Source organism: Pinus tabuliformis, chromosome 2_2, assembly GCF_031772625.1.
Source record: "Pinus tabuliformis cultivar Carrire ecotype Pingquan chromosome 2_2, CPIR1, whole genome shotgun sequence".
In the NCBI taxonomy this organism is placed as follows: domain Eukaryota; kingdom Viridiplantae; phylum Streptophyta; class Pinopsida; order Pinales; family Pinaceae; genus Pinus; species Pinus tabuliformis.
The window spans coordinates 1,198,144,595-1,198,432,952 of NC_142300.1; the positions used below are offsets into that span (position 1 = coordinate 1,198,144,595).

General features: G+C 37.7%; 1 protein-coding gene across 3 annotated transcripts; it reads left to right on the top strand.

The window, feature by feature from the left end:
* The first annotated feature begins 52,046 nt into the window (after positions 1–52,046).
* Positions 52,047–233,592, top strand: LOC149197795 (protein ABIL1-like). Of its 3 annotated transcripts, XR_016254789.1 has the most exons (11): positions 52,047–52,497; positions 53,825–53,907; positions 55,173–55,323; positions 55,526–55,625; positions 55,727–55,819; positions 56,010–56,094; positions 56,356–56,411; positions 56,639–56,745; positions 103,607–103,844; positions 233,046–233,113; positions 233,352–233,592. XR_016254789.1 is itself a non-coding variant. In XM_089405974.1 (9 exons), the coding sequence occupies exons 1-9, from the start codon at positions 52,405–52,407 to the stop codon at positions 103,763–103,765; spliced, it is 927 nt and encodes a 308-aa protein (XP_089262100.1). In that variant the 5' UTR covers positions 52,047–52,404; the 3' UTR covers positions 103,766–104,105. The 3 variants fall into 3 exon arrangements, 1 of the variants encoding a protein (XP_089262100.1); XR_016254788.1 differs by lacking the exon at positions 233,046–233,113; XM_089405974.1 differs by lacking the exons at positions 233,046–233,113; positions 233,352–233,592 and having other exon boundaries at positions 103,607–104,105.
* Positions 233,593–288,358: the final 54,766 nt, after the last annotated feature.

The window sequence follows — 288,358 nt, forward strand, 5'->3', positions numbered from 1 at the left end:
TGGGCACAGGATCCCCCAAGGGTAGTTTTGGGGCTTAAAGCCCAGATTTTGGTCCAATTTTGTAATTCCAATGTAAAGACTCCGCATTTTATGGACGCAGAGCGCATAGTTGTTAAAGAGTCATAGGGTTGTCCGCCCTTATTTTGACAATGTAATGTCGACTGTAGAAGATCTACCCATGGTCCGCGGACCATGGGATTGTATAAATAGAGCGAAGCTCTAAGTAGAAATAGACATAAGAAAGATCAAATAATGAAGACGTATGCAAGATAGTTATGAAGTGTAAGTCTAAGTTTTGGGTCGTAGCATAGGTAGAGGCTCTACAATTGAGTGCGTAGAGGCCTAGTAGTCTGCAGCTGAGTGCGCAAGGCGAGTCGATTCTGTAATCATCTGGAAGTATTAATAAAGAGAAGTTTCTATCATTTCTATGTCTTTATTTCCTGTTTATGCATCTGTTATATTGGGTATGAATTTCACTTCTAATGCTTATATGATGCGCGAATGTGTATAACTGTATTGGTTAAGTGAACGCAAGTAAGAACATTTATTTACGCGAAGATAATTAATATATGTCAATAAGATAAGTAAGATACGTAGCCTAGTTTGGGAAATAGCGCAGTTCGCTGCCCTAGCAGCACAAAAGGACTTCAGCCCCTGGTTAGGGCTGCGCGAAAGCCGATCGTAATAGATCGCAACGGTTTTGAAGAATAGACCAGAGTACGAAGCACCCTACGCAAAGGCAGGTATAGTTGGAATAAACCGACATCAAAACCATCTCAAGGGTGCGAAAACTTGGTTCCAGCATCCCCCATACTGCTTCGGGTGAGACTTCAGTCTGCGCTCCACGGGCTAATGCCGAAAGGGCCAGTAGTGTAGGGATTTGTTTGGCTAACTAACGCTGAACCTGGGTCAAGCCCCCTCAAGCTAACAAAATGATTTTGTTGCCGGGACCGGAATATGCATAAGAGATGTGTGATGTCATATCATTGGAATCCAACTAAGAAAGAAATCGAACGCTGGTTGGATAGAATAATTCACAAGTTCGCGGCACAAGAAAACAGAAAACCGCGACTGTCAAAAGAAAAGTGGTTAGATAGCTACCTGTATACAGAGATCCATGAAATATTTTTCGCGTCTTTCCCTACTAAGCTATACGGGCGGATCGTGAAGCTAGCAGATAGCCAAGGAAGGTGGAAACTTGACGGTCTTATTGTGTGGACCCCAGAGCTAGTGCGAAGGTTGGAAGCATCGGAGGATAAGATTGCGTGCACTGTCAATCATTAGCTCGATCGCATTATAGGAGGATTTGTTGCTGAGTTCGTGGTTGACATCTCAGTCAATTACAGCGAGGCAGAGCGAATCTTTATCAAAGGACCGCGAGGTAAGTACGTAAAGTCTTTGAATACTTGGATTAAAATGTTGTTGTATGAAAAGCAGGTCATGCAATTACCTTGATGTTCAGGGCTATGCAAAGCAGAAAGGTTTACAGGAACGAAGGAAATAAGGGTCTAAAAAATATCCCCTTGATTTCACCTCCACGAGGGGACGAGGAAGAGCTCGCGAAGGTCTCTCAGCGAAGTGTTATTCATCTGATAAGACAAATAATTCTGCAAATCCCACCTCCGCCCACACCACCACCATCTTCACCACCATCACCTCCATCTTCACCCGTACCACCCCCACCACCATCATGCTTAAATATGGTGAACAAAGTAAAGATTCCTTTGTTAAAAGGCTTGGGAAATGAGGACCTGGACCAATTCTGGTTCGTAGTGAAGGCTGTATGGGAAGCTCAAGGTGTTACAGATGATCATATAAAAAAAGTGACACTGGTTAGCACCCTGCAGGATCGCGCACTAACTTGGTATATTAAGTACTCCAACGATAACCCGGATGTGAGAGTAGCTGACATCGAAGCAGCACTAAATAGGGAATTTTGTAGGCCTAAATTTGGAGCGCAGTCGATTATTGGATTCAAAGAAATCACAATGATACCAGGCGAGATGCCTTGGGAACTGGATCAGAGGCTGAAATGTATAATTCGCGAAGCAAACATGAATCTGATAGATGGACAGCATCGCGAGTGGTTTGTAGCTTCGCTACTACCACACTTAAGGAGTGCGTTGTCGCAGCAGAAGATAACAACTCAGGCAAAAGCCTTGGAGATTGCCATGATACTGCATGAGACCCTGATGCAAGAGCCTAATCTAGGAGTTCAACAGATCCACGTGCAGCAAAAGAATCTGTGCCTTGAGATGCGAAGCTTGAAGCAGGATAGGATGGTTCAACCAAAAGTGTGCAAGGAAGTATGGTGCCTGAAATGCAAGAGTCAAGGTCATGACTAAGACCACTGCCCAATCTTTACAAATTACCTTGCAAGAGGAGGACCAATGCCTTTAATGCTAGAAGCTCAAGCAGGACCTAGCACGACGCCTGCTTTGTGGTGCGCTATCTATCAAGTAGTCGGAAAGCATGCCACAGATAACTGCCACTTGTTACATAAGTATACACAAACTCTGCAACAGTTGTTCTGCAACTTTTGCAAGTCGGTGGGACATGACAAGCATACTTGTAGGAACTATGAATTAATGATGGATAGAACTCCCGCCTACAGGGTTCAAGCCAAAATGTGGCTCCTTAATCAGAATGCAGGGATGGCACGGACAGGATTTTAGGGGCGCAGACGAGGCTAAGGCGGAGGAGGACCTGGTAGAGGTCAGGGACAGTTGATTTTCTACAAATGCAGAGGGTCGGGACACTATGCCCACGATTGCACTAATCCAACGTGCCCGTCATGCAAATATTGCATGCTGTTTGATCATGAGACAGAAGAAAATCCTACGCTGATGGCTAGGATACGTGACAAAGGAGCGCTCCTACCTCCCTCGACTCAAAACCTGCATATGATGAGGTATGAGCCACATGAGGAAGATCCGAACGTAAACATTGTGCTCCGAAGTGGAATAGCGATAGGAGATGACAAGGGAAAACAACAGGAAGACAGTACATGGGTTCGCAAAGCCCTGGTGCAAGAAGATGAGTTTGATTTGGAGAGCGCTCGGGAAACCTTCATGGAAGATAAGAAGAGCTTCGTTGAAGCCTCCACTTCAGGAAGCAAAGATAAGTCTGAGCTGGAGATGGACCCCTCTATGCTCACAACATTCCTGGAAACCTGTATGAAGCTATTGCATGATAGTAAGGCTGTAAAATGGTTACAGGAGCTCATCAACAGATGTGTTGGGACCGCGTCAGGTGAACTGCGTGTAGTCCGCAAGATTGGAAAGCATAAGACAAGGATGGTGCATGAAATGAGACTAACCGCGCAGATCGGAGAATACGAGATGAACCAAGTCATTCTGGATTTGGGATCAAACACGAATGTTTTACCAAAACAAACATCGGAGCGAATGGGGAGACTTGCACTGCAATGGTCTCCAGTTCAGTTAAGAATGGCGAACCAGCAGAAAATCATACCCATGGGGTGATTGCAGGGAGCAACCGTGGATATCGATGGAGCAAGCGCGCTGGCAGAATTTGAAGTAATAGAGATTGTTGATGACAACAATCCCTACCCCGTGCTCCTGGGAATTGACTGGGCCACTGATATGAACGGGGTAATCAATCTGAAGAAGTGGAAGATGATCTTTAAGAAGAAATCATTGTGCATAATAATACCCCTGGACCCTGTTGAAGGATCGCGCTATACGGAGCCGGTCCGCGATTATGAGAGTGATGATGATTTGGACTGCATCTACAAGATAACCGCGCGAGACCAAGATTGGGTGAATCCCACCACGGATGGGCGGATTACGTGGGTGCGCGAGAGCTCTTGCACTTCAGATTCTGATTAAGAAGTAGAACGATGGCAGAATTGGTTACACGAAGTAACTACGCTGAATTGCAATATGATGACCCGGTTGCTGCGCTGCGTGTCGAAAGAAGTAAGATATCTACCTACTTATGATCATCTAAATGAGGTAGATACCTTCTTAGATGCATTTGGAAGGGAGGTGCTGGCAAAACAACGCTTCTAGGCCTTGGATTGGGTGTTTTCTATCCCGCAAGATGGTGGGGTACGCACAAAGGAAGCTTTGATGATTGGCGCGAATGTAGGAGAATGATGCGAGTACAATTTGGGAAGCCTAAAATATGACTGACAGACAAGTATAATGGACAGAATGATCCGTGCACATGGATGCAGGTCTATAAAGAAAATCCCCAACTTGAGGGGGGTGCATCTGCAGATGGCTTTTATTGTTCCAGGAATACAATTTTGAAGTTGTTGTGAAGCCTGTACGATTGAACGTGGGACCAAACCACCTGTCACGCATTGAGATAGGGGAGGAACCTACTAGTTTGGAGGAAGGATTACTTGACGCATAGCTCTTTGCTGTGCGCATCACGGATGGACATTTTGAAGATATAATACACTTTCTAACAACTGGAATTTCACTAGAGGGATACTCTGTCCAGCAAAAGAAGGAATTAGTGGTGCGCACGACAAATTTCTTTGTCATTGTTGGCCATTTATACAAGATGGGGAATGATGAAACACTGCGAAGGTATGTACCTAAATTTGAATGAAGCAGCATCCTTGGGGACACTCATGGGGGTGCCGCAGGAGGACATTACACAAGGAGAGAAACCGCCTAGAATATTCTACGTGTAGGGTTGTGGTGGCCAACCCTTCATTAGGATTCAAAAGCATATTCCAGGGCATGTGATGTATGTCAAAGAACAGGTAGGCCATCACGAAGGGATGAAATGCCTTTGAATCCACAAATGACGTTTCAATCTTTCGAAAAGTGGGCAATAGATTTTGTAGGACCCATCAAACCTTAAGGAAAGATAGGCATGAGGTATATTATCACTGTGACAGAGTACTTGACTCATTGGGAAGAATCGCAATCGGTGAAGAATTTCATGGGCATGACTACCGCGAAGTTTCTATTTGAACATGTACTAACGCGATTTGGATGTCCGAAGATCTTGATGAGCGATCGCGGTACACACTTCCTGAATGAGACGATCAGCGCACTAACAAAGGAATTTCAAGTGTATCATCAAAAGAGCACACCTTATCACCCATAGGCTAACGGGACAGTGGAGGCGTTCAAAAAAGTGCTTGAAAATGTGCTGACCAAGGTATGCAATGCTCAACGAAGTGATTGGGACCTACGCATACCTGCAGTGTTATGGGCTTATCGAACGACATGCAAGAAACTGACGGGACAGACACCTTTTAGGCTTGTCTATGGAGTGGAAGCCATAATGCCTATGGAATACATCGTGCCTAGTCTACGCATAATAGCACTCACAGGTATGACGGATCACGGAGCCCTGGAAGAGAGGCTCGTGCAGTTGGATGAGCTGGAAGAAGAACGATTTTTGGCTGGATTTCACTAGCAGGTCCAAAAGCAGCGTGAAAAGGCATGGCACGATTGACATATTAAGCTGCGCACCTTTAAGGTGAATGATTTGGTGTTGTTATATGATAGTAAGTTTGATAAATTCCCAGGGAAGTTTAGGATGCACTGGTTAGGGCCATATATTATTAAGGAGATTACCGACGAAGGCGTGGTACAACTAGTCAAGTTAAATGGAGAACCCTTCCCAGGAAAGGTGAATGGTAGTTGCTTGAAGCCATACAACAGTGATCCAGCGATGTGACTATATGAAAGTGGCACAGTTTTAGCGCTCTAAGCAGCTGAAAGGAGGCGCGGGACTATAAACTACTCTACCTAGGAACTGCGCGATGCCAGGACTGCGCGCAGTAGCGAAGTGTCACATGGTCCGCGACAACGTGAGGATAGTTGCGCTGGCCCGCAGGTCTGCTGGAAAGTGACCGTTAAAGTCACTATTCACGATTTGATGCTTGGTTTGAGGCCATAGAACAATGTCCCACCGTGGTCACAACAACAATGGCGGCGGTTGATAATGCAGTGACAAACTGCATGAAGCTGTTTGAACAGTCATTCGAGGTCCTAACCACCCTGCAGGAGGACCTGAACATAGAGCGCCTAGAGACAGAGGCATGCGAGCTACAACATAAATACGATGAGGTAAAAGGGACCACGCAGACAATTTCCCTTACATAGAGGCTTGCAAGGATGCAGCAGGGAAAGGTGCTCATAGAACAAGTGGATGTCGCTCGGCATAACGAAGCCGTCTTAAAAGTGCACCTACATCCATGGATTGATGAGGCGTATACAATTACAACATCCATTGAAGCAAAGCTCATGCAACTGCAAGAAACTCAGGAGAGGATTCAGGGCAGCAGTTCAACAGCAGCAGTCACCGAACAACGCATGGAAGAAGTCCAACAGGCAGCTTCTCAATGCGCTGTCGAAGTTGTCGAGATCCAAACAAAGCTGGGAGGTCTTCGCGCTAAGATCTCTGCACCTGTAGAGTGACTCGAGGGTGAGTCACGATGTTTGGGTTGAGTGCCTATTAGGCGCAGGATCCCCTAAGGGCAGTTTTGGGGCTTGAGCCCAAATCTTGGTTCAATTTTGTAATTCCAATGTAAAGACTTTGCATTTTGTGGGCACAGAGTGCGTAGTTGTTAAAGAGTCATAGGGTTGTCCGCCCTTATTTTGACAATGTAACGTTGGCTGTAGAAGGTCTACCCATGGTCTGTGGACCATGGGATTGTATAAATAGAGTGAAGCTCTAAGTAGAAATAGACATAAGAAAGATCAAATAATGAAGATGTATGCGAGATAGTTCTAAAGTGTAAGTCTAAGTTTTGGGTCGTAGTGTAGGTAGAGGCTCTGCAGCTGAGTGCGCAGAGGCCTAGTAGTATGCAGCTCAGTGCATGGACCCCTGCAGCTAAGTGCGTAGGGCGAGTCGAGTCTGTAATCATTTGTAAGTATTAATAAAGAGAAGTTTCTATCATTTCTGTGTCTTCATTTCCTATTTATGCATCTGTTATATTAGTTATGAATTTCACTTCTAATGCTTATATGATGCGCGAATGTGTATAACTATATTGGTTAAGTGAATGCAAGTAAGAACATTTGTTTACGCAAAGATAATTAAGATATGTCAATAAGATAAGTAAGATACGTAGCCTAGTTTTGGAAATAGCGCAGTTCACTGCCCTAGCAGCGCGAAAGGACTTCAACCCCTGTTTAGGGCTGCGAGAAAGCCGATTGTAACAGATTGCAAAGGTTCTGAAGGATAGATGAGATTACGAAGCACCCTGCACGAAGGCAGGTATATTTGGAATAAACCAACATCACAACCATCTCAAGGGTGTGGAAACTTGGTTCCAGCATCCCCCCATACTGCTTCAGGTGAGACTTCAGTCCGGACTCCGCGGGCTGATGCCGAAAGGGCAAGTAGTGTAGGGATTTGTTTGGCTAACTAACACTAAACCTAGGTCAAGCCCCCTCAAGCCAAGAACTGTATTCAGAACCTGATTCTTCATTCCTTCTTAAGGGTTTTCCACTTCTCGCAGTCCCAAACATCAATGTAATGGCATAACCTGTTTCTCACCCAACAACATCTTAATCCAAGTTTTAAAATATTTTAAGTACATACCTCTTGGTCCCTTGGAGAATTTGTGCTCTACTTCACTATATCTGATGCTTGTATTGATCACGAGCTCAGTGATGAATCCTCCTAGGATACGATCAATCCAGTGATAAAAGATCGCGCAATGTTATTTTCTAAAGCTTCCATGTGCTTCACTAGTTCTGGGGTCCACACAATAGGGTCGTCAAGTCTCCATGTACCTTGACTATCCGCTAATCTGGATAGCCACTCATGCAGTTCACAAGGGAAGAAATAAAAGAAAGCTTCAGTATCGTCTATGTAAAGGTATGTATTCAGCCACTGTTCCTTGGATAACCGCAGGTTTCTGTTCTCCTGAGCTGAAAATGCGCACAACTTCTAATCGATCCACTTTTTGGTTTCCTTCTTAGTAGGGAACCACTAATTTGACATCACACATTCCTTAGATAGATCCTGGTCCCGGAAATGGAACCATTTGTTGGCTTGATGGGGCCTAACACAGGTTCAACATTATCTGTGCAAACTAACAAAACCCTAACTGCTGGCCCTTTCAGCAACAACCTGCGCATTGCAGGCTGCAGTCTCACATGAAGCAGTATTGGGGGATGACAGAACCAGGTTTCTACATCTAGAGGCCTATGTGATAGGTTCCTGCAGTCCTTATGGCTTAGATATACCTTCGCGCACCTTTAACCCTTCCGAACATATAATTAATGTAAAACCATTTATACAACTTCCATATCTTTGAAGGTTCCTAATTATACTTAACATGCCTAAATACTAAATATATACTACTTTTGCGCAACAAATAAGCATTAATTCTTGTAAATCATAATATAGAGCGAAGATACATAAACTTGTTGAAGTAATAAATAAGGCACATATGCATCAGAATTGGCTCAAAACTGTCATTATTAAGTATATTCAATTTAGTACAGACTTATTTTCCTTGCGCACTCAGTTGTAGGGGCCCACGCACTCAGCCTGCGGACTTACCAAGGTCTCCATGCACTCAGCTGCAGGAGCCTTCCCTGTTCGCCTAAGTATAGGAAACATACCTTTCCTTCCTAGCACCTTGCCCTTACAGTGATTCTTCACCAAAAGTCCCCCCCCCCCCCTTGACTCACTATGACTCATCTATATATAGCATTTGCTTTACAATACCATGGTCTGCAGACCATGGGCGGGTCTCAAAACCACTCTATCACTTACCCATCTAAGGGACTAATTCCCCTTTTTCTCATACTAACTTCCCGCTCTACTTCCACATTTCACGGAGACTTTACATTCGTTACAAATAGATATTACAAAATGTACCAAAACTTGACCAAAATGACCCCAGGGACCCTATCCCAACAATACCCAACAAATATACCTTTCACACCGAAAGGATCAAACATATTTGTTTTGTCTTTTGGTATATGAATGTACACAGGACATCCAAAGATTCGAAGATGATTGATAGATGGCTTCTTCCTAGTAAACACTTCTTCAGGAGTTTTGTTCTTTAAAAATCTATGAGGACATCAATTTTGTATGTAGACTGTTGTCTTAGTTGCCTCACCCCCTAGAAACTTCGGTAGACCTTGATCATGTATCATTGTTTTTACACTTTCTTCAATGGACGTGTTCTTTCTTTATGAAACTCCATTTTGTTCGAGATTGTATGCAACTATCAACTCCCTCTTAATCCCAAATTCCTTATAGAATGTTATGATCTCCTTGGATGTATATTCTCCTCCATTATCAAATCTTAGTATTTTAATCCTTATTCCTGTAAGGTTCTCCACTTCAGCATTAAATTCTTGAAATTTAGTGAATACCTCATCCTTGGTTTTCATTAAGTAAACCCAGGTCTTTCTTGAGTGATCATCTATGAATGTGACATAAAAAAGATGTCCTCCAAGTGATTTTGGAGTCATAGGGCCACATACATCAGAGTGAATGAGATCCAAGATTTCTTTCGACCATGAAGCACTACTTCCAAATGGTTTCTTGGTATTTTTTCCTAATGCACATCCTTTGCAGGCACCTTCATCATCCTCCTTTAGACTTGGTATTACATCTACTATAGAATTTAGGGTTGGAAGAATTTTGAAATGTAGATGACCAAACCTTTTATGCCAAAGTTTACATGGACTAATCTCAGTGTGAACTAGGCCATGATTTACAGGAGATATAATCTGTAGAGTCTTCCTTCTCAGATACCAATTACTTTAGCTTTTTCTATGCTTGAGTCTTTTGCCCAAACAACTACTTTTCCATCAATGAATGCTACTCTATCTCCTTTATCTTCTAAGCTTGAAATAGAAAGTAGATTTTTGTGCAAACCAGGAACAAGAATGTTGTTGAGGTGGATGTTGCTTCCATCTTCTAGATTTATGGATGACGATCCAATGCCTTTAACATGATAACTCTTGTTGTCTCCAAGTTCTACAAAGTATGCAATTTTTCCTTTTGATAAGGTCTTTAATTGGTTGGAGTGACCAGTCATGTGCCTTGATGCATCGCTATCAATTACCCATATGTCTTCGTCTTGAAATGTTGCAGAGAGAGCAGAGAAGAGTCCTTCATCTTTTTCTATGATTGATTCCTTATTTGAAGAGAATATGAGACTCCATACCTCTTTGATGCTTTTCTTGAGATGCCTTGCAATCCTTTTGATGACCTTTTTTATTGTAGACGAGATCTTTATGATTCCCTTAGATAACCAAAGCTCTAATACCATGTTGAGAATTCAGAAGGGCAATATATATGTTAAATCTATTAACTTGATAACTGCTTGTGTTAACTTTTTACTTATTAGCATTTATCTTTATTAGTTCAATATGCAATACATCAAACAACTACCAAAATAGTAAGAACAATGACACAATATGTAGGCTCCAAGCCAGGGCCAAAACCACTCCTCTTGAGGGGAAAACCCGTCAAATCTATTCTTATCTTTTAGACCTTTCAATTGACGAATACCATGACCTAGACTCAAACAAGCACCCTTCAAGATCAAGTCTTCCTCGACCTCTTTCTGCAATATCTTTGACCTTCCCAGTAAATCTGAAATTCTACCCCAGCAACTGTTGCTGCTACACTAGGAGACTTCGATCTCCCTCGTGCTTCTCTTCCCTTGACCTCACTTGCCTTGATTTGAGTCTTAGGGCTAGTAGGAAACCCTAAGAGACATTTTGTTACCTTCTTTCTCTTCCTGCTTCCAAAATCGAACTTCTAGACTTCCCTAATGTAGAAACCCTAACTTCACATTCCTAAAAGAAAGTAGAGAGACCCAAAAATAAACTTTGACTTATTCTTCATACTTCTTTCTCCATCCTTCTGTTGCTTCCTTCTTCGTATGAGAGAAGAGTGAGTGAATGATCCAAATAGAGGACGATTTCCTCTTATATATAGGCTTCCTTCAAGGTTGGACATGTCTCTTCACTTAGGCTGACTTGACAACTCATGTAGGCCAACTTGATCTTGGAGGTATTTTGACATTTTCAAGACAAAATAAATTTTCTTTTACAATTTACAATGTGCCCATAGGTTCTTCCATATATGACAATGACTCTTATACCTAGGACAAACCCTAGAAGCACTCATTGGGTGCTTGACCTATAAAATAAAAGAACTTGAACATGAAACCCATGCTCCAATAATAATAATAATTTCTTTTTCATTTTATATATACAAGAATACATTTCATACTAATGAAGACCGAACCTAGTTACACATTTTTCAACACTCCAGATGCTCCCACAACAAGGGCAAGCAAGCGTCTGGGGACTTTTTTCCTAGTGTTGTGATCCAGGTGGATATTGGATTCCATCCGCCTATTCCACTTGGACCCTCACCATTGTTTCTTTCAGTTCTTCAATTTCCTTAATTGTAGCACAATTTACTATTTTTGCCAGTTTTTCGGGTCCTGAACTTCTACAGCCGTTTTGAGGCCCTAAAAGAGGTTTTTTGGCAAAATTCATTAATGATTGTTATGAAATTCGCATTGGCTATTGTAGTCCTCAAGGAAATCTTTCCAACAAGGTATCATATGCGTCAAACAGAGATAATATGACCAAGTTAAAACCTTGGGAAGTTGGCTGCCCAACTAACCCCAACGGGGCCCATAAAATCTTGGCGTTACATCTCCTCGAGTTAGGGTTTTGGTTGTTTAGGGTTTTCTCTTATTGTTCAATAATAAAAAGGCTCTTGAGCCTCATTGTATCTTAGTTCATAGGCATGTAGCCGCCACATCTCTTCTCAGAGATAAGCTACCATCGCTCGAGCTAGTCTTATTTCCCTTCTGTTTGTAAGCATATATCAATATTTGATATTAATGAAATGAAGTGTTATTTCTGTTGTATCTCTATATTTATGGTTATATCTATAATTTATTGTGTTCCTGTTTAAATCTGGATCAGTGGTATTAGAGCGGTCTTCTCTCTCTCTGTTTTTCTTTGCATGTCCCCAACAAGGTCGGGATATAAGGGGTTAGGGCTTGAACTGGTCGAACCTTTGTAAGACCAGCCTCGCAAATCTCGACAGCCTCCCATGGCAGATTAAAAGAAAGATGAGGGGGCAGGAGATCCTATCAAAATCTTGCTCGAAGAAGCCCTCGAGCGACAAAGGAACGCGATGATGGACAACTTTGCCCAGATCCTTCTATGACTACTCAAGGGTGACACATCTACTTCCAGTAGTTACTCTGGAAGCACCACACCTTTTAAGGTACAAGTTAACTTTGATATTCCCATATTTGAGGGTCAGATAGATGCGGATGTTGTAGATAAATGGTTAAATCTGCTAGAAGGATATTTTTATATTCATGAATTTTCTAGCTAGGAAAATATCACTTTTTCACTTCTCAAAGTCGCCCCCACGTCAAGGATTGGTGGGAAACCTACTGCGGACAGAAGGATGACAGTACGACCTCATTTTTTTCAGCCACACCCACTTGGAATTCATTCTGTGATGCCATTAAGGAGCAATACTACCGTGTCGGAAGCTATGAGGATAAATACATAAAGTGGACCACGTTGCGGTAGGGAAGGGACCAAGACGTGCCAGATTTTACTAATATTTTTCATACCCTTCGCACAAACTTGGGTATCAAGGATTATGAGCGGCATTTGATACTCAAATACCATGACTTCCTACACAGGTACCTCCAAGACGAGATGGAGTTCCTGTACATCTCCTCACTTGGCACGACATACCGATATGCTGTCAAGATCGAGCATAAGTTTAAACAAAATAAGTGAGACTTTGGATCTACGAATCTAAAGAACAAAGGACAAAGCCAAGGCGGGGTGACCTAAGATAACCCATTGAAGCTGCAAGAAAAGAACACCACCATGAAGTCAAAGAAGGACACAGGAAAGTGGTGTGAGTTCCATAAGAGCTCCACTCACAACACAAGTGAGTATCAGACCAACCAGTCGTTGGTGGCCAAGTTAAAGGCTTCAGAATCAGATGCATGTTCTAACCATGAGTGAGAACCTGACAAGGGGAATGGCAAAGGGAAGAAGATTATTGATGCGGAGCCCAGCGCCATTGTTGCCACCGCCAAGATCCAGAAGAATGAACCCGAAGATCTAGAGGAGGGGGGGCATCTTTTCCACTCACAAATGTGGGTAAAGGGTTCACCGCTGCAATTCATTGTCAACAGTGGTAGCCAAAAGAACCTCATTTCAACATAGGTCGTGAAGCAAATGGGCCTACTAACCATACCTCGCCCGCAGCCGTACAACATCAGGTGGCTTCACCAAGGACAAGATCTCCAAGTCAGCCAGCAGTGTCACCTTCCCTACAACATCAAGCCCTTCACAGATGAGGTATTGTGTGTTATTGCTCCTCTCGACGTGTGTGATGTATTATTAGGAAAACCATACTTGTGGAAGTGAAATGTTGTATATGAGTCTAGACCTCGCTCTATGATTATTTCTTTGGGTAATACGTTATATAGGATACCGGAGGTAACCCCACCTACTGCCACCTCTTTGATCTCTGCTAAGAAATGCAGTAAGATCATCTCCCATACTAGGAAATTTATTTTCTTTCTGGTTCACTCTCAAAGTAAGGGGAAGATTGTAGCCACATCCATGGCCCCCAGGAAGGGTTCCTCCACGCAGCAGAAGCAGGTGGATACGATCATGAAAGAATATAGGGACATCTTCTCCTCACCCACAGGGGTACTGTTGCACTATCAGGTCAAGCATTTGTTCGATCTGACTCCCGGAGCACCTCTACCCAACGGGCCAATATATTGCCACTCCATTGTGGAAAATGCCAAGTATAAGTAGCGACATGATCAACATTGGGTGCCACACAAGTTTCAGGTGGGCGATGAAGTCTGGTTTCATTTACAGAAAGAACGCCTTACAAGAGCCCAAAGGAAGCTCAGATTACTCCGATATGGTCCTTACACCGTTACCAAGGCTGTTGGAAACAATGCTTTGGAGCACAACATTCCCCCATTCCTTGGCTTGCACCCAGTGTTCAATGTAGATTGCCTTCGGCCATATTGTCCACCATTGTTGGACACATCTGACATTACAGAACAACTCACACCAACAAAGCTCAACTCGGACTACATGGAACGTACCACAACTGATCAGATCAAGAACACTTGGTAATAGAGGATACAACTATATCGAGTTGTCAAAGCAGGCCAACTCCTTCACCAAGGCAAATGGCTCACCAGGGACCATGTTCAGCAGAAGTTTCCTCATCTCATGGAGGAACTCAACGCAATGGAGACCATTGCTTCCTAAGGGGGAAGGATTGATCCAGGTGGATATTGGTGGCCACCCACCTATTTCAATTGGACCGTCACCATTGTTTCTTTCAGTTTTTCAGTTTCCTTAATTGTAGCACAATTTACTATTTTTGGCAATTTTTCGGATCATGAACTTTCGGAGCCGTTTTGAGGCCATAAACGACATTTTTTTGGCAAAATTTCTTAGTAATTGCCATAGTAATCACATCAACCGTTGTAGTCCTAAGAGAGATCTTTCCAATGAGGAATCATACACGTCAAACAGAGATAATGTGACCAAGTTACGACCCTGGGAAGTTGGCTACCCAACTAACCCCAATGGGGCCCAAAAACTCTTGGTGTTACATCTCCTCGGGTTAGGGTTTTGGTTGTTTACGGCTTTCTCTTATTGTTCAATAATAAAAAAACCCTTTAGCCTCATTGTAACTCAGTTCAGAGGCATGTAGCCGCCACATATCTTCTCAGAGATAAGCTACCATCGCCCGAGCTAGTCTTATTTCCATTCTATTTGTAAGCATATTTCAGTATTTAATATTAATGAAACGAAGTGTTATTTCTACTGCATCTCTGTATTTATGGTTATATATGTAATTTGTTGCATTCATGTATAAATCCGAATCACGTTATGCCTGTGACTCCGAGATTTGTGCCACTTTTTCAGGCCCAGAGCCCAGGTCACTACCCAGAACTCAATGACACCTTCAGAAATGAAATTTCACAGTGGAACAAAGATACATTTGCAAAAACATCAACAAGGACTAGATTGGACCCCTACTAGCCATGACAGGAATTTCGTCAAACATGTCACAAACATGAAAGCTACAGGTCTTAACAGCATAACTGAGCATAGGGGTCTCATACTTATCTAAGAATCACTAAGAAGCATTGTTCCCTTATATCATTAGTTGCATTATCATCTTTTAGGTCATAAATGCCTTTTTTCGTTCATTTACAAATCAAAACATGAGGAGATCCATACATCACCACTGTCATAATACATGCTTATAGCCAGCATAATAACAACAGAAATATCAAGGATACATCAACCATAGAATCCATATATAAACCAGTACATTTACACATAAGATACCAAGGAAGGAACCCCTTATTAATGAATGCAAAAGCCAACGTGATATGGGACTACCACGTTCCACTGACCATAGATTGGCTGAGACAGATCTCTCTTCAGCCAATCACCCTCATGCCATATTCCAAGCATGAATGTGGGACTCAAACCAAAAGAACCAACTAGGGCATCCCGAGGCTAAACTACCTAACCCTCATCAATAAAAACTAGGCTTTACCACAATCCACACTGGATCACTGGGCCAAAACAATAAATATGTAATACAAGCTTTACCATGATCTCCACTAGATCACTAGGCCAAAACAAGCATGGATGCCACTTGTATTTCTCCACCTGCACCGTGAGGAATTTTCCTGCCTCCTAATCTCCAGGCTTTACCGCAATCCACATTGAATCATTAGGCCATAACCGAGACACCAGTCTCTAGGATTTACCGCAATCCACATCGTATGACTAGGCCCTAACCAAGACTCCACTCTTCAGGCTTTACCATATATCCCATCCTGGGATTACTAGTTCTAATGGAGAGAACCCACATCTAGGATTTACCGTATATCTTGTCATTCACCGGTCGAGGATTCCTAGGCCCACCAAAGCAACACAAAATATAGCTTTACCACAACCCACAGTCTAGTTCAGGGGTTACTAGGCCATGTGTTCTTTTATTCAAAGATCCACCTCACTTAGATTCGAATCCATCTGATGATCCAGCTCAAACAAAACATGAGAACCCCATCACACCATGGTTATCCAGAAATGGAAAGGCTAGGATGAAACACACTATCACACCTACCAAAACTCATGCCAATGACAGAAACAGAACCAAGAACACACATGCAACACCATGCATGCGAAATATAGAAAGGAAACCACACATGCAAATAGATACCTTCAAAGAATTTTGTTGTAGTTGCTTGATCCCGCTCTTCCTTACTTGATCTCTACTTACTCTTTGCCTCTTTTTCCTTTCTTGATCAAATTCCAAAGTGCTCCAATAAAACTCTAAGTGTCCAAGAGTGAGAGAGAGAGAGAGAGAGAGAATAATGAGAGAGCTCCAAAACTGAGCTAACAAAAGGTAACACTGACCAAGCCTTTATCAAAAGTCTTGCCAACTGATCCTCACAAGCATTTTTATCAATGAGGCCTCTATTTTCTTCATTTTCCATTTTTTTCCTTCATTTTCCTCCTCACATGCAACCTGTGACCTTTCACCTTCCTTTTCTCCTAATTTCCACTATTTTCATAAATAAATGCCAATTAATGCCACTTTGTCTTTTCAATGTCTTTGCCCTTGCCTTTTCTAATTTTCTTTAGCCATAATAACCAAAATGAACACCCACTAGGACGTTTTTCCCAACATTCAACTTGGAATAAGTGTCCCATGACCTTGGTCTTATATTTTTTTACATGGATTTTTAACTAGGGTTGTTACAAGCAGAGCCTTGTTGGCCCCTGTGCCCGAACCCGACTTCTTGACCCTATTGTTATTTCTACGCCAAAAAATGGTTCCATTGTCGGGACCCTGAATTTTCAAAAGGTAGGTTTGGAATATGGTATCGAGGATCTTTAAGAAAGAACTGCAAAACTAGTGGAATGAGCAAGTGGACCAGTTTGTTTCTCAGCAAGCTCAATTCTGCCGACGAAGTATCGGGAAGCTAAAGGAAGGAATGTACTCAGAGCTAGCTAGTGATTAGTATGAGATATTCTGGTGCAAGTTCCCAGAAGATCTTTATAATTAGTTGTGGAGATTGCAAGTGAAAGGAAAGTCCAGTGGAAAAAATCCCTCTCGTCACGTCTAGACTCAAGCAGACCTTACTGCGCTACATCGCCTTGATACAAATCTGACAAGAGTGATAGATTTCTGGGTACAGACCACGCTAGAGGGGTATATTATTGAGTTTGCAGCAAAAATTCATCGGTCTTTTTCAAAAGCTGAAGTCATGTTCCGATCGGGGTTGTGAGGGAAGCTATTGAAGGAGGTTACCCTATGGATTAATGTTTTAATGGTGGAAGAGGGCTTGTTGGTGTTCCAGAACCCAAGCATGGCAGCGTAAATGCCTAACACTAGGGAAAGGATCTAAAGGGAGGGATGCTACCGAGTGGGGAACTATGAGAATGTCACGAGGATGAACACAAAAGAATTTCGAAAGGCCAAGGATTTGAGAGCACAGATAATGGAGAAATGGAAGGAAAGGGCCATGCAGGTGATTAAGTGACAAAAGGGATTGCACCAAGCAGGAGCGGTGTTAAGAGATCCAACAAAGGAAGAAAGTATGGAAGGAAGTTCAGTGGGAAGGTAAGATACGACTGCAACAGGCGTGGGTCCAAAGGTGACATGGACCCACCCTCGCTAGTAGAAATGGAAATTTTGGATGGAAAGGGACACCTAGGCTCGGAGGTAAGTATGGATGATGATATGCACTTTGCTATAAGGCGTCTATTTGCTGAAGATGATGCATCTAAAGGAATCAATGATCTTCCTCCTCGAAAGTCAGGTAGTGTCTCCCCTAACCTTCCCATGGTACTCTATCATAATTTTGACAAATTCCTATCTAAGTTAATCAAAACTATAAGAGTTCACAGTGTGCATATTAATTACAAAGCTAGTTCTAGTAATAGTGGAATTAGTAGTAGTGGTACAAGTCTGCAAGGATCACTAGAGCCTGGTTTGCTAGGATTTGTACTCTTAGCACAGGCTTAGTAAAAAATGGCAGGATCATTCACTAGGTATCCCGAGTTCTCTAATAAAGAGAACAATGATGTAGAACAACACTGGTATCTGTGCGAAGCCATATGGAGGTCCCGCCAGACTCCAGATTATGTGAAGTTAATTGAATTCCAGACCACTCTCGGGGAAAGGGCCTTGAGGTGGTTCATAAAGTGGTTAGAGTTACACCAAAATCCAACTGTGGATGATGTTAAAAGAGAATTTGTACAAGAATTTAAACTTCCACAAACCAATCAGTAAGGGTTGTCGGAGCTATGGGAAATAAAACAGTGGGAGGGAGAGACCGCATGGGAGATGATGCAAAGATTTAAGGATGAAATTGGTAAACTAAGCTACCCAATAGATCCAAATCACCAAAGGGACTGGTTTATCAAAGCACTATTTCCTTGCACCTGTATGCTATTAATGCAACAAAAAATTGATACCCTATAAGATGCTCTCAAGAAAGTAACTCGGATTGAGGCTATGGCAGGATATCCACATGAGTATCGGGGGGAAGTGACACCGCATGATTCGTCCATTTTGGGCCTACAACATGAAATTTAAAATATGACAGAGAAGTTGAAGGATCTACAACCAGCCCGCCCGACGCGACCAAATGTATGGTGTACAACCTGCTTAGTGGAAGGTCATGTTGCTACAGAATGTCCAAGGTTGCGAGGTGAAAATACCACGTCTACACTAGTAGGACCACCTGGGCCTACACCTGCAACAAGAGTCGCACAAATAGGATCGCATGGTTTATACCCTGGGCATATCTAACCGAAGTATTATGAGGTATGTAGGGGATATGGACACCCCCCTTGTCGTGCCCGATACTGCAAAAATACTCCGATTTTATAAATAACAATTATTGTGAATTTTGTGCTTCAACAACTCACCATACTAATCAATGTAGGATATTGGATGCTCTAGCTGATCGGTTAGACCAATCGACCTTCCGAGCCAACAAGACTCCTCGAGGGTGAGGAGGAGGAGGAACAAGGGGAGGAAGGATAGGAGGTAAAGGCCCAGTTCATTGTTACAACTGTGATCAAGAAGGGCATGTTGCATGAGATTTCCCACTACCAAGAATACCATGGTGCTCTCCTTGCAAGGTCAATGCACATGCAACATAGGATTGTCCAAAACTAAGTGCAAGATAGGAAGATCAGAACCGTCAAAAGGGAGAAAATTTAATTAATGCATAGCCAAGGTTTCCATAGGCGGCCCCCCTCTCGAATATCAATATAGTCACACATGGAGGCAAAAAGACTGGAGCTTATATGGGAGCCACAAACCAGCCCATGATTATAAGACTAGCCTCTTCAAAGCACTCATATGACCTTGAGCAAAAAAAGCAGTCTTACAAGGAAGCCACAAAACTTTTTAAAATTGAAAGAAGGTGGAGGGTCACAGAAGGAGTAGCCAGAATCTCTTAAATCTAAGAGCTTGGACCTACCACAGTCCAATGTTAGACCCATCGAAGAATGGTTCAGATTATTTTTGCAAATCGTGAACGATGACCAGATGATGGGGAAGTTGCAGAAAAGTTTGAAAGTGACCATCCCAGAAGGGGCAGTTGAGGGAAGAGTCATATCAACTAACCTACTCGAAATACACTCTAAAAGTGTACAAAGGAACAAGAAGAGAATGGGAAGATTGTTCCAGATTGATGCTCAGATTGTGAGGTTCTAGATTAAGGAAACTATGTTGGATCTAGGCTCAGATGTCAACATTTTTCCAAGGAAAACATGGGAAGCCCTAGGAAAACCTCAGTTGACATTTTCACCAATCCAGCTGCATATGGCGAATCAATATTTTATCCTCCTGATTGGGCGACTGGAAGACGTGCAAGTGGATGTAGCGGGGGGTGAAAACCCATGCAAACTTTGAAGTAATAGAAATCATGGGGAAAAGGACCCCTACCAAGTGTTGCTTGGGATATACTAGGCCTTTGAGAACTACACCATAATTGATTTGTAGAAGGAACTGATGACTTTTGAGGTAGAAGGGGTTAGGGTGATTCAACCTATAGACCCTTATCAGGGACCAAGATTCACAGAACCAACAGATGACAGGGAAGAGCCACGATTGTTGGATCAACTGTATAGATTAACAATAGGAAGAAGGGAGGACTACATCAACCTAACAGTTGAAGGGTCTATCAGCTGGTGGAGCATTCAAAGTTTGGAGGTTGGCTCAAAAGTCACTTGGGATGATTGGTAGCAAGGTGGATATGAAATAAACACTAGATGTTGTGCCACAATATGTTGGATCAATTGGATTGGCACTGAGGTATGAGAATTCCCTATATTTAATGGTATAGATTCAGTAAATTCATTTATCAACAGGATTGATGCAATTGTTCTTGAAGAAGACAAAGTACCTCTACTAAATGTCGCATTACAAGCGACACCGGCAAAGTGGTGGGGAGTTCACCATAACTACCTCTGAGAATGGTAGAAGATCAAAATAGCCATGGAAGTAAGATTCATACAAGCAAGAGAGCACCCTCAAGATTTCGTCAAGTATAGGGGGGACTCTAACCCTCGACAACATTTGCAAATTTGTAAGGATAGATGGAATCAACATGGATTTCCAAAGGAGTTATGGGTCCATGGTTTTATACACGCCTTGGGAACCTTTTGGTATGTACAAGAAGAAATAAGGAGACAGACTGGAGATTGGGATAGTTTGGATGATCAGTTTGTCAGTAGTTTTTCTTTCTTAGACAATGACAAGAGGTTGACTGAGGTATTGCAGGATTTCAAGTGGATTCTTCTTACAACGGGTCAACGAATGGAGGGTCCCATATATCAGAAGACTTTAGAGAATATATCTGAGGTCGGATATCATGAAGTTGTAGCATGTGGGAAGGTGGACACAGAACCAGATGAGGATGATCTAGAGGAATTACACCATCTATCATTCCATGAAACAGAAGGGGAAAGGGACATCAAGGAAACATAACATTGGGGCCGATGGAAAACCAAAGTTAGCCTCAATTGAAGATTATTGGGATTAGTAGTCTACAAAGGATATTTTCGACCTCTTAATACTTGTTCCCTTCGTTTGTTCCGGAACTCAAGGGGATTAAGGAAGAACTAGGGAAGATGAAAATCATGTTAAAACCGTATGCAAATCCAGTAAAATATTGACCATACAGACTGAACCCAAGGGTTAAGGAGAAAGTGAAAAAAAATAGATAGATAAGATGCTAGTAGCGGGGCTTATATTCCTAGTGGATGAAGCAGAGTGGGTAAGTTTGATTGTGATACAAAATAAGAAATACGCCACAAAGATAAGGGTTTGTGTGGACTACCGTTGTCTGAACAACGCTTGTGTGCATGATCCTTTTCCTACTCCATTTAGTGATGAAGTTTTAAATAATGTGGCGAGGAATGAAGATTATTGTTTTACAGATGGATTCTCTAGTTATCACCAAGTTAGGATCGTAGAGAAGGATAAGAAGAAAACTACATCTACCAAGGAATGGGGATCCTATGCATATCATGTTATGCCATTTGGACTCAATAATACACCTGTGGTGTTCTCAAGGATTGTGATTTCCACCTTTAGGGATTACATCCACAGGTTCCTAGAAGTTTATATGGATGATTGGACGGTCGATAGTCTGCTGAAGAAACACTCTTGTCCGCTTAGAATCATATTTGACCAATGTAGATAGTTGTAGATCTCGTTAAATTTGAAGAAGTGCATATTTTCAGTCCCTTTTGGCATGCTCTTAGGCCACATAGTGTGGAAAGAAGGAGTGTGTGTAGACCTTGCTAAGGTTGCGACAATCATGAATATGGACACATCCACAAGTAAAATAACTCAGATCCGCCTTGGGACATACCAGGTACTACATGAGGTTTATCCGCAACTATGCCTAGATTACTACACCTATGGAGAAGCTGTTAAGGAAGGTTGAACGATTCATGCGGTTGAAAGAATATGAGGCTACACAAAATATACTAAAATAAAAAAATAGCAAGTGTGTTGATCCTGGTCTACCCAGACTGGAACAAACAGTTCCATGTCCACATTGATATATCAAGCATTGCTCTGGGTGTTGTTCTGGCTCAGCCGAGGGAAGGGAATATCGAGCACCCAATTTATTTTGCCAGCAGAAAATTGTCCACATTAGAAAAGAACTATACCACAACTGAGCGGGAAGCACTTGCGATGGTATATTCGCTTCAAAAAATTCAGACGCTACTTGCTAGGAGGCCCGTTCAAGTTTTTCACTGACCATTCCGCTTTGAAATACTTAGTGAACAAGCCTGTACTTGAAGGAAGAATTTGCAGATGGATTTTTTTATTCAAGGAATTCACATTTGATGTAATTGTTAAGCCCGGTCGAATGAATGTGGGACCTAATCACCACTCACGAGTGGAATCAGGAGAAAGTGGAGGATCACTTGATGATCAGCTACCAGACATCGATCTATTTCGGATTGAAGCAATACCAGATTACTTGGAGGACATTGCATCCTTTTTAGCTACAAGTAAATTTCCAAAAGATACACAAACACACAACGAAGACATATGGTTGTCCGAGCTGTCGATTATCAATTTATTGCAGGGCAACTGTATAAATTGTGCCTTGATCAGGTGTTGTGCAGATGTGTCCTTCACCACGAGAGACACAATGTATTATGGGAGTGTCATTCAGGAGTTGCGGGTGGACATGTTGGAGGAAAGGCTACCGCAAGGAAATTATTACAGGCAAGACTATGGTGATCGAAAATTTTCAAAGATGCAAAGGAATATGTTAGAGGCTGTGATGTTTTTCCAAAGGGTAGGGTTGGGAGACCATAACACCATAATGAACTGCCATTGCAACCAGTATGTGCACTACAGATATTTGAGAAATGGGCGGTCGACTTTATAGGACCTATCAATTCGTCGACGCGTCACTCTCATGCCAGGTATATCATCACAGCAACATAGTACCTTACCAGATGAGCAGAGGCAACACCAGTTAAGGACTGTACTGCGGATACCACCGCCAAATTCATATTTGAGAACATCGTATCGAGTTTTGGGTGCCCCAGGAGTCTCACCAGTGGTTAGGGGACCCTATTCATAAATGAAACAATTGCCTCCTTACGTCAAAACTTAATGATACAAAACCATAGGAGCAACCCGTATCACCCTCAGGAAAATGGTACAGTGGAGGCCTTCAACAAGACATTGGAGAAGGGTTTGACTAAGATATGCTCAGCCAACCGGGATGATTGGGATGAGAGAGTGTTTGTGACTCTATAGGCATATCGCACAAATGTTAAGCGTTTACACAAGCATACACCCTTACAAATTGTGTATGGATGGGAGGTTGCGGTACCAACTTAATTTTCTATTCCCAACCTTTTCATAGCTTAGGTCACTCATATGACAGAGGAGGAATCAATTCAGAAAAGGTTATATGAACTTTCATAGCTTGATAAGGCTAGGTTTATGGAAGATTTCCATAAAATGGTCGAAAAAAAAGGCAGAAGGCATGGCATGACAGGAATATTAAGACAAAATCATTCACAGTAGGAGGACATGTTTTGTTATACGATAACAAATTCTTGAAGCTTCTTGGAAAGCTAAAGATGCATTGGTTAGGGTTGATTGTTGTTGCGGAAGTAAAACAGTTAGGAGTTGTTAAGCTCACGCAACTGGACGATGTATTTCTATCAGGATGGGTGAACGATGCACACTTGAAATCCTTCCATAGATCAAACAATGTTACTAAGAATTTATTGGATCTCCGAAAGGAGACCATAGGTAGGAGTAGGTAGGATTCATTTAGTTGGGCCGTCATTAGTCGCTTAAGTTTTTTGGTCATTCAATTCTTTACATTTCCAAATAAATATTCCGCCATGTCTCTTCCAGTTGTGAATGCTCTACCACCCCACAACAATTGATTATGGTCGAGGGGAGTCACACATGTTAAGTGTGATTTTCGTAATAATTAGTAATAATTTATAATATCAGCCCGAATTTCCATTAAATCTTTCTCATTATAGCCATAATCAATTCCTAAGTGTCTTCCATCATGATAACATAATTACCCATCAACTCCACCTTTCCTTTTTCGGTATTACGTCATCCGAGTTAGTCCAGCTCAGTTGATAGCATGATTAACATGATTGAGTATGCACAGGGAAAGTTATTGTAGTAATTAGTTAGGAGGTCTCATCAGAAATTTCGTGTCGAGCTGGTCTACTTAATCTGCATGGAAATTCTAAATTCTTCAGAGTCTAAAGCCAAGGTGGTAGAGTCGCTTAGTTTGCATTCTGTTTCTAAGTTATGTAGTTCCAATATCAGATCCCAACCCCCTGTATTTTGTGTCTATTAGTGTCGCTCCAAGATGACAAAGACTGTTGTATCTATTCTGGAGCTCAAATTGGATGAGAGAATTGTAATGAGAGAGCCAGTTTATGGGAAATATGATAAAGTTGTGTTGGTTGACAACAATATCTCGGACTCTTTCCTGTTTTCGGCCCTAAAACATGAAGTCTACATTGAACCAACAAAGAAGGAGGATGGAAGCGTAACAATGAAATTCAAAACTGATTTCAGAGGAATCCAGTGGTACACATTATTTAATTTGAGAAGTTTGCCTATGTTTGGGATGAAAATAGTCGCAATGCAGTGCATAAAGTCCTTGGTCAGCAAAACGAATGGACGACTGCTCTAGCTTGATAAAGAATATCCATTTCATGTAGTGGACATTCAAAGGCTCATAGGTTTATTGGAGGGTGGAGACACGGTACCAACTGCATTCCAGACAACTTCCAAGTGAGTGAAGAAGATAAGAAATGATGATTATTACAACAAGTATGATACAAAGAGAGAAGGAAAGGGAGCACACATAGAGTTGATCAACACCCTGAACATCAAGTTCGCATGCTACATTATTGCGGGGAAGATAATGTATCATTTTTCCAAGAATAAGTGCACGCTCGATACAATTTCAGTTGCGGAGCATTGCGTAGAAGGTACTTAGCTAAATTTGTGTGCTTTCATTCTCCAGGAACTTTTCAAAGCGGCAACTCATTTCATTTATGTGCATTGTTGTTGCTATGGTGATGTGGAAATGGTGCCCACTAGAGGGTCGGGAGTTGGCTCCCATCATAGAAGACCAAACTCTTGCCCTCAAGTACACACCCTAGAGAACCTCGAGGGACCCAAGCAGTAAGGAAATAAACGAGGCTTCCTTCATCGGCTGGTACAAGAAAATGTTGGAAGTTGTCAAGGCTACGGAAAGGGTTTTGAAGTCACTACTTGATGAGTACTCGTCAGAAATTTGGTTTGGTGTTAGTCATGGTAGCACTTGGGTAAGGTCGCACTATGTTCACCCCCACACCTTCCATATGCGACCCCAAAATTTTATGTTGACCGCCGAAGCATTCCACACAGAGGTCGGTTCATGGCCAAGCATTGCAGGGGAGATTCGAGAAGGCAAGCAAATCTATTTCTTCGAAGGGATGGTAACCCAACCATTACCGAGAGAAATAGTTTCAGATTCCATAAAGTGCTTATCCAGGGAGGATTTGCAGCTGGTCATCAAACAACTTAAGAAACAAATGAGCTCCCTAAAGGAAAACATCACCAACATTGAAGTCTCAACATGTTCATTTTCCACCTTTGTTGAGTTTCAAGGTTCAAGACATCAAGATCCACTGATTACCGCTCCTCTAGTTGCTACACTGCCACTAGTAGGACCCCATTCCCAGTCCAATCCTACCATCCCAAAACCCCGTATTTCAAAACCTACAAAACCGGGCCAAAAAGCAGCAATCGACCCCTGTTAGTCACATTGTAGATCTCACACTTGAAGAACCCCAATCCCATACTACCTCGCCCATTGTTGAAGAAATTCCACCCTTCACTTTAGTTGTGTCACCTAGTTCACCCAACCCATCGCCGCATACAACATCCACATCTGCCGCCATTTCACACACTATACCCTTTGGAACATTGTTGGGAACGCAGATGGACATGGAGGTTGACTCTGTTTTCTAGTCCTTCATGACATTCTCCAGCGCAGAAGTCGTCACCACTTCCATGATGTCTTTATTATTGGAGTTGGGTCCACTATTGGGCACTAGACCAATCATTACCCATCCACTCACTGTCAACTCAATACCATTACCGCTTCATTTGTTTCCTTCAATTCCAACCCTCCCCATTTCCATCCAAACCACTTCACTATCGACTAAACCTTCATAGCAGGCTACCTCTCACCATGGACACTGAAAAAAAATTGTTTCCAATGGGTAACCCTTGAATAGTTGGTTCCCATAACCCTCTACCATGAATCAGGATGATATCCAAGGCTAGTCCTCAGCCCAATTATTTAATTTTATTCAACTAGCCACACAAAGAGTTGCGGCGTTGCACAATGATTTAACAGCCAAACATGAAGGACAACAACAACAGATCACTGCATTCAGAACAGAACGTGATCAGCTTCGCCAAGAAAAGCAACAACTTCAAAGGCAGTTAGAGTAGATCACCGAAAAATTCCAAGCACTGTGGCCTTCAATTTCTGATGTTGTGACCAATGCCCCAGAAGACTTTTTAGCTTCCACATTGATCGAATAATGTGACCATATCTAGGCTGTGTGCCATGATTTAATATCTGCCAACCGAGAACTCAAGAAAACCCTCGTTGCAACAAGAAGTGCGTTGTCAGATCTTGCCACAGCATATGCAACTAAAATAGAATAGAAGATGGTCGATGCAGCCGCCCTAAAAGACTCCATTGTCAATGTTGCGAATTGATGGGACCAGCCCTGGTCACTTACGACATATCGTTTAATGTGTGATTGCACGAATGATTTTATAGTTGATTGGTTTTATGGCGCGGTACAGGTGAATTAGTGTTGTGAGGACAACTGTCTTATCCTCGGGTCTCCCTTCTCTCGCCTCTTCATTATGCCAAAGAAACCCTAACCTTTGTCATTCTGTCGCTGCTCCGCTGCTCTGCTACTCCATCGAGGTGAGGTCTCTACTACTGGTTTCAAGCTGCTGCTCCTTGACGGCTTTGGTTATCCTGCTCTCAGGATGGTTCTCCGTGACTCTGTTTGCAAGCTCTAGTAATGATTACGGTTTTCGTAGTTGAGGGTCTTAGCTGTTTGCTGGTCTCTGCTTTTCCATGGCCGTATGGCTCGGCTGTGTTTGCGATGCTCCTCTGTTTATCCATTCTGTGTGTCGATTCGAAGCTCGACTTCGTGGGCATGAAACCCTCGGCTTCTGTCCTGTGTCAGCCACCTATCTTGTGGCTCTACGGGCGCTACTTCAACTATACTTCTAGGTTGCCTCGGCTCTGTAAATTTGTTTGTTGTTGTGTGGTTTCGATTATACTTTTGTCTTCAAGGTTTTCGCTTCACTGTTTGATTGTAATCTTGTCGTTCTGTTGCAGGTCACGGTCGTGGGGTGGCTCGACTCTTAGCTTTCATCTGACATTCGAACAGAGGTAATCTCTCCTTCGATGCTTTATGGTTCTGCTTCGTTTGCTACTGTTACTAATTCTTCTCACTCCTTGTGAGCAGTGGGCACTCTGGCGACTGTGACCTTGGTCCACGGCTTCCTCCCTCGTTCGTAAGGGCTCGGCTCCTCTGGTAAGTGAACTCTCCTTAAACCCTTGTCTCTGTTTTCATTTTATTTTTATGATTCTTGTCTTGGATTCTTACGGCCTTGTTTGGTGGCCACTATAGGTGAATAACTGGCCTCATCGACCACTGGTCTCTGCCCTGACACCTACACTCTTGTATTGGGTAAGGTCATGCCTCGTCGTTTCTCTGTTTCTCTGTTTCGAAGAATTTTCTGTTTGCAGTCTTCTCTAGGTTTGTTGTCGAGGGTTGTGGCTTCGGCCTCACTGTTTCATGGTCCTATGTATTTATGCCTCCGGACTGTTAACTTATGTAATTATGTCAGCTCTGTGGTTAACTTATGAACTCGTGGTTATGTTTGGCCTATTATGGATGGCTTCTGTTTCGGTGTTCGTTTCCCTATGACTTTATCTTGGACTGTATATTTATATATATGCACAGAGATTTTGAAAAGAAAGATAGTAAATGTGAAATGTTATGAGGTCATTGGTACCTATAGATGCTTGTTGTATTCGACTCTCCTGCAAACCCTCTCTATTGATTTATGGAACTCAACCACGTTTTCTTCTTGCCTCTGTGATGATTTCTGCTCTCTATCACTGTGAGGAAATGGATAGATGAACTTAGTTAAATAACTTTAGGTTGCAAAATATACAGACTCATATTTTCTTGCTTCTCAAAATGATTGCATGCTTCTTTTTATTCAATACTATGATGGATGATTACAGTGGCTTTTTCCTTCCTGCTTAAAGATCACTATACAGTTATTTAAACTGTCAGTAGTTACATTTTAGTTATTCTTTGATAACTGTTCATCCTTGTCTGTATTCTAAAGTTAAGTTGAAACAATAAATTAAAATAAAAAAGAACAGTAAATAAAAAATAAATAGTGGTTGGGACAGCCTTAAACTTAGCATAAAGTCCTAAATGCTGTTAACTAGAAATTTAAATGGAACTTAAAAAAACTAACTGAAACTCCTTCCGCTCTGCAAAGACAAATACTCCAGCCATGACCTCCCTTAGTTGGATGCTCCTGCATCAGGCTCCCAGGGTAGATGAAAATTCATGGCTTCGGTCCATGAGCTCCTCGATAAAATACCCTGCACGTTGTATTTGACCTGCGTCAAGCCACGAACTGTCCTCAATGGGACGGTTCTTCCACTTGATAAGGTACTGTAGGTACTCCTTTCTTCGAGTCTGCTTGGCCACCTGTGTATCAAGGATTCCTTCGATCTCAAGTGGCTGAGCTGAAGGCATTTGTCTCATCCACGAACTACTCTGTTCCTGAGCATCTCGATTTTGCTGCGGCGAACTATCCCCTTTAGGACTAGCAATGTATGGGAATAAATCTGCCACATTAAATATGGGTGATATTCCTATACCTGGAGGCAATTACAGCTCATAGGCATTTGTAGAAAACTTACGCAGAATTTTTCAAGGTCCAATTTTCTTAAACTTTAACTTATTTTATTCGCCCTTAGGGAATCTTTCTCTGCGCAGATGCACTAGGACTTGATCCCCTACGTTAAATTGTACCTCCCGTCTTTTCAAATCTGCTTTCTGTTTGTACCTTTGATTGTTGTCCTGTAATTTTGACTTCACCTACTCATGTAGGTCGTTAATTGCTCTTGCAAAATCTTCCCCGTCAGCGCTTCTTCTTTCTAACTGTCCCAAATCTCGTAACTCATGCACTCCTCGAGGATGCATTCCATACAAGATCTGGAAAGGACTACTTCCCGTGCTTCGATTTGGTGAATCGTTGTAAGCAAATTCCGCTTGGGCAAGTACACGATCCCACATTCGTGAATTTTCCCCAACTAGACTCCGTAGCAGGTTTCCTAAACTCCTGTTCACCACCTCTGTCTGCCCATCGGTCTGTGGGTGATAAGCGGAGCTGAAGTTTAACTTTGTGTCCAGCTTTTTCCACAAGGTGTGCTAGAAATGTCCTGTGAATTTCACATCCCTGTCGGAAACAATGGACTTGGGTAAGCCATGTAGTCTGACAATTTCAATGAAAAACAAGTGTGCTACATGGGTGGCGTCACTGGTTTTCCTGCAAGGGATGAAGTGTGCCATCTTGGAGAAACAGTCCACCACCACCATGATGGAGTCAAAACCCCACTGTGTTTTTGGTAGACCCAAGACAAAGTCCAAACTGACTGAGTCCCACGGTTTGTTTGGAATAGCCAAGGGTGTATACAACCCCGTGTTCTGATTGTGCCCTTTCGCCAACTGACACATTTTACACCTGGTTACATATTGTTGCACGTCTCTTTGCATCTTCGGCCAGTAGTAAAAATGACTGAGCTGATCCAAGGTCTTATCAATGTTGAAATGTCCAGCTAGACCTCCACTATGTTTTTCCTGGATGATGTTCTCCCTCATTGAACATTCTGGAACACACAGTTGTCCTCCCTTGAATAGCAGCTCCTCCTGTAAGTTATAGTCCAACCATGGACTGTTATTCCTCAACAAGGGATTTTGGCAGGGTTCGTAAGCCTCCTTGAAATCTGCATCGGTTTGATACAAGTCTTTCAGGTGTTCAAAACCCAACACTTGTATCGTGCTCTCTTGTAAGAGTAAAACTCTTTTGCTTAGTGCATCTGCTACCTTGTTGGCTTGACCACTGATATGCTTCAATACGAATGTAAAACTCTGCAAGTACTCAACCCATTTTGTGTGTTTATGATTCAGCTTATGTTGTTGCATAACATATTGTAATGCAGAATTATTAGAAAACAAGACAAACTCATTACCCAACAAATAATGTCTCCAATGCTTCAATGCTTAGACGACGACATAAAACTCCTTGTCGTAAGACGTGTATTTTTGCCTACTTTCATTTAATTTTTCACTGAAGTAAGCTATTGGTTTTTCTTCCTAGCTGAGTATGGCTCCAATGGTTGTACCACTAGCATCACAACAAACTTGGAAAAGTTTGTTAAAATCAGGCAATCTCAAAATTGGCCTTTTAGTAATCTTCTTCTTCAATATTTGGAAACTTTTCTCTGCAGCTTCAATCCAATGGAAAGGTTGACTTGCCTTTTTGATGGTATCCAACATGGGTGCATAGATTCCACTAAAATTCTTTATAAACTTGCGATAGAAACTTGCCAACCAGTGAAAACTCCGAACTTCGAACACACTCTTAGGGGATGGCCAGCTGATTATAGTTGCAAATTTTTCTGGGTCCATTTTCAACTCATTTTCTACAATCACAAAACCCAAATAGACCAACTCCTCCTGAAAGAAACAATTTTTTTTTAAATTTATCAACAACTTATTTTGCTGTAACTTCTCCAAAACATATCTAACATGTCAAAAATGTTCTTCATTGGTCTTGCTGAAAATCAGTATATCGTCAAGATATACAATCACGAATTTTCCAATGAACTCCTTCAACATCTCGTTCATTAGGCGCATGAAAGTGCCAGGGGCGTTACTCAACCCAAATGGCATCACTAGCCATTCATACAGACCTTCATTGGTTTTGAAAGCTGTTTTCCATTCATCCCCTTCTCTTATTCTAATCTAGTGGTATCCGTTCTTTAGATCTATTTTCGAGAAATATGTTGTTGCACTCATCTAGTCCATCATGTCATCTATTCGTGGCAATGGAAACCTGTACCTGATAGTAATTTTATTTATTACTCTTGAATCTGTACACATACGCCACTCGCCTCCTTTATTGGGAGCTAAAACTGTCAGAACTGCACAGGGACTTAAACTTTCCCGTATCAATCCTTTGTCCAACAATTCCTGTACCTGCTTCCTGATCTCTTCGTTTTCCTTAGGACTCATCCGGTAAGTAGCTTTGTTTGGTAAACTAGCTCCGGGGATGAAATCTATCTGATGACTGATACTTCGATTTGGTGGTAACTTATCTAGTAAATCATCCACCACAATGTCGTTGAATTCCTGTAACAAATCCTGGATTTCTTCAGGTAAGTCAAAAATTTCAGTATGCAACAACACTGCTCTTGGTCTCCTTACAACAGCATACTTTATCTCATTATCTTCAATCTATTTTAAAAATTCCTTTCCCCCCATCAGCAACACTTTTGTCCCACTAGTATCTGTTGTTTCTTCTTCCTTGATCGGTACTAGTGTATGCTTAATCCCATCCTTGACAAACTTGTAGCAGTTTGTTTTTCCGTCATGAACAAATTTTCAGTCATACTACCATGGTCTACCTAGTAGAATATGACACATGTCCATGGGCATGATATCACAAGTCACCTTGTCCCTATACTTTCCAATATGGAATTCCACCTCACACTACTCATCAACTAGCAGTTGATGTCCTTTCTGTAACCAAGACACCTTATAGGGAGTTGGGTGTTTTAACCTTTTCAAACCCAATTTCTCCACCATCTCTGTTGTAGCCAGATTATCAGTGCTTCCACTGTCTATAATCAGTTTGCATCATTGTCCATGTGTCGACTTACACATAGTCCGGAATAATGCCTTTCTCTAGGTTTGGTCAGTTGTCTCCTTTGTCGGTTTCAGCAGTACCTTATTTAAGACTAAGGCCTCTCCTGTCTCCGGTACATTCTCTACCTCTTGGGGTTGTGCCTCTGCTTCCTCTGTTTGAGCAACATATGCTCCTCTTTGTCCAACCTGTTCACCTTCAAGACACTCAAAGGACCTGTGCCCCCACTTATGGCACTTGTAACACTGGTAGGCAGCTCCTCTGCCTCTGCCATTACCCCTTCCTCGCTGGTATGGCCTTCCTCCCCTAGTGCCACTTTCCTTTTCTGTTATCCCTGAGGTTTTTGAACTGCTGCCTTCTTCACTGTTGTTGGAAGTCCTACCTCTGCTAAAGGATTGTCCTTTCCCTCTGCCAGATCCACGTCCTCTTCTGGCGTTCTGCTTCCTAGTGATCTTTTCTTCTGCCTTCAAGGCACTCTGGTATGCTTCCTCTATGGTTTTTGGAGAAAGAATACTTATCTCGTCCAATATCTCTAGCCTTAGGCCATTTACAAACCTTGCTGTTTTTTCTGGGGTGTCTTCAACGTAACCTACTCTCAAATTCACCCGATAAAATTCTTCAGTATATTCTTTCACAGTCATTCCTCTTCGTTTCAAATTCTGCACTTGTCGATACAGAGAAATCTATTAATCTTTGGGCAAAAACATACCCTTCATTTTAGCGACCATTCTGGTCCACTTTTTAATGGGTGGCTTATTTGATCTTCTCATCTCTGCTTGGACACTGTCCCACCATAAGGCCGCATGTCCTTTCAACTTGGTGGCAGCGAATTTAACTTTTCTATCTTCGCTGATCTCCTCACATTCAAAGTATTTGTCTAACTCACTGATCCAGTCCAACAGTACATCTGTGGACAAACTACCATCATAGTTTGAAATATCAGGATTTGGCTTATTGCTAGCCAATAAAACTAACCTTAACAATCTGATTTCAGGTCCTTCCTCATCTGATCCATCTATCGTAACTGTAGCTTCTTCCTCACTATCGTCCCCTCCTTCCGGATCCCTTCTACTGCTACCAAATGGGCACTCAGGATCCTAATCTCTTCTCTCAATCCTTCATCTGCTACTCTTCAAATATCTCTACCACGACCTCTTCTTCCAACTTCCATTTTGTGAAAGAAACAAATTAACCCTAACCTGCTCTGATACCAATATTGATGGGACCAGCCCTGGTCACTTACGACATATCATTTAATGTGTGATTGAGTGGATGATTTTATAGTTAATTGGTTTTATGGAGTGGTACAGGTGAATTAGTGTTGTGAGGACAATTGTCCTATCCTCGGGTCTCACTTCTCCCACCTCTTCACTGTGCCAAAGAAACCCTAACCTTTATCATTTTGTTGCTGCTCCGGTGCTCTGCTGCTTCGTCAAGGTGAGGTCTCTGCTACTGGTTTCAGGCTGCTGCTCCTTGAGGGCTTTGGTTATCCTGTTCTCGAGATGGTTCTCCGTGAGGCTCTCTGTTTGCAAGCTCTGGTAATGATTATGGTTCCCGTAGTTGAGGGTCTTAGCTGTTTGTTGGTCTCTGCTTTTCCGCGGCCGTATGGCTCGGCTGTGTCTGTGATGCTCCTTTGTTTATTGGTTATGTGTGTCAATTCGAAGCTCGGCTTCATGGGCATGAAACCCTCGGCTTTTGTCCTGTGTCGGCCACCTATCTTGTGGCTCTGCATATGCTACTTCAGCTATACTTCTGGGTTGCCTCGGCTCTGTAAATTTGTTTGTCGTTGTGTGGTTTTGATTATACTTTTGTCTTCAAGGTTTTCGCCTCACTGTTTGACTGTAAGCTTGTCGTTCTGTTGTAGGTCACGGTCGTGGGGTGGCTCGACTCTTAGCTTTCATCCAGCATTTGAACAGAGGTAAGCTATCCTTCCATGCTTTATGGTTCTGCTTCGTTTGCTACTGTTACTAATTCTTCTAGCTCCTTGTGAGCAGTGGACGCTCTAGCGACTGTGACCTTGGTCCATGGCTTCCTCCCTCGTTCGCAAGGGCTTGGCTCCTTTGGTAAGTGAACTCTCCTTAAACCCTTGTCTCTGTTTTCATTTTCTTTTTATGATTCTTGTCTTGGATTCTTACGACCTTGTTTGGTGGCCACTACAGGTGAATAACTGGACTCGTCGTCCGCTGATCTCTGCCCTGACACCTACACTCTTGTATCGGGTAGGGTCGTGCCTCATCATTTCTATATCTGTCTGTTTCGAAGAATTTTCTGTTTGCAGTCTTCTCTGGGTCTGTTGTCGAGGGTTGTGGCTTCGGCCTCACTGTTTCATGGTCTTGTGTATTTATGCCTTTGGGTTGTTAACTTATGTAATTATTTCAGCTCTATGGTTAACTTTTGAACTCGTGGCTATGCTCGGCCTGTTATGGATGGTTTCTATTTCGGTGTTCGGTTGTCTGTGACTTTATCTTGGACTCTAAATTTATATATATGCACAAAGATTTTGAAAAGAAAGATATTAAATGTGAAATGTTACGAGTTCGTTGGTACCTGTAGATGCTTGTTGTATTCAACTCTCCTGCAAACCCTCTCTGTTGATTTATGGAACTCGACCGCGTTTTCTTCTTGCCTCTGTGATGATTTCTACTCTCTGTCACTGTTAGGAAATGGATAGATGAACTTAGTTAAATAAATTTAGGCTGCAAAATATACGGACTCATATTTTCTTACTTCTCAAAATGATTGCATGCTTCTTTTTATTCAATACTATGATGGATGATTACAGTGGCTTTTTCCTTCCTTCTTTAATTTTTTTATGTATGCACATATTTAAGTAATCCCTCTATTACAACATGTTTGGTCTGTTGCGATCTGACTTCCTTGTAAAATGATTCAGTGTTCTCTGCTTCTTGATTCTCTAATATGATTCTTCCCGATACTAGATTTCAACCCCCATCTAACTAAGGTCGCAACATGCCTCGGGTGAGACTCCTTACCCATTATGGGTAAGGTGAACATGTCGGTGTTTTTCTAGACTACAATGGAGCCTTGTTGGCCCCTATGCCCAAACTTGGGGTCTCGATCCTGTTGTTATTTCTGTGACAACAAATACAATTTTGAGCAAGATCGTGATTTTTTTTTCTTGTTTAAAATGCACTTTTGAATGCATAAATGGATTCAACACCCTGAAAAACCCTTGAGGCACTCAAAGTTTGTAGATTAAACAACTTGAACTTGTGACTCTTAAAAATCTCTACCATATTTTAGGAAAAAATGACCAGAAAAAGTGCTCGAAACAGGGTCATTTCATCTATTAGTTAGACTACACGTTAATTTAAATATTATCTTATAAAATTATTTTTCTCAATAAAGCAATCACTTATATAAAATTTGATGTGAGTCTTAAGGTTGTGATCCAAAAATGGGCTTTATTCTCTTTCATAAAGAACCCATTACACAAAAACAAACCCTTACATCATAATACCAATCAATAGATAAACCAACCTAGATCCATTTTAGCTCTGGATTTATTAAGCATCGAAATAGATCAAACATCTTGCGGTGGAAATCTCTTTTTTGAGTGCAAAACTTCAAGAAAGATTTACACCTCGAGAGATTTGATCCCTCTCGATGCTTGATAGATCCGAAGTTAAGATGGATATAGGCTAGTGCCTTAGGTTTATGTTGCTTTTCTATTCATTTTTTAGTTTGTTGTGGGTCTTATTTTTATTAGTTATTTTTCCCTTATGATCTATTCAAGTTTTTTTCCCTTTTTATTTACTTTAATTTACTTTTACCCATTTAAGTTATTAGTGGTTTTTTGTTTCATGTTGTTTGGTTTCATTTGACTTTTATTTGTTTTTTGGGTTTCTTAATTGATTTTTTTGAAGTAACAACTAGTTTAGTTTTATTATAAACAAAATGGATTCTGGGCCAGGTCCCATACACCATTTGGATTGTTCTTCATAAACACTGAATTGATCATTCTAAAATGTAGACAACCTATGCCTGCAACTCTTTCTAACAAAGATCATGAACATATACCTTCCATAGACTCAAAAAATAAACACCTAGTATCATTTTATATTTACATAACATTGCAAAAACAAAATTCTAACTGACATTGGATGGTCCCTTTGCAAGAGCTTCAGTAGACTAAGCATATGCTTGGCCTTCCTTCTACTACTCCTAATCTAGTTTCATCCACTTTCTCTCAAGCTCCTCAGTAGCCTCTGTATATGCGTCCTTGTCTTGAGGCTCATTTTCAAATTTCTCCTCCATCTTTGTCATCCTTATTTCCATCACAATCATTCCTATCTTGCATTCCATCTCTAGTTTTTCAACTTTTCCTTCCAGCAAAACCAACTTCAATTCCAACAATTGTGTCTTAATTTGCATCCAATGCTCTTCCAATTCAATCCTCCTTAACATCGCCAAAATCAACCCTTCGATGATCGTCGCTAATCTGTCCAGAAGCACGTTCAATCTCTTGTGCGAAAGATTATGGGCCTCATCATCCCTTCCATCCATTGTTAAACCACAGTGTGACAAATCTCTCCAAGCGATTCGAGAAAGACTTTGCCCTTACTGTTCTCTTTCCTCATAGGATTATCCCGACCCTTTATTAGAGTTATTGCAACAAATATATAATTCCTTTGACCCATGGGGAGCCATTGCAAAATAATTGAATACATCTACCATGATTGTGTGAACCTCCGTGATAGAATTTTGTATCGATTTCCAAGTGAAGAGCGCAATGAGGAGGCCAAAGAGAGTTAAGGCCCATAACATATGAATAGACCAACAATTCATGAGCCACCCCCATAATCTGCTTTTTTAGGAGAGAGCCCGTGTCCACCTATTTATGCTTTGTACAACTTGAGCACTCTAGGTGTTTTTATACATGTTACGAACTTGCTCCACCTTTATTCCACAATTTGATCACTCATATTTGGTCTGTCTTCCAAATCTTGAGGTCACCAGGGGAATAAATAATCTTGACACCTGAGAACACTACATTTGAAACAACTTGGTTCTTAAGGGAATTTTCCATTAGAGGTGATTAGAAAAATTGAATGTATAATGTGTATTTTGATTCATAATATTCAAGGAATTGGTTGATACCACTTTGAACCTAGTTCTATTTCCATAGCCCCTTAAGACAAAATTGTCCCTTTCTTAACAATTTCATCTGCCTCAAAATTAAAATTTCTATACACATGATATAATTCAATATATTCATATTGATGTGATAGCAGAATAATCCTTTGAAGAACTGGAGGGAGGGAGGGATTAAATTTTTCCTTGGCTTTTCGAACTTGTCGTATCACGAGCATTAAATCACCAAAAACCAAAATCTTAGTTTTTTTTTAGTGATTGCCCATTCCAACCCTTGCCACAACGCTAAATATCCAACTTGGTTATTGATTGAGATGTCTAATCCCCAGGCAAATTTAAGCTCCTTTTGTTCGTCGGGGCGAAAGATAACCCCTGCTGCTCCTACCACCCCTGTTTTTCTTAATCAATTTATATTCTTATGATTTTTATTATTTATTTAAAATAACAATAATTATTATTATTATTTTAAATTTTAACTAATATATATGATTATTTATATTTATATTTTTTCAAAAATTTATTAATTTATTGATTTTAATTTATTTATTGGTTATATATATATATATATATATATATATATATATATATATATATATATATATATATATATATATATATAGATATATATATATATATATAAACTATTCTATGTTTTGTTTTTTCATGCCCTAATCTAGTGATATAATTTTTAGCAAAAGTATGATTTTATGTTTTTTAAAATGCATTTTTGAATGCATAGATGGATTTAACACCTTGCAAATCCCTTTGGTGCATTCAAACACCATTCGAATTATGCGAACTTCACACTTCAAATTCATGATTCCAACAAACTCTATTGCATTTTGGGCAACATTAACTAGAAAATATGGCCAAAATATAGAAGAGTTAAATTGTGGATTTTATTTTTCCTTTCATTTTTCATAGTCATAGGTTTGAAGTTGAATTTTCTCTTTTGCATGTCCTTCTTTCTTGATGTTTGACAATAATAACTTGCGTTGAAAAAAAAAAAAAAATCTAAAATGAATGCACTATTTTAAGAAGCAAATTATTTTGATATGCACTGAATGCAATATAAGTATTTTGTTGGGGGACTCCCACTTCATGTTTCCCACTCACATTATCTAAGAGGACTTTGGAGCAAATGAATGGCAACATGGAAAATTGCAAAGAGATGATGATAATTACTCTATACATGTACTTTTATTCATAGTAGGCACAATCTCGTAAATGAAATAAGGTGATGTTCTTGTATTGATATGTTTGAGAATACAATAGTAAGAGCTTTGGAATTGATCATGGCTATAAGATAGATTTAAACATGCATCCCCTTGAATTTTTGGTTCACCGGTGTAAGGCCTAGACATAGACCTATGCATTAAAATTGTGGTGGTTGACATGTTGTAATCCTAGATGCCTGATATAAACTTTGAGGGAGGTAGGTGTTTAACCCAATTCAAATTTAAATGGTGGAATGTTATGTTAACCTTGATTTGATCAATAACAGGTTTACCATTGGTACTTTATGGGCCTATGGTATTCACCCATGGTATCTGATGTGGTGAAGGCTGCTTGTTTATAAGTTTGGTATACTCCATTGTAAGATGTCTCAACTGACCAACTTGGCCAAAATTGGCGAGGGACAATGAAGATATATTTGAAGGCTAGCTTTCCTAATAAAAGTTTTCTTGGATAAATCTCGTGTACACATTTTCTTTTGTGTTTGTTTTGCTTCTCTCATATGCTTATTTTTAATAGATCTTTCAAGAAATAACTTTTTCTAAGTTGTTATTATCAAACACAAAATTAGCATAGCTAATATTCTTGTATTTCATTATTATAACTTTTGTCTTATAAGAATTTATTGAGATACAACTATTGAAAATAAATGTTGGTGAAATATTTGTTTCTTCTTAAGTTCAGTAGGGCAACTCGCTAGAAGAACTATGTTATTAGTGTGAAGAAGAAATATGATTATTATTCCAACTAAAGTAGTGTCGTCATATCTCAGTTATTCCAAGCATGCCTTAAATTTGCCAATATAAATGCATAAAAGAGTAGGGGACAAAGCGCAACAAAGTGCTTAACTCATTTATTATAATTAATTTATTTTGACTCACTCTCATTACTCTTGAATTTAGTAATAATTATCTCATATGTCCTTATTTCAATAACTTTCAACTCAAAAGAAACCTTTAACACTTCTAATTTATTGCAAAAAATATTTATAGGCACCATATTAAGATATTCCATGAAGCCTCTGAAGCAACACATGATATTGATTTGATTATTTCAACACTTCTAAGCACCTAGGAGTAATTAAGCCAGGGTTCATGGTTGAATGATATCTTCTAAATTTAACTTAGACTTTATCCCTTTCCCCCCAAATCTCTAACTACACACTAATCTTATTTTTGCGCCAAGAGGCACTCTCCAACCTAGTATGGGGAGATGTTGTAATGTTTAACATTTTGACTTAGTCAAAATAAAATAAAATTAACATTAAAACTAAATAAAATAAAATAAAATATAAAATATAAAATTCTCTCGCACATTATTTTTTCCCATGGTATTCTTAACCCATGGTTTTTTCCCATGGTATTCTTAACCTATGTTTTTTCCCATGGTATTCCTAACCTATCTATTTTCCCCATGGTATTCTTCTCTAATGTGGGATATTTAAAGGCTAATAATTAAATTAGCCTAGATCCATCATAACTTTGGATCTACCAAGCGCCGAGAGGGATCAAATCTCTCTCTTGAGGTGCAAACCTCTCTTAGAGTAAAAAGAGATTTGATCCCTCTCACCGCTTTGTAAGTCCAGCGTTAAGATGGATTAGGTTGGCTATAAATAATTTCATATACTCTATAAGGGTTGCATATATAGCCTTTTCCCATATACATTAAAATGCTTAGTGATCACACACCCATGGACAATCATGCTATTTTACAAAAAAATAATTTGATAAAAGAGATTTTTATAAACTTGATAAAAAAATTATAAAAAAGGGAGGGGGATTCATAACTACTCATGCATAATAAGGGTGGCATAACTGCACACTTTAAGGCCACCTAACCAACACCACACTAGAAAATGCATTTGCAACCTTATATAGAAGGCCACCATAATTGTTGTGTCATGCAAGAACACCCCACAACCATAACATCACATGGGAGGCTATCATCATGTCCTCATATAGAAGACTACCCTTGTATCCTCGAATTGACGTTACTACAATGTGACATCATTATGGTAGACTGCCCATGTGCCCTCATAGAGCTATCCAAACTCCATAATAGGAGGCCCTTTTGACATGTGACCTCTTATTAATTCTTATAGAGTTTTTGTTGTATTCCCAAACATAATATTTTTATGTATGTGAAGAAATATATGTTGATTTAAGCTATTTACCATGCAAGTTCATAGTTCTTTAATAATATATTCATTTGAATGAGGCTAATTATGTTAAAATAAAGCCCTAAATGTATTGTACATGAGCTATTTTGTTTATGAGCTAATTAATCTAGTATTTTAATCATTAATTACTTATAAAATAGTTAATTGAGAGTTGTTAATTACTCTTATTAATGACTCATCACTTGATTAGGTAAGAGTGGTTAGTTACTTGTAGTGATGACTCATCATTGAATTAGTTGAAGATTCCTTTAATTTGTGATCAACTAATATATTGTTAATAAAAACATATTATTTGTTTGAGTATATCTAGTGATGTTTTCTTCCATCTTTTAGGATTTACACATATAATCCACCCTTGGGTGTGTAGGTGACACCAACCCTTTATTCTTTCTCATTGCCATTTATTGCCCTGTATTATTATAGTTATTCCATTCTAGGTATTTGAAGATCCTTGTTTCAAGGTATTTTTCATTATCTTACAATAACCAATAGGTTATTGTAAAAATAAATTTGGCCATTGTAAAAAGACACGAGACTAAAAATATATATAAAACATATGCAAAATGAAAAGAACTAACACACCCAAAATTATTGTAAAGCATACTAGTACGGGGCAAACAATCATCGCCTAGGGGTCGAGAAGGCATAACTCTTTGGGTAAAAAGATTTGCCTCACTTCTCTTAAAAAATGTCAAGAAAATAAACCTCATGGCAACATCAATAAGTGCTTCAACATGAATGACCTTTTCTCCTCCTCTCCTAGGTTTTTTCTCTTTTCAAACCTTCGCTCTATGATTTTATAAATTTTTGTCTTGACACAACCCTTCTTAAACACCAAAAAACATGCTTTCATTCCACATATGTTTTGATACCATGTCGGGGCTTATAAGCATAATATACATGTACATAATTTGAATGAAAACATGATTTTATCACACTAATTAACAATGTTAATAATCACCATTAACATCAATATTTGCATAAAGAGTGCAAGTGTTTATATACATACATTTATAAAATGTGAACTTAGTATAATATGCAAATTAAGTTACGATAGACTTATAACATATAAATTCAAATTTAATTATAATGAAACAACACCAAAAAAATCCATTAAACTCTAGACCACTAACATAAAAAAAATAAACACTAAAATTTAATTTATTCAATATAATTTGTCATAAATCGTAATTAAAAAAATAATAATTACAATTCACAAATTTATATATTAAAGTAGAATATAGTATACACACAATTCCCAAAAAAAAAAAACAAAACAAAACAAAACAAAACAAAAAACAAAACAAAACAAAACAAAACAAAACAAACAAACAAAACAAACAAACTTTACATAATCACCACACTACCAAACCCTCCACATGGCACTCAAAAACCTTTAAACCATAATATTAATCTTTGGATCATTCACATATCACAAATAGTTAATCTACGATAAAAATACACCATCTTTGGATACACGAGCTTCACAAACATCCAAAATAATGTCAAATTCCACTTCACTTAAACAAATCATTTGGGTCAAGTCAAATTGCTTCAAGAGACAAAACATGAAAGTGGATTTGGGTAAATGCAAAGCAATATCGGGGCATTTTAATGCATAGGCTTACTCGCCTTAAATGGGAACAAAGAAGAAGAAAACAATCTGAGAGAAAGAAAATAAATAAGAGCAACAAAAATAAAGAAGAGTCAACCATTTACAATCCCACATCTACACCTCTTACTTGATAATCAGATATCTATGTCCAAGAACTGATGAAGGCCAGGACAAGGCTGGAGATTTTGGAAGCCAAAGAATAGAAAAGGGACCACACATTTCAGAGATCACATTTGCAAATCAATGTTTAATGGAAGGTAGTAGAATTTTAAAAGAGCAAGTAGCAATGTTACAAGAGGCTCTAGAGACAGGAAAACGAGAATGAAAAAGCATGAAGACATCATGGCAAACCATGAAAGAATAAATAGCAGCAAACAAGGATGTGATAATTTCTAAACCAACTTAGGTAGATACATAAGTATCTCAGGAAATAGACCTTTTGAAAGAGAAGGCAAAAAAGAACAATAAGAAAGACAATCCAAAATAAATTAAAGTTAGAGTTGAAGACACTAATGGTTACATAAGGACAAAGGAAGAAGAAGATGCAAATGCTCATAGAGCACAAGAAAGAGAACACAAAGAAATAAAGGACATGAAAACAAACTTTATTATCAGGGGAATAATGGACTATGGGAAGAATGAAAGTACTCTCAATTTGACAAGGGACATTATGAAAGAGAAACTACACTGGAAAGGGAAAATTTGCCAAGTAAGGAGGGTGGGGAAGATATGTGAAGAGAGGCCTCGACCCATTAAAGTCACCATGGTAAGCGTGCAAGACAAACACCATCTATTGAGCAAAAAGAAACTCTTGAAAGACTCACACTTCTTCTTAGATGAAGATTTAAACAACAAACAACAGGAGGAGAGAAGGGAAGAAGTGAAGAAAATTAGAGCAGCAAGAAATGAAGGGAAAAGGGCATGGTTGTACAATGGTAAAGCAGTTATTGCAATGTTTGGGCCTTAGGGCAAAACAGGGTAGCAAGCTAGAAGTAAAGAAAAAATAGAGAATTTGATAATAGGGAGGAAAACAACAAGATCAACATGGATGAAAAGGGGTGAAGACTCAAATTTGAGTCTTATGTGGCAAACTGTGTAGCAGTCAAATCCTACCCAGGTCTACCTAAGTTTAGTTTGTTGGAATTGTAGAGGTTACCCTGGGGGGGGGGGACCTGGGTTAGGGCCTATTACGGAAGGTAGGAACATAATTTGTCTCACGGAAACTCATGAACATGATGGTTGCAAAACTCTTGTGTTTGACGATTATTTGAAGTTAGCAGTTTGGAACAAGGTATGGGGGAATACTAGTTTGAGTGAAAGAAAAAGAAGGTCGTCACATTCAGTTAATGAAAGAAGATGCAAATAAACAATATTTATGGTTCAAAATATCAGAGAATGAGAATCACATAAGAATTGCAGCATGTTATTTTCCCCCTCAAGTCTCAAAAACTTACAAAAAATAAGGCGCTAGACAACAAGGATCAATATGTAGCTTTAAATCAAGATATTGTCGCGCACTCTCAGCAGGGAGAAGTTCTTTTAGTGGGAGATTTCAATGCTAGAAAAACAAATGAACAAACTAGTATTCTTTGTTTTAAAGAAGATCTCAATCCTATATGGCTCACTTAAGAGGAGCATCCCCGATGGAGATGTTCAAAAGATGACAAAGTTAGCAATCATTTTGGAGAGGAGTTGCTTACACTGTTTGGTGCTTTCAACTTAATTATTTTCAATGGTCTAGATATATGGAAAATGTTTGGGAACTTCACTTGCAACACATATAATGGGGCAAGTGTCATTGAATTTATTCACAAAGCTTGATAGAAAATATAGACGAAGTTAAGATTGGAGAGCATATTTGGGACTTAAAATCAAACCATAACCCAATTTATATATAGTTATCATGGTTAGAAGAAAGGCAACATGGGAGGAAAACCCAATGTTCTCAACAATCACTATCAAGGGGCAAAATTCTTCTAACACAAGAAAATTGTACTATCTTCAAGACAATGCTAGAGAGATTAATTCAGAAGGAGAAAACTGGTTTCCAAAGCTTCAACAGTCATGATGTAACAAATATAATTCAAAGTGCACTTGAGAAGTGCAAAATAGCAAAAAATAGGAAATCATAATCAAATTATTTTCTAGTAAATGCTTGGTTTGATGAGGAATGGAAAATGGCAAGGAGAACCTTGAAAAAGACAAGCAAGGAGAATATGAATGTAAAGTTATATAAGCAGATACTAAAAAGGAAAAAAGATGAGTTCATGCAAATAAGGCGAGAAGAGTTAATATATCTAGGCAAGAATAACCCAAAGATTTTTCTAGCAAGAACTTCAACCAAGGAAGAAGCAAATCGAAAATAATATTACAACTAATCATTGGTTTGAAAATGCAAGACAACTCTATGAAAAAGAATCAGAGGCTGAGCCTCCCCCATGATCAACACAACTGCAAAGCTCTTCACGTTACAAGCGGTCGAGATTGGAATTAAGAAGCTGAAAACAGGAAAGGCAAAGGACTTGGTTGAACTTCAAGCAGAGTACCTAAAATGGGGAATGAACACTCTTGCACCGCACATCATGGAAATTTTCAACAACATCATTCAATAAGGATTCCCAAGGGACTGGACGATTAGCCTAGCAATACCCCTTTTTAAAAAGTGGAGGCATTAATAATCCTTCCAATTATAGAACCATTATGATCAATCCTTTGTTTGCAAAGATTTTCGACAACATGGTAGAAAATAGAATCAGTAAGTCGGCAGAAGTAAAAGAAAATAGGGCAAAAGGACAAGCAATTTTTAGGCCGAAGCATTCTATAGTGGATCGTGGTATCACATCGAGACACATTATTGAAAAGGTTTGGGGGGCCAAAGAAGAATTATTTTGCTACTTTGTTGACTTCAGAAAGGCATTTGACATCGTCCCAAGAGATAAATTGTGGCGTAGAATGGAAGAACTTGAAATTCCTTTGCATTATAGAGCTGCTGCCCATGGACTTTATGAAGAGGTGAAAGTCAAAATTAGAACCTCAGCGGGTATTTTAGAAAGCTTTAGAAGTGACATTGAAGTCAAGCAAGGTTGCCCTGTATCCCCTACTCTTTTTGGTTTATATATTGATAAACTGGAAGAGTGGCTAAATCTGCAAGGTGGAGATGGTGTTCAGTCAAGGGAGTTTGTGATAAAGCTTATTTTATATGTTGATGATATTTTATTGATTTCTAGATCGGCCCATGGATTGCAGATGCACCTATATTCCCTTGAGCATTTTTGTAGAGTAGTGGGGATGCAAGTCAAATTATACTAACATGACCAAAATAATGATCTAATAAAAAGAAGAAGAGGCAACATACGTTCTTCTTTGAAGGAAACATTCTTGAAGAAGTAAACGAGTACAAGTATCTTGGGATTGATTTCAACAATAAATTTAATTGGGAGGATTGCAGAAAGAAGCGAATTTTAGGAGGGTGGAAATCATTATATGCTCTTTAAAACATATGTAGAGAGGCAGAGTTATGGGATTGGAAAATGATTAAAGTGCTTTTTGGATTCCTAGTTTGTCCAGTGATGCTATATGGGTGTGAATTGTGGGCTAGTAGCACCCCCATCTCAAAATGGAAACAAATTGAGAAAATCCAAAAATGCTTGATCATGAGCAATTTTAAAATAAAAAGTTCAGTACCTTATGAGATAATGTTGAGTGAAACATGAGCAACTCCCATCGAAGCAATTGCTATGGTGTGACTCATAAGATATCTAAAAATAATTGAGCAAATGGGAGTAGGTAGATGGCCTAATGTTATCTTCAATGAAGGCATGAGTGAAAGAAAGAAAACTTGGATGAAACAAAACTACACATGGATGCAAAAGTGGAATATCTACCTCAATGCCTGTACCACAAATAACAAGGAACTAAAGAATTTTGTTATGGAGAAGTTTTGTAAACGGGTATGGGGAAAAGAGTTGGGTAGAAAGAAGAAGTACTACATTGAGGAATTCAACCCTACGCGTGATCTCCAATAAAAAGAGTACACTGGAGCTAGCATTTCATGGAGGGAAAAGGTTCTTATTGCAATTAAGAACCAACTCGCATCAGCTTCTGTGTGAAACAAGATGGTGGAAAAGGCCTAAAGAAGTTTGGGAAGAACGGGTGTGTACATTTTGCACATCTGGGGTAGTGGCATTGGAAAAACATTTCATTTTGGAATGTGATGCATTCAAAGACACCAGAGAAAGTTATGGGAATATGTTAGCATCAATTTCTTGGCATTGTCTTTTCAGCGAGGGGATTGTTGGAAGACTGGGCTAGTTCATCATCAATTTGAATAAGAAAATGATTGAATTACAAAAGGCGAAACGCAGGGAACTGATGGTCCCATAAACTATTTTTATTCTCGTGGACATTAAAATATCATTTCATTTCATTTATTTTGAGTAGACTCATAGGGAGCATTCAAAGGTCGGGGGGCTGAAATAACATGTTTAACACACCTTTTACATTGAGGAAAAGATCACATGCTTTGCTTTTCAAGATTACGAGCTAACATCTTCTAAGTGATGGATCTTAAAAAATTATCATATTAAATTAAATTAAAATACAATATTTGAAATTTAAAAGGATTACTCCATGTAATTGTTATATGACTTATTATTTAATTTTCCATCATTTATAATAAATAATGGTTAATAACCTTTACATAAATTTTGAAAAAGTTTGTTTGTTTGTTTGTTTGTTGTTGTTGTTGTTTTTTTTTTTTTAATTGGGATTTTATTTCTTTTTAAGTAATCTATATTATAATATTAATGTATTTGTATTTATAGGGATTGGGTTTGAGTAGTTTAAGGAGACGATGTTTTTGCTCTAAAAAAATTGGAAAATTCGACATAAATTTGACAAAATCCAACGTTTTTTTTTGTTTGGAAATTGGGGTTACAGTTGTCAAGCTTTAGAATTTTGAGTACCCCATGGGTTCTTGATGGCGTTGAAGCCATTTCCACCATCAAAAAATGATTCAAACACTCCCACGGTCGAACTTCTTGAAAAAATTGCAGGATTCCGATAAGAAATTTGTTGTCCAAGTGAAATCGTCGCCTCATTAGACAACACCTTTTAACATTCTAGTTTTGATCCCAAGATTAAAAATGTATATTTGTAAATATAATAAATGATTGGGGTCAACTGATGTAATATGTAAACATTGTACATGGAAAATGATAAAATAAAATATATCATTGGTTGTAAGATGAATAAACATAGAGTCATAGGGGGCTATGAAACACAAGAGAGGGTGCTCAAAGGGGGTCCAAGGGGAAATCCATATGCTTATAATCTCATGTCACTTTTTCTATATTATATGTCATTACCATGGAATCCTCCTTTGACTTATTGAGAGCCAATCATTGAATGCATGTGTGAGGTTGGTAAAAGAGTCACCTCACTAGTTATTGAAGCATGAGGGTATGTACACTCATGTAAGAGGTGGGTGGGAGAGACAACTCACCTAATTATGATAGCATGGATTGAGTATAATAATCTTTATAAAGAGTATGAGTCAATAAAATAAGAGTTAATTCAAACGAAAGTGGGGTGCAGATTGTTAGATAGGAAGAAGTGAAGGAAAATAAAATTTTGGGGTGCTACAAGGGGTGGTAGCCATATTCTATGTTGAAAAACTAGTTTTGAGAGCTGGAGTTTACGCTGAGAGCTAGAATAGTATGCACGTGAGGAGTTCTCATTAAGAATAATGAGTGAGCCTATGTAAAGACTTCTATAAGCACTCTTGTAACAATTGGATTTTCGATAATTTTTTGTACAATTTTTCCCTAAAGCCCTAAAAGGAATGGAGATTATTTAAGGGACTATGGTGCAAATAAGTAAATTTCATCCCCTAGATTGTGCACACTAATGGGGAATAGACCTAGGTGTTTGGAATTCCTACAAGAGTCATGTCACTATGTTTTTATTGGCTATTGGGTTGTATGTGTGGACTATAAATACCCATAGGAACTTATTAGTCCTTATGAACTCATAATCTTAACTAGGAGATGACTTACTATTAATAAATTTAAAATAACAAACCTATGATTAAGTGAGATATCCCATATTTACAATCAAATTATATAACATTTAAAATAAATAAATACGCACTAACTATTTAGTTTTACAATTTTAATATTATATTAAAATAGTTAAATACCATAATGTTCCTTATGAGATAATATTGAGTGAAACAATAACAACTCCCATCGAAGCAATTGCTATGGTGCGTCTCATAAGGTACCTAAAAAGAATTGAGCAAATGAGAGTAGGTAGATGGCCTAAATTTATTTTCAATGAAAGTATGTGTGAAAGAAAGAAATCATGGATGAGACAAAACAACAAATGGATGCAAAAATGGAATATTTAGCTTAATTCTTATCCCACAATAGCAAGGAGTTAAAGAATTTTGTTATGGAGAAGTTTCGTAAGCGTATAGGGGGGAAATAGTTGGGAAGAAAGAAGAAGTACTATGTTAAGGAATTCAACCCCATTTGTGATCTCCAACAAAAAGAGTACATTGGAGCTAGCAATATGTGGAGAGCAAAGATTCTTATTGCTCAATTAAGAACTAACTCACATCAACTTCAGTGTGAAACATGGCGGTGGAAAAGACCTAAAGAAGCTTGAGAAGAACGAGTGTGCACTTTTTGCGCTTCTGGGGCAGTGGAATTGGAAAAACATTTCATTTTGGAATTTGATGCTTTCAAAGACATCAGAGACAATCATGACAATATATTAGCATCAATTCCTTGGCATTGTCTTTTCAGTGAAGAGAGTGTTAGAAGGTTGGGCGAGCTCATCATCAATTTGAGTAAGAAAATGGTTAAATTGCAAAAAATAAAAAACAGAAAAACTAATAATCCCATAAACTATTTTTAATTTGGTAAACATTAAAATATCATACATTCATTCATAATTCATGATCTATATATTTATACAAATTAAAATAATAATACACAAATCAAAATCGCTTGAATATCAAAATCCCTAACTTTTTTTTTTTTAAATAACATGAGCAACAAAAAAAATCTAAATATACTACAACCCAAAATTTAAAATTATTAAATTATTATTTATGGAAATTTTTAATAACGTGCCCCAACAAAAAAATCTAAATATATAACTCCAAAATTTGGAATTATTAAAATATTATTTATGAAAAATTTTGTTCGAAAATCTTTCAAATAAATTATCTGCTACAATGTTTTTTAGAAAATCTAACTTGAACCATTAATGAAACCTCTATTTACGTGCTAAAATACACCTCGACCCACTTATGGAAAAACATTTTAATTAAACCCATTAAGTAGGATTTGTGAGAAAATATTATAATATTTCAAATATAAATAAAACTCAATGGCTACTAATCATGTCACGTAAAAATCGTAAAATAAAATCTTTGAATGACGTGATATATAGATTATTATGGAATAATTAAGATTGTGAGGGCCCTATTTCTTCAACCAGCACACGTGAAAGCTAAATAAAAAATGATAAAGTTGAATTAATATCCATTTTTATTATTGAATAATCATCCTTTGGAAGTTGTGTAATTTATTCAAATCTATCCTAAATGGATAGTGGGAAAGTTTCATAATTCCCTTCCAATGAATTTCTGCCTAATATAAGACAAATGGTATTTATTAAAGTGCCTTTGATACCTCAATCAGACATAGGAACTCTTTCCATTACCATTCAAATTCGTTTTAACTTGTGTAACATGAGTGACTAAGGTAAAGTGATATTGCACTTTATAAAATACATATATTCTTTAAAACTTTGGTGGTTGGTGGGATCAGACTTATTCCATAAGCATAGAATTTTTGAGACTTTGCCATCTTGTCTAATTGGTATTTTTTATTTTATTTATTTTTACAATTTTGAGTGGTGTGAGATTTTCCTATTTTATTATAATGATATGTTGTATACTGTCACAAGATGATGGATATTAAATTAAATAAATGTAATAAATTTGTAAAGTAATTAACAAAAATAAAAAAAATGGTATATATATTTAAAAATATGTTTAATTTTTTAAATGTAATTTTTAAGAAATTCAATTAATTATTATAAATTTAATTAGAAGATTTATTTTAATTTAAGATTTATTAAAGGTTAAGAGGGATCAAATATATTTTCGTTTTAAAAGAAGTTTTTATCTCGAGAGATTTGATCTCTCGATGGTTAGTAGAATCAAAAGTTTTTATCTCGAGAGATTTGATCTCTCGATGGTTAGTAGAACCAAAATTGAAACGAGTCAAGATATTTTGTAATAAATTTTTAAAGTAATTAACAAAAAAATAGTATATATGTTTAAAAAATATGTTAATTTTTTAAAAACAAATTTTAAGAAAATAAATTAATTATTATAAATTTAGTTAGAATATTTATCTTAATTTAAGAGGGATCAAATATATTTTCGTTTTAAAACAAGTTTTTATCTCAAGAAATTTGATCTCTTGATGGTTAGTAGATCCAAAATTAAAATGAGTCAAATTAGTTTAATTATTAATTATAATTATTTATTTTATTTTATATTTAAAAAAATATATTTTTATGTAATTTGAGAGAGTCAAAATGTTTTAATTAATAATTATAATAATAATATTTTATTAGTTTTGTTTTACTTTTAATTTTATGTAATTTGATTGAGTCAAAATGTTTACATAATATGACAAGATAGGAATACAACACTCTTCCATACTATATTAATATCAACAATTTCAACTTTTTATTATTATATTAATATATATCACTAGAATGCTATTAACAAGCCAAATACAATATGTCTTCATCGTAAAATAAATTGTTTACCAAACCACTCTTCCTTTGACTCCCTTTTTAAGATCACAAAACCAGTTAATTTGATCTCTCGTTTACCAACCCATTCAAGCTAAGTTCCTTTGACTCCCTTTTTAGGGTCACAAAACCATTTAATTTGACCTCCCCAGGTGCAACCACATGTTCAACCACAAACTAAATGTGTCCCATGGCTCAAGAAAAGTCCTCATGGAAATTGAACCATGGTTAAAAACTCCAAACTTTCCACCACTTTTTTTTTAACTAGATAAATCAGCTACTAGGCACTCTAGTAACACAAAGTCTCTCGAATATGTAAACCTATTTTTCGTACACACATGTGAATCAAAAAAATTTGAACACCTCTTCACACATAATACTTCATTTAAATGACTATTACAAACTAAACTGCTCTAAAACTTCTCATTTTCTACCTTTAAATACTTTAATATTATTCTTTAAAAAAATTATTCCTTAAAAATAAATTTAATTAATAATAAATAACCAAAATTAATTCATTTATAATCTTAATCTACTTAATTATTTTCGCATCAAACTCTTACCTACCATATTAAATTTTTATGGTGCGTAATATAACCTTAGCCTTAAAATATAAAAAACATATTTTAAATTTATTAAAAATAAATTTAATTATTAATAAATAATCAAAATTTATTAATTTATAATCTTAATCTACTTAATTATTTTCTCATCAAATTCTTACCTACCATATTAAAATTTTATGGTACGTACTACAATCTTAACCAACTTGTTTCTCTTACCATCCATCCCTCACCCACCTAATTAAAAGTGGACAAAATGATAACCCTTGATATCTTTAAGATACCACACTAAACATTTCCCTTCAATCACAAGGGAAACCATCCCAAGATAACTTACCTTGAGATCCACTCTATAATCAATTCATTTCTACAATTAACAATCATTTTATGGTCCTCGACTGCATTATGCATTAATGGCCTGTTGAATTATACCAAAATCTACATACATCTGCCATCTTTCTTCCTGTATCTTTGCACACACTCCTCGTATTTGTATCACACATGCTTTCATTGAGCACAAGTCTCTGCAACTTTGAAAGTATATACTGCACAGTCAACACAAATCATTTGCAAATCTGCGATACATGTATACATCGTCCCTGTCCGTATGCAATCATAAGATCTCAGAAAAAAACAAATCTCTGAGCATCGATATACAGGAGGAGCAGGGTACAGTCCCCATATATATACAGAGGCCAGTGGGTGCTTCACCCAAGTAACAAACAAAGAAGATGCAGCAGCAAAACCTATGTGAAGAAGAGGAAGCCATGACATACGACGAAGTTTCCATGCAAGAAAGCAAGCATTTCATCAATGCTCTTCAGGTACATTGATTTTCACTAGGCCTTGTTTCTTGCGTGTCCTTCAATGGGCTCTAGGCAATTTAACTTCCCTTACTTGCCATTTAGGTGTTGTTTTAGACATGCTTTAAAGATCCTCGATGTTTTGTAGAGGGAGAGATTTTAAGCCTTTTGACTGTAACCTGCATTTAGTATTGCTTGGGACATTGCCCAGATGATGCGGTTGTTGTTTTTTTTGTTTGGATTTTTGGGTATTGTTTTAAGGGATGTTATTGAGTTACAGCTGATCAAATAACGAGTACTACTTGCATTTGGATGTTCTTTTGGAGATGCTCTACATCTGCATGTATAGAGATCCAACTTGCAATTAGCTATTGATTTGGAGATGTTTACCATAACAAATTATAGAAATCCAACTTGCATTCAACCATTGTTTCTGGACATGCTTAGGAATTGAAATTGAAACTGAAATTATAGTAGTGTCGGTTCATGGCCAAAGAAAGGTCAATGGGACTCAAGAGTAGGGTGGGCACAAATAGCAAAATGAGTGTCTAGTGCATCTCCTACCCAAAAAAAAACAAATCTAGGCGATCAATAATGCAGGAAGATAAAAAAGTAAGTGAAGGAAGCCCTGTACAATGTAGAAGAGAATTGACAGGAAGTATAGGAACATATTGAAGAAATGGGAAAGGGAGTTTGAGTCTGGAAGAGTGTGCAATTCTCACAATCACAATAAAATTCCTGATGTAGAGCTTGATGATGTCGTCAAGTGAGTGCTCCAGGCTGAGAAGAGGTCGTTGGACTAGTAGTGGGGGTTGTAACTTGTAAAGAACCCTTTACAATAGCTCTTCTACCATTCAAGACTGAAATACCCTTGGAGCGGAAGAACCTGGTGAAATGATCTTGCCTGCCTGGACTGAGCATGGAGGGGAGTTGTTGGAGCTCTATGATGAACTCTGGAACTGAAGAGATGAATTTGTCTTGAGGCTGCAAGCGTGAGGAGCAACGCTCAACTCGCCTTCTGCTGTCTGTTTCAGCATGAGATGCAGTCACTGTATAATTCCATTTGCATTTGTTTGTTGTAACTTGTTTTAGATATTTGCATTTGTTTGTTGTAACTTGTTTTAGATATTTTGCATTTGTCTCCGTTTCTCCATTTGCAATTTTTTATTTACTTAAAAAAATTGAAAACCCTTTTTCAGAAAATACATTTCATCTTCTCTTTACGTTTTTCATGACTCTGGAACGAATTTAAGGAAAACGTCATCCTACAAATATTTGGAAGTGAAACTGTCTAATGCTGAAAGGGTTATCTCAAAATTTTGATGGTTTGATTTGTCACCAATTGCAGGAGCTCAAGAATTTAAGGCCGCAACTTTATTCTGCGGCAGAGTATTGTGAAATGTCATATCTTCATAATGAACAGAAACAGACGTATGCCTTCTTACACTTTCTTTGTTATTGTAGCCTTCTGTGCATGGTTGGATAATGATTATGTCTTCCAGTTGAGCCTGAGTTGATAGGATTGCATCCGTGGTCTTGGAAAATAACCGATTAAGAATAGAAAAATACAGTGTCTTTAGATTCAGCATAGTCATGAGCATTTTATAGATGGCTTTAATCAAACAATGTTTTTCCTGTGCTTCCGCACAAAGAATTCTTGTAGCGACTTGTGTTCATCTTGCTAGCTTTTTCCATCTATAAAATTGATGAAACAGAATCACTAGAGGCCAATATCTGAGTCAAAAATTTGACATGAACTCTTATTTAACTAGTAAGTTATAATTCAGTATTTTTTCTCAGAGAAAAGTCAAACATATAGTAAATAATGTGAAGAACTATCACTCCAAGATTTTCTTCATCTTGGGTATGTTCAATAGAATTCTCTGAAAAGTTAATTTGGTTGGAATTTTTTTTGAAAGGATGACATGATATCAACTATAAGATGAAGTTACAGACCAAAGAATCTTCGATAGGGAGATCAAATGCTCCAATATGTTTGAATGTTGGGATATTGTAGATCATTCTTGATTAACAAGCCACTTGATCCTAGATTCTTGTTGCAAGTCTCTTGTGAAATAGAATGTAAATTTGTTGGTTGCCCCCTGGGATGTCAGGAAACTGGGTAGATTGTGGCACAGTTTCTTTGAGATTAGGTGTACCATGGCACAGTTCCAGCCACCATCAGCGCTTAGGAATGCACAACACTAATGTTCCAACCAGTAGTGCATTTTCACAATTTACTTCACTTTCAATTTGAAGACCTGAGAGAGGAGAGCAAAAGGCAAAGTTTTTTAACAATCAAAACTGTTTGTTCAAAATTTTGGAGAATTTAGAGGAGATTGAGAAAGTATGTCCACTTTTATAGGGATTCTATGCTTGAACTTGACATGAGCTGCATTTCCCTGAGTGTACCTCAACAGTCACTTTAAAGTTGAAATACTCATAGCTTTAACATGAATGATTTTGTTAAGCTCTAGTTATGATAAACTTATCATTTTCATATGAAATTCAAAACCATCCTTATAAGCAACCCTAACTTTAAAGGATATGCACTGGACAACTTATATAGATGACATCTTTACTTGCATTTATGGTCGCCAGGAGACCAACATGTAGATATGAGTTAGATAAATAATATTCCTCATTTTCTTTTATGACCACATGTTTTAACAGAGGTTCATCTTTCCTCTATGTAGTGTTTTGGAAAATTTGAAAGATTATGCAGTAAAGGCTCTGGTTAATGTTGTTGATCATCTAGGCACTGTTGCTTACAAGCTTAACGACCTCCTCAGTCAGCAAACTACAGAACTATCAACTACAGAACTTAAGATAGCTTGCCTTGATCAGGTATTTTTGTGTACAATATAAAGTTATTTGGTTGCTACACTCAGCCAAGCACTTTGAGCGGGCTGGTTGGTTAGATCAGATTTCAGCACATTTGACCATGATGCTGTAAACTTGCTTTTGTTCTCTTTTGTGCTTGAATCACATATAAGTTATCTAAACATGTTGAGATCTTCACCCATGTGACATTTTTTTGTAATTTTAGAGGCTTCGCACTTATCAAGAGTATAATGATAAGGAGGGTATGAAGCAGCAGTCGCTGGTAAATAGTGTCCCAAGATACTATAAACACTATATTTTACCATGTAAGTCTGAAGGTTCATCTGCACTTGACATGTCTATTATGGAAGTGTAAGTCAAAACAAATCTGATTTGATCGTTGTTTGTTGATATGTTCTTAAGACAGGCCCGCCAAGTGGACGCTTTTATGGTTCTGCAGAGAAAGTGTCTGGAATAGGACAAGAAAATGCACGGGCAAAACCCCAACCAGTACCTCCTGGTACACATATTTTCCCAATAGATAAAAGTTGTTTTCCTGGTTTCAGTCTAGAAGAGTTTGTTGTAACATCTTTGGATGGCTTGTTATAATAGACTAAGAAGTCATGCTTCTGCATAATGATATTTTCCTAGTTATATATACAAATGCAATTCTGTGATGGCTGCTGACACGTATGGCCTCGTGTTTCCAGGTACAAATGTGAATAGAAGTCTTTCATGGCATTTGGCAGCAGAAGCTCGGACTGCATTGTATGGAAATTCTAATATTCCAAATAGGTATTACCATTTAATATTCTGATCTATGGTACATAATAGCATTATCATGTAAGTGGATTCATCATTCGATAGATGACTATCAGTGATCGCTTTAAGGGCACAACAATATTAACAGTTGAGAAAACAATATTATTCTGTTTTACAATTACCAATGGTTTCACTTATCTGTCGATTATTAACATCAAGAATGACCAGTGACTTTTCTCTTTGATTTCATTTTCATCCTATCTCATGCAAAATCTTATACATGATTTTTGGCAGCAATGAGTTCTACTCAACGTCTTCTACTGCAGCATCAGAAACGTTTTTCTTCCCAGGTTTGTGCTCTAAGAGCATTTATATTTATTTAGATGTCAGAAAATTAGACTATTACAGCCAAGAGCAGTGGCTTTGTTTGCAGGGTAGAGGCTTGATTTTGGTTTGTGATTCAATGTAGTTATTTGCATATAAAATCATGTTTTACCCTTCAACCTTCCTCTTGAGATCATTTATGATTTATAGTTTAATTTTTCACTGAATGAACACTTTTATTGGGTGGCTACAGAAGCTGAAGTTTCCATTCCATCATTTTCTGGTCCACAATCTCGTGTCCAGTCAGTGCCTGGGACTCCTGGTTCTACTACTCCCAATTCGTTTGGTGCTGGACGACGGGTAAGCTCAAGAGCTCTGACAAAAACAGTGCAGTTTGTACTAGACTGTTCTGATTGCACCAGTGATCATTCAAAGAAACCAAAGGAAATGAATTCTTGTTTGCCTTTTTAGTGCTTGGATATATGTATACCAACTATGGAGGCTCTTCCTTTTTTATCTACAAGAATATTATTATACTAGTATGTGTGATGAACTTTATATGCCTTTAGCAATGCTGGTTGCAGATTTATGCATGTTGACCATGACCATCTCCTTGACATAAGAAATGTGATAACTTAGTTTCAGTCCTGCTAGGAATTCTTCAAATCTGGATTCTGAGTGTTTTGCTTTTATAACACTTCATTGAATTATGATTATGTCATCATTGGTTTGATGTATCTTAAAATCTGTAGTCATGAGACTTTTTTTAGATTACTTGAATGGTTAGGCCAAAGCATGTAAAGAGCTATGCTTTCAGCTTTTGAAAACTTAGACCATGATACCAGATTTCTGCCACTTTGCCTTCTATCCTGTACTGTTGATCAACATAACTCAATATGAATGCTCAAAGCACATTTCAAGATCAAGACTTATGTTTGTTTTCAACTGAATAAGATCAGCATTCATTCTGTTGGGTGTGCCAATTTACAGTGGTAGAATTTCCTGGGTTTCCAGCAATGCCCTACAATGCAGCTATTTGTAAATATTCAATGAAGGTCACAAAATTGCACTGTTGGCTGCTATATTTAAAGACATTAATGACCTTCCAAATGAAATGGATACTTTGATGAAAGCTATTCCAGTGTTCACTATTCAGCTTGGAAACATGCAGCTCCTTCAAATAAGGTTATATTCTTAGCAAAATATTGGGGTGGTATAAAATTATAAATCTGTATACCCATTTCTAATTGAGGATTATGACTTGTTTTATAGATTAATGTTCACCTATTCCACCAAAATCCATCTTTTTTCTGAAGGCTGCATATTTTGTCAGTCCTAATGGTTGTTGAATAACATATTGTTCTCACTGCGACCAGGGTGCTTATGTATAGCCATGGGACTGCCTAATTAATTATGATTGTAAACATATGGCTTCAGCTTGACTTCTGACGTCACTTCAACAAAGCTTTTTACTGACTCTGGTATCTTGTCAGATTCCTAATATTTAAAATAATTTCTCCAAAGAGGATACAATATTGAAGTTGTAGTGTATTTTACGGTATATCTGACCTTAATAAAGTTCCAAAAAATAGATAACTGTATGGCATGAATCATATTTTTCAAATATTGCTGGAAACTCATTTGCTAAATGAGAAAAATAACTATGTACTGGCCGCTGGAATAAAAAACAATAAAATCTTTTGCTTATGCTTGTATTGAATGGTTGGGATATTGATTTACTTGAAAGTCCTTGCTATTTATTCAAAGTATGAATTTAAAGGGGATGAAATTTGCTTGGCGTCATAACAATCCATGGCATCAACAAGAAAAGATAATATAAGACAATTTATTATTGACCAACGAATGACCATTAAATGGTCAACGGGACTGCTAAGTAATCTGAGTCAATATGAAGCGGGAGTACAAGGGCCACATTTATAAAGCAAGATAAAAGCAAATCTAATCTAAGATCTAAGATCTAAAGCCTCAGCATATAAAATTGTAATGCCGATATAGGAATCATATTGCTATTTAGAATATGTAATCCTAAGACCAAGAAGAGAAATATCGCGTGTGAGGAAACTCAAGAGGGTGCCTCAACACATCTTGGTGCTACCGCTATCTCTTGCAAATAGGAGGATGAAATGTCTTCTGCTGGAATTACAATCTCGCTATTTGTCCTAACTTTTGATGTTGAAGAAAGGAAGCTCTTGATAGATGTTTGACCAGAGGAGCTGTGCTATGGTATGTCTTGCTCCATAAGATGGAACCCCCTGTAGAATTTTGTAGCCATGATCGGTCCTCATAATTAATATTTTAGCCCTTTGAAATATATAATGAAAAATGCAAGACATATTCTTCATGTCATTCTATTGTTAGCCCTTGAAATGATTAATATAAAACATGTTCTTTGTGTTGGTTTCAAAAGAGAAAAGTTTGAATTTTGAATTTTGGCCCCAAACTTGTCAAGTCAGCCCATAGATGGAACCCCCGTAGAATTTTGCAGCTATGGTCGGTCTTCATAATTAATATTTTAGCCCTTTGAAATATATAATGAAAAAGGCAAGACATATTCTTCATGTCATTTTATTGTTAGCCCTTGAAATGATTAATATAAAACATGTTCTTCACGTTGGTTTCAAAAGAGAAAAGTTTAAATTTTGAATTTTGGCTCCAAACTTGTCAAGTCAGCCCATCCTTCAAGTCAAGTCGGCCCTAGTGAAGAGACACCCATTCAAGCTGGCCAAAACACTATATATAAGGCACTTGACCTCCTCCACAAGACACAATTCAATCTCACACATAACAAAGTATCTTCTGGGCATCTAAGCGAATGAGAAGAAGAATAAGGACGAAGACATCTCTAACATCTTATCTATCTCTCTTTGACTTTGCACGTGTGGTTCTCTCTCCTCCTGTAGCTTTGCACATGTGAACTTCTGGGCGGCTTTTAGGTAGCAGGGCCGAAATTTTGGGCAGCATATTCTAGGCAAAAAGGCCGAGTTTTTGGGCAGTTTGTGGGAGGCCGAATTTTGGCCTAGGTGTTGAAGGAAAGGTAGCTAGGTTCGGTCTTCATAAATGTATCTTTGATATTTGTATTTATTCAAGAAAAGAGAAATTATTTTTATGATATTTGTCAATGAGTTTCTTGCTCATTGAAGTAGGTCAAGCACATGTTTAAGTGCTTCTAGGAAGTCAAAGAGTCAATGTATTTATGTAAGACCCTTTGAGGGCATGTTACACTATGTATAAAATGATATAAAGGTCAAAGGAATACCTCCAAGCAAAGTCAAAGTCATCTCCTTGCAACAAAAGCCTTCACGTAGCAAAAATAGTCAAGTCGGCCTAAGGACAGTAAGTTGGCCTCAAGTCGGCCTAAAGGAGGGACAATCCTCTATATATAGAGGCTGTCCACTCCCTCTCAATGTCCATCAATCAAGCTCTGAAATCAGCGAAGGTAGAAGTTGAGGAAAGTGAAGGTAAAAGGCAAGTCTAAGGGTCTCCAAGACAAGCGAAGAAAGGAGGAAGAAGACCGAAGTTTAGGGGACTATTTCTAGGGCTAGAAACAGTCATGTGCGAAGAAAAGTAAGGCAAATCTGCGGAATAACAACAGCTAGAGAATAGTTCATGAATTATCATTGTTTGGGTGAGAAATCAAGTCTACAAGGCCTCCCAAGTCTAGCGAAGGAGTCTCTCTCTCTAGCGAAGGAAAAGAGCCCTAATTCTCTAGGGTTCCTACCACACGTAGCAAAACTAGGGCTGTTGTTCAGTTACATCAATTTGCAGACCTATCTCAAGAAGAACCTCGTTGGATCAAGGGAAGGGTGTCTTCATGAGTGAAGATCATCTCTAAGTAAAGAGGAAGCATATCACATCAAGAAGCTCACATAAGCAAGAACTATCTCTAGACAAAGATCGAAGAAGGAGGATGAAGTGCTGGGAAGCAAAGTGCCGGAAGGAGGAAGTCAATGTGCTGGGAACAAAGTGCAGAATAGAGGAAGGACTTGACTTGTGCTTGGAGGATATCCTAGTCAAGGGTCTAGGGTTTGGCATTGATCAATAAGAAGCTTCAATAAGAGAAACTTACTGAAGGGTTTTCCTCTCAAGAGAAGAGAGGTTTTGGCCCTGAGAAAGAGACAACATCTGTGTTCTTGTCTTTATGTTTTTGGTAGCAGTGTGATGAAACACACACACTAATAATAAGAAGAAGATCAAGCTAATATAATTGTAAAAATGCTTCACAAATTGTTATCAAGCAGTGAAGAATCACACTACACCTAATTGCCCTAAATTCTTCAACATGGTATCAGAGCTAAGGTGACGCATCAAGGAAAGGGCATCTCAAGAACACTCATCAAGGAAGGACATCTACAAAAGTTGAAGCATCAAAGGACAAGAATGTCTACCATCTAGCATTCATCAAGGAAGACTACAAAGCAAGAAGAAGAGCCTTACACAAAGGCACCTACAAGAAGAGCAAATCAAAGCAGGACCTACATCAAGCTACAAGTCATCAAACAAATCTCATCATCAAGCAAGCCCACTTGGAGAAAACATCTTGAGGAACATCAAGATTCAAGGAAGGCAAGCCATCAAGACTTCAAGGAGAAAAGAAGTCAACTACATCTCAAAATCTATCAAGTAAGTATATGTCCCCTTTCTAAATATACATCAATGTCTTTTTGCAAGGAAATCAACAAATTGGTAGGTACCAATAACTTTCTTGCATGGAAGAAGAGGACTGATTTACTTCTCAAAGAGAATGAACTTCTAGAACATGTCAAAGGGAATATCACTATCCCTGCTAAGGAACAAACCTAAGCCTTAACCAAGTACAATAAGGATGAGACAAGAGCTCAAAGGATTCTAATAGAATCTATCAAGGACTCTCTCATTCCTTATGTCTCCAGATTTGAAACATCAAAAGTATGATAAGCTAGTAGAGCTATTCTCAGTATCCACATCCGGAGAAGTGATATCTCTAAGAAATGAATTGTACAAGATGAAGATATCAAAGGAAGGAATAACTCCCTACTTCATGAAGATCTATGAGATGATGGATCAACTTTCAAGACCTTGCGGAAGTCATGTCTGACAGAAAAATGACAACTGTATTACTCAATGCTCTATTTGAGGATTGGGGCAACTTCACATCAAGCATATATGCCAAGAAGGAAGCAACCATACTCAGTGAACTGTGGTCTCTATGCACGACAGAGGAAACCAGACTTACAGCAAAGAAAGATGTGGGATCAAAGGAGCAAGCATTTGCTACCATGGCCAAGAGAGAGGGAATTGGCAAATTTGGTCCACGAAGAACAAACAACAAAGATATGCCTAAAATCCAATTCTATGGATGCCAAGAATATGGACACTATAAAAGGAATTGTCCTAAGCTTAAGAAGGACAACAACAACAAAAGAAAGAGGGAAGAAGCTCACATGACTCAAGAGGTGAAATAAGAAGACAAGAAGCAAAAGAAGGGAGATCCTCCGGATCTCTACTATGACTAAGCCAAACTCTTTACTTAAAGTCTTCTTTCAAGTTTTTGAGTAGGATAGGACCATGTAGGAATAAAATAAAAATTGCATGGCTAGAAACATCTTCTAGAATCTAGAACCATGAAATACATAGAGTTCTAGATACTCATGTAGAAGTAGCATTTATAACTATGTTGCAGGAAACGTGGCATAGAGGTCCGTTTCCGTACGGAAACGGGTACGAAACGCGTTTCCGGCCGTACTGCCACGTTTCCCGAAACGGAAACGTGGCCAGTACGGCCGGAAACACGTTTCAGGGCCGTACGACCCACGTTTCCTCATTAACTTGTGTTTTTTTTATTTTTTATTTTTTAATTTGTTTTTTAATTTACTTTTAGGGTATGTTAGTGACTTCTAGATGTGTGTCTAAAGTTATAAAAGTGAATTTTTGCCCTAGTGTTGATATGCAGTTCATCAAGAAGTTTGAGGAATATGCTGTTCATGGTAATGTTAAATTCTTAAAGTAAAAGTGATATTCTCCTTTATTTTTCATTTTCATCCTTTTACTTAAATTTTTAACATTACCATGAAATGACTCAGGATGTTTGAGAGTGGTTTCGCCCTCGTTGGATTTCATATGGAGAAAGTAGAATTTTAGATCTCACTCAAAATCCAGCAGACTTATTTGTTTTTCAGGATTTCAGGATTGGGGGGATTGCAATGTTTCCATTGGATTTTATCATGTACTAAGGTATGGAACTTGTATTTAATCAAGAGAATCAAGCCCTCTATGCAGGGGAAACTCCCAATAATCAAGATCATGTAGGGTACTAGGGTATGAAACGTGTATTTAATCAAGAGCACTAAGGTCGTTCAACTATGTAGGAGGAAACTCCCAATACAACAATGGTCCTTCTAAAGAATGGGATGTGGATGCAGAAAATCCTGATTTGGATCTCTCTCTTGCAGCCTTATAGTCTTTATTGTACTTGCAGCCTCATATATTAATATAAATAAAGGCTGATTTTGAGATTTGGATATATAATAAACATTGCTTTTGGATATTCCGATATTTTTATTTTCATTATGTGATCATTCATGAGTAAATGTGATGTAAATTAAATCTTAATGTTTAAGTGTAATAAATTATAATGTATCATTTATGCTTTATGATTGCACATATACATATTTAAATATTTTCAATATATATATTCGCGTTTCCCCGTTTCCAAAATTTGGGGAGGTCGCGTTTCGTATCGCTTCCCGTTTTGGAAACTCGTACCCGTTTCCCCGTTTCGTGCAACTTAGATTTATAATGAGAACAAAATGCATGGTTAGAAATATCTTCTAGAATATAGGAGCATGGTAGATATAGCTCAAGATATTCATGTAGGAGCATACCTAGTATAGGACCTCATCCACGATGAAAGAACTTGATCATGATTAAGAATCTTAGAAGATCTCCATCATCAAAAGAAAAGAAACTTCATGATCCTATTAGCATCCTTAATATCAACCTCTTTACTGCTTTCCACATCCTTACTAACGAGTGTTGAGGGAGAAAAGAAACTGTCAGGCCAGGCAGTAACTCCAGTTTGGCAGAAAACTCAGAAAAACTGATTCGTGTGTTTATTCCATAGGTATGTTATTGATTTATACATTAGGAGTGATTGTTCAGTTCATCTTCCGATGACTGTTCACATTCCTGATTTATCTATTTTACAAATTCCCCAATCATGAAGATTAGGTGTCAACATTCCCCCCCTTAATCTGAAGGGATGTTGGTGAGTCCAAGCATCATTCTGAATCGTTCAAGCTTTTCCTTTCCAAGTGCTTTGGTGAAGATGTCTGCAATTTGCTCATTTGTGGAACAATGACGGAGATGGATTGTTTTGGCCTCAACATGATGTCGAATCAGATGATATTTAGTATTGATATGCTTTGTTCGATCATGGAACTTTGGATTCTTGGCCAACTTTATTGTAGAGGTGTTATCAATCATGAGTGGAGTTGATTGTACTTGTTTTACCTGCAAATCTTCAAGAATTTTCCTGAGCCACACAATTTCTTTCGTTGCTTCAGCTGCTGCCACGTATTCTGCTTCAGTTGTGGAATCTGCTGGAACTGATTGTTTGCGTGATCTCCAGGAGACAGCTCCTGATCCAAGACTCATAGCATATCCTGAAGTAGATACCCCAGTTTCTTTGTCTCCATCGAAGTCTGAATCAGAGTATCCAATCAAGCTGAAGTCGTCCACCTGTGTATACTTGATTCCAAGGTCTTGAGTTCCCTTCAAGTACCTTAGAACTCTTTTTGCAGCAGACCAATGTCCCTCACAAGGCTTTTGCATGAACCTGGAGAGGATTCCAACAGTAAATGAAATCTCTGGTCTGGTAGTAGTGAGGTAGATGAGACTTCCTACAAGCTGTCTATACTTTGTTGCATCCTCAAATTCCTTTCCTTCAATAGATGTGAGCTTTAAGTTTTGTTCCATTGGAGTAGAAAGAGGATTGCACTCTGTCATGCCAAATCTGTTTAACAAATCTCCAATGTATTTCTTTTGAGAAAGAAATATGGATTTTGGATGTTGGGTTACTTCAATGCCAAGATAGTAATGAACATAGCCCAAATCAGTGATTTCAAAACTTTTCCCTAATTCCTTCTTTATGGATGCAATGTAGCTTTCATTGTTCCCTGTCATTAAAAGATCATCTACATATACCACAAGATACACCACTGTTTTGCCAACTTTCTTGACAAATAAAGTTGCATCATCAAGATCAAAATGATTGAAGTTGAGTTTCAGAAGATGCTCAGTTAGTTTTTCATACCAGGCTCGCGGTGCTTGTTTGAGGCCATACAAGGATTTCACAAGTTTGCATACTTTATGTTCATGTCCTTTCACAGCAAATACTTCAGGCTGGGACATAAAAACATTCTCTTTTAGATCTCCATTCAAGAATGCAGTTTTTACATCCATTTGATGGACTTTCCAACCGTTCTGAGCAGCTAGTGCAAAGAGTGTCCGGATGGTGGCCCATTTTGCTGTGGGGGCAAAATTTTCCTCATAATCGACCCCTTCCTTCTGTGCAAAGCCTTTTGCCACAAGCCTAGCTTTGTGCTTGTCAAGTGAGCCATCAGCTTTGTATTTGTTCTTGTAGACCCACTTGCAGCCAATTGGTTTGGTTCCAAATGGAGGATCAACCAGCTTCCAAGTGCCATTCTTTATGAGGGCATCATACTCCTTTTTCATCGCTTCTTTCCATTTATCATGAGAAGCAGCTTCTTTGAAGGAAGTTGGTTCAAAATCTGTAGACAAGTTCAATTCACAATCATAAGTAACATCCATATCAACAGGTGAATTAGAGTCATCTACATCACCTCCATTTTGTCGGTTTGAATTTCTGGTTCCTGTTTTTCCAATTTCATCAGGATGAACACTTTCAAGTGTCTTTGTCAGCCACTTTGGGGGACCTTTCTGAGATGGTCCAGGCTGCTTTGTTGATTGAGTTGGGACTGAATCAAGATTGAGTCTCCCAATTCTATCAATTACATCACTTAAAGCATCATCCGTTGTTGGAGTTTCATGCAGGGGAGATTGTTTTTCAGAAGAAGATTCCACATGTTGATCTAGTATAGGAATCCCCCCTTCAAGATGTGGAATCTGATTATCAAATTCTTGAAATGATTTTGTTTTTGCGAATCTATCCAAGCGATCAAGTTGCCGCTCAACAACATTGTCAGATTTGGATGATTCCAGAAAAATGACATCTCTAGATACAACAAACTTTTTATTTACTTCATCATAGAGGCGGTATGCTTTAGAGGTGTTTGAATACCCCAGGAAGATACACTTACGACTTCTAGCACCAAGTTTGTTTCTATGTACCTTTGGTATCAAAGCATAACAGGTGGAACCAAAGATCCTGAGATGTTTTACCGAAGGAACATGTCCATACCACAATTCATAAGGAGTCTTGTTTCTTATAGCATTAGATGGACATCTATTCTTTATATATGCAGTACATAGAACAGCATCAGCCCAAAACATTATCTTTACATTTTTGAAGAAAAGCATGGATCGTACCATATTCAAAATTGTTCTATTCATTCTTTCTGCTACACCATTCTGTTGGGGATTATAAGGTACAGTTGTTTGATGTTTGATCCCATGTTGGCGAAGATAGTTTTCAAATTCATTTGATGTATATTCTTTTCCATTATCAGTGCGAATAGACCCAATATGAGATTGTGCATCATTTTCAATCCATTTATGAAAATTCTTGAATGTTTGAAAAGCATCAGATTTGTTCTTCAATAAATAAACCCAACACATTCTGGTGTAATCATCAATAAATGTCATGATATATTTATTTCCATTTGCAGAAGGAACAGGCATTGGACCACATAAATCTGAATGAATGAGTTCAAGCTTCCTATGTGCTCTTGAATGTGAATCATGAAAAGACTGTTTGCTATGCTTTCCTAGAATGCAAGCATCACATTGCTTATGTTTCCTAGGAATTGTAGGCAAACCAGCAACACCATTTTTCTTCAATAAGCGGAGACTGTCATAGTTTAAATGTCCAAATCTAGCATGCCATAATAAACTTGATGGAAGTGTACCTTCTTCATGATGAGAAATATATGAGAAATGTTGTGCATGAGCAGAGGTTCCTTGCAGTTTGAGAAGCCTTTCTTCTTCTATTCCCCTCATGACAAGTGAGTGGTCAGATGCTTTTCTTACCTCAAGCTTGCCATCAAACATATGAATGGAGTGACCTTGCTGGCGGATGTGGACCAAGGACAGCAAGTTTCTCTTGAGCTGTGGGAGATATAGAACATGATCCAGAAGAAAGTCTGGAAGACCAGGCAGTTTAAGCCTGATTGTGCCAAGCCCTGATGGCTTGATTTTTGACTGATCTGCAAAGTATACTGCTCCATCAACATTGTCAGTGAAATCTTCAAAAAAATCTTTCCTATGAGTCATATGACAGGTTGCTCCTGAATCAAGCAACCAATCATTTTTCGAAGAAGCAAGTGAAGCATTAAACAAATCTTCATTTACTCCAATGTTACATTGTGCCTCAATATAGTGAGCGGATTCAGGTGCTTTACCTTTGTCTGTATCATCAGTTTTACCTTTCTGCTGGTTTCTTTTCTGCTCAATTTTGTCCCATGGTAGCTTGCATGTAGAAGCATCATGTGATCCATTTCGTTTGTAGCGAATGCAATGCAGATCTGCTTTTTCTCCTTGAGAATGTCTGCCCCCCTGCCTCTGAAGTATCTTCCTCTTCCTCTTCGTCCACCTCTTCCTCTTGTAGAATCTTGAGCAGGATGCTTTTCTTTATGAGCAAGGCAAACAGTCTCTTCAGAAGATTCAGGGACTGTCTTCTTTCCAAAGGCTTTCTCTCTTTCAGCAAACTTTTTCACAAGAGAGTCAAAGGTTATATCTTTAAGATTTCCATTTGCTTGTAAAGACTCAAGATAATTGGAGTAAGTAGGATAGAGTGCCTTGAGAAAAGCAATAAGAGGGATATCCAGCTCAACCTTAGTGGATTTGATATCATGCATTATGGATTTTACTTCAGATGCAAGAGCAAGAGGATCATTATTTTTCAATTCAAGAGTGAAGAGTTTAATCATGAGCTAAACAACTTCAAGTGCAGAATGTGAGTCATAGAGTTCTTTCAGTTTTTGTAAAGCTTCAAAGGCAGTTGAATATGATGAAATATGGCGACTTACTTCTTCATTTACAGATGCTGCGATTAATGCATAGGCTTTGCTGTTCTTGTTTTCCCAAATGACGAGCTCTTTGTCTGATGTAGGCTGCACTGGGTCATTGTCTCCTTCTCCGACACACACTCCTTTCCACAACTCATTGAAGATGAGGGTGTGTTTTATCATCCGGGACCATTCAGGATAGTTCTCTTTGCCAGTGAGAACTATTCCTACCATAGAGATGATTGAATGCATTCTGTAAAAAAATACTTCTGCTGATAAAAAAAAACTTCCTTACGTTACAGCCTTATGCACTATATTTTTTTTTTTTAAATCCCTCTAATATTTGATAGAAGTATCAGCATTACATATAACTGTAGACCTTCGTTACAAATAAACTATTCATATCAATATACAAATTGTGTATTGAGCAAACAGAGTATTCCTCTATCTCAGTATACGAAATTTTTTAATGAAGCCTGCAGCTTATCATATTGAAGTATCCCCATTGCACTAGTTCACACATCAATCAGGCCTCTGTCCCAAAGTGAGAGTAGTGGATTTTGTTTAATACCATCACGACAAAGAAATTACCTCTGGAATATCATATAATGACGGTCTCTAAGAACGTAGAGAATGCCCCACAAACATTCCACTGCCTTGCAATTTCTGCAACGGAAATGACTTTATATCCCCATTTCTGTCACCGTTGTTCCGACGAAGCAATTTACACAGTTCTCTCGAGAAGATCAACACCTTAATTTTGCGAACCTCTCCACCATGTGAAGGATTATTAAAATTACACTTCTTGTTTTGTAAATGAAGATCAAAATACAGTGGTCGTTGAAGATTCAGATCGTGGATGATCTCAATATTATGTTCAGAAGGAACAGGCCAGAATGAATTATCAGAATGCGAGCGACTGGTTCTGAATAGAAGGAATCAGGGGAAGGAGGAAAGCAAAGCGAGGGTTTCGCTTGCTCGCGCTCTCTTTGGCGAGGGTTTCAGTCAATTCTGGCGGGAGGCATAAATGGCCACAACGGTCATCTCGACTCCACCTCTATGTCCGTTGAATGCGAAGCTACAGGATGATCGCTACGCTGCGGGGATTCGATCGCGGGGTCTTCAGCCCTCGCTCTGTTACAGGAATCGAGTTAGGAGTGATGTCGCTGGCCGCATATTCCATCAAAGATCGAGATGTCTGGAAGGCATTCAACGCAGCGGGATTCAACGTAATGATTCAGAGCGTAATGATTCGTTCGATGCAACCAGTCAAGGTATAACCGACACATTCATGCGCAGAGAATCAACATCGTTGAGACGCAGGACAGAGGCAGCGCTCAGGACAGAGTAATCAGGTGAATGCAATGCAATGGAGGCAGAGCATTTCAGGACAGAGGCAGTGGCAGAGATAAGGGAGTTACAACTATTTTTAGAACTGGCTCTGATACCATGTCAGGCCAGGCAGTAACTCCAGTTTGGCAGAAAACTCAGAAAAACTGATTCGTGTGTTTATTCCATAGGTATGTTATTGATTTATACATTAGGAGTGATTGTTCAGTTCATCTTCCGATGACTGTTCACATTCCTGATTTATCTATTTTACAAATTCCCCAATCATGAAGATTAGGTGTCAACAGAAACATTTGCAAGGCAAGGGTCTTTAAGGTCCTATGATGGAATCTTCAAAAGAAGGTTCATGAACCAAAGCAAATGTCTCATTGGGAATCCCATTCATGGGATTCAAGAAAAGGATGATATGTAGGCAAGCTAAGATGAAGCAAGAAGGGCCACACCAAGGACAACCAAATGAAGCTAAGATGATCAAAGGAGAATCAAGATGAGGTATGTATGAATCAAAGTTTAGTCATGTTATCATTTGCATATTATTGAGTCACGGGAATAGTTCTATAACATGATCAAGTAGGAAGGAATCTCTTTCACCAATGACATGCTCGAAGGCATGTACTACAATGCAATGAAAAGTCAACAAAAGGATATGCTCACATAAGGAGTATGAGATTGCTCACTAAGAAGCAAGAAGAAATGCTGACTAGTCTAGGAAGCAAGCAATGAAGAAGTGCTCTCATAAGGAGCATAAGGTGGTTGACCAATCTATCCAAGAAGAAGCAAATGAAGAAATAGATCAAGCATGTGAAGAACACCATGATCACCGAGAATCACTATCTGACAAGATACTTTGAAGATATCTCCCGAAAGAAGGCAGGACAACTCTGACAAAGGAAGGAAGGACCCTTGACACCTATGAAGGCCTTGGAGATATGAAAGGTGCAGATAACTGATTCTACTCTACAAAAGATGTTGTGATGAAGAAGCCATCCAGCGAAAGCAAAGCAATGTTGAAGCAATATCAGGATGATCTACTCTACAAAAGATGTTGTGATGAAGAAGCCATCCAGCGAAAGCAAAGCAATGTTGAAGCAATATCAGGATGAAGTCATGAAGGGCTACAAGATCAAAGCATCGGAACAAGCAAGCTCAACGAAGCATCCATGAGAAGAGTATTCCAAAGCATGGACACGATGACAAAGGAGTAGCCAGATGACAGAGATCCTGATATATGACAAGAAGACCACTTTCCACAAAGGAAGCAATGACATGACAAACCAGGAAGGAAAGTGATCGATGGATGGTGCCCTACTAAAAGGAAGTTCAAACCAAGACTTCATGACATCGAAGGAAAGAAGAAGATCAAGCAGCTGAAGGACCCACGAAGAAGAAGTTGTTGATGAATGGACAAGTCCCTAGCTAAGAGGGAGTTATAACAAGTTCCCAATTACAAAGGAACTTGGACAAGTACCTTGTTAGAGGATACTTGGGCATGTCTTCCTCAATTGAGAGGAAGTGATAGACACAACATTCTTGTCTTCATTTGGGAAGAAAGAATGGGAGGATTAGGTAATCATCTGGCATTTGATACTCTTTGAGGATGTGTAGGGCATCCAAGACAAGAGTAGGCAAGAGGACCGATATTCTTTGAGGGTTGGGAACCCAAGATAAGAATAGTCCTATAAGGTCATACTCAGTGAACACCCGGGTGGGTATGTACCTTGAGAGACAATGATGAAGGTGTCTATAAATCATTGGTCTCGCCAGCATTGTAGCTCATGGTCTCATGAAGAGATGGAGTTGTTAGTCAAGGCCTTGCACTATGACAATGCTGATTGATATGATGCTATAACAGATGGATTGCAAATCCGATTTCTCTTATGTGAATTCTTCAAAGATTGAAACATAGCCAAACACCTTGTAATGTTGTATGAATACCTCCCTAGTTAAGAGGGAGTGTTGAAAGAAATGTAATTGGGTCCAGTCTTCATAATGTATTTTTGATATTTGTATTTATTCAAGAAAAGAGAAATTATTTTTATGATATTTGTCAATGAGTTTCTTGCTCATTGAAGTAGGTCAAGCACATTTTTAAGTGCTTCTAGGAAGTCAAAGAGTCAATGTATTTATGTAAGACCCTTTGAGGGCATATTAAACTATGTATAAAATGATATAAAGGTTAAAGGAATACCTCCAAGCAAAGTCAAAGTCATCTTCTTGCAACGAAAGCCTTCAAGCAACAAAATAATGAAAAAATAGTCAAGTTGGTTTAAGGACAGTAAGTCGGCCTCAAGTCAGCCCAAAGGAGGGACAATCCTCTATATATAGAGGCTGTCCACTCCCTCTCAACGTCCATCAATCAAGCTCTGAAATAAACAAAGGTAGAAGTTGAGGAAAGTGAAGGTAAAAGGCAAGTCTAAGGGTCTCCAAGACAAGCGAAGAAAGGAGGAAGAAGACTGAAGTGTAGGGGACTATTTCTAGGGCTAGAAACAGTCACACGTGTGAAGAAAAGTAAGGCAAATCTGCGGCATAACAACAACTAGAGAACAATTCATGAATTATCATTGTTTGGGTGAGAAATCAAGTCTACAAGGCCTCCCAAGTCTAGCGAAGGAGTCTCTCTCTTTAGCAAAGGAAAAGAGCCCTAATTCTCTAGGGTTCCTACCACACGTAGCAAAACTAGGGTTGCTGTTTAGTTACATCAGTTTGCAGACCTATCTCAAGAAGAACCTCATTGGATCAAGGGAAGGGTGTCTTCATGAGTGAAGATCATCTCTAAGTAAAGAGGAAGCATATCACATCAAGAAGCTCACATAAGCAAGAACTATCTCTAGACAAAGATCGAAGAAGGAGGACGAAGTGCTGGGAAGCAAAGTGCCGGGAACAAAGCGCAAAATAGAGGAAGGACTTGACTTGTGCTTGGATGATATCCTAGTCAAGGGTCTAGGGTTTGGCATTGATCAATGAGAAGCTTCAATAAGAGAAACTTACCGAAGGGTTTTCCTCTCAAGAGAAGAGAGGTTTTGGCCCTGACAGAGAGCCAACATCTGTGTTCTTGTCTTTATGTTTTTGGTAGCAGTTTGATGAAACACACACACTAATAATAAGAAGAAGATCAAGCTAAGATAATTGTAAAAATGCTTCACAAATTGTTATCAAGCAGTGAAGAATCACACTACACCTAATTGACCTAGATTCTTCAACACTAGGCATATTAGGTAGAGTCAATTTTGTTGGGCTTGACAAGAGGACAGTTTGACCAGGTTTGACCATTGTATTCTTGGTCAGTTTGACCATCATATTTGACTAGTAGAATTAGGTGTGTCTCTTGTTGAACTGAAGAATTTCGCTAAGGAAAAGGTTGTTGGGGTTTTCCCCCAAGTGGATTTTCCTAGGGTAAATCTTGTGTTATCTTTGTGTATTGTGATCTCTACCGCCCTTGTGCATTTATGGTTGAATTTCTAAAGTGTAATTGCTTAATGATAAATTGAAAGTGCTAAAAGAATATCTACATCTTTAGAAGTAATTATCATTTTTTTCAGAAATTAGTGCTTGTATCTATTGCACTTGAAAAATCAACAACCCTTCCATTGACATCTGGAGGAAGTTATTTGTCTATTGGCGATGAGTGAATTGACTTGGGAATTAAGGTAACAACTCTACCACAATCTCATTGGTGGAGGTCTAATGGCTCTATGAGGTCTCATAGATTTGGTTGTTGAAGTGGTACGTGTTCCCTTGTCTCTTGGTACCCTTGTCCTTTGGGACCATGGGAAAGAAAGACGTGATCAACCTAGTGGTGTCCCACTGGGGTTGTGGCCAAAAGGAGTGGGATTTGAATCCAAGGGCTTTCCTCATATAAAAAGCTAGGGATCATTGATTTAGATATTGGAAGAAAGTAGAGAGAATGTTCAAGGACTCCTTGACGATATAGTAAAACTAACCTTGGATCTCATAGCAACTGGGACATTGGAAATGAAATGCTCCTTTGTCTCAATCTATTGAAGATGGTAGAGATGGCAGATCCTATTCGCTTGAAGAATGCGATGCCCGACTTCATCCTGTTCAGGGACTCCTTGAAGAGATAGTAAAACTAACCTTGGATCTCATAGCAATTGGGACATTGGAAATGAAATGCTCCTTTGTCTCAATCTGTTGAAGATGGTAAAGATGGCAGGTCCTATTTGCTTGAAGAATATGATGCTCGACTTCACCCTAGAGTCGATGCAAGCCAATTATGAATTGGGTTAGGGGAATCCTAAGTTGTTAATTTTAGATAACAATGGTATGTTCTATGCTTAAGAGCAATTTACTTCAATTTTTCTTATTAGCCCAATATCAATTTCCAATTTAGCAATCACATTAACATCAATAGTAAATGCAGATAGAACATAAACAATAACCAGAAGACAAGCCAAGACAAGAGGACACAATATTTGGCGGATGTCAGGGAAAAACCCTAATGTGGGGAAAACCCTTTGATCAAATCTTCTTATTATTCTTCAAAAGTTCAGCAGAGAGAGAGTACAATATACAAAATTTACTTGCCCAAACACAGTCAAATATATCTAGTCAAACTGCAGTCAACAGGATGCCCTAACCAGAAAGTCAACACTGGTCAAATCAACAGAATTACTCCTCCAAATCAGCTAGGTCAAACCCAGTCAATTCGACCTCCAAAAACAGTCCAAATCAACCCAAAACAATGTTGAAGAAATCAATCAAACTTGGTCAATGCACAGTCAAACCTGCGGTCAAAGGGCTTGTGGTCAATGTTGTCAACCAACCCAGAAATTCTCGAACTTTGTGCCAAAGAATGTGTCTTGCCCAAACATAAATTCTCCTAAGAAAAACGCAGTCAAACAAGGTCAAATGCTGCCCGGTCAAAGCTGGTCAAACTTGTTGCAACTTGGTCAACGCAAGAAAGCAAAAAACACAATCAACCCTTCACACGTGTGGAGGAAAAGAAGGCTGCCTTGAAATTTGTACGATCCAATCAGATGAGGAGAGAGAGAGAGAGATATGTGTGAGATGATGAATGTCCAAATGAGGTAGATGCTCCTAAAATTTATATGCAACATTGAGGGTGAAAAGCCCTGACTTTTTGTTAAATTTGGCAACTAGGGCCAAACTCCACTTGGACAACTCATATGATGCACCTGATATTTTTATTGGATTCCTCTCTCCGAGAGGTGTAGGATTGATCTAAAGATCATCTCATTCTGACATGTACAAATGGAATTATGAATTTATTTTGTTTATGGGCAAATTGTCAAGGTCGACCGACAAACTAATGTAGGCTCAGAAGCCCAACAGTCGCGTCTATTCATCCTCAACGTTTGCATATAAATAGAAGGTGCCTTTGCCTCATTTGGACATCAATCACTTTTCACACATCTCTCTCTCCTCACATGATTGGGTACAGATTTCTGGGTAGCCTCTCCACACGTGCGAAGAAGAAGATAGTCATTTTCTGTTTTGGGTGGTGACCAACGTTGACCGAATTTCAAGAAGGATTTTGACCAGCGTTGACCTGTTTCACTGCGTTTTGTAAGGGAAATTTTCTATTTGGGCAGGCCGCAATTTTGGGCACAGAGATCGAGATAATCCGTACGGTTTGACCAACGTTGACTGTAGAGGGGTTTCACTGCAGCATTGGCTTGTGTTGACCAAGTTTGAATGAGTTTTTTAAAACTGTTTTGGGCTGATTCAGATGACTGTTGGAGGTTGAGTTGACTGGGTTTGACCAAGCTGTCTTGGAGATCAAATTCTGCCCTGTTGACCAGCGTTGACATTCTAGTTAGGGCTTTCTGTGGCTGTTGTTTGATTGGACATATTTCATTTTGATTGGGCAAGTGAATATTACATATTGTACTCTCTCTGTGCTGAACTTTTGAAGAATAATAAGAAGAATTGATCAAAGGGTTTCCCCACATTGGGGTTTGTCCCTGGCTGGCGCCATATCTTGTGTCCTCTTGTCTTGGCTTGTCTTCTACTGTTATTGTTTATGTTCTATCTACATTTTACTATCATGTTAATGTGATTGCTAATTTAGAAATTGATATTGGGCTGCTAAGAAAATTGAAGTATATTGTTCTTAAGCATAGAACATACCATTGTTATCTAAAATTAACATGGTATCAAAGTTGAGGTGAAGACAAAGCCCAAGCAAGAGTGAAAAGAGCAATCACTGAGATTTGTTGGACAAGGACAAGAGTCAATGGCCTCCACATCCTACTTCAAATTTGATGACAAGCTTCATGATAAGTCTGATTATCATGCATGGAAGATGTCTCTTGATTTGACTTTAGAAAAGCAAGATGTTATGGACTATGTGCAGGGAAAGATTTTTGAACCTCCTTCTAATGCACTGGCTGCTGCTAAGACAAAGTACAAGAAGGGTGAAGTCAAAGCAAAGAAGATCATCAGGGATTCTATTCATAAGCATTTAGTTGCTTACGTCTCTGATTTGAACACATCAAAGGAGATATATGACAGGTTGGTTGGCATGTTCAAAGCTAGCAATGCAAACCAAGTTCTCTTTCTCAAAAACAAGCTGAAGGATATAAAGAAGGGAAGAGGTGAAGACATTCAATCCTACTTCATGAGGATTACTAAGATAAAAAATGATCTTCTTTCGATTGGAGAAGTTATTGTTGATAGGGAGCTCACTCTCATTGCCCTTGGAGGACTCCCTCGTGAATGGCACGTGTTCAACACTACTATTCTTAACAATGACAGGATTCTAGGTTTTGAAGAATTGCTGACTAGATGTTCTCAAGAAGAAACAAGGATGATGGAACTAGATATGCCTTCAAATAGGAATGAACCTACTGCATTCTCTGCTCATGCTAAAAAGAAGAACAATGTAGGTTCAAAGAAGCAATGTCAAGGAAGACCGGGTTTCAAGAATGGAAGGAAGGGAAGATGCTTCATTTGCAACAAGTTTGGCCACTATGCTAGGGAGTGTCCTAATAGAAGGGATACACCTCATGATGATGAAAACCACAACAACAACAATTTCAGGGGCAACAACAATCAAAGGAATGGCAGATTCAACAACAGAGGAAAAAGGAATGCTCCTGCTACTCAACATGGAAATGGTCGCCCTCCCAAAAGATCAAGAAACTCCAGGTATGATGAATCTAATGTTGTTGATAACAAGCAAAAATAATTTTATCTTATATCTGCCCTCTCTACTGCCTCTCCTCCAGACACCTTGGGAAATTGGTTGATTGATAGTGGTGCCTCAAGGCATTTCACTGGGTATAAGGAAGCTCTTTCAAATCTGATTGAAAAGGATACAAATTTGGAAATTATCTTTGGAGACAATGCCACCTATCCCGTGAAGGGAGTTGGGAATGTTACTCTTCAATTGAATCAAGGTAACACCATTCATCTACAAGAAGTACTATATGTACCCGATCTAAAGAAGAACCTGGTATCTATCTCGACAATGGAGGACAAAGGATTCAAGGTGGCATTCATCGATGGAAAGGTACATGTGTGGAATAAAAATTTCAAAGATGCATTTACACTTGGATTCAGGGTTGATAGCCTATATCAAGTTGGAGGAAGTCCATTGGGAGCTATGTCTTGCGACACATCACTTCAATCCGAATTATGGCACCGAAGGTTTGCTCATCTACATTATAAGGCTCTACCTGATGTGAGGAAGATGGTGATAGGTATGCCCGAATTTAAAGTAGAACATGAAGGTGTTTGTCAGGGGTGTGCCGAAGGAAAGCATACAAGGGGACCATTCCCCTCAAGTGATAGCAAGACTATTGACATATTGCAATTGGTTCATTATGATCTATCTGGTATGATGCTCGTGAACTCTTTGGGAGGATATTTATATTATGCTATCTTTATGGATGATTTCTCTCGCAAAACTTGGATATATTTCTTGAAGAAGAAGGACAAAGTATTCTCATGGTTCCGTTCTTTCAAAGCTTTGGTCAAAAATCAAACCGGGAAGAAGATCAAAATATTGACGGCCAATAATGGAACTGAATATGAATCAAATGAGTTCAATAACTATTGTAGAGAAGCTAGCATTAAGAGGGAGACTACTACCGCATATACTCCTGAGCAAAATGGTGTTGCTGAAAGGAAGAACCATTCTATCATAGAAGCCACTCGTGCCATGCTTCATGTTCAAAGCCTTCCGAAGTTCTTATGGGGCGAAGTTGCCAACACTACTGTGTACGTTCAAAATAGATGCCCTCATCAAGCTTTGGACTCCAAATCTCCCAAAGAAATCTTCACTGATAAGAAACCTGATGTTTATCACTTTAGGATTTTTGGTAGCCCTATATATTTTCATGTGCCGAAAGAAAAGAAAAGCAAATTGGATGCTTCTGGGAAGAAAGGAACATTTGTGGGCTATAGGGAAACTTCTAAGGAATATAGAATCTATGTGCCTGGTCAAAGAGAAGTGGAGATAAGTCATGATGTCACCTTCGATGAGGACGCTGCCCTTGGAAAGATTAGTAACCTTCCTATTCCAAGGAAGGACAAAGAAGCGGATTAAGGAAAGCAGGGAGAACCGCAGGATGAGTCGATACCCGATGCTGAAGGACTAATGGATCCCATTGATCCACCCCCTCATGAGCCCTCCTCCTAAAAAAGGAGACCTTCATGGCTTAGGGAAACTCTCGAAGATGTCGAGAGACATGTTGCACCTAGGGGGACATTTCGTGAAAGTAAGAAGCCGAATAAGTACCAAGGGTACTTAACTTCAATGAGCACCATTGTTCAATCTGAGCCTTGCATATTCGAAGAAGCTGTAAAACACCAAGTTTGGAAGGATGCTATGAACGAAGAGTATGAATCGATTATGAAGACTGATGTCTGGGATGTGGTCCCTAGACCCAAGGACAAATCCGTTGTCACCTTGAAATGGCTCTACAAGAAAGAGCATGGAGTTGATGGAAGTGTTGAAAAGTTCAAGACTAGATTTGTTGCTTGAGGCTTCTCTCAAAAGGAAGGTGTGGACTACGATGAGATATTTGCACCTATTGCCCGATATACCACCATCCGTTCGATTATAGCCCTTGCAGCCTCACAAGGATGGAATCTACATCAGATGGATGTCAAGACCACCTTCTTACATGGTTCAATTAAGGAGGAAGTCTACGTAGAACAACCCGAGGGGTTCGAAGTTCAAGATCGTCAGATACATGTATGCAGGTTGAAGATAGCCCTGTATAGGTTGAAGCAAGCTCCCTGAGCTTGGTATGAGAGGATAGACAACTATCTGATGAAGCTGGGATTTACAAGAAGTGAAGCTGATCCGAACTTTTATTTTAAGGTTGAGAATGATAGACCTCTCATCTTGGTACTTTATGTGGACTATCTCTTTGTGACAGGTGTAGAGCCTCTTATTCATCAATGTAAGAGGGAGTTGGCTTCTGAATTCGAGATGAAGGACCTAGGATTGGTGCATTACTTCCTAGGGTTGGAGGTCTGGCAAAAGTAGGTGAGATTTTCCTTTCTCAAGGAAAATACATCGTGAGTCTACTTGAAAGATTTGGGATGGTGGACTGTAAGTCCGTGACTACTCCGATGGAACCTAACTTCAAGAAGTTATGCGGAAGTGCTGCTGGGTCCGATTTGGGAAATCCTTCTGAGTATCGTCAACTCGTGGGGGCCCTGATGTTCTTGGTGAACTCCCCTCCGAACATATGTTTTGCAGTGAACACATTGAGTCAGTTTATGGTCGAGCCTCATCACATACACTAGATTGCTGCCAAGAATCTCTTGAGATATCTTTGGGGTACAATCATCTAAGGAATGAGATACATCGTCGGGAATGTGAGGCTCCATGGTTATTTCGATGTTGATTGGGCTGGCATGTGGTGGATCGTAAAAGCACATCTGGATGTTGCTTCTCTCTAGGTTCTGCTTCGATATCATGGATGAGAAGGAAGCAGAAGTCGGTTGCCTTGAGCACTGCTAAGGTTGAATACATTGCTACTAGTATGGCCTCCTGTGAAGCTATTTGGTTGAGGAAGCTCTTTAGTGAGCAGTTTGGACATATGCTAGATACCACCATGATCTATTGCGACAACCAAAGTGGGATTCGTCTTTCTAAGAATCCCGTGTTTCATGACCGCTCCAAGCATATTGATATCAAGTACCACTTTATCCGGGATATGGTACAACAGGGAGCAATAAGGCTCTATCATATTGGGACTGATGATCAGGTCACTGATATTCTTACAAAGCCCCTTGGAAAGGTGAAATTCTTAACCTTTCGTGAATGACTTGGAGTCATGGAGAGACCCTCTTATGAGGGTCCCGTATGAGATGGATGTTGAGCTCTAGGAGCTCTTGGGGGCTTGGGGTACTTCTTGGAGTGATGAGCGACCATAAGGTGAGTGGTTCACCTTCCCCTGTGATACCCCATGTTGAGATATGCATAGGATGAGTGGTTCACCTTCTCCTATGGCATATGAGCAGGATGAGTGGTTCACCTTCTCTTGTCGGTACATCCTACCCATGCAGTCTGGGACTCATGGGAAGTACCTCTCATCTGGCCAATGAGTAGGGAAATGAGGATAGGGACCATAGTATTATCGATGGATGCATCGTGTACTACCGTACTCCCTATGCTAGGATGTTTGATATTGATCTGGGATCAATGGAGACTGACTTCGGGTCAGTGGAGAGTAGTATGATACACTCTCGATTATTGGAGACTGACTTCGGGTCAGTGGAGAATGGTATGATACATTCTCGATCATTTCTTCTTCATTATTTCTTCATGGTTCAACAGAGCAAAGCAGAGCAGGGATGACAGGGATGGTATTGATTGTCAAATGGTTTGGTAGGTGGAGTTCTTCCTAGTTGAGAGGGAGTGTTAAATTTGGCAACTAGGGCCAAACTCCACCTTGGACAACTCATATGATGCAATTGATATTTTTATTGGATTCCTCTCTTCGAGAGGTGTAGGATTGATCTAAAGATCATCTCATTCTGACATGTACAAATGGAATTATGAATTTATTTTGTTTATGGACAAATTATCAAGGTCGGCAAGCAAACTAATGTAGGCTCAGAGGCCCAATAGTCACGTCCATTCATCCTCAACGTTTGCATATAAATAGAAGGTGCCTTTGCTTCATTTGGACATCACTCACTTCTCACACATCTCTCTCTCCTCACATGATTGGGTACAGAGTTTTAGGCAGGCTCTCCACACGGGCGAAGAAGAAGATAGTCATTTTCTGTTTTGGGCGTTGACCAAATTTCAGGAAGGATTTTGACTGACGTTGACTAGCCAATGTTGACATGTTTGACTGCGTTTTTGTGAGGGAAATTTCTGTTTGGGCAGGCTGCATTTCTGGGCACAGAAATAGAGGCAATCCGAACTCTTTGACCAGTGTTGACTGTAGAAGGGTTTGACTACAGCGTTGACCTGCGTTGACCAAGTTTCACTGAGTTTTTCAGATTGTTTTGGGTTGATTTAGATGATTGTTGGAGGCCGAGTTGACCGAGTTTGACCGAGCTGTCTTGGAGATCAAATTCTGCCCTGTTGACCGGTGTTGACTTTCTGGTTAGGGCTTTCTGTGGCTGCTATTTGACTAGAAAAATTTCACTTTGATTGGGCAAGTGAATATTACATATTGTACTCTTTCTCTCTGCTGAACTTTTGAAGAATAATAAGAAGAATTGATCAAAGGGTTTCCCCACATTGGGGTTTGTTCCTAGCTGACGCCATATCTTGTGTCCTCTTGTCTTCTACTGTTATTGTTTATGTTCTATCTGCATTTTACTATCATGTTAATGTGATTGCTATTCTGGAAATTGATATTGGGTTCATAAGAAAATTGAAGTAAATTGTTCTTAAGCATAGAACATACCATTGTTATCTAAAATTAACACTTTTGGGCTTCTTGAGCCTACATTAGATCGTTGGCCGACCTTAACAATTTGGCCATAGAATAAATAAATTCATAATTCCATTTATACATGTCAGAATGAGACGATCTTTAATCAATCCTACACCTCTCAGAAAGAGGAATCCAACAAAAATATCATCTCCATCATATGAGCTATCCAAGGTGGACTTTGGCCCTAGTTGCCAAATTTAACACTCCCTCTCAACCAGGGAGAACTCAACCTGCCAAACCATTTGACAATCTGAACCATCCCTGTCATCCTTGCTCTGCTTTGCTGAACCATGAAGAAATAATGAAGAAGAAATGATCAAGAGTGTATCATACCACTCTCCACTGACCCGAAGTCAGTCTCCATTAATCCAAATCAATATCAAACATCCTAGCATAGGGAGTATGGTGGTACACGATGCGTCCATCGATAGTACTGTGGTCCCTATCCTCATTTCCCTACTCATTGGCCAGATGAGAGGTACTTTCCATGAGTCCCAGACTACATGGGTAGGATGTATAGACAGGAGAAGGTGAACCACTCATCCTGCTCATATGCCATAGGAGAAGGTGAACCACTCATCCTATGCATATATCAACCATCATGGGGTATCATAGGGGAAGGTGAACCACTCACCTTGTACACAACGCACCACTAGGGGAAGGTGAACCACTCACCCTATGGTCGCTCATCGCTCCAAGAAGTACCCCAAGCCTCCCGGAGCTCCCAGAGCTCAATATCCAACTCAAATGGGACCCTCATAAGAGGGTCTCTCCACGACTCCAAGTCATTCACGAAAGGTTAAGAATTTGACCTTCCCCAGGGGCTTCGTAAGAATATCTGCGACCTGATCATCAGTCCCAATGTGATGGAGCCTTATTGCTCTTCGTTGTACCATATCTCGGATAAAGTGGTACCTGATATCAATATGCTTGGAGCAGTCATGAAACACGAGATTTTCAGAAAGACGAGTCCCACTTTGGTTGTCGCAGTAGATCACAGTGGTATCCAGCACATGTCCAAACAACTCTCTAAAGATCTTCGTCAACCGAACAGCTTCTTAACCAGCCATACTAGCAACAATATATTCGGCCTAGGCGGTGCTCAAAGCAACCGATTTCTGCTTCCTTCTCATCCTGGATATCGAAGCAGAACCTAGTGAGAGGCAACAACTTGATGTGCTCTTACGATCCACCACACTACCAACTCAGTCAGCATCAGAAGAACCATGGAGCCTCACATTCTCGGCAGTGTATCTCAGTCCATAGGTGATTGTGCCCCGAAGATATCTCAAGAGATTCTTGGCAGCAATCGAATGTATGTGATGAGGCTCGACCTTAAATTGACTTAATGTATTCACTGCAAAGCATATGTTTGGATGGGAGTTCACCAAGAACATTAGGGCCCCCATGAGTTGATGATACTTAGAAGGATTTCCCAAATTGGGCCCAACAACACTTCCGCATAACTTCTTGAAGTTGAGTTCCATTAGAGTAGTTACAGACTTACAATCCACCATCCCAAATCCTTCAAGTAGCTTCACAATGTATTTTCCTTGAAAAAGGAAAATCTCACCTGGCTTTTGCTAGACCTCCAACCCTAGGAAATAATGCATCAGTCCTAGGTCCTTCATCTCGAATTCGGAAGCCAACTCCTTCTTGCATTGATGAATAAGAGGGTTTGCACCTATCAGAAGGAGATTGTCCACATAAAGTACCAGGATGAGAGGTCTATCATTTTCAACTTTAAAGTAAAGGCTCAGATCAGCTTTACTTCTTTTAAATCCCAGCTTCATCAGATAGTTGTTGATCCTCTCATACTAAGCCCGAGGAGCTTGCTTCAACCCATAGAGGGATTTATTCAACCTGCATACATGTGTCTTATGATCTTGAACTTCGAACCCCTCAGGTTGTTCAACATAGACTTCCTCCTTAAGTGAACCATCCAAGAAAGCGGTTTTGACATCCATCTGGTGTAGGTTCCATCCTTGCGAGGCAACAAAGGCTATAATCAAACAGATGGTGGTATATCCGGAAACCGGTGCAAATATTTCATCATAGTCCATACCTTCCTTTTGAGAGAAGCCTCGAGCAACAAACCTGGCCTTGAACTTTTTAGCACTTCCATCAGCTCCATGCTTGATCTTGTAGAGCCATTTAGAGGTGACAACAGATTTACCCTTGGGTCTAGGGACCACATCCCAGAGATTATTATTCATAATCGGCTCATACTCTTCGTTCATAGCATCCTTCCAAACCTGGTGCTTCACAACTTCTTCAAATGTGCAAGGCTCAGTTTGAACAATGGTGCTCATGGCAGCTAAGTACCCTTGGTACCTATTCGGCTTCTTACTTTCACGAAATGTCCCCCTAGGTGCAATATGTCTCTCGGCATCTTCGAGAGTGTCCCTAAGCCATGAGGGTCTCCTTTTTGAGGAGGAGGGCTCATGAGGAGGTGGATCAATGGGATCCATTGGTCCTTCAACATCAGGCATCGGCTCATCCTGCGATTCTCCCTGTTTTCCTGTATTTGCTTCTTTGTCCTTCCTTGGAATAGGAAGGTTCCTAATCTTCCCAAGGGCAACATCTTCATCGAAGGTGACATCATGAATTATCTCTACTTCTTTTTGACTAGGCACATAGATTATATATGCCTTGTAAGTTTCACTGTATCCCACAAATGTTCCTTTCTTCCCAGATGCATCCAATTTTCTTCTCTTTTCTTTCGGCACATGAAAATACACGGGGCTACCAAAAATTATGAAATGAGAAACATCAGGTTTCTTACCAGTGAAAACTTCTTCGGGAGTTTTGGAGTCCAACGCTTGATGAGGGCATCTATTTTGAACATACACGACAGTGTTGGCAACTTCTCCCCATAGGAATTTCGGAAGGCTTTGATCATGTAGCATGGCACGAGTGGCTTCTATAATAGAACGATTCTTCCTTTCAGCAACACCATTTTGCTCAGGAGTATATGCGGTAGTAGTCTCCCTCTTAATGCCAACTTATCTACAGTAGTCATTGAACTCATTTGATTCATATTCTGTTCCATTATCGGCCCTCAATATTTTGATCTTATTCCCGGTTTGATTTTTGACCAAAGTTTTGAAAGAACGGAACCATGAGAATACTTCGTCCTTCTTCTTCAAGAAATATATCCAAGTTTTGTGAGAGAAATCATCCATAAATATAGCATAATATAAATATCCTCCCAAAGAGTTCATGGGCATCATACAAGATAGATTAGAATGAACCAATTGCAATATGTCGGTAGTCTTGCTATCATTGGAGGGGAATTGTCCCCTTGTATGCTTTCCTTTGGCACGCCCCTGGCAAACACCTTCATGTTCTACTTTAAATACGGGCGTACTTGTCACCATCTTCCTCACATCGGGTAGAGCCTTATAATGCAGATGAGCAAACCTTCGGTGCCGTAATTCAGATTGAAGAGATGTGTCGCAAGACATAGCTCCTAATGGACTCCCTCCAACTTGATATAGGCTATCAACCCTGAATCCAAGAGTAAATGCTTCTTTGAAATTTCTTTTCCAAGCACGTATCTTTCCATCAATGAATGCCACCTTGAATCCTTTGTCTTCCATCGTCGAGATAGATACCAAGTTCTTCTTTAGATCGGGTACATATTGTACTTCTTGAAGGTGAATGGTGTTACCTTGATTCCATTGAAAAGTAACATTCCCAACTCCTTTCACGGGATAGGTGGCTTTGTCTCCAAGAATGATTTCCAAAGTTGCATCCTTTTCTATCAGTTTTGAAAGAGCTTCCTTATAACCAGTGAAGTGCCTTGAGGCATCACTATCAATCAACCAATTTCCCAAGGTATCCAGAGGGGAGGTAGTAGAGAGGGCAGATAGAAGATGAAATTCTTTTTGCTTGTTATCTACAACATTAGATTCATCATATCTGGAGTTTCTTGATCTTTTGGGAGGTCGACTATTTCCATGTTGAGTAGCGGGAGCATTGCTTTTTCCTTTGTTGTTGAATCTACCATTCCTTTGATTGATGTTGCTCCAGAAATTTTGTGGTAGTTGTTGTCATCATCCCGAGGTGTATCCCTTCTATTAGGACACTCCCTAGCATAGTGGCCAAACCTGTTACAAATGAAGCATCTTCCCTTCCTTCCATCTTTGAATCCCGGTCTTCCTTAACATTGCTTCTTTGAACCTGCATTGTTCTTTCTTTTAGCATGAGTGGAGAATGCAGTAGGATCATTCCTATTTGAAGGCATGTCTCTCTCCATCATTCTTGTTTCTTCTTGAGTACATCTAGTCAGTAATTCATCAAAAAATGGAATGCTGTCATTGTTGAGGATAGTAGTGTTGAACACATGCCATCCACGAGGGAGACCTCCAAGGGCAATGAGAGAGAGCTCCTTGTCAGCAATAACTTCTCCAATTGAAAGAAGATCATTTTTGATCTCGGTAATGTTCATGAAGTAGGATTGGATATTTTCACCTCTTCCCTTCTTTATGTCCTTTAACTTGTTTTGAGAAAGAGGACTTGGATTGCATTGCTAACTTTGAACATGCCAACCAACTCGTCATACATCTCCTTAGATATGTTCAAATCGGAGATGTATGCAACCAAATGCTTATTAATAGAATCCCTGATAATCTTCTTAGCTTTGACTTCACCTTTCTTGTACTTTGTCTTAGCGGCAGCTGGTGCATTTGAAGGAGGTTCAATAATATTTTCTTGCACATAGTCCATAGCATCTTGCTCTTCCAAAGTAAATTCAAGAGACATCTTCCATGCATGATAATCAGATTTATCATTGAGCTTGTCATCATATTTGAAGTAAGATGCGTAGGCCATTGATTCTTGTCCTTGTCCAACAAATTTCAGTGATTGCTCTTCTCACTCTTGCTTGGGCTTTGTCTTACCTTAGCTCTGATACCATGTTAATTTTAGATAACAATGGTATGTTCTATGCTTAAGAGCAATTTACTTCAATTTTTCTTATTAAGCCAATATCAATTTCCAATTTAGTAATCACATTAACATCACTAGTAAATGCATATATAACATAAACAATAACCAGAAGACAAGCCAAGACAAGAGGACACAATATTTGGCGGATGCTAGGGAAAAACCCTAATGTGGGTTAAACCCTTTGATCAAATCTTCTTATTATTCTTAAAAAGTTCAGTAGAGAGAGAATACAATATACAAAATTTACTTGCCCAAACACAGTCAAATCTGTCCAGTGAAACTGCATTCAATAGGATGCCCTAACCAGAAAGTCAACATTGGTCAAATCAGTAGAATTACTTTTCCAAATCAGCTCGGTCAAACCCAGTCAATTCGCCTCCAAAAACAGTCCAAATCAGCCCAAAATAGTCCTGAAGAAATCGTCAAACTTGGTCAATGCACAGTCAACCCTATGGTCAACCTGCCCAAAAATTCTCCAAATCTATGCCAAAGAATGCGGCCTGCTCAAATAGAAATTCTCCCAAGAAAAATGCAGTCAAACAAGGTCAAATGATGCATGATCAATGTTGGTCAAACTTGTTGCAACTTGGTCAACGTAGGAAAACATAAAACGCAGTCAACCCTTCACATGTGTGGAGGAGAAGAAGGCTGCCTTGAAATTCGTACGGCCCAACCAGATGAGGAGAGAGAGATATGTGTGAGATGATGAATGTCCAAATGAGATAGATGCTCCTTCTGTTTATATGCAACGTTGAGAGTGAAGAGACATGAATTTTGGGCTTCTTGAGCCTACATTAGATCGTTGGCCGACCTTGACAATTTGTCCATAGAAGAAATAAATTCAAAATTCCATTTATACATGTCAGAATGAGATGATCTTTAGATCAATCCTACACCTCTCAGAAAGAGAAATCCAACAAAAATACCATCTGCATCATATGAGCTGCCCACGGTGGAGTTTGGCCCTAGTTGCCTAATTTAACATAAGTGCATGTATCTAGTGTCTAATTACAAAATGAGTGACAATGAGGCCATCCCACAACTCTCTTGTTTGGTTGAGAGGGGATGACTAGGGTCCTCAAAAGAGTATTGGAATGGGGAAAGGTAGTCCATTGAGATGCCCGCAGAGTATCAGAGACATGTAACATATGTAAATAAGCAATGATTAGACCCTGAGGAATTGGTTAAGGCTATAGCCTTTGAGGAATAGTAGGTAAGATGAGGGTATTGAGCTTGGCTGAAAATTAATTTTGTAAAATTTTGAACATAGTGAAGAAGAGACACAAGTCAAAAGATTGATTCAGTGCAGAAAGGGTGGGCTGCAAACGTCGTCCGGATAATGGGTTGGGGGACTCTCCTCTTGCTTTTGATGACGTGGTGAAACATGGGGGCTTGGATGCACTTTGTCTCAACCCAATCTATCTCAAGAGAACCAGGTCCCCAAATTTCCCAATGATAAAAGATTGTAGGTTTGGTAGTTTTTTCTATAGATCCATCTTGGACAATATCTTTTGAAAATGTATTTGGAAGCATTGTCTCTTAGAAAGAGTGAAGGAGCCATATCCCTCATTGATCTAGGCTAGAGGGCCTCCCTCATACCATATTTGGGCCTTGGAAATTGAACTCCCAAATATGTGTAGGACTAGGTGATCCTAACCTTCTCCCTCCTAAGATAAAAGTGATAATTTGTAAGAACATTCTTTGACTTGTTAAAGGTCAGAACCTTAGTTTTAACTAGGTCGACTGCCAACTATAGAAGATCATAGAAATTGGCTAAGGCATTCAACTATCTCTGTAGACACTCTAGATTGGAGGACAAGAGGGCCGCATTGTTTGCAAATAAGAGGATTGAGATGAAAAAATGGTGGTAAATACACCCCTCTTTGTGTTGTCATATAAAGCACCCTAGTTCATTGATATAATCTGGGGTAGTGTGGGTGGGGGCACCATTGCTTCACCACAATGGTGCTCTTCATAAAATCTAAAATTCCATGTTTTGTGCAAAGTTAGCGAGGCACAAACTCATCGAGATGCATAATAATAGTGATCAAGGTCTCTGAAATACCATTGTCTCCAAGCTTATGAGATAATGCTTCCCTTTGGATTGAGTTGAATGCCTCTTGAAAGTTGACAAAAAATTGAAGACTTTCTAATAGTGGTGTCTTATCTCCTCAATGATAGCACAAAGTGTGAGGATATCATCTATGGTCTAGTGCTTTAGTCTACAACTTGGTTGTTCTTTGGTCTTAGAGGTCTCCTCTTAGCCTCAATTGATACCTGTAGGTAAGGGGTAGTGGCATAGAGCTTGGAGGATGTGTGGCCCACCATGATAGTCCAATAATTATGTTGATTTGGTTTAGAACCTGATTTGTGGATTGGGTGAATATTGTGGTGGGACCAGACTTGTGGGAACTCTAAACACACAACATGGTTAAACAAATAAACAAGATAAGTAATCGAACAATATATAGCATATTTGAATAATTCCATATAATAACCCTCCTCATTTGTCACTTTTGTAGTGTTCATCTTCCAAACTACTTGTTGGATATCAAAATAAAAAAAGATGTAACATGAGGAAGGGGGAGAAGAGATGAGAATAGTGGGGTTGCCCAAGTACATCATAGAGGGTAGTCGTGTGGGTAAACATGGTATGGCGGTAAAGGTTGCTAAGGAGATTGGAATGGTGGGGGAAGAGGGTGTGCCAAAAGGTTTTGGGGGTGCATCGGATTGACATGTGCAATTCATGTCTTCTTTATGAGATGAAGAAATGTTTTTTGTGACATAAGAGGTATTTGTAAGAAGTCCAAAGATAGGGATAGGAGGATAGATTATTTAAGAAAGTGTGGTGGAGTTGGTAGTAATGTACTTTTCACGTGTTGTCCTACTAGTTGTTCATAGCACTAGATCCGTATTTTGAGGAGAAGGTAATATAGGTGATATGGGGATAAGAGTTGAGGGCCGCATCTTAGACATCCAAGGAGAGAAGGGTGTACTAAGAGGAGCCAAACACAAGGGGTGAGAAGTGAGAAAGGGGTGGGAGTAGTTGGTGAAGTCCGGAAGGGTAGGCATTTGGGTGCCCATCATCAAAAGAGATAATGGTGTGAGGAGGTCCTAGGGGAGGTGGGGAGAGGGTGTTAATGGGTTAGCTTGGAGGGAGAAGGAGAGAGGGGCATGGTCTGCAAGAGGAATTACGTTGACTAAAAATTGACAGACATAGGGAAGCATGGTTTGGTTGGCAATAACATAGATCACCACATTGGCTCCTTTGTTGTGAGGAAAACAATTAAACTTGCTAGTGTGTGAGGTGTAAGGAAGGTCATTTAGGATTAGTAGCTCATTAGACGTGGAAAAATGGAATAGGTGCTTGTTGTAAGGTGTAAGAGGTCCTAAGGAATCATTTGAGAGCCTGTGAGATCCATTGATGTCGAATGAATGTCCATAAATAGGTCAATGTGATTGAAGGATACAACTAGTACCAGTACACTGTGGGAGTGCAAACGCAACTCCTAGAAAACGCCAAAGCTAAGTCTATGATAAAATGAAATGAAGTAAAAAAAAAGGATAGAATAATTGGATAACCTCATCTATATATATATATATATAATCGGATCATGTAGAAAGCTAAGTGGATAAGTCCAACGCTGGAGGAAGATGATGTCAAGAATGCTAGAGTCTGATAGCTAATGGCAAGGGGGGCGACAGTGGCGCTGGCTTGCTATTGGAGCCCCCTGGATCCAACGAGGGGTCTGGTTGCATGATCTTGGGGTAGATGTAGGAGTGAGGGATACTCCTAACATTAGAAGCCAAAGGAAAGAAGCTTTGGATAAGTCTCTAGCTGCTTCGCTGAGGCTAGGAAGGAACCCGTTGCGGGGGGGGCTCTTTGGGACTCGTCTGGTACTAAACCCTTTGATGCTTTGGGTGTGAGTGAGCTGTTGTGTTATTCGACACCTCCGTAATGGTCTCAAGTGTATTGATTGGCTACCCAAAGGGGGGGATGAGGGGAGATCCGAGGTGTCACTACTCTGCTATATGGAATACCTTGGAAGTCAACTCATTACTTGTTGCTCTAATCAGTCGGGTTGTCCTGAAAGTATGATGTGATCGTCCAAATCATCCTTGAGTGATGCAGAGTGTAAGTTTGAGATCTGTGTCTAAATATCTCTCTGATGAAGAGGGCGAGGCATCTCTAATTAGGATACTAGAAGAAGGTAGAGAGGGATCCTTTGGACTCTCTATATAGGAAATGATATCGTCCTCTGATTTGATAGTATATGGGGCACCAAAAAATGAGGTGGATGTCGGTCTCTGGTTCCCATAGGTGGTACAACTGGTAGGCCCTATTAGATCGTGGTATATGGTGATCCGTCTCCACTTGAAGTTGATGGGACCCAACTAGAAGCTACTCCAGTGGGATCCTAAGTGAGTGCATCTAGTGTGTGTGAGTATAAAGGGGGTGGATGATGAGGCCATCTCGTAGCTCCAAAAAATGCTCTAGGTAGAAGGACATCTTTGGGCCAAGGCTCACCAAGGAGGATATCTAAGTGACCTAAATGTATAGTTTGTAGATATCCTCTCTGATGGCCTGATTCAGTGTCTACCGAGTCAATAAGAGATGTGTTGGTTTGTCTAGGGACAAACTAAATGGAGGAAGGCGCTTTGGGGAGAAGGTCATCGACTAAAGGAGCTGGGATGCGTCTATGAACCATCCATGAGCATGACTTGAGGGGATTTTCGAAGCGATGGCCTTTGAAGAGAAAATTGCAAGATAAAGGTATCTCTCTGTTCTGGTAGTAGAGTCTTCATAAGCCTTGACTCTATGGAGGAAAGAGACCAAGCGGAAAAGGACATCATGGCAAAATGGGTGGACCTTGAACTCTGCCTGAATAATGGGTTATGGAACTATGTGTTTACGGCGGATGATATGCTGGAGAAGTGTTGAAAAGTGTAACTAGGTTCGATCTTCAATGTTCATAATGACATGTACTTGTGACTTTTGTAAATGATGTGATGAAGAAAGTAAAATTATTATTGTAAGCCTTGCTCCATGGGTTTCATGAGCAAGTGATTTTATTTTAGATGGCTCCCATTGAGAGCCCTAGGATTGGTCATTAAAAGTCAAAGAGTCTATGTCATGTATGAAGAACCCTTCTTGGGGATATAACAATGTATTTGAGTCTATAATATGTCTAGAAAGCCCTCCAACGACAAGCACTAATACTCCTCTTGATGTCGGCCTCAATATGCATAAGAAACTCATGTCGGCTCAACTTATATGAAGACACATCTATTCGAGATGTCACGTCGGCTCATATACACGGACAGACTACTATATATACCCACCTCGGCCTATTCCACAGTTAGAAGATTTCACATCTCTCTCTGTAATTTTCGGATGGGTAAAAACAAAGAGAAGGTTCGGATCTCCAATTCAGAGTTCGGTTCTTCTGTGATTTTCAGATGGTAGATTACAGTAAGAAGTGCAGATTCCTCTGAGATCTACAGGCAAGCAAGAACAAGTTCGGATTCAATAGAAGACCATTGTAATGGGTTCGGATTTTTGAGATATCTATATAGTTCGGATTACAGTCACTTCAGATTGTTGTGAGAAAGTTACGATGCTATGGAGAACCATATTGAAGACCACAAATTTGGTGTTATTACAGTATTATAAGCCTCGTGCCTCTACAGTGTTAAAGGGTCAATATGATCACAACAAGAAGGATGCCATTACAGTCAGAGGTAATGGATCTATCTCAGTTCGAAGAATGACCATTACAAAAGTAAGAATATGACAGCAAGAAGTTGATGAGGAGACAGTGATAAGGTCTTGATGATAACTATGTCGAAGCGAGAGAGGAATCAAGAAGAAGAGAAGACAATCAAGAGAATTAGTGTCTTGGTCTTGGAGTGGCTAATAGGTCAAGGGTCTTGGTCTTGGTATTCGTCAATTGGAATCTCTATAAGAAGAATTTGTGCGGGTTTTCCTCTCAAAGAGTGAGAGGTTTTGGCCCTGGCTCGTGGCCTACATGATGTGTTTCTTGTCTATTTATGTTCATGCATTGGTTACTGTTTGATGAATAAGAACTCTAATAATCTAAGAAGAAGAAGATCCTAATCTAAAGAAGTAAAAAGCATTCACAAACAGTCACTAATCAAAGAGAAATCACCTAATGCTATGCCCTAGATTTCTCAACATGGAATCAAAGCTAAGGTGCTGAAGTCAAGGGAAGGGCATCTAATCAAAGAGACACTTAAGGATCGAGTTTCAAGAAAGGCATCAAAGCAAAAGATCAAGATCTACATTGAAGAATAAAACCCTAGATCGAAGAAGCAGTCTACAACAACAAAAGTTTTAGATCCTCTAATCATCATCAAAAGACCACAAAAAACCCTCATCAAGTTATCTACAAAGCAAGGTAGCTCGAAGGACTTTAATGACGAGGATCACATCATCTTGGAGAAAGTCAAAACCCTAGAAGCAATTTTGATCTGCACTCATTCACTACCAAAGTAGTTGAAGTATCTTGAAAGCAAGAAGGCATTATCATCATCTTCAAAGCTATGAGGCAAGTTCCCTCTCATTGAAGCTAGGATCCTCTCCTTGCCTTGAAGAAGATCATCCAAGGAAGCAGCAAATACATCTTCTTCTACCATCATCAAAGTGATCAAGTAGAAGATTTCATCTTCACTTGTCAAGTCAGTATCTTTCATTCTTTAATCAATTTGGTAAAATGACTTCGTGTTTGTAAGGAGATCTATAAGCTGGATGGGTCATTGAAATTCCTTGCATGGAAAAGGATAGACATAGTCCTCGAAGAAAGTGAAGTCATTGAACATATCAATGAAAAGGTCTCCTCTGAATACATGGAAAGGGATCAAAGGGCTCAAGGGATTCTTATGTAATCAGTCAAAGATCCCTCATCCCTATATAGCAGTATTGGAGATATCAAAGAAATACATATGATAGGTTGGTAGAGCTATTCCCTAAAGATGCGATAAAGAAGGTCACATCACTTAGATCTGATCTACACAAATTGAAGGTATCAAAGGATAAAGGGATATCTTCATAAGATCTCAACTGCGAGATCTGGGAGAGGTGATAAGAAGATAATCATCATTGTTCTAAAATGCACTAACTAATGAACAAGGTAACAAATATCCACGGGGATAAGAAAGTTACCTCATTCGACAACTTGTGGTTTCTATGCAAGATGGAAGAAGACAAGTCAAGGACAAAAGTGTTGAAGGTTAAAGGACTCAAACATTTGCAGGAAGGAAATGGAAGTTTGGAAAATTTGTTCCCCAGAAAAAGAAAAAAAAGAGCATAGTTGAGATTCAATGCTATGGATGTAAAATTATGGACATTACAGGAAAGATTGTCCTAAAAATACAATATCAAAAGAGGAAAGAGAAGAAGCCCATATCACCAAAGTGGAGGAAGCCGAAGAGAAGAAGTCCAAGAAAAGATGAAGTAAGAGATCTCCACTGTGTTGATATAGTCTCTCTCACAAAAGTTCTTGTCATAGCTCCTAAATCTTATAGGATATGGCTATAATAAATAATAAGATGCATTGTGGCATCATGGAAGCATTAAAATCAAGAGCTCGTGACATCACCATAGGGAATCATGAAGGATAGATGGAACAAAATTCATGACAATCAAATATGAAGGATATAGCTCTTGGGAACCTCATTGCAAACTTAAGAAAAGGAAGAAGTCATCTAGGACAAGGCTCATCATACATCAAGTCAAAAAGGAAACATTTGCCAGATAGGGATATACAAGATCCTCAAGATTCTCTGATGGAATCCTCATCGGAGGGTTCACCGATCTAGAGAGGAAGCAAGTGTTTCATTAGGAACTCCAACTTGTGGAGTTCATGGGATGATGGTATGATGACATAAGAGATGAAGCAGATCAAGGGGTTGAAGATCTTTTCAATCAAGGAAGCTGCTGAAAGAAGCCTAGATGACCTAAAGGTAAATGAGGTATGTATGCTTGTATTTAATATTATAATGTCATGTCGTATGGTTGCAGGTAACATGGATCACTATTTCTTGAGAAGCATGATCTCCTCCTCTGAAAGGATGCAGGAAGGCATAAGTCACACTAGATGAAATCAACATAATACGTCTTCATATGAAGTATGAGGTGGTTGACTACAATTGAAGAACTTTGATTGGAAGCTCCTGAGAAAGAAACGTGTGAAGAAAGGAAGGAAGAGATCGTGAGACATGCAACCATGGTAAAGGCAATCAACATCCAGAAGACCAAGAAAGATTTGACTAGGAAATCTCCCGAAAAGATATGAAGACTCTGATGGAAGTCTAAAAAAGATGGAGACCCTTGACAATGGATATCTTTGGGAGATGTGTCAACATGTATGCAGGATGATGATACCTACAGGAAGATGTCATGATGAAAGACCATCACAAATGTAATTTTGATTTAAGTGTTCATTTATTATTTTTGAACAAATATCTGGATGGGCTTATGCAGGGCTTGTTGAGCCCTGAAACTACATTTCTTCTACACACTTTCTTAGACTTTTTCCCCTCACCAGTGCCTCATAAGCTATCAAAGATCATTACATATTGATTCTGAGAGTGCATTTAAGTGGTTTTCTAACTATATTTTTGTGTTTGCTATTTGACTTAGATTTTGCTCATCAGCTGCGGAATGCAGCCACTTTCTGCAGCTGACTTGAGATTCCGCAGCTGTTTTTGTTGATCTCTAGGTTACAGGTGTCAGCAAGCAAAACAAGGCATGTGGGCAGTTCAGAAATGATCTGGACATGGACCAGGTCCTATTGGTTTAGCCAGATTCGTAGAGGAAAGCCTTGGTCAAACGGTGGTCAAACGAGGAGTTCTACGGCAAATAGGTTTCTGTTTTCAACACGTAAAGGGTCCGAGACCGTTCCTAGATCCATGGATTCATTTTGACAGCTGTAGACTGCCTCCACGACGCAAATCCAACAGCCACCTTTTGGTAGATTGAATGATCATGGCAACCAACACGCTAAGCTCACGGGTGCTGTCTTTTTACGTGTCCTCTGCTGAAGGTGTTCCATAGGAAAAACAATTATGTAATTTCCTTTATAAATAACGCGTTTGCAAACGCATGTAGCTAGTTTTTTTTTATGTAGTCTTACTGTTAGTTCATCTTCTCTTTGGGTTGTTTAGCACAAGAAGAAAAATGTTGTTTAGCACATGAATTCCAAGCGGAAATTCCACCCTCATTTTGGAGAACTTCGAGTGTCTCCTTAGTGAGGCCTTGGGGAGTCTACTTCAGGACTTCAATTGGAGATAATTGCAGAGATTTCCCACAACCATTCACACTACCTGGGCGCAAAAGGAGAACTACAATGATCATTTGGAGCAACTCTCTTTGTTTGCAGGTTCCGGGCATTTGTAGGAGTTTTTCTCTTGACAGGAGGAGATTTGCAGCTATTTCCGGAGGTGGATTTGGATTATTGTTGAGGTGAGTTCCTGTTGGACACACAGCTGGGTAGTCTGAAATTTTCGCACTAAATTGGGGCTTTCCAGATTAGCATCAAATTAGCTGAAGTTTTTTCCGGGTTTTTTTCTGGGTTTTGTGAGAGGAGTCTATGGTTAAAATTTCAAAATTTTCCGGGCAGTATTCAGGCTGTAAATCAACATTCCTTCAACAATGCGTTTTATTGGTAAATTGGGTAATTCACACCATTTGATGGGCTTGATCTTGGCTTGGAGTTACACCAAACCATTTCTAGGTTTTTATGGGTTTGGTGTGAGAAGCTCTGGGTTACATTTTCAAAAATCTCTGAGCAGTTTCGAAGGAAAAAATTCCAGTTCTTCACCACTAGCAGCAACAGTAACAATAGTATTTTCTGGGTAATTCGCATTTTTTGGGGCTTTTCAGGTCAGGTGGGATTAACCCAAGATTTTTCTGAGTTTGGCAGATTTGGGTGAGAGAAGCCTCTGATTAATTTTGTAGAATTTTTGGAGCAGATTTGAGCGTATAAATCATAGTTCACCTCCAATAGTAGTAACTAAGTTTATAAGCAGTGTGAGTTACCAGTTTGAGTAATTTCCGGGTTTGCATGCTTGTAGAAAATTCACAGGTGTTATTGATTTCCAGTTCTATTTTGGAGGCCCAATTTATTATTGCAGCAGAGCTTTTGTGGCCTTCACTGCAGCTATTTCTATCGAGAGCTTTGTATGTAATTGGTCCAGTAAATAAATAAAGCTGCTCAATTCTCCATTTCTTGTGTTATTTGCAATTGTGGCATTTCTGGATTTTTATTTGGAAATGTTATTTTATTTTTGCCGCAATTTCACGGTTCCTGTTTTACAATTGCTTAGAGAAATTTATGGTAGAAACTTTTAAACAATTTCCCGAGAAATTTAGGAAAATTATAAACTGGGATATTACAGTTGGGAAACAACACTCGGTGAGGAGTATGCAGAACCTTGGAGGCAGTTGGAAAGGCAGCACGCAGAAACCATGAAAGAATTGCAATACTGGAACAAAAGGGCTTTTGAGGAATTGAAGAAGTTGGAGGCAAAGAATAAAAGAAATCAATCTTCCAAATCTAATGACAGGAGCTTGCCCCTTAGAAGTACTAAGCCATTTGGAATGATTCAATCTTCAACACCAAATTTTGGCCCAAGCACTCCTGTTTTTGACAACTTGTTCCCTAACAGCACATCAGCAATGATGTCGCAGAGCAAGCCAGCAAGCCTCGTACAATCAATTCCTTCCCTGTTCAACAGGCTTCAATCACCAAATCATGCCTAGACAAAGGGTGCATTTTCTTTTGGTTGTTTTGGTCAGGGACAACTAACCGCTTTTGGTGGTTTTTGTAGGACATCAACTCCAGCTTCTGGGCAGGGCACATTTGGGCAACCCACTTAGCAAAATATAATAGCTGCCACAACTGTAACCTCCAAGTCTGATCAAACATTGGCATTGAAAAATGAGGGCAGACAACAGAAGGCAGGTAAATGGAATGATTTTTGGGCTAGCTGCAAGAAAACAAATCAAGCGACATTGACGATAAGCCTAAGCCAGGAAAGCAGAGCATAAGAGAAACTGAAGCAAAGGCACATTCCAATGTTTGGTTGTGGCTATACAAGAAGCAGACAAGTGCCTGTGAGGATCTAGCAAAGAAAGAAAGGAAGCATGAAAATGATTTGCAAATATTTGCTTCAAACTCTGGGTATGGAGTAGGAATGAAACATGGTCAAGAAACACTGTCTTCAAAGGTGGTTGCTGATGATTTTGAGGATGCATGTGTTAAAATGGACAAGGATATTTCGGCAATACAAATTAAAAACCCTGAAAGCCCACACATAGATCAAACTCAAACCACAATAACCTCTGCATCACTCATTGATAATACTTCCCCTCCTAGTGTTAAACAGGGGCATCCCCAAAATTGCAAATTGGATGCATCTTCTTCAAAAGTGGCAGCTCCACTAGAAAGTTTGCCAAGAAATGTTTCTGTATCCAAAACCATGCCATTGTGGAACTCCACTAAAATAAAGCTCAAAACTAAAATGCCAGAGAAAATAGTTTTGGATAGGGTTTTGTCAACTGTTAAACTTCTGATTTCAACTAGGTTACTTGAATGATGTTTTGTTCGATATATAGTCTACACAGAAAGGGTAAAGCTCACAGGAGTGATAAAGGGATAAGGGATATTATGTAGTTGGTACATTTCCAAAGGAAGACAAATTGTCAGTATCTGCAAGTTTGAGGAACATGCCAGTAGTACAAGGCATGCTAGTGATTTCATAATTCTTGAGAATGGGAGGTCCTTGCGTGATGTCCAAGAAGCAAGCAAGCGTGTTGGGCTTGACAAGTTTTCAGATGTGATTCACAAAGTCATAGAATTTTCATCACATATAGGGTGTTAAGCACCTATTTCCCTACCAAGTCCACAGAAATCTAATTGGCTCTGTCAAGCTTGTGACTTGACTAAACAGAATCAGCTGAAACATGAACAAGATCTGCTGAAGTTGCAAAAGAAAGTCAACTTAGAGACAAGATCTTCTAAAATGTTGGATCGAAAAGTGCAAGTAAAGCCTAGTGGTCAAGTCAAAATGTTGACAAAGCATTCTCCTAATGTGTTGAATAAAAAAACATAGGGAAGGCCCAACGTGCAATCTAGGATGCATGTAGCAGATCGAGATATACTATGGTTGCAACGTGACTTTGGAATTGTCATATGTAACTTATTTGATACAGGCCAGACCCTAAGAGTATTGCAATTGGAGCGAAATAGCCTGAAGTCTCTACTACAACACTTCTGTGATATCACTGCTGATAAAGATTACCAGATTTATAATTGGCTTTTACAGCAACCACCTTCAGAAATGTTGAAGTATACGAGAGAAGATACTCATTATCTTCTATATATCCATAACATAATGCAACAAATATTAAAGTCCATGCCTTTGGAGAGTAGGGAGGCTCCACTTTTTGAGGTTTATGAACACAGGCATGATATATGCTTGCAGCTCTATGAAAAAGAACCCCTGGCAGAAGCGCCATATTTACAATTGTAGGAAGACAACCTCAGTCAAGAGCAGTTTTCTGTTGCCACTGGCTTATATGAATGGAGGGATAACATAACCTGTGTGGAAGATGAAAACACTGGCTATATATTACCAAACAAAGTACTGCTACAAATTGCTAAGAGGATCCCTTGTACCACAGATGACCTGCGTGTATTTGTCAACGACGGACATCCTTTTGTTAAGGGGAACCCTGCTACTGTTCTTGATGTTATAAAACAAGTCAGGGAAATGAGAAATAAGGTAGTTGAAATTTCTCCAAACCCACTAAAACAAGTTTCTAGGAAGGGAGCAAATGGACTAAAAGAGATATCAGACACTTACAACCAACCTTTGCTGGCATCAGTCGATATTGCAGATGCAGTGAATGCCAAGAATGTTTCATATGTTGAGGGGTTGGATGCGAAAGTTGAGTCTCCATGTGAGAATTCATCACAGCTGGAAGTGACAGTAGGTGCACTTTCTAGTAGTAATAAAGCTCAGGGTACAAGAGAGGTTCTGAATGAGGGAATAGATTCAGTTTCTATCAAATCTGATAATCATGAAAATATGTCTAGTGAACAAACAGGGAATCTTATTGAACAGAAACAGGAAGAGTTCATAGAATCCTCAAGTTCAGCTGCTGATACCTTTGTTGTTGGAACAACTCCAATCAAGAAGGCCAGCCTGGCTTCTACTGTAATTGGTTGAGCCTCTAATTCATTGCTTTTCAGTAAGAAATGTGAATTTGTAAAGGGCAGTCAGGCAATCGTAAATGAAACTAAAGGTAATCTGGTTTGTCAATCACTGGAAGAGCAATCCCAACAACCTTTGTCAATGGAAGGTTGCTCTTCTGAGAGACCTACAGTTGTAAACATAGAGAATAAAATGGAAGCTTCAAAACAAGAAAATAATTCACAATTGATTAAGCCTGCAAAGCTTTCTAATTTTGGGAAATTGGTTCAGAATGGTGCAAGCACATCTGATTGTAAGCTCTTGGAGCCCAACTGTGCGGCCCTGGAGGAAGCTCCAGAGATTATAGATAAAGTTGGTCCAATAAATGGAGTACAGGCACAGAAAAGGCCAAATCGTGGATTGGCAGCTATACTGGGCCCCTTAGGATCTAGACAAAGGAGCGAAATGAGTTCTAAAGGGTATGATACTATGCAAGATAGTGCAAGAAGCAAAGTCGAGCAAATCAATGCATCGATAGTCCTTTGGGAACTCAGGAAATGGTTTCCATTCAGCACCCTCTAAATTCAAGGGAAGTTCCCACTAATGAAGAATTGCAAGTAGAGTTTGGCAAGGTTGCGGGACAACAACAATAACAGTTCGGGCAGCAACAAAAGCTATCATTACTTGAGGACAAGCAATGTCAGGAAGGGGGAACTGAATGTTCATGGGAAATGAATTGCCTACAAGACGAAATAGCCTATCCATTCCCATAGGCTATAGTCCTCCATAAAGGGGAAAAGTCCCAATTTTCCCACCGTTGGGCAAGTTTTGGGGCAGTTGGGCAAAGAAACCCAAAGTTGGGGCTTGGAGTAAAGTTTACTTAATCAATTAAGAAGAGATCCCTCTAGGAAACTATAAATATAAGAGGGTTGAATTCATTTTAGAGCTTCAAGTGTGGATCATATCATTTGTTTCTTGAGCATCAGCTTTGAGGGTTTTAAGACTTCTTTTCTTTTGTCAATTTCGGTGGTGAAAAATTCCACCCTAGTTGACCCCTTCTATCTTCCTTTACTATATTTTGTGCCTTTACTCTGTTTTGGCACAAGAATCTTTCGAAGGAAAAGCAAAATTCTTGCTAAATTGACTTTTCTGTTTTTGGGCCCAAGGATTATTTCTAGACAACGAATTCTCTTGTGTTGATTTTGTTCTGACTGAAGTAGTGAATATCCTGAAGACAAGGAAATTGAGCATTATTCTAGATAGGTGCGTAAATCCTCCGAAACTGGTATCTGAAGTACTGCAAGTTACTGATAGTGGTAGAATGTCTTTCATAACTCATCTAAAACCGGTATTGGGTAATTCAATAGTCAGCATTCAAGTCAATTTTTCGAAGCTGTCCAACTACCATCTGTGGCCGCATAGAATGATCTTGTGGGCAGCGACAGACATTGGTGATCCATGTTCTGGTCAATTATTCTCTGTGGCGACATGGAGTAATTTGTGTGCAACTTGCAAGATTTAATCACTGAAGCGATCGTGCCATCCCGCGTAGTGTTCCTGGAGTAGAATTAAATTGAAAACGACTATTCTATATGGGCACAGATTACCATTGAAAGGCAACGAGTTGCCTGTGGAAATCGACCCGGTGATTCTGAGCAGAAGACGTCACTCGAGATGTAGCGGAGGCCATTTCTCTTCGATCGTTTTGGAATCGTGAAGAAGTCGTGCTTGGATCACAATAGTATGTGGTTTCGAGTTTGTGAAAATCCGATTTATAGTTAGGCTTTCTGGGGAAACTCTTGAAGGTCTGCAAAATCTGGATAGGGTTTTCTGACACAGATCGTGGTAATTACAATCTGCTCTTGGGGAGACAAGCCTCAAACAGATCCCCATAAGGCATTAGGTGGAAACGAGATAATTCTACAAACCCATTTGTGCATCACTCCAATGTAGCCCCACATTGGAACCCAAAGCATTCTTTTGTTGATCAATTGCAGCGCAAATATATGTCAAATGACAGACAAAGGCCAAAGGTGACTCGAGTATCCTGAGACAGTGGCGAGGCAGATTTTTCAGTTTGGTCCCACAGATCGACGTTCTCAAAACAAGCACGGGTCCCTGTATAAGTGTCGTGTATAGACAGTAGTCAGATTTGAGTCAAAGTCAGGATGTCAACATGGATATTTACACATAGGTTTTTATTTAAATAACTGTCTGTAGATAAATGAGGTTTCATATAGCTTGTATTATTGAATGTTGCAAAGCATTGTTAAGAGTGAATCTGGAATTTGATGGACTGTTGAATTACGCTGTTGATGATAATTTTTATATAATCACCATTCTGTTGTTAGGGTTACACTTTTTGATTACTGTCTGAAGAATTGTATTGATAACCTAACTGTTGAAAAAGAGGTGTAGGGCACAAAAAAAAAATCCCCTGATTATATTACATTAACCTCCCCTTTGCTTCTCCTATAATAGTGTTTTAAGTATTTAGAATCTATGCCCAATGGAAGGCACAGACAATTCGTATAAGAATTTAGTGAAAATCTTATGTAAACGTTTGCTTCTTTTGAACAAATGTGACAATATATCTGAAATTTTTTATATGGAGTACTCCCTTAGGTCAGAAAAGCACTGACCTAGAAGTTGGAGAGACCATGTTAGTGACAAACACCTTCCCTAATTGATCATTTGAATGGTTCTTGAACAAAGTTAGTGGTGGGCTTCGTTGTGTGATTTTGGGTGATAGCACTCCTAATAAAGAGGGTATTTGACAATGAAATGTTCATCAACTTGGGTTTCCAATTACAAAGTCTATAAATGCAATGCTTTCTCAAATCATGATGAGTTGTTTTCACATTGAGTTGATGGGATTAGAGATGAAGCTACACTAAAGGGAACCCCAAGATTCATGGTAGTCACAACATGGCATGCTCTAAGCCGTGGATAACCTTGAAAATGCAGGTAGAAGTGGTAGTAGTGGAGAAGTTGTGTTGTTAGGGATTCCTTTGGCGTGTGCCATGTCACTTTAAAATGGGCTTTATTGGCCTCCTCACAAATAACTCTATCAACATCCCCTTTGGTGAGATTTGGAGCATCAATACGAAAGTCCAGAGGGGGGCTTCTTAATGTCAAGATTTAGTTGGTGGAGAAGATAAATTCAATTGGCGTACCAACTAAATCCAAAGCCTTGTCTAGCAAGCTGCATTGAATGTTGGAGCTAGACACAAACAAACTATTGCAGATTGAACGAGAATCACAAACCATGCATTGAATCCTATGTATGATCACAATGTGGAAAATCAATGAGGTGAAGAGAGGGTGAGTGCCAAACTTAGCTAAGATTGTGGATCTGTTTTCGTGGTGTGAATATGTTTCACCAACATATTGATGAGAACTCTTTAAAGATCATTGAAGTTCAGAAAAGGAGAATCTCAGCCTGAATGTTTTGAGTTAGATCTGAAAACATGGTCTCTTGAAGGTGGCTAGTGCTATGCAACTCCTAATTGTAAGAGCGTGGATGGCTTAGAAGAACTGTAGAGGACCTGCAAATAAAGCAGAAAAAGCTTGCTCCTATGTTTTGTGATTATCTAAGTTGCACCCAGCCTGCAAAAAATAGACATTTTCATGCTAGAGCCAATCATATAATATTAAATCATCAAACCTTCAAGATAGAGAAGTGGAGCTCGTTGATTGCAATAGAAATGACCAAGGGGAAGTATCAATTCTAAAATTTGTTAGGAGTAAAAAAAGGAATCTTAATGTCTGATTTTATATCATGTCATTAGTCCACGTTGGCAGAATTTATGCAATGTCAGAATTCCTTGCCAGTAAGTTTCATGTCATATTAATAGTCCTTGTCAGTGAAATACAAGTTAATGTAAGCAGCTTCCCTCCAAACGCAGCCCCTCTTGCCATGATGACACTGGAAGATTCCAGAAAAGTCTCTTCTTGAGGAAACAAAACTCAGTTGCTCTTTATATATATATATATATGTTAATTTTAATTTTAATTTTTCAAATTTAAAAAATGCATCTTCAATTTCATCCATGCTCACACAAAGTTAAGATATATAGTCTATGTTTCTCGGATGAAGTAGAGACGTAAGATTCCAGAATTAATATGAATAGAAAATGGATGATTGCGGATGTCATTCCCGATGTTTAAGCAAGTTAATGCACGAATTAATATGGTTGGATATGCATTTTCAACAGTACTTTCCATGGAGATCAACCAGCCTTATATGCCACTGTTATAATCTTAATTTCAGAATCTTTTTTTTTAGAAGTTTCCTTTCCCCTTTTTGCACTTTTTTATTATAGGTTTAGTGCTTTTCTGCTGTTGTTGTGATTTTTCAACATATAAACTTATGGAAAAAAGACTATAATATGATGAATTTGTGGATGCACATGTTGGATAAATTTCTCTGCATGCATTGTAAAGTATTGTACGGGCAGCACCGATATTTATCCCCATTTGTTGGAAGAGAAAAAACCAAATAGTGGTATTTGTATTAGTGACATAGCTCCATTGTGCAAATTTTCCTGGAAGGTATCATTTTCTATTTTTTGATATTTGTACTTGATATGCATGCAGGCTCCTCAAGAAAACAACAAAAAGTTATCAAAGCTTATGTCACTTGATGATAAAAGTCAAGCCATGATTCGTCGACCACCAACACGAAGCAAGAGTATGCTGTCAAGTCTGTTTAGTCGGCACAAATCAATGAAGCAGAAATCAGCTCTCGCATTGTAAATGTTCTATGTAAACCTGACTACACTCACACTCGTTTAAAATGAATCAAATGTGCGCTGTATAGGTCCGCTGAACCTGTGTAAGTATCCAATAAATTTTGTATAGAATTCTGTTGTTTTTAAGTTGGGATATTTCCTCTTAGAAAATAATTATTGGATGGATGCATTTTCGAACCGCCCTTTCATAATAATCCGATGGACTGTTGGATAAGCTATAGTCTGGTGATTATTTCCCCAGATTTTACTGACTGTTCAAGCAGAGATCATAGTTGTACAATTAAATTCGTACTTGGATTTTTTTTATTTCCTTTCAAGAAATCAAAATCTCTTATTTTTTCCAAGTATGTATTCTTGAAAGCAGAAAAGAGTAGATGTCTTATTCAAAATTATGTTTCTTCCTTCCTTTCTGAACTTTGACGAACCAGTGAATATCTTTGTAGGAGAAAGCCAGAAATGTATCTTAGAAATGGAACTTGTGTGTAAATCATCGGTTTAAATAGCAGGCTTGAAATTTAGTCCGTCCTTGACCCTTAGTCAGCTCAATTTGATTCTCAATGTTTGTTTGTCGTTTTATTGTATTACCATGATGTCTACTCAATCTTCAAAAATGAAACTTTTATCACTAGCATGTTTCTATGATGTAATATTTGAAACCAGGCTTCTTGAATTGCGTAATTTTTACTTTCAAGAGTGCAACAAGTTCTGGTTTCTTTGATTTTATTTTTTGGGTACCATATTGGCTTGTCTATTGAAGATTATTCTCCTTATAGAAAGAAAGAAAGAAATTATTTTAACGTCCATGAGGCTAAAGATAGCCTATGAGACAGATTGCTTCTTCATCCGCTTGATGTATTCGGCCCTTTTTCTTTGAAGCTTCAAAATAAATGCTCCCAGCTTCTCGACAAACCCCTCGCTAAATAGATTATCCCAAGAGCTAGCTGCCAATATATCTACATAACTTTTACTGTTGTCTTTGAAGGCCTCACATTCTAAAATGAAATGTTTTTCTGTTTCCACTTTTCCGGAAGAACAAAAAATGCATACTCTTTCCTCCCACACTTCCTTTGGCCTTTTACAGCGCCCTGTTTCACAACGGAGTTGATAAGAATTAGTCCTTAACTAAGCAATAAGAATTTTGGCCCTCCAAGAGATATTGGCCTCTATGTATGCTTTTGGTTGATGACTATGAGTGAGATTAAACACTTCAATATAGTAAATTTTCTTTCTTCTTAGCTCCTTATCCCAAGTACGCTTGTGGAACTTTTCCATAACAAAAGCTTTTATCTCTTTGCTGTTTATGGAACACGCGTTCAAGCAAATACCCCATTTACTAAACCATTTGTTATTTTGTTGCATCCAAGTTTTTTTGCTTTTGCACAATCTATCATTAAAGACAACCTTAGGCCATCTACCCTCCTTCATTTGCTCATGTTTTTTTAAATACCTTAAGACTCGCACCATAGCAATTGCTTCAATAGGAGCAGTGCTTGTTTCACTTAACAAGATAACATAAGGAACTGCACTTTTAATCTTAAATTTGTTTGTAATCAAATGCTTCTGAATTTTCTCAATTTGTCTTCACTGCATGTCGGATGTACTGCTGGCCCATAGTTCACAACCATAGAGAATCACCAGAATCACTAGAAGCCCAAAAAGAGTTTGAGTGGTTTTCCAGTCCCATAACTTTGCGTCTCTACACCTATTTTGAAAAGCATAAAATGCTTTCCAACCCCCCAAATTTCTTTTCTTTCTACAACCATTCCAGCTTAGATTTTTGTTGAAGTCAATTCCGAGGTATTTGTAATCCGCAACTTCTTCTAGAATGTTGCCTTCAAAGTAGAACTTATGTTGTTTTTTCTTAGAGAAAACCACTACTTTCGTTTTGCTGATATTGACTTGCATCCCCACACTTCTACAAAAATGCTCAAGGGATAGTAAGTGCTCTTGCAAACCGAGAGCCAATTTACAATCAGAATAAGGTCATCTGCATACAAAAGAAGCCTTATAACAAACTTGCCCAAATAGATACCATCACCCCCTTGCGAATTTAACCACTCCTCAAGCTTGTCGATATATAAACCAAAAAGGGTAGGAGACAGTGGGCAACCTTGCTTGACCCCGACATTGCTTCTAAAACTTTCAGAAATGCCTGCTGAAGTTCTAATTTTGATTTTCACCTCTTCAAACAACCTATGCACAATTGCTCTCAAATGTTTAGGCAACTTTACTTCGAGTCATTTAATTTACAACTTTTCTGTCCATCATTAGAGCTTAGATAATCTGGTGGTGCAACAATTTACATTAACAAATTCTTTTAATATGCCGTTTTTGGTTTAATTACTGTGCATCTGGAACCCATCAATTCTTGGACGGAGGATATATATGTTTCTGAGATTAGATTTCATTTTTCCTTTCACCCTTGTGAATGTCAACTTAGTAGTTCGAAGTAGCACAACTCCACTGTAGCCAAAATTGCATGTCTATATACTAGTGTAAGAAAGTAGTTTCTATGTCTATATATGTATATATGTATATAGACATGCAATTTTGGCTACAGTGGAGTTGTGCTACTTCGAACTACTAAGTTGACATTCACAAGGGTGAAAGGAAAAATGAAATCTAATCTCAGAAACATTAAACAACCCACAACTTGCCTATTAACTCCATATTCTCTGTGCCCCTCAATGCAACTTTGGTCAACAAGACAATGTTGTATTAATGAGTGAAAAGGAACTGTTTTGCGTTTTAATTTTTAGGGCATGATATTGTTGACAATAGAAACAAATTTGATTGATATTAGGCCTATAAAGCCCATGTTATTTTTAGGAAGCATCAATGTAATTATGGAACACGTCCTTTGTATAAGTGACATATTGTAATGCTTTATTCAGTTTGCTAGTCATATATGGAGGCAGGTAAAATATTTTTGATGTACAAATATTTTTACTAATTTCTAATTTATCTTATACAATCTTAAATATTAAGTTGGAGATACTATTGAAGTGTATAAATATAACATAAACATTAGTTGAATGTACAAAATTGTTTGATACAAACAAGTCTTAATGGAATGTAGGATTGCTTTCCTTTGAAGTCAATATTATGGGAGAAATCTTAAAAGACTTGCTCAGGTATCTTTTGATGTTTGGGTTCACTTTAATTGGTAGGTATTATTGTTGTGGCCTAATAATCCCAAACATCAACCATTTTGCTATGAAACCATGAAGTTGTAGTTTGGGTTGTTGCTATCAAACACTTTCACGAGATGTCTCTCTTTGTTAAGAATAAACTAAGTTGCTAGTGATGTGTGGTGAGATGGGGTAGGCTCACTAAAGGTGTGGTATTTATATTATGGGATTTAATATAATTTCTTATTAGTTGCACAATTCAATTATAAAGTTTTCTAAGTCCCACTATTTGAAGAAAACACAAGAACGAAGTTTTGTACCATGGTTGATACTAGTCTCGTATGGTTATTAAATAAAGGAAACAAGATTTGTGCTTTTGTGCTTCTAGGTGTGATGGGATTAGCACAAAGTTAGGTTATAGTGAGAGTAATTGGAAGCAAAAGAGATGCATAATTCTATAAAAAGACATTTACCAAAACAAGTAAATGACTACAACGCTATAGACATGTTCTACACAAAACTGCGGAGGCTTGTAGTTATAGTGGAAGCAACTTGGAGCAAAAAAAATGCATAATTTCATAAAAATACATTACCAAATCCAGAGGTAAAGTAGATGTCTAGAGCACCATAGACATATCCAACTCTTAACTGTTGTATTAAATTGCATTACAACATACATAAAGAGATTATAGAGTGGAGATACTTGGTAGGCTAGACTTCTAAGAAGAATTTTGATTACAAGTCTTGTGTATGCCATTCAACTAATAATATGCTTATACATCTACAATGCAACCCAGGGGAGAGTTTGATGAGGTAATAGCCCATATTTATAGTATGATATGATCAAAGCAATGCACACAGTGGAATTTATGCTCCACAACAATAGCTATGATGAATTTCTCTTGCATACATTGTCAATTAGGTTATGGAATATAACTGTTAAGCATACAAACAAACAAATGAATCTTGATCACAACATACACAATTGGTGTGAGTGACTTTCAGTTTTGCATTCCCTTACCTTGAGGGGGCAATTTGCAAAGTATCAGTAGGAATTTTGCTCATGACAATTCCCACTTCAATTAAATATTTTCCTAAATGATGAACACCATACAAATCTAAAAGGAAGACAACCATAATGTTATGGACCAAACTCCACAAATAGCATATGAATAACAAGAATAAGAAACTCCATGCATTTAGAGTGATAAAAAGTCAATAAATAACAATCCACTTTGAGGCCAAAATCTCATTTGACAATGAATCCAATGTGCATGACAAGATGCATATACAAATGAATCTCCTTTATAATTAATATGAGATTAAGTGAGCATGATGTAAATTGCCACTAAGCTAACTTAATCCCAACTAATAAATTAATAATGATGATTGCGAGGGCCTTGACATATTCAATCTCCATCAAAAAGGATTTGCCTTCAAAGCTTGTAATTGAAGGAGTTTTTTCATGAACCGCTCTTTGTTCCTTGTAGCTTCTTCTAGAGGCATATTCTTCCACACGATTAGGTACTCCATAATGTTTCTATTCCAAAGAGATAGAGAATGTCAATCTACAACTTTTTCTAGTGTAAGAATCAACTTCCTTTCTTTACCTAATTTAAAATTTTTGTTTGCATTGTCATAGTTTGCCCAAAAACCTTTTTTAGACAAGATACATGAAAAGCCTTGTGAATGTGAGAAGGAAACATAAATTAAAATCCTTATGAATGCGAGAAGAAGTCAAATCTAACTCATATGCAATTGTCCAATCGTTGTGAGAAAATTCCCCTCCAGACAATTGGATTTCTCCATAGATCTACCCAAGGTTTGTGACAAAACTTGTATAGGCTATTCACATATTTTCCCTAGATTTGATTTCCTAATCTCGTAGCAATCAAGAAATAATATTGGTAGGGTGAGTAGCATACCTTAATCTTGGCTTTTGATGATGATCCTAACTGATATTGGGGACGAACATCTTGCTCCGACCTCTTAGAGATCCATCCTCAACTCCGAGCACCTGTAAGAAACATCAATCTACTTCTTCCAAGCAAGATGTGATTAGAGATATGTCAGATCTAGTGTATCCTATTCAAGATAATCCAAATCCTTTAGCAGTATGCATTAAATAACATGAAATGGGGCAGAAATCAAGAAATCTATATTATTATGAAGAATCTTGATATAGTTTTTCACCTTGAGTGTTTCAAGATCCTTCCCAGCTCTTGAGCTCTAGCTCCTCTTTGGCATATGTTCATAAGTAAGGCAAATGTAATGTCCTCTTCTAATTAAATTGCCCAAGGGAGGACGTAGTAGCCTATCTAACCCCATAGGCTATAGTCATTTGTAAAGGGGGAAACCCATTATTTGATGTTATTGGGGTAACATTAGATAATTTGGGGTAAATGGAGGGAAACTTACAATAGAAGTCAAATTTGGGGCAAATGGAGGGAAACTTGTGAGCCACTTAAATTAAAATTAGGAGGGAAAAAACCTCGAAGGAAATCTATAAAAAGGAGGGAGGAGATTCATTTTGATCATCATGGATTGTTGATCTTTCTAATTTTTGCATTGAGACTCTTGGAGGGTTTTAAGACCCCTTTTTCTCTGGTTGGTTTCGGTGGTGAAAGATTCCACCCTACCCAATCCACCTTTCTCTTTTACTACATGACTGAACTCTGTTTCGCATAATTTTTTGAGGCAACAATTCTGGGTAGCAAGGGTTTCTGAGGTTTTATCTATGGTATTCGATACTTTCCAGGGCATTTGTATGTGACAACATATTATTCTAAGGCCAAATATGAAACACCGGATCCTTTCTAAGGTATTTATCTATGGCAGCATATCATTTTGAGGCCAAATGTGAGTTAGGGGATCCTTTTTAGGGCAGTTTTCCTATGGCAACAAACTACATTTATGAGGCACGTGCGACAAAAATATTGAGTCTGAGGCTACGCGTATTAGAAGCAATTATGTCTAAGGCAACATATCTTCTTCTTGGGGCAAAGCTAAGGGTGGTAGTTTCAATTTTGAGGCAGTAGAGGTTGATTGGATCATTCTGAGGCGACGAGAGCTAGACAGATTGTCCTAAGGCAACGAATCAACCTCTAAGGTAGTGTCATTTTCTTAGACAAGCAAAGGATGGGAATTTAGTGGCAGAGGTAGCGAGGGCTACACTGATTTCCCTAAGGCAGTAAAACAACCTTCTAAGCTAGCAAGGGTTGGGAAGGGTCTTATTGTGGCAACATGTAACCTTTCTGAGGTCAACCCAAGGTTGGAAATAACCCTACTGTAGTAGTGGATCATCCTTTAGGGCAAGTGAGGCATCAAGGATGGGACAAAGGACAACATTGGCAATCTGTGGTGCTGGGTTAGCAGGATGCCTGTAGCTGGATATGAACCTACAATGCATTGACTCAGGGCATCAAGCAAGCCAAGGGAAGTCTCCTTAGGTATCTGGGTCACGACTAGCTGACAACAAGGAGCCAAGGGAGACAACAAGGGTCGTGTTGATGGGAAATATATACTGCCAACAGTTAGGGGGTCTCCTCGGTGTGAAGTCCTAATTAGACCCCACACCGTTTGGTATAAGAGCCCCATCTGGTATGTGGGCCCGACTGCCACCATGACTATTTTACTCTTGGTTGTTCAAATGAAGAGTGGTTAGTATGAGATCAAGAGTGAAATGCTTGAAAATGAGGAATAAATCAACCCACAAGTGACAAACTTGCAAAGAAATGTGCAAGAGTATGGCAACAAAACAAGAAGAAGAAGTGCACCTTAAATAGGAATCGGTTAGCCAAAACCATTCGACACATGAAGTAAGAATGTGCTAGATTTGAACTGCAATAGTTCACAATAGGTTACTAGCATTAGCATGGAAGAAAGAAAACAAAGATCAAAGCAAACATATAAGAAATCACCACAAATTAGTTCATCAACATAAAGCTAATATGAAAACACACATGCAGACATGATTGGAGTATTGGTTAGCCATTATTACCAACAAAGGAATGCATAAAGAATCTATTCCAAAATGAAGAACTTCTTATTAATGATGTTGCAAGTTAAAATACATACACCACAAGCCCGTCAAAATTATTTGACTCACATTAGGATCACACATTTGACAAAAGAAGAAAACTCGATATCATGAGCTTTGTTCTAGCCATGGCAACATTACAATGAATAACAACTACAATCATGATATCTTCCTTCAACCATGAGTATGCACTTTGACAAATGATACTATGAGATGGATTGAATGACAATTATGATCATCAAGGGGAAAATGAGCATTCTTCCCTTGAAACAGTGAAACGTGTTGAGAAATCTAAGGGCTACAATTAGGATGATTTTTCTTAAACTTGATAATTGCTTGTGATGTATTTTTTACTTTTTTATTGATTATTAACTTCTTCTCTTATTATTATGTTATTCTTATCATCAAACAATTACCAAAGCAAGAAGATCAACAATACACAAGAACATAGGATGTAGGCTACAAGCCAGAGCCAAAACCTCTCCACCTGAGAGGAAAACCCACAAACCCACAAACTGTACTTGCGAGGCTGACTTGGTCTTGGAGGTTATTTTGACACTTTTAAATACAAAAATATTTCTTTTGACATGTTACAATGTGCCCAATGGGGTCTTCTTCATATGCCAATGACTATTGACTTCTTGTCACTAGGATAAACCCTAGAAGCACTCAATGGGTGCTTGACCTATAAATAAAAGACCTTGAGCATGAAACCCACGCTACAAAAAAATAACAATAATAATTTTTCTTTCTTTTTACAATATACAAGAAGCAAGAGTACATTTCATATTGATGAAGTCCGAACCTAGTTACACATTTCAACACTCCCTCTTAACTAGGGAGGTATTCATAATCGTATATGCACATTCTAAAACTAAAGAGATCTTATAAGAAGAGTCAGATTGGTAATCCATCTCATAAGCTATCATTTCAGCGTATCTCTTTGCATCATGCCCATCAACATTGTCACATAGCAAGGCATTGACTAACAACTCTATCTCTCCACAAGATCAGAGCACAACGCTGGCAAGACCAATCACTGATGAACACCATCATCATTGTTTCTCAAGGTACATATCCCACATGGGTGTTCAAAAGGTATGTTCTTCTAGGACATTTCCTGTCTTAGAATAACACATCCTCAAGGAATTTCCTCTTCGACTACTCTTACCTATTAGATTCCCTACCTCATTCTCAAAGAGTATTAGAAACTAGATGCTTCAATCCTCCATTCTTTCTTCACTAATTGAAGACATGAATGATGTGTCTATCTCTCCCTCTTAACTAGAGAAGATATATCAACCAATCCACACTTGTCTCTCAAATACACACGCTTCTTATTAGGAAGAGATTTTGTCAAAATGTCAACTACCTGCTCATTGGTGGAGATATACTGTAGCTGCAACTCCATCTTGCACCAACTTTCGTATGTAATGATAATTGTTATTTATGTGCTTTGTCTTTCCATGGAACATTGGGTCTTTAGAAAATCTTATACAATTGGTGTTATCACAATGTATAACAATAGGGTCCGCCAGTCCTTCAAACAAGTATGAAAACAACTTCCTCAACTGGACAACTTCTCTGCTTATTTCACATGCTGCAATATATTCAACCTCAATGCTACTCAAAGAAATTGACTCTTGCTTTCTACTCATCCAAGATATCATAGAGGATCCCAAACTAAAATATCCTCCAATAGTGCTTCTCCCATCCATCTCACTGCCTCCCCAATCAGAATCTGTAAATCCAATCAAGTGGACATCATTCTTTCTATCATACTTAAGGCAATAGTGGATTGTTCCTCATAGATATCTCAGTATATGCTTGGTTGCTATCCAATGGTCATGCTTGGGCTCTACCTGGAACTGACTGAGAATATTCATTGCAAAACAAATGTCTAGTCGAGTATTCACCAAATACATCAGAGAGCCAACCAATTGTCTATACTTTGTCGAATCCACAGGGCTTGAATCAAAACCTCTTAGCCTCTTCGAATTTGTAATCATAGGGGTTGTCATAGGCTTGCAATCCATCATGTCAAACCTTTGCAACATCTTAATCACATATTTTCCTTGACCTAGATATATTTCATCAGGTCCTTGCCAAACTTCCAACCCCAAGTAATAATGCATCAACCCTAGATCCTTCATATCGAATTCTGCTGCCAATTGTTTTTTTCACTCTTGAATACGACTTTCTACACATGTCATGAGACGATCATCCACATATGAAATAATGATTATTGGTTCATCCTTCACAACCCTAATATAGAGATTCTAATCGGCAAAACTCTTCGAGAAGCCCAATCTTTGCAGATATGTGTCCATTCTATCATACCAAGCCCTTGGTGCTTTCTTAAGGCCATGAAGTGCCTTCTTCAGCTTGAAGACATGGGTCTCTCTATCATTCACTTAAAATCCCAAAGGATTGTTCTATAGAGACTTCTTCATCGATAATGCCATTTAGGAATGTTGTCTTAACATCCATTTGATGGATGTTCCATCCCATCGATGCTGCCAATGAGACCAACGATCGTATAGTTGTATACTTAGCTTTAGGTGCAAATGTCTCATCATAATCAATGTCTTCTTGTTGGGAGAAACCCCTAGCCACAAATCTTGCCTTATATTTGTCAATACTTCCATCTGTTGCATGTTTAATCTTATAGAGCCACTTGGAAGTTACCACATATTTGTTTTCAGGCCTAGGAACGTTTTCCCAAACTCCATTCTTCATTATTGATTGATATTATTCATTCATAACATCTTTCCATTCTTGATGTTTGAAAACATATTCAAAGGTGGATGGTTCTACTTTGATTAACTTTGTCATATAGGCTGCATACCTTGAATATCTTTTGGGCTTCTTACTTTCCTTGAATGTACCTTTGGCTGCTGCTCCATGTCCTTCCACATCTAAAAGAGTAGACTTCAACCAATTAGGTCTCTTTCTGTTTTCAGAGATGTTGAATTGTTACACAGGCTCATTGGGACCTTCTTCTTCATGATTTGAATCCTCTTCCTCCCTATTGCATTATTCAAATATTGGAAGTTCTTCATCATCAGAGTCAATTAGGAGGTCCTTTGATTTCTTGAATGCAATACTTTCATCAAAGATCACATCTCGGCTTACTTCTATTCGGTGCCCTTCCTTTATGTAGATCTTATATGCCTTTGAAGTGTTACTATAGCTAACAAATATTCCCTTCATGCTTGTAGGATCCAACTTCTTTCTCTTATCTTTCAAAATGTGAATGTAGATAGGACAACCAAATATTCAGAGATGGTCTACACTTGGTTTCTTCCTAGTGAATGCTTCTTCATGAGTCATGTTGTGTAGTGATCTACGAGGACTTCGATTTTGAATGTAGACATCAATTTTTGTTGCTTCACCCCACAAAAATTTAGGCAAGTCTTGATCATGTAACATGGCCCTAACACTTTCCTCAATCGAGTGATTCTTTCGTTTTGCTACTCCATTTTTATCTGGATTATATGGAACTATTAGCTCCCTCTTAATTCCAACCTTCTTACAGAAAGCTATGATCTCTTTTGAATTGTATCCCCCTCCATTATCATATATTAGCACCTTTATTCTTCTTTAATTTTGTCTACTTCTGCTTTGAATTCTTGAAAATTTTCGAATACTTCATCCTTGGACTTTAGCAAATAGATCCAAGTTTTCCTTGAGTGGTCATCAATGAAAGTTACATAATATAGATGACCTCCAAGAGACTTTGTAGACATAGGACCACAGACATTAGAGTGAATGAGATCCAGGATTTCTTTTGATCTTGAAGCATTGCTTCCAAATGGTTTCTTAACATTTTTACCTAATGCACATCCCTTGCACACTCCATGATCCTCCTTGAGTTCAAGGATGCCATTCACCATTGAATTTAGAGTTGGTAAGATTTTGTAGTGAAGGTGTCCAAACCTTCTATGCCAAAGTTCACATGGACTCACTTCAATGTGAACCAATCCCTGACTTCAATGACTTCTTCAAAGATGTATTGATCTTGATCATGCCCTTAGTCAACCTTTGCTCTGATACCATGTTGAGAAATCTGTAGGGCTACAATTAGGATGATTTCTCTCAAACTTGATAACTGCTTGTGATGTATTTTTACCTTTTATTGATTATTAGCTTCTTCTCTTATTATTATGTTATTCTTATTATCAAACAACTACCAAAGCTAGAAGATCAACAATATACAAGAACACATGATGTAGCCTACAAGTCAGGGCCAAAGCCTCTCCACTTGAGAGAAAACCCACAAATCTCCTCTCTTCTTATAGATTCTTCAAATGATGAATTCCAAGACCTCTATACCAAGACCAATACCCTTCCAAGTCCAAGCCAGACCTTCTTGATGATGTGCTTCTTCTATCCAAGTCAAACCAAGCCAAATCTCTTCCAATTACACAACTTCGACCCCCAACTATAGAATTTTGGCCTCCACTGCAGGTCTGAAATTTTTGGGCCTTGTAATAGTTATTGCTTCCAAACGTGTGAGAAATTCTAGGGCTTCCAAGACTTACTTTGACCTTCGCTTGGGTTGCTTCTCCTTCTAGGGCTTGTGGGTGACCTTATTTATGCAATTTCCTCAACTTCAACCTTGCAGCTACAAAACTCTAGCCTTCCTTTCACACGTGAGAGAGACAGAGAGAGAGAACCCAAAAATGTTTTCCTTCGTCCTTCTATCCTTCTTCTCTCGCTTTTCTTCTGCTTCTCCTTTGCTTGGATGATGAGTAGTGAGTGAGTGCCCATAGGAGGTCGAGTTCCCTCCTATATATAGGCTTCCAAGGAGGATGACATGCCCTAATGAGGCCGACTTCCTAGTTGCTAGACCGACTTGGTCTTGGAGGGTATTTTGACACTTTTAAATACAAAAATAATTCTTTTGACATGTTACAATGTGTCCAATGGGGTCTTCTTCATATGACAATGACTCTATTGACTTCTTGACACTAGGACAAGCCCTAGAAGCACTCAATGGGTTCTTGACCTATAAATAAAAGTACCTTGCGCTTGACACCCATGCTACAAAAAAATAACAATAATAATTTTTCTTTCTTTTTACAATATACAAGAATCAAGAGTACATTTCATATTTATGAAGACCGAACCTAGTTACACATTTCAATAAAATGTCATAGAATCTTTCAAAGCGAGGTTGTACAATTTGTATTTTCCGTTGTGATGTCCTTCAAATACTTCATAACCTCTTCCATATGATTATATTAAAACCCCTCCACATATAAAAATACTGGAATTGAGGTTTCCAGCGAGAAATCCCATAGCGATTATGTTTTCAGTAATATATGTCATGTCCAAATGAAAACCACTTTCCTGATATTTCCTTTTGTTATGTGACATAATGTGCCGAGCTTTGATTTGAACAACCCTCATTGCATTCTTTATATGTGTCCAAGAATCCGTTTGTGATACTACCAAGTGTGCCTTCCTTCATGATTGCAGATTGTGTTGAACCTTCATCCACGAGCTACACAATTTTAGAGCAAGATCTAAACCTTCAACCCCGCTAGTCTTCATTTCATTTGAAACGTTGCTGGCCATTTGTTTCTTGTTTCAATGGAAAAGATTATTGACACCTATCACGATTCTCTTAGTAAGTGATGTGCTTGATCCATACTGCATTTTGCTCCAGTTGATCCAATCTCTGCAACATAAACAAATAAAACCTCCTTGGTTAAAAAAAAAGCTTGAACAAGCACATTCCCAAAGAAAATATATGATTAACACTTTCAACAAATTTTTTCTCATTCAAGTTCTGTGATGACGTGGGCCAGTTGTGATGTGGGAGCTAAACATGTCTACAAAGGGATGGTGGCTGAATGATGCTAAGAAACAGAAAATATTTTGAAATGATAAATAATAAATAATAAAACAACTATGCCTTGTAAGTAACGATGCCTTGGTGACTGCACTATTATAATGATGATAATTCCAATTGTACCCAAAGAAATAATGCTTGATCACCATTATACTTCTTTAATGGAGTGAAAGGGTCATAGCAATCACTTTCCACATTCAAGAGGCAACCTACTAAAGGATCAATATTGTGGCATGTCGTATGAGCATTGGGGTTGAATGTGGCCGCGTAAACAAACTACTCCTTGACTTGGCAGTGAAATAAACAGTGCATGGATATTTCGTTCAAGCCAGAGATGAATGTAAGAAACCACTTTTATAACATTTTATAGTATGGTGTGAGAATCCATATCATTAAAAGAGTCATTTATCATGAGGTAAGTGGCTTTGGTCACACTGTGACGAGTCAGATCTTGATGAAGTAAAGAAATTAGTTTAATTACATTAAGGTCCACATCAAATCATAAGTCCAAAGTAGGCTAGGGTTCATAATAGAAAAATAACACGTGGGGGGTATCATCTCAACCAATGCCTTTTCTTGAAAAGAAGTTCAATGAAAATGTGCATTTTGAAGATTGAAGCTTGATGCACAACATTCCTTTTCCTTAAAGAATAATACAATAATATAAAGCTTTAAAATTTCATGAGTGAAGCAATAAATCCTCCAACCATGATGCATTCAAAAGAATGAGAACTAAGATAAGGCAGGGCAGATATAGACTATGCGCTTTGTGAAAACCTAAGCAACCATATCCTTTGATGACAACTAGGTCAGTTAAGGATTTTGACCGATTCAAGCCACATGAATGCCATTAAAATCTTGAAAAGCAAAGGGTGACCCAAAATTTAGGTATGTGGACTAAATTTTTTTGGGGGGTGTTGTAGGGGCTACAACAATCGATGAACCACTCGTAGAATCTAACATCTCTGCATTCGCCCCATTAATATATTGAGTCTAATCAATGATGCACGAAAATATTGAACTAGATACTATGGGTACCACTTTGAGTTACTTTGACCCTTTACAGATGTGCCATTCATCTGTCTCCTTATCTAGGTCCTGTTAGTCTTTACACACTAAACCAAGAGCTTACACATGCAAGTTTTCAACAAGATATAGAAAACATGACAAAGGTTTTATGTGTTCATAACTTTAAAGTGAGTGTTTGGTGTTGCTCCGCTACCAGCGAGCGTCCATAGCCCCATCACAGTCACTCGAGAAATCACAAGTAGTGCTTCATTGCCAATGCGCATCCATAGCCTCGACGAAGTTGCTTGTATCACCCTTTCTCACGCCTTTACCATTTTATTTATTTTTTCCTTTTCATGCACATTGACATTATTATTAGGGAATTCATTGCGCCAGAGTGGATGAGATCCCAACTTATTTTATGGGCAAGAGAGGTTGTGTGTTGTTTTGTAGAAACTAGAAGATATTATGACTTAGGTTTGCCCTCATGCCATGTTTCCACATCACATCTCCAACCCACAGGTGAAAAATAAAAGTACAAATCAAAGATGTTTAGGACCAGATCGAAAATAGATTTCAGGGTATGGATATAGGCCTTATGAAACGATTAGAGTTACCCACAAGTACCAACTCATATTTTCCTTGTTAATAGATCAAACTCACGAATAGATATTCGAGATAGGGCTTCAATACCAGGGTGTACAAGACAACACCTCTTGGAGTGGCCATCACAACCACACATAACCATTGATTGGGATTTCAAAATTATGGGCAAAGCAAGTAAGGAAAGGTCTTCACAACATCATTTATGTACATACTTGAAAAATACCATGCAAAGAACATGGCTTGAATGCTAGTGCAATGCAATGCAAAATGAAAGAACAAATGCATTGCACTGTAAACAACCACTGAATGCAATATAACGAAAAGTGATGCAAGAAGATGAATATAAAATAAATGGATAATGCAAGGGAGCAAAGAAAGTTGAATGTAATAAAGATAACACAATGCAGAGGAATGGGGCTTCAATGATGTGCAAAATGAAATAAAATATTCATGTAATAGAGATGTAATGCAAGAAAACTAAACTAAATGAAAACTAAAGATGTCATGCAATGCAATGAAATGAAAATTAATGTAGGGAAATGATGCTCAATGCAAAATAAATGCATAATGTTATGAGGCAAACAAAGCTACCTGCAATAAATGAAAAGCGCAATGTTGGAAAACAATGTATGTGCAAAGGATGAAATATCTAACTAGATGCAATAGAGGAAAACATCAAAAAGTGAGTCAAAACTAAATGAAAAATGAAAGAGCTATGCGATGCAAGAGCTATGCGATGCAAGAGCTATGCTAGATGATCTGAAATCAGGGTTTGATAACTTGTTATGCTTACAAGAACCTCCCACTTAGTTAAACAAACAAATGATCTAGCTTATATATGACATTTGCGGAATTAAATTCTTGGAACAGGTGTATGTTTTCTTTTAACTGTTTAAGTGCTTTAAGTCCATTTGTTTCTGCTGATATTAAACATATATAACAACCATATAATGCAACAAATAAACAACCACACATAACAACAAATTTAATCTAGGAGTTCACCCGAATATCGTGGGCTACGTCTCCTTGAGCTTTTGTCATCTTGACTTGGCTCTTTGGGATTATGGCAATGTTTATTTTACAAGTTCCATACTTAACTCCAAAGGTTACTGAACTGAATCAATGGGCTTAGAATACCATCTATATCCCTGTCATGGCTGTCATCACTCTGCAAACAGATCTAAGCTCCCTTAGACTTGATTCCTTCAATCAGTGCTCTGAGCTACCTTGAGCTTCTTGATGGCACTAACTCCTTCAGAATTCTTTAACTGTCACTGAAACCTCATCTACTGTCTCCAGCACATATTAGACACCGAAAATAGACTGATCATTTTCTCAAAATGAGCACTGCATCCCCAAACTAGGCCTTCCTCCATGGTTGGCACTGGGTAGCTTGAAACTTCCCTGTAGCATCTCGGCCTTTAGAAGTCTTCAAATGCTTCTGCAAATCCCTGCAATGGATTTAGAATGCTCATTATAGTCAGGAATGACTATTGGTTTGCTGAGAACGAGTACTAGTAGCTCCTACAATTGCCTCCAACTCCTGGTGGCCCTAAGCTCCAAAATCTCCCTAGATGAAAATCTCTATGAAGATGACTTCTTCAGCTTCTCTGGACTGTTCCATTGGCTTTAGAAGGCTCCAATTAGCCTAGCTAGCCTCTTGTTTCACTCTCTCTGGTCGAAAACTGCTCCTGGAGTGCATTTAGTCAATATCCCCTAGGGATACTCCACCAAATTTGGTGAACTGCACTTAACTCAGGATAAAATGGCATATTCGCCTAAATTTATCTGCTTCGCCAAACTGACCATTGGAGGTGAGCCGTTACATTAAATTTCTGGCACACATATGACGGTATAACCCTGACGGTTAGGGAGAATGCCGCATAGATCTGGCGGTCGGGTAACATGCAACCGCATGTTGGGCGCTGTAATCGACGGTTAAGTCGGGACATGTGAACAATTTTTATGGGGACTGCTGGCAGTCCTAACCCTCAATCCTCCACCTGTTATAACACAAATATGCAATGCAACCATTGTATGTTAAGAAACACATCGGGCGGAGGTGGTAGAGCGCTGTTCTGTCTAGCCAGAGGTCATGGGTTTGATTCCATCGAACTTATACAAAATTTGCTTAACCATTCCAGGGCCACGTGGTAGCCTCCAGGCTTGCCATGTGTCGGCACCTGATTGGTCCCCAAAAAGGAATATTCCAAGGAATATTCCTTGGAATATACTTTTTTTAATATTTCCAAAAACCAAATTAATCTTGGTCAAATGTCCAAAAATTGCAGTTTACTGGACTTTTCAAATTGCGATAACTCCTTCATACGGTGTTAGTTTTTCGAACCGTTCGCGGCGCCGGAATCAGGAAGATGAAATCTATCCGGTCGCTCAGGTTCGACACTCTTTCAAACACTTTGAAATTTGAGCTATCATTTAAGTCATTGATTAATATCTAATCACTCCTCCCCATTATGAATCTTTTGGACCCCAAAAGAGTGATATATTGATCTGTACAGTAGATGAGAGTACACCACCCTCTTCTTTCAGCCTCCATACACTTGCCTTGCATGGCTAGTGCCTTTGAACCAAAACTCGAAAGTAGTCGACACTTCCCTTCCTGGATGCGCTTGTCCTCCTGTTAAGAACTGTCTTCCTTGAACTCATTCAGAATTTCTGTTGAGAAGTTTACAGAAGGTAGCTGAACGTCACTTTCTTGATCACCGACCCAAGGTGGCTCAAACTAATGTGAGATTACATCATAAATATATGCATACTTAACTGAAATTTGCATATGTACCAATGAAAGTATGTTTTACTATGTTAAGAAGTCCAACCACTTCTATGGCGACTTTTGCTGCTGCAAATATTCTTCTGACATCCTGTCAAAAACAACATAATGCAAGAAACAACTTGACGACATAAATTCACATCATGTCTCTTACATCTTGGTGTACAAATGTTTGACTAAATCACAAGCCATCAAAAACATACCTTTTTCAAACAACCGACTCTCCAAGTCAAGCATGTACAAAAAGAACTTGATGATTCTTTTTCAAAGTAGCAAAAATTCCACCTCTTCTGAAACACTTCATCATTATCTCCCTTCTTCAATCTTGGAGAGAAAATCAACTTTTCCAAGTCGATATGACATTGCATGCATGTTTAAACAAAGCTATCGACCATCAAGACAATTACACATATTTTCAAATACAATGAAATCATCAACATTCCTTTGTTCATACATACCATTCTCATGCATGTATTCCATTGTTCAACTTTCTCTCAAGCACAATCATAAATACAAGATCCTCAATCATATGTAAATATACTTACAACGATGAAATGAACATAATTTCGTTGCAATAAAGCGAGTCCCATGCTCAACTTTTCCATTCACCTTCTTGGTAAAACCCTGCAACTTGCATTCCATTAGCAAAGAAATGTATCAAATCAAAGGACATGCAAATTTTATTTGGATAAGAACTCTAACCATTTCTTACCAATCCACATCAAAGGCGCTTCCTTTAACTGCACATCGACATCAACATGTGACTCATCCTGAAACACATCAATTATGGAAACTTCCTTTCCATTCTTGCCATTCTCTTTTTCCACCTTCTTCAAATTTCGTGGAAGCATTGTTGGATTCAAAATCCAACACTTTTCAGCAACATGTCCTTGCTTATGGCAATAAGTGAAACACATGTTCATCCTCTTTACAACATAATTTTCCTTGTCCAATGGACCTTTGGCTTCTTGCCTCCTCTTCTTCAAAAGTTCCCTGTATGTGGCCATTTTCTTCCAACATCTAGAAACACTATGGTTAACCAAACCACAAAAGGAACATGCATTTTTTTCCAATGCTTCTGTGGAAATTTACCATGCTTAACATAATCAAAATAAATGTGATTGAAATAAGATTTATACCTTCCTCTTTCACCTTTGTTTCCTTCATGAGAAAGTGAATTGAATGAAGAGGTGGCTCCCTTCGGAACACCATCAATCTCTTCAATGATTTTAGAGCTTTCACAACTCCCTTGTTCGAGTGCATGCTTATGAACACCTTCTTCTCGCAAAGTGTGTTTCAAACAATTGCATTCCCCATGAATACAATCTTTACAAACTTGAGGTAGAGAACCTAAAATGAAACTCTTTCTAGGAATTGTTTCAATTGCCTTCATGTTTGCTTTGGAACTTTCTCCATAAGATTGTCCATAGCCAAGAGCCAAATACTTAGGCCTTTCCTCAACTGTTATTGGCTCAACAATGCCTTGTGCATGTTTGCCCAATCCTTTCCCTTCATAGCCCATTTTTGACATCAACTTGGACTCTATACCTCTTGTATGTTTTTCAAAAGAACCAACATAAACATTCTTAGAGGAAATTGAAGACAAACTAGAATTGTTTACCTCTTCTTCAAACTGATGCTTGACTAAGGCTTCTTTGGAAACAAGGAGCTGTGTCTCCAACTCATGCATCCTTTCTAGGTTCATATTTGCAATATGAAGTTGGTTCTCTATTTCCTGCAACTTGCCCAAAAGCAACTGCTTCTCTTCCTTCATGGAATTCAACTGCTCTCGAAGTTTTGTGCTCTTCCTTTCATCTTCATACATTTGTTTCACCATATCCATCATGATGAACAAGTCACGCTTCATGTCTTCATCAAAGAATCTTGTGAAGGAGGAGGATTTTGAAAACTCACTTGTAGAAGTTGTCATTATAGAAATGAACAAAAGAACTTCAACAAAATTCACAAATATTTCAAAATCTATTGACAAAACTTCTGAACTAAATGGTTGTAGAGTCGAACTCTTATTCAAGCAGCGTTTTGCAAACAAACCCTCTTGTGCTTCAAGGGTTTCATTGATGTCCTTTGGGTAAGGAGAATGCCTTCAGCCCTTCTTCCTTCATAAACTCAAGCGACAGTTTAGAAACAGTGAAACAGTCAAATTATTTATACTGTTTAAACACCTTTCAAGTCAAACAAGCAACCTATTGCTTTGTCAATCAAGCAACTTGCTCTGATACCACCTGATCTGAAATCAGGGTTTGATAACTTGTTATGCTTACGAGAACCTCCCACTCAGTTAAACAAACAAATGATCTAGCTTATATATGACATTTGCAGAATTAAATACTTGAAACAGGTGTATGTTTTCTTTTAACTGTTTAAGTGCTTTAAGTCCATTTGTTTATGTTGATATTAAACACATATAACAACCATATAATGCAGCAAATAAACAACCACACATAACAACAAATTTAATCTAGGAGTTCACCCGAATATCATGGGCTACGTCTCCTTGAGCTTTTGTCATCTTGACTTTGCTCTTTGGGATTATGGCAAAGTTTATTTTACAAGTTCCACACTTAACTCCAAAGGTTACTGAACTGAACCAATGGGCTTAAAATACGATCTATATCCTTGTCATGGCTGTCATCACTCAACAAATAGAGCTAAGCTCCCTTAGACTTGATTCCTTCAATCAGTGCTCTGAGCTACCCTGAGCTTCTTGATGGCACTAACTCCTTCAGAATTCTTTAACTGTTACTGAAACTTCATCTACTGTCTCCAACACAAAACAGAGATTGAAAATAGACTGATCATTTGCTGAAAATGAGCACTGCATCCCCAAACTAGGCCTTCCTCCACAGTTGGCACTAGGGAGTTTGAAACTTCCCTGTAGCATCTCGACCTTTAGAAGTCTTCAAATGCTTCTGCAAATCCCTGCAATGGATTTAGAATGCTCATTATAGTCAGGAATGACTATTGGTTCACTGAGAACAAGTACTGGTAGCTCCTACAACTACCTCCAACTCCTGGTGGCCCTGAGCTCCAAAATCTCCCTGGATGAAAATCTCTATGAAGATGACTTCTTCAGCTTCTCTGGACTATTCCATTAGCTTTAGAAGGCTCCAATTAACCTAGCTAGCCTCTTGTTTCACTCTCTTTGGTCGAAAACTGCTCCTAGAGTGCATTTAGTCAATATCCCCTAGGGATACTCCACCAAATTTGGTGAACTGCACTTAACTCCGGATAAAATGGCATATTCGCCTAAATTTATCCGCTCCGCCAAGCTCACCGTCGGAGGTGAGCCGTTACATTAAATTTCTAGCATGCATATGGCGTTCTAACCCCGACGGTTAGGGAGAATGTCGCGTAGATCTGGCGGTCGGGTAACATGCAACCGCGTGCTGGGCGCTGCAATTGGTGGTTAAGTTGGGACATGTGAACAATTTTTATGGGGATTACTGGTGGTCCTAACCCCCAATCCTCCACCTGTTATAACACAAATATTCAATGCAACCATTGTATGTTAAGAAACACGTGGGGCGGAGGTGGTAGAGCGCTGTCCTATCTTGCTGGAGGTCACGGGTTCGATTCCGTCGGACTTACACAAAATTTTGCTTAACCATTCCAGGGCCACGTGGCAGCCTCTAGGCTTACCACGTGTCAGCGCCTAATTGGTCCCCAAAAGGGAATATTTCAGGGAATATTCCTTGGAATATAATTTTTTTAATATTTCCAAAAACCAAATTAACCTTGGTCAAATGTCCAAAAATTGCAGTTTACTGGACTTTTCAAATTGCGATAAATCCTTCATACGGTGTCAGTTTTTCGAACCGTTTGCGGCGCTGGAATCAGGAAGATGAGATCTATCCTGTTGCTCAGGTTCGACACTCTTTTGAACACTTCGTAATTTGAGCTATCACTTAAGTCATTGATCAATATCTGATCACTAGATGTAATGAAGATGAAATAAATATTAGGAGACAAACTAAATGAAGAGTGAGATTCATGCAATAAAATTTATTAGAGGAAATTTCAGCCTAAAAGTGGCCTCCTAAGGAAAAATAATAAAATAAAAGTTATGAATTTTGGAGAGAAAAAAAAAAACTATTTGTGGTTTATCTCCTCATAGATTTACTTAAATTTCAAGTATAGACACTTGTTGGATGTGGAATTAAATTCCAATGTGGGTCTTCTTAGAAGTATGCATAATGGGTACTCGTTGGATGCTGAATTTAATTCCCCATCCAACGGGTGTCTACATTTAAAATTTGAATAAACTTATAAGGAGATAAACAAAAAATACAATTAAAAAAAGTAGTTTTCTTCTTTTCCCTCCAAAATATTTACATATATCTCTTTTTAAATTTAAGGGATTTTGATTGGTTTACATATTATGACATGGACATTATATGAAAATTTCATGGGCACTTTTAGGTTGAGATTTCTTATAATGAAGTAAATGCAAAGCAAATGCAACTACATGCACAATGAATAGCCATGCAAAACTATTATAACTAACAAATAAATAAAAGTAAACCTAAACCCTAATTTAAATGGAAATGGGATTATGTGAAGTCAAACTTGCAATGTAGCCACATGAGCTGCTCTCGACTTGCCAACATAAAGTTATTAGCAATTAGTACTAGTATAAAGTAATGTGCAAAAACAAAAACGTTTTTCATGTGTAATTCGCACAAGAGATAGAAGGTTTCGCCTGTTGGCAACAGAGTTTGCCAAAAAGGATTCTTCCAGTTGAACTGCAATTCTATTCAAGTAAACAAAATGATCAACTTGTAAATCCTGGGGTGCTCTCAAAAACATACCTTCATTTATACCAAGCACAAGATAAATTAGAAGCTGATTGGTTGCTTAAGAATTTACTAAAGAGGGCTCCTATAACCAATCAATAATTATATCATGGTAAACATAATGATGAGCTTGAAAATCTTGAAAAACTTCAGATGATGAGTCTTCATGAAACACAATTAGGCTATGCAAATAATCTTGTGGTAAAACCCTAATGTCATCTGGTTTAGGGATCTTATCAAAATCGTGAAGGCCTGACATAACCATCAACAAAAAAAGAAGTGCCTCACTCTCCTGATAAGTCTCAAATCCTTCAAATGTTGGGGAGTGAAATATTGGTGGCTTAGTAATATCAACAGAGGAATATGCACAACTATAATTAGATATGTCAGTGAAGTCATTTTCAACATGATGACAACTGTAAGAGCCATTGATTTGATAAGATTCTTGATCATTCACAACTCAAGATTCTTCATGGGATAAAAATGCAGATGAATCATTTGGAGAGATTTGTTGAATAGTTTGAGCTGAAAATTCATCTTCTTCCCATGTTAAAGATTGGACATCAAAAGGGATATGAGCAATGCATTTATTCTTTTTCCCTTCCATATGAAATATATTACTATCTTGTACTTGATCACAATCAAGCCCAACAAAATAAGAGTCCAAAGGATTTGAAATGATCGTTGGTGAAACACATTCATCAATCAAGTCATGATACAATGAATAGTGCATATAGGCTTAAATAAGACGAAAATGTTCTTGTGCAGAGGTACCAATTAAATCTGATTCAAAATTTATATTTTTCACATTCACATAAGCTTGAGGAATCAACCCATCAACACACAAGTTATGCTCTAGAAAATGATTTGAACATCCACTATCACCCAAGACAATGCCTTGGGCATGACATGGAGGCAAAGGTAAGAGCATATCATGGGAAGATGTAAGATAAATCAGTAGGACCTTCATCAATATGACAATCAAAGGATGGCTTACTAATGTGATTTTTAGGTTGTCTTATTTCTGCGAAATTTATATTGGCTTGTAAAGTAAGACAACTTTGTTCCTTTTCATGGAAAGTTTCTTCATTACTTGATTGATCAACGACAAAGATTTGAATGTTAGTACAAGAATCTATTTCATTGGGTAATGAAGATGAAGGAGGATGAGAAGAGTTATGGGAATTATTTCCTCCTCCGAGGCTTGATATTTTCTTTGAGTTACCTTAGAACAAGAAACACTAGTTGGCATAACAAAAGGAGGCATAAAGTTTGGCTTATTTATAACTTGTGGATAATCAAAAACATATGATGATAGTTATTCGATGTGTAAATCACACTTAAGTTGTCTCTCAGAAAGGTGTTATAGCTGCTACAACATCCTCTAAAGTTTTGACTTCATTTAAATTTTGGAGCCCCCTAATGATAATTTCCCCCTTTTATTTCAAGTCATCCAAGTCATTTCATGCTTGGTCAAGTTTTCTTAAGTGTTCAAGACTGCTCTGGAAAGCTCCTAAGTGTTAGTACCCTTTGCTCTCACAAGCCTAGGGAAACTTTCTTCATAACACACTTTCGAAACATAGGCTTAGCGCACTTTCAAAACACAGTGTTAGTGCAATTTCTAGAAGCAACTTTAGCATATTTTAAAACACCAATCAATCTCCCTTGTTGCAAGAACATGCACTAGGTGCACTTCCTTGATCTATCACTACCGCACTTTCTAGTGGTAGTTGACACTCCCTGTCGCAAAGATCTGCGCTTGGCACACTTCTAACTTCTGCCGTAGTCGCACATATGGATCTTCCTATATAAATAGCTTAGCCCCAAGAGCTCATTACACACTCATTTCTCTCATTGGATATCTACACAGTTTTGGAGCACAAAGCCAACCTCTCATCCTTGGTCGCAAGCGTGCTATCTTCTGGGTAAGTTCCTCCTCCATGACACTTGAAAATTGCGCTCTTGAATCTGTCATTTCAGCTCTTGTTTTTTGGCTTTATTGCCCCTTCGCATTCCTAAACTATTGGTATTCTTGTCATAGGTTAATTGTATATATATGTGTGTATGGTAAGTCTTATTCCATTACTATGTGCTCTCTTACTTTCCTTTTCATTCCACAGTTGATTTATGAGAAACCCCTTGTTATCATACCTTGCACTAGCTCTAAACACAAGGACCCTTCAATCTAAGTGTTGATGCATTGCGCTCTCTTAGCTGGTGAACTCATCAAACCCTTGTCTCCACATCTATGACATATGCCCATCACAAGGCCAACCTCTCCTCATTGGCGCGTAGTGCACTTCCAAAGCCTACTCCCAAACCCCCTTGCTCCGTGAACATGTGACCTTCGCCCATCACTATTAGTTCGACCTTGAGTAGCACACTGCACACTTCTAGTGGACAAGCATGCTAATGCATGGCCCTTGCAGATGTGCCATGCAGACGAATTATGATCCCTCTCTTAGTGGTGGCGCGTTGTGCTCTCCTAATGCCCATGCCTTTGCCTCAAGATCTTGCCCTATGCCAAGGTTAAGATTTCCTAGTAGTGCTAGTGCATTGTGCTCTCTCAGTGACTAGTTCGATCAACCTTGCTTATATATTGTGAGCTTGTGCCTAAAGCTAGCACACTACCCCCCCAAAGTTAGTATTTTGCATAAGTAAACAAGGTAGAGTAGGTGTTTTTGTGACACTGATTGTGCGCTTTTCCGTGAGTGAATTTCAGTTTCCAGGTATTGCAGTTCTGGAACCTATTTGTTTATCATTTTTTACCAACACCATGTCTCTAGTTACATGCAAAGGACCAACAAGAGAGGCCACTGAAAGCAATATTGAAGGCATTGTGGCCAACCCAAAAACAAAAGTAACAATCCTAATAGAAACAAGATACTTCATAGAAAAGTACACCACCTTGACAAGGCAAATGATATTCAAGGATTTCGTTAAGGACTTCCCATAAGATCTAGACGACAGGGAAGTGTATATTAATGTTAAAAGGTCCATATTCTATAGGATTGCTAGCCAATATCCAGTTTTACCCTATGCAGAGGTAATTGGGTGGATATTGCAACATATTGATCCTAAAAGCATGATCCTCAGAAGTGAAAATGGAAAATAACTTGCCACATAGCAACCCCATGATCTTCATTCATATTACAAGCCTCCGAAGCTGGAGGGATATTTGAATTCAAAATTCTATGCTGCTTTCTCCCTTCAGTATTCCATGAAGGACATTCTCAAGACATGGTGGCAAGAGCTGAGCAAGTTTCACTAGAAACCTGATGAGATTTATAAAACCAAGTCATTGAAGAAAGTATATTAATATCTAATGGCTATGTGTTGTAGGATGGATGGCCATGAAAACACATAATTACTCGAAGAAAGATGGGTCTATATGGTCTATCCATGTGCTGCTGAGGGAGAGATTTTCAAATTTTTTGACTTGATAACCCAATAATTGCAACAAAATGTTACAAAGATGAAAAATGTTTCACAAGGTGAACAACGCAAGTTTTACATGTTAACCTACTTGTTATATGAGATCTGTGCCAAGAATGAATTCCCAGGTTTGGAATGGAAGTGGAACAAAGAGCAACCTCCTATCCATCTATATTGCAAGATATTGTTAGAGGTTAGCTATAGGTGGATGTATGCGAAAATAACTGAGTAATTAATTGCAATGTTATATCAGATGATATTTGGAGTTGAGGCACTTTGCATGATTGATAAGGCCAGGGAAGTTGTAGTTGAAGTTACAGACTGGTTCACATCTTCTCAGGGTACATTTATCAGGGTATTTAGAGCTTATAAGAGTCCACATCTTATGCCGAAGTTTGTAAGATAAAAAATAGTCATGCAAGAGCTTGGTTAAAGACTTTGCACAGGTTTGTCTCAACAATTGCAGAGGTCAAATAAGTCACCATGGCCTATTTTTCCTCTGCAAATGGGGTCATATAAACAGAAGAATTTAAAGGTAGTAAAGGCATAAATTAAAGAACTTAATCGCCTTAGATTCAATGAGATGGGTTTTCATCGATACAACCCTAGAAGTATATGCAAGCACCATTGTGCAAAGTTGAGGTATACCTAACCATATGCTTATTTCTCCAGGGATGATGAAGAAATGATCCAGATCTTGTGGGGAGGCCCCCAAGATCTGAAAAATTGAAATGGATTTTGGTGGGGAGGCCCCTAAGATCTGAAAAATTGAAATACCAGAAGAAAATAAGAGAACACACATTAAACAAAACCACCAAGAAACTTTTTATTAAAATAGAGAATAATTGTAAATGCTACATTGTGATGGACAATCTATCATTTTACAAAATGTGACTTGTTACTTATAGTCTTTTTTTAGTTACAATACCACGAGAAATTCCATGCGTGGGTGAATTCCATGCGTAGATGCCACTTACAATATCATGGGTGGATGAATACCATGGGTGGATGCCCCTTACAATACTATGGGTAGATTTCATGGGTGGATGAATACCATGGGTAGATGCCACTTTCCATTCAGATCATTCCTCCCTCCTTAAGAAGCAATGGTCCCCATTGTGTGAAGTTCCCTCCTGAGAAGCTTGTGTTGAATATGAAGAGCCACTAAAGAGAAGGGTTTTGTGCGGTTGACCCATAACTGTGATGTTGACTGTTGATGAAGTAGCATGTTCCTACATATCGTGGTCTAGGAGGGCACATCTCCAAAGAACCCAAGTCGAATGTTGCTATGCTGAAAATGATGAATGTGAAGCAGGTGCCTACTAAAGTGGGGTGGGAGGGCACGTCTCCAAAGGGAACCCACTTTGAATGTTGCTCTATATATAAAAACTAATTTAAAATGGGCATAACTCGGTTAATATAACTGAGAATATTTATTATAACATATTTTTTGAAATAGAATGACCATTTTGCATCTTCCCATGTGATTGAAATCCCTACTGGACACTCCAGAAACTCAGATCGCGTTATAACTGTCCCATCTTCACAAAAGTTATGAAAAAATAGATGATTTAAAATCAACGATATCTCCCTCATATGAACTCCGATTCGACCAATTTTTTTCTTGAAATTGGGTGATTTTTCAAGAGGAGCTTAGCACTGCAATCATTTTTCTGAAATTCTACATAAAAACTACAAAAGATGATAAGAAAGCCTCCGTTAACGGATTGCTGTTAGAAAATTTTCTGCAACACCATTGATTTTAAATCAACGATATCTCCCTCATCCGGACTTCGATTTGGTCAATTTTTTTTTTTTTTGAATTTGGGTAATTTTTTGAAAGGAATCCAGATTTATTATTTATTTTGTAAAATTTGCACCAAAGTTTTGGATCTGATCTGCAAACATGTCGCCTAAAAAATTCCTGCAAAAAATGAAAAATGCTTCCCGTTTTGCCCAAGAAAGTGCTTTGTGGAGGTTGTAGCACGTGCATGAAGTTTGTTGAAGATTGCTACAGAAATTTGAAATTGAAATATGCTTCAAAATCTCATTCCCATGGAGTCATAACCTAAATTTGATACCATTGATTCGGATTTTGGGGGGAGACTCCTAAGGTATAGAAAATTGAAATGGATCTTGGGGGGAGGCCCCCAAGGTCTGAAAAATTGAAATGCCAGAAGGAAATAGGAAAACACACATTAAACAAAACCACCAAGATTTTTTTTATTAAAATAAAGAATAATTGTAAAATCTACATTGTGATGAACAATCTGTCCTTTTACAAAATGTGTCTTGTTACTTATAATCTTTTTTTAGTTGCAATACCACAGGTAAATTCCATGGGTGGGTAAATACCATGGGTAAATGAATACCATGGGTAGATGCCACTTACAATACCATAGGTGGATTCTATGGGTGGATGAATACAAATAACTGCTATAATGCCTCTAGAGCAGTTGGACCAGGTGAAGAAGCATGCCCTTCTCACACAAAAAATGTGTCAGATACGCATCAAGAAGGGTCCCAACAGGTAATGGACACTCAGGATAATGTTAAGTTGAAGAGGAAGTAGGAACAAGATGCAGAGGAGGAGAGGAGTAAGAAGTTTAATGTTGATTTGAACACTAAAGGGGCGGTTGAGGCTAAAAGGAAAAGAAAAGAACTTGAAGAGGCTAGGACAAAGAGACAACAAGAAGATCGTAGACATAAATAAGAGTAAGATAAGAAGAAACAAGGGGATATACAAAAGAGAAAAGAAGAACAATAGAAAATAAAAGAGGAGGAAGCTCTGAAGAGACAACAAGATGAAGCTCTAAAGAGACAACAAGATGAAGCTCTTAGGAAATGAAGGGAAGAAGAAGAGTAGCAAATATTACAGGTCAAAGAAGAAAACAAGAAGAAATAGGAATAAATATTTGCAAAGAAGTTGGAGGAATATTTGGAGGCCCAAGGTACAAATGATGAACAAATGGAAGATAACCAAGCAGCTAAAACTGAGCCGATCATAGCACCTTTGAACATTCGGCCTTAACTCCTCTGACCGGTGGGCACCTTCCTTTCAGTGAGACGGGGATTACACCTCCAGATGAAGATAGAATTATGGACATCTCCAATTTCACATTTGATGAGCTTAAAGACAATATCAATCTGTTGGAAATACTGAGAGGGGGGGTGAATCAATATTCCTTAGCAATTAGCACTTTTTAAAATTTTTAGAGCATTAGTTAATTTTCAATTATTATTAATGTTTATGCAGTGAAAACAGTAAGCAATAGAACACAGTAGGCACACGAATTTTAGGTGGAACATTTTTCTAATAAATTCTTTAATCTTCAGCCCCAAATGAAATAAAAGCAACAACTTCCTAGAATTTTAGAAAATCATTCTTCTCCAGCTCCCACTGAAAGGACGCCCCAACGCCCTAGTTTCTTCAGTGATCAAATGAATGGATGCGCCAACATCCTAGCGAGCCACAACTCACCCTAGCACCACCCTACCGCCCTGAAGTGTTCACAAGCTCCAACTTGTAGGCGACTTCATGCCCCTGCCTAGCACCTCCTTGCCACCCTATAATGACTGAAATGAGACAGGAGTGTGGATTCCCGTACTAGGGACAACGATCCACGATTAAATATGATTTACAATGATTTTGACCGAACACCCAATCACACTATGAACTACAACCCAACCATGACATCATCCCAACAGAGACTCCTATACCTCCCAATAATGCCTTTTCGACTCTAGGCAGATTGAATCTTTTACAATAATGACTCTTCCAATGCTGACACTTTTACAGATGACTCTTTTACAACTTTACAATGATGACTCTTGGCCTTAACACTTCTTCACAATATACGGTTGGCTGTCATGTCTTCAAAGGATGTCCCGCTGCAATGCTTCCTTTGATTTGATACTTCTGCTCTTGAATTCTTTCTTGAAGTTGTACTTGAATCTTCTTCTACTTGCATGCAAAATTTGCTCGACAAAACCAATCCCAAAGCAAAACAAAATACCTTTCAACTTACCTCTGCCTGCAAAACACATGTAAGTGCATAATAATAAATAAATACAAATTAAAATTACAATGCATATCTAAAGTGTTCTTGTCACTTTTGTTGTTGACTTGTTGCAGCAATAGACAAAGACTCCCACTCTTGATATAGGCCTGGAATCTATGCAAGACTATATCCAAAACTGACCTAAATATATATACAATAAAAACTGATGATAGACCCAAGACTTGTGATGGACCAAGTGCTAAGTACAACAACAGAGACCATTCTATCAAATATGGCAAGACAAGTAACACGAACTTACAACATCATATACATTTAGCAGACTTGGTGTAGCATCAAGAATATGTAGCATCAAATGTGTAGTATCAAGAATAAGACATCTGAAAAACTAACTGTGACATATAGAGACATAGAGATATAATCGAGATCCTGTATATACTTATGATGTCCTGCAAGAACATATGTCAGATATGATACTCAAAATTCAAATGTAAACACTAATCATACATACCTTTCTATAGGAGACTTACCCTTGACTGTTGATGTGTGGTCCTTACTGTAATGATCCTTGAATGCATGCTTTTTCTTGCCTGCTAAGATCTCAATATTGAATCTGTTGTATCTATGTAATTTCGTATCTCTAGGGTTTGAAATTTTGTCCTGTGGTAGCCCTTTGAGTCCTCTTTCCAACCCCATAGGTTTGATCAAGATTGGATTCTTCAAGAAAGAGTTATGCCCAATCTCCCATGATGACCTGATTATAGACTGTTCAGTAGAGAGAACTTGTACGAAGTTCCACGTGTCACTATTGCGACCTTCGGCCATGAAAACAATACTCAAGAAACTATAGCCCATCTTATTTCCATGACTATTTACGAAATTTGAATCTAATGCTCAGAGAGAAAGTTATGAATATTTTCCCAATGTCATCTATTTGACATGGAATTCGGAAGCCTGCAAAAACCCTAACTTCCTCAGATCATATCTTTGAAAATATAGCGAACCAAGATATGAAATTTGGTCACGTGGTTCATCAAGATTTCAGCTTCTAAAGCTTTGCAGAAACAAATTTATACTGAAAATTCCATGATGACCTGTTTGAAGCCACAAAATCCCTACTAGAGGAGGATATGAGGGTCACTATTTATGAATGTCTTGAGTTGAGAGGGTCCTCAACAAGCGAACATTGGAGGGATTTTAGGAGCAAAAAAAACATTATTAATTATTGACTGTTCAATGACCACAACCAATTATGAGTGTCATGCCACAACCCCATAGGGTTTAGCCCACTAACTGGGGTTACTAACTTCAAACACGAATATCTCTCAAACCGTGAAGAATTACATGGCGTGCAATATATCAACGGAAAAATATCGACGAGTAGAATCCATATAGAATATCCCTGACTCAGAATAGTGTAATTTGTCAAGTAAAAATGCCCATGCAAGATTGGGGTAGCCCCTGGTGTTGCTTGGGTTGACATCAATGACAACCATTGATCAACAATCTCCCCCTTTGGCATTGACGGCAACACAAGTAATCCCCCTGCGATCATGACACCTCTTCCTACTGCCTTCTCTCCCCCTTTGTCATCAATGGAAAAGGGTAACTTCTCCTGACAAACAACCATCATGCGAACCTATACACACCTCCACTCCTTCTTTCTACTTGATTAGATAAGAGAAAGAGTCTAATGAAAACTTGGGAGAATCCTAAGCTTTTGGAAAAGATACTCAAATGCTTTACGAGGTAATGGTTTGGTAAAGATGTCAGCAATTTGTTCCTTTGTGCCAACATATTCAAGATTGATATTCTTTTCGGCGACCTGATCTCTAACGAAATGATATTTGATCGGAATGTGCTTTGTTTTGGAATGTATCACAAGATTTTTGGAGATACTGATGGCATTGGTGTTATTGCAAAAGATGGGAATAGGATCATCAAACTTAACTTGAAGATATTACAAGGTTTTCTTCATCCAGAGAACTTGAGTACAACAAGATGTTGCCGTGATGTATTTTGCTTCTGCTGTGGATAATGAGATTGAAGAGTGCTTTTTACTTAACCATGAGATAAGGCAACCACCTAGGTAGAATGCCACTCCACTCGTACTCTTACGATCATCAACACTTCCTGCCCAATCTGCATCTGTATAAGCTTGGATGACCAAATCATTTCCTTTGAGATACCAGAGACCATATTCTGCTGTTCCCTTAAGATATCGAAGAATTCTTTTGACGGCAATGATATGAGATTCTTTTGGTGCTGCTTGGAATCGTGCTACTTGTCCAACTGCCTGCATCACATCTAGCTGAGAGGCTGTCACATATAGGAGACTACCAATCATGGATCTATACAACCTTTGGTCCGCATCCTTTGACGAATCTTCTAAGCTTAACTTGCAACCTGTTATCATGGGGGTAAGGACTGGCTTGCAATCTTCCATTTGGAATTTTTTGAGCATTTCCTTGATGTACTTGGTTTGATATATGAATATTCCTTTATCCTGTTGAGAAATCTGAAGTCCAAAAAAGTATGTTAGCTCACCAAGCATAGACATTTTGAACTCACTTTGCATTTTTGTGGCAAAGTCTTTACTTATTCTATCATCATTGCTTCCAAAGATTATATCATGCACATATACCTCGATAATCATTAGGCTATCTTGATTCACTTTCACATAGAGATTGCTGTCAATGCTTCCTTTCTTGAATGCTTGTTGATGTAGATACCTATCAAGATGAGCATATCAAGCCCTAGGATCTTGCTTTAGACCATATAGTGCCTTCTTTAATATGCAAACATAGTTTTCTTTATCAGTGAGCAGAAAAACTTCGGGTTGTTCAATGTAAACTTCTTCTTCCAATTCACCATTTAGGAAGGTTGACTTAACACCCATTTTGTAGATTTTGAGATTTTCGACATTTCTTTGACTGCTTCCTTTTTGCTGATCTTGACCAAATTGTCGAAATTTATATGTCCCATTCGTTTGCGCCATAACCAACTCTCATCTTCTTTTGCCAAGAAATACCCTTTAGGTTTCTCATCCAAAATATATATGTCATTTGGAGCTCTGCTTGCTATAACCACAATTTTACCAAATTTGCCTTTCCTGATTTCACATTTCTTCGAGTTGAATAACATCGTGTGTCCTTGATTGCACATTTATCCAAGACAGAGCAGATTGTCATTCATATTTTCAACCAACAACACATCCTTTGCTAATGCATCCTTGCTTCCAAGAGTGGCCGTACCTTCTCCTATGACGTTTGAAGACCCGTCATTTCCAAAAGACACTGTTCCATCCTTGTTTTCTTTCAAGGATATGAACTTATTTCTACCTCCAGTCATATGCGTTGAGAAACCACTGTGAACATACCATATGTTTCTGTTGCTTTGAGCCTTGAGAGCAAGAGCACACCTTTCAATATTCCTTTTTCATACTTGTTCATTCTGATTTTGCGAGAATTCCTTTGAAGAACTTCCAAGTCTGTAATCTTTGGCCAAGTGTCCAAAATTGTTACATTTGTAACATTTGACATCATCTCTCAAATGATTAAATCTGTTGATATTCTGCTGAGTTCTGGAATATCCATTTCAGAGAGATCTCTTGGAATTATATTCATTCCAAACATACATGCGACATTCTGCAACTCTATGTCGAAACCTTCTACATGAATAACAATGACCTTAAAATATAGGTTGATACCTGGGAGGAAATATTCTTCGAGGAATTGTCTTCCATGGTTCTTCCTACGAGTCTTGATCTCTTGATCTAGCTGGGAGATCTACCTACTTGGTAGATTTTGCATATCCATCTTCTTTTGATGTCATAGAAGGACTTGTCTCCTTTTCAAATTTTTTCTTGTAACCAAGACTAGTCTTGTCGCTGCATGATTGCTGGTTGCTGATGAGTTTGTCCAAAGTCTTTGAGATGTTGGCATAGTTTTGAAGAGTTTTTCCCATTTTTACTTCCTTTCGTAAAGAAATGATTTTAGCTTCCAATGCTTCACTTTCCTTGTTGCTTTCCTTTAATTATTTCCTGAGCGATTCTTCATTTTGTTTGTATTCTTCAACGTTGATTTTAAGATTTAGGACCTGTTCCTTTTCTATCTTTAATTCGTCTTCAATAGTGTTGACGTGCTTCTTCTTGGCCTTGAGCTCTTTGATAACCTTGATCACTTTGTTTTGAAATTCAACCTCAATAATTTCTTCTTCTTCGTCTCCTTCTTCGTCAGGTGCCTCTTTCTTATTGTGCTTGGCCATAAACAATACTCTTCCGTTGAATTCTTCTTCGTTATCACTGTCTTCTTTGGATGAGGAGCTATCTTCTTTGGAGAAGAAACTTTTCTTAAACCATTTCTTCTTGCCTTTCTTGTTGAACTTCCTAGGACTTTTCTTTCCTTTCGTAACAACCTCATTTTTGTGAGGACATTTGGCTGCAAAATGCCCAACCTCACCACAATCAAAACATATTAATGGAAGTTTACCTTTGAATTTTCCCGTACTTGTTCTCATTTTCCACGTGAAGTAGGCAAACTCTTTATCTGAGAATTCTTCTTCATCTTCTTCCTTTTCCTCATCCTTACAATTGCAAGTTTTTGCTTTCAGACTCTGCTTGTCCTTACTATTCTTCTTGGATGCAGAAAATGCTGTTTCTAAGTGAGATGTGCCGTCCTCTTCTTCAATCCTCATTTCATATGTCGTAAGAATTCCATGCAATTCATCTATGTGAGATTGGTCAAATTCGATCTATCTTCCAAAACATATACCTTAGGGTTAAATCTTGCTGGTAAGGTTTTGAGGATCTTTCGGACAACAATTTTTGTTTCAACATGTTCTCCCAAACCTTCCAATGTATTTGTTTTTTCATCAACATGCTGAAAGTATGCAACAATATCTTCATTTTCCCTCATTTTGAGTTGCTCAAATTTTGCCCTGAAAATTTGAAGCTTTGCTTCTTTCACCTTTGGGTCACCTGCATATATATTTTCAAGCTTTCCCCATACCTCTTTAGCAGTTTTGCAACTCAATATGTTAAGATAAACAAATTTGATAAGCCCACTGATAATAAGATCTTTAGCCTTTGCATCATATACCATATTTTCTTACCTTGTTCATCCTCAGTCAGTGTGAAGCCTTTGTCAACGATTTCCCATACTTCGTATCCTTGCACTAGCAAATGAACCCGCATTCTTCCACTCCATAGTGCATAGTTATTTCCATTGAACAAAGGAACTCTATTCTTAGTATACTCCATGATCTCCTTCCAGTTGTTAGACTGTTATTGAAGGAACCTGCTTCGATACCAATTGTTGGAAATACTGAGAGGGGGGTGAATCGGTATTCCTTAGCAATTAACACTTTTTAAAACTTTTAGAGCATTAGTTAATCTTTAATTATTATTAATGTTTATGCAGTAAAAACAGTAAACAATAGAACACAGTAGAGACAAGAATTTTAGGTGGAAAAGCCCCTCCGAGTCAAAAACCACTGAACGCTTTTCTAATAAATTATTTAATCTTCAACCCCAACTGAAATGAAAGCAACAACTTTCTAGAATTTTTGAAAAGCATTCTTCTCCAGCGCCCACTGAAAGGACGCCCCAACGCCCTGGTTTCTTCAGTAATCAATTGAATGGATGCCCCAACATCCTAGTGAGCCACAACGCGCCCTAGCACCACCCTACCGCCCTGAAGTGTTCATAGGCTCCAACTTGTAGGCGACTTCATGCACCTACCTAGCACCTCCCTGCCACCCTATAATGACTGAAATGAGACAGGAGTGTGGATTCCCATACCAGGGACAATGATCCACGATATAATATTATTTACAATGATTTTGACCAAACACCCAATCACACTATGACCTACAACGCAACCATGACATCATCCCAATAGAGACTCGTATACCTCCCAATAATGCCTTTTCAACTCTAGGCATATTGACTCTTTTACAATAATGACTCTTCCAATGATGACACTTTTACAACTTTACAACGGTGACTCTTGGCCTTGACACTTCTTCACAATATACGGATGGCTGTCATGTCTTCAAAGGATGTCCCACTATAATGCTTCCTTTGATTTGATACTTCTGCTCTTGAATTCTTGCTTGAAGTTTTACTTGAATCTTCTTCTACCTGCATGCCAAAATTTTCCCCGCGAAACCAATACCAAAACAAAACAAAATACCCTTCAAATTACCTCTGCCTGCAAAACACATGTAAGTGCATAATAATGAATAAATACAAATACAAATTAAAATGTGTGCCTGAAGTGTGCTTGTCACTTTTTTTGTTGACTTGTTACAGCAATAGACAAAGACTCCCACTCTTGATATAGGCCTGGAATCTATGCAAGACTATATCCAAAACTGAGTTAAAGATATATACAATAAAAACTGGTGATAGACCCAAGACTTGTGATGTACCAAGTTCTAAGTACAACAACAGAGACCATTCTATCAAATATGACAAGACAAGTAACATGAACTTACAACATAATATACATTTAGTAGACTTGGTGTAACATCAAATGTGTATTATAAAGAATAGGACATCCGAAAAACTAACTGTGACATATAGAGACATAGAGATATAACCGAGACCTTGTATATACTTACGTTGTCGTGAAAAAACATATGTCAGAGATGATACTCAAAATTCAAATGTAAACACTAATCATACATACCTTTCTGTAGGAGATTTACCCTTGACTGTTGATGTGTGGTCCTTACTGCAGTGATCCTTGAATGCATGCTTTTTCTTGCCTTCTAAGATCTCGATATTGAATATGTTGTATCTATGTAATTTTGTATCTCCAGGGTTTGAAATTTCGTCCTGTGGTAGCCCTCTGAGTCATCTTTCCAACCTCACAGGTCTGATCAAGATTGGATTCTTCAAGAAAGAGTTATGCCCAATCTCTCACGATGACATGATTATAGACTGGTTCAGTAGAGAGAACTTGTACGAAGTTCCACGTGTCACTGTTGCGACCTTCGGCCCTGAAAACGATACTCAACAAACTACAATCCATCCTATTTCCGTGACTATTTACGAAATTTAAATCCAATGCTTGGAGAGAAAGTTATGACGATTTTCCCAACGTCACCTGTTTGACATGAAATTCGAGAGCCTGGAAAAACCCTAACTTCCTCAAATCATATCTATGAAAATATAGTGAACCAAGATATGAAATTTGGCCACATGGTTCATCAAGATTTTAGGTCAAATGGTTTTTAATTTCAGCTTCTGAAGCTTCACAGAAACAAATTTTTAGCAAAAATTCCACAATGACCTGTTTGAAGCCACAAAATCCATACTAGGGGAGGATATGAGGGTCACTATTTATATGAATGTCTTTAGTTGAGAGGGTCCTCAAGAAGCGAACATTGGAGGGATTTTAGGAGCAAAAAAACATTTTTAATTATTGACTATTCAATGACCACAACCAATTATGAGTGTCATGCCACAACCCCATAGGGTTTAGCCCACTAACTGGGGTTACTAACTTCAAACACGAATATCTCTCAAACCATGAAGAATTACATGGCGTGCCATATATCAACGGAAACATCTCGACGAGTAGAATCCATATAGAAGATCCTTGACTAAGAATAGAGTAAGCTATCAAGTCAAAATTCCCATGCAAGATCGGGGTAGCCCCTGGTGCTGCTTGGGTTGACATCAATGATAGCAACTGATCAATACAATCAAGAAAGGAGGGAGTACTTCTCAAACAAACCAGATTGACCTCTTTCTATTCATACAGAAAGAGTTATTGTGTTTAACACTAAGATCAATCCTAGAGCAGTTGCTTCGGCAAATGCAACCTTTGGAGTAGCCACGAAAAATAACACTGATTTTGTGATGGAAAAGAATGAATAATTGGAGAAATAATTAGTTAGTGCAAAGCAACAAATTGATCAACTCCTTGTTGAAAATCAAAGGATGTCTTCCACTAGTTCTAGAAGAGAAGGATTACAATCAACTATACTTGAAGAACACAAACAATTGGAAGACACGATGAAGCAAGTTTATGAAGAGATGATATTTTTGCATAAGGTAATGACGCATCTGTATGATGTCCAGAAGGGATGACAAGAAAACTTGAGGATCTTAAAGTTATCTCATACAACTATAAACATGATCTAGGAATGTGTGCCAAGTATTTAAATGCATTGACATCATTGGCTAGAAAAGGAAGGGTTGAGGATGAAATGGATAGGGTGGAGATGAAAATGCATATGTAGATCTATGATCAACTCAACAATCATATAGCCAACACTTTGTCAACTTATATGCAGTTTCACAATGGATTGGAGGCTTTGATATGAGTGCACAAAGTGCCTTCTATAGGTGCACTTGGGGAGGTGAGACACAAAGATACTATCAGGCAGGAGTTAAAGGAATTTTTGGACCACATTAGACATGCGACTACCCAAAATGACTTAGAGGTGACTAAAGACATTGTTCTACAATATGTAGCTGAGCCAGTCAAGTTACATATGAAGCTAGTCATGTTGTGGAACAATATACAAACAAGCTCCAAAACTATATACCTAGATGCTTTAGAGGGAAAGATGAGATACAAACTAGACCTACCACAAAGATTCGAAGGCATAACAACAAAGTATAGAGCTTGGTATCGATACATTACAATAGAGATTCATGTCACAGTCACCGAATTACAATTTCCTCAAATATGAATACAAATATGTTTATTTTATTTTTATGGATTTTTGCCACAATTTTGTGAAATGTAAATTTTGTAATTAAGAAATGAAAAATGTAAAAAATATGTGGAAGCCGAAAAGCCAAATGTGGAATGTGAAAAGTCACTAGGAAGTCCAAAGGACATATGGGAGCTCAAGAGTCACATGGAAGGTGAAAGGTCACCTCATTTGTTATATATAGACCCTCATGGCTCAAGAAAATGGACTTTTAGCCTTGGCTTCTCTTTCTAGCATAGGAGAGAGAGATAATTCTTTTGAGAAGCACGTCGTGGCTTCACGCTCCATTATTGGAGCAAGTGAGATGGTATTGTAATTGTGTATTTTGGCATTTCCACTTAATCATTCGAAGCTCTCTAGAGTCGGACAATCTTTTCATGCATGTATCAGAAGAATTGTAAGACTTTTCTTTTAATGATTGCGGTATATGTTTGCATTTACATGTAGTAAGGAGAATGCACTACTTTATTGTCTTTAGTACATATTCTTATTGAAATTGCATATCCTATTTGCTTTTCATGATCTTGGTTATTTGAAAAATACTTTTTAAATGTATCAATGATTCTTCACATCCACATTTGTCTTTATTAGATTAATGATTTCATTGTTCTTATAAAGGCTCACTTTATTTACTCTGTTTGTGGAAGTGCCTTATATTCATTATGATTGTATGTCTCACAAAGGTAACATTTGTTGCTTGTCTCAAAAGTAATATGAATTCTCTCTTATCTTGTGATTTTCTCACCAAGGCCTATCTTTAAGTTCACCATAATGGCAGTCGGGGCATCATCCTGAATGGGACACCCACAACAACTGGTGTAGAGTCTAATTGGAACTTTATACTGGGGATATCCCCTTTGTGTTGGCAAGTTTCCAACACCATCAACAAAAGGCTAGGAAAACATGGAAACTCTCTAATTAAATGATGCTAATACTTATCTTTCGCAGGAATTTTATAGAAAATATTGAGAAATATCTAAGACAAATCTTCCATTGATTCATCCTTTCTCATTCTGAGCTCAGTGATTTCTTTAAATATTTTCTTAGAACTAGACTCTTCAAATGCATAAACAAACTCATCTATGGATTGTTCCAAAGAATGGTAGATGCTAGTGACAAGGTATTACACCATGATTTGACGTGGCCTTGAAAAGTAATAGTGAAAAGTCTCCATATGGCATTGTCATGAGATACATCATTAGAGATACAAATTTCAATAAATTGAAGGACTTGCTCAGATGCAAATATTTTACCCTCGCCATGAAACTTATTCTTTGACAAGAGGTTGATTATCTTGATGGGGACTGAAATACTTTCTCCTTTAGAAAAACAAACTAGAATAAGGATTTGGGAAGGAGCCATTTAAACATAAAAAATTTAAAACAAGACTCCATAGGGTTAGCTTGTCATCTTCCCTCCTAGCGCCAAATCCATTAACGAACTTTTAGCACTTGAGATTTGCTAGCATTTAGATAACTGTTTATACTTAGGGAGCTGAAAGCACTCTGCTATTGGAAACTTTTAGGTTGACTAGTGGTGAGGCTAGGGTTTTGTCTTGGATATTATATGAGCATCCCTCATTCCACTCTTGGATTTTGATGGGCTTGTGGTGCTTGTACATGGATTTGCAACATTTTCAATAAAAAACTCGTCATTTTTGGCATTGATTCTAGTGCATTTCTTTGTTGGTTGCAATAACCAACTGTTACTCCAATCATGTGTGCATGTGTGCTTTCATGGGTTATATATTGATGACATATTTCATAGTTATTTCTCATATGCTTGCTTTGAATCTTTTCTCTCTCTTTCCACGCTAATGCTAGTAACTTATTGTGCACTGATTTACAATTAACCTCCAACACTTTCTTACTTGTGCATGTCTTAGTTAGTTTTAGGTCACCGATTCTTTTTTGATGCATATTTCTTCTTATTGTTTGTTATCATATTCTTGTACCTTGTTCCACGAAGCAATGCTTGTGATTTCTTGAGTGACTCCGTCGGGGCTATGGATGCTCGTTGGTAGTGGAGCAACACCAAAGACTCACTTTAAAGTTCTGAACACATAAAACCTCTATCATGTTCTATATGTCATTGTCGAAAACTTACATGTGTGAGCTCTTGATTTAGTGTGTAGAGACTAATAGGAACAAACTAAGGAGACAAATGAATGACACATCTGTAAAGGGTCAAGTAACTCAAAGTGGTACCCATAGTATCTAGTTCAATACTTCCTTGCATCATTAAGAAGGCTCAATCTATTTATGGGATGAAGGCGGAGTTGCTGCATTCTACCAGCGGTTCACCAATTATTGTAGTCACTACAACAATTTGATTAGTAGTGTAGGTTAGCAACTAGATTTGCTACATTTTGTAAATTTAAGGGTTATATCTATGATGTTGAAAAAAAAGGTGGAATTGTAAATATGATAATTATCTGTTGAATTGGACTTTCTTATATTATTGTTGATGAAATCAACTAACTGTACATTCATTGATTATCATTGTTTATAGATTGGAAAGGTAGCAGATTACTATTATAAAATACAAATCCTTTTTGGAAAACCTAGCCCAGAATTGCACCCTAAGGGTAATTTTACCAAAAGGGACATCACAACAAGCTTGTGATAAGTTGAAGGTTCTCCGAGAATTTTGGTAGCATTTAAATATATGTTTCTCTATGTCCCTTCTACCTTGGGAATAACTTCATTATATAGACTTGTTGAATAGAGAAGAGGATGAACCTAGACCCTCAAGTTATAGTGAGTTTTGAGTCAGAAAAATTCCTAGACCAATAGATGAGGCCATTCAAATATTCTCGAAGTAGTCTCCTTGTAAATGAGAAATTACAGAAGTATTGACATTCATCACTCTACTACTGAGTGTATAGAGTGAGCATCACTCCTTATAGATTGTAGAGGATTGGTGCATTTCTCATTATTAGTGATAATGGAGTGACGATGCTAAAAATTCCCTATTCTTGGGGCAAATTGTTAGTGATTTTGCATGATGGATGCATTGGTTGCTTAAGCCGACTAATGAGATGGAAAATAAGGCTACACTAGATGCCCCTTAATGTGCGAAGTTAAAAGAGAAACTAATGGTCAAAACACATTACAATATTGTGACTTTCATAATGGAACACAGAATGAAATGGAGAGGAAGAAATCAATGAAGATTTAGAACACTCATCATTTATATAGATCATCCTTGAGGTAGGCACACCAATGCTCACTACAAAAGATAAGAAAGCATGGCTGTCAACACAATCCATTGTAGATCCATAACATGAAATGCACGTACATAGCCACAAACGAATACACTGTGTATTGATGTCATTGATAAAAATATATACTCATAATCAAATACAATATGGATCTATATATAATATATATCAAGAAGAAATTGGACACTAATGAGAGTATTCTTAGTAGTATTCAATGTACAGAATATAGTGAAGTACTCCATTGTAGCTTGGGAGGGATGGTAGGTATGAGTGAAGTATGACTCCTATCTATGTTCATCCCAAACCCAATGGTACAAGTCCACATCATACAAATATATGAGTTGATGTCAAGCATGGTAGAAGCCATATGATTGGTGGTCACTGAGGTATATTGTTAATAGATGCAAGGGGACCACCAATAATGAAAATGGACCCCAAGGTACCTAGCACCATTTTGTAAGTGTGAATAGAGTAGCTCAAATTGAACACTTGTAGAATTGATCGATCAAGAGTTAATGACGTAAACCTATTATTGATCACAAGGAAGCTTTCCACTGATAAATACAAGCTTCAAGGTATTAGCTGGTTTCTAGATGAAATTCCTAGATAATGAATTGAAATTGATAGGAATACATGCGTTAAAGGAGTTCCTTGATGTATCCCCCATTAGGCAACACGAAACATATATCGAGTGATAATATGAAAAGATAAAGTCATTGGGTATAATTGATACAAGGATCGCTGAGTAGAAGGTCAACGAAACTGCAAATGACCAACATAGGCTTAAAATTTCCTTGAACATATTTGGTACAACACAAGAACCTCTTGACAACATTGACTCATGGGTACCATGTGTTATCATATAATGCATGAGGAATTGAATCATGCTCCATAATGACTGGAAGAGTAACCAAATAGAGGAGTAAATGACTCATACATATGGTACAACTCCTATGAAATTTATAATCCCGTTGTAAGAGAATGATGCAAACAAGTTCTATATTCAAGGGTAGCGTGAATGGAAATTTCCCCTTCTTGATACAAACTCCAATGATCCCCCCTCTCCCCGTCCTTTTTCATATCTCATTCATAGATTAATGAGCAAGAAAAAGAGTACAAGTAAGCTCAATGGTGTCTTTTTAATTTAGTTTTAACGAGCCCAAAAAATAGATAGCAATGTACTTGTTACAATGTCTTTTGTGTGGTTTGAGGAGCTCAAAGGATAGGTAGAAATATGCTCAACATCATTTTCATATTTTTACAAGCATGAGAATGGAGAAGAGTGAGCTCGTTATCTTCGAATTTATAAGAAGCATGAGAAGATAAAAAAGAAAGCTTGTCCTGGGTAAATAGGTGGTATAAATGGGTAAGCACCTAATTCTATGTTAGTGGAGTTGCCCTAGGAAAAGTGAAAAAAAGAGAATGAGTAGGTCAATCCACTTGTCACAATTATCTCTCCAAGAAGAGTAAGGTTGCAAAATGGAGGCACTAGCTAACGTATATGGCAAGAGGTGACTACAATGGAATTAAGTAGCATTAAGGAAAACAATAATATAGTAGTAAGCACGAAGACATTAGTAATGAGATGCATCTACGACCATTAAGTAAAGTTAAAAGTTCAAGAACCTTCATTGATTTTTTGTGTAACATTGGGAGGTATTCAACATGCAAAAAGGCCCCCCTAGTTGGCCAAAGAAAATAATGGAAATGGGAATTAAAATTGTGAATTTTGGGCTTCTTATAGGCCCCAAATAATCAAGTTGGCCCCACAATGAAGGGGTGTGACTTTTGGTCAAAATTTCACCCATTTGAATAATATAAAAACATAATTTGACCTCCACATTTGGACCAATTTGAATCACATACATTCTTTTGTTTTTTGATCCAAATGTGCAAAGTCAAGAAGAGGAAATATCAAGGTTTACTGAAATAAAGAAGTTGCCATTTGATCGTATTTGACTTGCTCAATTTTGACAGAGAATCTGCTGAGTTTGATTGAGAGATTGACTAAATTTGATCACTGGAAAATGGAAAGTTTGGCCATAGAATAAAGGAGACTTTGATCGCATATTTTGGCCATAATCAACCACTGTTGATTGCAGACCCTTTGACTGCAGGACCGAGCTGACCTCAGGTTGAATTTTAGACTATTGATTAGCATTGAACAACATTAATTTCTTTGATTTTTGGAGGTTTGATCAACATTGACTAGCTGGTATTTGACCAGGTTTGACTAGCATCTTAGACATGGATTTGTGGAAAAGATTTCTAGAATTCTCTTGGATTTGTAAATATTGTTGAAGAAAATTTTCTCCTTAGAGGAAGGGTTGTTGGGTTTTCCCAGGGTAAATTTGCTGTCTCTATTGTGCTTGGCTGTCTCTTTATGATCCTACTGTTTTCATTATATTACTATTGATATTTTCTGTGTATGATTGCTTAATGATATATGTTACATAATAAAACTGAATTGGAAATCATTGGCAAGTAATTATTAGATCAGAAGATCAATTTTTACTTTGCAATATTATGGAAAATTCAACATGGTATCAAAGCTTTGTTGAAAGAGAGACCATTGAAGTTAGCCTTAGAGACAAGTGTTCGAGCAACTTCACTGGTTTTTGGGTCTCTTGCCTAAAATTGCACTAAATCTTAGAGTTGAATACAAGTTGGATAGTGACATCAATTTTAGATCTTGGAATACCAGAATACTACTTAATTTGGAAGAGAATGAACTTCAGGATCATGTGGAGAAAGTCGTTCCAGAGCTAGAGGGAGTTGAAGAGAAATCCAAGTACAATAAGAATGAAGCTAATTCCAAAAGAATCTTGGTAGATTCCATCAAATATCACTTGATTTCTCATGTAGCTGGATTAAACACTCCCAAGAGACGAGCTTTTAGGCATTGGAGACACCATTGAAGATCTAAAGCTTGTTTCAATTACTCTTAATGGATTTCCATCCTCATGGGAACCATTTATTCAAGGAATTTGTGCACGATAAAAACTACCCACATTTGATAAGCTATGGACTAATTGTGTTCAAGAAGAGTCAATATTATCATCTGTAAATAACTCACAAACTCCAAAGAATGAAGAAACAACAACCCTTGCAGCTCATACTAGAAAAGGAAAGGGGAGAAGGAACTTTGAAAAAAATGGCAAAAAATATTTTGGAAAATTCAGTAAGAAGAATTCAGGTAGAAGACCTGCTTAGACTCAAGATAAGAAGAATAAGGACACGTCAAAAGCAAAGTGTTTAACTTGTCAAAATGATAGACACTATGCCTCTAATTGCCTTAAAAGAAAAAGGAAAGAAAGGGAGCACGTGTCAACAATCAATGTCGTAAATAATGATGATGAGAAACCACCTCAGAAGAATTCAAAATAATTTTTCCTTTAGATATGTCAAGAAATTGACAAATCCTCTTTATTTTGAACTATTTTTTCTTTTTAGGAATTAGAGATGAGTATATTTCGATTTTGATTATTATATTTAGTCAACCTCTTGTCATTTTAATTTTTGTATGGCCTTGACTCCATTATGAACTTTCTTTTCCATGACCCCTTGAGTGAGGTTCATGGATAATCAAGTATATTGCAAATAATTGTGATTACATAGGTGAAAAAATGAGTAAGTACAAGACAAAGTTGTGACAAGAGGGTTCTCCTAGTAAGAGGGAGTGGACTGCAAGAATATTATTTCTCTTGTAACAGATGGTCGTATTCTTGAGAATGATTAGAGGAAATTGTAGAGATTAACATCCAGGATCATGTCCGATAATAGGAAGAGTTTCCAGGGAATTACCAAATAGATAAAGTGGAAGGAGAAACCTTCCAAGAAGTTGTCATGGGTTTGAGATTATTAGATTAGATACAAAAATTATTTAGGATCAGGATACCTTTCCAGAAGAGACCATAATAGAAGGGCTTGCTTACATGATAGATGGAGCAGTTATAATAAGAGACTCGCTTGCATAATAGAAGGAGCAACAATGATCAAAGGATTTGCTTCTGTGTCAGAGGGAGTTTGGCCTCAAATATCAAAATGAAGGATTTTGGTAGATACACTATTTCTTGAAATCAAAGATTCATATTTAGTAAATCCCACAATGTATAGGCAGTTGATTGGATTTGTGAAGTATCTGGTTAACACCAGGCCAGATATTGGGTTTGCAGTGAACATGCTAAACCAATCTATGGTTGAATCAAGGCATATACAATGGATGGTGGTAAGGAATGTGGTACTTGTAGAGTTGGATATGATTTGAGATGTCTCATGAGATGAAGTGAATCTTTGTAGGAATATCACAAGTCATGAACCAATGAGGCTTCAGGAGCTAGAAGGACATGGCCAGGATTAGAGCTCCAGTACATATTCACAAATGAGTAGATTATGGACAAAGATGAGCTTAGTTTGATGGTGAATGTTTCCTCATTAGAAGGGAATATTGAGGTCTTTGTAGTATTGGTCTATTCATCTCCTAAATCCATAAAGGACTTTGGCCGAGTCATAAATGGTTTTGACGAAGAGGTGAATGTTCTAGGGAAATTATAGGATTGGAAAGATCTTCTCCTTAGAAGCTGATGAGCCTTATCATTGGGTAACTATATGGACCTTAATACACCTTGTTTTGGAGAATTTGGTATCTACGGATAAATACTAATTCCCTAGATAAGTAGCTATATCTAGAATAACAGTTTAAAGTGTTTTAGTCTTTTCCTATAAGCAATAGATAATATGAGAAGATGAGAAGACCTACTTGTAGTTTCACTTTCCTCTTGTCTCATTTTTATCAATCCCGTCTCTCCTTCCCGTACTTAATACGCTTGAGAAGTACCTATAAACACAACAGAAAAAAAAGAATCGATCAAAGCAAAAGATCTATTGAATATAAGTGAAGGGAATCAGATACAATTCACACATATAAGCATTATAAAACAATACAAACATATGGGAGAAAGGTTCAAACACTTTATTGAATAGAAGAAGGAATTACAACCATTGGTGTTTGATTCAAAGCCATTCCTCCAGCTTGGATCCCATCCACATCACATCAAAAGCATGACAAACTTGTATCATTACAATAGTTGCTTCAAAGCCAAATCTCATAGCAACATTATCTCCTTACAATTCAACATAATCCAGCCCTTGATCACTTAGATGAGTGGTAAATCTATAGGAAGATGAAGGAGGTTTTTTCATAAATGGTGGCATTGAATGGCCTTCCATACTTGGAATTAGTTCCATGGAGGAAGGGATGAGAGGATAGGATGCTCCTTAACTCATTCCTCATCCATTTTCGAGCTCATAGGAGTTGATAAGTGAGGGAACCTTCTAGATGACTCCAAAAGATAAGAATATTCCCCAAACCCTATGTGAATTTCACTCAATCTCGCCCAACGCAGGTGAAAGGAAGCCTAAGTGCTCTGCAGAGCACCCTAGCATGGACTTAACTACTCTACAGTGCACCCTTACAAGGGCCTACCTGCGCTGGTCCCTCTAGAGGCTATTTTTGGATGTCTTCAAGTCATGAAACTGTCTGGGAAGGAGGCATTCAAAGGGGTGACTTGTTTAGGGCATGTAACAACTGAAATTAGGGTTTGATGAGCCCTAAAACACTAATCTGGATGATGGGATTGATGTGCCCAAATGGATCTATAATAGCTGCCCCCTAAAGCATGAAGTCAGAAAAATGCCAATGTCGAATGAAATGCTTTACGATGTGATGAGGAGGTATCGAAGTGGAAGGTGACCTGCATCAATTACAATACATATATCATGATATTTGATTTTACATGAATCGCTGAGGGAAGGCATACCCATGCTCAGCTTATAAACTTTCATTACGTGTACATAAACAGTCATATACAGATATAACCCATGATCGGAATGACCATCAATGTAAAGCCATTGTACATATGATTTAGTACTCCTGAAATCGCAACCCGGATGGATGAAAATAGATCTGGGGTCTTCTATCTCATTCAATCGTTCGCTCAAGTATGAGTCTAACCATGTGAATATGTGATCTGAAGTCGAACATGGGAAGACACCATCTGATTACCAGCAAATGATGTAAGCTGTTAACAGATGTGAGAGAAATCACCGATAATGATAATGATCCTCAAGGTACTGCAGTACATTCTGCATGGTGTGAATGGATGATTTGATGTCGAACACCATACAAAGTCTTTCGGTCAAAGGCCATTGATGTTAACCTATCGCTAGAAGCGAGAAACCTGCCATTGATGTATGCAAGCCTCAAGGTACTGGAAGGGTGTTTCTAAGTCAACTTCTTCGATAATATGCTGATGTCGACAAGAAGCGACTCATCGCAGGAGGGCCTTGATGTATCCCACATCAATGACATGAAATGAGTGTAGTTATTTTGGAGATGGAATTTGACTGACGACACAAGTTTCAGGAATGGCGGTAATGAAAATGAAGGTTTATGGTATTGCAAAGGATGAATTTTGACTGAATGAATTCTCTTGAACATGTCGGCGACACTAAAATGAATTGGTAGCATTGACCCAAAACAAAGTGATGGATGGTATGATAGACCAACGGTGTGATAACCATCAAGCTAATAACCCAACCCAAATAGTCACAGTGATGGAGTGAAAGTGTCATGTTCAAGAGCGACCTGCTACCATAAAGTGGTTTTCCCCTTTTTCCCATTTTCCCCAGTCATTGCTGACCAGTACCTCTTTATTTTTATCAAGCTTGAGGAGGATAACATATGCTTGTTGTATAATTCCACCCTTCGGGTGAATCCATCGCTATTTGATGTTTTAATGAGTCTAGCAAAGGTGAAACTTGGTCTTGTCTAGATGGACAAGTTTGTTGCTATTTGATGTTTTAACGAGTTTAACGACAAAGATAACTTGGTCATTTTCATATTTAGAGAGTTTGAAAAGGGACAAAAAGAAAACTCCACAAGTTCTTTTTTGTAAATCAATCTCTCAAGCCCTAAAAAGCGTAAAATGATACAAGAGAGATATCGTTTCCAATCTGTTAATGAGCTGGAAAGGACAAGCGCTCGACAATCTTTTCATGTTTAGAGAGTTTGAAAAGAGCTTAAAGAGGACTCCGAGGGGGTTCCTTTTTCGTTTTTTAACAGAGCTCAAAAAAGAGATAAAAGTGTGCTCTGTGGTCAAAGGTACAATTTACGATTGAGCACGTCACATTTTGTAAGTCAGTTGCAAAACCTGCTAAAAAAACCACCAAATGGATTAAAAAATCCCTGTTTCATAGGAAAAAATGGGCAAATACTAATGTTTAGTTGATTAATGAACATGAAATAAACATAAAACAAGTTTTTACCATGACGTTTTTACCATTTGGAACTTACCATTCAGTTTTGTGCTTTGAGCTAGTTTTTTACGTTGAACTTCATCAGTTGATTGTGAGAGATTCTGTGGACCATTTCTCGAGTTGTCCAGACCAGGTAGGAGCTGAACCTCTCTTCTTTCTTTTCAGGTCATTCTTTTGTCATTTCATGCAAGTTTTGTTGTTTTTTGGGGCCCTTGGGGTTTCATTTTTTCGCTCTAGGATCAACGCAGGCTTTCACATCGAAATCTGTGCTGAAGAGCACCCAGATAGAAGGCTACATACTCTACAGCACACTGTCTCTGTGCCTGGGTTGCGCTGGGCGAGTTTCCCAAGTTTGATTTAGCTGTTTGCTCCAAAATTTGTCCTGTTTTTTGCATGGAAAGGATCCTAACTAGGCTTATGATTGTGTTTCAGGCTTTCATCGGATCAGAATGTTGATTACATGGCAAGAAAGAGAGCACGAAGAATAAGACATGGTTCCCCTAAACAATTGGGTACAATTGAGGCCCTAAAAAACTGTGGGTTACTCAAATACTTCAAGTTGTCCGGAATAAGGCAACAAATAGAACTACTGCAGTTCCTTGTTCATTCATGGGATCCGATAGATCAGACTTTTCACATTAGGGACAAGATGGTCCCTATTACCATTGATGATATTTACTTTCTTACCAAACTGTCAAGGCGAGGTGCCCCCTTCTCGCTTTTTGGATTTGCCCATGGAGGTGAATCGGTGAGAGATTATATTAGACAATTTTGTCGGCCAGGTACACAGCCTAGCAGGGATGGGAAAATAAAGATCACGGATGTAGGTGATTTTCCTTTGAGAACGATCCTCTTCACAATCGCAAAATTGGCTGGAAACGTGGCACTACATCTGGCAAACAGATCTTATATGCAGTATGCACTGGAGTGTTTAGAGCCAAAAGTTTTCAATTGGTGCGAGGCTATGCTTTCTTCACTAAAAGAACAATTGACCAAGGTAAAAAGTGGTAAGACGAAGAATTTTTGCTAATGTTCGATCTTAATCACTTTTATCTTAAAGAGAATCCCATTGATGCAACTACAACATGTATCACTGGGTGTGGCTGGTCCTAGAGATCCACGTATGCAGAGGTGGGTCGAATTGATGGATCGACATGCGGGTCAGTCAACAATCATTTTTTCCACTACATTCTTCGGTTGGCTCGAGCGACAACACCTTGTCATCGAGGAACATCCAAACTCAGGGATGGATTTCCGTGGAGATCCAGATTTGATTCTACCAGTTGGAGCACAATGGGGTGCTATGGGTAAATTGTTTGACCAAAAGTGTTTTTTGATTTTTCAAGTTTCTACTTGTGTTTTGTGTTTTTAATGTTTCCAAGACTAAACTAAAATCATTCCTATGCATGCAGATGTGGGTACTATTCGACCTGTGGGGCACCAACAGGTTGCAAGTGGGCCAGCATGGAGAAACATTGGGAGAGTAGTTCTCCAGGACTTAGATTTGGCCGAGACCTTAGTAGAGTTGCAGAATCACATAGAGGGATTAACCCTGGGTATTCCGGATGTTCGGATCGAGGAGTTAGCTATGAGGCTACAACACCACAATATTGGTGTTCCTAGCCACTGGGCGAGGTTTTTGCGCATGATAGCACAGACTGTGACCTGTTACCATGAGCACCACTAGATCTACTTAGGATGTTTTGCATGCATTTTGAGTTTTTTGGGTCAGATGACCGAACGTGTCTTGGACACAAATTTTTTAAAAACTTTTAAAACACCTATCTATTTTACTTTTAGATTTTTCTACGGTTATATGCAATCCTATTCCACTGATGATGTGAATTGAAAATATTACTTTTACATGTGTCACAAATGTCTATTTAACACATAATTTGCTAGAGAATCAGTTAATGTGTTAAGATTTCTGGAAATATGTTGATATTGAATGTGTTCAAAATGTCTTTCCAAAATACAAACTCTAAGGAACATACGAAAAATTGTTGGATTTCAGATAGTATAAATGTTTGTTAGTTGTAGTACAACGAGTTGCGAGTCTAGCCTAATGATGATTCGGCTAATGCCAAGTGAAATGGCATCAGAGAGTAGTTCAATCAACGCACTATACTCATCGATGTTGTTCGTCGATCGACCAATACAAATTCCTTGAAAACTCACTAACTCACCGCTTGGAGGGAAAATAGCCCATGCTGCAGAAGACAAGTTATGTGTACTACGACTAGCACCATTGGCGTAACCAACAAAAGGTTCCGAAGACTTCGATATCTGCAACAAATGCAAAGCAGATTACTAACTAGATAAAAACTCTAAAAGATACTCACACACACATGCAATGAAAGCACATATATAGTGAGTTTTACTACACTTAATCAAGCATAGTAATGTTTGAGGTACAAACCGTTTTAGGGCTACGATAATGGAATTCCATCATAATCTACTAGCTCGCAGGCACCTTTTGCTAGAACGTGTCTTGGACACAAATTTTGTAAAAACTTTTAAAACACCTATCTATTTTACTTTCAGAGTTATTTATGGTTATATGCAATCCTATTCAATTGATGATGTGAATTGAAAATATTACTTTTACATGTATCGCAAATGTCTATTTAACACATAATTCGCTAGAGAATCAGTTAATGTGTTAAGATTTCTGGAAATATGTTGATATTGAATGTGTGCAAAATGTCATTCCAAAATACGAACTCTAAGGAACATATGAAAAATTATTGGATTTCATACATTATAAATGTTTGTTAGTTGTAGTACAACGAGTTGTGAGTCCAGCCTAACGATGATTCGGCTAATGCCAAGTGAAATGGCATCAGAGAGTAGTTCAATCAACGCGCTATACTCAACGATGTTGTTCGTCGATCGACCAATACAAATCCCTTGAAAACTCACTAACTCACCGCTTGGAGCGAAAATAGCCCATGCTGCAGAAGACAAGTTCTGCGTACTACGACTAGCACCATCGATGTAACCAACAAAAGGTTCTGAAGACTCCGACATTTGCAACAAATGCAAAGCGGATTACTAACCAGATAAAAACTCTAAAAGATACACACACACACATGCAATGAAAGCATATATATAGTGAGTTTTACTACACTTAATCAAGCATAGTAACGTTTGAGGTACAACCCATTTCAGGGCTACGACAATGGAATCCCATCATAATCTACTAACTCGTAGGCACCTTTTTCCAGAACACGCTTGACAATATAAGGAACCATCCACATTGGTTCAAATTTCCCTGCTCCAAGTTTATCAACTTTCTGATCACAAAGCAAGACCAAGTCTCCTTTTGAGAAGATACAAGGCTTGAAATTTCTATCATATTGCGCCTTGATTCGTTTCTTATGTGCTTCGTTAGCCAATGCGGCATCATGACAAGTTTCATCTAGATGGATTAATTCCAAGAAATGCGCTTCTTTGTCAGAAGTGTCAGGTAATAGGTCAATCACGAGTTTGAGTGATGAAATTTCGCATTGTATCGGTAAGATTGCTTCCAAACCATACACCAACTGAAAGGGTGTGAATCCAGTTGCATTTCTCACTGAGGTTCGATATGCCCACAAGGCAGAGTACAAGATTAAGTGCCAATTTCGTATATGAACCCCTATTATTCTCTGCAACATTCGCTTCAGGACTTTGTTGATGGCTTCAACTTGTCCATTCACTTGCGGGTAATAAGGGGTAGAACTATCATGTGACAATCCTAACTTAGCAGTCAACTCAGCCATCATGTGATTGCAAAAATGCGACCCATGATCTGTAACTATGGCTTGTGGTACACCAAATCGGGCAACCACATGGTTAAAAAAGAAAAGAGCAGCCGTTTCGCCACTGTTGTTCAATGTTGGCATTGCCTCGGCCCATTTGGTAAAATAGTCAACGATGACTATAATATACCCATGCCCCTCGGCTGAGGTGGGGTTACATGTCATGAAGTCAATGCCCCATTTGGCAAATGGTCCAACAACGGCTGGATGCAATGGTGCAGGTGGTAATCTGGTTTTTCGATCATATATCTGGCATGCGTGACAACTTCTGACAGCAATAATACAACCTTTGAATATAGTTGGCCAGAAGTAACCGGCACGGAGAATTTTCTGTGCGGTTGCATACTCAGATAAGTGTCCACCACAGGCACCTGAATGGCAATCATTCAATGCTTTCTCGGTGTCCTCATGCGTGAGGCACCTCCATAAAATTGTATTGATACCACGACGGTAAAGAGTGTCGCCAATGATTAGATAATATTTGGCTTGGTATCGAATATGTCGCTGTTGCGAGTGAGAGGTATTAGGCCAGAAAGTTTGGGTCTAGAGATAGATCAGTATATCTCCATACCACGCGTCAGATGACGATATCAGAAACAGAGACTCATCCAAAATCGATGGTTCAAATGTTGAATCAATGGAGGTCGAGGGAAGGTCGCAAAGTAACTCTGCGAAAACTAGAGATTTCTTTGATTTGGACTTGATGAATTCCAAATCAAACTCCTGCAAAATGACTATCCATTTTGAGTATTTGCCCCCCAACAATTGACGTGAAAAAATGTATGTCATAGGGTTGCAATCCGAAATGACAGTTGTTTTTCGGAGCATGATGTAATGGCGAAATCTTTGAATAGCTTGCACAACTACCAAAGCTAGTTTCTCGACATAAGAGTACTTACTTTCTATATCATTGAGATTACGGCTCAAATAATAAATCAGATGTTCAATCCCATTTTCTTCCTGGACTAAAACCATGCCAATGGTTGTATCTGCAGTGGCGAGATACAGGTAATAGTCGTTTTGGTAATTTGGAGAATACATTAATGAAGCTCTAATCAAGGTATCTTTAAGAGCATCAAAGGAAGCTTGCGCAACTTGATATCAATGGAAGGGTATCTACTTTTTCAAAAGACATGTAAAACCTTTAGCCATCTCAGCTTAATTAGGAATGAACCTCCTCAGAAAGTTTGCCTTCCCTTGAAGTTTCTGTAACTGTAAAGGATTTGAAGGTGGAGGCAAATCAAAAATTGCCTGAACCTTTAATGGATTGAGTCGAATCCCCTCTCTAGACACTACAAATCCAAGAAATCGACCAGAACCAACACAAAACACACATTTGTGTGGATTGAGTCGTATCTTGTAATGTCAGCACCGTAAAAATATCGCTCTCAAATGTTGCGGGTGATCAGTCCGCTTTCATGAATGAGTGGGTAAATTGTCAAGGTAAGGTTGAACAATGTGCTTGATGTCATGGAAGACATAATTCATTGCCCTCTGAAATGTGGCCCCTGCATTCTTTAAACCGAATGGGAGTTTCCTATATGCGAATGTGCCCCATGGACAAATAAAAACTGTTTTAGATTGGTCTTGTGGGCGGATATTGATTTTATTGTTGCCGGAAAAACCATCCATGAATGAGAATATTTTGCATTCGACACATTCGTCAATAATTTGGTTGATAAAAGGAGTAGGATAATTGTCTTTTGGACATGCCTGATTTACATCCCTATAATCGACGCACACTCGAATTGTCCCTTATTTCTTCATGACAGGAACAAGGTTGGAAACTCAGTCAGTAAGAGGCACAAGGTAAATGAAACTAGCACGCAAATTTTTTCAACTTTTGCTTTAATTGTAGTGGCTTTCTTTGGATGAACAGGTCGCCGCTGTCAAACTGGGTTGACATCAGGGTACATTTTGATTTCGTGTTCAACAATACTAGTGTCAATGTCCGACATATCCTCATAAGACCATGCAAATATATCTCTAAATTCACGAAAGAGAGTACGGTAACTATCGATTTCTGATGGAGAACAAGATTTGCTGACATAAATGTTCTCTACAACATTAGGCTTGGTCGAAATTGTCAGACCAGGAGGTAACTCCTCAAATCAGAACTCTATATTATTCATTCAAGTTGTTCATTATTATATACAAGAGGGAGTGACTGTTTGGTTCATCTCCCGATGACTCTCCATTTTCTCTATTATTTATTTACATTAATTACAGTTGTTCATCCAATCCCTATGATTAGGTGTCAACATTCCCCCCTTAATCTGAAGGGATGTTGGTGAGTCCAAGCATCATTCTGAATCTTTCAAGATTTTCTCTTCCAAGTGCTTTGGTGAAGATGTCTGCAATTTGCTCATTAGTGGAACAATGGCAGAGATGGATTGTTTTGGCCTCAACATGATGTCGAATCAGATGATATTTAGTATTGATGTGCTTTGTTCGATCATGGAACTTTGGGTTCTTGGCCAACTTTATTGCAGAGGTATTATCAATCATGAGTGGAGTCGATTGCATTTGTTTTACTTGCAAATCTTCAAGAATTTTCCTGAGCCACACAATTTCTTTTGTTGCCTCAGCTGCTGCCACATATTTCACCTCTGTTGTTGAATATGCTGGAACTGATTATTTGCGTGATCTTCAGGAGACAACTCTTGATCCAAGACTCATAGCACAACCTGAAGTAGATACCCCAGTTTCTTTGTCTCCATTGAAGTCTGAATCAGAGTATCCAATCAAACTGAAGTCACCCACCTGTATATACTTGATTCCAAAGTATTGAGTTCCCTTCAAGTACTTTAGAACTCTTTTTGTAGCAGACCAATGTCCCTCACAAGGCTTTTGCATAAATCTGGAGAGGATTCCAACAGCAAACGAAATCTCTGATCTAGTAGTGGTTAGGTAGTTGAGACTTCCTACAAGCTGTCTATACTTTGTTGCATCCTCAAATTGTTTTCCTTCAATGGATGTGAGCTTTAAGTTTTGTTCCATTGGAGTAGTCATAGGATTGCATTCAGTTATGCCAAACCTATTCAACAGATCTCCAATGTACTTCTTTTGAGAAAGGAATATGGACTTCAGATGTTGAGTTACTTCAATACCAAGATAGTAATGAACATAGCCCAAATCAGCCATTTCAAAACCTTTCTTCAGTTCCTTCTTTACGGATGCAATGTAGTTTTCATTGTTCCCCGTTATCAAAAGATCATCTACATATACAAAAAGATATACAACTATTTTTCGAACCTTCTTGACAAACAAAGTTGCATCATCAAGATCATAATGTTTGAAATTGAGTTTCAGAAGATGCTTAGTTAGTTTTTCATACCAGGCTTGCGGTGCTTGTTTGAGGCTATACAAGGATTTCACGAGTTTGCATACTTTATGTTCATGTCCTTTCACAGCAAATCCTTCAGGCTGGGATAGAAAAACATTTTCTTTTAGATCTCCATTCAAGAAAGCAGTTTTTACATCCATTTGATGGACTTTCCAACCGTTCTGGCTGCTAGGGCAAAGAGTGTCCGGATGGTAGCCCATTTTGTTGTGGGGGCAAAAGTCTCCTCATAATCGACCCCTTCCTTCTGTGCAAAACCTTTTGCCACAAGCCTAGCTTTGTGTTTGTCAAGTGAGCCATCAGTTTTATACTTGTTTTTGTAGACCCACTTGCAACCAATTGGTTTGGTTCCCAATGGAGGATCAACCAGCTTCCAAGTGCCATTTTTTATCAGGGCATCATACTCCTTTTGCATCGCTTCTTTCCATTCATCATGAGAAGAAGCTTCTTTGAAAGAAGTTGGTTCAAAATCTGTAGACAGATTCAATTCACAATCATAAGAAACATCCATATCAACAGGTGAATCAGAGTCATCTACATCACCTCCATTTTTTCGGTTTGAATTTCTAGTTCTTGTCTTTCCAACCTCATCAGGATGAACACTTTCAAGTGTCTTTGTAGCCACTTTGGGGGACCTTTCTCAGATGGTCCAGGCTGCTCCGTTGATTGAGTTTGGACTGAATCAAGATTGAGCCTCCCAATTCTGTCAATCACATCACTCAAAGTATCATTCGTTGTTGGAGTTCATGCAGGGGAGAGAGTGCTTCAGAAGAAGATTCCACAGGTTGATCTAGTATAGGAATCCCCTCTTCAAGATGTGGAATCTAATTATCAAATTCTTGAAATGATTTTGCATTTGTGAATCTATCCAAGCGATCAAGTTGCCGCTTAACAACATTGTCAGTTTTGGATGATTCAAGAAATATTACATCTCTTGATACAACAAACTTTTTGTTGACTTCATCATAGAGACAGTATGCTTTGGAGGTGTTTGAATACCCCAGGAAGATACACTTACGACTTCTTGCACCAAGTTTGTTTCTATGTACCTTTGGTATCAAGGCATAACAGGTGGAACCAAAGACCCTGAGATGCTTTACCAAAGGAATGTGCCCATACCACATTTCATAAGGAGTCTTGTTTCTAATAGCATTAGATGGACATCTATTCTTTATATATACAACACATAGAACTGCATCAGCCCAAAACATCATTTTTACATTTTTGAAGAACAACATGGAGCGTACCATATTTAAGATTGTCCTATTCATTCTTTTAGCTACACCATTCTGTTGGGGATTATAAGGCACAGTTGTTTGATGTTTGATCCCATGTTGGCGAAGATAGTTTTCAAATTCATTTGAAGTGTATTCTTTTCCATTATCAGTGCGAATAGAGCCAATATGAGATTGTGCATCATTTTCAATCCATGTATGAAAGTTCTTGAATGTTTGAAAAGCATCAGATTTGTTCTTCAATAAATAAACCCAACACATTCTAGTGTAGTCATCAATAAATGTCATCATATATTTATTTCCATTTGCAGAAGGAACAAGCATTGGACCACATAAATCTGAATGAATGAGTTCAAGTTTTCTATGTGCTCTTGAATGTGAATCATGAAAACACTGTTTGCTATGTTTTCCTAGAATGCAAGCATCACATTGCTTAAGTTTATTAGGAATTGTAGGCAAACTAGTAACACCATTTTTCTTCAACAAGTGGAGGCTGTCATAGTTCAAGTGTCCAAATCTTGCATGCCATAATAAACTTGATGGAAATGTACCTTCTTCATAATGAGAATTGTATGAGAAATGTTGTGCACGAGCAGAGGTACCGTGCAACTTGAGAAGCCTTTCTTCTTCTATCCCCGTCATGACAAGTGAGTGGTCAGATGCTTTTCTCACCTCAAGCTTGCCATCAAACATATGAATGGAGTGACCTTGCTGGCGGATGTGGAACAAGGACAACAAGTTTCTCCTCAGTTGTGGGAGATATAGAACATGATGCAGAAGAAAGTCTGGAAGACCAGACAATTTAAGCCTGATTGTGCCAAGCCCCGATGGCTTGAGTTTTGATTGGTCTGCAAAGTATACTGCTCCATCAACATTGTCAGTAAATTCCTCAAAAAAATCTCTTCTAAAATTCATGTGGCAAGTTGCTCCTGAATCAAGCAACCAATCATTTTTCGAAGAAGCAAGTGAAGCATTAAGTCTTCATTTACTCCAATATTACATTGTGCCACAACATAGTGAGTGGATTCAGGTGCTTTACCTTTGTCTTTGTCATTAGTTTTACCTTTGGGTTGGTTTCTTTGTTGCTTAATTTTGTCCCAAGGTAACTTGCATGTGGAGGCATCATGTGATCCATCTCTTTTGCAGCGTATGCAGTGCAAATCTAACTTTTCTTCTTGAGAGTGTTTGCCCCCCTGCCTCTGAAATATCTTCCTCTTCCTCTTCGACCACCTCTTCCTCCGGAAGAATCTTGGGCAATATTATTTTCTTTATGAGCAAGGCACACAGCCTCTTCAGAAGATTTAGGAGTTGTCTTCTTCCCAAAAGCTTTCTCTCTTTCAACAAATTTTTTCAGAAGGGCGTCAAAGGTAATATCTTTGAGATTTCCATTTGCTTGCAATGACTCAAGATAATTGGAGTAAGTAGGATAAAGTGCCTTGAGAAAAGCTATCAGAGGAATATCCAATTCAACCTTAGTGACTTTGATATCATGCATTATAGATTTTACTTCGGATGCAAGAGCAAGAGGATCATTATTTTGTAATTCAAGGGTGAAGAGTTTAATCACGAGTTGAACAACCTCAAGTGCAAAGTGTGAGTCATAGAGTTCTTTAACCTTTTGTAAGGCTTCGAAAGCATTTGAAAATGGCGAAATATGTCAACTCACCTCTTCGCTTATGGATGCTGCAATCAATGAATAGGCTTTGTTGTTCTTATTTTCACAAATTGTGAGCTCCTTGTCTGAGGTAGGCTGTTCTAGCGCTTCGTCTCCTTCTCCAACACACACTCCTTTCCATAGCTCATTAAAAATGAGAGTGTGTTTTATCTTCCGGGACCACTCAGGATAGTTCTCCTTGCCAGTGAGAACTATTCCCACAATAGATATGATTGAATGCATATCGTTATACCAACAACGTTCAACCTGGTATCGCCTTCTTTCACCCATTTACTAGAGTTTGACGTTTAAGAGATGAATGGCGGAGAGATGAATGGTGTTAATAGATGAACAACAGAGATGAGCTTACGTTCAAGAGGAAAGGAATCAATGGTCATCGGAAGCCGAGTCGTGGAGCCGTCGATAGAAGATCAATGGTCATTGGAAGCGAATCAAGTCGGGGCGTTAACCAAGACGAAGGGTGGTTTTATAGCAATAAGTGGGATTTCGGGCGGATGAAAGATGGTAATTGGTATTTAGAGGAGAGTGCCTGATTCCATTGAGTGGATGACTGGTAGCAACTAGAGGAGAGATAAAAACCGCTCATTTCGGGCGGGTAACTCTCGTGCATGTAGGCCACCCAAAATCGCTGTAGATCGTCGAATTGTGGGAGTGTTGATCAACGGTGGAGAGAGAAAACACTTTTTGGGCGGGTAACCCCCGTGCATGTAGGCCACCCGAAATCAATGTCAGCCGTCGGATCCTGGGATGGAAATCAATGGTGGAGAGCGAACCCGATAAAGTTAAACCTCGGGAACTGTGTCCGAGCGGGTTACGACATCACCATGTGAATATGAAAAAGATATATGGTGAAAAAGTCCCAATGTGAAAAGTTTAATGAAGGGTATGATCGCATCGCAAACATACAACGGTATTGATCACGGCAAGGAGACGTGCAATATGTGATTAAAAACGGACCCGACGATGTTTATATATGTGGGCTTATAACATTTGAGATCTGGCCCAAGGGAGGAAACCCAAGTCACTACAACACCTTCATCTTTAATGCACCATTCGACGCAACACCAATGAATGAGATTTCGCAAGGTTTTGACAGAGATGTCAGCCCGCAAAAGATGCAAAACAAAGGCAAAACACAATAGGAGTTACAAATTAAAAGGGAAGCCAAAAAATGGCGCCTGCTCTGATACCATGTCAGAACAGGAGGTAACTCCTCAAATAAGAACTCTATATTATTCATTCAGGTTGTTCATTATTATATACAAGAGGGAGTGACTGTTCGGTTCATCCCCCAATGAATTTCTATCTTCTCTATTATTTATTTACATTAATTATAGCTTTTCACCCAATCCCTATGATTAGGTGTCAACAGAAATATTAATAGAAATCGTTTCTTCAATATTTGACAGTTTTCGCTCAGATTCTATTGTGTCTATGAAAATTGAATTCGAAAGGAAATCAACAACTGAAGGGTGGTTTAGTTCGTTTGAATAATATTCAATGTTATTTGGAAGATGGGAACGATGATGATAATCTTCGAAGGTTCTTCTCTTATCATCATTGATTGGATGATTCCTTCATCCGTAGAATGTATACGTGAAAAAGGGCAAGAAGAAGTACCATATTCTAACAAACGATCTACCCATACAATTGGTGAATGCGGATTTGGGTTTGCCGCACAAGCCCAAAAAATTGATTGATATGCTAGTTCAATGGGGCTTAGCGACATTACCTCAATATTACTATCAAATTCAAAATTGTTGGTAATCCTCCTTAAATCAGATGAGGTGGAGGAAATCATGTTACAAGTCTCTACTCTTGCCACTTCCACCAAATCAGATGGTGATGGTAGCGTAAAAGTACCCATTAGGGAAGGATCTTTAAAGAGACCTACTCCAACACTTTGAAGTGACAGTGGGGGTCCGTGTACCAACAGAATACTTTCCATAGCCTGTGAACTACTGGCAAAGAAGGAAAGTTGATCAATCACTGTGATTCCACCCTTATGAGGGAATGCAATAGTACGAAAGTACGTGGAAACCACAGCAGCCATAGCATATACCCATGGCCTTCCCAGTAAAATGTTGTAATCGAGGGGTCCGTCAACTACCTCAACTTCAACAGTAACTGTTTTGCCCCCTAGTTCGATTTGCAGGTTACTCAAAATCCCACAAGGATTATATGTTCGTCCATCAAAAGCTTTTAATGTGGTTGGTGATCATGACAACAACGGTGAACCAAGTGTTTTCTAGCAGCTCATTGACATAATGCAGGTAGATGCCCCCTCATCAATAATGGTTCGGTCAACATTCTTATTGAGAGATTTTACTTGAATTAGGAAAGCTAATTGCACCGGTAACTGTGGTGTATATCCCGCATGGTTAAAAACCACAAGATTGGAATCCGTAGGGTCTATTCCGCCAATTGCTGACAATAAAACCTGCTTCTGGGAGGGACAATTTTGTAACACCTCGAGTGTTGACATAGTAGAAGGTGATTGAGCAAGATCTTCCACTATGTTATAGTTCTGAGCTGCTCGAGCCTGAGGGTTAAATGTCGATTTATGCACAACTCCCTTTGGTGGTTTTATTGTCAATTTTGGTGCAATAGGTGGAATATTTTCAGATGAAGTCGAAGTCGAAGGATTAGGTTGATCAGTGGCCTGGTTATTCGATGATGACGGTGGATTTTCGTAATATTTGTTTCTCGTTGACACCAAAACTTCGTTTTGTGGCTTTGTGATGGATAACATGAGTACTTGGGATGTGGAAGCATGGTCTGTTGCAACCAAATGTGTCTCTGGGTTTGGAAACGGATCAGTCAACACTGTAGATGTGTTAGAAGTCTTTAAAAGTTTAGAGACCTCTGAGCGGTGTGGACAATCTCTTGTAAAATGCTCGTCATTACAGATTAGACATGGATAACGAGGTTTCCTTGCCGAAGTAGAGGAATCAGATGATTTCTCTTGAGGGGAATTATCTTGTTTCTTCTTGTTTTTCCCCTTTTTCTTGCCTCCTGGTTGCTTTTGATTTTTGCCTTTGTCAGATGACACGACATTAACTTCGGAAGCAAGAGTGTTTTCTGATGCATTGGTAGTTTGATTGGTAATGGCAAGAGTTTGACCAGATGGTCTTCCTGCCGTTTGCGTGCTCGAAGAACCGATCACACCATTGTCGGCATGAGAGTCCTTACTCGATTGTGGAGGAGGAGGAACAGTGAAAGCTGGTTGGGGTGCATTGGGAATTTTGTCATAGAGCATGCTAGATTGTGTGTAAATCAAATCCAAGTATTGGGCATGAGCAATTACTTGCTCTTCTGTGACAACTCCACCTTTTGCCACATCCTCGGTGATTGATGGCAACAAGGATTTTATGAACCACTCAGCCAAAAGCTGATCAGGAACATATGTCTTAACCATTCGACGATGACGCCGCCACTCATGAATATGATCTGATATATGGGTAGTAGTAGTCTGTTTAAAGTTGGTTAGGAGTTCCGTTCCAGTCTCGTATCTGATAGGTAACTGGAAGTGAGTTGGAAATGTGGTGGCTAAAGTCGTAAAGTTGTCAAAGAAGCTCTTGGTAACTCAATGTACCTTTTAGTAGCCGGACCGGTAAGTGTTCTTTGGAAAAGACAGAGTTTAACCGAATCATCATTCAAGGAGTTTGATGAACACCACAAATGAAAGGTCATGACATGATGGGTCTTCTCCGAGATTTCCATTAAATTTCGGAATGTCAGAAGGTAACTTATGCGAAATCACCAGCCACCAAGGTGCATATAAGATTGGTTCATTAGTGAGCTGATTTAAATATGATAATTCTAAAGTTGCTACAAATGGAAACTGTCGATTCAGGTCAGGTTGAGCATACGCAGGATATGATGGAATTGCCTGAGCAATAGGTCTTTGCATACCAACATAGGGCATCTACATTTGGTAACCTTGATAAGGTTGTTGTTGAACAAATCCAGCATAAGGTGGTTGTTGATAACCAAGTTGAATTTGTGGTTGTCCATAACCTGCAAAGCCTTGTTGACCAGGACCTTGGTAAGCTTGATACTGTCCAAACCCAGGTTGAGCCTGTTGGGCAAGTCCAAATTGGGGTTGGAATTGAGGTTGTTGAAATTGTGGCTGCCACGGTTATTGAATCAACTGTTGTTGTTGTTGGTACAACTGTTGTTGATTTAACGGTTGTTGTTGCCCAGCAATGAAAGGTTGACCAGGTTGTGAATAAACTATACTAGTGTAAGCTTGGGTCAGTCCAGATAAGGGTATACTAACCTGAGGTTGTTGTTGAACCCTGGAAACAAGTGGTTGTTGTACAACAACTTGAGAAACTTGAGCTTCTTGACCCAAAACTTGTGGTTGCAAGGTAGAAGGACCAGTTTGTACCGGTTGAGATACAACAATTTGAACTTGTGACTATGGTACAGTAGTAACAACAAGTGTAATAGGAATAGCTGACACAATTTGCATTGGTTGTGTTGGATACACAAGCCTTGGTTGAACTGACATTGTTGGTTGCCATTGACAAACTCGAATTCCAGGTTGACCTGAATACTGCGGGATATTACCATATGGAGGTCCTCCAGGATATGAGGATAAGGTGAATAAGCATATTGCTCTCCATATGGTGGCAATCCAGTATTTAATGGATACATAGGTCTTTGTTGACCAGATTGCCCAGCTTGATATTGATATGCAGGATCAAACTATTGAGTTCCCATTAAAGAAGAACCAGGTAGAATTCCGGTTGAGGACATGGGTGATGACCATGGTGTAGAAGCAACCCCTGAGTGGGTTCCAGATAAAGATTGGTAACCAACCGAGACAGACGATTCACCATATAGGTGCGACTTAGGTGTGGTAAAAAACATTCAAGAGGTTGCACTAGAAGATTCTGCCACAGCAGCATCAGATGATAAAGTCTGGGATGTTGACGGTTGTTCAACTATAGTTAACTGATTCAAAAGTTGTCCTAAAGAATCGACAGGTACTTGAAAATAAGGAGAATCAAATGGAGCAGTGAAATGAGGAGTATGAGGGTAAAGATAAAGCCTAGTTCCAAAGTGGAATGGGGTTCCAGGTGTAGGATCTTCTTCCCATTCTTCCTCAACAACAATTAAACCAGGTGGAAGAACTTCACCGTCTGGTCTGTAAAAGATTTCTGGTGTTGATAAAGTGGAAGTTTCAGTAGTTATTGATGTTTGAGGGGTCACTGGTTGATTGTCTTCCGGTAAAGTAACAACTTTTGAATGTTCAAATTCGTAGTCCAGATGTTCGGGTAAAAGAACAACAGTTTCAAAAAGAGGTTCCTTTACAACTTCAGGTTCATATGTAACTTCTGTTTGAACTATGATAGGTTTTGGATTAACTTTGGTTGAACTGATTCAAGTTCAGAAGTAATTTCTTGTTGAGAAACTTCAAGTTGAGGACAAACTTGTTGTTGAACAACTTCGGTTACTGTTTCACTAGGATCAGTGCTAATGTCCTTAGGTAATTGTGAAACTTCTTCTTCAGAAACAGATGTACCAGAAATGGTTGGAGTAACTGGAGTCTCAGTACTTATCGAAATAGATGATTCAGGTAATTCAGATGAAGAACTAGGAGTTCTTGATGTACTTGACTCAGTTAAGTGAGACCGCTTTGACCGAATAGGTGTAGCTTCGGGCAACAAAGGCGGTTTACTTGTTGTTCTCTGTGAATGACGGGGTAATGGTTGATGTTCCTCCACAATCGCTGATTAATTATATTAGCAAAAAAGAAATAAACAAAAAGGGTAAGCTAGGAAAAAGGTTTACCAAGCAACTGTGAACTGCAGAATACTCCCTGGTGAACCAAGAAGTACGGGCAGGAAATCTCCCCGAATGCTATGTTCGGTGTATCACAGTGTACAAGGCTGTAGGGACCAACCCTATAATTTTTTTTTTTTTTTTTAAATACTAAAAATACAACCATAAGAAAATAGCATTGGGAATTCAAAAATTATTAAGCATTATATACAACTTTCTTGAATTTCACTTCACTGAACATATCATCTAATTACATGTTATTAACTAAAACCACAATGAAGTTATACAAAGAATATTATAACAACATAGGTACCGTTCACTAGGAGACGTCATTCAAACTTGACTTGCCGCTATTTTCCCTCCTTTGTTGTCGATTGCCTCCAAGTGTGAATGTCGATGTGCTTAATCCGAATGCAATGACCCACCGGTTGACCTCCCAGCCTACTCCTTGGGTACTCTTCTTCCCTGCGAACCCTCGAGCTGCAATGGGGTTGTACAATGGAGGAACGTATTAGCTGGTAGAGGAGAGCACTCCTTGGCTCAAGAGTCCCTTCTCTTAAGTCCTCTACCTCACCAAACTCACTATAACTCATAGTCATTACTCTAACATAGTCTCATCCATCCAACAATAGGGTAAAGAAAAAGTCATTTCTCCCATGGTTTGCCCCTTCTTTTATAGGAGTCCTCATAGGTGACACTTGGCATTTCATGCATTATTAATTATTTTTTATAACCCGATAGTTTGATTATTCACCCACCCATGTGTCACTCTCTCATCAAGGATCTCCAAAATATTATTTACTTAAATTTTAATTTAAAAATAAAATTTTTCCTCACCTCAACAAGATTCCTATTTCTTCTCCTAGTTGTCTGTTAATCCCCCTTTTAATCCTTAATTTGTGTTCATTACTAAAGTCAATTGATAAGTCAAGATTTGATTCCCTATCTACTCCCTAATTTAACTCAAGTTATCTTTTAGATGGATATTCTTATGTTGGTTGTTGCCACATGGAGGACCTCTATATTTCTCTAAAATTTAATTTATTAATCTTATTTTAATTCACCATCCTCTTCTCTTAATTAGGTTTAAATATTTTAGGACTAATATTTATCCTTTCATTTATGTCCCTCTTTCCCCTTTTTACCTGATTAAATTACATTATTTACCTAATATTTTCCAACATTGGAAGGGTAGAGTTTTTAAGGTAAAATATTTTATTTTTTCCTATGATCCCCTTGACCCAAGTTTTATTCTTGATTTAATTACCTCGGTTCTAATCATCATTTACCACTTGATGTGAATTTACATGGTTTTCATATCATGATTATATTTATTAATTTATTTATTTTTAATGATTCCAAGGGCGCCAAGTTTGGTCGTGCCCTTCAAGAACTTCCCTTGAAGTTCCAAGGGTGTCATGCCTAACAGTTTATTTGTGATGCCAAGGGTGCCAAGTTGGTTGTGCCCATCAAGAAATTCCCTTGAAGTTCCAAGGGTTCCACGCCACTTGCCCTTCAAACATTCAGTGGCTACAAGGGGAAAGTATAGGTGCAATGATAGAGACCACTATCATATCTTATGTTGCCTGCTATAGTGAGACTAATGGTGTCGGGGATCAAGGAATCCGCCTTGATGCGCGCCCCTCAGTAAAATCCTTCATGGGTGACCCAACTTTGGGACCTGCCCTAATGACAATGTGATCTTCAAGGCAAAGGTGTTTCAACCTTTCTAACCCAAGTGATGGTGGGAGTGCTAGTGGGTGCGATCAGGACACTGCCCCACCCCTCCCATGCAGTTCCATCCAATTGTACAACCCCATCAACCATATGTGAGTCATTCGTCCAAGCAACTGATCTGTCCCTGCAACCACTAACATATCATCAGAATATAGATGAATATACATAGCAGGGTTCAAAATTGACTTAGAATTTCAAAGATAAAATAATATAAATTTTCATCAAACTAGGTGTCGTCAACTCGTCATATGCAAGTGCCTCTGGTGGTTTCCTGCCATACTCAATAATCATCAGTAACAAAGTTTCTCAGTGTTTGTCATTGTTCTAATAGCGTCATCAACACCACCTAGTCGTTCGCATCATTGTTCATTGTGAACTAGAACTAATGCAAGCAGGTAACATAGGGGACACATCCATCATGGTTATCATCATCATAAAAGCAATGGAAACATATATATCCATCAAAAGCTATCAACATCGTAACATTAATAAAAAACATACCTATCTATCAATGCTATCATCATCATGATATCAATAGAGAGCATACATATCCTTTACTGCTATCATCATCATAAATTCAATAGAGACCAAACATAACCATTTATGCTACAATCATCATAATATCAATAGAGGACATGCATAACCATTAATCCTACAATCATCACAATACTAGACAACATACATAACCATTAATGTTATCTTCATCATAATATCAATGGAGAACATACATAAACATCACAACCATTAATAATAGAGTCATGTGTTCGGATCCTCAACCCGAGGTCGTCAAATAATAAAGTGTGGGCTTTAGGGCTAACTAAATATTAATGTCATATCACTGTCAATCAACTACAGTGGGGCACTACATACACCCCCTCTTAATAATAGACTTCGTCTCTAAGTCCTTGGAATAGGTAAGGAAAATTGTGACGCGTCTCCTTGGCATCCTCCCAAGTAGCGGAACTGGGACTAGAGTTGTCCCACTGGACCTTAACCTGATCCACTAACCATCGTCTAAGCTGCAAGATTCACTGGTCCAGTATGCGAACTGGTTCGACCATTACTGTTCCCTCATTTGAAGCCTACAAATGACCAAAGTCAATAACATGCGAAGGATCTGAAATATAATGATGCAAAACAGAAATATGAAACACATCATGTACACACGCTAACGATGGAGGTAAGGCAAGCCTATATGCCACTGACCCTTTCCTTTCTAAGATTTCAAAAGGTCCCACAATGAAGTCCATTGATATAACTTCCCATTTAGATTTTGGTATCTTGTGGGGTTGCAATAATCGTGTTGGATGTCTGTGTTCAACTTTTACTCGTTGACACTCTAAGCATCTTGCTACCAAATTCACGATGTCCTTCTTCATCCCTTTCCAAAAGAAGAGTGGTTTTAGGTCCGCACTCATCTTCTTAACACCGGGGTGTGCCATACATACTGTGTGATGTATTTGGTGGTACATATATCCTTCCTTGAAATCGTAGTAGCCCATCATTATCAAGGGAGTATTCTTTATATTTTGGGACTCTCATCTCATCCTCCCTCAAACTTTTGCTAACCTCATGGTACCAGTTGTCTTTAAATTGTAATTCAAGCAGTTTCTCTCACAAATTTGTCTTTAAGGAAATCACTAAAAATATCCAAGGCCTCCTACTTAAAGCATCAACCACCCTATTTACCGTTCCTTTTATGTAAGTGATATCAAAATCATATTCACTAATTAGCTCAGACCATCGTCTTTGTTTTGCATTTAAGTGGTCTTCAGTGAATATGTGTTGTAGCCCACAATGGTCAGTCCTAAGATCAAACTTCCTTCCTAGAAGGTAGTGTCTCCAAATCTTTAGTTCATAAACAATTGCTACCATTTCTAAATCATGGGTTGTGTAGTTTTCTTCATGGGTTCTAAGTTTCCTTGATGCATAGGCTATTACTCTTCCTTCTTGCATCAACACACAACCCAACCCTTCCTTGGAGGCATCAGTGCAAACCAAAAATTCTTGTTCCATATTCGGCACCTTCAAAATTGGTGTTGTCGTTAATAACACCTTTAACGTTTGGAATGCCTCTTCACATTTTTCAGTCCAAATGAATTTCTTGTTCTTTTTTTTTTTTGGAGTTCAGTAATGGCGCTTGCTGTCTTCGAAAACCCTTCGATAAATCTATGATAATACTCTGGCATGCCCATGAAACTTCGTATTTCATGAAAATTGGTTGCTGTTGGCCATTCCATGATGGCCTCGATCTTTACCGGGTCTACTGCGATACCATCCCCAGAGATAATGTGCCCAATATAGTGAATATTGGTTTGGTAAACAGAACACTTTGACAACTTCTTGTATAATTGGTTTTCTCTAAGACATTGTAGAACTATCCTCAAGTGTTTGTCATGCTCTTCTGGGGTCTTTGAGTAGATCAAAATGTCATCGATAAAGACTTGTATAAACTTGTCCAATTAATCTTGAAATATTTTGTTCATCAAACTCATGAAAACACCCGAGGCATTTTTCAGTCCAAAGGGTAAAACTACAAATTCATATTGCCCAAGTCTTGTCTTAAAGGCTGTCTGCATGATATCTTCGTCCTTGATTCTCAACTGATGATATCTCGACTTTAGATCTATCTTTGAAAACACAGTTGCCCCCTCCATTTGATCAACAATTCATCTATCCTTGGTAGAGGGTATTAATTTTTTTATTATTATTGGAATTACCAAAAGCCCTAATATTAATCATAAGCATAGGTAATTATTGTGTTATATAACATACCACTAGAATAGGGTAATTATTATCTTACATGCATGTATAATAGGGATACCCATTCAAAATCATATTTAATTTGGGATTACATTAATGACTACTTATATATAAGTGCTTATGGTATGACACAATGTTATACCTTAGTATAAAGATATCTAAGAACAAGTATTAATATTGAAATAATATATAATAATAAATTCTTTTATTATATGGAAAAATAATTAAATCATTCAAAAATGGAATGATTTTGAGAATGTTAAACTAGAGCTATTTGAGATATTATTTACATTCAGGTAAAGAAGCATATTTACCGATAGTTATTGCTCACCATTTTTTATGAAAAAAAAATTATGTGCATATTTACTGATAGTTATTGCCCACCATGTTTTATGCAAAAAAAAATTATGTGTGGAAGAAGAAATTTCGAAAATTTGGAATGTCTTTTAGAATGAAGTAAATGAATGTAAAGAATATTTAAAAATAAACAAATTTCATAAAATTTATATATGTGAATTTAATTAAATTCCAACCGTAAAAAGTAATTTTTATTTAATATAATAACTTACTTTCTTCTTTTACCCAAAACAAACTATAATAACTTGAAACTTTCCATTACTTTATTTTAATAGTTAAAAACAATCTTTAGTTGAAGGTTTGAGTTCTCACATGCAAATACAATAATTTTTTGTTACCCTGTCCACACAAATTGGGAGCGCACAAGCCAATCATTTAAAACCAAAATAAGAGCAGATCGATTATAGGAATTCTGAGCAGATGTGCATTGCAGCTTATCCAAAAATTGAAATGATCAAGGTTTTGAATTCTTGAAATTTGAGAAACGTCATTTGTTAGCTAAACCTCCAATATAGGAAATGGCACCTACTTGGTCAGGCAATCCATTCGTGGTAAATGGAATTCAGAAACAAGTTTCTCTTACCCAAAACTGTTTATTGACTTTAAGAAACACATTTTTATCTTTGGATGAATTTTTTATTCAATTTTATTTAACATTTAAATTAGATAAATATTGTTTTTATATTTCTCAAATATAAATGGATTATTTAAACACAGGTATAAAAAGAATTACAGTGTAAAAATTGTGTTCAAGACATACACTTACAACTTGTAAAACTTGTTAAACTCAGAAAATGGCACCGTATTATAACAAAAGCAACTTTTCAGCGTGAAATCTCGAAGTCCTCTATTTGGTAGTTCATGGATTCTTGTACATTATTCTCAGTGTTAATGTTGGCATCGCTTTTTCTTACGTTAATTTCCCCACTCTTGGGTTCTAATGCATTTCGCATGAACTTAAAAAATCTGCGCTCCTTTGATGTCGCTGATGTCTACTTCTTCAGCCCTGGAATAAATGTTAGGCATTGCACTATTACTCTTTTGTTTGTGCTTGAAGATTGTTCTTAGGTTCGTTGGAGATAGGAGATCCCCTGCTACATTCCGCCCAGTGAGTCATGAAATCCCGAAAGGAAATCTCGTCTGAAATAACGTGATGAATACTGGCTCCGATAGAGGATCCGCCTCCGAGAAAATTGGTCACCTCCAAAACAGAAGTGCATGGAACAAATCAATTGATTTCCATACTTAGGTTTGGTTAAAGGTTTCATGAGCTTAATCAGGGGTATTGACTTCTGAAATTTTCTCTATTTAGCTAATCTACTTATAGGCTGTCCAAGATTTGGGCTATCCTAAGAAAAACAGATGCACTCTGAGTATCTACGAGTTAATTAAGAACAAAGGGTTTGGTTGTTGCATTTATCTGAGGCCATAACTTAACAATGTGTTGTATCTCTGAGATAGTAGTAGGTCAAACTACCAATGCGAGAGCATCTAAAATAATTGTTTTGGGGGTTTTTGGTTTAAGTTTATGGAAGACTAATGAAATGAAGATAGATGTAGAATTGAAGTAATTAATCCTTTGGGGTATATTAACACTTCAGCAAAGGGCTACTATAAAGCATTACATAGTGATATAGATCAAAATAGTGGTGAGTAGAAGACAACAAAAAATATGATTATCATAGTTTCCAGACTGTAAAACAGAACAATCACAAGTTGGAAAACTTTCTAAACTACGTTCCAAAGGTTCAAGGTAGTATACTTAATGCTTACACAAGATGCTGATGATTTATTAATTAGAGGGGATTAGCTACACAAACAATTGCATTAATCCAATCTCTTAATAGATGATCACTTCAGGAGCTTATAGGAATCAATTGAAACTTTAATTCTTCCTACCTAGATATCTCTGCAAGTCACAAGCATATGAAGAAATAAAAAATGATTGAAAAACTGGAAAAACTTACAGGATAGCAAAAACTGTGAAAGACCATATTCAGAATCCTTTGCTTTGTATTAAGGTTCCAGAAAGACCGATTACATTGAGAGTCTGCAAAAGCTTCTTTCAAAGGTGGCTTTCAGGTTCAAAGTAGTACAAACAGTTACAACTTTACAAGCAATAGACTGTGAATCTTGAACTCCGAACCAATAACATCTCAAAAAGAGAGTTATTTATACAATAAAAAAACTAAGAAATATCCTAAAACAGATTAAGAATTTTAGGAAAAGAAAGATCTTCATGGCAAGAAGATAGGGGCAGCTGCTTGAATTGCTTCTTGCTGTCCCCTTTATTCAGGCTGTGCTGGCTATTTGAAGGATATTTTCCCCTTTAAGTTGCTTTGTTGTTTGAATCCTTCACGCTGGCAGATTGCTTCATTTAATTCTTTCATCTGACTTCTTTAAACTCTGTTAATCTATTTTGACTTGGCTGAGTGACCTTTTGATTGTGCATTTCAGGTTTTACTGTTGTCTTCAATAGTAAATCTTCATATTGTATTCAAATTGTTACGCAAGCTTTTGTTTCTTTGTAAGCCTGAAATAGCAGTCTTCCCTGCAAAACACAGAACTTATTAAGAAAAATATGATAACAGAGGAGGTCGTGATGGCTCTGCTAAGCTTTCAAAGGCTATCGGAGGAGTCTGGGGCGTATCAGAGGGAATAATGATGGTTTAAATGGCCGCAAAGGCAAAGTGGAGGCTGCACTATGTAAAACCAGCAGAACAGGGAAAAAATGGCCTCTTATGCGTTAAAAGGAGAAACAATCTTGCTTTTTAACCATCGGGCAAAAAATGAACAGTGGCGGAAAGAGTACGGAGGATTAATCAAGGCGAGAATGGCTTAATCTGGGTTTAAACTGAGATTAGCAGTAAAAATGAAGTTTTTGGGTCATTTCTGCGTTTAAATCGAAAATTGATTTAACACAGAAAATCATCGCAAAATCGTATATGGCGGATTTGAAATTATATTAACACTGGCGGAAAATGACATCGGGTCCGAGGTTAATCGCATATCGCTATCGAAGTGGGCGGGGGGTAGGCCCATCGCATAGACATATAACAATGGGCAGACACGACATGGCAGTTAACTGAAATATATATGTGGTCAGGTCCGGGCTTTGATATTGCAGTCGGAGATCGCAATGGGCAGAGGATGTATGCATTGGACAAGAATTGTGATGGGAACAAACACGATATGGGAATAAACTATGATATATATAACGTCAGGTCCCGGCCTCCCATCGCATATCGCAATCAGGTTTGCAATGTGAGGAGGGTCGTTTAGATGGAAAATTTTCAATTCTCCGATATGCGATGTGCTGTGTTAATACATAGTTTTATTAATAAAACTATGTTATATGTATGTTTAAAGGCCCGCAGTCGTGCTGATATTGCTATGCGATATTATATGAAATACATAGTTTTTTAATAAAACTATGGTATATGCATTGTTTTAAAAGTTTTGCGGTCCCGCCGATATGCGATGCTATATTTGTATATAATTCATGGTTTCAAACTTAAGGGTTTTTGGGTTATTTAATAAAGGAACTATATAATACGGGAAAAGGGAAATATTATGGATTTAATACTATATGTTAATGTTAATATAAAAATATGAATGGAAAGGAAGAATGGGCTAAGCATAATGGAATTATTTTCTTTTGACATATATTCGTCAATACTTAGGGAAAAGATGTTTTTATGTAAAAAGGGAATTTTCATGGTGTTTTTACTTTTCCTAGGTAAAAAGGGTTTTTACCATAGGAAAAGGGATTTTTAATGGAAATGAATGATTATGAACTGAATGAAGGTAGGAAGGGGAAATTAGTGAATATAGGAATGAATGAGGATGAATGGGAAGTTAATTACTTGACTTTGTAATCCTTCATTTGCCTTGTATAATTGCCTCATGGGCATAGAGACATGATGAATGTACATTTTGTTCAATCAACCATTAAAATTATGCAACCTTTCTGTACTTGCCCTTCCCTTTTTCTATCATTTTTTCTTCACTTAATGGGTGCATTTAAGCTAGCAAACCCTTATCCTTTCTTCTTATTTAACAAAAATAAACTATCTAAATCTACTCTTATAACTTCCAAGGGCTTAGATTAAACTGATGAGCACCTTATTATTCTCTACCTAACTACTGATCTGCCAAGATTAAATAGTTTGGACAACTTTTTATTCTCTAACTATAACATGAAATTTAAAGCATGAAGCAGTCAAGATTAAACAGTTTGAATGTCATGGGTTATGGCATTTAAAACAAGCTGCACACAACCATTATTTGCAAAAACAGAGGAGTGGCATTTGGACTTGCTCACTTTCAGAGTTTATTTGTTTTCTTTCTACCTAACATTTTCTTTTGCCTTGATTTTTTAGAGCAACTAACCTAACATTTTCTTTGATATGGACATCATCATCAATTTTTTTTTTAAACTAACATTTTATTCACTATTGTATGTCCATATCCTAACTTAACATTTTTTGAAATATTCTATCTAATCAAAACCAAAAAATGCTACAACATTGGCTCCATCTGGGGACAGCTTTCTCCTGTAGAATGCAGAGAACCTACAGATCCATGTGCCTTCTCCTCGGGCTATGGAATCCTTGCTGTAAAAAATATCACACTGACATCTTGGAAAGGGAAGGAAAACTAGAGTATTTACAATGAAAACTATTTCACCTTCTTAGTACTGAATATAATGTTTGAGAAACCTTCCATTTATAGGATAAGTGGAATATTGCCCCTCAAGATTTTCCATCACAAAAGTGTTGTTACCCTTTACTTCAGCAATTGCTAAAGGTCCAAACCTTAGATTGTCAAATTTGCCATGCTTCCTTTCTCTTCTCTCCTGGCATCCCATCTCAGAACTAGATCACCTTCCTTAAAATCTCTTTCCCTAGCTCTTCTATCAAACAAGACCTTCATCTTATTCTGATATTTCTGCAATTTGTATTGAACTTCATCTCTGTTTTCATTAAGTTCAATAATCTAGTTGATTCTTCTAGAAAAATCATCAGGTTCATCTGTTGCATCTTGCAGAAATTTTAAAATAGGGAAAGCCAAATTGGTAGGGAAGATTGCATCTTTACCATAGACTAATTGAAATGGAGATTTGCCCGTTGACCTCTTTGGAGTAATTCTGTTTGCCCATACTGCATAAATCAGATGTGAATCCCAGCTCTTCTTATGATCAGATAGTGTCTTTTTGATTACCTTTACCAAGCTTTTGTTTGATGATTCTGCAAGGCCATTACCCTGAGGGTAATATGGAGTTGAATGATGTAGCAAAATCTGATATTTTTGACAAAAGTCAATCATTTTAACACTAGAAAAAGATGTTGCATTATCAGTTATAATTTGAGTTGGGCAACCAAATCTAGACAAGATATTCTCCTCAATAAACTTAATTACTACTGCATCAATAGCATTTCTGACTGGAATTGCTTCCACCCATTTAGTAAAGTAATCTGTTGCAATGAGGATCCATCTATGCTGATTACTTGAAGTGGGGTGAATCTCTCCAATAAAATCTAATCCCCATTGAGAAAAAGGAGCTGAAACTATTGATGGAACAAGTGGAAGAGCTGCTAATTTCTGTTTTCCAGCAAACATTTGACAAGGAACACAACCTCTTACCTTTGCCCCTACTTGTAAAAACAATGTGGGTCAATAAAATCCTCCCCTCAAAATCTTGTATGCTGTAGCTCTCCAAGCATAATGTCCTCCACAAAATCCTGTATGAAACTGATCAATGATTCCTTTAGTTTCAGATTCTGTTAAACATAATAACAAAATGTTAAGTGGATCTTTCCAGTATAAATTTGCATTTATAATACAGTACTTGATTGATTTTAACTTGAGGATTTTACATTGGGTTTTGGAGAATAATGTTGGACACTCAAAATGAATCGAGAAATTTACAATATCTTGATACCAGTTTGACAACAAATATTTCTCATCAATATGTATAGGACTGATCTGCTATGAAGGTAGAGGTTCTTGTGGATTCTCTCTTGTAGGATGAAGGGAAGGTTCTTGTGGATTCTCCCCTTCTGCAAGGTCAGAAGGTTCTTGTGTATTCTTTCCTTGAGATTGAAAAGAAGGTTTTTGTGGATTCTTCCCTTGTATTTCTAAAACATAATTGATTCCAAGTACTTTGCAGTTGGATTCAGCTAGAAGATTAGCTAATCCTTGACCTTTTACTAGCTTGGTAGTCTTGATAGTTAGATCAAATTCCAAAATTTGAGTGATCCATCTACCTCTTTTCCCATCGGTGTCTAGTTGAGTTAAGACAAGTTTGACAACACTATTTGGGACATAAGCAGTAATAGGTGAGTGTAAGACATACATTCTGAATGATTTCAGGGCTTGAAGGAGGGCATAGGCTTGCTTCTCAATGATGTCATACTTCAGATCAACATCTCTCATAACCTTGCTAAAAAATGCTATCGATTGGTCATGGGAATCTTTATTTTTTTGTAAAAGAACAACAACAAAGGTTGTTTTAGAGGCAAAAGAGAAAATACCAAATGGCTTGGTATAATCGGGGCTGGCTAAGGTGGGAGCTTCAGAGATGGATCTTTTTATTTGTTCAAATGCATGCCTAGAAGAGGGAGTCCATTTGACTTCATGATCCTTTCAGAGCATGTCTGTTATATCCTTCACTATCTCTGCATAATTGGGAATGAATCTCCTTAGAAAATTAATCTTGCCCAGAAAAGCTTGAATTTCCTTTTTGTTTCTAGGCAAGGTTAATGATTCTATGGCAGATACTTGTTTGGGATCAATTACTATGCCCTCCTTTGAAATAATATGACCCAGCAATTTTCCTTCTTTAACAGCAAACAAGGACTTCTTTGGGTTCAGTGATATTCCAAATTTTCTACACCTGTCAAAAACCTTCATCAAGTGCTTTAAATGTTTTTGATTAGACTTAGAAAAAACAGTTATGTCATCAAGATAAATGACCACAAATTTATTTACCTGACCCATGAAAGCGATGTCCATTGCTCTCTGAAACATTGCTCTAGTGTTTGTTAAGCCGAATGGCATCCTAGCGTACATGAATGTTCCCCAGGGTGTTGTAAACGCTGTTTTCTCTCTGTCTGTTGTATCAACATTTACCTGATTATAGCTTGAAAAACCATCAAGCATAGACAGTATTTGTGCTCCTGAAACCATTTGCAATAACTGATCCATTTTGGGCAAGGGATAATTATATTTTAATGATGCCTTATTCAGATTTCTAAAATCTACGCAGAGTCTTATTTCTCCATTTTTCTTTCTAACAGGAACCAGATTTGCAACCCAATTAGAATATCTAAGAGGAAGGATGATCTGTGCATCTAACATTTTCTTAATTTCTCTTTCTACAGTTGGTAGAAGAGCTGGATTTATCCTTCTAAGCTTCTGCTGATACGGTTTTGCTTCTGGCTTCAGAGGAATCTTGTGCTGTATTAAAGATGTGTCATAGGTTTTTAAATCAGCGTAAGTCTAGGCAAAAACGTCTTTATAATTTTGCAGCAACTTAAAATACTGAGCTTTGATTTTTGGGTCTAGAGATGTGCACAATTTGATGTTTTTAACATCTTCAACAGTTCCAATGTTAATCTCTTCAACGTCATCTTCTGAAGAAATAGACTGCGGGTTTTGGAAAACATCATTCTGATCGAATAATTTTTCTAAAGGAATGAGTCCCTTTGGAATAAAATTATTTGACAATTGAATAATGTCGTGATTAGCAATCTGGGCTTTAAAATCTGAAGTGTCATTTTCTTCTGCGTTTTCACTTATTTCAGCTCTGTCATCATCAATTTGCAGAAACGAAAAATCATCTATTACCTGTAAAAATGATTTCAGCTGTTCATCGTCTTCAAATATTTGCCAATGTTTCAGGTTATCTGGGATAGATGGCCTGTATTTGACTTGTATCTGATATAATACACCAGTATGATCATGAATTTTAAAAGCGCTGGCAGAGACAGCTAAGGCATCTGCATGAACGTTTTGATCTTTGGGAATGTGAGTCAAATTAAAGGCATCAAACAGATTTTCAACTGAATCCCATATTTCATTTCGGTAGGACCGAAGTCTTGGGTGCTTGGTCTGGCAAACATTCTTAACTTGTTTAACAATAAGCTCAGAATCAGTAAACACACTTAAGTTCTGAACTTTTAGGCTTTTGGCTATCTACAATCCTAAAAGGAAAACCTCGTATTCAACTACAGTATTAGTGATTTCAAAATCTAATTTACATGATTGTGTTATATTTTCCTTTTCAGGTAAAATTAAAACAACTCCAACTCTTGCCCCATCTTTTGTGCAATAGCCATCAACGAATAGTTTCCAAATATTAGTTTGGTTTGGTTCAGAACTTTCAACTACCTCTTCAATTTTGACTTGAGTTTTGTGTTGGTTTGAAGTGAGCTGAAAACAACCAAAATCTTGATCTATTGCATAAATTGGATGGTTCCTTGGCTGGTCAGTTTTACAAACAGTATGTGCAAACCTTACCTCCCTATATAATCTTAACTGCTCTCCTCCATAAACAGGAATAGTAGCATATGACATGTCCATCTGTAGAGTTCCCCCTATTTTGGCACAACATGACCTAGAAAGGAGCATTCCAAACTTGGGAGGGATATCTGTAACAACAATGTCAAGTGCTACACTTTTGACTGGGATTTGGGCAAGAGTAACCACTAAATCCTTGATCAATCCCAAACAGGGAACCCTTTTGGAACTAAAGGTGTACAGGTCGTGGTAGGATTTAGTGATGTCTAATTTCAAAATATCCATGATGGATTTTGGCATAAGATTGTGAGATGCTCCTGAATCAAGCATACAATTGTATAACATGGAGTCATTTGTTTTAAGAGTTACATAGAAGGGAGGCACTATCTCATCTATCATGTCTGAACTAGGGCCAAAGACTACTGCTGGTTTTTCATCTTGTAGACTTATGACATCACCTTCTGCATCAACCGAGGTGTTTTGTATCCATTTTGTGACTTGACTTTTGTAACCAGGGTTTTTAGAAAGTTCTGACAATGGAATTGGGATCTTAACCCTCTCTAATTCTTTTTCAACATTAAATGCAGTCAAAATGTTTTTACCAGCTTGGGTAGTATCATTTGATTGATCTAATGGCTGAATAAGAGTTGTTTGAGCTTCAACAGTCTTGGTACGTGGTTCAATCACTGGAGTTTCCTTTGGAGGTCTCCCAGGACCAGGCCTAGGCCTAAGATCATACCTTTTGTTTAATTTTGCAATTAAAAATTCAGAAAAAGCATGATATTTAGATACCTGTGCAGCTTCCTGATCCTCTTGAGCCTGATTCTGTTGTGAGAGAGGAATGATGGCTGTTTGATTGGAAGAAGAATCCATACTATTAATATCTTCAGTAATTGTCATGGTATTATCATCAGGTTGTTGGTCATCTATTAATAGGGGAGTAGGAACCTGTTGATCATTTGTAGGTCTCTGAAGAATTTGTTGTGGTTGGTTTTTTTTATACTGACCTTGATTTTGGTTTTGAGGTCTAGCAACTGTTTGTTGTATGGTCCTAGGTTGGGTCTCGATCTTTGAAATCCTATTTGATAGGTTTCTAAGAAGAGATGTTATTTCATCTATTTTTGAGTCTTCTGACTTAGTCTTTGAGGAACTAGAGGCTTCTTGAGAAGATTTAAGTTTTCTTTGGGCCTTTTCTTCCTTAAGCTTCAAAGAAGTTGAGGCTGCCCTGTTAGCTTCTACTTCTATAGCTTTTGTTTGCATGTCTTCAAGAGTTCTTCAGGTTCTTTCATGTAGCATGATAACAAAGTCATCATCGAAAGCTTTGGAAAATCTAGATTTAGCTGCTGCGACAGGAGGCTTACAATCAGCAGGCATTTTGTGATAGAGTTTGTTGAATCTTTTGATAAAATCTACTACTGGTTCACCAAAGTTCCTTTTAAGCTCTTCAAATTCTGTGAGGAAATAAAGAGGATCCTTTTTGACACCCCATTGATTTTTGAATATGGTAGTAAGCTCTTCCCAATTTCTAATGGAAGCTGCTTGTAACTGCCTAAACAAAATCCTCACATTTCCCTCAAGTGACTGTACAAACAATCTCATATAAACATTTTCTTCTTCAACATTCATGTTGTCTGCAAAGTCAAGGAAAGCTTGAAGATGGTCTTCAGCTGAGGGACCAGTTTCTCCATTTTACTTGGGAAGGTATTTGAAGTATCCAGCTGGGAATGCATCAAGGTTATTAGGTAAGACTAAGGCAACATATTTGGCTCGTACAATTGGTCAGAAAGCCATGACAGCAGGTGGTGTATGAGGTTGTCTAGGTGGAGTATGAGGTGTTTGTGTAGATGTAGAGGATGAAGAAGTAGAGGAAGAAGATGGTGTTTTAGGAGTTGGTGAACTAGTTGGAGGTGAAGGAGGAGGAGATCTCCTGAAAGACTTCAAAGGAGTCTTGAGAACTAGCTTTGGGACCTGTAAAGGAATATCTTCTTTTGATTCGAAGAGAGGATTGGTATATACAGAAAAGGTCTCCTTAGGTTGTTCAAAAGAATAAGCTTCAAGTTGATCAAAAATGGAAGGAAATGGATATATGGTAGGGGATATGAAATCTGTGGGTTTATATTCAGGTAGATTAACACCCAAAAGCAGATTCAGTTTTAGGTGATCTTGGTGGAAGTGTGGGTCTAGGATGAGATTCTAATGAGTGAATAAGGTATGTTGACTCAAAATCAACTCCTCTATTTAGAAGTTCAGTAACCCTAGGTGATAAATTGGAAAAATCAAAATTAGATGGGATATTACTATAGGGGTCAAATGATTCTAATTCTTCAGACTGCAGGACTGAAGAGGAAAAAGAATATGGATGGTGTCCCCTTTTAGATCTGGGTTTTCTCAGAATCTTTTCAGGATCTAACAAAGGACTAACTATGTCACCTTCTAAACGAGATCTGGTATGTTTATAAGGTGCCAGCTTGGGAGTGTGGAGTCGCCAAGGTGAATGATTTTAACCTTCTAAATCCTTTAATCACCTTTAAACGAAAAGAATGAATGAATATTGTTGTCCCAAAGGAAACTTAAATGAAATTTGAATCCCCGACAACGATGCCAGTTTGATGTTGTACCTTTGAGATAGTAGTAGGTCAAGCTACCAATGCCAGAGCATCTAAAATAATTGTTTTGGGGGTTTTTGGTTTAAGTTTATGGAAGACCAATGAATGAAGACAGATGTAGAATTGAAGTAATTAATCCTTTGGGGTATATTAACACTTCAGCAAAGGGCTGCTATAAAGCATTACACAGTGATATAGATCAAAATAGTGGTGAGTAGAAGACAACAAAAAATATGATTATCATAGTTTCCAGACTGTAAAACAGAACAATCACAAGTTGGAAAACCTTCTAAACTACATTCCAAAGGTTCAAGGTAGTATACTTAATGCTTACACAAGATGCTGATGATTTATTGATTAGAGGGGATTAGCTACACAAACAGTTGCATTAATCCAATCTCTTAATAGATGATCACTTCAAGAGCTTATAGGAATCAATTGAAACTCTAATTGTTCCTACCTAGATATCTCTGCAAGTCACAAGCATATGAAGAAATACAAAATGATTGAAAAACTAGAAAAACTTATAGGATAACACAAACTGTGCAAGACCATATTCAGAATCCTTTGCTTTGTATTAAGGTTCCAGAAAGACCGATTACATCAAGAGTCTACAAAAGCTTCTTTCAAAGGTGGCTTCCAGGTTCAAAGTAGTACAAACAGTTACAACTTTACAAGCAATAGACTGTGAATCTTGAACTCCAAACCAATAACATCTCAAAAAGAGAGTTATTTATACAATAATAAAACTAAGAAATATCCTAAAATAGATTAAGATTTTTAGGAAAATAAAGATCTTCAAGGCAAGAAGATAGGGGCAGCTATTTGAACTCCTTCTTGCTGTCCCCTTTATTCAGGCTATGATGGCTTTTTGAAGGATATTTTCCCCTTTAAGTTGCTTTGTTGTTTGAATCCTTCACATTGGCAAATTGCTTCATTTAATTCTATCATCTGACTTTTTTAAGCTCTGTTAATCTCTTTTGACTTGGCTGAGTGACCTTTTGACTGTGCATTTCAGGGTTTACTGTTGTTTTCAACAGTAAATCTTCATATTGTCTTCAAACTGTTATGAAGGCTTTTGTTTCTTTGTAAGCCTGAAATAGCAGTCTTCCTTGCAAAACACAAAACTTATTAAGAAAAATATGATAACAGAGGAGGTCGTGATGGCTTTGCTGAGCTTTCAAAGGCTATCAAAGGAGTTTGGGGCATATCGGAGGAATAATGATGGTTTAAATGGCCACAGAGGCAAAGTGGAGGATGCATTGTGTAAAACAGACAGAATAGGGCAAAAATGGCCTTTTATGCATTAAAAGGAGAAACAGTCTTGCTTTTTAACCATCGGGTGAAAAATGAACAGTGGCGGAAAGAGTACGGAGGATTAATCAAGGCGGGAATGGCTTAATTTGGGTTTAAACTGAGATTAGCAGTAAAAATGAAGTTTTCAGGTCATTTCCACGTTTAAATCGAAAATCGATTTAACATAGAAAATCATCGCAAAATCATATATTGTGGATTTGAAATTATATTTACATTGGCGGAAAATGAAATCGGGTCCGAGGTTAATCGCATATCGCTATCGGAGTGGGCTAGGAGTAGGCCCATCACATAGACATATAACATTGGGCGAACGCGACATGGCGGTTAACTGAAATATATATGTGGTCGGGTCCGTGCTTTGATATCGCAGTCGGAGATCGCAATGGGCAGAGGATGTATGCATTGGATGGGAATTGCGATGGGAATAGACGCGATATGGGAATAAACTGTGATATATATAACATCGGGTTCAGGCCTCCCATCGCATATCGCAATTGGAGTTTGCAATGTGGGGAGGGTCGTTTATATGGAAAACTTTCAATATGCCAATATGTGATGTGCCGTGTTAATATAGTTTTATTAATAAAACTATGTTATATGCATGTTTAAAGGCCTGCGGTCCCGTCGATGTTGCGATGCGATATTTGTATATAATGTATAGTTTCTAACGAAACTTACGGGTTTTTGGGTTATTTAATAAAGGAACTATATAATACGGGAAAAGGGAAATATTATGGATTTAATACTATATGTTAATGTTAATATGAAAAATTTGAATGGAAAGGAAGAATGGGCTAAGCATAATGGAATTATTTTCTTTTGACATATACTCGTCGATGTTTTTATGTAAAAAGGGAATTTTCATGCTGTTTTTACTTTTCCTAGGTAAAAAGGGTTTTTACCATAGGAAAATGGATTTTTATTGGAAATGAATGATTATGAACTGAATGAAGGTAGGAAGGGGAAATTAGTGAATATAGGAATGAATGAGGATGAATGAGAAGTTAATTACTTGACTTTGTAATCCTTCATTTGTCTTGTATAATTGCCTCCTGGGCATAGAGACATGATGAATGTACATTTTGTTCAATCAACTATTAAAATTCTGCAACCTTTCTCTATTTACCCTTCGCTTATTCTATCATTTTTTTCTTCACTTAATGGGTGCATTTAAGCTAGCAAACCCTTATCCTTTTTTCTTATTTAACAAAAATAAACTATCTAAATCTACCCTTATAACTTCCAAGGGCTCAGATTAAACTGATGAGCACCTTATTATTCTCTACCTAACTACTGATCTGCTAAGATTAAACAGTTTGGACAACTCTTTATTCTCTAACTCTAACATGAAATTTAAAGCATGAAGCAGTCAAGATTAAACAGTTTGAATGTCATAGGTTATGGCATTTAAAACAAGCTGCACACAACCATTATTTGCAGGAACAAAGGAGTGGAATTTAGACTTGCTCACTTTCAGAGTTTATTTGTTTTCTTTCTACCTAACATTTTGTTTTGCCTTGATTTTTTAGAGCAACTAACTTAACATTTTCTTTGATATGGACATCATCATCAAAAATATTTTTTTTAAACTAACATTTTATTCACTATTGTATGTCCATATCTTGACTTAACATTTTTTGAAATATTCTATCTAATCAAAACCAAAAAATGCTACAACACAACATATCATTACAGTCGGCATCATGAGATCCCAGATCCATTACCACTAGTTGGCAACGTTCTTTCAGTTTCTCGTCGGCTGTCTTCACAGATTTAACTGATCATAATTAAATCCTTCCATCTGAAGTGTGGAAAATTTATTATTTTCAATCTAATTCTTTTTTAATCCCTTGTAAGCAAGCAGGCGGATAATTCAATATTGACAGGCCAGGGTTCAGCTTGACTATACTACATTGCACCTTTTTTTACACTCTTCTTACCCAAAATGCCCCCAACCTACAGTGTTGAATGAACGGAAGAACGAGGGAGGCTTACAATAAAGAAAGAGCTGAAGAGTTGTTGTATGGATGGGTGGGCATACAACAAGCATTCACCAGCCTTATATTCAAGAATTCCTTTAGGTAGGGTACCACTATGAAAATTGTCCCGAGTCGGATACGATTCAGGATGCGCAAGAAGGCTCTCTTGAACAATAGTGAAAAAATTCCTTTCATTGCATTTCCTCTCCTGAATGACTCCGAAACACATTAGAGTTGTGTTATTGCATGGTTCCATAAGCTATGTTTCGCTATTGCAGAGTCCTCCTTACTTCAAAGTCCAATTCAGATGCCTTATCGGGGTGGCCTTCGATAGACTAGAGTTACAGAGAAGGCCGAAAGCTAAGGCCAGAAGGTAAGCCCTTTTTTTTTCATTCTCATTCCAAGGGTTCACCTTTCTCACTGATAGAGGCCTCAGATTTATGGGATGAGGGTCATCCTGTGAGGAAACGTCGGAAGCACAAATGCATCAGGGTTAAGCCGGATAAGGTGAATAAGTAATCGCAAGATTACATTGGAGTCCGTGATTCTTCTAAGATAATTTATTTATTTATTTATTTATTTTGATAGTCCTTATGACTAGGATATTCAGAAAAAATAAAAAGCTATGCAACTTTTTAGGAGACTTGAATATTCGTGAATTCAAGTTTTTAACTAATATAATGGCTTAATAATTACTCAATAATATATATATATATATATATATTTACTAAAATATTCAGAAAAAATAAAAAGCTATGCAACATTTTAGGAGACCTGAATATTCATGAATTCAAGTTTTAAACTAATATAATGGCTTAATAATTACTCAATAATATATATATATATATATATATATATATATATATATATATATTTACTAAAATATTCAGAAAAAATAAAAAGCTATGCAACATTTTAGGAGACCTGAATATTCATGAATTCAAGTTTTAAACTAATATAATGGCTTAATAATTACTCAATAATATATATATATATATATATCTATATATATATATATTTATTTATTTATTTATTTACTAAACATTTTGTAAAAGCGTTTAATTTAATTGTTTTTAAATGAAAATTAAGCTAAATAACTTTTAAGATTATTAAATTTTTATATAATATATATATATATATATATATATATATATATATATATATATATATATATATATATATATATTATTGTATAAATAGATTAAGAGTTTTTGAAATTTTTTTACAACTTTTGAATTGTAGAGACCACAAAACTTAAATCTATAATTACAACTTATCTTTTCAAAATTTAAATATCAAAAAGTTAAAAATACACAAACTAAATAATCCTTATAAAAATATCAATCGAATATCAACAACAAGAAAATAATCCAAAATTTTAACTATCATGAAATTTCCATAACTGGTAACCTGAAAATGAAACTCCAAGCATGCTCTTAAGATTCCGAATTCTATCCATGTCCATGAAATTATTGATATACTTTTAACTTAGGGTTTCGATTTTGACGTTTTCACCATATTCTGGAGAGGTTTCCTTCATAGATAGAAAGGTAAACTTTGAGGACTCATTTTGGAATAAATAAAAATATGCTTTGTTGAGATTAGGTATTTTTTTTTTTTTTAAATAAAAGTCCAAAGAGTGAGATTTTGAGCTTAAAATAATAGAGCGTGCAAGAGGAGAGAAATTAAAGAAACAAGTTGAGAATGAAGCCAAACAAAGGGTCCATAGGTCCTAGAGGTTGAACCCGCTCTTATACCAATTGTAGGGACCAACCCTATAATTTTTTTTTTTAAAATACTAAAAATACAACCATAAGAAAATAGCATTGGGAATTCAAAAATTATTAAGCATTATATAAAACTCTCCTGAATTTCACTTCATTGAACATATCATCTAATTACATGTTATTAACTAAAACCATAATGAAGTTATACAAAGAATATTACAACAACATAGGTAGCGTTCACCAGGACACGACATTCAAATTTGACTTGCCGCTATTTTCCCTCCTTTGTTTTCGATTGCCTCCAAGTGTGAATGTCGACGTGCTTAATCCAAATGCAATGACCCACCGGTTGACCTCTCAATGTACTTCTTGGGTCCTCTTCTTCGTTGCGAACCCTCGAGCTGCAATGGGGTTGTACAATGGAGGAATGTATTAGCTGGTAGAGGAGAGCACTCCTTGGCTCAAGAGTCCCCTCTTTTAAGTCCTCTACCTCACCAAACTCACTATAGCTTGTAGTCACTACTCAAACATAGTCTCATCCATCCAAAAATAGGGTAAAGAAAAATTTCTTTCTCCCATGGTCTGCCCCTTCTTTTATAGGAGTCCTCATAGGTGACACTTGGCTTTTCATGCATTATTAATTATTTTTTATAGTCCAATAGTTTGATTATTCACCCACCCATGTGTCACTCTCTCATCAAGGATCTCCAAAATATTATTTACTTAAATTTTAATTTAAAAATAATATTTTTCCTCACCTCAACAAGGTTCCTATTTCTTCTCTTAGTTGTTTCTTGATCCCCATTTTACTCCTTAATTTGTGTTCATTACTAAAGTCAATTGATAAGTCAAGATTTGATTCCCTATCTACTCCTTAATTTAACTCAAGCTATCTCTTAGATGGATATTCTTATGTTGGTTGTTGCTAAATGGAGGACCTCTATATTTCTCTAAAATTTAATTTATTAATCTTATTTTAATTCACCATCCTCTTCTATTAATTAGGTTTAAATATCTTAGGATTAATATTTATCCTTTCATTTTTGTCCCTCTTTCCCCTTTTTACTTGATTAAATTACATTATTTACCTAATATTTTCCAACATGGGAAGGGTAGAGTTTTTAAGGTAAAATATTTTATTTCTTCTTATGATCCCCTTGACCCAAGTTTTATTCTTGATTTAATTACCTTGGTTTTAATCATCATTTACCACTTGATGTGAATTTACATGGTTTTCATATCATGATTATATTTCTTAATTTATTTATTTTTAATGATTCCAAGGGTGCAAAGTTTGGTCGTGCCCTTCAAGAACTTCCCTTGAATTTCCAAGGGTGTCACCCCTAACAGTTTATTTGTGATGCCAAGGGTGCCAAGTAGGTCATGCCCTTCAATAAATTCCCTTGAAGTTCCAAGGGTGCCATGCCACTTGCCCTTCAAGCATTCAGGCTATGAGGGGAAAGTATAGGTGCAACGACAGAGACCACTATCATCTCTTATGTTGCTTGCTATAGTGAGACTAATGGTGTCAGGGATCAAGGAATCCGCCTTGATGTGCAACCCCCGGTAAAATCCTTCATGAACGACCCAACTTTGGGACCTGCCCTCATGACAATGTGATCTTCAAGGCAAAGGTGTTTCAACCTTTCCAGCCTAAGTTACGGTGGGAGTGCTAGTGGGTGAGATCAGGGACACTGCCTCACCCCTCCCATGCAGTTACATCCAATTGTACAACCCCATCACCCATATGTGAGTCATTCGGCCAAGCAACTGATCTGTGCATGCAACCATTAACATATCATCAGAATATAGATAAACATACATGGCAGGTTTCAAAATTGACTTAGAATTTCAAAGATAAAATAATATGAATTTTCATCAAACCAGGTGTCATCAACTCGTCATATGCAAGTGCCTCTGGTGGTTTCCTGCCATACTCAATAATCATCAGTAACAAAGTTTCTCAGTGTTAGTCATTGTCCTAATAACATCATCCACTTCACCTAGTCGTTCGCATCATTGTTCATTGTGAACTAGAACTAATGCAAGTAGGTAACATAGGGGACACATCCATCATGGTTATCATCATCATAACATCAATGGAAACATATATATCCATCAAAAGCTATCAACATCGTAACATTAATAGAAAACATACCTATCCATCAATGCTATCATCATCATGATATCAATAGAGAGCATACATATCCTTTACTGTTGTCATCATCATAAATTCAATAGAGACCAAACATAACCATTTATGCTACAATCATCATAATATCAATAGAGGACATGCATAACCTTTAATGCTACAATCATCATAATACCAATAGACAACATACATAACCATTAATGTTATCTTCATCATAATATCAATGGAGAACATACATAAACATCACAACCACTAATAATAGAGTCATGTGTCCGGATCCTCAACCTGAGGTCCTCAAAGAATAAAGTGTGGGCCTTAGGGCTAACTAAATATTAATGTCATATCACTGTCAGTCAACTACAGTGGGGATGGGAAGTGTTGTTCCTTAAGAAACCAATTTCTTGGGTTTGTAGAAATTGTGCTTAAGACATTAATGTTTATTATTCTTGTCACTTATTTGTATGATATATCCTTAAGGGAAGGACCTGAAGGGCCTGACTTTTAACCCTTAATATTTAGCTAATATGAAAGTCTCAGAATGCCATATGATTGCTGAATATAAATGTTGAGTGAAGAATGCTTTGAGAAGTTAGAGACAATATGCTATTTTTCACAGAAACTATTATCTGTAACTTAGAAGAAATGTAGAGGTAGGAACTTTAAATACAAGAGCGCTCTTTTAAGGGATTTTAACCTCATTCACATAAGTAAACAAAGACCTACAACTTCATTACCATATTTAAATAAAGGAAGACACATGATGACACATAACAAAGAAATTACAAAATCATACCCAACAATGTGTGGAAAACTCTTGATTCTTTCATTAATCATCAATTTATCAAGAATACAATAGCATAGCCTCCAGGCTCTTCAAAATTCAGACCCTTTTTCTATAATTTTGCCTCTTCTTATACATCATGGGACAATTGGTAACTATCAAAACTACTTAACTACCTTCTAACTATCTAAAGTAAAAGTCATTACAAAATATTACATTGGAGGGTAAAAGACACCTCATTCTTCTCAAGAAAATAAGATAACAAGAAGTAACAGAAATCAAAGTATGATTGGTGATTGCTGCTCGCTGTTCAAATCTATGGCCTTTGAAACTGCTTCCTTCATCTCATTTATCTTCTTCTCAACAGTATTCCTGTAGATGTTCTGATGATAGATAAACTGCTTTAACGTAGCAAAGTTGCATCTTTACAAAATTCCGTGTGTGGACCTGTGGGTTATGGGCCCACGTATATATCAGAAGCATTCTAATTGGCTGAATCACAAAGAAACCAATCACCGTCGGTCCTTCCTTAAACGCTTATGGCCAGAACCCAAAAGGAAATAAACCCCAGTTCATAACATATCGGGTCCGCCAGAACTGTTAACCCACGTGCACATTCGAGCGCGATTACCGTTCGATCATTCAATCAACGAACGGTCTCGATGGTCGGAACTATCGTTTCTAATTCAGGTGGAAGTTCTTCTTAGATTTCCTGTGGAGTTTCAGTCATCCGCCTCTAATTTTAGTTATTCTGCTAAAACAACGGAATTGGTTGATTTACGTGGAATATGGCAAACCTTCAGTTACCGTAGAACCAAAGGAATTAAGACTTCGATTCATAATCTTATCATGTCCACCTTTTCCACAAACCTTTAAGTTCCCCACGGAACCGAAAGGAAGCAAAATTGTAGTTCATAGACTTCTCAGGTCCGAAATTTATAATAAAACCCATGCACTTTTTGATGCGATATCCGTTGGATCTCGTCCCTTCTTAATGAGCGGCTGTGATCGATCTGGACTTCAACAGATTAAATCACATTCCATAAACCATCGCATCTGTTTTCTGGTAAACGTCGTCCTTGTTAACCATTCGATTACCATCGGATCTGAATCCTTCAAGCGGATGGCCTCGATTAACTAAGGTTTTAACTTAGTTTTATAATTTTTCACGTCCAATTTTGGAGTTATCCTCCGCACTTGTTAGCACGCGATTACCATTAGATCTGTTGCCTGTCGATTGGACGACTCAGATATTCTCCTGGGTTTCTTGGTTTGAAATCCGTCAATAATATAAAACAAATCACTTCTTTCGGACTTCCACATTCTCTTTTAATTCTGTTAGAAAATAATATTTGATTTTTTATTTTTATTTTTTGCGATAAAATTGAAAACGAAATTTAAATGAAAATGGATGCTACAACAGGAAGAAAGCCCTGTTGTCGATAGAATTTGAATACAACACCTTAAGGATGGCAACACGACTGGATCTAGATCTCACCAGGGCACAACAAGAGAGATTGCTCTAGCTGAATGGGTTAGATGAATTTAGGATGCAAGCCCTCCTGTACACAGAGGTGACTCAAGTTCAAAGGAAGATTTTGCATGACAAGAACATAAAGGACAAAGAGTTTCAAAAAGGTGATTGGGCTTTGTTATATGATTTTAGATACAAGGATTTTAAAGACAAGTTAAAGATTAGATGGTTGGGGCCTTATGTCATAGAAAAATGTCATGACAATGGTTCAGTACAGATAAGGACCATTGATGTAGAGGCTATCCCTTTACTTGTTAATGGGTACATATTGAAGGTCTACAATTAGTCCTTGTCAAAGCAAGAATTCATCAATGGCATCAGCAAGACAGTGATGGTGGTGGAGCAAGTCTCAGCTTTTACCCCATCAAGTCCCTGAAAAAAGAAAAAAAGAAAAGAAAAAATAAGACAAAAAATAAAGAGACTTAGGTGAAAACCTCTATGAGGCACCTAAGTCCCACTGTTGGGTTGAAAACCTCTTGAGACAGCCCAATGGTGTTGAAAAGAAAAGAAAGAATAAAAAGATCTCTAGGTGAAAACCTCTTTTGAGGCACCCAAGGCAAGCAGCTAGGATGAAAACCTCTTGGAGGCACACTAGTTGTATAAAATAAAAAAGAGAGAAAATAAAAGGTTTGAAAATGTTGTTTGTAGGTCAGCAGGAGGAGGATCAGAGCAACTTGAGAGGAATAGAAGGACCTACATAATCCATATTTTCATTCCTCCATCCCATATTCTTCATTATCCCATCAATCCCTCCATTTATGAACTCCTCCAGCTCGGTTTACACAGGCTTTGTGTTTTCTATAGGATTCCCTGAAAACCTACAAGAGTTTCCTGTAGGAATTACAGTGGGTTGGTAATCCCAAGAAAAGTGACCCTAGAGCAAGGGAATGATCAACCTGTGTCAAAAAATAAAATATTTACTCCACCACATCATCACCATGCCTCTCATCACCACGTTACCCTTGCATCCATCCAATAAGTCAATTAAAAAAATTACAGTTTTCAAAGAAGAAAAAAACAAATAGAAGAGGGTGAGAACAGAGGACAAAGGGACAATACTTGAAGACTATACCTCTCACCTACCAATCAATAGACTCCTCTACCCATGTCAACAATCCTCATGCTCCAGAAGTGAAGAAAAGTATGAAAAGTTTAGGGGAGAGGAAACTATAGGACATCCTGTAGGTTTCCTGTAGGAAATCCTGTAGCAGCCTATCCCACAAAAGGAAATTTCACAGGGTTGCAACCATCTTCAGCATAAAGATTCCAATGTCAAGGAAGCTCCTCCAGAGCTCAATAACAGCAGCAGGATCATTAGCATCACTCTCCAGTACCTACACATCAAAGGAAACAAGCATCAAAAGAGGCCAATACAAAAAATATGCAACAAGTACACAACACAGGGACATCATTCTCCAACAAGCATCATCATCAAAGCATCTTACCCATAGGTATGTCATCTTGCTTATGCTCTCTCGTTAGCACGATATGATAAAAAATGTAGGATTATGTAAGAGTTGGTTTTATAAGAAAAGGTGGCCAGTTAACTTGGCCACCTTCGACCAGTCAACGAGGAGAAAATAGTTAGACCACTCCACACGTGGCAGCAGTCAAATCAGAAGAAAAAGGAGATAAGGCCAAAAATGGTTAAATTACGGATGATCAAAGTGGGAGATGATTACGAGGTAAGGAGGAATGATGGAGTGATAGTGGGACCAACGGTCCAAAAGGAGGTGCTCGTACTTAGGCAGCCAACACACCATCCCACACGATCACCCATATAAGGAAATAAAACACTGATTTCCATGCAAATAAAGCATTAGCAATCTCGAGGATTCATTGAAATAAGGTTGCTCTCGGCCTCTTGAAGCAGCATCTACAGGAAAGACAATGAGCATTTTGCATCGCAGGAGCACCTAAAGGAAAACTTACATGATCCTATAGGAAGACCTACATGATACAGAGAAGTCACCTACAGGTTTATCAGTGGGCACTAAGGGAGGAGAGATCAAAGGTTTTCCTCATCAGATAGAGTCCAGCGTGGTAGGAGCTATACCTTCCCATATTTTCCAGTTAAAAATAAAGAAAAAATCCTCCATTTGGTTAAGGAAGTTGCAGTCTAGGGGAATTATAGTGCAAAGTTATCATTTAAATCTCTCACCCACTAGAATTCTCGAATTGTATCCATACAAGCCTCCACAATTACCAAGGGAAAGATGATAGGGGGTTTTAACAAGAGAGAACCCACAAACACAGTAAGAATTCATCAACACCCTCCTGTAGTAGAAATTTTCACAAGGCACAATTGGATGGGTTTCTTTGAAAGAATGAGAGGATACGATGATGAGGTGGCCAGAGACTTTTCTCTCTCACTCATACCCCTCACTAGGACCCATGCCACTGCTGTGGTGAAAGGCCTATCAGTAGAAATCACCCCTGAAGTTATAAGCAGAATCACCACACTCCCTTTAGGGTTACCTTGGAGAAAAGAAGATAAGGGTAACAACACCCTTGTAAAGAAGAAATTATTTTTGGAAGGGGAGGAGGCAATGGAGGAAAAAAATGGGGTCAGAAGGGAAAGCCTTCCATACCCTTGGAATGAAGTTAGTTACCACCTCATTAAATATATATCATGTGAAGGGAGATATAGTGTCGTGTATGGATACCATTTCAGACTTCTCTAAGAAATGAGATTTGGAGCAGATACACCTCCTCAAAACAGACTAAGTATACCCTACTTTCTTCTTCAATCAATGATAGATATGAAAATCAAAGTGCAAGAGGGCAAACATCAACAACTAGCTCATCATGGGTTGATCAAACTTATCCTAGAAGATGCTCTACAAAACCTAAGACTCTTTATTACATGGACAACTTTCAGAGACATGCAGGTAGAGGGAGCAATTCAAGCACTTGAATATGACAAAAGCCCCACTGCTAGTGAGAGGGATGAAGAAACAAAGGGAGAAGATGAAGAGGAAAGAGATTAGGAAAAAGATGAAGAAAAGGAAGAGGAAAATGAAGAAGAGACAGAAGAAGAAACAAAAGAAGAGACAAATGAGTAGAGTGAGGACCTAGAGGAAGAAGAGGAAGAGAAAGACAAGGATGAAAAGGAGAATGGAAAAGAGGAAATAGAAGGGAAGGAAGAACAAAGGTCTACAGTTCAAGGCAAAGAAGGGGAAGAATCACCAAGGGTATCCCCAGAACCTACTGAGAAAGAGGCAACAACTACTCTTATTGCCCTAAGTACACCTATCAACTCAAAAGGAAAGAGACACAGATAAACCCCATTGTACTTTAGAACAAGAAAAAACACAATGATCAGGCAAGGAAGACCTCAAACACCCACCAAAATTCCAATTTTCATTGAAGACTCACCAAAGTAGCAAGAAAAGGTAGCTCCTCTTGAGAAACATCAAGGAGAAGGATCATCAGAACAAGCCTCTCCCAAATCTCCCATCACTTATGTTAAGAGGCTTGTCACAAGGTATGCCTCATCAAAGGGAAAAGGTCTCCTACATGAGACATAGAAAGACCTATAGGAGGCAGAGGATATCCTACAGGAAACTCTGCTAAACCTACAAGAAACTTAGAAAATGGACCAAGAAGGTATCGCTCAACAAGAAACAAAAAAGGAAGACCCAGAATTGAGAGAACCTAGTCCACAACCCAACCTCAACTCTTACTATAGGTTCATTAAATGGGGTAGGGTCATCCCATAGAATTTTTCCATCCCCTTATTCTTTGAGCTTGAGAAAGAAAGGGAAAGGACACACAGGTGGATGCAGATTGCCAAATCAAAAGGAGTGGAGGATGTAGGGAACATGGAGGAGAAATTGAAGGAGATGGGCAGACAACTGAGCAGCATAAGGGACATAGAGGAAATGATGAAAGCTCAGTTGGAGGTAGAGAATGCATGGCTAAGGGGACAACTACAAGAAAGGGAAAGTCAGTTGGCAGCTATGGCCAGTTTATCCTTAGAGGCAATCCAGTGCAAGTTTCCAACAAAGTCTTATGCCTTGTATCTCAAGGAACAATGTCTACAATTCCAAATTAAGACTTTAGAACAAAGAGGCACTATGCCCTTCCAAGACTATAGACAATTCATTGATCTCTGTGATCAAAGCACCTTGGAAGATAGAGAAAAAATGTCTGAGTTTTACCTACACAACTTGGCCTTGACAGATTTGAATGTGTGGGACCCAAATTCAAAACTAGGGGACTTGCAATTGATGGCTTTAGCATCATGGATGAATCATGAGGAGGCAAGAGCTGCAGAAATGAAAAAGGTAATGGCAAGAGAAGAGACGGAACCCCTCATGATAAGAGCGGAGAAGTCTAATCCAATGGCTATCATCAACACCCACAACTTGATTGCAAATGATCCTAAGCTTGAACCTAGGTACCTTGCTGCACAAGAGCAAGAAATCACACACTTTGAAGACATGTTCAGATTGCTAGGAGATGAAAACATGAAAGCTTTCCAAAGGAGATGGAACACCTTGCCTTACAACCTGAAAATCAGAGAATACCATTCTCCCCAGAGGATGAGAGAGGCACTAAACAAAACACCCATGTACAAGCAAGCTCTACAAAGACTCCAAGTCAACTGGATTGGCTTGAGACTCAGTCCACCACTGATTTTAGCAATGTTGGAAGGAAGGAAAGAAGAAGAAGAAAGAAAGAAGTAGGAAGAGATAGAGAGCAAGGCAGGATTTTATTCACAAGAAGAAGAAACTACAACAGAAGCATGGGATGTCAGGGAGGCCACCGGAGCAATGAAGGACATGGATATAGATTAAGTTGCTCAGAGGATGAGAAACACTTTCAGTAGGGGGGTGATGATGAACCTCATCATTGGGTAACTATATGGACCTTAATACACCTCCAAGCTTATTAAAATCAAACTCTTCTCATAATTCCTTACATGTTTTAATTATATTTTGCTTAATGAGATGAGTAAAAGTAAGATGTTATGTCTAAGGGTCTAATGTGCATTGATTGCAAGTTTTTGAGAGAAAATTATGGCAATTTTGGTTAATTAAGGGCGGAAACTTGAAAGATACAAGGAGGAGACATTATAGGAGATAGATCCTCCTCATTTAATCCTCACTCATTCGAATATTCCTCAATCAAATTACACTAGCTCGTAGTTGCAAGCAGCCGAGTCATGGAGATCATGGGCATCCGAGCCAATGATAGTTAAGAGCCAATTCATCTTGAGGTTGGGAGCCAAGCCTCCCTAGATTTAAGGAAGTCGTTGGACACTTCAGTTGTATAAATAAAGAGGCCTAGAGCCTCATTAGGATTTAGATTTTTTTATGTAAGAGCACTAAGCATTTTCGAGTTCAAGTTTTGTGGAAAAACATTGTTATGTAATTTTTCTGATATGATAATGAGAATGAACATTTTCTTGATCTAGCACTGAGTTGATTCAGAGGGCTAAAGCTCTTGGGTTAGGGCTCAACCCTAGCAGCAAAGGCTCCTCTTATTGTATTTGTATGCTTAGGTGATTTCATAGATTAATGGTTGAATTGGTTTTAACATTATTTCATTGCAAGTAATTGTGAATTTGATTAGTTTGCTTCCATTTGTGCATTGCTTTAGCAGTAGCTTAGAAAGGCAAAGAAATACCAAATAGGTTGATAGCAGGTGGATTTGGCCTCACTCCCCCCTTCAGGGACCATGGTTTGAGGAAAGAACTCCTATGCAGCCCAAAAAAGACAGAATTCTGATTTCTTATGGAATTTAGGGTTTTTTGCTACTTAGGCCAACATCTTTTTAGCTTTCAAGGATAGGGTTCAATTGTCATTTATGATATCTTAAACTTTGTATTATATCTCATAGTGTTTCACATTATTCTGCAAGTATTTCCATGCATGAACTAGACAACTAGATAATGAAATTCTATTTTCTTAAGTTGATTGAAAATCTTTCTTGTTTGACATGATTCATGGATAAATGCCCGTGATTGATGCAATGCAGGAGTTTCAATAGTGCAGGAAAATCTCATGACCAACAACCCCAACCTAATCTCATCCATCTATGATCACCAAAATCCACTAAGCCTCTCAACCAATTCATCATTCCATAAGAACAACTTTCCAGGTTTGTTGAGCAAATCCAGCCATCTTACAAAATCTGTTTTGAGCTCTAAAGAAGTCCTAGTCACTCCCTTGCCCTATTTCTTCCACCATTCACCTTCGCTAAGCCCTATACCACCCTCCAAATCACGCCTATTGCTCTCGGCTGGATCCTATAGGAATATAGGGGATCCTGTAGGAGCATTAGGACATCCTACAGGAAGCATTAGGACATCCTGTAGGAGCATTAGGACATCCTATAGGAAGCATTAGGACATCCTGTAGGACGACCTGTAGTGGCCTGTTTTGAGGCCGATTTGTGGAAAAATCATCCTGAAGGATAGGAGAAGACCCCTACTTGCCTCCCAAGACATCTGACCTTTCACCACCATCTCTAACCCACCTGCCACATCACCAAGAAGATTCAACATTCACATTTTCACAAAAAAGGACAAAAAGGAAAAAAGAGTTATTGTGTTCATTCATATGCATAGCAGTAGAATGTTTGGTCATTTCAGATTACATGCCTAGGACAATTAAGATTACATACATGTTAGCTTAGAATCCTTTTGAAGCAAGATCTCTTACCAATTAGTTAGATGAGTGGTGTGTTCAAAGCATTTGATTTCAGTCTTTCCTCACTGCAATAGACACTATTTCAATTATCCCAATTAGTGCAAAATTCCCCTTTCCTCATTGGTAATCAAGCTTCTTCTGAATCAATAGAATGTTGGTTTGAGAAACCATAGTGGTCTATCGCCAGCTCAACGGTGACAAAGAGTGGACCCATTGCATCTGCTTGTGTATATAGCACTGTCACCTCTAAGTTTGTACAAACCCCAGGTTGATAAAGTAAAGTTGGTAGCCCAGGAGTTGCAGCATTCTTGCTACAATACTAGTGCTCATCATAAGCCATAAGAACTTGGTTATGTTGGTTGAAGGAGACATATGTAGTTCACCTTTGAAGCCATAAGGACTTGGCTAAGTCATAAAGGACTTTGACTAGAAAAGGTGCATGGTCCAAAGGAAAATTCTCTCCCATAAAGCTAGAAATATTTGGATGCCTAAGCTAGGTCATGACCAAAGGAGATTGATACATTTTTTTGAGGAGCCATAAAGGAATTTGGACAACCCTGGATATATGAGGATTTACATTGCCCACTCCAAGAAAGAGTTATCTATAGATATTCATCAATATGGCAAGCTCATGAATTTTTCTTAACGAAGGAGAAATTTCAACTAGGAAGATATGTTGCAAATAAAACGTCCCTCACTAAGAGGGAGCATTGATTTTTTGTGTAGCACCGAGAGGTATTATCGCATGCCAAAAGTCCCCCCTAGTCAGCAAAATAAATTTATGGCAATGAAAAATAAAAATATGAATTTTTGGGATTCATGTAGGCCCCAAATAGTCAAGTCGGCCCCACCATGAAGGGGTGTGAATTTTTGTCAAAAAGTCACCCATTTGACTAATATAAAAAACACAAGTTGACCTCCACATTTGGACTAATTTGAATCACATACATTCTTATATTTTTTGATCCACATGTGTGAAGTCAAGAAGAGGAAATCTGAAGTTTGACTATAATAAAGAAGCTTCCACATGACCGAATTTGATCTGCTCAATTTTGATCGAGAATCTACTGAGTTTGAATAAATTTGACTATTGAAAAATGACAAGTTTGACTGCAACAGAAAGGAGACTTTACCTGCATATTTAGGTTATAGTCAACTGTTGTAGTGATTTTGTAGCAATGGTGTACCAAAAGACACCTTAGCAGTATGTTGTTCCATGAAAAGAAAAACAAGAAGTTTGGTTGTTGTCAGTGGACAATAATGAATAAACAAAGTATTGAAAATTGTGCAAACAATACATACAAAAACATAAACTAAAACAAAGAGATAAATACACAAACAATGCTTAATGAAGCAAACGAGTCAACATAATTATGGAAAATGGCTCCCTTTATTGACTGCTGGTGGTAGAAGATGAATACAAATAGTAGAATACTAAACACTTGAAGAGAATTCTTTGAGCAATGGTGCTAAAAAATCCTTAGCAAGGAGGTTCTTTTATTCACTCCCTTTGCAAGGTTATCCTCTCTATCCAAGAAGTATCAAGGCTCTCTCAATGCTAAAATCCTGCCCACACTAGAGTGATGGATTGCTAAGAAGAAATTTTGCCAACACAATAATGCTCTACTTCTTCTGCTTCAAAAATGAAATTAAAGTTTTCTCTAATAGAAATTTGGCCAACATAACATTGTCTCATTTTTTGGCTCTTCCATGGCTTGTTTATATAGAATTTTTTGAATCCATCTTCCCTCTCTTGATTCATGAATGATAATGACTTATAAGGCATGTTTGGCTACGAGTATAAGACTAATAACATATCCGAAGATCCAGTTGGAACGGGCATCAACCAATGAAACAAAAGCCCAAATGCATATCATCCAATTTCATTGCCAGGCGTTAAACCACCAATTTCATTGCCTCCAGCAGCAGTAGCACCACTAACAACATCATCCCTAGGTGGTTAGCCATATTTTGAGATCGAGATCCATAGCTAGCAGCACCAAAGTAAGCAAACCTATAAGCATACCTAGGTAGAGTAGTTCCATACCCGCCGTTGAGCAGTTCCTGGCCCACTAGCAGCAGTTTCAGATCCTCCAGCAGAAGTTGAGTCAGTCGAATCAGCCAGCAAGCAATCAAGTAAGCCCGGTTCTTTCTTATCCCAGCCATCCAGGGCCCTTACTTCTTAGGGGTCACTCACTATTCATATGGTGAGGGGTGAGTAGGACAATATGATTCCATTGAGGGCTACATATATTTAGGGTGACTCAAATTCAACTATCCTTGACCGAAATCATATCAAGGAATCGTCTTCCAAGTGTGGGAGGTGGTCCCAAATTGCTGAGTCAACCATTCGTTCGACCGCGCAACTATCGAAAACAAATCCGAGGAGACGTCAATTTTTTAATTCCATATATTTTGGAGCTTAGGAGAAATTAATTTTTTTGATCTTTATAATGTCTTCAGCTGGAAAATATTCACTTGTGCATTCTGCTGGATAACTTTGGGTGTCTTTTGGATTGTACAAATATGTGTACGATTTTCTGGTGTTAATAGTTTCCCCCTGATGTGTGAGGTTAGGAGCAAGCGTATAGCCGAAATACATCATGTTTTCTTTCCTAATTGAGAGTTTGATCAACTTCTGGATAGAGAGAATAACTTGTTTTGGAGATGAGAAAAGAAACAACCTTAACTGAGGATAAAAGATAACCATGCTACGAAAAAGTTCTTATACGAGGCAGGCATGTCCCATGCTCATTATGATGGCTAGTGACAATTTATTACAATTAGACAAGAAATATTCCTGTCAAGTCAGCGTTGGAATGGTTGACATGCTGATAGTTGATGATGATAACTATTGATGCCCTCAAGGGCGCTTCTGACACATAGATGGAGTCAGGTGCCCCCATGCATCAAGAAAAGGTGAAGCACTGCTGGAGTGAGGTGCTTATGAATGCATGGGTCTTCGACTGTGGGTACCTCCCACACATCAAAATGTAAGAACTGCTGAATGAGGTGCTAAGTGATGCGTGGGTCTTCAACGAAGTGAGAGAACTATAACGGTCTTGAAGTACGATACAACCCTGACATGAGATATTATGTTGGTGTCGAATGTCAGGGGACCAATGACATCAATGGGAAATAATGATTCCCATTGTGCCACCCGAGGATTTCCCTAAAGGGGAAAGCACCCAAGGTACTTCCTCGATCCTGGAAGATGGGTGTTGAAGTTGACGGGAAAGAGGCATCAATCGCCCAAAATGCTGATTCTCGAAATAAAGATGTGTAGTGAAACATATTGTAATAGGGTGGGGTCAACAAGGCATGATAATGAAGGCCGACGATATGAATGGATATGGACAACTTGCTGGAGGTCGGAGCTATAATGCAAGTGGTGGCAATCAAAACAATTCTTCTGAGGCTAGTGACACTAGAGTCGGTAGGACATCTAGGGTAGGTGTGAGTATGTTCTGACTAAGAGGGTGAATGAATGTGGATCTTGAGTGAGCTCCGATCAAGGGAAACTAGGGACTGCTGCTGGGTATAAGGTATGAAAATATGGGTGGGAACCATTTTCCTAAATTTTTTTTGTACACTTTCCAAAAGAATGTAAAGGTGGTTTGGGATGTACATACATGCAAACGAGTGCCCCATGGAAATAGTGACCTTCATGACGATGGAGGTAAAATGTATTTACGGAGGGTAGGGGGCCCATTGGTTGGTCTCGGTGTTAGGTTGATGAGGCAGATGAAGTGACACAAAAGATCTTTGCTGGATGGAGGAATGATAGGATCAATGTAGAATGGAAAAGAGCATTTGCCTTTATCTATTGCAAACGTAAGGTGGCCTTGGAGTAGGGTTGGTTAGCAGTAAGTGAAGAAAAGGTGTATGAGGCTGATCTTCAAGACATGCAAGTGAGATGGCTCTCAGGCCAGAGTATATGGTCATGGATTCCAAATAAGATGTGGGGGTCTATAACATGAGGTAGTCCATGAGTGGGGAGGCTCTATCAACCGACATGGACATTTACCATGTGCAAGGGGAGGTGGTGGTAAATGTGGTCGAGATGATGGACCCTATGGTGCATTTCGGAGAAATGATGTCAGGATATGCAAAGCTTGGTAGGAAGCCTATCATGCTGAGTGATGAATGATACCTGCCCTGTCGACGACCACTAGGGTGCTAATTTTGGCAAGAAGTTGTTGATGTACTTGTGACTTCAACGACCAATACCCCAAGTGAAAACATCTTGATAAAAACATATGTAAGCTAAAAATGGTCTAAGCAATATGAATCTAAAAACAAGAGAAGGCACACTTGAAATAATGTTCTGAGCGTGTGGTGGGCCCAAAAAATGAGTTTGGGGTTGAAATGGAATGGAGGGTACCATGATGAAGATGATGTGGTCCCGATCCTTGTGTCTCTCACGGTTCTCGAAATGGAGGCCATGAGCTCCTATACTGGCTCTGGAAAATGTCAAAAAGGCTAATATATAGGGAAAAGTGTGCCCTATGCCACCTCATTTGTACTTGCTAATCTTGGGAGGCTAGAGCTATTTCAAGAGTTGTTTCTTATCGTTGCGGTCAACCTATGCACTTGGGAAGCGTGCGGGGAGAGACAGGTTAGAACTCATAACCCTACCTTTTTCATTTTGTTAGACTAGGATAGGTAGGCCATACAAGGGTGCCATGTACAACATTTTTTAAGGTGGAAAAACTCAACCGCGCAGGCGACTGAGTTTCAGTCACGCAGTAGATGCGTGTATTTCATGGATACATGCTGTGATCCCATGGGTAATGGGCTGACAGATGCACTGGCAATGCGGATGAAAGGCCAAAAGCTACGACGTTGTTGATTTGGTGGTGCAGCATCTCGACCTCCCAATGTCATGGTGTCCGCACGACTGTATTGAGGACAGGAACGTGACAACATGTCTACTCAGCTAGCAGATGCGCGGCCCCAGATCCAACGTCATTGTGGTTTGTGGTCTGGTAGACACGCACACCACGCGTCTGTTCAAAAAACAAACTTGCGTCTTGCATGCTTATTATGGGAAAAAACTCGCGGTTGATTAACAATTGATTTTGGCAGCCTATGACGCTGATTTTTTGAATTGTGACATCCTTGATGACAAGATGGGTGTGTTTTGGTGAGATCAGGATTTGGAGCCACTATGTGCAGCTGTCGCAGTGGATGCTATTGCGAATAGGACTGTTGGAGAGGTAAATCCCTTTTGCGGACAGAGGCGATCCCCACTAGCCCAAAATGGGTCTAGCAACAATCAAACAATGCTATCACGCAAGTTCCTAATTGCAAATTAAGGGTGGATTATGAGAGCCTACTTGGATTCCAACGCTAGTGTTGTAGAAGAGTTGACACTCCCGTTCCTTTGCTCCAGCCGGTCATGATCCTCACGATCTCCGTGAATGGACACCTGCACATGCAAAGAATGACACAAATACAAGCATAAAATCCAATAGATGCAATTATATATCGGTCAGAAAAGATATAACTCAAACATCATCACAATGAACAACAAGAATGGAACCATAATGATAGTCATCTATTATTGATAATCAACAAAGGAGAATACAACCATAGTTCTGACGTCAAATCCTCCTTTGGCTGGGTGATCAACTACATATGTCTTGCAAAGCTTGTTGGGATTTGGAACAAGCCTCTCTCTCTTTGATTATGAATGCAAAGAAGACTCTTACAACAATCTCTCAGACTTCTGACAGTATAATTCTCCCTATGCTCAAAACTAGCTTGTCAAATGCAACAGAACAAGCTTTTATAGATGGAGGAGGAGGAGGAGATACAATGAATCAAGACATCCATGGGATTGGCATTATCCTCAAAAAGCTATTATGGATAGAGGAAAGGGAGATACGATGAATCTTGACATCCATGAGATTGGCATTGTCCTTAAAAAGCTTCATGAGTCGAAAGGAAAAAACCTTCGGGCGTGCGTTTGTTAAAAAGATTTTCCAAACTCGGTTGGCGCGGGTATAACTCTGAGACAGAGCGCCAACTGGCGCACCCTCTTTGGAGGATTTCCCCCATTGGCGCGAGTAATACACTGTGGATCCGCGCTAATGGAAAAAGGGAACTTTTTAAGGATATTCTGCAGGAGATGTCTTCAGGGCATATGAAGTCCATACTTAGGGGAACATAATGCAAGTGTTTTCAAGTTATGTCACTTCTCACAGGTCCCGGAATGAGTCCTCCAAAGTGCGGTAAAAGGGTAACAGGGACGGTGACAAACGGTGACAAATTACTGTGTAACAAGGACATTGGCACGTTGGGGGTTGTTGAAGTTCCTTCAAAATCCTATTTTGAGGTCACTGGATATATTCCTGCGATTCTTGATTTGATGTTGGGATGTGGATCAATAGATCTTAATCATTAGACAAACTTATCTACTAATTATTGCTGTGGTAGATATCTATTTTGTGACCAGATTGGTGCCTCGTGGGGAGGTATTACCGCATCCCCTGCTGACTGCGCATGTGGATATTCACAGATGGGCGAAGGCAGAGGGCCACTGTGGACCCAATCCTTATAACGAGGGGTACATCTGTGATTTCTTGATTAGATATCTTGCCGAGCAAGCAACACTAGCGATGATTGTGCGGCTTGCAGGGTTAGCGTCTCCTCACTGGGTGTCGGGGCCACTTTTTCAACTGGGCTAGTTTTGTGTATCGGTGGATGGTATCCCAGCTGAAAGAGGTACGACAGGGTGGGGTGAAAAGATTTTTCTACCCCAGTATTCTATGCAACATTATGTATGAGCGGGTCATGATGCTTCGACCTTTTATAGAAGTGCCAGCAGGTCCTGCTAGAGACTCGCTAATGAGACGGTGGACACCAATAATGCCATGGGCTGGTGGCAGTGTTGCGGGGCGTTATTGGAATGACCAGGTGGATGGTTAGTTTAGGTCCAACCCTCAGATGATTCTTGAGTACCCGTATCGTAGTGTGGACTTTACGAATGATCCAGATATGGGGCTTCCTCCTGGTGATGCTTGGGAGCCATCAGGTATGTGATTTGCGATTTTTGCATTTTTGTGCTTTTTACATGCATATTTATGATGCATATTTTTGTAGGATGCTTATACCATGTATGTTAGCTTGCAAATGTGGGGCCTTGTGGATGACCATTGGCCTACCTAGTAGGAAATGGTCCGTGACGCATGAGTGTGGTCAACGTGCCTGCTGTACCGCAATGATAGAGGGATGCTAGGGAGTGGGCAGGACTTGAGAGGCCATCGCAGAACTGCATGCTCGAGATTGGTGGTCCCTCTGGAGAAGGGACCAACTCCTCTGCTTCTGAGGAAATGATGAGACTACGGGGGCATGTTGAGGCGACTGAGGCACGCTTATCGACTTTAGAGGTGCAACTGAGGGATTATGTGGATACCTGGGATTGAGCAAACACCTTGATGCGGGTGGGCTGGACTGGGAGAGGTGGTTGTGGAGACGATGATGGTGTGTTATAGGGCACAACGACTGACTCTTCGACAACTCGTGATTTCAGTGGCTACGACACGTCCCATTCTAGCCCCAGACGAGGCACTAGATCCTGAGGCGGGAGGTGCAGGGGTACAACCCTAGATAGATGTTTATGTATGTACTAGGGAAAGAACCCATTATGAGGATGCTCCCCTATTTTGATGACCTTTCCTGGCCTTGAGGCATCAGATATATATATATTTTTGTACTCATATACATATTGTTTGATATATATATATATATATATATATATATAGATATATATATATATATATATATATATATATATATATATATATATATATATATATATATATATATATATATATATATATATATATATGAGATGTGATTTTTTGCGGCTATGATGATGTGTCTTGATGATATGCTTCTATACATGTGATGTATTTCTTCATTTATGTGATGGATATTCTATTGATGCTTCATGTTTATTGATGGTGATATATATGTGATACATGCTAGTCTAGGATTTGATTAGCTATGCGTTCAACTATATGATTTTGATTTCTTAGTATATGTGTAAATGTGATATGATCAAAACTATGACCTAACCTTTGTGTATGCATATATTTGTGAAAGATGCATGGATTGTGAACCTTGAAGGTTCTATTCAACTTCGATACAACAAGCTGGAAACCAAGGAATACATGCAGGTGACTGATACCTATATGGGAGGCATCAAATAAGAGGCCTATGACGATGTCGTACTGAACTTGATTGTTGGTTGTCGACCCTATATATAGTCCATTAATGAGACATGATGTATGGTCGGGAGAGTATATAGTTCGGGTTGTTGTAGCAAGATTTTACGACCATCGTGAAGCACCATTAATGAACCCGTGGTGATAGGATGGCGGATGACCCATCTATGACACGTGATGAAAGAAAGGTTTCAGAGTGCATCCATGATGAATTGGTCATCATAAAAATAAGTCATGGTACATAAATTTTCATTCTAGGGCTACTTGCAATGTTATGGATGAAACTTTTTAAGATAGAGCCCATTGACAGGATCTTTGAGGCAAGTCCCATTGGGCTCTACTAAGATGTATGCCCCCTTGAGGAGGAAATGTTTGACAATGTAAGGGCCCTTCCATAATGTCTCGAATTTCCTGGTCCCAACGCTTCTTTGGCAACATTGTAACGAAGGACTAACTCCCCCAGTAAAGGACCAGGGGGTGACATTGCGGTCAAAAGTGGCTTTCGTCTGCTTTTTATGTGCTTCGTTATGCTGGAGAGATTCTTGTCGACTTTCATCAATGTGTTCCAGTTGGACCAACTTTTGTTCTAAAGGTGAAGTGTCAGTGAGAATTTTGATGCCTGAGTGCAACGTGGGAATCTCACACTCAATGGGGAGGACTGCTTCGACTCCCTAGACTAATTGGATGGGTGTGAAACCTGTAGATGCTTTAACCGTTGTGCGGTGCACTCACATGGATGAAAACACCATATAGTGCTAGTTTATTTTGTGGTTGTTCACTATACACTGCAACATCATTTTGAGGACTTTGTTGACAATTTCTACTTTACCATTGGATTGAGGGTACTATGGGGAAGCAGACTCGTGAGAGAAACCATGGTGTTGGGAAAATTCCTGAAATATTTTGTTTTCGAAATGTTTTTTGTGATCGGATACCAACTCCTTGTGAACATCAAATCGCATTATGACATGGTTAAAGAAAAATTGTGCAGCAGTTTCTGCAGTGTTATTGTTATTGTTATTGTTATGAGCGTATTATTGGCACTGCTCACATCTCTTGACTACTTGAATACAATCATGGAAAATTGTGGGCCACAAATAACCAACATGGAGGACTTTTAGAGCGGAAACCATTCTTGAGAGATCGCTACTACAGGCTCCACTGTGGTAATCATTTAAGACTTGCTTGACTTGTTCGTGAGTAAGGCATCGATGAAATATGGTGTCAATGCCTCATCGATAAAGGAATCCATTAGGAGGAAGTAATAGGGGGTTTGGTGGCGTATGCACCTCTGGTCGTCACGAGTAGGTTGAGGTTTGAACTTATGAGTTCGTAAAAAGAGAGGGATGTCGCCGTACCAGGGGTCACCCATTGATACTAAGAAAAAATGTTAATTGGGGAATGCATCATTAACAAGGGGTCCTTGGGTATCTATTGGGAGATCAGTGATGACCTTGGCAAGGATAAGGGCCTTGTTAATCTTAGGGGAGGCAAACTGAAGATCGAATTCTTGCGGAATAATGACCCATCAAGCATATTTGTGGTTCATCATATGTCGAGTGAGCAATTATCACATAGGGTTGATATTTTATATTACGGTAGTGGTCCATAAGATTATGTAATGCCGAAGCTTCTATATTGAGTGGACGAAGGCTAAGGCTTTTTTTTTTTTTATATTTTTCGGCTGGCTCATACTTCAATGTAGGACCGGAGAGGTTCTTGCTAACATAGTAGATTACATTCTCTCTATTATCAGGTCCTTCTTGGATTAGCACCCCAGCGATGGCTACTTCATATGCTAAGAGGTAAAGTGTATAGTCCTTGTTATGGTTAGGAGGGCTGATCAAAGGTTCCTAAGACAATGTGTCTTTTAGGGCTTCAAATGAGTCTTATGCCTCCTTGTCCTAGTGGAAAGGGATATCCTGACAAAGCAGGCGCAAGAATACATATGCATATGTGGCGTATTTGGGAACAAAGAAACATAAGAAGTTGCCCTTGCCCTGCAAGCTTTGGAGTTGCTTTAAAGTTTCTGGAGGTGAAATTTCCTTGATGGATTGGACTTTGATAGGGTTGAATCTAATATATTGTTGGGAAATAATTAATACTAGTAGTTGTCCTGCATTAACACATAATACACATTTGAGAGGGTTTAAGCATAGGTTATATTGTTGACATCATTGAAATACCAGTCGTAGTTCCTCCAAATGGTCATCGTGCATTTTGGATCGTACAGTAAGGTCGTCCAAATAAGTGAGAATGAGATGAGCGGGGTCATGGAAGAAATAATTCATGGCTCGCAGGAAGGTGGACCCCACATTTTTAAGGCCAAATGGCATCACTCGATATGAAAATGTGCCCCATGGGGTTGTGAAGGCCATTTTATACCGATCAATGTGGCGAATCTGAATCTGATTATACCCAAAGAACCCGTCCATGAAGGATAGGGCCTCATGTCCTGCACAAGCGTCGATAACTTGGTTGATGAATGGCATAGGGTAATTTTCCTTGGGACATGCTTTGTTGAGATCTCGAAAATCAGTACAAACTCGTATGGTGCCCTGTTTTTTCATGATGTATAGGGTTAGAAACCCAAGATGTGTAAGCGATAGGATAGATGAAACCAACTTTGTGGAGTTTCTCAATTTCCTGCTTGATTGCTTCTGCCTTAGAGGGGTGTAATTGACGTTGTTTCTTCCTAACAGGGTGGGCGTCAGGCCAAGTGTCAATATGATGTTCCACAATGGTGGGACTAATGCCTAACATTTCAAAGTAAGCCCATGCAAAGATATCCCTATATTCTTGGAACAGGGTAGTGTATGAGGCCACCTTGTTCTAAGAGCAAGCTGCCCCTAGTGAGATCTCTTCAACTATGCCAAGTTTGTTTGAAATGTTGACCTTAATGGTAGGTGAAATATTTTCCATGTTCCCTTCCTCAAATGCATTTAGTGCCGGGATGGGATTCTTAAACCAATCTACCTGTCCTGGAGGTAGGAAATATTTTGATTCTATGACGCAAATATCAAGGGTAGGTGCGTGAGTAGGTAAAAATTCTTTTTCATGTAGAAAGTACGTTTTGTCATGGCTTCTAAATTATCTTCGTCTGAATGAAAAAGATTGTATAGCGTTGGATTGGGTTGAGCAGGGCCTTGAGGTTGTAGTTCAGGCCTAGTTGTGCTGGTCAACAAGCAGGAATAGGATTCAGTGGTTGATGCCGTAGAACCTAGAAAATTTGACACTGTGAAGATAGGATGGGGCTTCACCGTCAATGAAGGTAACACTTGTGTGGTGGGTTTAGCGGTCTCGACACCAAAAAATGATGAGCAAACAACACAAATCATGGTTCCTACAGACAAGGAAATGAATTGTATATGACGCTGCGTGTCATGAGCATTAGGTGGTGGTAGAATTTTTGTAATGGCGGGTTGATAATGGGTGGGAGGAAGTTCTTGCAACCAGGGTGGTGTCTGAGGGGAAAGTTTTTCTTCCTCATGATGAGTTTGACGCTGAATCCTAAGTTGTCGAAATGTTTGTAACATATGACATGTCTTAGCATTGTAAGAGGTACTAACGCAAATACTTTACACAAAGGTAGTACTAACACTAAAAATGGTGTGAGCATAAATATCGTCCATAATGTGAGATGATGACGCTTGATTGGTGTCATGAGGTGGGGAAATCTTAGGTGCCAACAACCTCTGGATCTTAGTATCAACATGAGGTGACTTCCTAGTGTGGGTTTGTCTCAATACTGCTATGGCTGCTCGAAAACATGGAAGGCACTAACAATAACAGTGTGTGAACCTCTCTTGGTTTGGGAGATGGATTTGTGTGATGTGCGGTAACAAGAGAAAGGCATTTATTATCTTTCCCATTCATGTCATTGATTTAATAGGTGGTTGGGTCTATCACATAGGGCACATGTGAGGGGTGATATTTTTGTCCAGGTGGTCTGAGATTGTTTGGTCTTTTTTTTTAGATTTAGACCAACGATGGTGAGAGGAGACTTATTGATGGGGGCCTGATTGAACTGCTGACGACCGTTTTTCCTCAAGCACACATAAGATGGACCTAGATGTGTCATTCCCTTGTGTTGTGGTGTGACTCAGTGATTCGGTATCTGATTCCACTAAATCTTATTTTTCAACGATAAATCGCCGCATGAATCCTAACGTTGAGCAAAATCGAGGAAGATGGGGGAAGTGTCGCACGTGATAGTTTCCGACACAAATCTGGAAAGTATGACGCCTGTGCACGAGTCTGTTTCTTTGGGCAACGATGGTAACTAGATATAATCAGTTGAATGCCCGTAATTCAAGACATTGGTTTATCAAATAGTCTAGTTCGTTGCATAAAAAACACGTGAAGGTATGTTGTGTTGAAAATAGCAACAAGAAATGCTAAAAATAACATTTCTATAGATAGCATTTCAACATATATTCCAATTTTAATTTTTCCTTGAATTAAAATTCGAATTTAGTCTCACCAGCTGTTTGAAAATTAATTAATTAATTCATCTTGAGTTAATTAGTTGGTGAAATTCAAACATGAAGTCTTTGTGAAGACATCCAACAATTATCTCTTTGATTGAGTGTTATATACCTAGGGGGGATAATATGGGGTACCAAGGGAGGTACCCAAGGTAATAATGTAATAATGGGATGGGCCATAGTAATAAATAAGGTGGTTAACCCATATCATGTAAGGGACCACAAGTAGTTAATAATAATGTAATGGGCCCATGGTATTAGTTGATGGTATGAGGGAACCATGGTAATGACCCATGGTATTGTATGTATGAGGCCTATATAGAGGCTAGAGACTCCAAGTCAGGGAATAGTGAAGGAATATAGAGTGAAGGATTATCGTATGAATAGGCATATGGCTTGTGGAGTATTCTCCTTCCTTAAGGAGTGAATGTATGGTGTTGCCCTACCTTAAGGATTTTGATAATAAAGAAGCATTTCTATCTATTTTGATCTTGTTATTCTTGGGTTTATTTGCATTATCTTATATTTTTGGATCAGATCTACAACAAGTGGTATCAGAGCACTTTCTTGGGCACAAAAGTGGAGAATTTATTTATTTATTTAAATTTTTTTTTTTGCAGGGATTTTTGGGTGGCGATTTTCAGATCAGATCTATATGTTTTGGTGTAAGATTTGCAAAATCTATTTGCATATCTGTATTCTTTGTGAAAAAATAGCCGATTTCAAAAAAAAAATCGGTTGAATCGGAGTCCGGATGAAGGAGATATCGCTGATTTAAAAATCAGTGGGGTTGCAGATAATTTTCAGGGCAACGAGTTTGCGGCGCAGATCTGGACGTCCTGGTGCAAGATCTAAAAAATATACTTGTAGATCTGGATTCTATGTGAAAAAATAACCAATTTCAAAAAAAAAATCAGTTGAATCGGAGTCCGGATGAGGAAGATATCACTGATTTAAAATCAGCTCTTTTTTCAGAAATTTTGGGTGACGGCGGGAGAGTAGCAGCGCAGATCTGGAATTCTAGTGCCTGGATCAGGATTTCTATCACATGGGCAGATGTAGAATGATTGTTCCATTTCTGAAAACAGGTCATGATAATGATTCTGAGCCATATTGACGAAACTGTGACAATTTCAAATTTTCGTCAAGTCAGCGAATTTTTTCTCAAAACCCTCTTCATGACGACTCTATATTTTACAGGAAAAGATGATGGTCCTACTATTGAAGAATTCATACAAAGATACAAGTCCACATATGGGACATATTGGAAGCTTCCAATGCTGTTTAATATGAGAGATGAGGCTCAAAAATGGAATTCATCACTTGACTACTAGCAGTTGATCACACTTTTAGATGCAGAATTTGAAAAAATCTTTTTGGACAAATGGTCTCGGGCTAGAAAAAAGGAGAATGAGACACATAAGGGGTTAATTGCTACGGGTGTCTCCTTACTGCAGGTTCATAGATTGATTCAGAAAGAGAAGATCATTGTTTCTATCAATCCTAGTGGTAAACATATTTTTATCAATGTTAATTTGGCAAAAAAATTGCAAGTCCCAACAAAACATATTGAAAATACACAGGTTGATGATAAGGATGTTCAAATTTATAAGGATTTGAAACTTTCTATGGATAAGTATGTGTTTCATTGTGATTTTTATGCTTCAGATATGGATAACATGGATGTTGTTTTGGGATACCCTTGGATGGAATTAGTGGGTACTATAAATATTAATGTGCAGAAGAAATTTTTGAAGCTCTGGTATAAAAAGAAGAAAATTACATTACAGGATATTTCCATTAATAAGCAGGTAGAGTCCAAGGAGGTTGAAGCAGAAGATGTTACAGGGACTGACATATCAGATAATGATCAGTTGATGGTCGACAATCAAACACAAACAGAGGCTGAAGCCGAAAAGGTAACAGGTGCTGACACATCTGATGAGGGTTCAGTGGTTGAAGTCATATTGGAAAAGAAGACACCACAACAGGCACCACAATAGGGTGAATTAAAGAAAAAGACATCGTGGGTTAAAACTTCAACATATCATCACCCACATCACTCCGCAAGACAACCATCAAGATGGAAACCAAGTAGTCACATGACGGATAGCGAGGAGAGAAGATCCACCCACTACACATCAACACAGAAGAGCTGCCACGGTCAACTTCCATCTCAAGCGAGCGAGGCACCTGCGAGATCGAGGGTTCACCTTTCTCTTGGATGGCTAGATGCACGTACATGGCTTCAGTGGACTACTCTTTTGAGTAGATCTTATTATTTGTGTTCTTCCCATGTTTCGGGGACGAAACATGCTTAGGGGGGTGGAATGTTATATACTTAGGGGGGATAATATGGGGTACCAAGGGAAGTACCCAAGGTAATAATGTAATAATGGGATGGGCCATAGTAATAAATAAGGTGGTTAACCCATATCATGTAAGGGACCACAAGTAGTTAGTAATAATGTAATGGGCCCATGGTATTAGTTGATGGTACGAGGGAACCATGGTAATGACCCATGGTATTGTATGTATGAGACCTATATAGAGGCTAGAGACTCCACGTCAAAGATAGTGAAGGATTATTGTATGAACATGCATATGGCTTGTGGAGTGTTCTCCTTCCTTAAGGAGTGAATGTATGGTGTTGCCCTACCTTAAGGGTTTGATCAATAAAGAAGCATTTCTATCTATTTCTATCTTGTTCTTTCTTGGGTTTATTTCTATTATCATATGTTTTGGATCAGATCTACAACAAGTGGTATCAGAGCTACAACATTGAGGAAGTTATCCCTTAATTAAGGAGATAAGGATGAGTTGTATTTCAGTTGTAATTAGTTAGCTCAGTTAACTAAGTTAAGTCCAGTTAAATTAGTTCCAAGCTGTTTGAGGAACTAATTGCGAGTTCAATCAGTTAATGCATGCATGCATGCAACTAGTGTTCTCTAGATAACCGAATATTCTCTCATAAATAAATCATGCATATCAGTTCAAACATAGACCCAGTTGAGATTAAAGGCAGGGACAATGTACTATCAGTTGCTAGAATATTCCCATGTGTATATCTCTTACAGGTAGAAGGAATTCATTCCTTGAGGATTGCGCAATTTTTACAGAGGTCAGAGCAATGTGTGAGGTGAGAATCACACAGGTTACAGTTGATCACCCAGGAGAAACAGCGCAAGGAAATAGGAGGCTTGGAGGACGGAGAAGAAGGCATATGTGTTGTCTATTTTGTCTATGAGCAGCATTGAGGGATTGTATTGAGAGCTGGATAGCTTGAGAGCTAAAGCTTTGTGTAATTTTGAGATATTTCCACTTGTATGATAACACAGATAGCGGGGTTTTTAGCTAAGGCTTTCCCCAGAGTATTCTTTTGTGTTTCATGTGTGATTAAATCTTTTTCTCTGTTATATGTGTTTTGTTTGATCTTGCTCAAAATCGATTAAGCTTCCACAAGTTTGATTGTAGAAGTAGATTAAAATTTTTGCTTTAGTACATTGCATAATCAGTTCAATCTATAGTGAAAATTTCTACATGGTATCAGAGCCAGGTTATCAAAGCAGAGAACAATATAGAAAGAAGGGAGAAGGGAGAAGTTTGAAGTTCTTGATTGTAGGTACAAAATTGATTTCTTATCACATCTCAAAGTTCACCAATGGCATTCAATGGTTTGAGACTCGAGTATGCCCTGGATGGCAGCTCGAATTACATAGCATGGAAGGATTGCATGGAAGTGGTATTAGAAGACAATGGTTTAAAGGACTTCATTGATCAAGAAGTCCCCAAGCCAGCAGTAGCTAATGCCTAAGAATTGGCGGAATGGAAGAAATGTGTGGCGAGAGTGAGGAGGATTCTTCTGGAGGGAGTTCGAGACCATATTTTCTTGAGTTTCCATGGGAAGGAGACTCCGTTTTCAATGTGGAAGACATTGAAGGATCTATATCAGAAGAGCAGTGACCAGAGGAAGCTGGCGCTGAAAGACAAGCTTTGGAAAATCAAGTGTGAAAAGGGTCACATGATCTCTACATATCTGAACAAGCTCACCACCTGCAGAGATGAGCTTGGAAGTGTAGGAATCATGACAGCTAATGATGATATGGCGAGTCTTGCTCTCCTCGGTCTTCCTGAGAGCTGGCATAGCTACCAGGACTCAGTGAATGGAAGAGAGAAACTGCCAAATTGGGAATGACTGTGGTCGGATCTGATGCAGGAGGAGATTAGGAGGAGCACCAGAGATGGTTCTTCATCTAAGCATGATGATGAAGAAAATATAGCCTTAGCTAGTAAGGCAAGGAAAGGGAAGGAGAAGGATTCTCATTCCAAATTGAATTCTTCTCATGGAGGGAAGAAGGTTGACAAATCTAAAGTGAGATGCTTTAATTGTCTTGAGGTGAGCCATTATGCAACTAACTGTCCATTGAAGAAATCCAAGAAGGGATCCTTGGAAGGATATGAAGGTGAGGCATTGGCCTCTCAGTTCAAATTGGATTTTACCCTCATCGCATGCATGGTTTCATCGATGATGGGTTGTGGTTGGTTTCTTGACAGTGGAGCCTCATTCCACATGACCGACGATAAGAGTTTGTTCAGTACCTTGGAGGAGAAAGACCTCCAGATGCACATAGAGATGGGTAATGATGAAAGGTATAGTGTTTCAGGAGTGGGCACAGTTACTTTTCAGAGGGAGCATGAAGCTCTCATTACCTTGACAAATGTGAAGTATGTGCCTGGACTGAAGAAGAACTTGGTATTGATCGTGATGTTGGAGGACAAAGGCTACGATGTTGTCTTCAGTAAGGGAAAGGTTTTCCTTAGACACATCACCACGAGACAGGTGAAGCAGATCGGTTCACGAGTCAAGAACCTATATGCTCTTGAGGTTCAAGATGCATGCAAAGCCTTGAGGAGCAAGGAAAATATTGGAGACTTGGTGGTTGAGAGGGACAGTAAATTACCTCTCAATATGCAGCCCCAGAAGAAGTCTCAGACAATTGTGGAGGAGCCAAAATTGGAGATGTTGAGAGGAGATCGAGTGGAGGCATCCACTCATGTAGAGACCTATAGTAGGGGGAAATTTCGAGCCAAGTGGGCAGAAGGATCACATGTAGCCATACCTCCAGGTGTGAGGTGGGGAAATGTGAAGTGATAGTCCCAAGAACGCTGAAATAGGGGCAGGATCCTTGAGGTACCCAACCTATTTGATTAGACCTTGCTACGGGAGCATCGACGAGGAGTAGTAGGAATGGCTGAGTGGGTAGAGACGGATGCAGATGGAGCAGTAGAGGGAGCTTCAACATCAAAGGGTGTTTTTAGCCCAACAGGGAGGTCAGTTGGGAGATCAGTTACTTACTTCTCGGTAACTGAGTTGTAGTGCAGCGTTAGGCATCACGATGCAACATGATGGGAGGAGATGCAGTGCGGATGCAGTGCTGGGAGATATGACCAGCAGCAGCATGGATGCAGCAGGAGGAATCAGTGTGATTGATGTAGTCAGAGATCAAAGTGACAGAGGCTAGAGCAGTCAGATACTCAAGGGCAGGGAGGTGCAGAGTTTTCAGTCGACAAAGGCAATAACAGTCAAAGAATTTGATGATAGAGGCATCATTCTGATTCAGGTTGGATAGTTTTTTGTTTCTAGAGTTGCTAGAGCAACAACACTTGAGAGAAGTGTTGCATGCAGAACATTCTAAAGGTTCAGGATCGGGTTCGAGTTGAATGCCTTTCTTGTTGAGAGGGAGTGTTGACAATAGCAACAAGAAATGTTAAAAATAGAAATGCTAAAAATAACATTGCTATAGATAGCATTTCGGGATATATTCCAATTTTAATTTGTCCTTGAATTAAAATTAGAATTTAGTCTCACCAGATGTTTGAAAAACAATTAATTAATTCATCTTGAGTTAATTAGTTGGTGAAATTCAAACGTGAAGTCTTTGTGAAGACATGCAACAGTTATCCCTTTGATTGAGGAAGTTATCCCTTAATTAAGGAGATAAGGATGAGTTGTATTTGAGTTGTAATTAGTTAGCTCAGTTAACTGAGTTAAGTCCAGTTAAATTAGTTCCAAACAATTTGAGGAACTAATTGTGAGTTCAGTTAGTTAATGCATGCATGCATGCAACTAGTGTTTTCTAGATAACTGAATATTCTCTCATAAATAACTCATGCATGTCAGTTTAGACAAAGACCCAGTTGAGATTAAAGGTAGGGACATTGTACTATTAGTTGCTAGAATATTCCCATGTGAATATCTCTTGCATGTAGAAGGAATTAATTCCTTGAGGATTGCGCAGCTTCTACAGAGGTCAGAGTAGTGTGTGAGGTGAGAATCACACAGGTTACAGCTGGATCACCCAGGAGAAACATCGCAAGGAAATAAGAGGCTTGGAGGACAAAGGAGAAGGCATATGTGTTGTCTATTCTGTTTATGAGCAGAAGTGAGGGATTGTACTGAGAGCTGGATAGCTTGAGAGCCAAAGCTTTGTGTAATCCTGAGATATTTCCACTTGTATGATAAGACAAATAGCGGGGTTTTTAACTGAGGCTTTCCCCAAAGTATTATTTTGTGTTTCATGTGTGATTGAATCTTCTTCTCTGTTATATGTGTTCTGTTTGATCATGCTCAAAATCGATTAAGCTTCCGCAAGTATTGTAGAAGTTGATTAAGTATTTTGCTTTAATACATTGCATAATCAGTTTAATCTACAGTGAGAATTTCTACATGTTGGGGTGTTGTTGATTCTGGTTGCCTCTGAGCATGGTGGGAGGTTAAGGGACCAAAAGAGAGATAGGAGCAAGAAGCTTATTCCCTCATGACATAAAAAATGGTTTTATACCCATCATTTGCTGGTAGTGATAAGGTATTGCCTTGGGTGAGTGCACCTAACGCATCTCGATATCGAGGGATTTAGGGGAAATGATGAGTGTAAATCCAATATTTTGCGCGTATGTCATATGCATGGTTGGTGCGTAATGCCTTATAACACACGGGTGTGCTCTTTTCTCCAACAGGGGGAAGAGGGTTCACTAGCGCTTCTGGGGCATGAAGAAGAGATTTGAGCTCATCTAACTCAGGGAACATATTGGTGGGGTGCCCAACTACTTCACACAAAGCACAGGGTGGAGGTACCTGTTGTAGTGAAACCACAACACCCCATTTTATTCCATCATAATAGACATGGGGACCTTTTTGACATTACTTGTAGACTTTGAGTGTGATCGCTTCATTTCAAGTCTAATTTGATTTTTATTTACACTTGTTTTATTTTTATAGTTTGCCTAAGTTTGATTAAGTTTGTTTGTTAATAAACTTTGTAAATAAGTTTTTGCTCTAAAAAGCTCAATTAATTAGATTAATGAATAAAATAGCCCCCGAGACCAAGATGTTTGCATATGATTTAAGCCCTAATCATCAAACAATGTGACATATTGCTTAAATATATATCAAAGCTTGTTTGCATTGAGACTTTGATATCAGAAGAATCCTTTTGGAAATCTATGATACCCAAATTCCGATCCATCATATTAATGTGGCTCTTTTCAATAAACATATATTATAAAGTGGCTAGGCCATAAATCATATGATAATCAACTATCAGAGTAAAGTACCCACATTGCATGTCATCGTCTCCGCTCCTGCATATCAGAGGTAATGCATATCGTGGATTTCATTTTGAGACACATTTAAAAAACTCAGATAAGATCATTCACCGATACTCTGATATGGTTCCCCACCAATATTCCGATACACATTTCCTCTTCGAGTTCCGATAATCATATCCCTCTGACTCTCCGATAAACCCCTCCTATCCATATCAAAACTTCAATATCGGAACTTCCTATCGGATGTCACTCTTTTCAACCCTCGATATCAAATATCCGATACAAGAGCTCCGATATAATGGACCCGATAAAACTATTAAAGGGAGTTGAAGGTGATATTGCATCTGCTCCATATCGGAGCCGCTCAATATCACAACTATTTCGTTTTGTCTCATTTTAAAAGTTCCGATGAGATTACCTCCAATACCACTCAACTCTTGCCACGTATAAGTAAAATCCACTTAATTAATTTAAAGAGGTCTCTTGGCATAAGTATAGTTTAACACATGTTTATAGTTTAATCTATGTTTTCGTTATTTTAATAAAAAATCTCACTATTTACCATTAATTCTAGTTTCTGTTTGACTTCCGATATAGGGCCGATTGCAAAAACATATCAATCACCAATGCAATTCCTCCCGGTGGCAAAAAGGATTTCTTAATTGGTAAAGAGGTTGTTGAATCAGTTGAATAGCGACTAGATTGCCAGTGAATTCTTCCTATCCATTGAAAACAAGCGAGATCATTCTTATCTACGCAAACCAAATTGGTCAATTCGTTCTACTGTGTTCATCTACGTTTGACCAGATTTCCAATTAAAGCCATCTTTGCTATAATTAACTCTGCTGTTGAGAGATTTGGAGAAATTGCTACTATTTCTAGATCTTGTATAAATACTCGCTAAGAGATCCATGGAAAGGAGGTCGCGATCCACTCAAGGGGGATTTTATGTAATTGTTCGGTTTGTGCAATAACACTACTGTTATGTACAAAAAGGCCGATTATAGAGAAAACATAGGGTTTCTGGCTCTGTTCTCATTGCTTAGCACTATTGCTGGAAATGTTATTATGGGTCTAAGCTACTCTAGGACTGCATATTTTGTAATAAGCTTTGGAACTATTTAATAAATTTCCATTCTTGTGTACTATTATGAGAATGATGAATTTTCATATTTTTGTCAAAGTTTTATAATTGGTTTCGATCTACATCCTAAGTAGTATGTTTCTTTGCTCTCTAACACTACTGTTGAGTCAATTGTGATATGTTGCTGAAGTCTTGTAGGAGCTATCTCCAATACGTAGAATGAGATCGAAATTATACTTAATTCATTGAATTATACTTGTGGTGAATGAATAACTATTTATCATTCATTTACATATGTATTTTGCTTTTATGTGTATTAATTGAAATTAACTATTTCTTTTGATTAATACAAATTCTATAATGAATTATGTTTAACATGAATTCAGGCTTGTAGATGGTCTTACCTTAATAACTATTTATTAAAGTAAATTCATTTACATAGTTGTTTTAACCTTTTATGAGTTTACAAACTATTTTGGAATTCATATTCGAATATTAATTCTGAATTCATTCATAAACCATTCTTTCCCCCTGTTTTAGTTAACTTGATCTCAGATTAGAAGAGGGCTATCCCATTCTAGTTCAAGATAGGATTTCATGTTTTATATTAGTTTTACATATGCATCTTAGTTTTGCTTTAAATCCTCTCTTAAAGAGGCAAATAAATCATTAGATTCTAGTTTGATCAAGCCTTTAATTTGATCAAACCTTTGTGTTGATCTATTCTTTTAATTTACATCTTTAAAGATCGATATAAAGGAAATGTAACATAGTATGATGTGGATAGATTAACTCTTAGTTTAGGTTATATTAGTATTATATTAGTTTTAGGTTAGCCTTAGATGATAGGGTAACTAGACCCATAACCAGTCAGAACCACCATATTCAATGAAAAATGATTTGCTTTAAGTTCCTGACTAGGTGGTCTCCCCTAATGTTGACGGAGGACATTTTTGCTAATCAACATTTTTGGTGCTAGAAGGAGGGGAAGGATTCATTTTCTGATTGGAGTTTTATTCTAATTTTTTAAAACTAATCATGGCTCTTTTATGCATTCCTACGTTGGGTCATGTTTTCAGCTCATGTAAACCTACTAGGGGCATGTCCAAGAAGCACATTGAGTCTCTGTCTAATTTGAAGTATGATGGTGATTGTAAAATTTCAACCTTGGATCATCTTTGTCATTTTGTAGATAAATGTGAGTCTTATAATATTATTAATGACAATGAGATATGTAGGTTGTTTACTTTGACTTTTCAAGGACATATTCACAAATGGTTCAAAGTACTTCCAACAAGATCAATTCATTCCTGGAATCATTTCATGAAGGTATTTCTAATCACTCATCAAAATTATAATTATGCCAATTTGTGTTTTGAATTGGACAATTTGTGCATGTATGAATATGAATCTTTACATGGATTTTACAATAGATTTTTGTCACTTTGTTATAGATGCCATCTCAGTGATTTACCTTCAAGTGAAGATTTTATTGACCAATTTACTTATCTTGTTTCTTTTAATAATAAAGATACTCAATCTGATAATGAAGAAAAAGATACATCAAGTTCATTAGTTAATCTTGAATCTACAACTATTGAGCTTGTAAATAAACATGAAAATACATCACAACTTTTGTCTTCAAGAAACTATTTTGATTTCTTTCCAATGTTTGAAATTGATTATACAATAAAATTTGAAGGTGAAGTTCAAACAAATTATTATTGTAAACATCAAGAAGGCCCAATCAAAATTAATCAAGAACAATGAACACGTAAATCTATCTCCTCCCAAGGTAAATTCAGAACTAGTTTATACCTCCACAATTGAAAGGGATTCATTTAGCCAAGATTATAATGCTGATAATAATGCTATGAATTACCACAATGAACATTTTCAACCATCATTATATTCTGGAAATCATTATTTTATGTATCCATATATCTTTTCACATCAGATTACAATAAAAAATGGTCTTCATAATCCTTCGATTAAAACTAGATCCGTAACTAGTTCTGAACACCTTGAGATTGTCATTCATTCAGATGATAATTCTTTGTTCACTATCATTATTACTGAACTTTCCTCCCACATTTTTAATGATGCTGTTAATTCAAATCAGTTATATAATTCTGAGGAATGGGGAGTAATATATCATGATTACACATATGTTCATGACGAGGATTCTCATCTTTTACAAAGTGAATCAATTTTAAAAACATATTTCAATCAAGAAAATTCACACACTTTAATTTTGTCTTCTCTCGCTGAACACGAATTAGATGTTGAACATTTTGATGAAACTGATTTACAGGTTTCCAACGTAATTCATTATAATTCTTCTTTAGGAACTTGTTTTGATGAAATTTTGTTAGAACACTCTTCTAGTGGAAAACATATTTGGTTCCAAAGTTGCCCTTTTAATTATAATATAAGTAGTGATTGGTTAGATTTTTCTTTTTCAACTCTTTGATATTCTATGCTGGTATGTTGAATTGTTTGATATTGCACATGCATGAGATACATTAACATAAAAGGATAAAGTTGAAATTCAAAGATTTATTTTTGAACATCAAGAGCCATTACTCTTCCAATTTTGTTTGATGTTCAACTCATATCAATTTTCTTCTCCTTCTCAAAGGAATTGCCAACAAAAATTTGTACTCGAGTGTGTACCTTTACAACATGACCAACCATCTAACACAATTGATGACCTTCCATCATATGTACATAAAACTGACAATTTGATGCAGGTCATTGCATTTAAAAGAATATTTTCACAATCTGACTTGTTATCCTCTTCTTCAGATCACTTCCAATCTCTAACTAATATTCATCCATATTTTTATGATCCCATCAAGATTTGGTTGGAAGAAAATATTCAAGAGAGGGTGAATGTAAATAAGTTACTTCTACATACATTAACAATAGTTGTACATAATGTTTTCAGATTTATTTCTGTTGGTTTAAGTAGATTTATACTTTTGTTACTAATGTTTGATGTATATATTCATGCAGAAAATAAGATGCTTGAATGGCTTCATTGGAAGCACGATTTCACTTAGTCTTAGTCTACTTTTTAGATTATTATTAGGACTACTTTAGAAATTAGTTTAAATTGAATAAGAAGATGGTTTTGAACTTTGATTAATACATAGGATAAAATGAAGATTCATCCAGTAAAATTATGATCGAATTCTTCCAGGTACACATTTATATGTTCATCCTCATTTGGTTTGTGCTTTATTTCAGCTTTTTTTTTTCTCTTTTAATCATTATTTCTTTCTTATATTTTGTTATTCTTCTTGTAGGTTCCCATGGATTTGATTTGTAGATTCAACTTTGCTGGCAACTAACATTTCGGAAGAACAATCATCGTATGACATTAGGGAGTTTTCTATTTTCTAATTTTGCGTACATTGTGAAATCGACTGTCAATCTTATTCTTAAAATTGAATATATTAACTCACAAACTATCTTTAAGAAAGATAAGCAAAAATAAGAAAACACCTGTCAAAGCATACAAAAATAACTCTAAATCAATAACTATGCTTTGAAACAAAATAACTTTATTAACAAATCATCATACAAGATAAAATCAACATAATCTCATTTTTATGTTAATCCTCTATTTATCTTGTAAGATGTATCTCAAGGTTCGTTTTCTTGATTGCCTTCTTTCTAATTTGATAAGCATTTTAGGCTTAGCTGGATTGTCTTTTCATTTCATTTCACAATAAAATGGAGTAATGTTTTCTCTTTCAGCTTAGCATAATCATTGGGTGAGTCATTTTTATGCTCTAATTTATATTAACGGAACCTAATCTCTAAGGATCACTTCAATGAAGATGATTTCGTTTATGTTCATTTTCAACTTTCCTAACCAAGTAGAGTCCCTGGTTTTTTGTTCTTTGAGTTTAAATCTTTCCGTTATTTGTTAATGAACTATCTTTAACCCCTATCTTTAAAGAAAGTAAAACACATTTAACAGCAGTTACTTAAGGTCATGAGTTCTTTTGGTGAACAAGTTTAGTCAAGTGAATAGTAGTCAACTTAAAGCTTTTTACGCCATCCCTTGCTTTTAAGGAGAAGTATGTCACCCCATCTATTAAGTAATCTCTATGAGATTAACAATAACCATAGTTAAACATAAAAACAAAAATGGTCAATTGAAGGATAGGAGGTCTCATCACGAGCCGACCTACCATGATCATAAGTTCTAACATTGTGACATTACCATTATTGGTCACCAAGCCAAGGTAATGGCTTTCGACCACAAGGTTGAGAGACAAGAGGTCTCATCACGAGTCGACTTATTCACCATGTTAGATCTTGTGAATGGCATTGTTGTTAATTGGTTACCAAGCTAGGACAATGATCTTCAGTTGGCATTCAAATAAGTTTAATATGATCTTTTGCAATTATGCATTTGTTCTTAATAGATGGGACACTAGCATCTAAAAGGGTTAAAAGGCATCCCTATCAAGCCTATAGATGCCTGCTGGTAGCAGTGGCTGTTATCACAAAATCTGACCTTGATAGGCTGCTGATCAAGTAGACTCTGAGTAACTCTTTCAAACCAATCTTTTGGTTGAGGCTTAGCCTCCTCAACCTGAGAGGGCTCTCAATAGGTTTAAGATTTTTGATTAATGATTAGATGGCTAACTCTAGGAATAAAATGGACAAATGTATAAATGGTTGACTGGTTGAATCAAAGATTAACAAAAATCTATTGGGCTATGGAGTCAAGATAGTCTTCAACAAAACAACATGATCAACAAAACATGGAAGTCAAGGCACTTAGAGTTTAAGTTTAAAAATAAAACAGCAACACAATGAAACAACACAGTTTACAAGCATGTGAAGGAAGTTAGAGCATTTTCCAATGAATTCTAAGTATCACAAGCTCATACCACTGCAAATAAGTAATTGAACAAGGCCATAAGAACAGAAAACACATAAACTCCTTGTGGATCTTGAGTAGTCAAACTGATCTCTGTATTAAGTATGAAAACCACAGTTTCTTACAATAACACAACTTTCTTTTGCTAATGAAATTACCAACCCTGAGGAATTCGATTCTCAAGCTTTATATAGAGTTTTACATCCTTGGATACTATGATCCCCCTTTAGAGGAATTCAAATTCATAACTTAGACACCTATCCATTCACAAAACAAACTACTTAATTACAATTTGACAACTAGCTGTCTTTAGGATTCCTAATACAAATAGGAGTGAAAGTCCTAAATCATGCATTTAACAACCTTATCTATGACTTCAATACATTCTTTAATCAGTTGCCGACCCATGTCTTTGAGCTTGATGATGTCCATAGTGCTGTTGCAAAACCTGCTGAGTCATGACCTAACTGTCCTGAAAACTAGGAGACATAGTTCCTCCTTTTAAGGCCCTCAACCCTTTGTGCTTATCTTCACACAATTTTTTGCTGGTGTATATGTGGCATGCATTAATAATATGTTGAAAAATCATTTTCCACCTGTGCAAAAAGGAAACTCGAGCATATGGTGTAAAGGATGAAACATGACTGTGCTACGAAAATACTCTGTTTTCGTAGCACAACCTTCATATTACCTATGAAATACTCCTTGAAGCTTTGCTATCTTTGAGAGTTCATACATGATCCCATGTCTACCAACAACCTCAAAATTTGGAACTAATCCAACCTTACCTCTGGAAAGCATCCATAAGTGCTAAATGACCATCTTCAGTAGTTTCATAGCACGCTACGAAACTACTGTGTATGTTCTTTTTTCAACACGACCTTCAAAAATATGTAGTTTGGAGTTTTTTCAAAATTCCAAGAAGACTGATATGATCAACCAAAAACCAAAATCACTTACTGTAGTGACAAACCTAGGGTGCTAGATTAGACTATATTTATTATCGACCAGGATAAGTAAACTTCAAGGCATGCGTCTAAAATGTATAGACATAACGGATTCCTAACTAAGTGTTCATTGTGGTAGGTTACAATACTTCTTTATGGAAGGTTAAGATATGCTCCCTATCACCTTGACACTCAGGTCACTCAACTCATTTAACTGCCCTAAAGACACTGTGTATTACTAAACTGAGATTTTGGTCCCCTTACAAGGACACTATGCATAAAAACTCTGTCTAGTGAACACTCAGCATTTAACACTCATCGTTCATGAAAGATTAAAAGCATACTGAAATCAAAAGCACATTAAAATTCAAATGCATGGAAAACAAGGTCTATGAGGATGCTTTAAAAATATAACGAAGGATCAGACCTCTTACGAGATACAGTTCAATGATCTTAACGATAAATCCCTTAAGCTATCATCATAAACATCATTCATAAGGATTGCTAATTAAATCAACGAAATCATAAGCATAACTCTAATGACTGTGCTTGCTATTCAATATTCAAAAGCTGCTAATGAAATGAAAATGATAGTATACCCGTCCACGCAGGGCCCATCCGCGTTTCAACGGTATACTGGAATGCGCGCAAGCAACTAAGGTATTTAACGCATGAACAAGGTTATATTGAAGCGGTGACTGTAATCGAGTTCTGATATTAAGTTTTTGAAGAGTATACAAAAGCTTTGTTCTCCAAATGATATACAGAGATCAAAACAATAACCATGTAACTGTGTCTACATCCGTGTTTTTAAAAACAACTAATACACGTTTGCATTTGGATTGAATGTACATTCACTATGGAGCTGTTGCCGCTTTTACTATGGAATGATTTTTGGGTCATTTCCATTCAAAACCCATTTCCAAAAAGAAACAAAACGAAACCGGTTTGGAAACCTATGGCTGTTGCTGCGTTTGTCACCAAAAGGCTGGGGCTTTGACCAGCGTTGACTGCATAACAAGGAGTGTTGGATTCACTGTAGGATCGATGTTTCTCCATGCTTGTACATTCTAGTTTTCGTTCCTATCCCTTGTTTTAGCTTACCTGTCATGCCACGTGTTAGATGATGAAGCATATACAGGATGTTGTAACTTCCTATAACCTTTTTATTAAAAACTCTTAATTTCTAACATAAAAACTCATAAACTAACTTTAATGCAAACTAACAACTATAATACTATTAACTAATCAATTTCAAGGAATATAAGGGATCTATGGAGGGAAAAGTTAGACAAATGATGTGTTTCAAGAGGAAAAAGAAGGTCATGGAATGGTACCAACACTTACCCTTATAGATGTTCTTCTTCACAGCTTTTCTTCCTTTATATGCCAAAATTCTTTTTGTGTGCCAAAACTGTTTTAATATATCTCCTTCACTGCCTCTTTACAAAACCCTGTTTCATTATTTTTGTAGACCCTTTTCTAGATTTAGTTAGTTGTATTTCCAGATCTTCAATTTGCCTCTTCAATCCCCTATTCGTAGCTCTGAACTGAGTATTAATTTTCCTTACAAATTTGGCTTCTTTGATTGCAGGAACAGTCCAGGTAAAGTATTGATTTTCACTGCTAACTAATTCTGGTTTGGACACCTTTTCAGCTTCCCAGAGCGCCTTCATCCTTTTGAAATTTGCCCTTTCAGTAGCATTCTCTCTTGCTCTCACTCTTAGTTTAGTCATTTCATTGTTGGCAGCTTTTAACCTTTCTTCCATAACTTCATAGCTGGATTTTTCTATTTGAGTGGCAGGAACTATGTTTTTGTCTCCTTCAGGTCTTGGAGATGGTAAGTCTATCGACTCTTCTTGAATAACAAAGGCTTCTTCTATTCTCTCCAATTCAACATTGGACTCCTACATCTTCTTGGATTGCCTGGTTAAGGGCTTTCTAGGTTTAAAAACAGAAGTTGTAACATCATCCTCAAATTCCAGTTTCTTGGAGGGTTTCACTTTCTTCGACTTCCTTTGATCAAATTTTGTCACACTTAGCTGCACCAAAGGGGATTCTGTAATGTCAATGGCCTTTAAGATATCATTTAAATCACCCTTCAAGCTTGAACCTTCTCCTGAGATCATTGTTTTGCTTTTCCCCTTTGCAATTTGGCTTCTAGTCAATCTCGTTTGAACTGGGTTGCTAGTTGACTGCTCTTTCACTTGTTTCCTAGGGTTTAACTTAACATACCTTTTTGCCCTGGACATTGCAGACTTGCTGGTTTCTGCTGATGGAATTCCTTTAACCCTAGGGCTAGTGTCTTTACCTTGTTTTTCTGTTCCAAAGTCACATACAAACAAAAACGAAGACCAATCTTTATTGACCCTTTTGAGCTCATGTAGAACTATCAATTTAATTAGACCATGATGAAATAGGGAAGTCTCACATCCTTAGGATTTTAACTGTACTTTATCTGCCATCTTAGTTATACTTTGAAATAAGAAGTAAGGCAAATCTAGAGAAATTATACCAGTAAAATGTAAAAGGAGTTTAAAATGATATGAATAAACCTTTTGATATTTGCCTTGATAGGTGAAATAACGCTGAATGTTGAAGAGCAAGTTGGTATAGCTGTCCTTGATGTAGTCTTTGGGAACTGCCTTGGTTAGGTCGGCTTTTGAAAACTGTAGCTTCAGGAACACCTTACATGGTTCCATGTTGAATCTGAAGTTTTTGAACCATGTCTCTTGCCCCCTAGGAATTTCTGTCACCAACACTATGACCCTTGGAGAAATTTGTAAATTAAGCATTCTGACCTTTGTACTTAAGCCACTAAAATGGAGTGCAAACTCCTTTGTCACTTGGGTATGCCCTCCCTGCAATTTATTACAAAACTTCCGGCACCTTGCTTTCTTGAAGGCTTCTACAACTGCTTTGTCTCTTATTAGGACCTCAGTGCTTTCAGGCTTTGTTCTCAAGCAATGAACAGACCTGTGACATTTCTTCTCATTTGTCATCTTTTCTTCTGAATTCCTGTGACAAAACCAACCTCTTTTGAAACTCAATTGATCAACCTTGCCTGAATGATGGATGAGGAAAACCTTGGTGAACAATTACCAAAGTTTATTGTTCAAAAACAATTCTGTTTCAAGGGTTTGCATGCAAACCAAAACGATGAGACTAGCCAACCTTTTCAAATTTTGAAATTATCTTTCATAATGAACCCTAAATTCGAAATGATAAGTTTGGAGCGGTGGCATGCTTAAGGACTGACTCCTAGCTGACAACTAATAATGAAAATTTTAATGGAATTTTAATGGATTGATGTTTGACAAGACTGTTTTTACGAATCTGCGCCTTTGTAGCGCGCAGGGAAAAGCGCTACGAAAAGAGCAGCATTTTCGTAGTGCAAAACAGACAATTTACACTGTCTGCACTACGAAAACGTGGTTTCGGGGCTAATTCCAAAAATTTTCAAATTGGCCTTTCTAACAAGACTGTAGGACTCATGAAACATAGAAAAGGATGTTAGACCTTATTTGGACATAAAAAAAAATTAAACCTTTGAGACTCCTAACCTACTACCCATTGAAACATAGGGTGACTTGAGACTTACCTAAGACCATGACTAAGAAAAATGTAAACCTTTATTTTTTTGGTGATAACAGTGGCCATGCTTATGGTATGGAGGTTAAATTAATACTATGTTTTCTTGATTAGCTTGTTTACTCGAAAACTGATGCCCACCTAAGTTGACTGTTGTATATGTAAATTTACTAAAACGTTGAATTCATGGGGTACATTTTTACAGGTTCATGAATGATAATGGTATATCTATTTATTTGACAACATATAATAGGGACAAAATGGTTAGGATATCTAAATTTGAGAATTTCAAATTGTCTAATTATAATTCTTTCATTTTTAAACTAGGTTCCATATTTTTACAATAGAGATAATTGCTTCTCCCCAGTGTGTCGCCATTGTTGTAGTGAAAACACAACACCCCCATTTTATTATATCATAATAGAAATGGGACCCTTTTGACATTTAATGTAGACTTTGAGTGTGATTTCTCCATTTCAAGTCTAATTTGCTTTTTATTTACACTTGTTTTTTTTTTGTCGATTGCCTACGTTTGATTAGGTTTGTTTGTTAATAAACTTTCTAAACAAGTTTTTGTTTTAAACATCTCAATTAATTAGATTAATGAATAAAATAGCACCCGAGACCAGGATGTTTGCATAGGCTTTAAGCCTTAATCATTAAACAATGTGGCATATTGATTAAATATATATCAGAGCTTTTGGCATTGAGACTTTGATATCAGAAGAATCCTTTTGGAAATCTCCAATACCCAAAGTCTGATCCATCATATTAATGTGGCTCTTTTCAATAAACATATATTATAAAATCGCTAGGCCATAAAACATATGATAATCAACTGTTAGAGTAAAGGACCCACATTGCACATCATTGTCTCTGCTTCTGCATATCGGAGGTAATGCATATAAGGGATTTACTTTTGAGACACATTAAAAAAACTCTGATAACATCATTCACTGATACTTCGATATGGTTCCTCACTGATATTTTGATATGCCAATCTTTCGATATACCGATACACCATGCCTCTCCGACTTCCGATAATCATATCCCTCTAACTCTTCGATAAACCCCTCCTATCCATATCGAAACTTCCATATTAGAACTTCCTATTGACTGCCACTCTTTTCAACCCCCGATATCAAATCTTTGGTACAAGACCTCCAATATAATGGACCCGATAAAACTATTAAAGGGAGTTGAATGTGATATCGGAACCGCTCCATATCAGAGCTGCCTAATACCACAACTATTTCATTTTGCCTCATTTTAAAATTTTCGATGAGCTTACCTCTGATACCATTCAACTCTTATCACGTATAAGTAAAAGCCACTTAATTAATTTAAAAAGGTCTCTTGGCATAAGTATAGTTTAACTCATTTGTATAGTTTAATCTATGTTTTTTCTATTTTAATAAAAAAGCCAACTATTTACCATTAATTTTATTTTTTGTTTGACTTCCAATATAGGTCCGATTGTGAAAACATATCAATCACCAATGCAATTCCTCCCAGTGGAAAAAATGATTTCTTAATTGGTAAAGAGTTTGTTGAATTAGTTGAATAATGACTTCATTATCTGTGAATTCTTCCTATCCATTTGAAACAAGAGGATCATTTTTATCTACGCAAACGAAATTGAGCAATTTGCTCTACTGTGTTAATCTACGTTTGGCTAGAGTTCCAATTAAAGTCATATTTGTTGTAATTAACTCTGCTCTTGAGAGATTTGGGGAAATTGTTATTATTTCTAAATCTTGTATAAATGCTTTCCAGGAGATCCATGGAAATGAGGTCGCGATCCACTCAAGGGGGATTCTCTGTAGTTTTTCGATTTGCGCAATAGCACTACTGTTATGTATAGAAAGGTCGATTATAGAGAAAACAGAGGGTTTCTCACTCTGTTCTCATTGCTTAGCACAATTGCAGGCAATGTGATTATGGGTTTGAGCTACTCCAAGACTGCATATTTTGTAATAAGCTTTGGCATTGTTTAATAAATTTCCATTCTTGTGTACTATTACTAGAATGATGAATTTTCATATTTTTGTCAATGTTTTATAGCTAGTTTTGATCTACATCCTAAGTAGTATGTTTCTTTAATCTCTAACACTAATGTTGAGTCAATTGTGATATGTTTACTTGTAGGAGCTATCTCCAAGAGGCATAATAAGATCAAAATCATACTTAATTCATTGAATTATACTTGTGGTGAATGAATAACTATTTATCATTAATTTACAAGTGTATTTTTCCTTTATGTGTACTAACTGAAATTAACTATTTCTTTTGGTTAATACAAATGTCTATAATGAATTATGTTTAATATGAATTCAGGCTTGTAGATGGACTTACCTTAATAAATATTTATTAAAGTAGATCCATTTACATAGTTGTTTTAACCTTTTATGAGTTTACAACTATTTTCGAATTCATAATTGAATATTAATTATAAATTCATTCATAAACCGTTCCCCCCCCTGTTTTATTAAACTTGCTCTCAGATTAGGAGAGGGATATCCCATTCTAGTTTGAGATAGGTTTTAGATTAGTTTTACATTTGCATCTTAGTTTTTCTTTAAACCCTCTCTTAAAGAGGCAAATAAATCATTAGATTTTGGTTTGATCAAGCCTTTAATTCGATCAAACCTTTGTGTTGATCTATTCCTTTAATTTACATCTTTAAGGATCAATATAAATGAAATGTAACATAGTATGATGTGGATATATTAACTCTTGGTTTAGGTTATATTAGTATTAGATTAGTTTTAGGCTAGACTTAGATGACAAGATAATTGGACCCATAACATGTCGGAACCACCATCTTCAACGGAAAATGAGCTGCTTTAAGTTCTCGATCGGGTGGTCTCCCTTAATGTTTACGAAGGACATTTTTGGCGATCAATAGTACCCTAGATGAGGGATCGTTTGAAGCTTCCACTTTGCCTTTCTGCTTATCCCTTTTTTTGGAATCGACTATTGTCGGTGCATGCATTTCTTGTTATGGGGGGTTATCCTAGGGAGGTATAGTAATGACGCTTGTCGAGGTGATACTTAAGCTTGCCATCATGGTCCAAGGGACGAGATACCATACCGGTATCACCAGAGCCATATTGGGAAACGAGAGCGTTGCAATGAATTGGTGCAAGAAAAAACCTTGTGGGGGGAATAAGAAGGGTGTTTTAGTGATAAAATATGGTAAGAAAGAAATATCAGGGACATCATTGCCATTGATATCTAAAACTGGTTCTTGATATTGAGGGGTGTTTGATGAACTCATTATGTACATCGGGTCTCCTGTGGCTAGAGGAATATTCTATATCATAGGTGGGTCTCCTAGGAATGTCCCGAGGAGTGTGGATGGCTTAAATTGGCTAGGGTTGAATTCAGTGTAAATGGTGACCAATTCGGGAGAAGATCTTATTAAAGGTAGCACACCATCACATGCAGTTATTGTCTTCTTCCCATAATATGTTAGTTGGTCAATTGTAATGATTTTCCCATCATGGGGGAACATCATTACCCCGACTACAGATGATGCTATTGCGGGCATTTTGTACATATAACTTTGGCCCAATAGGATATTGTAATCCAACTGTGCATCCAATACTTCTATGTCTATCAACACGATTTTGCCAGCAAGTTGTACTAGAACGCCTTGGTATAGGCCTACGGGAACTGAAGGGTGCCTGTCGTACGCTCTGAGAGTGATGTCAAAAGTTTTGAGTTCGAGGGATCCAATTTTTTTCCAAAATAATTTGGAAATTATACATGTGGATGCCCCTTTGTCGATTATGCAATGATGGATGGTGATATTCTGCACTGATACTAGCATTTGAAAAGCGATGACTAATGGTAGATGTGGGGTAGATTTATCCAAGTCAAATACTATTAGAAAAGAATCAACATGATCAATTGCTCCTAATGTGGAAAGTAAGGCTTTCCGTTGGGTTGGGCATGATTGCAAAACTTCCAATGATGACATAGTTGAAGGTGTTTGGGCTAAGTCATTGAATATACTATAGTTGTGAGCAACCTTTGAGTTCTGTCCCGTTCGTTGTAAAGGACCTTTAAGAATATTTTGGATGGGCTCCATGGCGTATCGAGGGATTTTTAAAGGTGCTGTAGGTGTTGTAGTAGGAAAGGTGGAAGGATCGGTTTCTGGTGGAGATCCATACTCTTAGTTGCGTGTTTGTAGGAGAACATCTGCCCTTGCCATGTAAATGTCACGATTTGAGGCACTTTAGGAACTTCCTCCAAAAGTGTTTTGGGAGTGTTCCTGTTGGGTATTTATCACTCCTTGGTACAGGAAGGGATGCTACATCACTGTAGTTTGTTGGTTACCCCCCCCTTCCCCTCTTGTCCCCCAATGTCTTTCATCCCTTTTAACTCAGGAATTTGAGGATAGTGATGGGTGTAATTACCATACTCACCACAAATGGCACAAGTGTGGTTAGTCTGTAGACTCGTATTCTTGTTTTACCTTTGTGGGTGCTTATTGGTTGATCCCTGGTTTGGGTTCCAGTTGGGGTTTCCCCTAACTGATGCACACAAAAGTTGTTGTTGATTGCCCCCTTGGCCAAGTTCTCCTTTTGGCTTGCTCTTTGGTTTTTTCTTAGCAACATTAGATGGGTTAGTTGAGGTCATATGTTCATCTAATTTCTTCAATTGAGCGAGAGAAGTCTACACTAGATTAAACCCTTCATTAGCTTACTTTAGCGGGTTACTTTGTTGAGGTGTGGGGAAAAAGAAATACTAGTTCCCTTGTCCCTTACTGGCGTATGAGTTTTGGGAAGGAGGAATTGGTTCCACGTTCCTAGGGGGTATGGGCCACCTTGCATGGGAGGTTATTGGCCACCTTGCTTGGGTTGGTATTGGTTAACCTACACAACAATATTCTGCATAGGCATAGGTTGTCGAGGGTGATATGATGTGTGGTGTTGTGGTGCTGCAGTACCTATTAGGGTCCTATAATTTCTATAGGATTGATTGATTATAGTTGATCATTATTATGTTTGAGATGTTGTAAATAATATTTCATCCTGCAAATTATTTCCAAAGAGACACCAAGTACCAAGATTTAAGGAGATTTTTGCATGTAAATGTTTGGATCAGATCAGGCAGATGGAAGCAGAGTTGGAAAAACTAATAAAGGAGAAGGAAGATAGTTTGAAGAAGGCTATTTTTCCCTTGGATGTTGTATCTCTTTCTCAATTTCCATCAGCAGGAGAAACTACTGCATCTACTACTTCAATCGAGACTCCCAGTGCTGAAAACTGACATAGACACTACAAAACATGTCATTGCAGTAAAAGGAAATTGAGACTTTGCAGGGCTAACTCAAAGCTTTGGAAGTCTAAAAGGCCAAAGTTGAAGCTGCTCGGACTGTTGAATTGGAGAAATCCCAAAGACTGTTGGAAAAGTTGTGCCAGGTAGAGAGAGACACTTCAATTGGCTAGACCTTGGCCCAAGCCAAGGAAATAATTTGGATGAACATACTTGACTCAATGAATGAGATTTGGCCTTCTATCCAAATCATATTTGAGTAGAAAGAGTTAATAGAGAAGGCCACTGAAACTATTGTGCAAGGAAGGGAAAAGCTGGGAGAAATGCCAACAGAAGCTGCCAATATTATCAGGTTCTTAAACTCAAAGTCCAGATATGAGCTGGAGGAAGTGGGAGTCAATGACAGAACTGCTACCATTCTAGAAGTCAAGAAAGTCTCGACAAAGAGAAATATCATTGACCAATTGGAGGAAAGGTGTGAAACCTTGGAGCTGTAGGTGAACAAATTTACAAACATGATTGAAGCCTTAATGCAGAAGGGACTGCCTAGTATCTATGTCATCAATGACAAGCTGATCACTCAAGAGGACTATATCCTGAAGATAAAAGAGGTAGCCAAAAGCAACATTAAATTCAGTGGAATCAAAGGGAGTATGACATCAAAGGAATTTATGGAGACCATGTCAAATGACTTTCATGTGCAGAATGAGGTAAAACATATTTCTACCGTGAAACCAACTTTTGCTAAATACACAGGGGTAGATGAAATCTACTGCAGTGTAACAAAGTTAATAGTGCCAGATGAAAAGAGATGGGAAGAGTTACTTGATTCACTGAATTAAGGAATACATTGGAGTAGTAAAACAATTTTTCCAGCACAATAGACAACACGAGAGTCAGTTTAGCATCACATTCTGTTTTGGGATGACTCAACAACCGAAACCATCCAAACAAGGCCATCATTCTCCTCAACATCCTATGTGGCCTATTATTTCGCCAAGATTAGATTATATTAGTTTGTAATTAGGCTAATGATACACTGTTGGTTTGACAGTGATTTTGTAAAGCATTATTGCAATTTTTATTATAAATACTTCATTGTTTAAATTATTAGTGTTGACTTCCGAATGTAATTTCTGCTGCATATTGTAATTTTGAAGTATTGGAGCATCAATAATACATGGACCTTTCACAAGATTCATGTGGTGTGTTAAATTGTGATGTGTTTCTTTTGTCTATTTGTTTAAACACTGTTATTTCTTTCCTCTGTTATTCTAAATCTAAATTAATTAACAGAAACTGCGATAAATAAGATTCGTTATCAAGAGCGCCCTATTTTGGCTGTTGTTAATTTAAATGTTTTCCACTGAAGTCAGGTCAAAGAATTCTTAATTGCTCTTTGGTCTTTATTGAACCTTACACTTATGCTTTTCCACCATCCATTTAAATTCTAAAAAGATCCATTTACTGCAACCTAGCTTGCCCTATGAGAACTCCTCTAAAAAATGATGCAAAATCCAGTTTAGTTTATAAACTCCATAGCCCAATGGAATTATAACACTCAAATAAACCAAACCTTTCAAACAAAACAAACAAATACATTCATAACTAGGCTAAAATTTACACTAAAACAAGACTAAATTAAATAGAGAGATCCCTCTTTGAAGTTGGCAGGGCTAGATCCCAGCTTCCAAACTGGTTTTGATGCTGTCCAATGTGTTTACTCCCTCAACCTCAAAAATACAGAATGACAACAATACCAAATGGTTGGCCACTGTAATTGTGTCCAGGGTACTGGAAACTATTGCCTGGGTGATTTTGGGCTATGGTCCCAATCAATCCATCAAAAATGTTGAATGCACATGGTGTCCCTTTATAATTCTGTAGGCATGGGGCATTTAGAAGCACATGGTAGAGATATGTAGATTGGGTGTATATAAGCTCTAATTGTTGAGCTTTGCTAATGGCCTCTTCCTCATTCTGTGGGGATGAATTCTCCATGTCTTTTGAGATTTCTGATGTGAGAGATATCAAAAACAGGTCGAGGAGGACTTTGTCTTCAAATTGTGCTTTACACAAGCTATGATGTTTCTGCCACTCATGGATATGATCCGATATGTGTGTAGCAGGTGTTTGTTTGAAGTGGAAGTGGAGTTCCAGGCCCGAGTCGTGACGAAAAAGGTGCTGCAACAATGTAAGGAATGTTGTGGCTAGGGAACTAAAGATTCCATGTGACGGAGAAGGTTGGTCAATATACCATTTCACTGTTGGCCCAGTAAAGGTGCATTGAAACAAAGATAATCGAATAATATCATCTGTGATACTATTGGATGAACATCACAAGTGAAAATTCATGACATGGTTTCATGGGTCTTCTGCCTCCTTCCCTTCAAATTTTGGAATGTTTGAAGGGATATTAGTGGGCATGGTTGGAAAATTCTGGTCATGCATAATCAAGTCATTAGTTAGCTTGATTAAATGAGGAAGGTTTAAAGAAGCTAAAAATGGGCTTTGCGAGTTGTTCGCCATTGCGAAACGATTTTGGAAAACTATATGAATGGGGGTTCCCTGATGAGGATGGTTACCTTGGTGAGCGCCACATGGACTCCTGAGAGGGGAGTTATGGGGGATCCTTGGGGGGTAGTGAATGGGGTACTTTGACAAGGAGGAGTTCTAAGAAAATTTGCACCGATAAAGGAAGATCCTATAACAATATTTGTATGGTGTCTTCTGCGCCTAAACGATGAGAGACTTGACACTCCTCTTGGTAATGGAGGGAGATTTAGAAAATGTCTAGATTGATGGGGAGCCATGGGGTCCCCTATGGTGTCGAGTAGAGTGTGTGCTACTTTGTGTGATTGAGGGAAGGAGATGATTCTCAAATAAAATATATCACATACATAAAACAAAATGAAAATAAAATGATTACTTTCCATTTAACTTTAGACTATGTGATCAATCAAACAAAAAATGGTTTTCATTTGTTTTTGTATATGATAAAAGATCCTATGAAGACCTATTCATCCTTTCCACTCTCAAAGTAACTGGGCCTTGCGAATATATCTTCTGATGGGTACTAGGGCGACGTCCTAAAAGAATTGGTGATGCCTTCAACAACCGAAGAATCGACCAAGGTAACAGATGAGGCTTTGGTACTCCCGCACCTCCACCTATAGGGATGGATACCCTAGATTTTGGCCACTAAATTACCTTCGTCCCACGTGAGCATTCGAGTCTTTAGCTTCTTGGTAATCAATTACCATTACCAAGCACTAGATGGGTCAGGTAGCCCCAAATAGTACCGCACACACTGGACCTAAGCCAAACCCCCTTTGAATCGAGTCTCTGTCATGCTCCGGAATTATTTTGCGTGGGATGATTGAAGGATTTTAAGCTACCTACAAGGTCAACTTCTATGTCTCAAAGGTGTAACATGACCATTGCGGCTTATGGGATGCCTACCCCTAATGGTACTAAGTTGAACTATAAATTCTTGGTGGCCCCTGTGGGGAATTTAGTTGGTTCAAGTTATGGTTGCTTTTAAGGGTATTACTTTTCTTTAGGGTGTGAGATGTAAGATAAAATAAACTAAGTATCAAAATCTCCGGAAACTGGATGCCTTCTAATACAAAGTTTATAGAATCTTAGTGTGTGATGTGTAATTGTGTGCAAGTGATCAAGTGAGCATGCAAAGTGTGATATATGTGGATATTCAGTGATCCATTACAATATCCTCCTAATTACACTAGATTTCAATTGTTCCTTGCATGAAAAATAAATGATGTGTGGATAATGGGCTGCTTACTCTTTCTCCTATTACACTATGTGTGACTAAAGGGAGATGGAAAACACAAGTGCGTTAAGAAGGCTTTCATATGCTAGCCCAAGTTCACCTAAAAGACACAGGGAAGCAAATATTACTTGCTTTCTGTAATGACACTTGGCCCTAGTCCCAAAACTAATGAAATGAAAAAAAATGCTTTGGTTAGTAACAATATTTGTGGATGATAGGCCACTTACTCTACTAATTTAGCTATGTGAGTTGCAAAAACTTGCAAAATAGATTGAAGAATATGTATGGAATTTGGCCACTTAATTTTACCCCTAATTAAGCTATGTGATAATTTGCACATAAAAATAACAATAAAGATAATCTAAGTACCCTACTAATTGTGATTAGTAGAGTGATTAAGTAATCTAAACTAACTGGAAAGAAATTGCATAGGTGAAGGAAATTCACTAAAGGCTGCCAATCACTTGAAAAAATTGAAATTACAAGGAATTTTTAGCTTTCTAGAAATCGCGCGGGATTAGTTATGCATAGACGCGGTTGTGTGTTGGTATGATAAAAATCCATGTGGTCGATAAGAAAATGTGAACTAGCAAGCTTCTCGGCCAACAACAAGTCCGAATGGTCCTGCAAAAATTCTAGGGAGATAATGAACGCATTTTAAGTTGATTATGTAGAGAGAAGGTCATACAAACTCAACCATTTAGATTAAAGAAAAGAAACTAGTGGAGCCGCCAATCTTTTTGTAGTGTTTTTGTAGCAATGGTGTACCAAAATACACCTTCTTAGTAGTAGGTCGTTCCCTGCAAAGAAAAAGAAGCATATTGATTGTTGTCAGTGGACAAGCATGAAGAAACAAAGTATTGCAAATGGTGGAAATGATAGATACACAAACATAAACTAAAACAAAGAGATAAACACACAAACAATGCTTAATGAAGCAAACAAGGCAACATAATTATGGAAAATGAATCCCTTTATCAACTGTTGGTGGTAGAATATGAATACAAATAGTAGAATACTAAAACTTGAAGAGAATTCTTTGATCAATGGTGCTAAAAAATCCTCAGCAACGAGGTTCTTTTCTTCACTCTCTTTGAAAGCTTCTCCTCTTTATCCAAGAAGTATCAAGGCTTTCTAAATGGTGAAATCTTGTCGACACTAAAGTGATGGATTGGTAAAAAAAAAATTATGCCAACACAATAATGCTCTACTTCCTCTGCTTCAACAATGAAATGAAGGTTTGCTTTGATAGTGATTTGACTAGTGTAACATTGTCTCATGTTTTGGTTCTCCCATGGCCTATATATATATAATTTTTTGAATCCATCTTCCCTCTCTTGGTTCATCAATGATAATGACTTATGAGTAGGACAATATGATTCCATTGAGGGCTGCAAATCTCCAGGGTGACTCAAATTCGACTGTCCTTGACTGAAATCTTGTCAAGTAATCGTCTTCCAAGTGTGGGAAGGGGTCCTGCATTGCTGAGCTGACCATTCCTTTGACTGTGCGACTTTCGAAGAAAATTCCATGCGTCACACAACTATCAAAGAAAAAGATGCACAAACATCAATTTTTAATTCCATATACTTTAGACCTTAGGAAATTAATTTTTTTGTTCTTCATAATGTATTTAGTTGGAAAATATTTACCAATGCATTCTGTTGGATGACTTTGGGTGTCTTTTGGACTTTAAAAATATTGTGTACGATTTTCTAGTGTTAACATCAACCATAATTGACCATAGTTGGCTGTAGACCTTTTGACCATAGGGCTGAGCTTAAATAAGGCCAATTTTCATACTATTGTCCAACGTTGAGCAACATTAATTTCTCTGATTTTTGGAGGTTTGATAAACATTGAGTAGCTAGCATTTGACTAGGTTTGACTGGTATCTTGGACTTGGATTTGTGGCACAAATTTATAGATGTTCTAAATACTAAGAGGGAGGGTGAGTCAATATTTCTTTCAATTGTTATATTATTCCAGTTAATATTTTATCACAATTACACTAGAAAACAAGAAGTAAAATAAGAAAATAATTTTATTAATAAAGATAGTGAGGAATCCATTCCTTTTTTACAACAATTCAAGCTTCAACTTGTACAACAAAATTTATAACTTCTTCAAGGCTCCAACCTTAAATGAGGACTCCAATCCTCAAATATAAATGTAGGCTCCAACTTGGTCTCTCACAAGGCTCCAACCTTGAATGAGGACTCCAGTCCTCAAATATAAATGCAGGCTCCAACTTGGTCTCTCACAAGGCTCCAACCTTGGATGAGCACTCCTATCCTCTATCAAAAACATAAGGCTCCAACCAGTTCAATGCTTCAACAAGGCTCCAACCTTTAACTGCTTCAATAGTGGCTCAAGGTCAGTCTCAAATTTGATTCAAAGACACTTTAAAGGTTGATCCCCAAGTCTTAAAAAACTGCTCCAAAAGTATCCTCTAGTAATGATCCAAAAGTTTCTTCATAAAAATCTTCAAGAAGGCTTCAAAAAATCTCCAAGTCTATTTCAAAAGGATGCTATAGAGGCTGCTTCAAGCTCCAAAATATTCTCTTAAGATTACTTCATACTTTCATCTAGGCCTGCTCAATAGGCTTCAAAAACTCTCAATTCTATTTCATATACTTTCTCCAAATAGCTCCCCAAATAATCCTTCAAAACATCAAGAGTTCTTCAATAAGAGCTAGTAAAAAATATCACAGAGATGCTCTAGTCTAGTGCCAAAATTCTGCTCCACCGGCTAAGGTATAAAGGTCTGTGTTTTTCTGCTCCACATGTTCAAAATTTTAAAGAGCTGAAGTTAGTCTTAGTCACAAAAATAGGCCAAGTTTTGTGCTCCACAAAGGCCAAGTTCTTTGCTCCAAAGAGGACAAATTATGAGATCCACAATGACCAAGTTCTCTGCTACAAAGAGGCTGAATTCTGAGCTCCATAGTGACCAAGATCTTTGCTCCAAAGAGGATGAGTTTTGTGCTCTACAGTGATTATAATTTGTGCCTCAAAAAAGGCCAAACTTTGGAGCTAAACTAGGATGAGTTTAGTCTAAAAAAAGGTGTCTACAAGTTTGAATTTTTCTCCACAAAATGCAACAATGAATATTGAAATCCAACAAAAGGCAGACTAAAAAATTGACTAGAAACCCACCAATAAACCTTGATCCAAAAAACAAATATAAAAATCACAAATTATTTCACTTAACTTGCTTCTTGTTTCATGAGATATGAACCTTATCTCTCTACCTCAGGTCCGAGCTCCTTTTTCTTGTCTTTTACCTATTTAATGGACGAATTGGAGCAGAGGGAATTTGTATTTATACAAGTTTTATTTCATTGAATTGTCACGACTGCTGAGTAGGGGGTCGACTTGTGTTTATGTAGCCCAACTTTATAGAGATAAAAAATAGCCATTTTTCAACCTGTAAATTCAATTTTTCTTGAAAAAGGAGTTAAGAGGCAAGTAAATACTTTTTGGAAAGGGGTTAAAGTCATTTTTAATCCTGTGTAACTTTTATCTCCATCAAGACACCCTTTGACACCAATAGCAAATTATTTATTCAACACTAGAATTATCTTGGATTTGTAAATATTGCTGAAGAACAATTTCTCCTTAGAAGAAGCGTTGTTGGGTTTTTCCCAAGGTTGGGTTTTCTCAGGGTAAATTTTTTGTCTCTAGCATGCTTCACTATCTATTTTATGATCCTAATGTTTTCATTACATTACTGCTGAGATTTTCTATGTGTAATTGCTTAATGATATATGTTACATAATATAACTGAATTAGAAATCATTGGACAATAATTATCAGATTAGAAGATCAATTTCTACTTTTATTTATTATCGAAAATTCAACATGGTATTAAAGCTTTGTTGAAAGAGAAATCATCGAAGTCAGCCTTGGAGACAAGTGTTCAAGAAACTTAATCGGTTTTGAGGTCTCTTGCCTAAAATGGCACCAAATCTCAGAGTTGAAGACATGTTGGATGGCGCCATCAATTTCAGATCTTGGAATACTAGAATACTACTTATTTTGGAAGAGAATGAACTTCAGGATCATGTGGAGAAAGTCATTCCAAAGCCAGAGGGTGCTAAAGAGAGATCCAAATATAATAAGGTTGAAGCTAAGTCCAAAGGAATCTTGGTAGATTCCATCCAATATCACTTGATTCCTCTTGTAATTGGATTAAAGACTACCAAGGGAAGAGCTTGTAACCATTGGAGACACCATTGAATATCCAGAGCTTGTTTCAATTACTCTTAATGGATTTCAATTTTCATGGGAACCATTTATTCAAGGAATCTAAGCACAATAAAAACTACATAGATTTGATGAGATATGGACTGATTGTGTTCAAGAAGAGTCAATATTATCATCCATGAATAACTCAAAAAATCTAGAGAATGAAGAAACAAAAACCCTTGCAACTCATACTAGAAAAGGAAAGTGAAGAAGGAACTTTGAAAAATTTGACAAAAAAGATTTTGGAAAATTCAGTAAGAAGAATTCAAGAATAAGTCTTGCTCACTCTCAAGATAAGAAGAAGGACATGTCAAAAGTGAAGTGTTTCACTTGTCAAAATTTTGGAAAATATGCATCTAATTGCCCTGAAAGAAAAAAGGAAGGAAAGGGAGCATGCATTAGCAACCAACATCGAAAATGATGATGATGAGCAACCACCTCAGAAGAAGTCAAAACATTTTTTTCCTTTAGATCCATTAATAAATTGACAAATACTCTCTATTTTCAACTGTTTTTTCTTTTTAAAAATTATAGACGATCATTTTTTGATTATTATTATTATATTTAGTCAACCTCTTGTCATTTTCATTTTTGTATGGCCTTGACTCCATTATGAACCTTGTTTTCCATGACCCCCTGAGTGAGGTTCATGGATAATAAAGTCTATTGAAAAGAACTGTGATTACATAGGTGGAAACATCGGGAAGCACAAGACAACATTATGGAAAGAGGGTTCTCTCATAACATATGGTCATATTCTTGAGAATATTTAGAGGAAATTTTAGATATTAACATCTAAGATCATGTCTGATAATAGGAAGAGTTTATAGGGAACTGATAGTTAGACAAAGTGGAAGGCAGAAACTTCCAAGAAGATGTCGTGGGTTGGAGATTATTAGATTAGATAGATAATTTCTCTAGTAGCAGGATACCTTTCCAGAAGATATCGTAGCAAAAGGACTTTCTTACACGACAGAGGAAGAAACTACAACAAAAGACTTGCTTGCGTAACAGAGGGATCAACAGTAGCAGGAGGATTTGGTCTCGTGACAAAGGGAGTTTGGCCTCAAAGATGGAAATGAACGATTTTGGTAGATGCACTATTTTTAAATAATGAATCCATACAGGTGAGGATAGTTTTAGGTAGAGGAGGAATGATCTGTTGTAGAGTTTTATGAACCCATGAGTTTAGCTCTGGATAATCTTAATTTCTCGAATTCTGATGCACTGTCTATCATATCCCTTCCATGGTAGGATTTGATGTTTTTAAATAATGAATCCATACAGGTGAGGATAGTTTTAGGTAGAGGAGGAATGACCTGTAGGAAGAGGAAGTACTTGGTTAATACCAGGACAAATATTTGGTTTGCAGTGAACAACCTCAACTTGTCTATGTTTGAATCAATGCATATAAAATGGATGACAATAAAGAATTTGGTACTCTTAGAGTTGGACATGATTTGAGATATGTCTCATGAGGTGAAGTGAATATTTGCAGGAATATCACAAGTCATGAAGTAATGAGGCTTCAGGAGCCTGAAGGACATGGCCAATATTATTTTATCCGTGACATGATGCAAGGAAAAGAAGTAAAACTCTATTGCATATCCACAAATAAGTCGATTGTAGACAAAGGCGAGCTTAATTTGATGTTGAATGTTTCCTCATTAGAAGGGAATGATGAGGTCTTTGTAGGATTGGGATAATCATTTCCTAAAGCCATAAAGGACTTTGGGTAAGTCATAAAATGTTTTTATGAAGAGGAGATGAATACATTAACCTTTAAAGCCAAAAGGATTTGGCTAGGTGAACCAGAGGTGAATGTCCCAGGGAAATTATAAGATTGGATATACCTTATCCTTATAAGCGAGAAGGAATTGGATATGTTGAATGAAATATATAGATGTAGTTCACCTTTGAAGCTAGAAGGACTTGCCTAGGTCATAAAGGACTTTGACCAAAAAAGGTAATTGGTCCAAAGGTAAATTCTCTCCCAAGAAGCTAGAAATATTTGGATGCCTAGGCTAGGTCATGACCAAACAGGATTGATACATTTTCCTAGGGGTCCATAAAGGAATTTGGCAAACCTTGGATATATGAGGAGTTGTATTGCCTACTCTAAGATGAAGTTATCTATAAACATGTATCAATATGGAAAGATCATGAAATTTATTAAGGAATGAGAAATTTCAGTAAGGAAGATCTATTCCAAAGAATACCTCCTTCGCTAACATGGAGTTTTGATTTGTTGTGTAACATTGGAAGGTATTCCCACATGCCAAAAGGCCCCCCCAATTCGTCCAAAGAAAAGTATGGAAATGAAAATGTAATATATGAATTTTTGGGCTTCATGTATGCCCCAAATAGTCAAGTAGGCCCCACCATGAAGGGGTATGACTTTTGGTTAAAAAGTCACCCATTTGAATAATATAAAACACAAATTAATCTCCACATTTTCACTAATTCTAATCACATACATTCCTCTGTTTTTTGATACACACAGGTGAAGTCAAGAAGGGGAAATATGAAGGTTGATCGAAATAAAGAATTTGCTATTTGACCTGTTCAATTTTGACCGAGAAACTACTGAGTTTGATCGAGATTTTGATTAATTTTTATTGCTTAAAAAGGGCTAGTTTGAGAACATAAGAAGTGAGAATTTAACCACAAATTTGGGCTATAGTCAACCACAGTTGATCACAGAGTCTTTGACCACAAGACCGAGTTGACCTTAGGTCAAATTTCACACTGTTGATCATTGTTGACCAATATTAATTTCTTTGACTTTTGGAGGTTTCACGAGTATTGTATAGCTGGTATTTGATCGTATTTGACTGGTACCTTGGACTTGGATTTGTAAATATTGCTGAAGAGAAATTTCTCCTGAGAAGAAGGGTTGCTGGGTTTTTCTCAAGGTTGGATTTTTCGAAGGTAAATTTGTTATCTTTTGAGCTTGGATGTCTCTTTATGATCCTACTATTTTCATTACTATTGATATTTTATGTGTATACTAAATGATAGATGTGGCATAAGATAAGTGAATTGGAAATCATTGGAAAGTAATTTTTAGATCAAAAGATCAATTTCTACTCTGCATTATTATAGAAAATTCAACACCTTCTTGGAATAATGCCAAAATATAGGTGAAGTGAATGAGGCTCAACTTAGTGTTATGACAGGTTTATAAGAAGAATCCTAGCCTATAAAATGTCATAACATAAACACCAAAACAACACTTGGGCACTACTCTAGGGCGCCCATGAAGGATAGGAAATCTACCACTCAAGTTACAACCTACAACAATAAGAGAGGTCAAGGTCACACATGGTGGGATTGAACCTACAACAATTCAATACCAACAAAAATGAGTAATAATGTAAGGGAACAATGCAGGGAAAGAGTTATCCCAATATGTTGAGATACAAAATATGCACCTCAAGTTAGTGGATGTCTCCCATAATTAATGTTTGTGAATAATATCTTTGTGGAGCAATCTTCGACTTTGAAGTCAATAGTAACGAAACTCATAAAAAGAGGATAACAAAGCATGAAGAATGATTTGACAAGTAATCATTAGAGGAAATTTTAGCTAAGTACCCATGAAATTTTCATGTCATAATATGTCAAACAATCAAAATCCTTTAAATTTAAAAAGAGGCACATGACTTAAATAATTTTAAATTGTTTAATTTGGGTATTTGGGAAATATTTTGTTATTAATTTGGGTATGAATGAAATATTAATTTATTACTTTGGGTATTCGTGAAATATTTTATTAATATTATTTACCTATCTTACCCATATGGATTAGAATATTGAAAAAGTTATTAATGAAATGTAAATCTTGATATTAGTGAAAAATATATATAAAAAATGTGGGCCCATTTGATATTAATAACCATGCCGCAAAAGAGCACCAAAAATAATATTTTAATATAAAAATATATAGACAGTTGGATATAAAATATAAATATAAATATAAATGTAAATATAGACAATTATATTTAAATAATAAAAAATAGTTAAATATATAATATAAAAGTAGTTAAATAGTTAAAAAAATATTACAGAAAGGACAAATTACTGGACCCCGACCCACATAAAACAGGTGATAAAAAATAAAATAAGTGGTGGGTGGGCCACCCGCCAGCAAACCCATCACCCCAAACAATGTTGAATGTATATATGTTATATATATATCAGTGAGTTAAAACAAAACCAACCACCAAACAAACCAACGGCCGACATACCACTGGGGCTGGCAGGGTTTGAACGCGCCCAATCAACTAGTCGGCTCGCCACCTAAGCGACCCAATACCAAACCCAATCAAAATGTAAGAACGCAATAACCGCCGAACCATAAAATGACTTGCTTCCATGTAACGATTATGTAACAAACCACACTCCAAAACATTTTATGCCACCCGAAATAAGCGAAGTCAACAAATCACTGATGGTTTTTTGTTAAACCAAAACATTGGAGGGTCCACAATTTTTGAAATCGGGACCTCCCTAACCGCCATGAATTAAATTATCTCAACTAATGGATAGGCCAACTCATGGCCTTTGTTAAATCCACCAAACATGTTATATATAAACTCGCACATTGTATTCAACCAGGAGTGGAGACATGGAAATGAAGGGGAACAGAGAGTAGAGCGACAACCTTGACAGAGGTGTGGAACCCTGACACAGTGACTAAGGGGAACCATGAAAATGCATTTTTCAAGACAAAATATTTGCAGGAATATTCTCTAATGCAGTGAGGAATCTGAAAGATTCCCTAGAGGGTGATTTTTGACAGTGACAAAATCATGCCAAGTTTATACTCAAACAAACCATAATTTCGCAAGGAACATGATAGTAGGGTCTGTTTCCCCATCTAATCAACATAAATTCAGACACCCAACAACAAAGAATCTCCATAGAATCTTGAGGAATCTAAAAGATTCCCTTGGAGGTTGGTTTTTGATAGAGGCAGAATGATGCTTAGTCATTTTTCACAGAATTTCGCAAGGAGCGTAATTGTGTGCTCAATATTTCCATCAGAGCATCAGATTCTTTTCCCATCTCCAGGAAGGAATTTTGAAGATTCTTGAGGGTCCACAATTTAAAGGTGTCAGGAATGCGCCAAGTTTATAGTTGTTTGACACGATTTCATGCCACGAATTCAACGATGTAGTCCACTTCGTTAGCAGAGCTTCGCATTTTTAGGCCATCCTTGAAAGTGGAGTTAAATGATGCAGTGATGCCATTTCTTTTTCTCGATTTACTGAGATGATGATTTTGTTTTCAAAATCCTTGTTACCATTGTGTTTAAGGATACTTGTTTGCCGCACCATGTGAGGATTTATTAGCTTGTCATGCTGAAGGAGAGCCTATATGAGTGAGAGTTCCTATAGGAGAATGCCTCGTGGAGAGACATGCCACTCTGATTGAGTTTATCCTTGTAATGACAAAGAATGTACCATGTACTCATCATCATCTTGCAACATTTAATGAAGTGTCCTCCCCACTCTTGACACTAGGACTGGAGACGTAACCCATACTAGGTGACCTTCGTTATCAATGTGTTTGTGTTCTTTGATTTGATGGTTATCATTGTGTTTCATTTTCTTTAAAGTATGCACATGTGGTTTTTCATGCTCTTTCATATGCAATTATGCTAACATCACAAAAGTAAAATATCTTGGTTAATTTCGGTAGCTGAAGAGATCTGGATCAAGTTTGGTATCAAAGCGGTCTTCTCGCTGATGTGAATTGCAACAAGTGTGAATGACTGAACGTGCAACAAGAAGGGAAATGGAGAACGACAAAGATATCTACAAGGACCTCCTCAAAATGGCACGCATGGTGGACATAATGTATGTAGATTATGAGGAGAAGATGGCAAGTGAGGAACAATAGAAAGAAAGAGGAAAAGATAATCCTCCATCTACCCCCTTGAGTGAACATTCTTTTTCCTCATCGTCTTCCCATAATTTATATGAAGAGATCAATCAGAGCCTTCAAACAGAGAATGTTGAATTAAGGAGACTTCTACGAGAATAAAAAGAGGAGAAGTAGAGATTGCAGCTTCAACTATGAGTGACGAAAGATGCCTTGGAAAAGTTGAAGCACAACGAAGGCTTAGCGAAGCCATCATCACCTGCTTCAGAATCGACAACTGAGGTAAACAATGTTGATAATTCTTCAGTTTCATTTTCACATGACACTATTTCTGTTGGAAGCCTTGAGGTACCCATTTTAGGAATCGGCATGAGACTCCTTACCAAGATGGGGTATAAAGGAGGAGGACTTGGTGTTAATGGCCAAGGAATGACTCAACCATTGGAGGTTGTACAAAGACCTTGATTTGCAGGTTTGGGGTACACTAAAGGAGAGTGTTCAAAGGCAACATAATCTACCAAGGAATTGTCGAAGCCATTGGAGAAAGATGATGATTGGAACACATCAAAATCCTCCTATGACAATGCACATTGCAGAGGAAGAGCTAAGGCAATCTCTCATCGCTAGGATTGCACCAGAGACAATCAAGAGAGGTATAAAAAGTCTTAGTATTCTAAAGTTCATTTTGATTACAAGAATATTGTTAATGATGAGCATAAATCATGGCGTAGAAAACCATGTAGTTTTTTTTGTTTGCATAACCATGGGGTTGCTGAGTGCTGGAAGAAAATGGAAACAAGAAAGAGGATGAGGCATGAAATACCTTCTCCACATCAGGGAAGAGAGAAGGCTAAGAAAGTCTAGACGAAGAAGAATTTTTTCAATCATTGCAATAAAGGTGGACATCAAAGATCCACATGTTTGAGTCTCCATCCAGAGCAGTGTCCTAAGGACAAAGCGCCCGTGCAGGAACTAGTTGGAAAGGTTGTTCAAGAAGCGAAATAGTTTCAGGATGATGACCCATTCACTTTGATGAGTGAGAGATGGTTTTACTAGATGATGATAGCTTGTCATGGCCACATTTTTAAAATCATGTGCTGTGATATAAATGTAAAAGTGATGATGTAATATCCATTGCTTATTTAAAGCAACGATGATGTTTTGGCCTTTTTATTGATAGCTGGGTATTGGTTTCTATTATGATGCAAACTTAACCAAAGAGTGTGTGTCATAAACTCTTGGAAAGTATGGGGATGCTTGTGTCATGATTGGTTATGTAATTGAGCATGTAGTTTGCAAATATTGTACTACAGGTTTGTAGAGGATGTAGTTGTTGGCTCATCACTTATGGTTCCGAAGAACAAGGGTGAAGGAGAAAGGAGTGTGGCATGTCAGGATACTTGTGGTGGAGACAATGTAAAATAACAGTCACAGATTATGTTCATGATTTTAGAGGACCAAAAGATTATTAGTGGAGAGAAATGATCCAAGTGGCTCCATAGATGCTTAGAAGTCAATGAGGTCTCAAAAATCAAAGTTCTCAGATTTCACCCAAACTAGAATCAGATTGTAATGCCCATTGTCCTGATTCCAACAACATGAATGAAAATCAGATCCAAGTTCGTATGCTCAAGATATTCATGGTGAAAGTTTTGGTCAAACTAGATGACAGTCACTAACGAGGCAAAAATTTGGTAAAGGGTTAGTGCATGAAATTTGACGGTTGGAAAGGGAGAATTTGTTGCTTTCTTAATTTATCTAGTAACCCTTAAAATATGGTGAACGATTTTTAACTGTATGGTTTATAAAAAAATAAAAAGTTAAATATAATGCTGTGTTGGTGGGCCACCACCTCCGCCAACCCCTAACCCACATAACATAGGTGATAAAAATTAAAATAAATGGTGGGGGGGCTACCCACCGGAAGACCTACCCCACCAAAAGTTTTTGAATGTATATATGTTACATATATTGGCCGGTTAAAACAAAACCAACCACCGAACAAACCAACGTTTGGCATACCACCAGGGTCGGTGGGGTTTGAACCCGCTCGTCCAATTGGCTGGCTCGCCACTCGGGCGACCCCATACCACACCCAATCAAAATGTAACATTTCACTAACCGCCAAACCATAAAATGACTCGCTGCCATGTAATGATTATCTAACAAACCACACTCCAAAACATTTTATGCCACTCGAAACAAGAGGAGTCAACAAATCGTCGACGTTTTTTTTATTCAACCAAAAAATTGGAGGGTCTGGGAGTTTTGAAATTGGGACCTCCCTAACCGCCATGACTTAAAGTATCTCTGCTAATCGATAGGCCAACTCATGGCCTTTGTTAACTCTGCGAAACATGTTATATATAAACTCACACACTATATTGAACCAGGAGTGGAGACATGGACATGGAGGGGAACCGAGAGCGGAGTGACAAACTTGACGGAGGCGTGAACCCTGACACAGTGACTGAGGGGAACCACGACGGTGCATTTTTCGGGACATAGTCTTTGCAAGAATATTCTCTAATGCAGTGAGGAATTTGAAAGATTCCTTGGAGGGTGATTTTTGATAGTGACAAAATTATGCCAAGTTTATACTCAAACGAATCAAAATTTCATAGGGGACATGATGGTTTGGTCTGTTTTCCCATCTAAGCAACAAAAATTTAGGGAACCGACAAGAAAGAATCTTCATAGGATCTTGAGGAAACTAAAAGATTACCTTGGAGGCTGATTTTTGATAGAGGCATAATAATGCCGACTTTATAGTCATTTTTCACAGAATTTTGCAAGGAGCGCAGTGATGTACTTAGAATTTCCATCTGAGCAGCGGATTATTCGCCCATCTCTAGGAAGGAATCTTTGGGAGAATCCCAAGGGTCCAAAATTTGACGGTGTCAGAAAGGGGCCAAGTTTATAGTCATTTGACATGATTTAGTGCCAAAAATTCAACAATGCATTCCATTTCATCAACATAGCTTCAGATTTTCAAGCCATCCCCAAAAGTGGAGGTAAATGATGCAATGATGACATGTATTTCTCTCGATTTATTGAGATGATGATTTTGTTGTCGAGATCCTTATTACGATTATGTTTAAGGATACTTGTTTTCCACATCATGTGAGAATTTATTAGCTTGTCATGCTGAAGGAGGGCCCATATGAGTGAGCGTTCGTATAGGAGAATGTCTCGTGGAGAGACATGCCACTCTGATTGAGGGAGATTATCCTTATAATGACAAATAATGTACTATGTACTCATCATCATCTTGCAACATTTAATGAAGCAACCTCCCCTCTCTTGACACTGGGCCTAGAGACGTAACCCAAAATGTGTGAGCTCCATTATCAATGTGTTTGTGTTCTTTGATTTAATGGTTGTCATTTTTTTCATCTTCTTTAAAGCACGCACATGTGGTTTTAATGCTCTTTCATATGAAATTCTTCTAACATCACAAAAGTAAAAGATCTTGGTTAATTCCGATAGCTGAAGAGATCAGGATCACCAATTCATTCACTTTTTCCATTCTGAAAGTATCGAGATGGATGAAAAACAATATAATGATCCAATCTAGATCAACATAATTACTCTAGTCCAGAACTAAAACATGTGAAAACCTAGGTGGGGAGGACCACAACTACCGCTCAAGTTAAACATATTTGACGAATTTTTTTATACGACTCATGCATTTTATTTTTTACAATTTTAATCCTCCACAAGAAGCTCCTATCCTCAACCCCTCCCTATGAGATATTATCTAACCTAATGAGAACTATATCCTATATAAACCAACTTGTTTAAACCTTATGGGTTTAGATTTTCTAAATTTATTCACAAAAGAATAACTTGGATGCAAATACCACCAACAATTTTTCATTAAAGTAAATTTTCTGTGTAATTTAGCATTTTCTAGTCTCAATGTCTTGATGATGAGCGTTTTGATGATGAGCCAGATGATGAGCCACACTAGCTGGATGAAAACATCGATTACAAAACTTATTATGATGGATCCAGAAATATCAAAACAAAATTGATCTTCTCACGGAAGCCTTAACTATGAGAGTATCATCATGTTGGTGGCAACTTGTTAGTTAATTTTTTTTAAAAATATGACACTATTTTATAATAATTACACATATGATCTATAATGATATTTTTATTTCTCTTAAATAATATTTAGTTTAAATATAACGATATTAATTTATGTTAAGTAAAATATGTGATAAAATTTTGTATATGAAATTTAAAGCACTTAACCACTAAAATTAGTTCACCAATTTCTTGCGCACAAAATTGGGAAAATTACCATTTTTTTAGTTTTCATGTGAACTTTAATAAACTAACTTGTTTTAAAGTATAATTTTAAAATAATTTATTTTAATAATTTTCTTAAATATTATTCTTTTAGAAATTTTAGGTTTTGGGTATTTAACATGTTTCTTTATAATTATACGTATTTTTAGATTTTATTTTAAAATTAAAAGAGTTCCCAACTAAATAATATTTGCAAGAGAGTAAATATTATTTATGCTCATTGTTAAAGATATTTCCAATTAAATTATATGCATTTTAGTAATATATAAGTTCAATGTCATATATAAAACTAAAAATCATCTGTGTGTGTGTGAGAGAGAGAAATTGGATCAAGAGATTGCTTCACTAGTATATAACTATTTTATAAATGCTACAAAGTTATAACATGTTTATGGAGACTTGAACCCACCTAGCTAGGAAAAATAATTGTTTAACAAATCATTCTAAGAGATATATTCCTTTAAATTTTATTTAATTATAATTATACAATACATCAAAATAAATTAAAATCATATATATACATATACATATACATATACATATACATATATACACACACACACACACACACACACAGATATATATATATATATATATATATATATATATATATATATATATATATATATATATATATATATGTATGTATGTATATACCTTTATTTCAAATATTTCAATCATATTTGGAAGAAATTCGATTGGGCTCTATTAGGGTTTCTTCAACCTACATTGATCTGAAGCTTCTGCAGCCTTTGCGTTAGCTCGCATGGCACCCCCTAGGGGGCCAATGATGGACCCTCTTACAATTCAGTGACTACCAATTGCTTTGGACAACAACCATTGAGAATCAGTACTCACACGCATTCTCAACAAGCCAAGACAACAATGCTATGAAGCTTTGGCCACAAACCAAAAGTTGCTCCAATGCAGGATTCACTTGCCAAATCAAGCCAAAATTCGGGTCCCTATCGGCTGCAAGCTTAGGAAGTCCCTCTTCTTGAGGTCTCGGTGGAAAAATTAGGATCTACCATTGAAAGGATGAAGGAAATAGCGTTGATCTGCAAATTCATTGGTCCCTGGCCAACAAAAAAAACTTTACTCAACTAGCTAAGGAGAAGCTGGACATTAAGGAAGATGCATAATTGAAATTAGGCTCACTGTGTTTTTTTACAGTAATATTTAACAAGATTGAAGATAGTGACAATATTTTTTTGGGAGGACCCTATTTCATGAAGTCTGTTGGTCTCTTCATCAAACCATGGGTTCCAATATTCAATCCAAAGAAGGGGGACTTCTCCAATCTTCCAGTATGGATTATATTATATTCCCTGCCTCAGGAACACTGGGACCTAAAAATCTTAGCTCATAATGGAAACAAGTTGGTATAATTTGTTATGCTCTTAGACATAACAAAGGTAGGAAGATATACTTGCTGTGCAAGATTGTGCATCTATATGGATCTCCCAAAACCCCTCCATGTAAGCATTCAACTCACATATGAATATGATATTTGGAAACAATCGATATACTATGAGAAAATCTTATTCAGATGCAGGAATTTCCATGATTATGGTCATCTCCTCAAAGCTTTCCCTATAAAACCAACGACTCAAGAGGTGAATCAAGCTAGGAGATGAGGGCTTCAAAATAGTAGCTACGAATAAGTGGACTACTAAGCAGAAGGGAATTCCTTAGAATCCTTCGAATGTGTAGAACAAAAATAATTTTTCAGTTTTGCAATCAGATGAAACAGAGGAACCCGAGGTAGCTCAAGCTATAAGCCATGTAAACAAAGTTCAACTGCAGAAGAACATGGAAACCATGGAGACCTTAAACCCGCCTCAAAATTCTCTCGATCCCATGGGGGAGTATCTATCCCTGATGGAGGAAGAGTACCTACAATATCTGGAGCTACTAGCAATGGACCTGTAGTAGATAACCGAGTAGTGGCAACAAAAAACCCTGCTATGATTCCTGAGGACCAAATCCAGCTGGTAGCTCATGCTTATCTTTGGCACCAAGATGTGATTTTGTAGCAAGATAATAAGCCAAATATTATCTCTTCTCCTTCAAAATCCTTCTCGTTGTAAGGGATAAAGAGGAATGACACACAAAAACTCCCACCAAACATGAAAGAACCAAAGAAAAAGGATGAAAATCCAACAATCAACTGTTGCAAGATTTGGGACAATTATGGTTAACTCAGGAAGGGTGACACCAATGAAAAGCCTATTTCCCTCCCAACCTTCTTCATAATGATCAAGATCCTATTGTGGAATGTAAGGAGATTAAATGAAAAATCTAAACGTCGCATCCTCAAAAATATAATTTCCATGAATCAAGTTGACAATCTTTTGCTTCATTAAACCAAATGCTCCAACATTTTCTTTCACAGAGCATTCCATCAATATGGAGAAATAGTGAATTCCTATCACACTGTGCAGTAGGAAGATCGAGAGGTTTATCCCTTCTATGGAATCCTTCCACAGTTTCCATTCGAGAATCGTTCTCCCTTCCTAGGATTCTCGTAGTGATTTTTCAATCGATAGGTTCTTCCCAGTCTAGCTTCCTCTCGAATGTTTACGGGCCGATCCTCCCTTTTGACATGAAACTCTTCATTTCCAACCTTCATTTTGTGCATGTGCTGGTCAGGCCTAACCCCAGGATTGTAGCTAGCAATTTCAATCTAATAAGAACCCGTTGAACGTTGGAATTTGACTGCCTCAACATCGGGGAACACCACTCGATTGGGAGCTTAAAGAAACTTCGTTTTTCGTTGAAATTGGCGGGTCCGAATGGATATAAAGGGACCAGTTTCCCATTTTAAGGAGATTTAATATAGTAACATAATGAAAAACTGATGAAATTCTTTTATAGCTAATGGTAAAATCACTGAATAAACTTGTTCTACTTATTTCCAGGGATAATACATCTTCACATGTGATTCAAAGAAAGATTTCACAAAGTAAATAACGATATAGAACATTCAATACTTTAATGAATAAAAATCATATATGATAAACTAAATTAATTAAATAGTTAATTAATTTAGTCGATTAAAACTCAATCACATAAAAAGATCTCGTTATGTCATACATAATCACAAATCATCCAATCCTTCACATCAATAGTGATAATGAATGATTGTTTTCTAAGCATTTATAGAACAAAATAACACATAATAGATTCACTATCTAAATCAACCATACATAAAAATATCAAAAAGATAATAGTACATGATGCATTATCGCTATGCTTATGAAAAATATAACTTTCAGGCTCAACTTCTTAATTAGATAACTCTGAATCAAACAATAGTGCAAGTTCAAAAGTTGTCTTCTCAAAATTATGGACCCCTTTCTAAATGCATGAAAGGGGTTTAAATAACCTATTAATATTACAAAAATAGTAAATTTAAAATAAAATTCTTCAAAAGAGCTTTAAAAAACAAAGCTAAGATAAAGGACAACTAAATTTGTGATATGTTGCAACAAGAACTCATGAGTGTGCCATGGAAAATTTTAGGGGCTAATATTCGTTGGTGGGCTAATTTTCCATGCTTTTTCCAAAAAAACGATATGCCAATTTCCATATTTTATAAAAATGATTCGCCCAAAGTTTACAATATAAAATTAGTTTACATAAAAATTTCCAACCTTATATAGAGAGTATATATAAAATCATTATATAAATTTGAATAATTTTACAAATACATCAACAAACATTTTATAGTTTGCATATTAGGGACTAGTGAGATTCACCAATTTTTTTAAACTTCAAAATAATTTTCCATCCTTAAAATTTTCCCCAGAGTGTGCTCCAATTTGATTCTTCATCTACTTTCTGAGATTGTATATGTCTGTAAGGGGCTTCAGTTGGGGGGAATGTATCGGCTGCATGCACATTTGTCCCATAAAAACTGCATCATTAAGTGCTAGAAGAAACTGTATTGCTACGTTCGAGAGACACCTCAGCACAAGCCAGTGACTATGAGGTTTCACCAGAAAATGCCAATAACCTTCAAGGTTTGCTTGTGATAAACTTTGAATGTCTTGAACCCTATTTTTATATGTTTCTTGCAAGATTGTTTCAAAGTTGTGACATCTGGCAAGGTGTCCTTTGGGAATTCCTGGATTAGATTGGCTTGCAATAAGGAATCTGTGATGTATTTGGCGAAATTTGAGGCAATATTTATGGCTCTAATAATAGCCATCTCTGCCCATTTCATTTTGATATCACAGTCACCAAATATGATATCCTTCTGTGATTCTTCAATTCGAGGAAGATCAAATGATCTTCCTTGAGCACTGTCTTGCCAATCTATATATTCAAAGATTTTCTCATCGATATCTTCATAAAATGTCCTCAAGTAGGACAATTGATTTACTAAAGAATCACTGGTCTTTGATAAGTCATGAATTAAGGCCAATTTGTGACAAAAAATGGCCTGCTTATTTGTTAAGAGTATCCAATTCTGATGCTTCTTTGCAGACTTCATTTATATCTAGATTTTCTCTCATCTGGTCTATTCTTTGTTGCGACTACAATAGCTGTTCATCCTTGTCCTTTACTTTAGCTTTAAATTGCATCTTTAAATCATTAAATCTCTTTTGTAGCTCAATAATATTTGTTTTCCATTGTTGCTCAATTGCTTGCTTTTTTATTTGAGAAGTTTGTTCCAACTTGACAATCCTTTGATCCTTTTCCTTCATTAGCAATTGTATTTTTGCAACTCTATCGATGGTAGCACTTGCATAAGCTCCTGTAAACCGAGATAATCTGTTCAATTCTTCATCCGAGGCTGTTTGAGTTCCTTTTCAGAGAACTTGAAAAGGAGTCTCATTTGTAACTAGCGCTTGCGACTTCTCTAGCTTTCTTTTCTTCCTTGACCTGCTCATCACTGATTTGTGCTTTGGACTGTTAAATACATCCAAAGGCGGGATTTATTCAATTTTGAGGACTATCTCGGCAGTAGGAAATGCATGAATTATCTCCATATAATCAACAACACTTGATTGATTGACAATCTCATCATTGATATTATTCTCAGAATTTTTAGGAATAGTATCCTCTTGGGCAGCCTCAACAGTAAACGAGGTTGTCCCTGTAGTCTTGTTGATGCCCCGAAAATCGTTGTATCAACATTGGGGATAACCACCCGGTCCGGACCTTAATACAGCTCCTTTTCCGTTTGGAATGGTGGCTCCGACTGGGGATAATGGGACCAGTTTCCCAGTAATGAGTAAACGGGATGGATGAATGATTGATTGTCTAATCTAATGATAGGCGAATAACTTAATCTATCATCAAAATAAAAGAACTACTACTAATCCCGGGAACTATTGTACTTTGAAGTGTAGCGCTTGATGATCTATGTTTATTAACAGGCATATAGATGACTCCATCTAATAAACATGGACATTTATTCATTCAAGGATTACTTTGCTTAAATAGTTAAACAAAGTGATTAACGCAATATTTCTACACTCATCATTTATATCATCAATACATATATGATCAAAAGAAACGCATTACCATAAACATCCAATAGTGGAGGAAATAAAGAAATGCTGTTAAAACACATACATATATTCGATAATAGCAAAAGCGATCAAACGACAATTCATATAAAAGGAATGAATTCAGACATAGATAATAGTACCATATGAGCTGCTAGTCACTCCCAATATCAATCGCTATTTGAGATTCTTCTTCCAACACAGAAATACTTTCAAACAAAGACAGTAGTGCACATTTGCATAAAAGCTTCCTTGCCAAAATTAGAATAATTGGTCCAGTTTTATAAAAGAATATGCCTGAAGTACAGTAGTGCAACTTCAGGCTTTAAGTCAAGTACAAAACTTTATGACCCTTTCCAAAACAATGAAAGGGTCTATAAATACTTAATTAAGCTAACTATCTATGAAACTGAAATCCTACTTAATTGGTATCAAATGATCTTGTATATCTCCTTCTCAGCAACCTGGCAGTCGGCGGCATGAATCATCAAGTAGGCTGTTTGCCTTTAAACCTGAGCTGACATATCGCAAGCATTGGCTCCACTTCGGGCGGTCTGTTGAGGCGAGAGTTGAGCTGGGCGGCATAGGTGGCATCCTGAATATCGGGAATAATATACCCGATTGCATCTGTAAGGCATTTGAGGGCGACTCTTTGACTGTGCGGTTTTACCAAGAAGAACCAATAGGCGTCCCATGTTAAACTGTTAATTCCAGCGATTAATCTCCCATTTTTCTCTAGATCTGGATAACATTACTGCTCCAATGTTTTCGCCGCTGTCAATTTACCTGGAGTGCATTGGGAAATCATGTTAGACAAGTAGAGAGTATTATTAACCAATTCAACCAAATTACTTGTGGTTGATTTGCATCTTGAAATTGCCCTCTCTGCTTTCATTAATTGGGACTGCCATTCTGTAAATAATATTTCCTTATGTGATTCTAAAATCTTTGGTAAATTTGCCGCCTGTCCCTGATCGGTATCTTTCTACTCAAGAAACTTAGTTAATGTTTCATCAGCTTGATCCAAGTATGTTCTAGCTTTTTCTGATTGTTTACTTATTGATGTCGTCAAATCGCATAATGGTTCCGCCTGGGTGATTTGTTGACATAAAAGCTTGATTTGTGTTATTAATGCTTTATTTATCTGTAATGCTTCTGATTTGAATTCGTCTATCTGTGGAAGATCCTTTGTCTTCTCTAGCTGGGCTGATAGTTGAGCAATCTGCTCATCTTTTGACTTCAGCATTTGTTCATTTGCCGCCCTCAGTTGTGCCAAGGCCTCAGACAACTCTTTCTGCTTCTGGACTGCGCTGTGATCAATCCTCTGTTTCTCTTCCCGCAATTGTTGAGTTAATTGATTATTTATTTGCTGTTGTGTTAACAATTGCTGTTCTACCTGCTCCGCTTTCTGCTGTGCTTCTGTTAGCTGTGCTTGCAATAAAAAGATTTCCTGGTCTTTTGTTTTTAATAAAAGACTCACCTCTGATGCCTTGTCTATTGTTGCTGCCGAATAGGCTCTAGCATATTGTGATAGTTTTGTTAGGTCATCAGAGGGGTCAAATTCCTGCTTCCAAACCACATTGCCCGTGACCATATGTTCTGGGAAAAGGGAAGGTTGATCAATCCTTCTCCTCTTCCTCTGTCGTTTTACCACAGATTTGTGTCTTGGGCTATAGAAGACATCCAAGGGAGGAATTTCTTCTATCTGCAAAATAATTTGATCGGAGGGATCCTTTGGGATTATTTCTACTTCCTTCGAACTGGGTAGGCCACTGGTTCCACTTGGAACCTGTTTTGAAGTGGTCTCCTGTGTATTTGCCGCTTTTGAAGTTTCGGTGTCTTTTGAGCACTCAAGATTACTGATAATTGAATCAAATTGCTGCCATTCCTGGAGCAATTTGGGATCAATTTGAGTATCTACATTTACCTCTATGTTGCTCTGTTCCTGCTCTTTAGTCTGGGTTTCCTCTTGCACTTTCTCCTGTTCTTTTTATTGTAACCGGAGGTTCCTTAGTATGTCGCTGTTCAGGCTCGCTTGATCCTGTCGCTGGGGTTGTCGCTAACAGATCTAGAGGCAGAGTTTGCAACCTCTATTCTCTAAGTCTGTTGAATTCAACTAACCCTTCATCCTTGTATTCCATTATGGCCAGCGATCTAACTTGATACATTGATTCCGCTGAGGAGAACAGGTCATCAAACTTATCCTCTTTATGATCAAACTTTGTCAATTTGGCCTGTTCGAGTGCATTATAGGCGACCTTGTTGGGATCAAATCTCCTGTTAGGGAGAGTTGCTAGAGTTAATGACTTCATTTTCGTAGCTTCTTTTTCTGCATGTTTGAAATCATGCAACATGTAGACACCACATCTCAGAGGAAAGGAGGGCCAGACGTGCTTCTTATTTTTCTTCAGAGTTTGTGTAACTCCTTCGACAATAATCTGATAGGCTATCTCCCTTGCCAACAGTTTATCAGGTATGTACAAAGGAAGGACATGAGGTTCGGCTTGGCTGCCGAAAATTCTTATATAAGTAAATTTCTCCTCTCCGAACCATCTTCCTATTGATGTCAGATCAATCCCTGCTTGGTAAGAAATCTTGGGAGCAGGTTTATTAAAAATAGAGTAATGAATGGGTAACATGAAGCCGTTGCAGACTTGGTATAAATGGTGCTTATAGGAAGTTTTCCACAATTTCTGATGGTATATGTGAATAGGCGTGGGGTCTTGTGCAGTCCACCTCCAGCCGAGCACGGGAAATTCAGAATTAAAACACAGGGTATCTAGTATATAAGCACTGTAGTAGAATGGGGGAATAAACCTTTCGGTAACGGAGGTTTTAGTTCTAAAATTAAGAACTGCTGTTGCTAGCTTATCTGACAGTATGGTTGCCCAATCCATTATCTCACTATTACACGCCGCTTCCATCAAGGAAACCATTTCTATATTGAAATTAGCGGAATCGTGCAACCCCCACAATCTACACATCATTATCCCAGCATAACAATACGGAGAACATAGGGAATCAACAGAGTACTTACCAGAAGTTTCTTGCTTTTGTTTCGCCGGATTTTGCCTCCAATCCCGAATGGGTTCGGATTCAGTTTCGTTCTCACTTCGGAATTTCTCCAGAAATGCCTTGTTGCACTTCTTCTCTGGCTCAGGCAAATGATACATTTGCCTTAAATCATTAGCCTTGAATGAACCGAAGATTCTCCCATCTCTGGTGCAGAAGGTCCTGTCTGTGATGGGGATTTCCTCAATTGCCCACCTCACTACATCCGTATATGGGAGAATTTGTTCCTGAGCCGCTATCCTATGAAGGAAAGAGTCGGCCAAGTCCTTCAAAGTACCATCAGATTTTCGATTGGTATCCGCTGTGGCTTGTACTGTTGTCACCTTTGGTTCTTCGGCCTCAATCAAATTATAGGTACTTTGCCAAGTAGTCTTGCCGAGTCCTGAACATGTAGTATCAGATATCAATCCTTTCTTTTTAGTTCCTGGATCAGCGACGGCTTGTCCTGTGGCTGGTGTAGCAGAAGCGATTGCAGTTTTCTTAGACTTCTTTCCCATTCTGCTTGAATCTATTACTTCGGAAGAATTCTGCACAGAAGTGAAAATAAGCGTAACACAGAGAATTGGTAGCGAAAACCAAATACGAGCGAGATATATTGATCAATGCATGATGAAGGATTAACTTGAAGTGGCCGCGGATACAATCTATGAGAAGATTTTTTAAGCTTACTATTTCATTAAATGGCCGTTAAAACCTGCCAATCCTTTAAATGCCCATCATATCGTTTATCGGCCGAATAATTTGTTTAAGCGTGCCTTGGATGTTTTGGTGGTTGAGCGCAGGTGAATCACTGTTTGAAAGATAAGGCCTTTAATACGAATTAATCGTAATATCTCTGCTTTAACGGTTTTTTGAATTTTGCGCTTTTGGCTTTATCGCAATCGGGCGTCGGGGGAAAACTTTAATCTTTATATTGACACCTTTTGGAATCCCCGATCGCCGATAGCGATATCGCATCGCATCGCATCAGGAGTATTAACTAGGGCACTTTAGAAAGCATGCATGGTATATCCCCGATCGCCGATAGCGATATCGCATCGCATCGGGGCGAAAGGGACTTGATCGCATCGCATCGGAGCGGAAGGCACTTGAGTTATGGGAACTTATTATTGCCGATATCCGATAGCCTATTGCATGTCATCGCGTCGGAGAAAACCAATGGGCCTTTAAGTTATGCCTCCTTTGTCATTGCGATATGCGATCTTGCGATCGCTTTATCGCAATGATAAAAGATTAATCATTTATATTATAAGACCAAATAATTGGTTTGTCAAAAAGTTTTTTTGTAATGTTTTCATTTTGTTTTCGGACCTTTTTGAATAATACAAAGTTGATACCAATTAAAATAAAAGGGACCCATTTCATATTATAGTTTTGTGAATAAAAATGGAATGAAATGGGGGGGTTGTTGTGGAGCACAACAATTGGCGATTCGCTGGAAGAAACAGTTATCTCTGAAAAGTATGGAAATACTTAAACTTTTTCACAATAGAGTTCTGATCAAAGGGGAAAATTCTAATATAACTAGGTATATATGCATTCTGAATAAAATGAAACTATCTTTGCTAATTTCCTCTCTTGTTTAAAATTAGATACATTCTAAGTTTTAAATTGGTCTTTATTGGTTGATAGTGATAAAACAGAAAACCTTTCCAAATCAGCTTTTAGAATTGACTCCTTTGTCATAGGTAGAGCCTCTGCTGCCAGCAAACATTCATAGTTTCGACAGGGATACCTTTTTAACCATGCTATTGTCCATTGTCCTGCTCATTTCAGAGTATGATTAACATAATGAATTCAAAACATGCTTTTCATATTTTGTAAGATAAAAAGCCATTGTCCTGGTTTGGTGACCAGCTTATTGACAATGCCATTCACTGGTAGTAATTTAACCAAACATGCTGGCTCGTGATGAGACCCCTTGTCTTATAATTCTAAGCCATTACCCTGTTTTGGTATGCAGTATTGGTAATGTCGGTTAAACTATTTCCCTATGATCATGGTAAGCAGGCTTGTAATAAGACCTCTTATCTTTTATATCAAATATTTTAGAATTACACTCTGAGTAATCATAAGCTTTGGTGAGTGGGATGGACAATCTTCTCCTTAAGAGTAAATGGATGACAAGGTAAGAGTTAAAGATGCTGAAGTTGGATTAGTTTCTATTTTGATATTGATAACCTTTTTTATGACCAATTTAAAAACATAAAATGATTTACAATATTTCTAAACTTTGAGAAGCGTTCACAAAAATTGAAGTGTAGTTTCAGAATGCAATTACACCTAATTTCACATAAATTATCCCTCTTGTTTCAGACTTCTATTATTTTAAAAGTAAATATCAACCCTACTTGTTTTGAGCAACTTTCAAGTACAACAAAGGTCAATGGAATATATCTCACAACTTTATTTTCTAATGATCCTACAAACTATAAAATTCTAAAAAAGGGGAGAAGGGGTTACCTTCTCAATTGAAGAATTTCTTTAAGATAAGGCCATTAACAGGGAGAGAATCTCTCAAACCTGATAAATATTATAATATGAAGGTCGAATGGCCTATCTTCTCACAGATCTGAAATGGCCCAAGCCACATCTTCTGGAACTTGGTGTGTTTTCCCTTGTCCTCATGAGCTTTGTCCCATTTCAGAACTAAATCACCGACTTGAAATTGTTTTGAACCGGATGATACTGAATCAAAGGATGACTTGATGATTTGCTGATTTTTTGCATGAATAACCTTGGCTCTCTTTCCTCTTCTAATTTTAAAATTTGGTCATGTCTAAGTTGAATAGAAGAAGAAGTGATTTCCTCAATAAACTGAACTAGGGCTAGAGAAGGAAGAACACGATTTGTTGGTAGCACTGCTTCTTTTCCATACACAAGGTTGAACGGAGAAGAACCTATGGAAGCCTTCTGCATTATCCTATCAGCCCATAGTGCAAATATTAAGGATTTGTGCCATTTTTTATGATTCTGTTCGATGGTTCGCTTAATAATTTTAATCAGATTTTTATTTGTAGACTCTGCTAAACCATTACCCCGGGGATAGTAATTAGCAGAATATTTTAATTTAAATCCTCTTTTAATAGCGAAATCAAACATAACATTGCCTGAAAAGTAAGATGCATTATCAAAAACAAGAGCATTTGGGACACCAAACTTGGTAATGATGAATTGATCTATGAATTCAATGATTGTCTCAGAATTTGTTGTCTTCAAAGGAATTGCTTCAACCCATTTAGTAAAATAATCTGTAGCGGTAAGGATATACTTATGCTGTTTGGAAGAATGTGGAGTAATTTCCCCAATGATATCCAATCCCCATTGCTCAAATGGTTGTTCAATGTTGACTGGTTGCAAAGGGAAAGCTGGTTTTCTTTGTCTTCCACTAGAAGTTTGACAATTTCGGCATTTCCTTACATATTCACGAGCATCTCTAAGTGGGCCAGTAATATCCAACATGAATGATTTTCTGGGCTGTTGTATCAGCTCCAAAATGTGCTCCTGCTGGTTCATCATGTAATTCCTGCAAGACCTTTTGTGCTTCAGGTTTTTCTAGGCATCTTAATAAGATTGAATCATAATTTTTCCTAAAAAGCACATCATCAATAATTGTGAAATTTTTTGCTTTTAATCTAATGGTCCTTTTGTTTTTGTAAGACAGGTTAGGAGGTGCATATCCATTTTTCAAATAAAAGATTAAGTCAGCATATTGTGATTCAGAATCAGTAATACTTATCTGGTTGATTTCTTCGGTTTGATCTGTATCACCTGATTATGGAATGTTGGATGCTCCTGCTAATAACCTGCAAAAACCTTGACCTCTAACAATATTTGCTGGTTTAATTTCTAAATCATATTCTTGAAGTGCTGTAACCCAGTTTGCCCTTTTTTCACCTAGTTCTCTTTGGATTAATAGTTGCCTTACTGCAGGGAAATGAATTATAACTTTTGTATGGGCTTTTAAAAGGAAGGGTCTGTAATGTTTAACAACTTTATATACAGCAAAGACTTGATTTTCTACTTCGGAGTAATTCAATTCAGCACCCTGAAGATTTGAACTATAGAACGAAATGGGTGCTTCCGAATTGTGATCGTTAATCTGTGTGAGTACTGCTGCATAAGACAAATCGGATGTGATAGTATACAATGTGAAATGATTAGAAAAATTAGGGGTATTTAAGGGGGAGCATTAATTATTGATTGTTTGATTAAATCAAACGCTTCCTTTTCTGCTGATCCCCACTTAAAGACTGAATTTTTCTTAATCATAGTTTGAAGTGGCAAAATGATTTGAGAAAAGTCTGGAACAAATCTTTTGACAAAATTGATTTGGCCTAAAAATGACTGCATGGATTTTTTATTATGAGGGAAAGGGATTTCAGAGATTTCTTTGATCCTATCGGGATCAATATAAATGCCATCTTTAGAAACAATAAAGCCTAAGAGCTTTCCTTGGTCAAGAGCGAAGAAAGATTTTTTAGGGTTAAGTGAAATACCATACCTTTTGCAGCGTTGAAAGATTTGATTTAAATCATGCAAATGATTGGATTTCTCTTTAGAAAATACAGTAATATCGTCTAAGTAGACGACTACTGTTCTGTTAATCAACCCTTTAAAAGCTATATCCATCGCTCTTTGGAACGTGGCTCCTGCATTAATAAGTCCGAAAGGCATTTTCTGATACGCATATGTTCCCCATTTTGTTCTGAATGTGGTTTTGAGTTGGTCATCAGGATGGACCAAAACTTGGTTATATCCTGAGAAACCGTCTAGAAAGGGCATTAACTCAGAACCTGCTACTGATTGGAGTATCTGCTCCATAGTAGGTAATGGGAAATTATCTTTTAGGCTCGCCTTGTTCAAATTTCTGAAATCTATACAAATCCTGATGTCGCCATTTTTCTTTCTGACTGGCACCATATTGGAGACCCAATTTGAGTGTCGAACGGGAAAAATAATCTTAGCTTTCAAGAGTTTATTAAGTTCAGATTTTATTTGACTCTCTAAGTTCGGATGTATTTTTCTCAACTTCTGCTGAATTGGTTTCTGTTCTGGAAGCATTGGAATGGTATGCTGGATGATGGATGTATCATATGTCTTTAAATCATCATATTTCCAAACTAAGTATCCAATTTCAAAATTTTTATATTTGACTGAATTGACATCAAATGAAGCTTTGACCAATTGTTGATGGTGAGCATGGACTATCTTAGCTTTATTTATTTCTTCTTCTAGCTTTAGGATTTGAGACATTCATAATTGCAAAGAGAAGAAGGTTGTTCTTCAATAAATTGAACCAGGGCTGATGAGGGGATAGCTAGATTTGGAGGTAGAATAGCTTATTTACAGTATACCAAATGAAAAGGAGAAGTACATGTTGAGGTTTTCTCGGTTATTCTATCAACCCATAAAGTAAATATTAAAGCTTTGTTCCAGTTATTTTGATTTTTTTCGATAATTCGTTTGATGATCCTTATAATATTTTTATTAGTGGATTCTGCTAAGCCATTTCCCTGAGGGTAATAATTTGCAAAATACTTAAGTTTAAATCCTCTCTTTAAAGAAAATTCAGTCATTGCATTTCCAGAAAAATAAGAAGCATTTTAAAAAATAAGAGCATGAGGGATACCAAACCTGGTAATAATAAATTGATCAATGAATTCAATGATGTTCTCATAATTGACTAGCTTCAGGGGTATTGCCTCTACCCATTTCATAAAATAATCTGTTGCAGTCAAAATGTACCTATGTTGTTTGGAAGAATGAGGAACGATCTCACCTATTATATCTAGTCCCCATTGCTCAAAAGGTTGTTCGATGTTGACTGGTTGCAAGGGCATGGAAGGTTTCCTTTGTCTACCTGAAGCGATTTGAAAAATTTTGCATCTTCTTACATACATGTGGGTATCTTTGAATAAAGTTGGCCAGTAATATCCAACATGCAGAATTTTGTGAGCCGTTCTATCTCCACTATAATTTCCACCTGTTGGTCCATCATGTATTTCCTATAAGACCTTTTATGCTTCAGTTTTTTCAAACATCTTAATAGAACAGAATCATAATTTTCTCTGAATAATACATTGTTGATGAGCTGATATTGATTGGCTCTCAATCTCAAGGCTCTCTTTTTCTTAACATCCATTTCAAGTGGATCATAACCATTTTTCAAATAAAATATTAAGTTAACATATTGAGACTAAGGAATAATAGGGAGAACCTTTGTTATTTGTTCAATATTACCTGTTACTTCATCTATTGATGTATCATTCATTCCTGTGACTAACCTGCAAAAACCTTGACCTTTTACAATTTTAGTGGGTTTGATTTCTAGATCATATTCTTGTAATGTAGTCACCCAGTTGGCTCTCTTTTCTCCTAACTCCTTTTGGATAAGTAATTGTTTGACTGCTGAGAAAGGAACAATAAATTAACATGATTTTTTAGAAGAAAATCTCTAAAATATTTGATAGCTTTGTAAACTACAAAGGCTTGCTTTTCTACTCCTGAATAATTTAATTCAACTCGTTGAAAATTTAAGCTGAAAAAAGCTATAGGAGTTTCGAATTTTTGTTCATTTGGTTGCGTTAAGACCACTACATATGATAACTCAGAGGCAAAAGTATACAAAATAGTTTGATTAGAAAAATTGGGGGTTGATAGAGAAGGAGAATCAATAACAACTTGTTTTATTGTTTAAATGCATCTCTTTCATGATCACCCCATTTAAAAAACTGAATCTTTTTTTTATCATTGTTTGTAATGGTAGGACAATTTGAGAAAATTCGGAGACAAATCCCTTAACAAAATTGATTTGGAAAAGAAAAGACTACATCGATTTTTTGGTATGTGGTAATGGAATTTCAGAAATGGTTTTAATTCTTTCTTGATCAATACAATTTCCATGTTTGGATACAATACAACCAAGGAGTTTATCTTCACTGAGAGAAAAAAATAATTTCTTAGGGTTTAGAGAAATTCCATACCTTAATCACCTTTCAAATATATGTTTTAAATCATGCAAATGATTATTTCTCTTCTTTAAATATATGTTAATATCATCAAGATATACCACAAAATTTTTATTAATCAACCCTTTGAAAAAAATGTCCATAGCTCTCTGGAATGTAGCTCCTTCATTCATTAATCCAAAAGGCATTATTTGATATGCATATGTTCCCCACTTCATTCTAAATGTATTTTTTAATCGGTCTTATGGATTTTCAAGGATCTGATTGTATCCTGAAAATCCATCTTAAAAGGACATTAATTCAGAACCAACAACTGATTGCAGAACTTGTTCCATTGATGGGAGAGGAAAATTATCCTTTTGACATGCCTTATTTAGATTCCTGAAATCAATACAAATGCGAATATCACCAATTTTCTTTCTAACTGGTACAATATTGGAAACCTATTTAGAATGTCTTACTCGAAAGATGATTTTATCTTTTAAAAGTTTATTCAACTCACTCTTACTATGAGTTTCTAAATTCGGATGTATCTTCCTAAGTATTTGCTGAATGGATTTAACATCTGCTACCATTGGTATGATATGTTGAATGATGGAGGCACCATATTTTTTCATATCTTGATAATTCAAAACAAATATATCTTTATATTTATTTAACAGATGAATAAATGCATTTTTTTCTTTTTCCTTTTTTTTTTTTTACTTTAAAGTCATTATCCTAGTTTGGTAGCAAGAAAATGATAATGCCATTCTCAAGTTGTAATAAAATCGATCAAGTTGACTCGTGATGAGATCTCTTGTCTCAAAATATGGTGACTAAAAGCCACTATCTTGGTTTGGTTTCCAATAGTGATAATGTCAATTTTATTAGTTTCCTATGATTATGGTAAGCATGCTCGTGATGAGACCTTTTAACTTTTAACATTTTTATATTTTTGAATTATACTTTGATTGTTTTTTTAAATAAATGGATGGGGAGGTTTCATTTACTCTTTACAAGCATTGGATGACTTCTTTATGTGAAATATGATAAAGACTTCATAGTAATTTCTACTTTTATAAATATAAATTTTCAAAACCAATTCAAAACAAATAGTTTTTTAAAAGAGTTTCAAACCAAAAGTTTTTATAACTAAATGATTATCTTATTTCAAAGCTTTAAAACAGATTCAATACTTAGATTCCAATTTAAAGTTTTTCTTTCTAAATTGTCCCTTAAATAAGTTTAACAATTCAAAAATAAAGAGAAACTTCCAATGTGTTTTTCAAAAGTATAGTACTTTTAATAACAAAAGGAAATGATATATAAAAATATTTACATAGTGTACAAAAGAACTTACGTTCCTTCAAGAAAAATATTTTTGAGTATAAGTCCATTAACATGAAGAATTTCCTTCTTCCCTTGTAAATCTTGCAAAATGAAGGTTGATGGACCTATCTTCTCAAAAATATGAAAGGGACCAAGCCAAAGTTTTTGAAATTTTGTATGTTTTCCTTTGTCCTCATGCATTTTATCCCATTTCAAAACTAAGTCTCTGATTTCAATTTTTTTTTTTTGACTAAATTGACATCAAATGAATCTTTGACCAATTGTTGATGGTGAGCATGGACTAGCTTAGCTTTATTTCTTTCTTCTTCTAGCTTTAGGATTTGAGACATTCGTAATTGCAAAGTGGAAGAAGGTTGTTCTTCAATAAATTGAACCAGGGCTGATGAGGGGATAACTAGATTTGGAGGTAGAATAACTTCTTTCCCGTATACCAAATGAAAAGGAGAAGTACTTATTGAGGTTTTCTCAGTTATTATATCAGCCCATAAAGAAAATATTAAATCTTTGTGCTAGTTCTTTTGATTTTGGTCGATAGTTCGTTTGATGATCCTTATAAGATTTTTATTAGTGGATTCCGCTAAGCCATTTCCTTGAGGGTAATAATTTGCAGAATACTTAAGTTAAAATCCCTTCTTTAAAGGAAATCTAGTCATTGCATTTCTTGAAAACTAAGAAGCATTGTCAAAAATAAGTGCATGAGGGATACCAAAGCTGATAATAATAAATTGATCAATGAATTCAATGATGTTCTCAGAATTGGCTAGCTTCAGGGGTATTACCTCTACCCATTTCATAAAATAATATGTTGTAGTCAAAATGTACCTATGTTTTTTGGAAGAATGAGGAACGATCTCACCTATTATATCCAGTCCCCATTGCTCAAAAGGCTGTTTGATGTTGACTGGTTGCAAGGGCATGGAATGTTTCCTCTGTCTATCTGAAGCGGTTTGACAAATTTTGCATCTTCTTACATACATGTGGGTATCTTTGAATAAAGTTGGCCAGTAATAACCAACATGAAGAATTTTGTGAGCCATTGTATCTCCACTATAATTTCCACCTGTTGGTCCATCATGTATTTCCTATAAGACCTTTTCTGCTTCAATTTTTTCAAACATGTTAATAAAATATAATCATAATTTTCTCTAAATAATACATTGTTGATGAATTGATATTGATTGGCTCTCAATCTCAAGGCTCTTTTTTTCTTAACATCCATTTCAAGTGGATCATAACCATTTTTCAAATAAAAGATTAAGTCAGTGTATTGAGACTGAGCACTAATAGGGAGTACCTCTATGATTTGTTCAATATTACCTGTTACTTCATCTATTGATGTATCATTCATCCTATGACTAACCTTCAAAAACCTTGACCTTTTAAAATTTTAGCAGGTTTTATTTCTAGATCATATTCTTGTACCAGTTGGCTCTCTTTTCTTCTAACTCCTTTTGAATAAGTAACTGCTTGAATATTGAGAAAGGAACAATAACTTTAACATGAGTTTTTAGAAGAAAAGGTCTAGAATATTTGATAGCTTTGTAAACTGCAAATTCTTTCTTTTCTACTCCTGAATAATTTAATTCAACTCGTTGAAAATTTAAGCTGAAAAAAACTATAGGAGCTTCAACTTTCTATTCATTTGGTTGCGTTAAGACTGCTGCATATGATAACTCGGAGGCAAAATTATACAAAATAAATTGATTAGAAAAATTGGGGGTTGATAGAGAAGGAGCATCAATACCAACTTGTTTGATTGCTTTAAATGCATCCCTTTCATGATCACCCCATTTAAAAACTGAATCTTTTTTTATCATTGTTTGTAATGGTAAGACATTTTGAGAAAATTTAGGGACAAATCTCTTAACAAAATTGATTTGACCAAGAAAAGACTACATCAATTTTTTGGTATGTGGTAATGGAATTTCAGAAATGGTTTTAATTATTTCTGGATCAATACAAATTCCATGTTTGTATACAATAAAACCAAGGATTTTATCTTCACTGAGAGAAAAAAATGATTTCTTGGGGTTTAGAGAAATTCCATACCTTCAACACCTTTCAAAGATATGGTTTAAATCATGTAAATGATTATTTATCTTCTTTGAATATATGGTAATATCATCAATATATACCACAACAATTTTATTAATCAACCCTTTGAAAGAAATGTCTATAGCTCTCTGGAACGTAGATCCTACATTCATTAATCCGCATTTTCTGATATACATATGTTCGCCACTTCATTCTGAATGTATTTTTTAATCGATCTTCTGGATGAACAAGGATCTGATTGTATCCTAAAAATCCATCTAAAAAGGACATTAATTCAGAACCAGCGACTGATTGCAGAACTTGTTCCATTGATGGGAGATGAAAATTATCCTTTTGACATGCCTTATTTAGATTCCTAAAATAAATACAAATGCGAATATCACCAATTTTCTTTCTAATTGGTACAATAGTGGAAACCCATTTAGAATGTCTTACTCGAAAGATGATTTTATCTTTTAAAAGTTTATTCAACTCGCTCTTAATATGAGTTTCCAAATTCAAATGTATCTTCCTAAGTTTTTGCTGAATGGATTTAACATCTGGTACCATTGGGATGATATGTTGAATGATGGAGGCACCATATGTTTTCATATCTTGATAATTCCAAGAAAATCTATCTTTATATTTCTTTAACAGGCGAATAAATGCATTCTTTTTCTTTTCTTTTTTATTATGTTTTTACTTTAAAGTCATTATCCTGGTTTGATAGCCAAAAAATGATAATGCCATTCACAAGTTGTAATAAAATTGAACAAGTCAACTCGTGATGAGATCTCTTGTCTCAAAGTTTGGTGACTAAGAGCCACTATCTTGGTTTGGTTGCGAATAGTGATAATGTCAATTTTACTAGTTTCCTATGATCATGGTAAGCCGGTTTGTGATGAGACCTCTTAACTTTAAAGTTTTTTATTTATTTATTTTTATTTTATATTTTTATATTTTTGAATTACACTCTATTTTTTTTAAATAAATGGATGGGGAGGTTTCATTTACTCTTTACGAGTCTTGGATGACCTCTTTAAGTAAAAAATTCTAAAGACTTCATAGTAATGACTACTTTTATAAAGAAAACTTTTCAAAACCAATTCACAACAAATAGATTTTTAAAAGAGTTTCAAACCAAAAGATTTCATAACTAAATGATTATCTTATTTCAAAGATTTAAAACAAATTCAATAATTAGATTCCAATTTAAAGTTTTTGTTTCTAAATTGTCTTGTAAATAAGTTTAACAATTCAAAAAAAGAGAAAATTCCAATGTGTTTTTCAAAAGTATAGTACTTTCAGTAACAAAAGGAAATGATATATAAAAATATTTACATAGTGTACAAAAGCACTTACATTCCTTCAAGAAAAATAGTTTTTGAGTATAATTCCATTAACAAGAAGAATTTCTTTCTTCCCTTGTAAATTTTGCAAAATGAAGGTTGATGGACCTATCTTTTAAAAAATCTGAAAGGGACCAAGCCAGAGTTTTTGAAATTTTGTATGTTTTCCTTTGTCCTCATTCATTTTATCCCATTCCAAAACTAAGTCTCTGATTTCCAATTTTTGTATCTTTGACTAAATTGACATCAAATGAAGCTTTGACCAATTGTTGATGATGAGCATGGACTATATTATCTTTATGTCTTTCTTCTTCTAGTTTTATGATTTGAGACATTCGTAATTGCAAAGTGGAAGAAGGTTGTTCTTCAATAAATTGAACCAGGGTTGATGAGGGGATAGCTAGATTTGGAGGTAGAATAGCTTTTTTCTCGTATACCAAATGAAAAGGAGAAGTACCTATTGAGGTTTTTTTGGTTATTCTGTCAGCCCATAAAACAAATATTAAATCTTTGTGCCAGTTCTTTTGATTTTGGTCAATAGTTCATTTGATGATCCTTATAAGATTTTTATTAGTGGATTCTGCTAAGTCGTTTCCCAGAGGGTAATAATTTGCAGAATACTTAAGTTTAAATTCTCTCTTTAAAGAAAATTCAGTCATTGCATTTCCAGAAAAATAAGGAGCATTTTCAAAAATAAGAGCATGAGGGGTACCAAAATTGGTAATAATAATTTGATCAATGAATTCAATGATGTTCTCAATGAATTCAATGATGTTCCCATTTCATAAAATAATCTGTTGCATTCAAAATGTACTTATGTTGTTTGGAAGAATGAGGAATGATCTATTAGGTCCCTATAATATTATTGATTACCCCATTACTATTGTAGTTGTATCCCTTATTAATATTGTTGTGCCCCTATTGTCCCCATATTGTTATTACTGTGCCCCATAGAATCCCTCTATTGTTATTTTTGTGGCTTTATATTATTTTGTTAGGTCGGCTGGGTTATATTGTGACTCCTTAGACTCCTATGTATAGAAAGGAGGTTTTTTCATTTGAATCATCCAAGAATTGTTCATTTATGTAATGTAAAGGAGGTTGCCCCCTCGAAGAGGCTGAATTCTAAGGTTTTGATCTATCTTTTCTATCTTTTTGTGAGCTAGTTTCATAACATTTGGTATCAGAGCTTTGGATTCTAGGGTTTCACTGCTCCAAATAGGTGATCATGGAATTTTCGTTATAACTTTTTTTCTGCGACGTTTCAGAAGCTAAAAAAAAAACCATTTGAGAATAAATCGCACTGAACCTTAGGTCCAAATTTCAGAGCTTTTCGCGCTATATTTGAGGAGATATGATCTGAGGAAGTTGGTTTTTTTGCAGACTCCTGAATTACATTCCAAACAGGTGACCTGGGGAAAATTGTCATAACTTTCTCTCAGAGCATCGGATTGAAATTTCGTAAGAAGGTACAAAAATAGGACAGATTGTAGTTTCTTGTATATATTTTTCAGAGCCAAAGGTCGAAACAGTGACTCATGGCACATCATACAAGTTCGCTCTACTGAACTAGTCTATAGTCAGGTCACTGTGTGAGATTTCACATAACTCTTCCTTGGAGAATCCAATTTGGATTAGACTGGTGGCATTGGAAAGAGGACACAGATGACTACTGAAGGTCAGAATTTCAGAACTGGATGATCCGAAATTACAGAGATACATCAGAGGCAATATCGAGCTCCTACAAAGTGAAAAAATGTGTGTAGATTTTTTATTTTTTTTTCTTAAGCTTGGTTTGAAAAACTATTTTGAAGAATTCAAAGGGCATAGTAGAGCATTATTATCGGTAATTGATGCCTCGAGGAAAGAGAATTCAAACACTTAGTAAGCAACCTGAAAGCGCTAGCATGATTCATGAAGAAGATGAAGAAATGCTACATGATATATCAAAATTACAAGACCAAGTGCAACAAATGTCACTCTCACAAAAGCTAACAGAAGCTAAGATAAATGGCATGGAATTTAAGATAAAGGGCGTGGAAACTAAGATGAATGGAATGGAAGTTAAGATGGATGATTTGAAGATAGATTTGAAGACAGGGATGGAAGATTTGAAGACAGATTTGACAAAGTTTCTACAAGAAATGCTTACTAATGGTGAAAGGGTAGTAAAGGAAACTCATGATGAGAACAAAAGAAATGTTAATCATGATCTCATAGACTCTAATGTTGGACCGAAGACCCACCATATTCCAAAAATCGATATGAGGAAGTTTGATGGCAAGGATCCCGCAACATGGATATTACAAATGGAACAATTTTTCGACCTCAATAATGTGCAAAACACACAAAAGGTACGTATTGCAACTTTATATTTGGAACCAAACCAGTTTGTATGGTATCAATGGCTTTGCTCTCGTAAACACATTATCACTTGGGCAATTTGTATGGAAGAATTGACAACACATTATGAGGATACAAAAAGCAACACTTTTTGTAGTCAATTGATAAGTCTCAAACAAAAGGGTTCAATAATGGAGTACATTGAGGAGCTCCAAAAATTGAACATAAGGGTAAAAAATATTCCAGAAGAGCATAGGATTGATGTGTTCATAGGGACTTTAAAGGATAATATCCAACATGATGTTCACCTTTGGGAACCTGATTCATTAGAGAAGGCATTCAGGTTAGCAAGAAAAATGGAAAGCAAAATTATGGCAACCAGGAAGCATACCACTCACCACTATAAAGATGGAAGTGTTGTTGCCCCTAGTCTTCCACAACCTATAAGGTTGACACCACAACAATTGGAAGAAAAAAGAGAAAAGGGCTTTGTTACAGTTGTGATAGCAAATACACTAAAAGTTATAAGTGTGCTGAGAAGAAATTATTCTACATCGATTGTGAAGAGAAAGAAGAAAAGGAGCAAGAAAGGTATAAAGAAGAGGATATACTCTAGGAACAAAGCCTAGATAAAGAAGAAATGAATCCTACCATATCTTGTAATGCATTGGCTGGAATTACCACTCCTCAAACCATCAAGATAGAAGGACAAATCAAGAAGAAAAAGGTAATAGTGTTGATTGATTCAGGAATTACCCACAATTTTATTCATTGTAAGATAACAAAAGAATTGAATTGCTTCCTATATCCAGCACCAGAGTGTCAAGTGATGGTTGCAAATGGAGGAATGATAAATTGCTCTGGAAAGTGCCATAATATCAAGCTATCCATGGGAGAATATGTATTGAATAGCCCAATGCTTTCCATTCCAATGGGAGGTGCTGATGTTGTACTAGGAGTCCAATGGCTACAATCCTTGGGTACAATAGCTTTTAATTTTCAAGAATTTTTCATGAAATTTTCTGTGGAAGGAAAGGAAGTTGAATTAAGGGGTATTGCAGGGAAACTAGGAAAGATAATCAGCTCTAATGGTATGACAAAGCTTCTAAAAAAGGAACAAAGAGGTGTAATTGCACAATTATGTTTGCTAGATGTTTCCACATTGGAATCATCTATTTCTCCAGATCTCCAAAAAGTCTTGGACAATCATTCCAAGGTATTTGAGACTCCCAAAGGTCTCCCACCTATTCGTGATCATGATCATGCTATTCATCTGATTCCAGGAAGTGTTCCTCCAAACATCAGGCCGTACAGATATCCCTATGCCCAAAAGAGTGAAATTGAACGTATGGTTGCAGAAATGCTAGAGGCAGGTATAATTCAACCTAGTCAAATTTCTTTCTCTACTCTATAGTATTGGTGCACAAGAAGGATGGATCATGGTGCATGTGTTCAGATTATAGGGAGCTCAACAAGCTCACTATTAAAGATAAGTTTCCCATTCCTGTCATTGATGAATTACTGGATGAATTGCATGGAACAATTTACTTCACCAAGTTGGACCTTCATTCAAGATATCATCAAATCAGAATGAAGACTGAAGACATTCCGAAAACAGCATTTAGAACTCATGAGGGTCATTATGAATTTTTGGTCATGCCTTTTTGCCTTACCAATGCACCTTCTACATTTAAGGGTTTGATGAATTCCATTTTTAAACCTTCCTTAGAAAATTTGTGTTAGTATTTTTTGATGATATACTAATCTACAACAAGTCTTGGAAGGATCATGTTGAACATGTTGACAAGGTGCTACAACTATTGGAGGAGAAACAATTATATGCAAAAAGATCCAAATGCTTCTTTGGAGTACAAGAGGTGGAATATCTGGGTCATATTGTATTTCATGAAGGAGTTAAGGTAGACCCTAGCAAAATTAAAGCCATTAAGGAATGGAAAATTCCCACATCCATAAAGCATCTGCGAGGATTTCTCAGGTTGACAGGGTATTATCGGAAGTTTGTTAAGAATTATGGGAGAATAGCAGCACCTCTAACAACATTATTGAAGAAAGATGCATTTTCATGGACTCCAGAAGCAACAAAGGCCTTCGAACATCTTAAAGAGGCAATGTGCCAAGCACCAGTCTTAGTTACACCGGACTTCACAAAAACCTTTATTGTGGAATGTGATGCTTCAGGAAATGGAATTGGTGCTGTTTTAATGCAAGATGAAAGACCCATTGCTTTTGAAAGTCGTCCAATCAAGGGAAAGTTTTTACACAAAGCTATTTATGAGAAGGAAATGTTGGCAATACTCCATGCACTTAAGAAATGACGACCCTACCTAATGGGAAGACACTTCAAGGTAAAAATGAATCATGATAGCCTTAAACACTTTTTAGAACAAATATTATCCTCTGAAGAGCAACAAAAGTGGGTCACAAAGATGTTGGGTAGTGACTTTGAAATCATCTACAAAAAAGGGAAGAAAAATGTGGTGGTAGATGCACTCTCAAAAAAGGATGAGGATGTGGAAGCATTGTTGTGCGCCATTTCTATTATCCAACCAGATTGGATAAACGAAGCAAGGGAGGAATGGAAGAATGATGAAGAAGTGTGGGCACTTATTCGAAAGTTACAACAAGATTCCAGTAGATCTGATACATTTAGCTGGCAAAATGATTCATTATGGTACAAAGATCGCTTATACCTCTGTAAGAATTCCCAACTAAAACAAAAGATTCTTATGGAATTGCACACTTCTCCCTTAGGAGGGCACTCAGGATTTTTAAAAACTTACCACAGGGTTAAGAAGGAATTTTTTTGGGATGGCCTTAAATTGGATATTCAAAAGTTTGTGGCAGAATGTTTGGTTTGCCAACAAAATAAAGTTGAAACAATTAAGACACCGGGTCTATTACAACCTTTATCCATTCCAAGCCAACGTTGGGAGGAGGTTTCAATGGATTTTATCACAAGTTTACCCAAGTCTGAGGGAAAGAGTGTCATCATGGTGGTAGTTGACAAACTTACCAAGTATGCACACTTTTGTGCATTATCACATCCATTTAAAGCCAATACAGTTTCTACTGCATTTATGGAAACAACTCAAAATCTACATGGAAGCCCAAAGATTATTGTAAGTGACAGAGATCCCATTTTCACTGGAAATTTTTGGACAAAATTATTTTCTTGTCTTGGTACTCAGTTAGCTCATAGCTCATCTTATCATCCTCAATCTGATGGGAAAACTGAGATAGTAAACAAATGTTTGGAAGGATATCTTTGTTGCTTTGTATCTGATAAACAAACACAATGGGTCAAATGGTTGCCTCTAGCTGAATGGTGGTATAACACTTCCTTCCATACAGCAACAAAAATGGCCCTGTTTATGGCACTTTATGGATATTAGCCGCCATCCATCACATCATATTTAAGAGAAAATTCTAAGGTTCAAGCAGTGGAAAATCACATCGAACATCAACAACAAGTCCTCCAACTCTTAAAGGATAACCTTGTGTTGACACAAAATAGAATGAAACAACAGGCATATCAACATCATAGCGAAAGAAGTTTTGATGTAGGTGATTGGGTATTCCTACGGCTACAACCTTATAAGAAAATGTCCCTCAAGCAAGCTAAGAAGGATATAAATTATCACCAAAGTATTATGGTTCGTACAAGGTGTTGCAAAAAATTGGTACTATGGCTTATAAATTGGAGCTTCCTGCAACTTCTCGATTGCACCCAGTTTTCCATGTTTCATGTTTAAATAAGGTTATAGGCGACAAGCTTCCAGTTCAAACAATATTGCTAGAACTTGACGAGGAAGGAAAAATTATATTGGAACGAGAAGCAGTCACAGAAACAAGAACTCGACAGCTACGAAATCGATCAATTTCGGAGTATCTTATCAAGTGGAAGAACTTATCCACTGAAGATTCCACATGGGAGGATGAAAATTTTATACAGAAGCATCTAGAACTACTCAAGTGTTGAGGAAAACACTTTTTTGAAGGAGAGGGGCATGTTAGGTCCCTATAATACTAGTGATTACCCCATTACTATTGTAGTTGTATCCCTTATTAATATTGTTGTGCCCCTATTGTCCCCATATTGTTATTACTGTGCCCCATAGAATCCCTTTATTGTTATTTTTGTGGCTTTATATTATTATTGTTAGGTCGGCTGGGTTATATTATGACTCCTTAGACTCCTATATATAGAAATGAGGTTTTTTCATTTGAATCATCCAAGAATTGTTCATTTACGTAATGTAAAGGAGGTTGCCCCCTCGAAGAGGCTGAATTCTAAGGCGTTGACCTATCTTTTCTATCTTTTTGTGAGCTGGTTTCATAACACGATCTCACCTATTATATCTTGTCCCCATTGCTCAAAAGGTTGTTCGACGTTGAATGGTTGAAAGGGCATGGAAGGTTTCCTCTGTCTACCTGAAACGGTTTGACAAATTTTGCATCTTTTTACATACATGTAGGTATCTTTGAATAAAGTTGGCCAATAAATTCCAACATGAAGAATTTTGTGAGCCATTTTATCTCCACTATAATTTCCACCTGTTGGTCCATCATATATTTCCTTTAAGACCTTTCCTACTTCAGTTTTTTCAAACATCTTAATAAAACATAATAATTTTTTCTAAATAATACATCTTTGATGTGCTGATATTGATTGGCTCTTAATATCAAGGCTCTCTTTTTTTAACATCCATTTCAAGTGGAGCATAACCATTTTTCAAATAAAAGATTAAGTCAGCTTATTGAGACTAAGTACTAACAGGGAGTACCTCTGTGATTTGTTCAATATTACCTGTTACTTCATCTATTGATGTATCATTCATTCGTGTGACTAACTTGCAAAAACTTTGACCTTTTACAATTTTAGCGGGTTTGATTTCTAGATCATATTCTTGTAATGCAATCACCCAATTGACTCTCTTTTCTCCTAACTCCTTTTGAATAAGTAATTTCTTGACTCCTGAGAAAGGAACAATAACTTTAATATGAGTTTTTAGAAGAAAAAGGTATAAAATATTTGATAGCTTTGTAAACTGCAAAGTCTTGCTTTTCTACTCCTGAATAATTTAATTCAGCGCCTTGAAAATTTGAGCTGAAAAAAGCTATAGGAGCTTTGACTTTATGTTCATTTGGTTGTGTTAAGATCACTGCATATGATAACTCAGAGGAGAAGTACACAAAATAAATTTATCAGAAAAATTGGGGGTTGATAGAGAAGGAGCATCAATAACAACTTGTTTGATTGCTTTAAATGTAACTCTGTCATGAACACCCCATTTAAAAGCTGAATATTTTTTGATCATTGTTTGTGATGGTAGGAAAAATTGAGAAAATTTGGGGACAAATCTCTTAACAAAATTGATTTGGCCAAGAAAAGGCTGCATTGATTTTTTGGTATGTGGTAATGGAATTCAGAAATGGTTTTAATTATTTATGGATCAATACAAATTCCATGTTTGGATACAATAAAACCAAGGAGTTTATCTTCACTCAGAGAAAAAAATGATTTCTTGGGGTTTAGAGAAATTCCATACCTTTTGCACCTTTCAAAGACCTACTTTAAATCATGCAAATGATTATTTCTCTTCTTTGATTATATGGTAATATCATCGAGATATACCACAATAGTTTATTAATCAAACCTTTGAAAGAAATGTCCATAGCTTTTTGGAACGTAACTCATGCATTCATTAATCCAAAAGGCATTTTCTGATATGCATATGTTCCCCACTTCGTTCTGAATGAAGTTTTTAATTGTTCTTTTAGATGAACAAGGATTTGACTGTATCCTGAAAATCCATGTAAAAGGGACATTACTTCAGAACCAACAACTGATTGCAGAACTTGTTCCATTGATGGGAGAGGAAAATTATCCTTTTGACATGCCTGATTTAGATTCCTGAAATCAATACAAATGTGAATATCACCATTTTTCTTTCTAACCGGTACAAGATTGGAAACCCATTTAGAATGTCTTACTGGAAAGATGATTTTAACTTTTAAAAGTTTATTCAACTCGCTCTTAATCTGAGTTTCCAAATTTGGATGTATCTTCCTAAGTTTTTTTTGAATGGATTTAACATTTGGTACCATTGGGATGATATGTTTAAAGATGAAGGCATCATATGTTTTCAGATCTTGATAATTCCAAGAAAAGATATCTTTATATTTCTTTAATACACGAATAAATGCATTTCTTACTTCAGATAAGAGATCAAGACCTAAGTTAATATTTTGGGGTTTTGTGTGAGATCCTAGGTTAACTAATTGAAATCTCAAAGTTGAGCTTTGAAGTTTGTAGTTGTTGACCTTTTTAAATCTGTCTTTAAGATCATAAAGACCCTCAAGCTTAACTATAGGTTTTGGAAAAGAATTTTTGTCTTTTGATTTATTCTATTGAGAATCATGTTCGTCCTCATCAATTACTTGGTCAATATAGGATTCTTCAGATGTTAAAAATTCTAGGATATATCTATCATCATTGAATACTCTCCAATTGGTGACATTATTGGGAATGGATGAGTGCTATAGGGATTAATGCACGGGTTATTGTGGTGGAAATACCTATAAGGATCTTCCTGGGATCCTTGGCAGACAATCAAATTAGCTGCAACTGACACAAACATACATTCACATATCCGTATTAATGAAATGATGATCAAAGTAAGAAGGAAGATTGTTACCTCAGATCTTGGTGTGATGTTGCTGGAGAACTCAAAGTAGGGAGCGAAAGACCCCCTAGATAGCTCCTAGATCAATACCTGCACATAGACAAGACGAGGCGTAATATCACATCATATAACCTTGACAATCAATACAAGAATTCATAGGGATATCTAACTACACATATCGAAGCTACTCATAATTAATAGTGTTGCATAAACATGTAAATAAATCACAATACCAACACCATGGAGTGGAAAACACGATTGCAGGTCTATATTAATGATAGGAAAGAGTGACTACTGCCATCAGTTGCATCAAGCTTCCCTTACTCCTCTATCTCCTCTCTCTCTCTCTCTCTCTCTCTCTCTCTTCTGAACCTTTTGATGAGCCACTGTCTAATACAAAGCTTTGACAGTCAATGGGAAACCCTTTCAATACTTTCGACCCCTTTCACAATGCCCCAAGCCTCAAATATATAGCATGAGAGGATAAGCCTTGCCAATTATTTCATGAGTTATTTTGCGAAAAATCTTAGATGTTTCCATGCTTTATCACTCTTTCCCTGTTTGTTAGACTCTGTTAGGAATAATAATTCCTCAAACAGGTCGAATTTGGATGTTTCCCTACTTTATGGGCTGACATATGAGTGAATATAGGGATATTATTTGGTCAACCCGCTCCTTTGACCTCTAGAAACTCACTAAAGTTGACTAACGCTGCCCCCAAGGCAACAAAAAGAGTTACCCTAGGGACTAACGCACCTGTTTCATGGCTAGGAAGATTTATAAAGCACCTTGCTAGTTCCTGGGGAGTGTTAGCTTGGAAAATAGGCCTGTGAACTTGGTCAATATTTCAATCATCTTGCCTTTCTCCTCTGAGCTGATGAGGAGGTCATTTTCCTATATAATATATGCCCCCTAAAGTGTGAGATCAGTGGCAAAGATGATGGCTAAACTATTTTATAACTGTCGTGTTCTGGAAAAAAGAGAGAGAGGATAGGAGTTTCGGCACTACAAGAAACCTAATACAACACATACATATAAATTCTAAAATCATGTTCTGAGTCGGGCATTCCCACGCTCAGTAGCTATGTCAGAGTGATTTCTCAACAAAGAGATATGGTGATCATGTCCACCGATAAGCACAATGTGGAACTTGTGTCATAATAGGATCATCCTAATGACTTGTCTCCAAAAAATAATATACACATCTTGGGAGAGGAAACAAGGCTGAGTGATGTAAGCCTCTACCCAAGGTCTTGATTGTCGCTTCATCTTAACAACATATTTCGATACACATGAATAAAGGCGTTGAGGTTGAACATGTATGAAATCGTTTGATTACCAGTCAATAATGGAGACTGTTAACAGACGCGAGGATGGCCATCGATAATGGTGATGGTCTCCAAGATGCACAATATAATATATCAAGCGTGAATAATGTTTTTGTCGTCGAACACTCATAGAATCGTTTAACTAGGAACCAATAATGAAAACCCTTGATCAAACACAAGGTAACCTGCCACTGATATCTGCAAGTTCCAAGGCACTGATGTTTATGGATCTGCTTCCTAAATAGAGTGTTGAAGTTGATAGGAAGAGATCTGTTGAAAGGTAGGCAATAATGTGTCCTATATCAGTGGACATGAAACGGGAAAAGTATGATTGTTTTTTGAAGAATAATTTGAGCATTGGGTCAAATCAATAGAGGGCATGATGGAAGAATATGTCTGATGGTTTGATGGAGGAAACAGAGGATAAAGGGATCCCTTGAACAATAGAAGGCATGACACAAAGGTTTTAACCATGAAACATAGACTCATGAACATCAAAGAGTGTTAGGATACAAAGATGCAAGAACATCGGGGTATATAGGCTAAACTCATAGGATGGTAAGGTTCATTTTTAGAGGTTGTCAGAAAGAAGGTTTTGATGAGGGAGTGCCATGTTCAAGGGAACGAATGTTGCCAAAAAATATCTCCAAAATACTGACATAAAGCAATTGTGTTGTCCAATTTTCCCATCTGATTAATTTAATGAGACTAGACGGGTAAACTCGGTGGTCTTTTCATATTTCTCAAGTCTGAAAAGATCATAAAGAGCGACTCTAGGGGGGTCCCTTTTTCATAGTTGTTAATCGAGTGTGACAAAGGTTTAATAGTATACCTGACATGGTTCCTTTTCTATAAGTTAGTCTACTGAGTCCAGATAAAGCGATAAACCTATGCTCAATAGACGTTTGCCTCATTTTGTTACAAGTAGGAGGGCACGAGTAATTTTGATATTCGTCGTGAAATTTCAATGAGCCATGCGATGACAAACTGAATAGATCTTCATCAAATTTTAATGAGTCAAATGAAGAAAAAATGAGGTATCTTTTTCAGTTTAATGAGCCAGGAAAAAGAGGTAAAAGAACTGCTCATGCCTTCTTCGTAGATTTAATGATCCCAAAGAAGGGAAAAACTCGGGGATTTTTCAATTTAAGAGCGAGAAAGAGTCCCAAAAAAGAAAGTGCTCATATCGTCATCGTAGGAGTTTTATGAGCCCAATGATGAAAACTCGGGAATTTTTCAATTCAAGAGTGAGAAAAGATCCCATAAAAGAAAGCGCTCATAGTGAATCAAACATGGTCGTTTATGCAATTCAACCTTGAGAAACCCTTCATCAAAACATGAGTAATATTGACAATATATCGACATGGTGCATGATAAATAACATAGGAAATGAAAAACTTCTATTTCAATGACTAATTAAGGTGAGTCATACCTCTAGAGTGACTATAAGGAGGTTTTTTGAGCCTCCATTTTCACCATTTGCATCATTTGAGTGCTGTGAGAGTGTTTTGGAGTGAAAGAGGAGCAGATCTTCCCCGGGTGATTGTGAGAAATACACGCGACCATTTGACATGCTGTTTTTTCCAGGTAGATGGCCAAACCTTTATCCTACATTTTTTAACCTTTTTCAGCTACATTAGGGGTGGAAGTTTTGATTTTGGGGAAGCCCTAGCTCATACAATGCGACTAATGCTCCCCTCTAGGTCTAGAGGGGCGTTAAACGCCCTTCACGACCTAGAGGAGGGTGTTAGTATGCCCTGTGGGCCCTAAGGGGGGGCGTTAGGCCATATGGGTGCACTTCCAAACCCCAACATATGATTTTTTTTAACATTTCTCCATCATTTTGACTGATTTTTGGGTTCTTTTGTGTAGGTTTGGAGCCATCATCATGAGTCTATGGAGAGAAAGAGCTCATGATAGCCAGGAACTATAGATGCTGAATGATCCAGCATGCATACTTGCGCTGCGAAGATGTGGCTTAATGAAGTATGCAAGGCTTGACTTGATGAAGGGTTAGGAAGAACTTCTAAGTTGGATAATCCAACGATGGGATGAACACCAAGGGGTGTTTCAGATCGGGGGTCACGAGCTCTCGATCGATAGAGATGATATCTATTTTCTGACAATTTTGTCATGCAGAGGTGCACAAGAAAACTTGACCAGGGGCAGGATAGATCCACGGTCCACCCTCGAGTTGGTCCAAACTTACTATAGACCTGACAATGGTTTAGTGAGCAATAGGGTCCCCATTGAGTGGATCAGGTCAAGGTCCATGAGGGCCATTTTGTGGATGATCGTATGCTTGGTGGGGTCCAAGAGTCCTCATGTAGCGACGAAGGCCCAACTGTTGCTCGCTATTGACTATGTACAACCTCAGATATTTAACTAGTGTGAGGCAGTTCTTCGTCAACTGAAGGCAGAGTTGACAACTTGCAAGACTCGTACCCAAATGACTTTTGGGTATGGTACTCTCATTGTGTCCTTCGTACTTGAGAGAGTGCCCATCATGAGATCGCGAATGAGTGTGGGTCAGGCTGATCCCAGGGAGCCCAGGCAAGGGCGATGGGCCTCTATTATCGGGAAAACTAGTGTCTA

Coding starts and splice junctions, on each gene's coding strand:
- LOC149197795 (XM_089405974.1), top strand. CDS start 52,405: ATGCAGCAGCAAAACCTATGTGAAGAAGAGGAAGCCATGACATACGAC. Junction 53,908..55,172: donor CATAATGAACAGAAACAGAC/GTATGCCTTCTT, acceptor TCCTCTATGTAG/TGTTTTGGAAAATTTGAAAG. Junction 56,412..56,638: donor AGAAACGTTTTTCTTCCCAG/GTTTGTGCTCTA, acceptor GGGTGGCTACAG/AAGCTGAAGTTTCCATTCCA.